We start from the raw sequence: 288,358 nt of genomic DNA on the forward strand, positions 1-288,358 counted from the left end.
TTTTCCTGCCCTCAAACTGAACTGAGAGTTTCATTCATTCTTGCATTTGTTATTTTACTTATTCATTCAACAAACAGCACCTTGACCCTTTCTCTTTTTCTGCAAGGCACAAAAGCACTGATGATTCAAAACGGGTTTTTACCTTCAAGTAAACTCACATCTATGCCATTTAAAAGCAACACCTTGAGTTGCAATATTATTTAATGTTATTTTCAACAGCTTTAACGACAGCATCAGTTCTGACAGTTTGAGTACTGTACACAGGAATCGGAATGCGGGCAGCGCGGTGTAAGTAAAAGGACAGAAGCCTTAGACTCTAAACCCAAAAGTCAAGACAACATCACTAATAAGGGAACAAATGGACATGATGTGCCTTCAGATACGAGGCACCGAAAAAGATGTTATTGCATCTGTGAAAGCATTTTCTCTCCAAAAATGCATAGCCAGAATTTAATAACAGGGAGAAAGATAAGACAAACCCGAACTGAGGGATCATGCTACAAAATATAACTAACCTATTAGATTCTCTTCAAACTGTCAAGGTCAAGAAAAATCTCAGGAAGGTGTGGAAACAGTTCCAACTTAAAGGAGAATGAGGACTAAATGTCATGTGTGATCCTGGTTTAGATTCTGGACTGGAAAAAAAGGACATTCGTAGGACAGCTGGTAAAATCTGAATAATTAGATCATAATATTGTTATTAATATTAACTTCCTGATTTTTATAATTGTGCCACATTTATACACATTGGTAACACTGGAGCTGGGTGAAGGGTATGTGGGATTTTAGGGGGTATAAAACAAGTGTGAAATTATTTCAGAATGAAAAGACAAACAGACAAGTTGGAATTCCTGCTCACTGCTTAGCACTGTGTGTCCTTGGGCAAGTTACCTCACCTCTCTGGGCCACAGTTTTCTCTCTTATTGAAAAGGGGCATTAAAAGAGATTGGGCATAAAAATACTTTATGAATTAGGAACTAATCTGAGGTAAGTGCACATTACTCAATAGTACGTCTGCATGTATTATTTCTTAATCCTAAAAAAAGCACAAAATCTAGAAGAGGTATCCAAAGCCAAGCGGAGCTGTGTGTGTCATCACACTGAGTCATATGATGACCGAGGTCAAATGTGAACCCAGCTCTGTTTGATTCTAGGCGTCATGCTCTCCCTGCTGCCCCCAGGCTGTTGCTCTGATTATAATCTGAGAACAAGGCAAGACTCTGGGAGGAGGAGCCTGGACAGAGAGAGACTCAGCAATCAGACAGGAAGTGTGGCCAAGAGGAGATACAATCTTAAAGACAACCACCACAAGACTTCTAAAAAAAACTGTCAACCACAGATGTAGTCCACCAGGAATTGGCCCCCAATGCCTGAGTTTTCTCATGTCAGTAACTGCTTGTTACCATCCCTATGGCTGAGAGCAACCTGTGGGCCTCTCTTTCGAAGTGAACGTAAACAAGTAGACTGCACAGGTGGCTTGCTGGGACACCTAGTGTGCCAGGATGCTAGAACCTGTCTGGTCCCCTGCCACCTCGAGACAGCTCGTGTGCCATCTGTCCTGGCAAAGCCTAGGGCCCTCTGTTCAACAATAGCTGAAAAATCGCAAGGTCCAGCCTTCCCCACCCTTGCCCCGTGGGCGTGTCCCTGAGCTCCCCATATGTGGATGTGAGAGGGCGGCCCTTTGCACAGTGGCTGAAACTGCGGACCCCAACTATCCTGTAGCTGCAAATCATTTTTAAGGCTTCTAATCCAGGAGGTTATTAAGTTACACCCCACAAGTCGCCATCTGGCTGGGGATTTCCCATGTGGGTGGGGTCTCCTGGCACTTCTCGAATTACACCAGCTTGAATGTCAGTCTCTGAGGACAGAGTGGAGGTGCTTACCACCCTCCCTCATTCGTCAGCCAGGTTTCCATTGCTTTCATGGAAAAGAGGAGGCAGATGTCAGGAAGTCAACATATATGGGACACCTACCAGATGCCAGCCCTCTTCCAGGCACTGTCTGCATTTTTTAGCTCACATAAGCCTCATAGTAACGTGTAGTAGTAGTTTTTGTGCCCATTGTACAGATTAGGAAATCAAGATTGTGTTATTCATCAAAACCAAAACAGATTTAAATGCAAGGCTGTCTGACTTCAGATCATGCTCTTTCCACTGAGACTTAAGGATCCTTAACATTGCTGCCTTTGATCTCGCCATGTTTCTTGTCTCAGCAAAATCTCCCTGTGTTTGTTACAAATTGACAGTCCTGGAGGGAACGTTATCATCAATTCATGCTCACACTGGTGCTTCAGCCTGCCTGGTGTCCCGGAAGGTCCCCTCTGCATCCATGGGTAAGGGGGCAGCAGCTGCCCCATGCAAGTGCACAGGGCCCTCCTCCCCCACCTCCATCCTGAAGCTCCCATGGTGGCTCTTGTCCCTGCTGTCCATTCTGTCACTGGACGCTGGCTCTCAGCCAGCCAGCACAAATCGGTGCCCGGCGCAGGCCTGTCTGCTCCTGGATGCTCACTTCCTTGACTCAGTGCCCAAAGGGCTATCAGTCTTGCCCCAACTTGGGAAGACTCTCGGCCCATCCCTGGTCCAGGGCCACTGCCTCCACATTCGCAGGAAGGGGTTTGGAGAACAGGGATGTACAGACCTCACTGGACACCTCAGACTCCAAGAGCATCTGATGGGGCTGCTTTAGGGAATCCCCGAGGGGAATCGCGTGGCTCTCATTTAATCCTTGAAGCAGCCTTGAGAAAGGTACAGGGAGCCCCAGGTGCAGGGGAGGCCAGGAGACCGGCGGCAGGGGGACGCGCCGGGTGCTTCTGCAAGGGCAGCGCTCCATTTGGCTACCAGCGGAGTCAGGGGCTCATCCGAGGTGACCAGAGGGACTCTGTTAGATCCTGCCCAACTTTCTTCTGGACCCAGGCATGCATGTGCTCATGCCAAAATGCACCTGCACTGAGTACCTTGACTGACGTGTGCCAGCCTCTGCTGTGGCATTTACCAGCATAGGGCAAGTAAGCTACTATGGATTCAGCAGCAGCACCATGCCAGCAATGGTCCTAAAGTTGTGTGTGTGTCTGTGTGTGTGTGTGTGTGTGTCTAATCTCACATTGCAAATAGATTTAGTACACATATAATCTCATGCATACATATGTAAAGCTCATTTCATCACTAGGGACTATGTGGCAGCAACTGCTCTAAATATTTTATATAGAGATAAAATCTCATTTACATAAATCTTATATATATAAAATCTTGCATATGGATATGAAAATCTCATTTAATCATTAAAATACTGACTATATGTTAGCAACTCTTCTAAATACTATATGAAATTTCATTTATATATACCTCATGCAAATCTCAACTCACCATCAAAAAAGGCTCTATGCCAACAACCATTTTAAATACTATATATAATTTAATATATTAATGTCATTTATGTATCTAAATACTTCTCAAATATATAAAGTCTCATATATACATACACAGTCACATATACATGAGTATACATGTATGTCCCTGTAAATCTTGGTTTATCACTTAAAAAGTCCCTACAAGGCAGACCCCCAGTTGTAATCCCCAAAGGCTGAGGCCAAACACCCCATCCAAGTGATACCAGGTCTTGGCTAAGCAGGCACCCCCACTCAGACCTGCTCCCCTTAAGCCCAGAGCTACCCCAGCCTCGATAAAGGCAAATCCAGCATTCAGCTGTTCAGGCTCCAAACCCCAGGCTCACCCTCGACTCTTCTCTCTCCAACTCCACGGCCACGCCACCAGCAAGCCTTGGTCTGCCTTCAATCTACACTCAGATTTCACACCCTCTTGCCACCCAACTGCTCCACCCCTGAGCTCCGTTCATTGAAGGCAGATGGACACTTATGAGTGTCTCCTATTGATCTCATTGACCTCACCTCACCTACTGTCATAGAGCAAATCTATTAAAGCACAGGTCTGTCCGGGCCACTCTTACCCACACCTTCCAGGGGCCCCCATCTCCCTCAGAGGGAATGGCCGAGTCCTTATCCAGACCTGCAGTGCCCCACAGCATGTGCCTCCCATATGGGTCTCGCTGACTCGTTACAATCACCACTGCAAGAGCTTGAATAGCTTCTAGATGTAACAGATGTATCTAACATTCATTAAGAAGGATTTGTAAGAACTGCTTTGCTATGTACCATGACACACACACCTTGGAAACCTCCCCTTTCATCCAAAGTCAAAGGAGAATGGGGCTTCAGTGAGGCTTGTATGTATCCCCCAAAACTAACGGACACGGTGGATTGACATCTGACTCATGCCTGAGAAATTTTTTTTTTAATTTTATTTTGGTATCATTAATCTACAGTTACATGAAGGACATTATGTTTACTAGGCTCCCCCCTTCATCAAGTCCCCCCCACATCCCCGTTCACAGTCACTGTCCATCAACATAGTAAGATGCTGTAAAATCACTACTTGTCTTCTCTGTGTTGCACAGCCCTCCCCGTGTCCCCCACGCACTATACATGCTAATCGTAATGCCCCCTTTCTTTTTTTCCCGCCCTTATCCCTCCCTTCCCACCCGTCCTCCCCAGTCCCTTTCCCTTTGGTAACTGTTAGTCCATTCTTGGGTTCTGTGATTCTGCTGCTGTTTTGTTCCTTCAGTTTTTCTTTGTTCTTATACTCCACAGATGAGTGAAATCATTTGGTACTTGTCTTTCTCTGCCTGGCATATTTCACTGAGCATAAGACCCTCTAGCTCCGTCCATGTTGTTGCAAATGGTAGGATCTGTTTTTTTCTTATAGCTGAGTAATATTCCATTGCGTATATGTACCACATCTTCTTTATCCATTCATCTACTGTTGGACATTTAGGTTGCTTCCATATCTTGGCTATTGTAAATAGTTCATACCTGAGAAATTTAATGGACAAGAGACTGAGGCTCAGTGGCTCCTCCACCAGGGAGGCAGTCGCTGCTGTTCAGAAGTTAGCAAGTACCCTTAACATCCACACGGGCAGAGGGTGCCTGAGTGCTTCCATGAGCTACACGTGGTCCAGGCATGGCAAACAGCTGGCTAAGGGGTTGTCTTGCCCTCAATGGGCTAACCGACCTCAACTGGAGAAGTTAGCAGTGGACCACCACACTCCCAGGGACTGAGGAGGGGCCAGTGGGCTGAGATATAAAGCCCACCCAGCAGTTCTGAGAGACTGACCACCATCCACAAGAAACCCATACGAATGCCCTGAGAGAGTGAGGGATAAAGAGCAAAGAGGCCCAGAGAATGAAAATCCCCATCTGACAGAGTACCATTTATCTGTGTAAAATCTGTCCTGCTCTCCCCAGTCCAACTGGAAGAGGTAGTGAGGTCGGCCAGAAGGAGCGGCCCCTGACCTTGAATGAATTTGGAAACATTGCCGCTTAAGTGGAACATGCCCATTTTTTTATTTCTGTGACTGTGTTTGTGACTTCAAGGAACTATGATTTACTGGGAAGTTCCTGCAGCGTATTTGTGTTCTCATCTAGGATTAGGAGAGGACCAGTCCAGTAAGCAGACCTAAAGGGGCAGTGGGAGAAAAAATTAAGTTGCTTTGGGATCACCCTCCACTGGCACTTATTCACTATCCTGGTGAGTCACTTCACTGCTGGTAAGTCTGAGCAGATGGGTGCCTCAGCCCACTTCAGTCTCTCTGTTACTTTCCTCTCCCTGTGGTTCTTCAGCATAGTATCACCTCAAAGTTAGCCTGAGAGAGACAGTTAAAAGATGAGGATTTGTCTTAGAGATATTACACTAGAAAACGCTCACAAGGCCTCCCCCGGGCTCCAGAAGGCCAGAAGCAGTTAGGAGCAAAGGACTTCACTCCTTAGGATGGAGTCAGGACCTTGGAGAAGCAGCAAAGAGGTACCCGGAACAAACCACACACATGCTGACACCAAGAACAACAGAAAGAAAAAGGAAGGATGGCCAGCAAGGGAGGACCCTAGGCTCCAGCCAAGGCAGGGGGATGGAAGACCACCCCACGGAAAGTGAACAACCAGAGGTGCACCATCTTCTAGACTCTGAGGGCGCTTGTGACTGTGTAAGGGGGTGGTCTCTCCAGTACCGCGGTGCAGAAAGTTCAAGTGTCACGGCAGGACCACCCACACTTCTCACACTCCATGCCCCAGGGGCTGTCCTAGTAATCCCTGCCTTTCGGCTCCTGTGCAGTCGCTGACACAGAGCCAGGGCTCAGTGTGGCTGCTGGATGGATGGACGGTCAGACGATGACCTTGTGCCAATCCTTTTCCCAGGATTCTCTGGTGCCACGAGCCCCTGCCAGACTCCTCTTCCTCTTTCCTATGGCCCCCACAATGTCTCTGGCCAGAGCTAGGGCCCCATCAGAGTGCCTCTCAAAGAGCCATGTTGTGGTGGCTGAAGCAATGAGCTCATGCATGTGAAAGGACTTAGCATAATTCCATAGTGACAAATAATGCCAATAAACACATGGGGCATCTGGGATCATACAAGACTGAGCTCTGTGGAGGTTCATCTCCAGTGAGGAGGGAGCCCTGTGCAAAGAAACCTTCAAGTATACTCCTACCAGCCACCATATCCACCCCCCAAAAATAACCCCTAGGCCCCCATCCTAGGGTTCCCTGGAATCAAGCTGTTGCTGCCCAGTGCCTACCAGCCCAAAGAGCTGAAGTCTCAAGCCAGATGGGCTGGGGTGCCTATGCTCCCCAGGAACCCAGAAGCAGCAGATGTCTCAACCCCCTGGAGGCCCAGAGACTTCTCTGTTCAGAAGCCACAGAACCTGTTTGTGAACTTTACGTACAAGATGCAAAAGGGGGAAGACAAGCAAATGCAGGCGAAGTTTCAACCTTTTTATTCAAAGCAGCTTCTCACAATGTATAAATACTGCATATTAGCACACATGAAAAATACAACTTCTAAGGCACCCAGAAATGTGTTCATACACGTTACAGGACCATTCACAAAGAGAGTGTACAGTTTGCTCTAGACAGTCAGCATCTGATAAATCAAAAGATTATTATCCCTCAGTACTGCACCCAGTCTCGTGAAATATTTACAACGTGGTGAGAAAGGGTCAGCTGTACCTGCTCTATAATTCTAGGAAGTACTCATACTTACAAATATTCAGAACTAGTTAAAGACTCTCCCATGACAACCTGGCAAAGTAAAGAGTAGCCTAATTTGCAAAGGTCCCCTTGGATTTTGGTGTGTGCGCTACATCCGTGATCAAATCCAAACACTCCTCGGGTGGGCTGGGTAAGTTTTTGGTTGCCTGCTTCATTATCAGAAGTTTGGTAATAAGCCTTACCACTAGAATACCACTTCCTCAGCATCAATCATTTCTCACCCGGTTAATGGATCAATGATCTCATCGTGAGTGGACATGGAGCACTGCCTGGTGTGAGGACTGAGGGAAATTCTTAGGCCAAACAGGAATTGGAATGGGTCAATGCAGAACAAAAGGAGGTGGAAATTTAGCAGCTGTAGGATCACTCCTCAGTGTAGATGCATCTGAAACACTCAGGCTGGAGGTTCTCAGACAGATGGAGACATCTACACTGGCCAGGAAACCTGGAAGAATGCCAAACCTCCCCTTTTTAGGATATGGATAAAGGCTGGCGCTGCACAGCAGAAACACCCTCCTGAGAGAGCGAGTTTCGATCTGGAAACTCACCTTTCGGAGCCTTCTCCAGGTGACAGCAAACCCCTCGGTACAGCAGGCCAGAGGGTGGCGAGGAGCAGTTCCTCTGTGCCATAAAGCATGTGTATCTCTGGACACGCCCACAACCTACACAACTCATACTCTGTTGGAATAATGGAATTCTTTGGTCCTTGGTTTTATGAAAGGCAGTATTTTCACAATCTTGTGAAACATGGACATCAGCAAACGACTTCAAGCTGGGACTAATGGCATGGGGGCAAATTAAATACTAGATGGAAAATGCTACACCCTCCAAACTTCCCAGGGTCACCTTAATGAGCTCCAGCATCAGGCCAGGTGTTGTTTCCATGACACATGGTCAACCCGTAGAGACATCAGAGCTGAGGCTTAAAACTCGATGTCAGTTTTTCTGACTGCATGCACGTGGCAAATGCTGGAAGCAAATCTCCATCCTGAGGGTAGTTGACTTCATGAATACTAAGATGAACTAAATAACTTGACCGTAGCCCTACAATAGCCCTGGTCTCAAATCATCTATAAAGCCTGGGAAAGGATAACCAGTTAGTAACTATGGAAGTGTGGCCAACTGAGAGGAATCAAAGTTTTTTTTAATTTGAAGTCCAAATTGAGTTGGTTGTATTAGATCCCAGACACAGTGGACGCACTGCCATACTTGACTTACGCTCCCTCAAAACAGATCCAGGCAGATTGACTCAGCTGATGTGTATATTCTGCATTTAGCTGGCCTTTGCCCTGCTAAACTCAGGTGTAGTATGGCTTAACATGCATCATTCACTGGTAAGATACTCCAGACACACAGGAATGCTGATTATGTAACTGAAATCGACTTCAGATTGTCTACACAGTAAGACTCATATGTAAACTTTGTTAACATCTCTCAAGGAATGCTGACCTCAGCCAGACTGGACATTTCCAGATCGTCCACAAGGAACCTGGGGTCCACCACCTAGGTCAGAAGTAGGATGTGCCATTTGTTCAGAACAAATGATGAACCAGCAGCCCTCCCTGTGACCACAACGTCTAAGCCATGTGAATGGTACGAAGGTGGCTCCAAAAAACCAGTCCTTGGTCCATTCCTATGGCCAAAGACAGTTACCATGGTGCCTAATCTGGCCCCTGCCACCATCAGCTCAGACAAACTCTTCAGATGAGCCTCGATTTACAGACTGCATTGAGTCCATCAACATGGCTTACGTTGCTTGGAAAGAAACAACCCGTATTACCCTTGTATTTTTTTTTGCAACAAGCTTAAGGCTCTGTTCACAAACTCCATTGACTGCCACACAGTAAGAATTTATGGGGAGATCTTAAACTACATTTGTAGTTGCAAAGGTTGGAAAATTTACTGATCCTAATGGTAAGGCTTATTCACAAATTCAATACATCCTCAAATTATACCTCAAACTTGATTACTTTGAGAAAAAGAAAATGAACCTGCTCTCAAACAATATGAGAGCATTAGATTCTAAGGGAAAACAAAAAAACAAAAACAAAAACCATTGGCACCAAACCAGTATGCTATTTTTTGAAAGAACAAGTGATATTAATGGAAAAGATTGCCTAAAACGCATATCCTAACTTGCCACAGAAATATAAAAGTTTATATTCTGAAAATATATACTGTATTAAAGTCTGTAAGCATTTCAACCAAAATTTGCAGAAATAACTAAGCAACACTTATCTACAACAAAAATAAACATGCAAGACAACCCCCAAGTGGTTTCCCTTAAATATCTACAAAGGCAAAGTGTAGATTTTTAAAGATTATACAAAACCATTTACAGAGAATAAAATAAAGTACTTAAGAAATCTCCTTTAGAGTCTTAAATACTGTGTATATTAGTGACAGTGTCTAAACTAATATATACAACAGATCTAAGTGTCTGAATACCAAAACACAGAAAAGAAGCAATTCTGTATTTGAAATATTCACTTAGGAAGATTTGAAGACATTTCTATTTGTTTTTTCTTTGTTAAAAAAATTTCCAAGGAGACTAGATCAGAAAACTGCATGACTATAACTAAAATTCAAATTAACAAAAGTTTACAAAATTTTTTAAACCAACAATCAATGGGAAATGCCATTCAGCATTCAGTCAAGGCTATTTTTAAAATGTGGACATTTGGAGATACAGTTGCAGTGATCGAAGTCTATGGTGATTACTATTATTCCAGCCTCATACTAAACTTCACATGGGAAAAACATACTTTCATGCTTCAGAGAGAACATGTCTTAGTTTAATCTATGCCAAACAAGAATTACATATTAAATCAATTCTCTACTATCTTCTCACAGTTAATCAATTTCATTTCTAAGAGGGTAATTTGTGATGGTTTTTACCCACAGGTATTATTTCGAAGTAGAAAGGGGCACATGGCTACATTAACATTAGTCTGTGGCTTCCAAATGGTGAAGAGTTCTGACCACCTTAGGAAAGTTCTGCAAAAAGTCCTCCTGGAATAGGGCTGTTAACCCAAAGAGTCCCACTACAAGATGCTGCATGCGAATCACCAGGGGTTGGAGCAGAGAGAAGGGGAGCTCTGACGCGTGGCTAACAGGGTGGCAAGAAGCAGACTGCCTACAGATTTGCTTGACTAAAGAGATGATTCTGGGACAGGGCTGCCAAGAACCAGGCATGATTCCTCAAAGACCTGCCCAGGCTCTGGGAGGTGACAGACGGGGGCTCCAGGGGGGACAAAGCAAGGTAGAGAGAGGGGTGAAGGGACCCTTTCTGGGGGGGAAAGGAGGGTGTAGGATAGAAGATAAAAAGCCAAAGCCTGAGCCCTCTGTCTTGAGAAAGCTGGCAGGATAAACCGTGACACACCCCCAGGTCTGGCATTTTCCATCCCAGGGCCATTTGCTAAAAGCTACCCGGGTTTCATCTACCCATCATCAAAACAACTATCCAGAAAGTGAAAAATACAGTGGTTCTATCTACCCTGTAGTGAACATATTTACTCAACTTTCGCCCCATTCGTGGAACAGCCTTCTTGAGATGGCTGTATGGAAACAACCTAAATGCAGACCATCTTTTAAAACACCCCCCACGGCACCCAGAACTTATAACTTAACCACAGGAATTCCACATTAGTGATGGCTTCACATTCCTACCTTATCAACTGAGATCCCTAAGATGTTAAGAAGCCTGGATTTGTGATATGTCCAAATCTAAAATCATTTCTGGCCCTTTCAGCAGGGAAAAGAATGGACATTGAACAAAGGGAGTCCCCGAACACCGTCTGCCCGCTCTACCAAGAACCCCGGCTCTGCTTCTGTGCACGGTAACTGCATCTGCCCCCAGGGGGTAAACAGAAAGCAAGCGGCTCTTTCCGGAGGTGAGTCAGCAATGGTGAAGAGATTATCTGCGGTGACGCACAAGAGCGAGGTTTGTGTAGGGGCTTTGGGAAAGCATATATTTGGGGAGAGGCAAAACCTAAAGTCAGATGTGACAAGAAGCCTTTGGGCAAAAGCTGGTGTTTCCTTATAGGAATTCCCTGTGTCTAGATCTGCAGTGCCTACAGGATCCCCCATGAGGTACACAGAACATCAAGGCCCACTTCCTCTGACTGGATTCTGGCTGTCCCCAGCCAGCTCCCCGGGGCCAAGATGGCAGAGAGGAGGAGAAGGCAGGAAGTTCCCTCTTCCTTAACCCTCACGATGTCACGGGGATACTCAGAAGGAGAGAGGCCTTCCGCAGTGGGGGTGAAGGTTCCAGGTAAACTTCAGAGTCACTGCCTGAAGGACACATCTCTAGCCACAGCACAGACATAGACACTCAGCCTGTTCTCTGAGACAGAAAGTTCAGGGCCATGCATCCTCTCCACCCGCCCAGCCCATTACATGTGGTCACCTGGAAGAGAGGGAAAAGGCCCAGAGAGAGATGGGTGGTGGGCAGCAGGGACCCCACTTTTCTAGCCCACGTCCCCTCACCCAGCTGCTCCAGTCGGCTCTCTCCAAGGAAGGGTCAAGAAGGCTGCGATGGACAGAGGGAAAGAGAAGATGGGGTGAACCAACAGGAAGTTCCCACCCTCAGAGAATCTAACTTTCCCTGGGTGTCTGGCCCATAAAAAGTTTAAGCCTCATATAGAACATGCTCCTGTCGTTTCTCTTCCCTAATCCCGAGGTTAACCGTTCCCCTCACCAACCAAAGCCAAAGCCGAAACTGAAATCAAAACCCCTCCTTGCCTGCAGCCGATCCAGCCTCTTTGGACTAACGGTCTAAACACAAATGCTGGGGTCCCCAGGCAGCCCAGGGGCCCCGGAGCAGGAGACCTCACCCCTGGTTATTGCTCCCTGATGTGAGTAAACAACTAGAAAAAACGTGGGTCGTCTGGATTTCTGGACTCAAAGCAATCCAGGCATCATCTGGCAGCTCAGCAGGGGACCCCTCCCCATTGCCTGGGGGGCCTGAAGCAGACCGCACAGCGCACACGGAGGACATGGCTCTGAGATCTGGGTTCAGTCACTTGTCCCAAAGAGGAAAGTCTCACCCCAGTCAATATGCAATCCCCACGCAGGGTCTGTTCCCTACTCTTCCTGACGTCCCACGATTAGGGCCGGGATGTGTCTCAGTACCAGGAAGGCTGGAGGCCCCTGTGACTCCTTAAAGGCAGAAGGGTGAAGAGGCCACTCTTCCATGATTTCTCCCCAGAACAAGCATTCAGTCATTACCTCTGAGAACCATTTCACACGCGGAGGGTTTGATACAGGGCTATTCTTTTCATCCACAGAAATTCTTCTGTTCTCATCTCTCTTAAGTTTAGTTCCACATGGTTCATTGCTAGAATGCACCAGATGGCATGAACCTTATTTGGAATTTGGTCCAGGGCAGTATGAAAATAATATCTGTGCAAACGACAGATACCACAATATATAAACAAAAATAAATAAATTAAATAAGTCTGATTAAAGAAAGAAATTTCCCTAGTAGTTTGTGTTTTTGCAAAACTAGCTTTACATATAATACACATAAATTATCAGAATTTCCACTTACACTGTTTTAAAAATATATATTTAACAAAACATTCCTAAATGTACAATATCTGGGTTTGTAAATCGCTCAGTGGGGTTTTAAGACCAAGCCCTGGAAGCCACACAGATCTGCATCAGAGAGGGGACTGAGGCTGGCTCCATGCAATCTTCTTGCTCATCGGTCTGGACTGACGACTGAACGCCCCCATCCCTGGATCTGCTTGAGCAGAGAGAGCAGTGACAGCCAAGTCTCCCAATCAGAGGCACTGTGTAGACACAGCCTGAGTCAGAAGCACGGGGGCAGGGGTCTTCCCCTTCCTGGACCACGATGGTGCATTTCAGCAAGTGGGGACAGGACAACAGTACCTGGCAGAGGCTCGGGAAGATAAAGCCCTCAGGAGCTCTCCAGCCAGTGCGTGGGGGGCGGGGGGTGGGGGAGGCCAAGGATACCGTGTTTCCCGTCTGTTACACAAAACCAAGCCCATGAGGAGGAACCAAAACACACGAGGCAATGGACACAACCGTAGGTACAAGGAGACACCCCAACAAACCCCTTGGCCACATTTTGCTCCGATCGCTGAAACACAGGGCGAAGCTGGAGGTCGGCACCCTTGAACACGGGGGCCTGCTCGCTGGGGCCCTTCAGACCTGGTAAATTCTGTCTTGCAGGTAACTGAACAGGGAATCCAGGCCCTTGGAGGAGCTCCAGAGCTGTTTGAGCATGAGGCATTCTTTCTCATTCACATCTTCAAGCGCCGACTTCAGGAAGCTGCGGACAAGGCCTTTCGACTCCTCCAACACCTGAAGGGAAATGCACAAGCCTCGTTAGCTGGGCACGAGCGACGCAGCTCTGGAAGAACACGCTGGGCCTGGGAGGCGCCAGCTAGCCTCCCGACGTCCAGAGCCGGGGGAGGCTGCCTCCTGTAGTCTGGGGCTTCCCAGGCCCGTGGGCCCAGCAGCGCCAGGAACGGATTCCAGGAATGGATGCCAAGATGTTGAGCCCTGGGCTGGCTAAGTGGGGACCCCCAACTGCAAGCGCTTTATCTTTCACCCAAAGGTGGCATAAACTCCATGCCCTTTTCTACGGCACCGTGAGGAAGTTTGGGGAGCAACGCTTTGACCTCTCTGCACTGCGTCATTTTCATTGCTTGTGAAACAGGAATAGCAATACCCAACTCGAGGATGGCTGGGCCCACAGAGTAGGACAGTGAAATGAGCTCATGGTTGTCAAGGTACCCCTAGGACCGCCCCACAGCAGTGCCCCTGTTCAGGCTTAGTAAAGGCAGTAGTATGAATAGCAAGGAGTAATAATTGCAGTAATTGCAATAACGGGTAACCATGGTGACAACAGCCACAGTAATGACACTACATCGTAACATAGCAACAGCAGTGATGCTGGTACCAGAGCGGCGGTGACGGTGTAGGCAGTAACGGCCCCAGTAGTACTCTCAGTGCTCATGGTGATAGGAACAACCCCACTACAATCACCATTACCCCACAGGCTCTCCAAGTATTCTTTCCTGTACTCTTTAATCCTCAGGATAACTGCACAGATAGGTGTATTCTGGTCTCCACATTAGAGCTGAAGGTGGCCCGAGCTGCCTGATGGATGTGGCCCATGCACCCCTGGCGGGTTCTGGCAGGCAGGCCACACGGCTGCCGCACTGGCAGAGGCACTGCTGGGAAGCGAGGCGCCCAGCGTCCTTCCACTGGCCTCCGCCATCCTCTGCTGATGTCAGGCCTTGGTTCACACTCTCCCAAAGTGCTTTCCAACAGAAAAAAGCAAGCCAAGAGCTCCCTTCCCCTGCCCAAGCTAGAAGGGGGCTGCAGGCTAACAGGCGGTGCACGTGGGCCAGCAGGATGAGGCTGCCTCCTCCCTCCTGCCAGTTCCTCTGAAGAGCGCCGTCTCCCTGAGGCCATGGGGTCCAGTCCCTCCTCCAGCACATCACCCCAATGCTCCCGAATTTGTAAGTGTTGACAGGAGAGGTTCCTTTGCAATATTTCTTCAGTGGCTGCTTTCCCCTGAGTCCCTCCATTGCCCAGAGACCAAACTGCTCCCTGGGCCTTCAGCCTCTCTGCTACCTTCCTTTCCAGCCCATCATCCCTCAAACACACTGAGCCTGCTCACACCTCCACGGGCCACTGCCCTAACTCCTCCCCGTGGGTTCTCAGACTCTGTGCCCTCACCCACACCACTGCCCCTGCTCAGAGTCCCCACCTGCCTCTCTGCGCAGCTGACCCTAAGGTCATCAACCATCCCCCATTTGCCCAGGGTGGTGGGATTCCCGGTGCCATACCCGGGAGAATCCCAGGCAGGGTGGGACGCATCAGTTACCACAGTCATCAGGCAGATTAAAAGAGAATCCAGAGAAAGAGCAGCGAAGTGTGTAGCCCGTAATAAGCGCTCCTCAACAAGGCAGGACCCTCACCAGCCCATCACCGTCACCGGGACTCGCAGCAAGGCCCCCAGCGGGAGGCGCTTCCACCAGGAGGAGCCCAGGAAAGGCTGACGGGGCACCTCGGCTGGGGTGTGCTCAGGGGAGCTGGGCAGCAGGGAGGGGGGCTCCCAGGGCTGGCCCCAGAAACCTCAGACAGAGAAGCACGGAAAGAGTCCCCAGGCCTTCCTGTCCCCAAGTGCCTTTCTCATTTCCTGAACTGCCCTGAGGCTCCCGGAGCCTCTTCCCCACCTTTTGACAGGATATTTCCACACTGCGCTCACAATGACTTTTATGAGATAAAATCAACACTTCATTAAAACCCAGCGCCTCTGTGGAGGTGTTATTTATTTATGTATTTTCAATGTGCCTTCTGAGTCAAACGGCGGCGGTGAAATGTGCCAAGCCCTCGGCGGGCAGCGCCAAGCCCTCCTCTCTCACAGGCTTAGTACCCTTTGTCCGTATGGGCCTTTGCTTCTCGTTTCTTTGAAAACTATAGATGTTTTTTGTGCTTTCGTGTATGTTTAGGACTTTTAAGGCAACGCACGCCCCCCAGAGTTTGAATCTCTTCTGAGAGGTGTTCAAGCTGGAGATGATGGGGAACATCTGACCATGATGACTGTCTCCCTCTGGATTTAAGCCCCCCACACCGGGACGAGGCATTGTTAGGTTACACGGGGCCTTCACGTACTCCTGCATGACCCTTGGCCAGTCAATGAGCTCCTTTCAGCCTCGCTGCCCTCACTGTAAAATGGGTCTATTGCAAGAATGAGCACCAAACCACAGGAACTCACCACTGCGCTGCAGGACGCCATCTCCTTGACACGCAGCATGACCTCCTGGCTGAACGTGGTGGGCCAGAAGACCTGGGACACAAGTCCTCTGCTGCACGCCTCCTGAGCAGTGAGCTTCCGCCCGCAGAAAAGCATCTCATTGGCCTGAAAAAGCAAAGGCAGGGGAAGGCTGAGAGCCCATCACGCCCACCACGTCTGTTAGTGAGGCCTGGACTTGCTGCAGACTAGTGTTCCAGCTCACGAAGGCAGGATTCTTAACCAGGCAGTGCGTCAGCTTTGGGAACTACATGCAAACGCTTGTGTCTCTGTGTGTCTTTCTGAGCAGAGGGTCCACAGCTTTCATTAAATTCCCAGAAGAAGCCACGTACCTACTTTGGTTCATATGCCCAATCCCTCTCCCCACATCTGGCAGCAGACCCACAGGAGTGGCCCGCACCTTGGGCTGGGTGCATCCCATTGCTGACCCCTGCCATGATGACTGGTCCAGGGATGAACAGGTGATCTACCCCAGATAAGGAAGCCCTCCGTGAGGGTTCCAAGCTGGAGACAGTGGGAAGAATCTTCCTGCCTCACGGTTGCATGCTTAGGTCAGTGAGCCCGCGGCCACCCACTGCTGCATCCCCGCTCTGTGGAGAGACGGGTCTGCAAAGAAAGGAAGAATGAGGTGCTGATGGGGCCTGGATAGCCGAGCCCCGAGGGAAGCCCCACTTCTGGACTTGCAAGTTATGTCACCGATAAGCTCCTTTCTTTCCTCCTTTAAGCAGTGAAAGTGTTTCCATCACTGGCAGCCACAGGGGCCCTGAACGATACAGGAATACCAGTGCAGACAGGAATGCCTCTGCCAGGGGCCCAGGGCTGCACACGGCCCGGCCAGGCATGACGAGTGAAAAGCACCCCTCTGCCTTCCGCTGTCTCCTCTGCACCCCACTTCCAGAGAATTTCCTTTCACTTTGAAGTTCTGGAAAGAGCTACCTGCCTGCGGTCCTGGGCACAGAGCACAATGCAGTCACCCACTGAAACTCACCAAGTGACTCTCCCACGGATCATCAGGGCACAACGGTCAAGGCCACCTGCCAGGGCCCCCACCTCGTCTCACCCAGCAGACGATCCCTTCCCGGCATCCCTATATGCTTAGCTGCCCTCAACTCAACACTGAAATGCCACCCACTCTGGCCTCTGGACCTACACACGTGCTCCCTCCTTCGTTCTCAGTGTCACTGATGGGTCGCGATGACCCAGAGGACAGTCCTTCATGACTGTTGGCAATATATAGCAGGTCAGCAAGAAGCCTACAGCATGCATTGGGTTAGAAGTCTGAAGACAAATACGTGTTATTATACTTATTTAGAAACACGTCTGTTTCAAGAAGGAGAGATGAAAGGAACGGACTCAGCAGAGGCCAAACAGGCCACAGTCGGCAAGAACATGCCTCAATCAGCCACATTCCTGGAGTTTCAGAAATGATTGAAATGAAAGAGAGAAAGAAAGAGATAAGACTGTACAGGGTTAACATTTCTGCCATCACAGAGGTCGGGGAAACCAAAGGGGCCCTGAGCTCGGTGGAGCACAGGGGCTGAGCTCAGCAGGGCAGGTGTCTGCTTCCCAGGCTCCCTGCCTGCCTCTCTGTTTGGCCACTGGTGATACTGAGTAACCTAACACAGCCCGAGTTCCTGAATCCGGGGGCCTCTGGACCCCACCTGTGTGACCCCAGCTATGCAGACAAGGTGGTGTGAGTGGGCATAGGGGCTACTGAGGGTCTCCAGGTCTCTCTGCAGCTCTTTCACGCTGTCTCCTTTAACTGTTTTATGCTGCCATCAAAGAGCAACAAGATCACACAGAAGGGACAGAATGCGGGTTCCCATCATTCCAGACTCACTCGGAGGTGTCCCCGCTGGGAGCCTGTCCAACCACCTCCCCAAACCCCATCAAAGTCAGCAGTGTGGCCACCTGTGCAGTTTCTACCTCCCCAGACAGGAAGACAAAGGTTTCCAGGACCAGTGTGGAGAAAGCACAGGCTGTGGGATCAGACATCCCTGCTTTGCCCACATCTCTTTCCCTCTTCTAGTCTCAGTTTACTTATCTCTAAAGTAGGCACCACCGGATGACTGTGAGGATTCAGTGAGATGACAGAAGAGCAGGCAGACAGCGTGCCAGCCATGCATTCACACCCTAAGACCAGGGATTACCGAGGATGGAGCCCACGTTTCCCTCATCTTGTACTTCTAAGTAGGTAAGACGAGGCCTGGTGGCTACTGAGAGCTCACCGAGGTTGCTGGCTGAAAGAAAGAGCAGTTTTCTCAGCTCCTGGAGTGCCACCTCAGCTCCCTAGGCCTTTTTCTCCATCTGTGAAATGGAGGATAAGACCTACCTTTGCAGAGGAGGAGAAGAGAGAATGAGATCACTGCATGGAATGTGCCTGGCACAGTGTCTCTGGCACACGGTAAGTGGGCAAGGCAAGCTGGGACAATCCCTCAGCCCTTTGTGATCAGAGTGTAACATAGTATTGTGCAGTGCAACAGAGTGGACACATTTTCCCAAATAGAAATATTGAAGAGGCAGCAGGGAGCATCGACACAATCAGGGGGCTCTGTGCACGATCTCGGGACCAGCAATCCTTTAGTGAGGGACTGCTAAGCCCCATGTGTACCCAGCGCCTAGCCAACCTCACCCTGATGCCCTCCACCTGGGTGGGAAGGAAGAGAATCTCCAGAATGCTAAGGACAGAGGAGGCACTGAACTCAGAGAGCAGGTGGTGCCTGAGCAGAGCTCACAGGCCTTAGCAGCTCCATTTTGGAGTTGCTGGGCTGGGAACATCGAGACGGGAGATCGAACAGGGAAAGGAGCAAAGAGGGGCTGGGTCCCTTGAGCCTTTTAAGCAATGCTAAGGGGCTCAAGCTCAGTCCAGAAGATCCAGCACAGGCTTTGTAAGAAACTAAAGGGGGTAAGTCAGCTGAAGGCCAAGGAGACCCGGGACCATGTGGTGTAGAGAAATCGGGAAGGAGAGAGTGGAGGACTTCCCAGGAGCATCTGCGCCAGCAGAGAAGGCCAACCAGGTAAGGGCTGAACACCAGAGCACTGGGCTCAACACACGGGCGGTCACGGTGTCCCTCACAGTGGAACGGTGACCAGGGATTCCTTTAACCTTCGACGAGGGCACTGACGCCCACACGTGGGTTCTGGGGCTTTTTGGAATGGGCCTGGAAGCCGAAGGCACCAGGTCAGCTCCCCGCCTTCTTAGCGGGGGAGCTATTATAAGGGAGATGCACCATCTTAAACAAACAGGCAGAGACCCCTCATTTCAGACTCACTCCTCGGATGGGGTTCTACTTCATAACATCCTGGTTAAGAGCACAGACTCAAGACACCAGAACCTTTGTATTCAAATCGCACTACTGCCACCACCACTGGGTGACCCCGGGCAACTCGCTGACGTGTCTGAGCCTCAGTCCCCAAATCTGCCAAGAGAGGCTAACAACGGTGCTGCCCTCCAGGCCTGGGGTGAGGATGAGTAGATGGCTGGCAACCCCCCCGGCCCGTGAGCGCTTTCCAGGAGTTAGCTGTTGTTATCAGCCTCCCCTGCTCATGCTTGCTTCTGGCGGTTGGTACAGAATCTGACTGCAGCCCACAGCGGACTCTGCCACCTCACTCAAACGCCTCAGCCCTTTCCCTGACCCATGAGGCGGCAAGTTCCGTAACTCCTCCAAGCCTGGCTTCCCATGTCCACCTGGGGTGGAGACTGCCCTGTGATCACCAAAATCCCTTCCCACTTCCTCCTGGACACGTGGCAAGCCTACATCTCCCAGCCTCCCCTGCAGGTAGGCGTGGCCACGTGACATGGGACCGAATCCTGGCCAGTGAAATGTGAGTGCAAGTGAAGGTGCTCTGCAGGCCTGGCCCACAAGGAAGTACAGGCTGCCTCCAGGCTCTCTTCTCACTCCCAGGCTGGAAGTGAAGGTGGATCCACAAGGTGGGAGATGCCTGGGTCCCTAGTCGGTGCAGACAGCATTACATCTACACTGGACTGCACAAGGGCGAGAGAGGGGCTGTCCCTCGGACCCTGAGATTGTGGGACTGGCACAGCACAGCCCACCCTAATACACAACCTCATGGGGTCATTGTGAGGAATAAATGAGAAAATCTAAGCAAAGTACTTGATTTAGTGAACTAAGTTAGGAACTAACTTACCTTCTTTCAGCCCGCTTTAACTAACTAAGCACTTAGTTAAGTGAACTCAGTTGAGTGAAGGAAGTACACGTTCAGTAAGCGAAAGTCACCCCTGTCAGCCTGTGGCCACACCCACCCTGTCACCAGCACCGCAGCCCAAAGGCTCCCAGGCCAGCCTGGCCTCATCCCGGCTCCCTGGGGAGGCGGAGGAAGCTGCGACCAGCAGCAGACTCCATGGGTCGGGAGCACCCTGGGCTTCTGTCCACATGAAGGGCCACAGCCTAAGCCTGGGGCACGTGTCCTGCTCTGGGACACGGGGTCTTGTCGGGACCCGGGGTCTTGTCGGGACCCGGATCCCCGTGTCCCAGAGCAGGAGCCCACGGGGGAAGCGAGGAGGCTTACCAGCGCAACACCCAGGATCTGCGGGAAGGTGTAGGAGGAGCAGCCGGCAGGGGTGAGGCGGATGGTGGCATAGGGGGTCTGAAACCAGGCCTTCTCGCTGGCCCACACGATGTCACAGAGGGGCAGGATGGACGCGCCCAGGCCCAGGGCAGGCCCATTGATCGCCACCACGATGGGCTTCTTAAACTGGATAAAGGCCTTCACAAAATCCCTGAGAGAGAAGAGAAGACGCCCTTGAACCGGTGCCCAGGCCTGCCGAGACCCGCCTGACACCCTGGCCTCTGCCAAGCTGAGTCCCAGGTGCTGCGACGCTCCCGCAGGTTGTCAGAGGGGAACAGGTACCAGGCCAGGACCTCACCCTTCCATCCAAAGGATGGCACCCACAGGGGTTTGTTCAGAGGGAAACTCATGGGGTGACCCCGTTCCCAGTTTGCCCAGATGGTCCGAGATCATGCCCGTCGTCCCTCACTCACCCAGTTATTCTGCCCTCCACCCCCTGGATACTGACAAGTTGCAAACACCTTAAGAAAGACAAAATTAAGGTTCAGAACCAGAACTAGGAATTGAAGCAAAATGATGGTGTTACAAGGAGAGGAGGGACTGACCCCAAAGAGAGGTAATGCTCTAACAGCGCCGGCTGCAGGTGGAGGGGGTGACTTTGGGAGGCACGAGCTCAGTGCCAGAGGTGCTCCTGTTTGGGCTCAGGGATCACCTGGGATGATGCTGCAGAGGGGATTCAGGCTTCAGGTGGTGGACACAGCCGGGGGCAGATGACATTGAAGATTTCCTTCAGTCCTAGGACTGTCTGATTCTCAATTACCTAAAGGGATGCCAGACTCCCGAAGGGAGGTTTTAGAATGCTGATAAGTGTCTGTGTGTTTGGGCAGCTCTGATCAAAACTGCGGAAGGCTGTTTGGCTCCCCTGGAGACATGAGGCATCTGGAATCATGGCTGTAGGATGAGGTACTATTTTATCTCCCTGCCCTTCTGCAGTGAGCAGGGTTACGGTGTGCACCTTCACCCATTAAGCAGAGTCACCTGCAATAACCTCTACTGCCGTTGCCCTAGGATGCTTTTCACCTTTCCTCTACTTGTTATATAAGATCTATAAAATGTTAATATTCATCTGGACATGAAGAAAGATCCAAGATGTCTAGTAAAGCCAGAATCCTTCATTATTCTCAGGTGGAAGACTGGAAACTACCAAAAACTTAAAAGAATAAAATTCGAACTCCTGACCATGACCTCGGTCTGCCTCTGCTTCCCTCTTCAGGCTTATCTCCTCTCTCTCTCACCCCTGCTCACTGTACATGAGCCACACAGGCCTTCTGAGAGTTCTTGGAAAACACCATGATTGCAATTTGCAATTATCCTAATTATTTGCCTGCTTACTTGTTTTTTGAACTCCCCCACCTCTGCTCCTTAAGGAAACCCGTGGGTCAGCTTTGGCACGGCTTGGTCTACATACATATTGGAATTAACATTCAGAAACAGCTGTTGAGTAAATAGAGGAGTCAGCCTCCCAGAACAAGAGCCAAGACTGCAGGTGTGTGGTAGAGACACATTGGCTATTCACAGGACCAGTTCCCTTCCTGCTTCTTCCTGAGTCTATGACTAGAACATGCTTCTGAGCCTCCCTCGCAGGTGGGCGTGGACAAGTAGCAAAGGGCTGGCTGATGCAATGTGAGCGGCGGCCATAGACACACTTCCAAGCCTGGTGCACAGAAACGTCCCATCGTGCCGTCCTCCAAACCCTTTCATCTTGACAAGCACAGCCATCTTGGAAGACATTTATGGAGTCACAGGTTGGAAGGAGTCAGGGTTCTGTGTCACCGCTTGGAAGACAGTCGTGGGTTGATCAATAATAACGTCTGTTTTAGGGTCACATATGCGAGAAGTAAATTTCTATCACAACTGAGCTGGTTTATATAAATATATATATATATATTTGGGGTTTATTTGTTACAGAAGCTAATACTTCACTAATGTAAATGTCAAGTTGATTTATCCCTTCTCAATTGATACCGTTTCCGTCCCGCTATAATTCTTATCAAAAGCTGTGGGTATCACAGTGATATGTTGGGATCAGAATCAAGTGTGAGAAGACTGCTCCATATTCCACTGGGGTAGGGGTATCTTGTGACCTGTCTGTCATCGTGGAAGTCTGCATCCTGAGCCAAGCTTGAGGCATCTCGTTTCCTGACTCCTGTGTGACTCCTCGTGAGTAGGTGACAGGTGTCCCAGCTACTGCTGGCCCCTCTGCAGCTGGCCCCTGCTACAAAGAGGGAGTCCCGGCACCATGGCCCTCTGATGCCTGGTTTCTAGTGGCCCATTTCCTGGCTTGGCTTCCTAGCTTCATGGCCCCGTCACTGGTTTTAAAGAGTGACTTTAACCAAGTGCCATTTGCAGGGCACATGGGGCCTCTTTGCAGGGGTCTTGGAACCACCGAGTCCGGGTGATTTGGGGCAGAAATTCCGTTTCTAAACACCCTCATACCATTTCAGGATCCTGTATCTCAGAATCGGGAAGGACTCTAAGAGTCATCAAGCCCAGTCTTCCCAAGGGTGCATCCTCTGGCGTCTGTTCAATGTTTTTAATTAAGAGGGTCCATCCCTGTCAGACACCTCCCTGCTGCGGACCCTGGGTGGGCCTCTCTGAGGCTCCCAGTCACTCTGCTCCATCCTCCACATGGCAGTCCTTCAGGAATTCACCCCAGCCCTCAGAACCTTCCAGAAGCTGCTCTTTCGGATACCAGAGCCTTTCCCTCTGTGATTTCTAACCTGAGCTCTATGCAGGAGCATCATGGACCGCCAGGGAGGGCCCATGGGACAGAGGGTGCCTAGCTCCCACCCTCTACCCCGGCCCTCCTGGTTCAGTTCCAGCAGCCTCAGCAGCTCACATCTTTGATATAAGAATGTGATCTGCAGACCAGTCTCCCCATCCTCTTCCTCTCACCTAATGCAGTAGATCTCTACCACAAGGGCCCAATGGACGCAGAGGCCAGACAACAAACAGGATATTGCATTACAGATGCTGCCGCTCTGATATCTGATCCTGCCTCGGGCAGCGGGGCTGTGCTGGGAGACGGCTCACTGTCTGACTGACCCTCCTGGCTTCCTCCGCAGCCTGAGCATTGTGGCTGCAGCCTGCAGAGCTGCTGGGCTGGGCTGATGCGGCAGAAGCAGCAGGACCTTTGCAGTCTGAAAGACCCAGGATCAAGTCTCAACTCTGCCCCTAACGAGTAGTGAGGCTTCAGACAAGTTACCCCATCTCTGGAGCCTCATTTTCACCCTGGTAAAGTGGGAAAGCCAGCGGCATGTCCTCGGAGGACTGTTATGAAAATTAGGTGAGACAGCCCACATGGGGCACCAGCACAGTGCCTGGACTCAGGCGCCTTCCACTGACTCTGCCACTGGACAATCAGTGCCCCTGCTGGGGAGGGGCACACAGCTCTTACTCTGTTCTCAGGTGCCTGTGGCCCACTGTTCTGACCTACAGGAGACTCAGAAGCAAAATTCTGCACATATGGATATTTGGATTTCACCTGGGGCAACTGGCATTTCTTTCGTATCCTGGCTACTCATTCCTTTAACCAGAGCCATGGGGTGTGGCCCTCCCATGCCACGGTTCAGAGCCAAGTCAGCTGATACGGTGCCTGTGAGCCCCAGACACACATGATACCCTCCACAGTCAGACTCAGGCTTAGCTAGAATCCGTGGCTGGAAGTAACAGTACTAACAGTGAAAATAATTCCTACACCTATTCTGAGAACTTCTCATGTGCCAGGAACACAAGTTTCACATGGGTTGTCTGATCACTCTTGGTCCCAGCAAGTCCCCTGCAGGCCATCACATCAGCTGTGGAGGGTTCAGGTGAGGGCAGCCTCTCAGGATGGGTCAGTCAGCTTCGGGGCCCGGACAGAGGCTTCTACTGAATGAATCATCCAAGCTCTCCCCACATCTGCTAGTTCACTCAGTGAACGTCTGGAGCGAACACAGCGTCCCGGGTCGTGTGTGTGCATGTTTTCTTTAGGAAATGGTGAGGATGGGGTGGGAGCAGTGCTGGGGGTGCTGTGGCCATGGCAGGCCTGGATTCTGGGGCCAACATGGCCCAGCCGATGGGGCGCATGTGCCAAGAGAACTGCAGGGGATGTCAGCAGCTTGTAATGTTCTGTGGCCACAGTATGTTCCAGCTGTGCCAGCTTTTGAACAAAGTTCTTTTGCAAGACACCTCTCAGACTACGCCTGGAAAATCTGCAGGAGCAGAGACAGAATTGATGCCCTAGCTCACTTACGGACAGCGCCCCCACTCATGATGCTCATGTGGAAATCTGCAGAATACTCTGGGCAGCGCTTCTCCACCAAGTCGCGTCCCAGACCCTGGGCTGCGTCTGCTGGAGGCTCCCCATGGAAGACTGGTGGTAATGAGCCAGCCGTGGCCATTCACGACCCCAGGAGCACCCTTCTCCATGGAACGGTATTGTCTGTCCCCCGCCCTTCCTCGAAACCCCTCATCCCCTGCCTTATCCTTTCTATCTCCTTCCTCTTAGCCCTCTCCCCTTGTAACTACCTTTTCTCTCCTGCATAAAAAACAAGGGTCTTTCTGCTCCTGAGCACTCAGTGCTCCCAGTGAAAGTTGCAGAGCCTCCTGGTGAGGACGTGGCAGCAGCTCCCAGTGCTGGCTGCACATGAGAACCACCGAGGGGACTTCAAAACCAACAGTGTGCAGGCCCCGCCCCACACATTAATTCAGAATCTTCTGGGACTCTTCCAAGCACCTGGGTTTGGGAAAAGCTCCCTGAGGATCCTCCCTGTCATCAGGGCCAAAACCTGTGGCCTGGGGAACACCCCGTTCCTCTAAGGGAAACTCACCTTCCTGATGAGATGGCCGATGTCTGAATTTCACTGACCGCATTTCTCCAGAAGTGAGCTAATGCATTCATCTCCTCAAGTTTGGGACTTCCTGAAATCCAGCTAATGTCGCCATTGAAATTTGTAAACCAGAGGAAAGCTACAGTCAAGGCTTTCCTCAGGCTGCAAAGCCAGGCGCCCTGTCTCTGACGGTCCCGTGAATGGGGAAGGAAGCTCACTGTGGACCGTGCTGTCCCCTCACCCCAAGACAAGGCAGCTGCAGAAAGACAGCCGAGTCCAAGCAGAGAACACAGCACCGTGGGTGTGGCCAGGGCTGTCTGCACGCAGCAAGCCTGAGAGCAGCAGGAGCCCACAAATTCTGCACTGGGACTCTGGCCTGAGCACGGAGCAAGGTGTGCAGCAAGCACGTGGGCACTTCCCCAGGGGGCAGGTGAGTGACAGCCTTGCTGGAAATCACGTTCACTTACTCCCAGTAAACCTAGACAAAATGGGGAAATAACTTACCCTTCAGTGTCCCCAAAGAGATACTGATTGTTAGGATCAGACATCCCCCCAGGATCCCAGCTTTTGCCCTGATGGCAACAAGAGAAGGGGAAACACTCCCCATCCCATTGGGTCTGCAAATGCACAGATGCCCAGGAAACCTCTTCCACCTCCTCCCCAGTGCTGGGCCATGTCAGCTCCCGAACTAGAAACACCCAGAAAATCAAGTCTTTCACCCTTAGGCAGAGGGCAGGAATAGTGTGGATGACAAATACAGGAACATGTCCAAAGGCTAGGCTTCACATAGGAAATAAAATCATTTCGATCAAAAGAAAAAAGTGGGATCTAACCTAGAGAGCAAAGGCACGCCTATTTTTGGCAGGAAAATACAAGATGCCCAATTAAAATCTGGATGTTGGACAAATGACAAATAATGTTTTAGTATCAATATATCCCAAAGGTTACATGGGATATACTTACGCTAAGACAAATTATTTTGCCGTTTGAAATTCAAATTAAACTGAGCAGTCAGTGTTCTTATGCACTATGTTTGGCAACCCTAGGCAGGTCCCAAAGTGTGCGAACGGGAGCAGAGCTCACCTGATGGCTTCTGCAATCCGGGTGCTTTCCTTCCGCCGGTCACTGGACAACCGGCCAATTAGGTAGGAGTAATCCAGGCCACTGCAGAACACGCTGCCCACTGCGCTGAGGAGCAGCAGTTTGCTGTCATCCGTGGCCGCGTTGCAGAGTGCTCGCCGGACCTCCTTCATGATCTGTGGGCAGAGACGGATTTGTGGAGATGTTCACAGTCTGTCTATAAGCCAAAGGCTTTCAGCCCTCAAGCCTGAGAGCACAGGTCAGTAAATCTGCTCTGACTGTGCAGGGAGCCTGCCCTGAATACAAGCCACGTCCACTCTGAGCAAAGAAACATCAAAACCAGAACTTGCCTGCAGTGTCCCTGAAGCAGGCACAGAGCACTAAAGAAGGTGGCAGTGGGGTCACAGGTTGCAGAGTTGGGAGCCTGGCTTGAAGTTGCTTAATGCCTGGAAAATCTCTGCAAATCTTCTTCCAGCATTTGCTTGTTATCCCTTTTCAAGATGTGGGAAAAAAATCCCTGTGCACAGCCCAGGTAAGGTATGTTAGCCTTCTCTGGAAAGCCTGCTTTAATTATATTCCTGCTCATCCTTAATTCAGCTATGACCCTCACACAGCTTATAGGTAACAGGTGGGAAATGGGCTTCAGATTCAGACCCATAAAATTTTCAAGGCATTAAGCAAAATGACTGTCAAACACAAATTCTATATCCAGCTCAACTATCATTCAAAAGTAAGGGTAGACATTAGGCATTTTCAGTAAAAGAATGCTTACCACTCTTAGACCCTCACTGAAAGGACAGAAAAAGGATGCACCTCAAGAAGAAGAAAGTATATTCAGAAAGAAAAACTGACATGCAAGGAACAGCCAGCAGAGAAACAGGTGAATGTATGGATAAGTCAATATAAGAAGTGACTATAAAAATCACCACACCAATATTGAGTAACAGAGGGTGGAGGTTTGCACTAGGTAGAGCTGTAGTATAGGCAATAATAATGTGTAAGATGAGAGAAGAAATGACTAGAGAATGCCAAGCTTAGAGGTCTGGGGGTGTTGGAGAAGGGATGCTTACATTTAGGGTTTGCTATGTATACATAAAGTAAGGATAACTTCTGAAAAGTACATGGATTACAATGAATGGGAGGGGAGACGGGATAAAATAAAAAAGCTCAATCACTCAATCTAACAGAAGTTAGGGAAGGAGAAACAAGTAAGTGCAGAAAGTGCATGGTAAGAGGAAACAACGCATGCACTTGCCTGGGTGGAGCTGAGAGTCCAACTGGAGAGACAATAAGTGAATAGGCTTTTAAAGGACCATTATCAGCTATTCAGTAGGCATGATCATAGGGTACAGTGGGGAAATATGATGAGGGCATGTTTTAATTTTACTTTTAAAAGAACCCTTCCTCAATTTATTAAACACTTAGAGGTGCCAGAGACTGCAACAGGCAATTTTCACATATTTTATTGCAAACAAAAGTCCTGTAAGGTAAGGGCATGGTATCCCGATCCCACAGGTGAAGAAAGGAAGACACAGAGAAGTGAAATAAGTTGCCCAAGGTCACCACTAAGAGGCAGAACCATGATATAAATCTCACTCCCAAACCCCTTCTCTTTCTACCATTCCATACTGTAGGACGACTTAAATAAATGGGTGGATTTTAGTGGAAAAAAAAAAGGGCTAAACATCAAGCTGAGAAGAGAATCTCCTGGCCTGTGCCCTGTGAGAAGGATGGGAGAAACACTTTCCACTCTAACGGAAGATAAGCCACAGATACTCATTTTGAACATCAAAAAAGCTAACAGGCCACTACCTTGTGGGTCTTTTAATCCATCTGCCTCCAGAAATAGATACACTCTCACCTATATATGAACTCTATTTCTCTGAGAGGCAAATAAAAGAAAATCCTGCTGTAAAGACATGAGCTGCAATCCTACACAGGACTCAGAGGGGCCTCTCGACGTGAGGGCACACTTGTCAATCAGTAAAAACACAATTGAAAAAACAGCCACCTCCTTTGTGAATTAAATGGAAAGTAAGTTTGTGTTTTATTCATGCAACAAAAGTACAAAGTACATTTTTAAATTAAAAAACATGTTATCTAGTTTGTATGCCTTCCCTTTGCCTTTCTTGTGTTGATGATCCAACTTGGACTGATGGCTGAGGCCCCTCCTTCTTGAATGACTCCAAATTTTATCATGTAACTGGTTTGTTTAAGACATTCTAAAATGATTACATACTCCTTGGCCTTCTTAAACAGAATACATTGCACACATATAACTACCTCTCAATGGTCACTTGCTAGCCTACAGCGGATCAGGCCTCCTGGAGGCTTCTGGGGAATCTCTCTGTAACAAATGGTCCCAGGCTGCTATGCATTTTCAAGTCCTAAGTATGTTCCTGAGATTTACTGCCCTTGTCATGCACTGGCTGGCTGCCACGTGCTCCTGACGTTAGTATCCAGAGAAAGCACACCATCCTCCCCTGCTACTTGCACCTTCTGATCCGCCATGGGATGGAACCAGATAACCAACGCATTACAAGTGGGGATGAGGGGGGAGTAGAGCAGGGTCCCTCTCTCTGCTTCATCTGTACTTGCCAAAATCAGTCACCCGGGGCCCCCTGAAGTGCAAACACCTTCACAAAAGCTTTCTGAAATACCTAACGGCTCCTTCTCCCAACACCCCAGGTATTTTCAATCCCTGCCATGAGACTCCTGGCAAACTCCCTCGCGGAGTGTGCGCATCCTTACTTTATCCTGCCTCTGACTTGATTTAAATCCCTGCGGCAGGCCGCCTCCAAGATGGCCCTCAGAAATCCCCTCCACTGCTGTTCACGCCCTTGTGCAACCCCGACTGGACCTAGTGACTCACTTCAAACCACGAGGATATGGCAAAAGTAACGGATGGCCCTTTCAGGAGGAGATGGGGATTCGAAGATACAGTTTGCCCTGGGTGGCTTCTCTCGCTCTCTTCTTTCTTGGAGCTCTCAGTCTGGGGAAAGCAAGCAGCCATGTGGTGAGTAGCCCTCTGGATAGGCTACTACATCCCCCATGGGGAGTAGCCACATGGCAAAGAACTGATGTCTGGCCAGTGAGCACCTGGGACCTACCAACAGCCACTTGCATGAACTTGGAAGTGGCTTGTCCTCCACCGAGGCTTCGGTTGAGACCGCAGCCCCAGATAACACCTGACTGCACGTTGTGAGAGAGCCTGAGCCAGAGCATATAGCTAATAAGCCCTATACCAGGATTCCTGACCCACAGACACCATGAGATAATAAATGTTTGTTTTAAGACACTTAGTTTAGGGCAATTTGTTATGCAGTAATCAGACAACTAATATGATCCCCTAAGGGCTAAAAATAGTATTCTACTCATCTGCATAATCCTTCTAACACCTTGTCCAGAATCTTGCACATAATAGAATTTTAATAAACATTTATCAAATTGAATGAATGGCACACAGTTTACCTCTTCAAAAATTTTTATAGTCTAAGGGGGAATCAGACATGTAAAAAATGACTATACACATACATGCACACTAATAACCACTATAACTTCTGGAGGGAAGGAAAAAGTGTGAGATGGAGATTGACATGAGCAGGGAGCTGAGGGGAGACTTTTTCAGGCAGCAAGAGAGGCAGGTGTAAAGGTCCTGAGGTAGGTGTGAGCATGAATGAAAGCCAGAGTGACTGAGAACAGGAGAGAAGAATAACGTGTAAAGGCAATGGAGCTGGAGAGGTGGGCAGGGTCAGAGCACACCGGCCTCACAGCCATGTTAAGAGCTTTGGTTCTTAACCACAACTGGGCGTCACTGGAGTATCTGAGGGTGTGTGTGTGTGTAAGTGGTGATTTGCCCAATTTGCATTCCCAGCACTCTCTCTGCCTGCCTTGTGGAGCATGGATTACAGGGCAGGAAAGTGAAAGAGGGCAGACTTGTTAGTGGGTGATCACAACAGCCCGGACACAATGGCCCAGCAGTGCGGCCTGCAATGACCGTGGTGAAAATGAAAGGAAACATCAAAGGGCTCGTCAAGCATTAAGCTAATAGGCCTTGAGGACGCGGGTGTGGTGGGGAGGCGGGGCGGTGTGGCTGTGTATCTGGTGTGTTCGGCAGCCACGGGTGGCAGTGGTACCGTCCGCTGAGGATGGGGGCCCTGAAGAAAATCAGGAGTTGAGTTAGGGTTTGGGGTCCTCTCCTAATGGGAAAGCAGATGAGATTTTAATCACCAAGACTTCGGGAAATCTATTTTGCTGGCTCTCTCCTAAAGGGGCATTTTCATTATTTTCCTGGTTCTTTCCTATATTCCAGACGGCAGAAATATTACAACGCACCTGCTTGCCTCAGAACCTAGTTAAGGCACCCAGCGATGTACGAATTTTAGGCCATGAGGCCAGTCCGACCAATGTCACATAGACAACTAGAAAGAGAAATTAAGACGTGCAGGCGGCCCCCGCCCCGCCAGTTCCTCCATGAATGAGCCAGGTTGGTTCTGCTGGTGGCCATTGAATCTCCTCTGCTTCCTCTTAACAATGATAGGGACCTTTACGGAGCACCTCCTACATGCCAGCTACTGTGAGCCTCTTTGCAGACCTCATCTCTAATTCCATAGGCAAAGTATTGTGTAAATCCTGCAAATGAGGGAGCTCAGAGAAGCAAAGGAACTCCCCAAGGTGACAGAAACGGCAAGTAGGTGGAGGCAAGATTAGAACCCAGGTCTGCTAGGCTCCAAAATCTGTATTCCTCCACTACCACCACCTCTTCATTTCCCCAGGATCCTCTGGGGCTACGTTACCCAGGTGGCTGGCTTATCCATATAGTCAATCCACTTGGGGGGGGTTGAAACAGCCAAAAACATTGTATCAATTTTTTTTGTATTTTCTTCCTGTTCTGTTATACCCCAATTAGGAAAGGAACCCCTAATTAACCAAGCTCACATCTCGGGAGGTGAGACTTAAATCAGTCAGATGCAACATGATGGGTAGGCAATAGTTAACTAACATACACAGTGGCTCCAAAGAGACAGAATGAGCCGGAGGATTTCACATTATTCAATTTATTGGAGGAAAATGCTGTGCCTTTTTAAAGTGCACTTTTAAAAAGTAGTGAAGTAGAAAAAATCCAAAAAGAATTGGTCTCATGCAGATGTTTCATGATGAGCTTAAAATAACAAGGTTTCCAGGTATAGAAACGTGTGAAAAGCAGCATTCAGAGTAAACCCCAGGCACTGGCCTTCTCAGAGTCTGACCCAGAGGTCTACACAGCAGAGAACCCCAAGGTGGTTCCTGAAGGTGAAAGAGGGGAGAACCCAGAACACCACGCTGAGACGGGGGGCAACAGGCAGACCTCACACACTGCCAAGGCTTTACCGCATCTCTTCCCTTACTGGCTGGCAACCACTCCTGACTGTCACACCCAGGGTCCCATAAAAGAACCATAGTCTATATAAACCATACAGATAAGACATGTGATTGCAAGTTCAAGGACACAGCACTTCCCACCACACCCAACTTCCTGGGCTTCCCCGGGTGCCCTGTATACACTGGGCAACCCAGTCTGGGTGGGTGGCTACTCCTTGACTGTATCCACTGAAGACACAGCCCTGTGGTTAACCCTCCATGTCTCCACTGCTACACGTGGAAGTCACAGTGCAGGATATTGCAGGGACAGGATCAAGGGGTCTTCAAGTTAACTGTTTCCAATGGGCCAGGCACTGGACATGGTGCAGGAGACGACATGGCGGGCAGAGGGGCAAGGCCCCTGCCCTCCTGAAGCTCACATCTGCTGTGGGAGCCTAGGCCTGCTAAGTTCTCTAAATCTACGTTTTTCCTTCTGTAAGACGTGGATCCTAATAATCCTACATCAGAAGGGCACTGGTGGGTGAAACGGGGTAAGAGCAAATACAAGCATGAACAGCACTCCTAGCAGGCACTGCTGTTGCCGTCGTCATTTCCCCCTCTGCTGCCCTGTCCCATTCGTTCCAGCTGGAGAGGGCTGCTTGGCTGAGCGTTTCCCACATGTGCACATCAACAATCTCTTAAAAAGAAAAATAATCTCATTGCTCCCACTAAGAGCCCCATATTTTGAATGGTGCTGTCTACCTGACTGCATTGAGTACTCATTGCTTCCCTTTCTGCTCACTTAAGCTGTATGATTATCACTTAAAAAGTAATGTAGAAAAAAAACAGATAAATCAGATGTCCTCAAAAATTTTTTAATTGTATGTCAAAGGACACCATCACGAAAGTAACAAGACAACTTACAGAATGAGAGAAGTATTTTCAAACCAAGTATCTGATGATGGTCTAGGATCCAGAATATAAAAGGAACTCTTAAAACTCAACAATTAAAAAAAAACAATTCTAATAATAGGTAAAGGACTAAATGGATGTTTCTCCAAAGAAAATAGACAAATGACCAATAAACACATGAAAAGATGCCCAACATTAGTCATCACAAAAATGCAAATCAAAACCACAATGATATTACCTTGTACCCACTCAAGTGGTTACAATAAAAGACAGACGATAATAAGTGTTGACAAGGATGCAGAGAAATTAGAACATTCATATACTACTGGTGGGAATGTAAAATTGCACAGCCACTGTGGAACACAGTCTGCCAGGTCCTCAAAAAGCTAAATATAGAGTCACCATATGACTCAGCAATTACACAATTAGGAATATACCCAAGAAACCTGAAAACATAAGTTCACACAAAAATTTGTGCCCAAATGTTCACAGCAATATTTCTCATAATACAGTGGTCAAAAGTGGAACCAACGCAATTGTGCATCAACTGAAGAACTGATAGACTAAATGCGGCACATCCAGGCAATGAGAAGGAGCGGAGCCCTGACACATACTACAGCGTGGATAAACCCTGAGACCATCATGCTCAGTGAGAAAAGCTAGTCCCAGAAGACTACTTGTATGATTCCATTTATATAAAAAGTCCAGAATAGGAAAATCTATAGGGACAGAAAGTAAATTAGTGGGGACTTGGGGAGGCAGAATGGGAGTGAGCGCTAATGGCACAGGGTTTCCTTTGGGGTGATGGGAATGTTCTGGAATTAGACAGTGATGGTAGTTGCACAACCTTGGGAATATACTAAAAATGACTGAATCGTACATTTAAAAAGTATGTGAATGATATTTCAATTTTTGAAAGAATGTGAGCTGAGTGAATATAATTCCATCTAAAGCAAAGAGACTTGACATATGGATTACAATGCAGTTTCCTGACCAATTCTGTGAACGTGATCAATTTACTGAATCCCTCCATTTACCTGGATCTTCATCTGTAAAATGGGATAACATTGGTACCTGGTCATAAGATCAGGTGGAGGATGTATGTAAAGTGACCGGCAAACTGCGTCCCGCAGCCAAGTCTGTGTGCATGGTGGCTCTTCTCATGAGCTCCCCGATGGAACAAGGAGCCAGCACTCCATTCTGCATGACAGGCCTTTCCCGGCCCGGCCCTCCCCTCTGGTCCTATCCCTCTCACCTCAGGGGTCAGTGCGTTGTTGTCTGAGGTCTGACTGGACAGCAGGATATGCGTGAACCCCTCTTCCTTCCGGACGACAATGTCCCGAAACCTACAGTTGCTTTCGTTCTGGCGGACGCTGTACCTGAGCCTCTTGTCAAAGACATAGTCCTTCTCTGCTTCCAGCTTCCTCTTCACAGGGTTGTGCAGGTTTAATCCCCCGTTGGTCAAAGCAGAGCCTTCCAAAATCAGATACACCAAGTCAGAAAGTGACACGGGAATAATCGTGTAAGAGAGTGATCAGAAAATGTTCCGATTCTTATTCAAAGGGTTAGACGCGACTGGGACCCCCACGTACCCTCTGTTCTGAGGTGGTGAAGGGCCCGGGCCTTCACTGCTACAACTCCAAATCTGGAAGAGGACAGGGAGGGCTCTCTGTGTAGGGTCCCCTATGATCCTTCATTCCCCTCTCCCACACATCCACCTGTGGGCACTCAGCTTCTGCCCAGATAGCTTCAGCAACAGGAAACCCACTGCTTTGAAAACTGATGGCCACAACACAAACCAAAAACCTGCAGCTTTATTCATAATCACCAAAAATTAAAGCAACCAATGTGTCCTTTATGAGATGAATGGATAAACAAACTGTGATACACCCATACCATGGAATATTATGCAGCAATAAAAAGAAATTAGTTATCAAGTCACAAAAAATACATAAATAGATCTTAAGTGCATATTGCTAAGTGCAAGTAGCCAGTCTGAAAAGGCTACACATTGCATGATTCCAACTCCATGGCATTCTAGAAAAGGTAACAGAAACAGTAAAAAGACCATTGGCTGCCAGGAATTCAGGCAAAAAAAAGAAGAGAATGGAATAGGTGAAGCATAGGAGGTTTTTAGGACCATGAACTGTTTTGTATATTACTAAATGGTGAATATGAGACATTGAGCATTTGCTGAAACCCAAAGAACTTCTCAGTACAGTGAACCTTGAAGTATGTAGATTCAAAAAATAACTTAAGAGACTGGGGGAAATCCAAGGATGGAATGCAGAGTTTGATAAAAGAATGTAACGGTATTACAATGTATGAAACAATCTCACTGAAGGGGTGGGGGAAGGTGCTGACCTAAGTAACTTTAGGAACAAGCAGGGTCTATACGACTAGAGCAAGGTAACCTGCGCGGAAGCACAGTATTCCAGCTGATTAAGTTGACTCCCACGGAGATAGGTGGAGTTAAGAATTCTGGTGCCACAATATACATATACTGGAATCGAACAATATACATATACTGGAATCGAACAATCGAAGTAAGTGGACAGCAGGTGGTAGGAGCAAGATTTCTCACTGTTTACGGACAAGGAAGGGAAGGGGACTAGGATGATCCACACAGTAACGGACTAGAGTTGGAGACGTCAGTATGAACTCAGGTTTGGCGTCATACAGATACAGGCGGTTACATACAGAAATACTTACAAGTAAGTGTGTATACACAGGCTAGTATATACATGTGTATTTCCTTGCTCTGTCAGCTGAGAGGGCCCAGAATCCATGACATCCCCACAGCAGCGAGCACACCCAGGGCCCAGATCTTGGTTTCTCATACCACTCTCAATAAAAGGCACCAGGACAACCTGGGAAATTGGACGATTCTATGAGTGTAGCAAGAAACATATAAAATAAGCCTTTAGTGGCTGAAAGGAAGTACTAAGAAAAATAAGTAAATAACCTTCACAGTGATCAGGGTATGTCAAAAGGACACAGGAGCCAGCTGGAAGAGCTCCCAATGGCCAAAGATGGGACAATTTGAACAACAAAATGAAGTAGTATTGCATTGTAACTGAAAGTATTAAAAAAAATCCATGCGTCCACACTGACACAAATAAATGACTGGATGAATGCATAAACAGAAGAGAAGAGACACATCTCCCATGCAGAAGAATCCCAAATAGTGTATGTAGATTCTCTGCCCTCAAAAGCTGGAGCATAACCCTTCACCCCAAGGTAAGGGGTACACATACTGACTTCCTTCCAAACTGTACATTGGGATGGGGGTTGGGGGAGTAACCTGACAGTGGAGAAAGCTGACTGGGGCAGACAGAGAAGGCAAAGCCCCCTCAGCCAGGTAATCCAAGTACACACCAACAGTGAGAAGTCACAGTGATGGCCTGCGCCCCTGATAGGTTGTGACGATAGGGGTGATGTACCCTGGGATCTTCCCCAGCAAAACCTACAACCCCAATCTAATGAATCAAACAGATTCCAATCGAGGCACATTGTACAAAATGCCTAATCAGTACACTTCAACACTGTGAAGGTCCCCAAATGTCAGGAAAGTCTGAGAAACTGTCACAGCCCAGAGGAGCATAAGGAGACATGATCATTAAATGCAACATGGGATCCTGGGAGGGTTCTGGAACAGGCATCAAGTAAAAACTAAGGAAACCTGAATAAAGTATGGACTTCAGTTAATCATAATGTTTCAATATTGGTTCACAACTCTAATGAATGTACTGCACTAACGTGACGTCAGTAACAGGAGAATCAGAATATAGGATAGATAGGAACTCTCTGTAATATCTTCCCAATTTTTCTATAAATCTAAAACTGTTGAAAAAGTAAAGTTTAGTTTAAGCAATACATTTTAAAATTAAGTTAATTTTAAAAAACCCACTGATACATAAAATGCTTCCCAGGCAGTTCTGACATCTTTGAGAACCCTGACCAGTATTCTTACACTTGAACATATATCACGATCACCTGGAGAACTGCTAGAAATCAGCCTGCGGGGCCCTCCCCGTGCGTCTGCCCTGACTCCAGCAACCAGGCTTTGAGAACCAGGGTCCAGACAATCCAGGGATTCGCCCATCACCAGGCGGCCCCTGGGGCCAAGGCCTGGGCAGTCCTCCTAAGCCCTATGCTCGAACATTGATGAAGGCCTGAGGATTTTGTTGAGCGCCACTGCTTCTGCTGGGGGTTGGAGGGTGGCTGGCTGTGCAGGATGGAGCCGCATCTCAAAGACGAGGTCACTAAGCCACAGTGATGAGGGAGGACTTACTCCGTGCTGAGTTGGAACACTGCCCTGCCTTTTGGGCAGGGATGGGAAAGAAGTCACTATGGAGACTGAAATGCTGGGACCCAACCAGAAGCCAGGTCCCTGAGGCCAAACTTGCCCCCCACCATTAGGAAAACGACTGTGTGGGCAGAGTGGACATGCCCATTTGCTGATCCTCAGAGAGCAGTTTCTGAGGATCAAATGAGATAATAGAGTTAAAGGACACAGATAGAATAAGCAGTGAACAAAAGGGGGCTCTCACTTGCTTTATAATCATTTTGGTCTGGCTCACCATGAAAGCATTCCCATAATATCTTCTGTGTGAATCCTGTCTACTCCGCGAAATATCATAAGCCTGGAGAGCAGGGCCACCGGCACACAAAATGCAGCCCCGTGGGGTACCTGGGAGCGGAGAAATCCACAGGAATTGTTCCTTGGCCTCTGGAGCCCTGGGTCTTCTACTGGACGGACTCAAGTCCTTAATTAGCACTGGGGGTCTTGGAATCTCAAGAGCAGAGCCAAAGGCAGGGACCAGAAAAGGCTGTGCTGGACGCCCCCGTCCTGCATGGCGGGTCCCCACCCAGGTAAGCACCCAGCTTGGATGCGGCACAGAAGCAGCAGGGCCTCTGTCATCCTACAACTTCCCTGAAGCCGCCTTATTCTGTACTTTTCCATTACTCAAAGCAAGCAGGCTTTGTCAAACACCACGATGCAGGGAAAATGAGTCAATGAACTCCGGAAAGTAAATGCGAGCATTTAATTAAAAGGCTTGTTTAAAATAAAGGGAGCTGTTTCTTCAGGGTTAACCTCAAAACCTTCAGCTCCTCAGAAGGGCTTCCTAATTGGGCCTGGCCAAGGTTTCCACAGCCACCTGGGCAGATCCGTGCCGTGGTCCTGCGGGCAGAAGGCAGGGCACTCGGGGAGCGCCTCTCCGCAGACACCGGTTCTCACCTGGTGGGAGCCATTAGCTCAGGACTCGTGTACAAGTCAATGCCCTCTGGGGCTGCAGAAAGCTGGACTAAAATCCTCCTGCCCCCAACCAAGTCAAGGTGCTCATTTACAGTGACCTTAAGGGGGAGAACATGAGGGGTACCTTTGTGAGCATCTCCAAATATTGTCTCCACATTTTTCAAAAGTCCTATGAGACTGCCGTTCTTACTCTGTTTTGCAGATAAGGACAATTAACTTGCTAGAAGCCACAGAAGTTTTAAATAGTAGAGCAACCAGGATTAGAACCAGCTGTGTCTCATTTTTTCCATTCATTCAAAATCTTATTATTGACCACCTATCACACTAGATAACGGAGATCTAACAAATATCAGAGAAATAAGGTCCCTGCCCTCACAGAGCTTGCTCTGGAAAAGGGAGATGGAAAGTAAATGAGTAAACTGATACCTGAAATAATTACAGATGGGAAAGTATGGTGACGTGATCAAGAATAACAATGGAGGGGTCTCCGTGAATTCAAAGGCTATGAGGGCACAGGGTGAGGCAGGCCCCAAAGGCACCATCTGACCAGATGAACCGTAAACTGTCTTGGGCACTTGCTTATTCTCTAGCAGGACACTGGGCTGGGGTCCCGGATGGTGACTTGCGAGATGTACCATCTCTGGGCCAAGGAAGAAAGAAGGGCCTCCTTGAAGGCCTGAATTCACATCACCTGTGGCTGCATCGCATTGTTTCTGAACGTAAGTGGCTAAAACGGCCCCCCCCAGGGGATAAAATTCACCCCACACAGCCCCTAAGACTGTGCCCTCACACCGAGCGGTCCTCGGGCCTCTCCCCTTTTGCGGCATCAGGCTCCTGAGAGACAGTGCCAGGCTGGCAGGGAAGACACCATGGGAAACAGAACCCACCGCAAGCATGGAAGTTGAGGGTTTTGCAGCCAGACAGCACGGAAATTCCATTCCTTTGTTTATTAACTGGGAAAAGCTAGGAAGCCACATGAGCTCTTGAGCATTAGTCTCCTTGATTATAAGATGGGGTTAATAGTACCTGCTTTTCAGGGTTGTTTTGAGCTAGTTTAATTAAAGAACCGATATGGGATTAGCAAGTGCCTGGCTCATGCTAGGGACTTCACAAATGTCAGCCGAAGGACACCAGGTCTTTCCAAACAAGAGGAAGGAACTGCTGAGTCCTCACAGCCATGCCGGTCCTACTCGCAGCCGACACCCTCCCCGAGCCCAAGGCAAGGACCCAGGTGGCGAAATGGGCATTCCAGACACAGAGGGGACAGACTGCCCTGCTGAGCCCGGCAGTCAGCGAGAACCCCGTGCCAAGCCCGCAAAGCGCAGGACCCCCACTCCCTCTCCTGGGCTGCAAGCCCACGTGGCTCACTCACCTGTTCTGTGCCCCCACTTCCTGCGTGTGAAATGACAGAAACCATTCCCACCTCACAGGATTGTTATGAAATAAAGGAAATGATGCATGTTGCATTTCTGGGACACAGGAAACCCTCATCATGCTAGTTTCCTTCCTTCTGTTCCCTTCAAGCCTTCTCACATTCCTTCCTTCGGAGTACACAGGAGTATTTGCCATTAAAAAGGCTCCATAAAATCACACTGGGACACATCCCCTCTGCTCCAAACATGCAGAAGTGGCAGACAAATACTAGGCTCACCAACAAGACACCCACCTCTGTGGTTGGAGGCAGAACATCCACACAAAGCAGTAAGTTGGAGCTGGGAGTGGCCAGCAGGAAGCAGACTCCTGGGCAGCAGAAACCAAGTATCCCCTTCAAGGTGGGAGAGGGGACCCAGGCCCACAGCCCGACACCAGAGGATGGCATGAGGCCCCTCCACAAAAGCAGAGTGACAATAGCAAGGCCATGTGCTGCCCACAGATAAGGCTTTCTTGGAAGCTCTGGGCCAGGCGGAGCCAAACACGAATTATTAGGATTGGAAATGGTAGGAGAGAAAGCAAAGAAAGAACAAAAACTTCCCTTGTGAAATGAGCCTGTGTACCAAAATTCCAAAACAGGAGGGTATCTAATGCTTAGGGATAGAGTCAGCAAAATCAACACTTGTGACATAAATTACTCCAAATGAAATACAGTGAATATCATGAAACAATCTGACCAGTACTTTAAATTAGGGATGTTTAGAATGCTCAAAGTGATAGATGCAAGGAAAACATTCATTTAAAAATAAAAGAGAAATTCTTAAAAGCAGGCAGAAAGGAAACAAGGATGGGAGTAAGGTAAAGAACTAATTAAAGAGCAAATGAAGAATAGGGAAAAATATTTGTATATCACAGGTAAAAGACTAAGGTCCCCAAATTGCACAAAAAATATTTAAACACTGAGGACAAGAAGACCAAAATCCTTCAGGAAAAAATTGGAAAGTATAGACGATATCCACAAATTTACATAAAAATGGCCCTTAAACATAAGAAAAGATTTCAACTTCTTTCAATGATTCAAATTAATAGTCATAATAAAAGAAAAATTTTACTGAGATACCATTTCTCATCCATCAGTTGGCAAAAGTTCAATATCTTGACACTACAGATGTGGGAGAGGACGTGGGAAGTCAGGCATTCTCTTAATTGTGGATGGAATGCAAAGTGGTACGACTGCTATGGAAGGGAATTTGGCAATATGTAACAAAACTGTTTATGCACTTACTCTCAACCTAGCCACCCCACTTGGAGAAATGTAATGTGAAAACATACCTCTAACTACAAAAATATATATGCATACAGATTATTCCTTACAGCATTATTTACAATTGCAAAATATCAGAAACTACCTAAATATTCAAGCATAGATCGGGGAGATAAATTGTGGTGCATCCACATGATGGAATACTATGCAGCTATAAACAGAATAATAACTATCTCTATTACCTAATATGGAGTGATTTCTAAAATACATCTTCAAATGAAGAGAGGCAAGTGCAAAAGGATTTTACTTTTAGTGTAAGAGAGAAAGGAAATAGATAGATCTGCTTATTTTTGAAAAAAGAAACACAGGAAGAATAAACCAGAACACAATAAAGTTGGTTACTCACAAATGGCTGGCAAGGAAAATAGAAAGGATGGGGAAGGGGTAACAGCTCTCTGAGTGAGTCTTTTTGTTTTAAAAAGCATATAAAGAAAATAAAATCAACAAAGATGAGGAAAAATAAACTGAATGCAAATAAAAAGAAAGAAATCTAATATTATTTTAAGTTAATACTACAAACATACCAAAGGGAGAAGATAACATATATGAATAACTTTTGGATGCAATATTATGACTTACATACCCTCAAACAAATCTTCTTAGGGTTTACTTTTCATAGTGGTAAAAATGGAGCAATTCTAAAATTATCTTAGGAGCAACGTTGGGTTGAGCAAACAAGTAAATGTCATGGAGAGACAGGGTTTTCTCTGTAGAAGAAGGCACAAGCAAATACGGAATGAGAGAAAGTAAGGAAAAATTCAGTGGGACTAGAATGGGAGTGGATATAAAAAGTATATATATTTCCTAGCTCTGTAGCTGAAAGGGCTTAAAAGAAATGAAAATCTATAGCAGTGAGCACACTTAGGTCCCAGATGTTGGCTTCTAAATACCAACCCCCACTAAAATAAACCAGGGCTCCTCAGAGAAATGGCTGCTTTCAGGGCTCATATAGGCAAGTTTAAAGTTGGGCTAGAAAATCCTATTATACCTGAAAGTAAGAAAGTAATAAAAGAATAAGTGAGCAGATCAGAAGAACAGATGAGGCAGCTTGAAAGGGCTCCCACTGGGACAATTTGAATATAAAAATAAATAAGGGGTTATAATCAATTATAAAACCATCGCACAAAATAATAATCTTCAAGTCTATACTAGTAGAGATGATGATAGGCAGATAAATAAGGAGAAGAAACAACATATCAAGTATTTCACTGGAGATGAATAATTTGAATCTAATCTTGAGGAAACATAAGATAAACCCAAGCTGAGGAACACTTTGTAAAATAACTGGCTTGTATTTTTCTAAAACGTCAGTGCCATTAAATACAATGGAAGATCAAGAAATGCTTCCAGATCACAGGAAAATAGAGACATGACAACTAAAACATCATGGGATTCTGGACAGGATTCTATATTGGAGCAAAAAATTATCTAAAGGACATTTTTGGGATAATAGGGAAAATTGGAATGTGGACCAAAGATTAAAGTATTGTGTTGATGATAAATTTCTTGAATTTCATCACTGTTGCCGTGTTGAGTTAGAAAACTCACCATACTGAATATTAACGGTAAAGAGGAATGATTTATGCAATCTATATTCAAATCATTCAGGAAAAAGAATAACTTGTATATAATTTATATAATAAGTCATATATAATGTCTGAATGTGTATGTATGTGTGAGTCTACATATTTACATATATACATATACATGTACTTATGTGTGTGTGTATATATACATATATATATACACACACACATAAGCACAGAGAGAGAGAGAGAAAGCCAACATGGTAAAATGTTAAAAAACTGATGAATCTGAATAAAGGTTCTTTATGTTTTTCTAAGTTTGAATTTATTTTAAAATAGGAAGTTAAATATATTTTTTTAAAAATACACCCTGCAAATAAGAATCAAATTAAAATTCCACACAAGGGATAACTCTAAGAAAGGAATATTTGGAGAGATAACAGCTGACTATTTTCTAAAATTAAAAAAAAAGACAAGTTCTTAGTTTGAAACAGCACCCTGAGTATGAAGCAGGATAAAGAGACAAATGATAATGAACCTGCAGAATGGGTAGAGATCTTAAAATATAGTATGAAAAAAAGGTCACCTTTTTAAAAAGGAATGACAGACTGATAGCAACAGTAATAACAGGGGGCTGAAAACAATGAACTACTATATCAGCCAAGAACTTTTATACCCATCTAAAATGCTAAAATATTAATGGTAAAGAGGAATAATTTATGAAATCTATATTCAAATCATTCAGAACAAGAATAACTTGTATATAATTTAAATAATAATTCATATATAATGTCTGAATGTGTATGTACATGTGAGTACGTATTTACATATATACATATACATTTACTTATGTGTGTGTGTATATATGGCGCAGTGATGGAATTCAAGCATTTAAAGGACCAAGTAAATGGGCATTTTCAGATATTCCAATACTAAGAGCACTTATCCACCAGTCTGAAAGGATTATAAAGAGAAACCTCAGCAAATCAGACAGTTAATTCAGAAGACACAGGATAAAAGAAAAATAGCTGACTTAAAATTTTTTAAGTAAATATAATTACTGGCTGTAAAAATAATAAATATAATCTTTAGGGTTTAACAACACTGGGTTTACAAAACTAAAACAAGATGTCAAATAAGTAAAGCCATGAATGATCCTCCTGACTATATTCAACAGGAAGACATTATATTTGTTAGAAAAAATTTATAGTTTAGTATATATGCTAAAATTTAAGAATGTAATCTATAGCTAGCTTCCAAGTCAGCCCAAGGGGAGGGAACATATAAAATGTATCAATTAATGAAAAAGTGTGAAAAGGTCAGGAGATGGGGACAGGAGAGGGAGCAGAGGAACAAAAGAACTGAATGCTAAAAAGAAAACAGCAGAAAAAAATCCAAATATATTAACAATCACATTAATACATGATCAGATTAAACTCATATATTAAGAGACAGAGATGATCAGATTGGACAGAAGACTACAGGAATCCAGGTGTAAGATTCCCTAAGGAGAGACTCTTAAAAGGAGAAAAAGGCATCTCAGCTAGAGGGCGAAGAAAACCTGTTCCATCAGTAGGAAAAGGCAGAAATGGCTCCAAAAGTATCAAGAAATGGTGCACAGCTGTCAATGCACAGCAAGAAAAGGTGTGTCAGGAAATGCACTACAGTTTGCAAGATATACAGAGAGAAATAGAAACCATTATCTGAAAGACAGGGGGAGCTGCCCTGGGACTGGGTAAGGGCAGAAGGTTAAGGGCTGGAGGAGGCCACAAAGGCCTGGACAGATGAGGGCAGACCACAGGATGATGCCAACACGCAGCCTCGGTTTTCAGGAAATATGGCCACTCCAGGCAGGTCACTCCAGACATGGAGAGCAACAAGCTTCCTCTGGACAAAGAGGAAAGAAAGAAAAGAGTAGACAGTCCCCAGAGGATGCTATTCCCAGCTGAGAGATGAGTTGTCCATGCTGGTTCCACACCTACACAGTCTTTCTTAGGAACTAGGGCAGCTCTTTGATTACTGTGGGCATCTCCATCTGCCCCAGAAGAATCCAGAGCCTGAAGTTCTAGGATCAGTACAAGACCATCCTCAAGTCCTTTCTCTTGATTGACCACCGTAATACAATAATCATATTTTTTTGTGTGCTTCCTATGTGATTTACATAGCTCACCTCATGCAATCCTAATAACCCTGTAAGACACTATTTTACCCTCATTTTACAGGGGAAAACAAAACAAAAGCCAAGGTCATGCCACTAGGAAGTGCCAGCATAGGGTTCAAACTCTAGCATCTTGACTTCAAACTTGATACTTGACCCAAGCATCAAGACTGAAACTTAACACTGGTCTTGGGCCTCCTGTTGCTGTTGGCTCAGTGGTGCTGGGTCTGTTTTTCTTCCTAAGAGCCCCATCTTTGCTGAGCAATGCAGCAAAGAAAACTCAGGCACTACCCCTGATACCAGACTGACATGATGCTATTACCAAGCTGAGCTCACTTTGCTGTGAGATCATCATATATACACCTGCCTGGTGCCCCCACCAGACTATGAGCTCTTTGGGGACAAGCCTGAGAGTTATTCCCTTTTGTCTGAGGGACTGGGCACAGTGCCTGGAAGACAGCAACTCCTTAACAAAGTGTTCGTCAAGTGAATGAATGAATGAGCAACAAACAAATGGAGGAAACTGAAGGGAACAGCCTCTCCACACCAGTGCCGACCTTGTGATTAACACTCCTGATGTTGGCATGCATTCCATATTCTTTTCCCAATGAGTTGGTCACACTTCCAAATCCTTGTATTAGTTACATGCATGAAATCATGTGTTTTCCGAAATCAGGTTGATCTCACACCTAGATGACTCACATTTACATCACACCTGGCCCTCAGGTCCCACAAAAGCCAAGCAAGATCTCACCTCTCAACAACACCCAGGAGAGAACAGGGCCTGAGTGCTATTAACCTTCTTTCCCTTGTGAAGAAAATAGTAACACCTTGTGTGATTTGAGCCACCAAATCACGGAAGGAAGACACCTGGAGACCAGTCGTTCTCTTTGCTGGAGCATCCTTCCTCTCCTGCCCGCCTGGGAAAGATCTCCCCGGCCTCCTCGATGCAGCTCTACACTACCTGCTTACGGAGTCTTCCTGAGCAGCTCAGCCTTCTGCCTGTGGCTCTCTGCACAGCCTTTTTTTTTTACAGCCTTAAACACACCTTCCTCCACCCATTCAGCATGTAATTAGTGAGTGTCTCTGACACACCTGGGTCCTGGGACATACCTATGGACAGAGATATGGATCCTGCACTTGAGAGCTCTCATCTTGACCCAGTGCTGCCCAACAGAACGCCCTGTAGTGCTGGAAATGCTCAATATCTGCACCACCCAATACAGCAACCAATAGCTGCACAGGACTATGGAAATCCTAAATTTTTGCTCAGTTTTAATTAGTTGATATCTGACTTTAGCCACACATGACTGGTAGCTACCGTATCAGACTGTGAGGGTAATCACACTGCAGGACATTGTCTTGTGTGCCTGACATACCTTCTCTCGTACCCTCAAATATATTTGTAAAGGCAGGGGTCACCCTGTTAGTCATTCCTGTATCTTCAGAACCAGTGCGGCCCAGCACGCAGAAGTGGCCCCATCACTGCTGAATAAATGAATGGGCGGATAAATGAGTATGTGCTAGACACATAGTGAGGACCTAGAGACACTTCTATCTCCTGACCAAAGACAGAGTGAGAGGGGAAAGGGGGATAAGGATCGGCTGCCAGCCCCACAAACGATGCAAGTGCCAGGCACTGCCCTTCTGTCCATCTCCCCAGCACCCCAGGCACGTACTGTCCTGGCGAGCCAACAGGTTTCACAGGGCAAAGGGAGGGCTGGCACCACCTGAAGGGCAGTCCACACTGGAGCACCTTCAGCTGCAAACTGTGGCGGAGGGGGTGGGTGCAGGGAAGGCTTAAAATAACCAGAAGAGAAGACTCACACAACCCACGGCTGAGCAAACCCATCACTTCGTTGACTACAGGGTAAGGGTTTTCCAGCTGCAGTTCTCAGAAGAGAAAGTGATAGTTCTTGTGTATAAGAACTGTTTCTTGGTCTGTGGCTGACTCACCAAAGATCCCTAAAGCGTTGGGGGCCATTCTCAGGGTGCACTGGGGCGAAGCCAGGGGTGCAGAGTTTACAGTCAGACCCTTGTCTGTCTCTGCACTAGAACGAACGCTGAGCTCTTGTCAGACTCTGCGGCTGGAGATAGCAGCTTCCTTCAGAAGTTGCTGGTGGTCAGATCTCTAGAGGTGGGGACACAGGGGCTGAAACTGACCCATGACACCTACTGGTGTCAGGAGAGTTCAAAGTGTCCGACCTGAACCCAATACTTGTGCTGTTACTTCACAGCTGGTCACTGTCCAGCCCTCAACCGTCACCAGATACAGAATCCCCGATCTCAGGGCTGCTGAATTCAACAGCAGTGTTCAGATTTACAGGTCGATTTTTTTTTTTTAATCTTACTTAGCCATGTTAGCCATCACCTGGCATGTTACAATTACGCCCTCCTCGTAAAAATCCACACATTATAGACCTCAAGGAAGTTTAGGTTCCAAGATCGTTTAGAGTTGCTGGGAGGGATGATGACACATCTCACGATGTTTACCGTCAGATGTCTAAATGTTTCAAACAGCATGAATCCAAAACGCAAAATAACCTGAGCAAAAGGAACTTTTCCCACCAGTCAGATCATGTCTCCTGTCCTAAAACCCTCCAGGACCATGCTGTCCCTCAAAGCACAATTAGCCCAGGATCCTGGAGGTGGAGATATTCCCGAGGGTCTTCAAAGTACAAAGTGACACCATTTAAAATTCATTTTCTCACCGTTGCTTGCACAGCTCTGCTCACAGACTCTACCTTCTGGCCTCATCCTATTTCAGACCCGAGTGCCCACTCCTGCCCCTTAAACGCCCTGATTTCCAGGACTATTTGAGGGTCTCTGAAACTCTGCACTTTGCTGCTTCTGGGCCATTGCTTCAGCTGTCCCCGTGGCCCGAATGCTGCTTCTGTCCACCTTCACGCACCAAATCCTCAGCGCCACCTGAAATGCTTCTCTTCCAGGCAGCTTCTTCCTCCCCAGGTGCCCAGGAACAGCCCACCCCTGGGGTCCCCATGGACCTTCCTTCCAGAGATCTCAGCATGCTCGCCTCTGCAGCTGGTCATTCGGGACCATCTGATCCCTTAATTAACTTAATTAGCTTCGAGTTCTTAGGAAGACGAGGCTAGTCATCTCTGTATCACCAGTTCCCAGCATACAGCGGGTGCAAAGTAAACACCTCCTTAACTGAATTGTAGAGAAAAAAAAAAGGGCACCAAAAGGCTAAGATAAAAAGCATTTTCAAATATGATGTCGCTCTCCTTGGAGCTCCCAGATAACCCCATCCCTCCAAAGCCATTAAGAATACAGGTCTGGAGCCAGACCAACTGGATCTGAACCCTGAAGCAGTCACTTACCAACTGGTAAACCACAGGCAGCTACTCTACCTCCTCGTATCTCAGGTTTCCTACCTGTAAAATGGGGAGAGAAACAGACCCTTCCTCCTGGATCGGCTGAGCTAATCGGGTGCTTTGGCCAGGGCATGACTCAGCAGGGGCTCAATAAATTCAGGTGGGCTATTTTGGCATGGTATGGAAATTGTTGATTTATTTGTCTTTTCCCTACTTATTTCTCCCCTAAACCGTAGCAGTCTTGTCCTATTCATCATTATATTCCCAGAAGGAGGCAGAGTGACACAGTCGAAGTACACGTGCCAGGTGTATAGCAGTCACTACCTGTTTGATGAAGAAAGGATACATGGGGTTTACTGGTAATGTTTGAGGCCAATGTTAAATGTGTGCCACAAATCCTTTTAATAAAACACAGCCCATACTGTCCAGAACATTCTTCCTCCTCCTCTTTGCCTGGCCAAGCTCTAAGCATCCTTCAGACTCCGATCAGATGCCGCTTCCACGTGAAGCTCTTCCTATCACGTCCTAACGCAGGGGGCTCCTTGCGTGCGCAGGGCACCCCCCCATCAAGGTGCGCTGTGATGCTCGGCTGCGGCTCGGGCTGGTCCTCAGGAGCCTGGGCTGGGCGAGGACAGCCACTGCCCCTGAGGCCAGAGCCTCAGGGAGCAATCCCGTGCCTGGCTCACTCCGGGGCACAGCCCACCTGTGGCCAGGTGTCTCTCTTTCACCACCAAGCAAACGTGAGGAGGTGCTGGCAGGGAAGCCAGGCCGGCAATGGGGCATTTTAGTCACACTCCAGTAAGTCAGCGTGCATTCGGCCCCCATCAGGGCCGAGAAGTAGGAGAGGGTCAGGAGGCTGAAGTGGAAAGACCACCAGACCTCTACATTACAGAAGAAGAAAGAACCATCTCAGAGACGTTCAACCCAGTGTCCCTGTCACCAAGGCGGGGCGGCAGAAGACTCCAGGCTCTTCACTGAGGACCAAGTGACAGGCTCAGTCAGCCTGCCACCTGGAAGCAGGGCCTCTTGAATCTGCCTTAGTGGTTTACATAAACAGATTGAAAATTATTTTCCTGGTGTTGATAATGCAAGAGGGCAGAGGGCAATAGGTTAAGAAAGAGAGGCTCTGAGTAAAGCGGGAGGCTCCACAAGCAGGGGGCTCTAAGGGCAGGAGAGAAGTGAGCATTCACTGGGCACTGTGAGCCACGACCCGCCAAGTGACCCCACGTGGGCAGTACTGTGATTCCCACAGTCCAGAACTGCAAAGCAGGGCTCTGAACCTGGGGAAGGCATGCCTACCGTCACCGAGTCAGCGAGAGTTCCTACCTGGACTCCAGGCACCCTGTCCCCAAAGCCCATGCCTGCTCTTCCCAGTTCTCCCACACCATGCTGCCTCCGAAGCTTACACCTCGTTCAAAGGAGAAATCTCAAAAGTCCTTTCTGCAACTGGGACTTCTATTGAGAAGCCCGCTGAATTTTCCCTCCCATAGCAAAGGACTACACAAAATACAGAAGCTGCAATCCAGATGAACTGCGCTGTGCTGAAAAGGATACGCAAGCCCGTTGATGGGGGGCAGGGCAGGGAGCCCAGGCATTTAATTAAGAGCCAGCGAGACTGTGTGAACAGTGAGCAGAGCAAGTAGGGCTGTCACGGCAGATGGTGAAAACAATTGTCAGACAAGACAACGGAAAGGGAATCCTTCGGTTGCTGTTAAGATGCTGACAAAACATTAGCTCTTGCTGACATGTGCCGGGGGCAGGGAGCGTGATGTGAGAAGCCAGCAGAACACGAGGCGGGAGGATTCGACAGATGCAAGAAGTCACAGCAGGCACAGGACAGGCCGGCCCAGGACCCACACCGTGAGGCAGGAAGGCTTCTTGCTTTCTCTCTTTAGTCCACTCATTCACTCACTCCCTCATTCGGAAGGGATTTCTTAAGCACCTACTAGGTGCCTGGCACGGATAGGTGTCGGAGGTACAACTGCAAGTAAAAGCAGAGCCCATCCCTGCCCTCGTGGGACTTACAGCCTAGTGAGGGAGGCAGACAGCACTCACACAGTCAGGCTGAGACCCCGACACACGGAGGTCAGCACTGTCAGTGCAGAAACATGGTTTGATGTGTGCAAACAGCACTGGAAGCTGACCTACACTTAGGGGTCGGGGAAGGTTTCACAGGGAAGCGCTGTTTGAGTGAGCCGTGGAGGAGGAGCAGGGATGAACCGCTCCCAGGAGGGCTGGTGGAGTGCGGAACACACCTGCAGAGGACAGGGACACAAGTGTGTGAAGGTGTACGCAGGCCAGGTCAGCAGACTATACAGGCCTAGAGTACCAGCTGCATAAAGGACTTCCTCAGCCCCTTCCAGAAAGCGCCCCATACTGCAGATGCCCCACCCCCACCGCCCACCTGCCTGGTTCTTAAGCCAACCCTAACTGCACAGGGAATTTGCCGGCCCTCAGCCTCCCCTACAGGGTGGTCTAGGATTGGTTGGGCTGCCCTATTCTCTGAGATGTGGTATCACCACCCACATGCTGATCCTTGGCTCTATGCCCCGGTGTGTGCTATCACCGCCTCGCCCCTGCAACCCCATCCCTGGCTTTTTCCTTGCTCACTCTGGCTCATTCTATCAGACTCCGTGCACACATCACCTCTTCCAAGAAGCCCTCTCCTAACTCCCTTTGCAACCTGGCTTAGGCACTCCTGCTCTGGGCTCTCTCAGTATCTTCTGTGTATCTCCATCATGGTAAAAGGTATTGCAATTATTGGCCTCATCAGTTCCTGGTATACAATAGTCACTCTGTGAGTACTGGCTGAGTTAACATATATAACAAGGGATTAGTATGACAATATGTAAAGTGCTTTTGAAAAGAAATAGGAAAATACAAAGGCCAGACAGAAAAATGGGCAAAGGATTGAAATAACAGAAGCTAGTATTTATCAAATGGCCACCATATGCTGGGTAATATTCTAAGGACTTTCTATGGAGGAATTCACTTACTCCTTACCTCAACCCCATGAGGTATGATTATCTCTGCATTTTATGAACAAAAATTCAGCCCAGAGAGGCTCAGCTATTAGCCAGAGGTGACGTGGCTGAATGCCCTCATCTACCCACCACACCATGTTGTCAGTGGCGTGGCTGTACTCAGGCCATGGCCACACAGAGAAACACCAGCAGCAGGGACCTGAGAGGAGGCTCACCCTCGGCTGTAAACTGAAATCAACACAACAGGGCTTAGAAAAGCATGGCGAAGACTGGCAAAAGCCAGGGCTGGCAAAACCATCTTTGGAGGCAGCCTAACTGCCATCAGAAGTACACAGTTTACCTGCACCTGATAAAATCCTGGGCAGCTAAAAGGGGAGGCAGACCCACATGCCTGACACAGATGGAGTTTTAAGTTTAAAATGAGATGTTCTCACCACTTCCCATCTTTCCTCAGATGTCACCTTTTCAGTGAGGCCTTGAATTCGTGTGTGTGTGTGTGTGTGTGTGTGTGTTAACCTAAGGCCCAAAGGACAATCACTCAGAACCAGAGGTCCCTCCCTGGAATGCCAAGTCAGCATCTCTGGAACCACTGAAGATGTTTCCAGGGAAGGCCCACATTGCCCTAGGACCCAGGGAAAGGTTCGCTGCTTTGAACTTAAATCCCTGAAGTACCTTTTTTCCTTTATAAAATGGTCACAGACCTTTGAGAGTTTTGGCATCACCCCACCTGTCACCACCTCTAACTCCCACCCTGGGCGCTGTGTCTCAGCCCCTCTGAGCCTCAGTTTCCCCATCTAGAAGCATGGCCAACCATCACTAACCTAGTTAGGCTGCTATGTCTTTAAGTTGCTAGGTCAGAGAATTACTGTGGGACTGAACAATAGCCAGTATATCAAACATTAGGAGAAGCTGCAGGCTTGGCCTACAGAAGGATCTCAAGCACCACCATCATCACAGTCGTTCATGAAGATTGGCCATTCAGATGAGCAGCGGGGCAGGGGGCAAAGCCACAGGCCTGGGGGTCCACCGCACCGGGAGGAGTAGCAGCTTTTCACCAAACGTGGCAAACTCATTTTCATTATTGTTTTTTGAGACCCTCCGCACACCACGTACCCCCTTACTGCTTACACCTGGCAGCCTTATGGGGTGGGCACCCAAACCTCCTACCCCACTTGCTGTGGTTCACCACTGATGGAAAGTGACCTGGGAACAGTTCCTAAAATTTTTCTTGAGGCAGTTGAGAAAGGAAAATAAAACCTGAGCTGACAAGAAAAGTACTGAGTTGATTTCTGAATCTTGACAGTGGTCAGGATTCCATCAGCCCCTTCAGGGTGCCAGACTCAAATCCAGGGCTGGGGAACTGGCCAAGAGGGTGCTCTTCCCCGAGGATTTGCCACAGGTCACCTTGACAGTCAGATTTTCCATCACTGTCTGGCTCTTTCAACCCAGAGGCAACGGCCAAGGTGGATGGGTCTTCATACTACCATGTAAAAGGGTTTTAAATTCATCCATCAAAAGCCGCTGACTTGCTGTGCTTTGAAAGACAAAACTTAAGAATCCCTTACGCATTTGTTTTTGTTAGTCTGGAAAATGACCTGCTTTTGAAAAAAACCAAAATGTTAGTCAAAGTCTGGTCTGGGAGGGGTTGTTTGAAGTGTGTTAAAAATACAGCTGTGCCCAAGGATACCTGTGTTAACAACAGGCCAGGAAGTGGACACTCTTTATGGGGCTTCCGTGATTCCCCAGGGCGCTTGGAGGCCCTGCCCATGACACCTGGAGCTCTTCCAGCCAGCTTCCCCTAGGCCTCTTCCAGGGACAGGCTGGGCACCTCGGAAAGCAATGGCGATTCTGAAGGTCATGAACTGGGGTTAAGTTCAGGGCACAGAGTCAGAAGTTTCCGGGACATCACAATTTTGAGGAAGTATGGAGGGAACTGTAACAAGCCCAGAAGGGTTATTCAGGGTTATCACATCCTTAAGTGAAACTCACCTATAATTTTCCTTATTCCTCCCCTCCTAGTCTGACTTAGAAATCCAGGTTATACTGGCCTTATCAAAGGAGTTGGAATGTCTTCTCCTTTCCCATCTCCACAACCATTTGCGTAAGAGGAATTATCTAGAATATTTGGTAGGCTTGCCTATAAAACCATCTGGGCCTGTGAGCCTTCTTCCTGATTTTTACGAGAGCTTTGTAATGGCTGATTGAATAGTTTCTTTAACAGTTACTGCATTGTTCAGGTTTTCTAGGTGTCCTTGACTCTTGTTATGGTAAGCTGTATTTTTAGGAAATTGACCATTTTTACCCAGGGTTTCAAACTGAATGGCATCGAGTTAGTCGTAGTATCTCATACCCTTCCAGTAAGGAGCGACAAGGGCAGGTCCGGGCAGCTCCTGCCCCACCAGCTCTGGCGTCAATTGAGGCATTTGCTGGTCGGTGTTCAGGGCTTGGGAACTGCCTTGCACTGCCTGGACACCAGCTGGACAGTGGTGGGGAGTCCAGCTCTGGAGCTGCATTGCCTGGATTTCTCTCCTAGTCCCAGCCTGGCCTCTTGGAAGCTTACTCTCCTCCTCTGTAAAATGGGCAGAACAACAGCTCCCACTCAGGACTGCTATGAGGATCCCACGAAGTACTTTGTCAACGCCAAGGCACCATCACAGGCAAGTTCCCAAACTCTAAAACTCACAACTTAGAACTTTTCACTTCATCAACTTCCAACCTTTAAATTCTCATGAATGGGAACTCAACGTCCAGAGTAACACCAGTAACGCCAAGGGGCACTCATCACCACCATCGGTCATTTTTAACCATCTTGTTGTTTATTATTCTAGAGCAGTGACTCCGAAAGTGAGGTCCTTGGACCAGTGGCAACATCTGGGAAATTTCTAGAAATGCAGGTGCTCGGGCTCCACTCCACAACGACTGAATCAAAAAGGCGGGGGGCTGGCGTACTACTCTGTGTTTTAACACGCCTGAGAGGGGAATTCTGATGTGTGAGAGCCCCCAGTTCTCCAAAGGCACAGGGTGTTCCCCGTGCTGTGCTTAGTTCTGAAACGCTTTTAAAACACACTTACTGCATATGAGCAATAAAAGGCAACAAGATAATTATGTTGAAAGAGTAGAAAAAGATAAACAAACACTACAGACGTGCAAGCTGAGATAACTGCAAAAGATCAATGGAGAGAAAACAGCAAATGTTGCGTGTTTGTGTGGAATGACTCATTCAATGATAGGGACAATTTTGAAAACACTGAATCAAGTGATGTCTGAGACGTAGTGCCTCTGTGGCAGACAACAGCCATCAGGACGCAAGGAAGCCGACTCAAAATTCAAAGAAATGTGAATACAGGGCCACAGGATCGGTATCAATGACAGAAGCTCACTGGCTTCAGGGAAACTTGGAGAAGGCTGGGCATCTCTGTGTTGTGCCGGGGCTCAGCGTGAAACACTGGCTCTGAGTTAGTTAGGGAAGTTTCCACAAGTTAAAGGCTCATCTGAGTCTGTAAATTATCAATGCCTTGGCCTCCTTAGACAAGACATCACTAGCAAGTTCTGGATCAGACCACAGGGGAGTTAGCCGACCCAACAGTTTTCCATACATGCGAAACTGGTCTGTTTTAGAGAAAGAGAAAGAGAGAGAGGGATGCCCAGTGCATCAGCAAGAAGGAGAAATTATGTCAGGTTTTAAACTTCTGAAGGTCAAATCACATTCTCACTTTCAAGCTTAAAATCCAAGGAGCAACTTTGGACCTGTCAACAAATGGATCTGCAGACCACTGCTTACAACCAAATGCTTCTGTAGGAAATTCTGTATAAACACATAGTTGTTAAAATTCAGCATTTAAAATGCACAACCCTCACCCTGTCCCCTGAGATCTGGATTAGTTCAACTGTGGTGGAGCCCATTTTTAACAAGCTCCCCTAAGGATACTGAGGCAGATGGTCCTCAGACCACAGAGCTGCTTGTTGTTATCAGAGAAGAGTCAGCCTCAAGAGCAGTACTAAGTCGCTACATTTACTTCACAAACATTGCTGGGGAAAATGCAGTCTGAGACCAAACCCTCCAGAGCCCAGATTTAGCATTTGTTCCCACAGCACAGATCAGGGAAGTCAGCAGTAAATGAGGAACGTGTTACATAAGTTGCTTTTCTGTATGCAGAACCTTAATTCACCAAAGAGGAGTTAAAATCATATAAAAAGCAACAGCCCACCTCCAAAACAAATGCTTGGAAAGCACAGCCAGGACCTCCCCATCTCTTCCTGCCAGGCAAAGAGAAGCCCCCCTCTGTGATGAAAATCCTACTGGTTCACCCTCCCACCCCTGGGAAGCCAAGGTGGTCAGGGAACATGGGGACTCGGGGAGCAGCGAGGACAAGGACACCCAGAGCTGCACACAGGCATGGACCCTGGCTTCATCGAGGATTCCCTCTTACTGAAAACATAAGTGGAACCATGTGTTACTGGACTACACCTCTGACCCTTTGCCGGAAACTTCTGGAACCAGAAAACCCCTCTGTCTTGGATCTTATCCAAGAATCCCAGACCACCTCCTCTCTCCAGCAAGCAGTCCCACTCTCTTCTTCTTCCCAGTTACACCAAGAGCTGGATAAGAAGCTAGTTCTAACTAGAATGATAAAGACTAGAGCATTTATCACCCACTGACCATGGAAGATGTCAGTGCCGGTATGACAAAGGCATGCTATACTGATAACGTGCATGTTACTCCTTCCAGTGAGCCAGCCTCAGGAGTCTTCTCAACACTGCCCAATAGGTATCCACTCTCAACTTACCGGACAGTAAACTGTAAGTTTCAGAGGGAGAAGTCCTTGTCTATCTTTGTATTACTCTACTCCAAGCACCCAGCATGGCGACTAAGTGCTCAAAAAAATAAGTACCAAATTGATTTAAACTGACACTTGATGTGAAACTTAACTGCCACCCCCATTTTGCCAAAGAGCACATCTCAATATGCACTGGAGTCTCCCAGAGTGCTTGTTAAAAACCCATCTTCTGGGCCCCACCCTAGACGTATAAACCACACTCAGTGGGACCTGAGTTTGTAACAAGGTGCCAGGTAATCTCATACATGGAAAATCTGAGAACCACTGCCTTAACCTTATGGGGGAATCTTTAGGACACCAACACTATGGGATGTGATTAAGCAGAACAGCCCTTTGGGAACACCCAAAAGAGAACAAAACAGAAGCAGGAAACTTTCCCACTCTGCCCAGGCATGGGCCCATGTGGAGTAGAGAATGTGCAATATCATGAAACAGTGAGGTGGACGAGATCAGAGGCAAGAGAGGTCTGGGGAAGTTTTGTAGAATTAAGACTGGGATTTAACAAGACCACAGCTGATCCCATCACTCACCCTCACCTATTTCCCGTGGTCATGGGTACCATGCCTCACCACCAGCCCAGAAACCAGGCAGCATCAACGAGGCCCAAGCTTGGAGTGCAGTCAGCTGGCAGCTCAGCCTCTCTTTGGGAAGTTGCATGGAGTGAGGGGTGCCCCTTCTCCCAGACTTGTCTGCAAATCTGGTTCCTCTCCCTCACCTCATACTCTGGCAGCTACACTGCTTCTGCCCTCACTCTCGGGGCAGCCACGTTCTGAGCAGGGCAGGGGGCTGCCCCTTGGCAGGCGTGGGGGATCATGCCCAGGATCCCTGTACCTGCACCCACAGAGCCTCAAAAGTTCCCCTCACCAGCTGCCCTTCCCAAGACGGAATTCCTCTACTTCAGGCAGCTGGCACAGAACGTCACATACGGGAGTTTGGGCCAGGCTTCATTTACGCAAGCCCACCCCCCAAGATGAATTTTCAAAGCAAACAGCTTTCACATTTGTTAGCAGGCAGAGTCATGTCAGCATCAGGGATCCCCAGACAAAAACGTGAGTCAATCTGGAGCAAAGACTGTTAAATAAATCCTGTTTGGGTGAAACTCCTCTCTCTAGAGAAAGAGGAACCTCAAAGCAGATTGCTCAGATTCCCTGGCAAGAGTCCCTGGAGACGCACACTCTCCCGGCGGGGCGCGCGCTGAGCGCTCTCAGCTCTGAAGTCACCGTCACTCCCACACGCCTTCGCCTCCATCACCACCCCCAGGAGCTCTTCCAGCCGGTGCCACCTGCATCCCAGCCCTCAGCCCCACACACCAGATGGTCGTATCTGTTGCACACAGGTTGTCCATGTGTGTGCAGAATTTCCTGACATCCCAAGGCTTAGGGGCCCGGCAGCTAAAGAGAAAGGTTACCAAACAGACACACAGGTGCCTGAGAAATCACAAGTACACACAACAGCAGGGACGGCTACCCTGGGAGACCTGGGCCACTAAGGCTCAGTCTAGGAGCAATCTGACTGTTGAGGAAATACCAGGTTTGGGAGCTTGAATTCCCTGGTCACTGATATCTCGTGCCTTCATTTCACCTGTGGGACTTGGTAAGAGGGGGGATCCCAGAATCTTTGCTGTGCTGCTGCCAGAGGAGCAAAAAGGTGCAAACCAAAAGAATTAGCATAGGATGGGGTCAGGGCAGAAATTAGGACCTAACAGAGAAAAGGGGTCAGATTGTCAACGTTAGTGATAGATACAGGGGAAGAGGCTCTCGCTTCTGGAGGGGTTTAGAGAATTTCAAGTCCAAACTGTGTCTGAAAAGGAGCAGCAGACCCTACCTGTCAGGGCTACCTCCCAGGGGCTGATGAGATTGACAGCAATGGTTCTGTGAGGTGTGTGCTGCCCCGAGAGGTTCTGGGAGTCCAGGGACTGAGTCCCGGGTCCAGGTGAGTGAGGGCTTTGAGCTGCCCTCAGAGCAGCGACTCTACGTGGTTACCACAGCCTTGGGCATCGTGAAGTGCAATCAGGAATTTTCAACCCATCACAGGCATTAGCTGGAGAATCAGTGGCTTGGCCTCCCCACATGCATAGGTGTCTGTACCCAGCATGGGCATATGACCAAGTCCTCGTGGCCCCAGGTGAGAGAGATTTGGGGTGGGGGGGTCTGCTGCCTAATGAAGAGTTAGGGATAGGGGTGGGGGTCTTAAGTAGTTTCCCATGCTGCACCAAAAGCCCTCATTGGCCATGGTCAGAGCCGAACGCAGGAGAAAGAGAAGCTACATACCGAGTCCGTTCTCTGCCAGCGCCGCATGGGTAACATCGCACTCGGCCAGGTCTTGCTCAGCAACGTCATTCAAATCCAAGCCGGACTGATGGGACCCGTTTCCAAAATGCCCCTCGTCCTTCTCAGAGCTGGTGTCCCCATTTTCCAGCCCATTCTGAGCCTTTTTCAGGGGCATTATTTGCAAACCACTGGGGGTAGTCCTGTAAGACACAGTTTTGGTGGCCCTGTCACCTCCTGCAGGGGGCTTGGCTGAATACCCCTTTTTCGGCTTGGACAGGGAAGGGTCGATGCGCTTCCGTTTTTGCGAAGTCCCTTTGCTCTTCCCGGGCTCTGACGGTCTGTGGGAGAGTTTCTCAACGGATGGGCCTCGGCTGTCGCGCAGGAGCTTGGAGGCGCTGGCCTGCTTCCCTGGCTTGGTCCTCTTGTCTTTGGACACGTGCAGCCCATTGAATTCGTCGATGAACTCCTCACAGTGCAACAGATGGTGCTCTGGCTCCCACGTGTCCTCCGCGCTCCCATAGCCTTTCCACCGGATGAGATACTCCCACTTCCCTTTCTTGTTCTTCCTCTTGTCTACGATCCTCTCAACCTGGGATACAAGATGAGAGTCAAATAAAGAGAGAGAGGGAGAGAGAGAGGGGAAAAAAATCAGCCCCAGGCTACAAGAAGAGCACAAAGCCGTCAGGACAGAGTATCCACCCTGGCCATGGGTGGAATGGGCAACCCTGGAAACCGACATTTCCAGGAGATTTGAGAAAGGCTGGTTAATTTTAGGACATCACTGAATGGAACCAAGGGCACTGGGTCGTTTCCCATGACAGCTGCCTGAGAGCATGTCCTGCTGGTGGCCTCCACCTGTCCATCCAAGGCATACTCACTCGAAATCACACAGCAAGGCTTCACTAAATATCTTTATCCTTTTCATTGCACCAAACAGAATCCGATTTCTAAAGAGAAATTTGGTGTGGGTTTTTCACCCTTACTGATGATGAATAACACTTACTGAGCATCCATACGTATGGCAGGCACTATGCTAACGCATCCTCACTTACAATGACGCTACGGATGAGTACCTCTCGTTGGGCATTATGGGCCATTGGACGTTACTTTACATGCTGGATGTGAATGCTCCCTTCCCATGTCCCTTAACAACCCAATGTGGTAAGTATTCCTTCTATCCCATTTCACAGTGAGGAAACTTGGACTCAGATAAAGTCACTCAACCAAGTTCCAAGCTGGTAAGAACAGAGCTGGGATTTGAACCTCTCTTCCCAGATTTATCATTTTCTTAATCATTAGGCCATACCAACTCTCTCAACTAAAAAAATCTTCCATATTAACCAAAAATGACTTGAATTGACAAAACCCAATTTCCCTTGTTTAATTCCCCTCAGCTGCAACATAAGGGGTGCAGCCGGGGGGCAAGATGATAGGTGACATTGATTGACAGCCTATGATGTGCCTTACACCATGGGCTGTCCACTATTATTACCCCACTTGATAGATGAAGGGATAGAATAAGAGGCAACCTGCCTATGAGGCAGGGCTAAGAGGTGGTGCAGATGAGATCTCAACACCGCATCCATCTGGTTCCAAGTGCTACTGTCTACATACCTTCAAAGGTAAGAACACGTCCCTGTCTTCAAGAAATCCCATAGGAAAACACACTTAGGAAAATGGCAGTCCTAATGCTAATAACTGGGGCACTAAGGTGAAGGGTGTCTGAGGGTTCATTTATCATTTTTTCAACTTTGCTACAGACTTGAAATTTTTTAAAGAAATGACAGAAAACTCCCAATGATCTACCACTTAAAAAAAACGAGATTTCAATGAAAAAGTAAATGGTTACAGACAAAAGTTTTATTATATTTCAATGTCAATATGATATACTTTTCTAGAATGGAATTTTGTCACAATGAAATTAAGTAATAAGCTAGAAATATGTCCTTCAAATTCAAGAAAAGAAAAACAATATGAGAGGGGAGAAGCAGATATGGTGATAGTTTCTAATTGTTCAAGAGTAATGGGTACATAGGGTTCATTGTTTGACTATTTATCTTTTCATGTTTGAATTTTTATGCTTAAAATATCCCAAAATACAAAATAAAAAATTCTGAAAAGTGAGTCTGTCTCCCAGTGGTTCATGTACAACAGAGGCTATGCAAAATAATTAAACAACTTTCATTGCTTTGTACTTAACAAATATGTAAATAGTTAAGCCATACTGTCTCTTAGCAATACTGCTTCTTCAAAGACAATTTAAATTTTGTCCTTAATTGATTTATCCCCAATCAAATTGGCCTATTTCTATTAAAATGCCTTTCCTTATAAAATGCTCTGTGAGCATCTGTTTTAGATTTATTACATAATTTTTAGATATATCACACAAACCCTGCAGCAGTTTAACAAAGTAAAATCATGCCAAACTAATCTGACTATCCAATTTTCGGATCAAGGAATGGATCCAGTTGAGTATTCATTTGTGATAATGCTTTGGAAAGTCAAGGGTTTCTGGAAGAGCCTGAGGCTTGGCATGTGTGGAGACTTTGAAGGGGAAACCCTGTGCAGGTTCACAGAGGGAGAAAAGAAACCAAGCAAGCTGGCACTGCCTGAAATAGTGGCATTAATGACCAACCCAGGTGTGTCAGGAGCAAGCCCAGATATTTCCTGAGTGCTGAGGGACCTGTGCTGACCTGGAGGTCTCCAGCTTCAGAAAGCACATGCTTGACTCCTGGGATGGAAAATTTCTTCCCCAGGACGCATCAGAGAGCCAATTTAGACAAACAACCAACACAATGGATAGGTGGGTGAGTGGGTGGTTGGATGGAAAGGTGGGAAAATGAATGGCTAGGTGGGTAGAGGGATGCATGCATGGATGGGAGGATGGACAAATGGACAGATGACTAGATGGACAGGTGAAAGGGTGAGTAGAGAGGTGAGTTCAGGAATGGACAGGGGAATGGATGTGTGGCTGGAACTCACTCATCAAAATCTACTCACTATAGTATCTAAGAATACAGGCTATGAAGCAAGACTATCTGGTTTAAATCTCTGCTAAGGCTCTTATCTTGTGCTCTTGAGCAATTTACTAAACCTCGGTAGGTCACAGATGACTCATCTAGGGGAAATAACAGCACGTACCTCACTGGGTGGCTGTGGAGCATACATACAAATAAGTAGTTTCACATTCCATAGTAAAGGTCACCTCATCTTGCATATCCTCCTGTGAATACAAACCTTGGTGGTATCTAAAGATAGACTCTTTCCCCACCCTGCAGAATGTGACCCCCAGGATAATCAACTCCTCCCTGGGAAGAAGAGAGTCCACCTACCCAGGTAAGTCCTACTAAGTGCAGAGATGGCTCTGCGGGGTAGGGCTGCTGGAGAAGCAGGGGATGCAGCAGGAGTGCAGTGTCTGCATGGCTGTCCCGGGCCACACCAAGGAGGCAGGGCGGCTTTCTTCCCTCCTATTCTGGAGGATTGAGGCCCAGAGTCGCAAGTGGCTTTATGGTGAACAGAAAGGCCATTTATTCCACCACTGATCCCATCCGCAAAGGCACGGGGTGACTTCACAGCCATTTCTACCTAAATTAACCCAAACCATCAATGAACAGTACTAACAGGGTCTCCCCCAATAGTCTGATGTACAGGGGGAAATGACTGGCTCTGTCACCTCTGCCACCTCTAGCCACATGACCCTGGGCAAGGTGCCCAACTCCTCTGGGCTCCAGTGTCCCCATCCTTAAAATAGAAATAGTAATAATAATAAGTAATAATAATAGCTACCTGTAAAGGTTGTTGGGAGAACTAAAAAGACTAAGATCTAGTGAAAGTAAAGGGACCGCAAGCCGACCAAGAGGTGAATGGAGCTTCTCTGATAGGAAACTTCAGTTGACAAAAGTGCTTTTTTTACATTCTTTCCTCCACAGTTTAAATATTTTCTTTAAAGATTTCTTTCAGGTTCACAAAAACAACTGCTGCTTCTGAAAGACCAAAATGCCCACAGGGAGCTCTGAAGAAAGCTGGCTCCCAGATACCACACTCTGAATGCGCCATATCCTGGGACTTAATCTCCTTTTTTACATCCCTGTATAGGTTTCTGACCCTATTTTCCTTTTCTTCTCCAGAGAATCTCAAAGAGAACCAAAATTCTAATTTGTTCGGTTATTCACAAAGCCCCCATTATTTCGGACTTGGTCTTGCACAGGACTGCAACATTAGCTGTCTAGGAAATTCTTTCTTCCCCTCAAGCCCCCCTAGTGCCCTCCACCGTCCCCCACCTCCTCACACCTGCTGGCCCCCAGGTGCTGGCGGCTCTGCTCCCGATGCACCGCTACCTGGAGCTCAGTCCCTCCAAATGGCAACAGTCCTCCGTCCCCGTCCTTTGTAATTACTAACGAATGCATAAGTTATATTTAAAGACTGTGTGCTCACCGGCTTCTTTTTTCAAAGATAAGCAATCTGAGACCCTGAACTCCCCCTTAGAGTTCAACCAAATCATTAATGAACATTTACTCTCTGTGATCCCAGCTAGTGTGAGACATTCTTCTGCTGCAGGTGGGGAGCGCCCAGTTCTGGTGCAATTATTTCCCAGGGCATGAGGACCAGTGGGTGGCTGTCTCATCAGGAATCCTAATGATGAGAGTCCCCTTTCATGGTATGTGCTGCTCCAGGAGCTGTGCTGACACGCACCTGTAAGGCACTGGATGGCACCTTCACACGCAGGCTGGCGGCTGGGCATCACACTCACCACTTGACAGGTGAGGAAGTGAAGGTTCAGAGAAGGCAGCCACCTCTCCCTCAGTCACACAGGCAGCAGGTGGCTAGCCAAGACTGGGACCCCAGGCCACCTGACTCGTCAGCCCAAGTTCTTACCCCGTGGCCATTCTCACCAGCGCAAAGCCACGGGGCTAGTGGGGGACACAGCCCTCAAGGGAGTGAACACAAAGTCACATGCAGGGACCGACAAGGAAAAGAGTTCCGACGGTGAAGAGAAAGGCGCCCTGGAAAGTAAATAATGGCAGAGGGATGGGGCTCCCTCAGAAGGAGGCGCGCGGGCGGCGAGCTTCCGCTGAGAAAGAGCAGTTTAAGCTGAGACCAAACTGGGCCTTCAGAGATGGAGAAAAACTGGGGCAGTGTGAGACCTTGCCAGGCAGACCGGGCCACTCCCCACCTCCATCCTCAGCCTTCCACGAGCAGGCGAACCAGTACCGCCACCAGCACCCAACATTTATTCAGTGCATGCCAAGCGCCCACCATTGCTGTATGTGCTCCCCATATACTAACTATACATTATATGGACTCATTTAACTGTCCAAATAGCCCAACAAGACAGGTCATTTTACTCTCTTTTTTTAAGCAGTGTAAAACTGAGGCAACCAGAGGTGAAGAGCATTGGCAGCAGAGAGATCTGACTCGGTCCAGTGCATCTCAGCTCCTGACCCCCTGCTTTCAAGGGCTGCACTATGTCCACCTCCCTCTCTGGTCCAGTGGGCCTGACCTGTCTGCGGATGACAGCATATCTGCAGCTTCAGACGCTTGCCCTCAACTCCTGCCAAGGTCACAAAAAACCTACAGCACCTTCACATGGGTTAGAAGTAGCCTCCCAGGCCTGGCCCTCCCGGGGCCATCCATGAGGGCCACCCTCCCCTTCTGCCACCAGGATGGCCGTCCCTACACACTCCCTGGCTCTGGGCCTCCAGCCCCGCATCAACAGGGACCTCTCTTTCTCCATTCTTTCAAATTCCAGGGACAAGTCCCTTGGGGGCAGAAAGGCACAGGGACCCCATCATTACGACTTGGGGTCTGAAGTCCTCGGGGGAAGGACAAAGACAGGACAAGTTCTGGGAGAAGGTACAAGCTGTTTCAAGTCTAGAAGACCATGATGGCTTCAGATTACGTAGCCAGAAGAGGAAGCACACGCACAGGCATCATTTCCCACTCAGTCCTGCAAAACTACACGAGGGAAAGAGCCGCCAGACCAAGACATTCGGCTCAGAGCCATGAAAGTGAAGCTAGTGTCCCGCTCAGTCTGAGGGGGGAACTTAGTAGGATTCACGTGATGAGGCCACCGAGAGGAATTCCCACACCCACTCTCCTGGAGAACAAGAAACCAGAGCACTCTCTGTGATCAGGAACACAGGCAAAAACTGGTAACAGCCACATCGTTGCAGGACCTGGGCATAAAGACTTCTAAAACACATCCGGGCATGATCATAACTAAGAATTCCCAGCAAAATCAAACTAAGGAACGTACTACTGCACATTTTTAGGGAGGCTTCATGTTGCGTTTTTTAAAGACTACAAAAACTATGACCTCTGTTTTTAAAAGAGATGAAGAAAAAACAAATGAAATGAAACCAATAGGTTGAGAAGGAAAGTGAAGTGAAAGAAGACTCTTCTACGTAAGAAAGGATTAAGGAAACCGAAAGGAAAACCTACAAGCACAGAAATAAAATTCCCATTGGAACCAGGAAATGACAGAATCAACATGCAGAAAATCGAATGACTGATGGAGACAACATACTTGAAAAGCTCTTCAAGAACGCAGAAGAGAAGGACACCAGGCTTTTTAAAGAAAACATTAAGGTAAATGAGAACAGACACCCAGGAGAGTTAACAAGAGATCCAACCAACAGAAGGCTCGCAAAGGGAAAAAAATTAAACGGGTCAAGAACACTAATAAAGTATAATAGAAGAAATCTCTATCTTGAGTCTGTAGATGAAAAAGATCTCAGTCCCAGAGAAAGCAGTGGTTGAGAATAAGTCAACTTTACTTCTTCATTTCTTTTCTTGCAAAACTTCTTAATTAAAAAACAAAAATTGAACTCTCCACCCTCATACCTCAACCCTCTCCCATTCAAAATGGTAGGAAAAATATCAGGTAGACTTCAGAGAACATGAAATGCCAAAATACAGGTTGAAAAAAATAAATACTGTAAACTTGCAAATCTTAAAACCAGTCAAGTGGACCTTCAGATGAGGAGGAAGACATCTCATGTGAAAAGGGACAAAATATAAAGTGCCCATTTAAAAAATGACCCCAGATGATCTTGAAGTGCCAGGAAAAATAAGAAAGTGTTCAAGATTAAGTAAATAAACCCCAAATTGGGAGAAGGCCAAAGGAGCCAACTGAAAGAGCTCCCATTGGCCGAAGCTGGAACAATCTGAATAACAAAATAAATAATGACAGTACTACACTTACAACCCAAAGAAATAAAATAAATATCCATGAGTTCATCTGCTACAAATAAATGAATTAATTACCAGAAGTTGGCCTGCAGGCCCAATCTGGCCTAATGCCTGTTTTAAAAATAAGGCTTTATTGGAACTTACCCATGTCCATTCATTTACATTTGTCTATGGCTATTTCACACTACAAGAGTAGACTTAGTTGTGTGACAGATTGTCTGGCCCACAAAGTTTAAAATATTTGCTATCTGGCCCATTATAGAAGAAGTTTGCTGACTCTAGATTAAAAAAACAAATGGGGGAGGGAAGCCAAATATTCCTTACAGAAGAAATTCCAAATAATAAATGTGAAAAGAATAAGGGAAATAGAAAAATCGCCATTAGAACATCACAAAAATAATGCCTACAGGCAAGATGATGCTACAAGTATCATCTACAAGTACTGAATTTCTCCATAAACTACTAAATGCTAAGTAGTTTGCTAAATATAAGTAGATGCTAAAATAAGTGGGTAAAACTATAAAGAGAAATAGGATATTTGCATGGCCACAAAGTATCCCCTTGGCATTCTTACTAACTACAATAGTAGTTTTAACAGATGCCTGACAATTGATACCCTCGCTTTAGGAGGTGATGCTTCATTCCTCTCTCCTGGAGTGACTAGACTTAATGACTCCCTTCGAGCGAATAGAGTATGCAAAGGAAAAGCTGTACAGTAGAGAAACCCAGCAAACACCAGTGATCGTGGCTACAGCACTCATGATAAATCGTGTTGTGTCATGTGTACTCTGATATGATTCACTGAGATGGGCACTTCCCCTCTGTGGTATAATTCCCCAAACCTATAACCTTTTCAGAAAACATATGACAAACTCAAATTGAGGGACAATCTACAAAATACCTGACCAGGGCTCTTGAAAAGTGTCAAGGTCATGAAATGCCAGGAAAGAACAAGATACTGTCTTGGCTTGGAGGAGACTGAGGGAAGTAATGAGAGAATGCAGTGTGCTATCTCAGATCAGATTCTTACACAGAAAAGGATATTCATGGAAGTACTGGTGAAATCCTAATAAATTCTGTAGTTTAGTTCATAATGCAGCACCAATGTTAATTTCATAGTTTTGATTAATGTACACAATGTAAAAGGTAAATAACTATGAAAACTGGTTAAGGGGTATATAGGAACTCTTTATACTATCTTTAACTCTTCTGAAAACCTATAATTATTGCAAAGTTTTTTTCAATTACAATTGTAGATTATGCTAAAGCTGGAAAAAAAATATCTGAATAATAGGAACAGCAATCATAAAACAGAACAATTTGAAGTACTCATTCTGTACTTACTCAATTAGTGATAAAAATTAAAAGATAAACAAAGATATATCAGGCAGGACCAAATTTTGTAAAGAACATCAAAGTAAAATTGAGGAACAAAATACATTACATAGGAAAGGAAGATATTTTTAATTTAAAAAAATTCACTAAATATACAATAGTCATGGGTTTTCTGCATCAAATAACAGATCAAAAATAACTATGAAATTCAATAGGAACAATATGAAGACAAACTCAATACTTTCAGACTTGGGCAGATTAAGTATAGGGAAAATGTAATGAGCTTTCACAGTAGTAAAATGTTCAATCTAGTAAAATATTGCATATAAACACATACTTTTAACTGCACAATTTGCAAAGAAAATAAACTCTACAAATTTTAAAGAAAACCACTCATGAAACACTTAAAAAAATTGATTAAACACTTAAATATCAGAGAAAAAAAAAACAATGATTGCCAAAAAGAAGATATTGTATAGATTGTGTTCTCTAAATATATGCAATGCTATTAATACAAGATGATAACACTATTTACAAATAAATCTTAATCACTTACAAATGAGAAAAAAGGATCCCTAAGTAACCATAAGATACAGAGCTAAAAGAAATTAACAATAATAATTTTTTAAAAATCAGAAAATGAGTGCATATCTATGTCAAAGTAGTTGGGAAGCTGAAGGACAGAAGGAAAGTAGGAAGAAAGGAAAGGAGGAAGAGGCTAAACATCCACCCTGAATAATTAAGAGAAATAAAAAAAATTCTTGGAAAGTAAGAGAAAAAGAATAAATAATAATAACTAAAATAAATAAAATAAAAATAAATCATTAAAAATAAGTTAATAATTACTAAGCAGAAATATTAAAAAGCTGAACTCACTGACATTTGAAAATTTATTCTTGAAATAAAGAGCAAAAATGGTAGAACAGACAGCTCTACAGGCCCATCCCTCCAAAGAAATACTGAAAAATCAAGCAAAAAATGTCAGCGTTGACTTTTTAATGTCCTAGAAAACAAAGTTTACACCGACCGAATGAACACTGAATCAAGGAAAACACGGCTTAACCTCAATACGGGAGCTTTGTGTCAGGTTGACCTGCCCTTGCCCTGCCCAGTCCCCGGCTCAGCAGCAGCCGTTAGTACCGCGGCCCTCGCTCCCACTGTGGGACCTCAGGCCTTGATTCTGCAGGCAGAGAGCAGACCTCAGACTCAAAGAATTGCGTCTGCTCTAGCTTGTCTAGGGGCTACCTGAAGGGCTGTCACGAGCATTTGCTTTTGTTTTGTTCAACTCAAAACTCACTCCGGCTGGGAAAAGAATTATGCAGAATGATTCTCTCAAAACAATGTCAGGCAAATTAACTCTCTGTTGCCAATGGGGCAAAAGAGTAAACTGGGGAAAACAATGGATGCACGGAAAGCCTGGGAAGAAAAGCTGGGTTTCTTTGGAAAATTAGGGTATTTAAAAAAATGTCTGTGTCTTCTGAGAATGTAGAAAGCTATGCATGGCATGCCCAGGGCAGGATGCATGCTCAGAAAAGACCTGAGACAGAAATACCGGAGGCAGCCCTAAGCTTTCATCTCTGGCTGATCTTTATGTTTAGTACAAGCAGGAAGAGAAGACTAAGACAGAGTTCTGAATGGCCCAGTTAAGTGTTAAAGGAATGTCCCAACACAGAGACAATCTGGAAAGCCTGAGAGAGGTTTGCATGTCTGCTGTCTCTCCTTCTCTCCATCTCTCTTTCTCTCACTCTTATTTTCTTATTTATTTCTCATTGTATATGAGGAAATCTGTCACAACTAGCTTAACACCAGCTAAAGAAACATATGTTTCAGGGACCATACATGACAAAGAATACAGACTTTACAAAAACAGCTTAAACAAGTCTCTAAACAAACTGCAACAGCCTACAACAAACTTAAAAGTACAACTTAAAATGAAAAATTCACTAGAGAATTATTGAAGTTACCCTGTCTGAAGAGCAGAAAGAAAAAAAAGGAAGAAAAATATACATAGCCCAAGAGGTCTGTAAGATACCATCAAAGGTTGTAACATACACATAATGAGAGTTCCAGGAGAAGAAAAAGAGAAAAAGGCAGAAAGAAAATATGAAAAAATAATTTCCAAACTGACAAAAGATGTAAGTCTACATATTTAAGCTCAACAAAGTCCAAGTAGAGTAAGCTGAGAGTCACACAAACACATTATAGTCAAAAAGTAGAAAGACAAACACAAAGAGAGAATCTTGAAAGAAGCAAAAGAAAAATGATTTGTCATGTACAAGAGACCCTCAATAAGATGAACAGTCAATTTCTCATCAGAAATAATGGAGGCCAAAAGGCAGTGGAGTCACATATTTAAAATGCTGAAAGAAAAAACTGTCAATCAAGCATTTTATATCTGGCAAAACTATCTTTTTAAAATTAAGGAGAAATTTCAACATTCTCAGGTAAAAAAAAACTGAGATAATATATCATTAGTAGAGTTTCTATATAATAAATGCTAAAGGGCATCTTTTAGGCTAAAATGAAAGGATACTAGACAGTGACTTGAAGTTTTATGAAGAAATAAAGAGCTACAGAAAAGATAACTGTGTAGGTAAATATAAAAGCCAGCAGTGTTGTATTTTTGGTTTGTAACTACTTTTTGTTCCCTGGATGATTTAAAAGATAAATGTATAAAGCAGTAATATAAATTATATATTAGTGGGTACAGAATATATATATATATATGTAATTTGTAATAATAAGAACATAAACAGGGGAGGATGGACTGTCTATGAGCAGAGTTTTTGTATGCTATTGAAGTTAAATTGATATCAATTCACTAGTTGCTGTAAACTTAGGATGTTTAGTTAGCAACTCTCTAGTGAGTTGCTGTAAACTAGATGCTGTAAACTTAGTGCCACTAAGAAAATACCTTAAAAATATACATGAACAGAATAAGAAGGAAATCAAAATGGTATATTACAAAAACTGATTTGTGAGGCAAGGAAAAAAAATAGATAAATGTCTAGTAGATCCACTGAAGGGGAAACAGAATAAAATAAAATGAATCATAAATGAAATGAGAATATAACAGACATAAATTAAATGCATATAATACCATATAGTTTAATAGCTCAATATGAAAAATATATACATTAGCAAAAGACTCAGAAGAATCTGAAAGTGTAAACAGATCAATAAGTAGGAAAGAAATACAGTTATTAAAATTAAACATCTGAACAGAAGGATAACTATAGGAGAAGATGGAGAGCTTTTAAAAATTTTATGGAAGGGTTCTAATATAAAATAGGTTTACCCAAGAATCTTTCGAAAGTTCAAGAAATATGTAATTCCCATACTACAGAAATTATTTTAATTCATAGAGAAAAAATGGAAAGCTACAAAATCTGTTGAACAAATCTAGCAATGCCTTAATGAAAAGTCTTGAAAAAGACAACAATAAAATCTATATGACAATTTCACTGATCAATATGATATGAACATTTTATACAGAACTAGGAAACAGAAAGCAATGACATTAAAATGCTAAAATATCTTCAAGTGACAGAATGGCTAAATTTTAAAAGACTACTAAGAAAAGTTTCACATTAATTGGTAAAAAAAAAAAAGGAAAAGATGAGATAATCTTAATAGATGCTAAAAAAAAAATCACACAAATTTTAAATTCACTCCAGACCACCCCCACAGTGGCTCTAAAATATATATGAGAAAAGCTATATCAAACTAACAGTTTGCATCAATTATAACGGAAAAATCTACTTGGCATTCCCATTAAAGTCAAGATCAAAACACAGATATGTACAATTATTTCATTATTGAGCTATTATGGGTGATAATAGCAACAGCAAAAATACAAAACATGAAAATGAGACATAAAATACAGGAAATGAGTCAAAACTCTCATTATTTGTAAACAACATGATTACACACCTTGTATGTCTAGAAAATGTGAGATAATTAATAGAAAAAATTGACTAGACCAGACTTAAAAGTTAAGCAAATGGTTAAGTATAATGTAAATGCAGATAATTCACTATCAACTTTGCTCCAAAATGAAACTACATGTTCTTTTCAAATATGTACAAACCACTCACAAAAAGCAAATACACATTAAACTGCAAGGGAAATTTCAATATATTATAAAAAAGAACATAAATCAAACAATCCACAATTTCTAAACTCACTCTAATAAAATGACAGATAAGAAAATCTGTGGATTAGCCTTCTAGTTTCTGCTCACTATGTGGAGAGCTGGAAAAACTATTATGCCCCCTTTTAAACAACAGTAATAAGAGCAAAATTAAAAGCCATAAAATACCATGTTCATGACTTTTATTGAATTTATCAAACAATAGATATTAAGGGTAGACCAACTAGCCTGAAATCTAAGGTGACTGCAGGAAGAAACAATGTTTTTGGTGCAGATGCTCCCAGAAAACAATTCTAATGGAGAAAGTGGACAATTTAAGATGGGACAATTCAGTGGATAGAAGGAAACTCTAAGAAATAATCAACTAAAAATGCTATAAATCAAGAACATAATGAAAGAAAGAACTATCTATGCTGATAGATTCAACATAGCTGAGGAGGAAAAGCCAGAAGACGTGAAGGTAGGTTAATAGAAATTAGCCAAATTTCTACTTACAAAGGAAAAAATGTGGAAAAAACAGGGCCTAAAAGATCTGAGGAACAACATGAAATAGTCTGATGTACATGTCATTGGAATCCCAGAACAAGAAGAAAGGGAGAACAGGCAGAAGATATATTTGAAAAATGAAGAGCCAAAATTTTTTTTAATTAATAATGGTATCAAACTGCTAACACAAGAGTTCAGAAAACACTGAGCAGGGTAAATGCTCCCCCAAAAAAGAAAAAATATACAATATACTAAGTCATATCATATTGAAACCACAGGGAACAAAACACAAAGAGAAAATCTTGCAATCAGTCAGAGAATAAGGACATATTTCATTCCAAAGAACAAAAATAAGAATGACATTAGACTTCTTATCACAAATCATGCAAGACAGTATACAGTGAAATAACATCTTGAAAGTAATAAAGGGAAAAAAAAAACTGTCAATCTCGAACATGATATCCAGCAAAAATACCTTTCACAAATGAAAAAGAAAGCATTTTTCACACAAAAACTAAGGGAACCCATCACCAGCAGACCTACTCTACATAAAACATTAAAAGAAGTTCTTTGAACAGAAGGAATATGATACCAGAGTAGAAAGCTGGAGCTATACAGAGAAATAAAGAGCACTGGAAGTGCGATAATGAAGGTAAAAAAAAAAAGCTATTTTCCTTACTTTGAATTGCTCTAAAGTTAAATGATTATCTTAAATAAAAGAGCAGCCATGTAGTGTTTGTTCACAGTATATACAAAAGTAACTAACACATATAACAACAATGTACAAAGACAGAGGGAAACAAGGATATACCATTTAACTACATGTGAAGTAGTGTAAGTCCCATGTTGGTAAAGTGAGCAAAGATATAAACTTTAGGGCAATACTTTAAAAAATAAATAAGCAGTATAAATAATCATGAAGATGAAAAGGACTCATGAGAAATGCCAAACTTTTTCTTAAAATTTAACTCAAAAAATGATAGAAAAATTAAAAACAGACGAAACAAACAGAAAACAGCTAGCAAAATGATTTTAATACAATTATATAATTACATCAATGTAAACTGTATAAATATCAAATTAAAATAATTATATTGCCAAATTGGATGAAAAAAAGCAAACTCCACTATATGTTGTTTCAATCTACTTCCAATATAAAGACACAGATAAAGGTTACAAGTAAAATGATGGGAAAATATACTGTGAAACAATAATTAAGAGCTTGAGTAGTTATATGAATATCAGACAAAAGAACATCCAAAACAAAGAATATTACTAAAGAAAAACAGGAACTTAATATAACAATAAAAGAGTCAACTCTCTAAGAATATATAACAATACAAACTGCTTATGCACTTAACAACATAGTTACAAATACATGTACTATATGTAAGCAAACACTGAGCACACTGGAAGGATAATTAGACAAATACACAATTATAATTGGAGACCTCAACATTACCCTCAGAAATTAGTGGAACAAGAAAATATAAAACCAACAAGGATACAAAATACCTTAAAAAGACTAAGAATCAGCTTGGTCCCAGTGACATTTATAAAAGACCTCACACAGTAACAGCAGATTACACACTCCTTTCAAGGCACATAAACAGTTACCATATTATGGGGCATAAGACAAACTTTAAAAAGCTCAAAAGAACAGAAACCATACAAACTATGTTCCCTGAACATAACAAAATTAAACTACAAGTTAACAAAAATATACCCAGAAATCTCACCCCTAATATCTGGAAATTAAACCACATACTTGTAAATTAATCTATAGGACAAAGAATAAGTCTCAAGGGAAATCTCAAAATATTTTAAGCTCAATGAAAATGAAGTAAGTACAATATATCAAAATATGTGGAAGGAGGGGCAGAAGATGGCAGCGTGAGTAGAGCAGCAGAAATCTCCTCCCAAAACAACATATATCTATGAAAATATAACAAGACAACCCTTCCTAGAATAAAGACCAGAGGACACAGGACAATATCCAGACCACATCCGCACCTGAGAGAACCCAGCGCCTCGCGAAGGGGGTAAGATACAAGCCCCGGCCCCGCGGGAGCCGAGCGCCCCTCCCCCCCAGCTCCCGGCGGGAGAAGAGCAGGCAGAGCGGGAGGGAGACGGAGCCCAGGACTGCCGAACACCCAGCCACAGCCATCCGGGCCAGAGTGCAGGGCCCTCGATACTGGGAAAACAGGGCAGCAAGAACAGTGAGCAGGCACTGGAGGCTGGGCGACAGAGGGCATAAGAAAAGCGAGTGACCATTTTTTTTTGCTTTTTTGCTGTTTTGTTTTGGCGAGCGCTTTTTGGAAGTCTTAAAGGGATAGGGACCCCAATACTAGGGAAACAGGGCAGAAAGACCGGTGAGCAGAGGCCTGAGGCTGGCACCGCAGAATAAAGAAAAACGAACGACAACCTTTTTTTTTTTTTTTAATTAAAAACTTTTTTTTTTTTTTAATTAAAAAAATTTTTTTTTCTTTTTTTTTTGGTGGGCGTTGTTTTCTTTTGGCGGGTGCTTTTTGGAAGTCTTAAAGGGGCAGGGCGGGTCACTTAATCCAGAGGTAGGGAATCCGGGATCTCTGGGCACCCTAAACCCTGGGCTGCAGGGAGCAGGGAGGCCCCTTACGGAGATAAATAGCCTCCCAGCCGCTCCTGCTCCAACGCGACTCCACCATTTTGGAGTAGCTGCCCGAGCCAGGCCACGCCCACAGCAACAGCGGAGATTAACTCCATAGCAGCCGGGCAGGAAGCAGAAACCCTGTCTGCGCGCAGCTGCGCAGCACAAGCCACTAGAGGCCGCTGTTCTCCCAGGAGAGGAGGGCCACAAACCAACAAGAAAGGAAGTCCTTCCAGCCGTCACTCGTCCCAGCTCTGCAGACTATTCCTATCACCATGAAAAGGCAAAGCTACAGGCAGACAAAGATCACAGAGACAACACCAGAGAAGGAGACAGACCTAACCAGTCTTCCTGAAAAAGAATTCAAAATAAGAATCATAAACATGCTGACCGAGATGCAGAGAAATACGCAAGAGAAATGGGATGAAGTCCGGAAGGAGATCACAGATGCCAGAAAGGAGATCGCAGAAATGAAACAAACTCTGGAAGGGTTTATAAGCAGAATGGATAGAATGCAACAGGCCATTGATGGAATTGAAATCAGAGAACAGGAACGCATAGAAGCTGACAGAGAGAGAGAGAAAAGGATCTCCAGGAATGAAACAATATTAAGAGAACTGTGTGACCAATCCAAAAGGAACAATATCCGTACTATAGGGGTCCCAGAAGAAGAAGAGAGAGGAAAAGAGATGGAAAGTATCTTAGAAGAAATAATTGCTGAAAACTTCCCCACACTGGGGGAGGAAGTAATCAAACAGACCACGGAAATACACAGAACCCCCAACAGAAAGGATCCAAGAAGAGCAACACCAAGACACATAATAATTAAAATGGCAAAGATCAAGGACAAGGAAAGAGTGTTAAAGGCAGCTAGAGAGAAAAAGGTCACCTATAAAGGGAAACCCATCAGGCTAACGTCAGATTTCTCAACAGAAACCCTACAGGCCAGAAGAGAATGGTATGATATATTTAATACAATGAAACAGAAGGGCTTTGAACCAAGGATACTGTATCCAGCACGACTATCATTCAAATATGACGGTGGGATTAAACAATTCCCAGACAAACAAAAGCTGAGGGAATTTGCTTTCCACAAACCACCTCTACAGAACATCTTACAGGGACTGCTCTAGATGGGAGCACTCCTAGAAAGAGGACAGCACAAAACACCCAACATATGAAGAATCGAGGAGGAGGAACAAGAAGGGAGAGAAGAAAAGAATCTCCAGATAGTGTATATAACAGCTCAATAAGCGAGCTAAGTTAGGCAGTAAGATACTAAAGAGGCTAACCTTGAACCTTTGGTAACCACGAATTTAAAGCCTGCAATGGCAATAAGTACATATCTTTCAATAGTCACCCTAAATGTTAATGGGTTGAATGCACCAATCAAAAGACACAGAGTAACAGAATGGATAAAAAAGCAAGACCCATCTATAGGCTGCTTACAAGAAACTCACCTCAAACCCAAAGACATGTACAGACTAAAAGTCAAGGGATGGAAAAACATATTTCAAGCAAACAACAGTGAGAAGAAAGCAGGGGTTGCAGTACTAATATCAGACAAAATAGACTTCAAAACAAAGAAAGTAACAAGAGATAAAGAAGGACACTACATAATGATAAAGGGCTCAGTCAAACAAGAGGATATAACCATTCTAAATATATATGCACCCAACACAGGAGCACCAGCATATGTGAAACAAATACTAACAGAACTAAAGGGGGATATAGACTGCAATGCATTCATTCTAGGAGACTTCAACACACCACTCACCCCAAAGGATAGATCCACTGGGCAGAAAATAAGTAAGGACACGGAAGCACTGAACAACACAGTAGAGCAGATGGACCTAATAGACATCTACAGAACTCTACATCCAAAAGCAGCGGGATATACATTCTTCTCAAGTGCACATGGAACATTCTCCAGAATAGACCACATACTAGGCCACAAAAAGAGCCTCAGAAAATTCCAAAAGATTGAAATCCTACCAACCAACTTTTCAGACCACAAAGGCATAAAACTAGAAATAAACTGTACAAAGAAAGCAAAGAGGCTCACAAACACATGGAGGCTTAACAACACGCTCCTAAATAATCAATGGATCAATGACCAAATCAAAATGGAGATCCAGCAATATATGGAAACAAATGACAACAACAACACTAAGCCCCAACTTCTGTGGGACACAGCAAAAGCAGTCTTAAGAGGAAAGTATATAGCAATCCAAGCATATTTAAAAAAGGAAGAGCAATCCCAAATGAATGGTCTAATGTCACAATTATCGAAATTGGAAAAAGAAGAACAGATGAGGCCTAAGGTCAGCAGAAGGAGGGACATAATAAAGATCAGAGAAAAAATAAATAAAATTGAGAAGAATAAAACAATAGCAAAAATCAATGAAACCAAGAGCTGGTTCTTCGAGAAAATAAACAAAATAGATAAGCCTCTAGCCAGACTTATTAAGAAGAAAAGAGAGTCAACACAAATCAACAGTATCAGAAACAAGAAAGGAAAAATCATGACGGACCCCACGGAAATGCAAAGAATTATTGGAGAATACTATGAAAACCTATATGCTAACAAGCTGGGAAACCTAGGAGAAATGGACAACTTCCTAGAAAAATATAACCTTCCAAGATTGACCCAGGAAGAAACAGAAAATCTAAACAGACCAATTACCAGCAAAGAAATTGAAGTGGTAATCAAAAAACTACCAAAGAACAAAACCCCCGGGCCAGATGGATTTACCTCGGAATTTTATCAGACATACAGGGAAGACATAATACCCATTCTCCTTAAAGTTTTCCAAAAAATAGAGGAGGAGGGGATACTCCCAAACTCATTCTATGAAGCTAACATCACCCTAATACCAAAACCAGGCAAAGACCCCACCAAAAAAGAAAACTACAGACCAATATCCCTGATGAACGTAGATGCAAAAATACTCAACAAAATATTAGCAAACCGAATTCAAAAATACATCAAAAGGATCATACACCATGACCAAGTGGGATTCATCCCAGGGATGCAAGGATGGTACAACATTCAAAAGTTCATCAACATCATCCACCACATCAACAAAAAGAAAGACAAAAACCACATGATCATCTCCATAGATGCTGAAAAAGCATTTGACAAAGTTCAACATCCATTCATGTTAAAAACTCTCAGCAAAATGGGAATAGATGGCAAGTACCTCAACATAATAAAGGCCATCTATGATAAACCCACAGCCAACATTATATTGAACAGCGAGAAGCTGAAAGCATTTCCGCTGAGATCGGGAACTAGACAGGGATGCCCACTCTCTCCACTGTTATTTAACATAGTACTGGAGGTCCTAGCCATGGCAATCAGACAAAATAAAGAAATACAAGGAATCCAGATTGGTAAAGAAGAAGTTAAACTGTCACTATTTGCAGATGACATGATACTGTACATAAAAAACCCTAAAGACTCCACCCCAAAACTACTAGAACTGATATCGGAATACAGCAAAGTTGCAGGATACAAAATCAACACACAGAAATCTGTGGCTTTCCTATATACTAACAATGAACCAACAGAGAGAGAAATCAGGAAAACAACTCCATTCACAATTGCATCAAAAAAAATAAAATACCTAGGAATAAACCTAACCAAAGAAGTGAAAGACTTATACTCTGAAAACTACAAGTCACTCTTAAGAGAAATTAAAGGGGACACTAACAGATGGAAACTCATCCCATGCTCGTGGCTAGGAAGAATTAATATCGTTAAAATGGCCATCCTGCCCAAAGCAATATACAGATTTGATGCAATCCCTATGAAACTACCAGCAACATTCTTCAATGAACTGGAACAAATAATTCAAAAATTCATATGGAAACACCAAAGACCCCGAATAGCCAAAGCAATCCTGAGAAAGAAGAATAAAGTAGGGGGGATCTCACTCCCCAACTTCAAGCTCTACTATAAAGCCATAGTAATCAAGACAATTTGGTACTGGCACAAGAGCAGAGCCACAGACCAATGGAACAGACTAGAGAATCCAGACATTAACCCAGACATATATGGTCAATTAATATTTGATAAAGGAGCCATGGACATACAATGGCGAAATGACAGTCTCTTCAACAGGTGGTGCTGGCAAAACTGGACAGCTACATGTAGGAGAATGAAACTGGACCATTGTCTAACCCCATATACAAAAGTAAACTCAAAATGGATCAAAGACCTGAATGTAAGCCATGAAACCATTAAACTCTTGGAAGAAAACATAGGCGAAAACCTCTTAGACATAAACATGAGTGACCTCTTCTTGAACATATCTCCCCGGGCAAGGAAAACAACAGCAAAAATGAGTAAGTGGGACTATATTAAGCTGAAAAGCTTCTGTACAGCAAAAGACACCATCAATAGAACAAGAAGGATCCCTACAGTATGGGAGAATATATTTGAAAATGACACATCCGATAAAGGCTTGACGTCCAGAATATATAAGGAGCTCACACGCCTCAACAAACAAAAAACAAATTACCCAATTAAAAAATGGGCAGAGGAACTGAACAGACAGTTCTCCAAAAAAGAAATACAGATGGCCAACAGACACATGAAAAGATGCTCCACATCGCTAATTATCAGAGAAATGCAAATTAAAACTACAATGAGGTATCACCTCACACCAGTAAGGATGGCTGCCATCCAAAAGACAAACAACAACAAATGTTGGCGAGGCTGTGGAGAAAGGGGAACCCTCCTACACTGCTGGTGGGAATGTAAGTTAGTTCAACCATTGTGGAAAGCAGTATGGAGGTACATCAAAATGCTCAAAACAGACTTACCATTTGACCCAGGAATTGCACTCCTAGGAATATACCCTAAGAACGCAGCAATCAAGTTTGAGAAAGACAGGTGCACCCCTATGTTTATTGCAGCACTATTTACAATAGCCAAGAATTGGAAGCAACCTAAATGTCCATCAATAGATGAATGGATAAAGAAGATGTGGTACATATACACAATGGAATACTACTCAGCCATAAGAAAAGGGCAAATCCAATCATTTGCAGCAACATGGATGGAGCTGGAGGGTATTATGCTCAGTGAAACAAGCCAAGCGGAGAAAGAGAAATACCAAATGATTTCACTTATCTGTGGAATATAAGAACAAAGGAAAAACTGAAGGAACAAAACAGCAGCAGAATCACAGAACTCAAGAATGGACTAACAGGTACCAAAGGGAAAGGGACTGGGGAGGATGGGTGGGTAGGGAGGGATAAGGGGGGGAGAAGTGGGGGGGTATTAAGAGTAGCATGCATGGGGGGGTAGGAGAAAAGGGAGGGCTGTACAACACAGAGAAGGCAAGTAGTGATTCTACAACATTTTGCTATGCTGATGGACAATGACTGTAAAGGGGTTTATAGGAGAGACCTGGTATAGGGGAGAGACTAGTAAACATAATATTCGTCATGTAAGTGTAGATTAGTGATACCAAAAAAAAAAAAAGGCAGTTCCTGTGTGGTAACCTCCAATGAGTTCTACACAAGGGTATAAAGGGCATATAAAAGTGTAGGCAAAGGGTCTGTTTGTGTTTATACAGAGGATCAAAGCCTAATTGGGCTACCCCGAAAATGAGCTAAGATACAATATGAAAGAGAACTTCCAACATCAGCACTCTCTGGAAGACTCATGCCAGAAGATGATCATCAAAAAACCCCAACAAAGATCCACGCACTGCTACAGCTGTAGATGCACTCATCCCACCAGTTCCTGGACTTGCCATGGGAATGAGGAAGAAGATATCTAAGCTGGCCTGTGCATACAGTAAAACAACAAATTTGACTGGATCTATACTGTTGGAACTCAACCAAGAATTTGGAGAAGTGCAAATTGTAGCGCTCCAAACTCTTACAACTACAGACTATTTACTGTTAAAAGAACATATGGCATGTGAACAGTCCCCAGGAATGGGTTGTTTTAATTTGTCTGATTTCTCTCAGACTGTTCAAGTTCAGTTGGACAATATCCACCACATCATAGATAAGTTTTCACAAATGCCTAAGGTGCCTAACTGGTTTTCTTGGTTTCACTGGAGATGGCTGGTAATTACAGATATGCTTTGGTTATGTAACTATACTCCTATTATGTTAATGTGTGTGCACAATTTAAGTAGTAGCTTAAAACCTATATATGCTGAAGTTACTCTACAAGAAGATATGTCAAAGAAATAATCAATCTTCCCATGTTTTCTTCCATCTGCTACTTCTATAGCTTTTCTTCTTCCTTCCTAATTACAACCCTTAAATAGAACTCGTGCCTCATATCAAATTTACCGAGTATCATAACTCCTCCAAGTGGTAAAGATACCTCAAGACAAACGCTGGGCATAGAAGCCACAGGGCATAAATATGCAAAGAAGTAAGAAGCTAACCTTTTCAAACAATAAGGCTTCCCTCTCACTTACCAACTTCACATTTCCCTGTATGGCCCCGGAAGATGACTGGTTAGCCAGAGACGGGTAAGATTCCTCAAGGGAGGAACAACCTAAGACAGGCACAGTCACAGGGGGCCATCTGGTGAGAAAATGGGGAGCAGCAGAGGTGAGGCTTAGAACCTCACCCCCCTGTTCTGAGAGAAATCTTCTGCATACGTGGATGTTTTATTGCCCTGGTCTAGCTTGGATTAACACATAGTCTACAGGCACACACCTGATCATCTACATTTGCTCTCTTACAACACTAAACTATGTTTTCTACCTTTATCTTGTATCTACCTACCACTTCAGCATTTTATTAAAAATAATAATAATAAAGAGAGAAATGTGGTATCCACATATAAATCAAGTATAAAAACCAAATGAGTATTCATATTTGAACTGACTGTTTAGAGTTCATAATGCATGAGCAAAACCGAAAGTTTCTGTGATGACTGCCCTTGTACTGTTCACTATGTAACTTATTCATTATGTAAGAATTTGTTCTACATGTAAGAACTTGTTTGTTATGCCTCAGAAGATTGGAGACTGACGAAAATTAGGCTTGGGGTGGATTAATGATTGTGCATTGAGCATTGACTCCCCTATACAGAATTTTATTGTCGTTAACAACCATTTGATCAATAAATATGAGAGATGCCCTCACAAAAAAAAAAAAAAAAAGGACAGACTTCCAATGGTAAAATAAATTAGTAACCGGGATGTAATGTATAGCATAAGGAATAGAGTCAAGATATTGTAACAGCCTGGTAGGGTGATAGCTGGAACCTAGAATTATGTATATAAATGTTCTACCACCGTGTTGTACACTTGAAACTAATGTAATGTAATACTGTGCGTCAACTACCCTTCAATAAAAAATAATTATTTAAAAAAAAATGTGTGGGAAGCAGGCAAAACAGTGTTTAGAGGGAAATCTGTAGCATTATGTGCTTATATAAGAAAAGAGGAAGGGTCTAAAATGAATAATCACCACCTTAGAAAGAAGAGGAAATTAAACGTAAAGCTAGCAGAAGGAAGAAAATAATAATAAAGATAGAAACAGAAATAAATGAAATTATGAAGAATATCCATGGACTCAGAAGCTGATTCTTTGAAAGAGCTGTCAAAACCACTAGCCAGACTTAACAACAAAAAAAGTGAGCACACAAATCGCCTTAGCAGGAATGAGAGGGGACATCCCCAGACACATATTTCCATCTGTGATCTGTGGTTGCCAGCGGCTGAAGGAAAGAGGGATGAACAGATGGAGTACAGAGGCTTTTAGAGCAGTGGAACCACTCTGTAACAGTGGTGGCAACGTGTCATTATACACGTCTCAAAAACCCAGAGGATGCACTGCCCCAAAAGGGAGACCTAATGTAATCCGTGGACTTTGAGCAAGAGTGGTGTTTCAATGCAGGTACATCAATAATAAAGAAAAAGACAAATGACAAACCAAGGAAACACTGACTTTCTAACAAAAGGTTAATGTTCCAGATTATTTAAAAGGAAAACTTAGAACTTGATTAAAAAAATTAAAAACCAACAAAAAAGGCCAATATCCAGAATAGAAAATTCAAAGAAATAAAAGGGACCTGACATATTAAAAAAAAAAAACCAGAGTCAATTCCATTACTAATCAGAAAAGTAAAAAACAAAACAATGAGAAATATAGGCAAAAAAGAAGGTTGATAATCTATGTTGGCAAGAGTGTGGGGCAATGAACAGCCACCTGTGCCGTTGGTCAGAGTGTAAACTGGTATACCCTTTAGGGAGGACAGTTTATCAGATACCTATAAAAATTTTAAATGCACAGACAACATCTTAAAAATGTTTAAATTCTTCCTTCCACATACACACCATATATAGTGTCACATCATACCAGCTCAGGCCAAGCGACCGTGAACAGAAGAAATGTGTCTCCCTTCTGAACAAGAACATTTCTTTCTTGTTCTCTTTCTTCCATGCTAGTAACCAGGGAAGCCACCAGCTGCTATCGGTGCAGCTGACAGGATAGTTAAGCCGCCATTATCAGCCTGGAACCCTGCGGGACTGGGTGGAGCGAAAGCCCCTACCAACCCTCCCTGCACAGGTAGCATGAATGAAAAAATAAACCTTTATTCATGAAGTCACTTGGAATAAAATCTGCACAAACCCTTGTGCCAACAATTTGCCTTCAGGGTGTCCATTTGGACTGTTCACGGATACCATGTACTGTTTCTAATGGGAAAAAGAAATAAAGGTAGCCTGTAGATAATCATCTATCAAAGGAGAATCATTAAAGAAATTAAAATAAAGCTATACTCATTGATATAATGGTATAATCCCACTTACATTAAAATATGCATATTCAAATGAATAAAGGTCCAGAATAATTCACTGTTAATTGTCTGTAACTACTGTATAACAATGGTTGGCTCTTGGGGTAGAGGGGAAAAGACAGTAAGGGGGTCATTCATTTTTATTAGGTATTCTGTATTGTTTAACTTTTGTCAATGCAAAAGTTATTTATATAGTACCCATGCTATTTTTAAGTCAATAAAAGTGTTTTTTAAGTTAATTCATTTCCTGTGCAACTTAAATGACCAGTTAGGATATATAATGGGAAAACTGAGCACATTCCAAAAAACAACGAGAAAAATTAAACAGCAAAGTTTAATTTTAACAAGAAATATTGAGAAACTATAAGAAGAGAAACCACAAAATTCTGCTAGCTATTTTAAAGCACTCAAATGAAAGGCACGCCATATGTACAATGTTTCTAGATGGGAAGTCTTAATACATTAAAGATGTCAGATTGCAACAAACTGATCAATAAATAAAATACAGTTAGAATCAAAATCCCAATGGGCCCATTTCCAGAACTGTACAAAATGATTCTCAAGTACCTCTGGGAGAATGAAACAAAAACAGTTGAGAGATTTTGCAAAAGAAGAAGAATGAGAAGGCTCTTCCACAATTACATAATAAAACACAATATAAAACCGCAATCATTGAGAGTGTCATGTTGGGGCAGGAAAAAAATCAACCGAACAAGAAAGCCCAGAAATATCTCTGAGTGTATTAGGGAATTGAGTCTGTTTTTTTTAAAAAATAGCATCAAAAATCAGTGCCAAATGGAAGAATCCTTGGGTAAGTAGCCCTGGGACAATTGAAAAGGAATGGGGTGGGAAACAGATTTCAACTCAAAGTAGAAGAATCAGAGTTTGAAGTTTGTTTAAAAATTAATTCCAGGTGGTTCCCAGTGTCAAAAAGCTGAAATACACACAGAAAGAAGAAACTTCACACACAAACTATGAAAACCAAGAGGAAAACAAGAAAACAGGTGGATAGCCCTCTGATTGGTAATTGGAAGATAATCCTATATTTAAAAAGAATACTTCTTCACTCAGCAAAAAAAAGTATATAAAACTAGAAGCAAAATCAAATGGCAAACAAAATCTAAATCAAATGGAAAAAAAAATCAAGACACAAGTCAGACAAAAGCTTAAATAATTCACAAATGAAACTCTCAGGAATGTCATTGGTAAAAGTACATAAATGAGCAAAGGACATGAAGAAACTATTCACAGACGGAAAATGCAAATGGTTACTAAATATGTAAAAACACTACCTCATGAATGAGCAAAAAAATATGTACACAAAAATGAGAATGATGTTCTGGTTTTTATGCATCCAATTAAACAAAGATTTTTTGAAAATCAATAATAATAATGCTGGCAATGGGACAGTAGGATGGACACTCTTGATGAACCATTATGAAGTGGCACAGGTTTCAGAAGGGAACTTTGCACTATGTATTAAAGCCTTAAACTGTCCACACTTCGTGACCTAGTAATGTCTCTTTAAGGACTTCAAGATCTTGGCGGAGCAAAGCATCATGCATGTTTATTGCAGCATTACATGGAAATAGACTAAAACCTAAATCTCTAACAAACAAGCTAACAGGAAACAGGCAAGCTCTAAAAATTGTATCTACAAAAGGGGTTTTAATGATGTGGGAAAGTGATGAGATAGTAAATGAAATACTATGATTTTCATAGTTTCAGGGAATCCTACATGATTCCAGTAATAGCTCTCAATGAATCACATCCTTCTGTGCCCATGATCCTTTGCAATGCGACTTCACCTCTCTGCCCATCATGAAATGGGGTGAGTGTATTTTCCAAACCTTGAACTGGACTTGCCTGTGACTTGCTCTAACCAGTGGAATGCAGTAGAAGTGACTTCATTCAACTCCAAATGCTAAATAAGCCTTGTAGCTAAATAAGATATTGTAGCTTCTCCTTTGGCCCTATGATTCACTGCCCTGAGACCACCAGGTAAAACAATCTCATCTTGCCTACTGGAGGACAAGAGCATGTGAGGTGCCCAGCCACCTGCCCACCCTGTGTGCCAGGAAGGTGGGTGAGGCCCTCCTGGACCTTCCATCCCAGCTGCACGAGGGAGCCCAGATAGATAGCATTATGCTTTAAAAATTAAGTTATCACCCCAACTACACTGAGAACTCTTTTATAGTAGTAACTATGTCTTTCAACCATGAACACAAACAAGGCTTGTCACACAGTAGGTGCACAATAAATGTTTGATAAATGAAAGGACATGGCAAGCCTTAGGCTTGCTACCTTCTCAGGTTCAGGATTGGGCTGCAGCTGCCAAAGTCCTCATTCCTCCCTGGGTGGCCACTAGTGTCCACTGGACCAGACCCAGTCCAACCACCCAAGTAAATTAAAATTTTTTCAATAAAACTCTTCAGGCAAGCCCAGCTACTCTCTCAGAGCTGAAACAAAAAATGGCAATTTCATTCATCCAGCAAATACTGGGTGCTCATCACAGGCCAGGCACTGTGGCAGACATTGCAGGTGCAACGGTGGGAAATACAAATGTTCCCCACTCTACAGGCCTCACAGTCTAGCGGGAGAGGCAGACACCAGTCAGTAACGCCACCAGTCAACATAAAATGACAAACTGAGGTAAGCGTGCTAGGAACAGAAGGAATGCGCTCACAGGGGGCATGTGCACAGGGGCTAGCCTGGTTTGGAGGTCAGGGGAGGATCCTTTGAGGGAGAGACACCCTAGCGGATAATGGAAAGACCTGTCCTCAGAGGATGGGGGAAGGGCACAGAGAAAAGAGAGTGCCAGTCAGAGGGAAGAGAATGTGCAAAGGCTCTGAGCCAAGAATGCAGTCAATCAGGAATGGAGAGTGGCTGTGTGACTGAAGTGAGGGAGGGAGAAGCGTGGGCTGGACTGAGACGGAGTCCCATGTTAAGAACTAACCTCGTGCCTAGCCTAAGAGCAACAGAGGCCCCTTGGTGCAGCAGACAGGGAGCCGGGGAAGGTCCGGCTGACCTGGGTCTAACAAGTCCCTGCTCTAGCTAGGAATGTTCTTGCCAGCTTCCCGCACTGGCTGAGCTCCTTCTGGGCAGCATGTCATTCATCCCATTCCTCAGCAGCTCCCAGTGCCTGGCCTGCGCTGAGACTTGGGGAAATGCTGGGACTGGCTCAGCCACTCCTCTGAGAGGGGAGGTCCCGATCAGAAAGCCTACTAGGGCAGGAGGGAGCACAGAACCTCTGGCATGAGGGTGACGATCCTCTAACTCCAGCAGGGCAGCTGCCAACACCCTCCTTTCTGCCCATGTATGCCTTTGCAGCCTTCCCTGGGTAAGAGCGTGGCGGAGAGTCGGGTGGTTGTGGGGAAGGTTCTGCTGGGGCAGGCACTGAGTCTTCCTATCTTAGCTCCAGCCACAGGCCACTTCCAAAGAACTATGTGCAGACAGAGTCCTGATGTCATCAAGACACAAGCTCACTGACCCCAAGAACTTCCCTCATTGCCAAGTCCTCTGCAAGAGCCCACTGCATCCTCCTGAGGAGCCCCCCTGCTCCCTGACCCAATATCTAGGTTTGCCTCATGTAAAGGCGGCACAGTGAGGGAGGCCACCCCTCCCAACAGAGCTGTTCACAGGGCTTTGTGAATACTGCGATTATTTTCCATATTTCTTCCAGTAGAGGAGGTACTCTTATAATCCAGAGATCAACAAACTTTTTCTATAAAGGTCCAGATGGTAAACATTATAGGTTTTGCAGGTCATACAGTCTCTGTCGCAGCTATTCAACTTTGCCCTTCTAGTGGATATGCAGCCACAGACAAGACATAAACAAATGGGGTGGCTTCATTCTAATAAAACTTTATTTACAAAAACAGGAGGTGGGCCAGATTATGCCTCTGACCATAGCTTGCCAATCCTCATTCTAAAACTCTCCACTCCATGATTTATCTTCTCTCCTCTTTTCTCCCATAAACAATACAAAATCTTCCTTCAAATTATCCCTTCATTCATTTACAGGAGAAAAAAATAGAGAATGAGGGTATCTACTGTCTGCCAGACACTGCGCTAGGCAGTGGAGGGTACCATCTGAAACATCATGGACAGGGCCCACTTTCTCATGCAACTTAGCATCCAGTGGGGAAGGCTCATGCAAAAGTGTTCATTCATCTCTACTCTGTATCTTTCCCTCTGAGTAACACTCAGCCCTCAGCTACCACATGATCAAAAGCCTACATCAAAAGCTATTAAAAATTCTGCAAATAGTTTAAGAAGTATAAAGCAATTAAATCCACTAGTTGCCCCTAAGCTACAGGCCTATTAAACTGCTAAGAACTTCTAAAAAGTTGCGAAAAATGAGTCCCCCCCCCCACCCTCTCACAACAGCAGGAGCTCATGAATAAGACCCTAAACCTGAACCCATTCTCTCAAAGCTGGTGGAGAAGGGCTTGGAACAAGATCCCCTGAGCCTGGATCTGGGCTCTGATTCACAGGTGTGGTGAGAGCTGGCTCTGCAACCTCCTGGCCAAGTACCCAGCTGAATCACACCTCCAGATCTGTCTCCCCACAGGTGGAGTGAAGGTCTGCATTGCAGCAGTCAGAGGTTTTCTGTCTGTGCTCTGGGAAGCCCTGTGAATGGATGGAGGTGTCAGAGGAAGTCACCTTGGTCACCAGCAGGAACCAGTGAACTCCCCACTTCCAACTCCATTCACCCAGAGCCAAGCTGCTCTTTTGGGTATAAATATCAGGAGTCTGCCTGCCGTTGCATTTGGTGCTAAAAAGAACACTTTTAGACAATAAAAATAAATGTGAAAAGCCTTGAACAGGATGGCCCATGTTCAAGGAGGGTTCCAGAAGTTTCCCTCCAGTTCTATGATTTTAAATGCACTAGTAGGAAAGCAGCCTCCAAGAGGCCAGAACACAAAGATTCCTCAGGTTGGCCTCCCAAACTCCAGACACTTAAGACAGGCATCATTCTGATGTCTAGACCCAACACTGAAGACATAATCCTTTCCTATTTTTGAATAGAATTTGTGTTTGTGCAAAAAGAAAATCCCTATTTGTAACAGAATGGCCAAGTCCAGCACTCCAGAGAGGCCGCCCCGTAAAGTTAAGGGGAATGCAGTTTTTATCTGAATCTTGGCACAGGTCAAGGGTTGGTACCTCAAGGGGACAAGTAATACAAGTCACAAATGTTTTATCACCATTCACGGGGAAAATTCCAGTAAGAGACCACTGACATCTCTTAGTCCACAAGTGTTCTCTCTCTGTGAGGTGTCAGGATACTGACAGTGGCTAGATCACCTTTATGATTACCCAGAATGCAAGGCAGAATGTTCCTCCTCCAGCAGAGGGGCTCAGAGGACTGAGCATTGCAGGGGCAAAGATGGTGCCTTTCCCTCCCCCATGTCCCACTGGAAGGTTGTGGCAGGTGCTGAGCCAGCAGCAAAACCAGAATGGAATGGAAGGATAAGAGGAAATGCTCACTCACTCAGGAGGAATTGGCGAGGTCACCCTTATCTTGGTACAGCCCCACCACCCCCTTACGAAGAAGCCAATACCATCCCATTTTAAGAATGAGGCTCAGAGAGGATTTCCATCAGGGAGAAAACCTAACCTGTCCCTTGAGACAGCGAAGGGCATCATTGTGCCCAAGAGGCAATCAATAAATATTAGTCAGACTTTCTTTCAAAAATGAATAAATAAATAAAAAGCATGGGTTTGACTTCAAAGAGGCAAGCACTAGAAGTTCACTGTGTAGTGTGAATTGTTCTCAGTACCCCCAAGCATGAAGACAGAGCAGAGAGGAATCTGGCAATGATGAAATCTTTATTATAAAGTAAAATTATGCAACCTTTATTTATTATAAAGCAAAATGAGGCAATTACCTATCGACATTCTTATTTTTAAATACAAAGACAAAAATGCTCTTCTGGCAGCACAGCTCCTATTTGCAAATTGGACGGAAGTGTAAGACACCAAACAAAAGGAAATAGAAATAAAATAGAAAAGGTACAGTGAGTTCTGCTATAATTTGTTTTGAAAACACAAATTTGTTCCAATGCGATTGATACAAGGGAGCAATGTGAGCATAATGTGGATTTTGCATTTGCTTGTGCATGATTTTCATCCATAAGAAACACAAGGTGAATGCACAAGGCTGCACCAAGCCAAAGAGAGCCCCATGGACAGACAAAAGCACACACCTCACACACACCTTCCAGCTGCCTCAGCTCACTTGTGTGCCATGAGCCACACCTACCCACACTGTCCTCGATTCTGATGACTCCCATCCCACTGCACCGTCACTCACAAGCTGCAGCCCCTCTCACACCCATGTCCACAGACCAATTGCTGGTCACACTGATTGTAGGTATGTGTTTCTTAATCATGAAACATATGCAAAACTGTGCTACCTTCTTTTTTTTTACTGTGTCGCTGACAAAACTTTGGCGTTTTGTGCCTTAACCCCACTTTTTGCATAAATGCTGTAGGTTTTTTATTGCATGATTCTGGGTAGCCCAGTGATTTTTTAGGAATGCCTACGTCATATTATGGCAGGACTTACTGTATGTGGAAAAATGTCCTTCCATGGTTGATATAATTTTTATAGGAAATATACAGCATTAGAAATTGGTACAGCCTTTGTAGAAGTCATCTGGCAACATTTACCAAGTTATGTCCATATCTTTGGACCAAGTAACCCCACTGTAGGATGCATAAAACATAATTCAACAGGGATTATGGACATAATTCAACAGAAAAAGAGAACAGGATTGGGTGCATTAAGATACTCCTTGTGACATGGATGTATGTTTGTGTATGTGCGTGCATGTGTAAAGCCACTAAACATAATTACAAAGACTATGTAACCAAGTAGTAAGTGACTACAATGTATTGTTTGTTAAGTGACAAGGAAAAAAATGTATTTAAACTGATTAACAGTATGAAAACAAAGACCAAGAAGATAATGATATTTATACGCACACACAGACACACACACAAGCACACGGAGTTGCATTTAAAATTTTTTAAAAGCTAAGTCGCCAAGGAAGGTTTTGAATATGCTAATTTTCAGCTTTGCTAAAAATCAGAAATAGTTCTTCCCTGCATATCACATACCCAGCACACTATTTATTTCAAGATGTAAAGGAAGTAATTTGAAATTTTAGTTTCGTGAATACATATTTTTGTCACAGTACAAATCTGAATCCTGAACTACAGCTGGCTATCTTCAGTCTGTCACTAAAACTAATTTGCAGCCCTGCTGCTTGCTATAAATATGGAAACAATAGTCCCTCTGCAACATGCAAACACACAGGGCAAAACATACCAACAGAAAGCAGAGGTTTTGTTGAATGCCCAGCAAATTGCACAATGCTTGCAAACTGACTGTGCTAATGAGAGAAAAAGAGGTGGGAGGGTTTGATGCAAGCAGGAGGATTACCAGGAAGACAACTTTCTGGACAAACCAGATGGCCAACAGGAAGCAGGGCATTTTCATGTTTACCACAGAAGGAACCACCCAATGGATTCTGTGAAACCTAAAGTCCGCATCTTAAACCACTGGTGTCAAAATCTCTTAATCAGCCCTAACTCCCTTGCAGGGAACCAGACGCTGACAGTGCACATGGGGCTGGGGGTGGGGGGACAGGCCTGCACATACACCTGAGAGGGACAGAGACAGGATCACTGAATGTTTAACAGAAAATCCTGTTTTTGTGAACAGTCACAAGTTGGCTTTCCCCTACCAAAAAGCTCTGTCGCCCTCTGAACACCTGGGATGCAGAGTAGAAAAGCATGCTCAAGCTTTGGATCATAATAGCTCTGGGACTTCATCTAAGCTACTTGCTGTGTGACCCTCAGCAAATTACTTGACCTCTCTGAGCTTCCCTTTCCTCTTCAGAAATGCCGGGATAACCGTCTCTCTCACAGTTGACCTGAGGATTAAATGTTTTAAAAACACACATACTTGGCCCCAAGAGGGGCTTAATAATACTCATTAAAAATACTCATTAAATCTGAAGCTTTCTATTTCAAGAGATATTCCTACTGCCTCTACTCTCAAGCTTGACCCCATGCCTGATGGCCCCGGAGAGACACAACACCCTGGCTGACTACACTCGACATGGCACCAAGGGACAGTCTCCCGCAGGATCGTGAGCCACCCATTATCCAAACAACACCTGACGAGGCCAATCAGCTCAGCCACCCCCACCTCCCAAGCTGCATGTGTGAGGGGTGGGGAGGTGGGGAGGGAAGGGGGAGACAGAACACTAAGAACTGTTCTTCACACTTGAAGAAAAAAATCCAAACCACTTCTTGTTGTGATTCAACTGAACACAGTTTGTTGCTGGTTTAACATAAAGAGGCACAAAATCTCATTCATAGCATAAAATTAGCCACAGGGATGAAAGGACAGACTAGAGAAGGTAGTCAAATGTTCTGTACCAGCTTCCTATGTTGACAGACAGTAACTACACTAGTTCAGGTGAGGATTTGATAATATGGGTAACTGTTGAATCACTATGGTGTATACTTAAACTAATATAATATTGTATATCAACTATACTTCAATAAAAAGACATGAAAAAATAAAATAAAGCCCCCAAAATCCCTTAAAAAACCAGTTGATCAGCTGGGGTCTGTTCATGAAACTGCTGGTGTACATTATCACGGCCTGGCATCCTCTGTCCACCTTTGTAATTGTCTGATTCATTCACCAGCATCATGACCGTGCTGGTTGGCTCCTCCACATGTCAGCTAGCCCCCCATGCCCCCCTGTTGCTTGCCACAGCAGCAAAAACCTGAGCCCTCACAGAAAGGATCCATCAGAGCAGAAGCAAGGGCAGCCTTATTGCCCTCCACCTGGTGGGTGAAGGCGAGCGGCCTGAAGGAGGCAGGGAGGGAGACTCTGGGCCTGAGCAGGGTGCTTGGGAAGGAAAATCACACACAAAAGGTGCGTATGGCAATGCAGCCCAAGCTGCGCTGCACAGTTCTGGGATGAAGGGGAAATGGGTGGCTAAAATGCAGCAGCCACAAGACGCATCTGCTTCCCCTCATCTGATTTATGTAGGATGTACAGCAGGCTGTGCCAGTTTGATAGCCATTGGGTGTCTGTCAGAAGATCAGTAATGCCCAGCCCAAAGCGACACTGGCCTCCCTGGCAGCAAATGGGGACTTTTCTGCCATTACCTAATAGAGGGACAAGGGGAAGAGGATACACGGATATCAGAAGCCCAGGGTACCCAGCCCTGTGGGAGCAACTTCATTAATAAAATGTTGAGCTGCAGACAGGAGGCTCCCGGTGGTCCCAGGAGCCTACTTACTCATACAAGAATCTCTCTTCAAGACAAATGTGTTTCCTGAGGATATGGCCTGGGACCTACTGAGCTCTGTCTCCTCCTGCTCATAATGCCCTGTGCAATGCTTGGCACCCAGCAGACACTTAATAACTGCTAGATGAGTGGGCGGGTGGAAGTGTGGATGACTGCGTGGGTGGGTGGCTGGCTGGGTGGAGTATGAGGCAAGCTAGGAGGCCTGTGAGCACAGTGCATTGGCAGGGGGGAATTCTGAAATCTTTCAGGTGACTCGGTCAGACTGTCGTCTGCTATTTGTAGACGAACATTCAGAAGATTGGCAGCAAGTTTTAAATTAAATCAAATGGCCATTCAGATGCTCTTTAGCAGCAGCCATGAGTTATTGTTCAAGATGTTCCATTTGGACATTGATGCTTAAGCTAGAGCTCGAAAGATCCCTCTGACCCTTTGATCAGCTTCCATCAGAGAATCAGTGATCATCCAGGGATGACCAAGACCTTGACAGCTACCCTGCCATCCTGCCTCTATTAACAAAGTCTGTGGAACTGACCCTGTGTGACTTCTCGGCCTAAATCATAAAGTGCCATTCATTCCACCATGCTCTCTCAGGACACTCATTCTTGGAACTCAGCAGCCATACGGTGATGAAGCCCAAGCAAGCCCACACTGAGACACCACAGGCAGCTGTTCCAGATAACAGCACAACCCAGGTCCCAGCCAGCATCAACCACCAGACATGCAGGTAAAGATGCTTCCGGATGGTTCCAGCCCCCGGCTGTCAAGTGACTCCAGGCTTCAGGTCTTCCCACTGGAGGCCCCAGACATGATGGAGCAGAGACAAAACCAATGCCATATTCCCTGTCTGAATTCCTGACCCATAGAATCCCAGAAGCATTAAAATAAAAATGGTCTGCCATTAATTTACAGGGTGGCTTGTTTTGCAGCAATGTCACCTGGAATACTGGAATGGAAACTCTGTCCCCAAACCCAGCCCACTTAGCTTAAGCCTTGACACTGAGCCTCCATCCTGCTTGGGATGGCCCTTTCCTCCTATAGTTCAGACATTTTTTAGGGTCTTACTACTTAATACCAATAAAGTAAAGGTGCTCTGCCCACCTGGTTTGTCAGCTACCACTTATACATCTGTTCTACTCTTGTGCATTAGATCAGCTTCCTCATTTTTGCCACAAGTTCTGACCACTTCGATAAAGTCAGTTACTCTATCCTTGACTCCAGCTTTCCCTGCTTCACCAGCTGTTCTGGTCCAGAAAACCCCGACACACCTTACCCAGACGCCACTGTGGGAACCCTGAGAAGAAATACCGTCTCCATACCCCATACTCAAGCCAACGGACTCCTAAGCTCACCTGAGGCTGATCAATGAAACGTAAGTCAGTCCAGAAACAGGCTACCATCAAATGTGACCGAAAACTCCACTTTTAGAAATCAAAGAAAAGGTGAGCATTTATAAAGCTCCTGTAGGAGACAGATTCCAAAGAGTAGCATCAATATGCTGTTTCAATCTATCCCGCCATGCGGGAGGCAGCCAGAGCCTCAGAGCATGTGGAGTACCTGAAGGCTCTCAGGTTCAGTACCTGGGCTTTGCCCTGAGGACAGAGGAATCCCTGGGGGACTCCAAGGCATCATCCACAGCGACTCATGCCTCTACTTCATGATCAACAGCGACCCACGGGTTTGGAAGACCGTAACACCCAACCAAGCCAGCCATCCAAGGAAAGAGGTTATTTCAACAACCAGAAGGTCTTCATCCTTACTTCCCATATCCCAAACCTGCTATTTTACCTCCTAAACTCCCTCCCGAGACGGTTACAGTTTCCAGTGGCACCACCCCAGGGAGGGCAGGCACAGCCTCTCACAGGAGCCTCCAAACCCCTGTTCCACCTCAGCCTCTCTCCCCACAGTCTCTGCACTACCTCCAGAGAGACAGAAATCTGATTATGTCACTCACCCCCTCTCCTTGCTTACAACTCTTCAGTGGCTCCCTACTGCCCAAAGGAGAAAGTGCAGAATCTTTACTATGGTCTATACGGCACTGCACAGTTTGGCATCTATCCACGCCTCCTGCCCTTCCTTCCATCCACCTCCTCCTCACTCTCTACCCTCCAGCCACTGTCTGGAATCATCTCTGCCCCTGACCCTCACCTTGGGGCCTGGGCCTGGTGCCTGGAGGGTGCTTTCATTTCCCATCCTTCTTCCCCTGATTAATGCCCAATCCCCTTACATCCATGAAGAAGTGGGCTCTGAGCCAGACTTCCTAGGTTCAAACTCCAGGTCTGCCGCTCACTTGTAGCTGTGCCCTTGGGCAGAAGTCCAAAACACCTGTGTGTCTCAGGTCCTCCTGGGGATGATCATTCCTGCTTCATGGGGTCATTATGAGGGTAAAAGAGTTAACATACGTAAATTAGGTAAAAATCATCATAACAGTGCATAGCACACAAAAAGTACTCCTCCCTGTTAGCTTCTTATTCTTATCTCAGCTCAAATATCACTTCACAGACAGAAGCCTCCTCTGTGGTTCCCCACACTACCATTCCTCCATTAAATGCTCTTTTCTTCAAGCACTATGGCTTCTTAATCACATATCCTTTGGTGGGACTCTCTGGTAAGTGTATGTGCCACCTATTAGTCACAAGAGTGGAGGAGGATGTGTCTGGTTTCGCTCACATGACATTCCAATACTTGGCACAGCTCCTGACATGCAGTAGACACTCAAACTGAAATCCTATGAGTGGACTGATGGACAGGTGGATGGAGAGATTGGTGGATGGATAGACAGATGGCTAAAGACAGCCCAGTAAATATGGAAGGGGGAATTTTAATCATATACTAGAAATTCCCTGGCATGCAAAATATGATATGGCTCTTAGAACAGCTTTCCTGCGTGATCTGTAGAGGCGAAAGAGGGGCACTTGAGCAGGTCTGTTTCTATCAAGTTTCTCACTGGAAAGGCCAAGCAAGCAGTCCCTAGAGGCACCCACAGATAGTTACAAGAGATGCCCAGCTCACCTGCACGTGCAACATGCTCTGTTGTCTGGCTGGTGTTGGGTGCTTTCTTTCCCAAGCACTGTCACCAAAACACCCTGACAGCCTTAGGAAAGGCGATTATCCCCACTTTACAGATGTAGCAACTTAGGCTCAGAGGGAGTAAATGAGTTGGTCACACGGCCAAGCCCACACTGTCTCCCTTGCCATGCTCTTATTGCTGTACCAGCCGAATAGGGAGTGAGAAGTGGGTTTTGTTTTGTCTTTGCACGAACTGAGAGACCTCATTTAAAATAAAATGTTAATGCACAATACTCATTGTCAAGATCATCTGCAAGGAACATGCAACTATTTTAAAGACGGACGGCAAACTGTCACATAATAGATAAAACAGTGAAAATCTCATGGCCGCCATGCCAGTAAGCACCTTACATGCACAATTCCATTTAATCCCCAAATCAATTCACTGAGGACGAGTTTAGGACCATGACACCTGAGTCACATACATGGAAACGGAGCCTTTGAGATTTAAAGTGCTGGCCCCCTGCTCCAAGGCAAGGCAGGCTGGGTTGGGGGCTGGGCTCAGGAGTAGAATTGGCCACTATAGGGAAAGGACGCAGCTGAAGGAGCTGGAAGTCCAGTCTGGGAAATGTAACATGACACCCAAGGGTCCAGCAGCAGACGGCAGGCGGGGGGTGGCAGGGTGGAGGACCTGAAATAGTGGGCTGGCAGGTGGCATCAGCAACACCTGCCCAGGAACAGGGTCCCCGCGGCCAGGCCTTTGTTGGAGACAGAACCCCAGTCCTCAAGAAAGGTCCTGACTACAGCAAGCGAGCGCCTGGGACCTAGAGAAACAGGGAGGGTACAAAGGAGGCAAGGACTTGGGGCTGGGGAACACTGTGGGACCCAGGAGCCGAACCAGGAAGCCAGGCGAAACTGTTCTTGGCAGCAAGACCAACATTGGCGGAACTAGGCCACAGTTCTGGGCTTGACAACCTGAAGCTCCCAGGGAACTGGGCAGGAGCCCCTGGGATTCCCAAGGGACTCTTTTGAAGAGAACAACACTTTTATTCCTTCCCAAGTATTGATAAAGCACCTGTTATGTCCCTGGCCCAGGCTAGGCCCTGGAGATTGAGCCTTGAACAAGACAGACACAGGCCCTGGCCCCTCCGAGAGCTTGACATCCAGGGCAATGTCTCTCAAGCCGGAGTTTGAGGACTCTCTGGGGTGTTTGTAAAAATGCAGATTCCTGGGCCCTGCCCCAGACCTGCTGATGGAAGGTAGGAGCAGGAGGCTGTGTGGCCTTGAGCAAGCCATCTAACTTCTCAGAGCCTCAATTTGCCATTTGGGACTAGTAATAGTACTGGCTCCTGAGTTGCTATATTAAATGATTATACACAGCACATAGTAGGGCTCAGACCCACGCCAAAAACGTCATGATCATCATTTTCATTTTCTGCATCATCACCTAAGAAAAGCATCTCTGAGGCTGTGACAGGACCGCTCACAAGTCACCGGCATGCACAAAATCTTCAAAATCACTGCATTGCTTTTAGCTCTGTGGGCAGTTCCTGCTTTTCTAACATGGGGAACAGCCAGCAACTCAAAATTGAGACAAATAAGTGCCTGTACCCCAGGCTGCCTGGAGGGAAACAAAGCCACCTGGGACCCCAATCCTGAGCCCCTGCTGTCTCTCCAAGGAGGCTAGACGTGGTGACAGGGAACAAGGAGGCTGTCCCCGGAGAGCACCATGCTGCGCAGTCATGGGGGACAGGACGCACCTTGCTCACAGCTTGTGTCCATCTGGGCAGAGATCAGAGCAACAGACGCGGCCCAAGGGGAAACCAGCAAGTCACCAAGGTCCGCCTTGGCCACCTTCCTTCCCATCCCGGACCTCCTCTGACAGCTCGGCATCTGAGCCCCCATAAGCTTCCCAAGCCCCATGGCTCTTCTCAGTGCTCATGTCCCAACAATGTCCCCGTCACCCAGGCCTAGACACTGGGACGCCACCAGCCTACAATTACAGAGCAAGATGGCACCGAGGCAGAAATGGGTGGGTCAGGCATGAGGGTGGAAGAGAGGGAACCGGGGCTTCTCTGGGCCCTGCAACTACAATACAGACTTAGCCCTCTTCCTGGACGATGATGCAGAAAATTAAACCGATGCACACAAACCGAAGAGATGAGCCCACTCAGCTCATTCAGGGGACCGACACCCTCCACTCCCCCCAACTGCTCCCCCCCTGGACACACCAGATTCCGTGCTGGGTCTTGGAAACCACTGACAGCCTCCTGAACTCTAAATGCCAGGAAACCAAGGAAGCAAGGAGACAAAAACCAAGGACTAGGTTCTCCCGTGCAGATCTGATGCTGATGCCTGCCCTGTTTGTGAACAGTCACTACTTATTTGGTGCCCAATGACCAGGCTGTGCAAAACCATCCCATGCACGTAAATGCCTCCAGTACCTTGTTGCTTTCACTTGATCCCTACAGGAAATAGTCTGGTGACGAGGGTGGGCTCTTCCACAACAGCAGGGAACACTGTGCTCTGCTGACAGCCTTTAAACATCGGGGGCACTTTGCCAGGGGATGTCTTTCTAACCAGGCCTTCACTGTGGCTTCTGAAAGGCCTGCTGCTGTAGGGAACACATGTCCCTGGCACTTCTACCTAGGACTCAGGGTGCACTTTCCTCTCGGACCAGTATACGGGTGACGGTAGGCTGCAGCTGATCCGCAGCTCTGAGTAGTAAGTACTGTGATTCCGCAGCGTTCGCCAGCAAGGACTTCAGCGGGCTAACGGGGAATTCAGCTTGTAATATTGCTTCTGGTTCAAAATTAAACCCTAAGAGCCAACCACTTCAGAAATTGAGTTTGTGTTGGTTTCTGAAAGGCTTTCTTCAGAGTCACCGTGGGGTTACTTATCTTAAATAAGAGAATAGCCTAAAATAACCAAAGAGAACCCACATTGTATCATTATAAGGAAGTGTGCTCATTTTGAAGAGACTCTAAACAAGTTGAACACGTTTCTGCTAAGACCCCTCCTCCCAGGCAGTCGGGGGCTTCCTCGTCTGTGTCCCCAGCACCTGACCAAAGCCAGGAGTACTGTAAACCGCAATGAGAACAACCCCCATGGGATGGGAGCGCTAAGGATGGCATCACTGCTATGCACCAGACGCTCCCACGGGCGGGGCTGCTGCGAAACACTTCACTTACTCTAACTTACTGACTCCCCATAACTCTGGGGGCAACCACTGGGATCATTCGCATTTGACACGTGAGCCGACTGAGGCTCAGAAAAATTGCTAGAACCTGGATTCAAACCCACAGCGGACTCAGAGGCTGAGCACTTTCCCAGGGAAGATCAAGTCTCAGCAGACTAACACTGCCCTGCAGGGGAGCCCTTCCATCTGGCCTACTGGGGGAAGTGGAGAGATGACAGGACACCCATGGCCGAGCTGAGGCGCTCCTGACCACCTCCTCCTAAGCAGATTTATCATCGAGCATAAAACCCACCACATTTCACTGATTCTAAAATGCACGGTTTTCCTCTTTGTCATTTCTGCAATCAGGATTAAACCCAAGGGTGTCTTACTTGGCCACCTTCTGCTTCCCTGGGATTGAGCTGGGCAATGCCCACAGGGAAGACTCAACAGTCATGCTCCCTCCCCCACCCATCCCTCCTGTCCTGGTGCCATCCAGTCCCCACAGGCCCTTGGTCCTGTCACCTGCCCCCACCCACCAAGAGTCCAGGAGCCCCTGGACTGCACACTTGGAAACTGTGCTCCAGGCAGAGAAGGGAGAATCCTGGCCATTGCCCAGTTCTGGTATCTGCCAGCTGGGCCGGCACTCCCTGCAGAGACCCTCCCTGCGACGAGGTGGTTAGGGAAGTCCTCAGAAGCTGGTGGAACTTCTCACAGAGACTATAAACAAATTAAACAAAAGTCCCCAGTGATAAGGAAGCACTGAGTCATCATGGACTTGACAGTGTTTTTTTCCTTTTTGAAGTGAAGGTTCTCAATCTTGGCTACACATTGACATTACCTGGGGAGTTTTTTAAGTATCAATAAAAAATAAGTAAATAAGGAAATGAATGAATGAATGAATGAAAATCAATGTTCAAATCCCAAATTACTGATGTAACTGGTCTGGGATGTTGCCTGCAGCACCAGGTAATTCTAATGTTAGAGGTCTGTAAAATAACAGAGCACCTTATAATTCATGATGTCTCAGAGTCAGTGAAAGCAGATGTAGCACAGATGACCCAGAATTTACCTGACTGCCTTCAAACTCTCCAGCTCTTTTTGATGGGATACTGTATCAAGTCAACAGTAGCAGAGCTGTCAACAATAGAAAGGGTATGCAAGCTTCATGCATATTTTATCTGTAATCCTCAGAATATATATCTAAGACTGGTTTTATTCAGCCCATTTTACAGATGAGGAAACTGAGGCTCAAAGACATCCAACTACTTGCCCAAGGTTATAGAGGAAGACATTGGCAGACCTCCAAAACCTAAACCCTTTCCAAAACACCATGCTGGCTCTCAAATATATTGTGTGTCCTCTAGGCGCAGGGCTAGGAGCTAGAATCCAGGGACAGATAAGCCACAGACCATGCACTCTAAGAGTTAGTAATTCACTCCAGGAGGCAGACCGGTACCCTAGTCATTATCATCCAAGTACCCCTAAGCTCTCCAACATACAAAGGACTGAGGAAGTCCATAAGAGAGGAAATTACTCTTGACAGGAGGACTCAGCTTCCATAGAGGGGAATACTCTGCACTTGGCCTCTGGAGGGTCAGGAGGATTTCCATTAGCAGAGAAGAGGTAGAGAGCAAAGGCAGAGAGGGGCCCAGATGCCACGACCTATCCTACTGCTGGGCAAAGGCCTCTTCACTGCCAAGGTCAGCAGGAGCACTGTACATCCATCCTCTATGGCCCCAAAGCATCAGGGTACCTATGGCAGGCACCTGGCTTCTGAGTGCATTTGGGTGTGTGGCACAGACCCAGGAGTTCCTGGAGAGAGGCAAAGCAGCCACATAGCCACCTCCAAACACTTCATCACTGGAGCTGTTTCTCCCTGCACAAAGGCTGCATTCCTGGTGTGTGGCCACCCAGCAGGGAGCTTTGCCCAGAAGGGTTGTATTAATTAATCCCTGGCTTGGTATCAAGTCTAGCTTTGGCCTCACAGCCCTGAGGAACTGAGCCAAACACCAAATTTATGGTTTGCATCCTATATGTGGCTGAATCTGAGGCTGGGAGATGGGATGACTCTAAGTAAGGACCTGAACTGCAACTGCTTCTGAGCCCCAGACTCACTAAATGCAAACCCTCTAAGTGTCAGAATGCACCTTGGCCCCACAAGACCTTCCTTGGGAAGGACCACCACACTCCAGAGGCTGTGATCCCACTAGACGACCACGTAGGACAAATACCATCCACCCAGCACACACTGACTATCTCAACAATCCTGCTCCTGTCTTACTGATCCTCCAAGTTATTGATCCACCGCCTGCAAATCTGGCCCACCATCTGTTTTTGTAAATAAAGTTTTATTGATAACACAGCCATGCCCATTTTTTTACACACTGTCTATATGTGGTGACTTTCCCATCACAACAGCAGAACTGAGTAGCCAACAGAAATCAAATGGCCCAAAAAGCTGTTAATATTTACTATGGCTCTTTACATTGAAAGTTTGCTAAACCCTTCCAAAAACAAGGAAGAAGAAAAGGAGGAGGAGGAGACCTACAGAAATTTTTATGTCTTAGTGTTCCTGTCACAGAGCTCTTTTTCCTATGCTATCAGGGTTATTTCTCTCAAAGGACAAAGTCCCAGATTCATTAGTATGGTTCATAAGATCCCGTAACACCCTCTGCCCACGTGAAACACACGGAGCACACACATCGTGAAACCTATCAGTGTGCCTTGCCTGTAGTAAAGGCATTGTATACAAAGCTTTTGCTTCACACAAAAATATATACACACACATTTGTGTACTGAGCCCATGATACAAAATGTATTTCTTTAGTAGGTCATGGTCAGAAAAGTCTGAAAGCTACTACACTAAAACCCCATAAATTACATCTCAAATATATCCACTTCTCAGCATCACCATGACATGAAACCTCCTACCTGGACCTTTTATGCAGCCTCCTACCTGGTCTTCCTGCTTCCGGTCTTGGCCCCGCCCACTGCATTCTGCACACCCAGCACTCAGTGGCCAGCTCTGGAAGGGCCTGTCCTGAAACCCTTTGGTTCCCCAGTGCTGTAGGAATAAAACCGAGGCTTCTTATCACAGCTCCAAGTTAGCCATGGTCTAGAGCCTGCCTACCTGCCCACTTGGGTACCACACTCCAGTGGTGCAGACTTCTATCAGCTCCTCAGCACGTTCAGCATCTTCCCATTGAAGAGCTTTTTGTGGATATTTGTTCCCTTGGATATTGGGGTTGAATTGGGCTTAATTAACTTAAGGGAGTATATTAACTTACTATATTAGAGGTATATTGTACTCAAATATTTCCAATTTCCATACACCCACCCCTAACATACACATACACACACCTTGCCAGCATCTATTCATCCTTTAGGTCCTACTTTAATGTCAAAACTCAGAACGCCATCCTTGACACCCCCTAGACAAAATCAGAGACCTTATCATTTTAGCACACTCTTTTATCCCTTAGAACACTTACCAAAATTGTAATTAGCAATGGCTTACAGTGACTGTCCCTCCCTACCCAGGACAGCAAGTCCCATGTATCAGGATCTGTGTGTGTCCTGTCCACCAGTGTGTCCCCATTATAACTCCTGGTCCACAGTTGGTGCCCAAGAAACATTCATTGAATCACTGAACCAACAAATCTCATCCTACAATGTGCAAATCTCACCCACAAATTTCAAATTCTCATTTGCACATCTAGGAACGATACTCAGTCACTACGGCCTAAACTAGATCTTAAGTGCCAGCAGTCCACAAGAAATTCTGGAAACAGATGTGTGTGATCAACCTGACAAACCTGAACCCAGGCTGAACTGGAAAACACTTGGCACATTTTACTCCTGAACGTCTGCCAGCCCTGGTGTGAACAGCACCCTTTTGTGACAAGCACACGTCTGCTATTCCAAGAACAGTGGATCTGAGTTCTAGGGCCCAGATGAGGGAACTCCCATTTTTTCAAATTCTCATTTGTCCCAAACATTCCTGATGTCATTCTACCCACAAGTTTCTAATACGCTGGGGCATTAATCTTCATCTTCTGAAGTAGGATAACAAGCAGCCCCTCATTGGCTCCTAAAAAGGTCAACTGTGATGTTCCTCAGCATATGTTTAAGCTTCTTCTACTACGTGTGTCTGAGTCACAAAAAAAGCAGTAACATCTGTTTCAAGTTCAAAAATGATTTGCTTTTCCCGAAGAAAAAGATGTCAAGTTCAGAGGAATTAAGATTGGCCATGAGTTCAAACTGTTGAAGCTGACTAATGAGTCCTTAAAACCTAAGTATAATATTCTATTTTATAGTGTGTTTGAAAACATCCACATGAACATTGAAAAATTAATTGATGAGCATTTAGTGACTGAAATCAATATTCATCAACATGTTCATTCCCAATAAGCATTTGTTTTCAAAATTGGCAATGAAATGAAGGTGTATGTAGACTAAATGAAATAGACTTTTAGCACAACAAACAGTAACTGGACGACCCCCATCTCCAGTTTGATTATAACCCTTTACTAAAATAACATTAAGTTATTAATTTCTAGTTACAATATGTAAAAAGGTGAGATTCTATCTAGAGCAAGTTTTAAATAACTAAGAACACAACCCCAAGTACAGAGCTCGGCATTCGGTATGTATTTATTGAATGAAAGACCAGCTGAGACATCTTTCCCAATTAAAGTGCAACTATTTTCAGCTTAAGCAAAAAGGGAAAAAAAGGAATAATGCCTAGGGTTCAGATGTTGGTTCTAATATCATTTATCAATAAAAAGAAGAACTCCTTGGAGAAATGGCTGACTCCTGGGTTGGGACAGGGAATATTCAAAATGAGCCTGGAGCATCTTGTAATGCTAGAAAGTAGGGAAGTGACAAAAAATAATAATAAATAAGGACAGGGGCATGTCAAAGGGACATAGGAACCAATCTGAAAGAGTATCCAATGGCCATAACTAAAACAATTTGAATGTGGGCTGGGCTTAGTGACTTGCTTCCAAAGAACAGTGTGTGAAAAACAGAGTACCTTTAAGAGAGAGAAACTGGGCAGACATGACCTCAGCCAAGTGATCAAGGTCAACATCAACAGTGATAAGTCATGTTGACAGCATGCACTCTTGATATGATGGATGAGACAGCACTTCACCTCTTGGGGTCTTCCTCATAAAAATCATTAACCTAATCCCGTCATGAGAACACCACCAGACAAACCCAAATTGATGGACGTTCTACAAAATACCAGCTCAGGACTTCTCATAACTGCGATGAGCATCAGAAACGAGGGAAGTCTGAGAAACCATCATAGATCAAAGGAAGCCAAGGAGACAGGACAACTGAATGTAATGTGTTATCCTGGGTGAGATCCAGTGTTATATAAATGAGTTCAAGATGACTTCTGCAGATTGACCCCCAGGGTTATTTACCTCTTCATGGCAGGTGTGAAGCTTGCTGGTGAAAACTCAAAATGTTACACATCCTATTGCTTTAAATTTAGCCCAGATGAGCAAATTTTTCACCATTTAGAGCCTGCCTGCTGTGTATACCCTGCAAACAGCACCCAATATCTTGTCACAGATAAGATAAACTGTAACTATAATGACTCCAGGCCCCTGTTGCCCTTCAAACTTTGTGACCACTGGGCTGGGAGCACCACCACCTAAACACACAAGCCCCCTCCCCAGCCCCCTCCCCCTGGGCATTCCTCTGCCCTCTGCCCCTCTGATAGTGACCCCTACACCATAGCCTCCGGACAGTCTCATGCTGTGAGGGGCTTCCCCCACATGTGAACCTGTCAAAGAATCACCCAAATAAAGCCTGTGTGCTACTGCCAACTCCCTGTCCTATCTTTTTCCTTGACCAGCCCCCACATGCCTCAATTCAGGAAAAAGAAAAAAAAGGATGTTAGGGAAAATCCAGTGACATCCACATGAAGTGTAGTTTAATTAATAGTAAATTCACCAATACTGGATTCTTAGTTGTGAGAAATGTACCATAGTAACCTATGATATCAGCAATAGAGAAAGCTGGGTGAGTATACAGAAAGTCCGTAGTATCTTGGCAGATTTTCTGTTAACCTAAAACTATTCTAAAATGAAAAATCTATTTAAATTTTTTTAATGCTTGATAAAAAGGAGAGGCAAGACTTCTATAATAGCTGTATCAGGACGTCAGCAGACCCTCTCCCCCCACCAAAAAAAATAACCATTTAACTGGTGAAAATTATTAAAAAATAGACATGTAACATCTCTAGAAATTGTCTTCAGTGTATGCAGCAAATGGAGGAACATTTATAAAACATACATATTTATTAAATCTTGATAATAATGGTGAGTTTGTAGCCTTTGATCCATAACCTTTCCCCATCCCCCTGCCCAGTTCTAAGTCACAGAAGTTCTACTCCAGATGGCATAGCTAAACAAAAGGAGGTTCCTTCTTCCCCCAGCTCCCAACCTAGGGCTACAACTCTACTCTAGGGGGGACAAGCCCCAAAGTCTCTCATACCTCCTTCCAATCCTCTCTCTTCACCAGCTCCATGCTGCAGAAGCTCAGGTACAAGTGAGGGACTAGGGATTCCTTCCCAACACAGATCTCATTGGTGGGATGAGGGCTCTACACTAGGCTTGGCAGGGGCCAAGAATACTGAGACTACAACACCTCCCCTCAATCCAGATTGCTTGAACAGTGGAAGCTTCATGCATGAAAAGGCAAAGCTGGAAGACCAGGGGCTACCATCCTTGCCCCAGTGTCCATGCATATGGCCTAAGCATCACTCCAGGAGATGTGAGCTGTTGTCCCCACCCCCAGCCTTGGCGAGAAGGTATAGAGGTTCTGCCCCAGCCATCAGGACTGGCAAGCCAAAAGCTATGCCTGAGGAAACTGACATTATTTGGAACAGAGCATGGAGAAGATTATGCCTAAGGACATTGAAAACAATGGAGACCTTGGAGGCAAGCAATTAAGAGGGGACAAGTAGTTCCATAAAACTAGTAGCAACACACTAAACAGAACACCAGTCAGAGTTTAACAGAGAGAAGCAGAGAAAGGGACAGTCAAGAAGGGCCCCTGGGATTACACTAATTACTGGGATCCCAGAAGCCTGGACACACTGCTCCATCCAGGAGCAATCAGAGCTGGATGTGGAGCACACCTGACAGCATTCTTCCACACGGACCCCTCAGTAAACAGCAGGGGCCTTACTGGTTCAAGGAATTTAAGCATAACCTCTGACAAAACATTGACTGAGCAATAAAATATGATGACCCTAGGAAAACAGGCTTAAAATCACACATCTCCCTGGTGGTCTGCAGCACTGTACACATGCCCAAGGCTGCACTCTATTAGGACTGACCAGAGAGGAAACATCCCAAATATCAGTCCTTAGCACAGAGCACTCATAATCCCTCTGAACTGTGCAAATATTTTCTAAGCCATATACAAATCCATCAGTAAAGAGTGGAAATCTAACTGGTTGAAGAGGTATAAGCATGACTTTTGACCAATAAGTGGTTTATATTGACCCAGGGGAATCCCTAGGAAACTAGACTAAAAGAAAAAAAAAACAAAACAAGAAGGAATAGCTGAGCAGGGACATCAGAAGCTACAGGGAAAATAAATTCTATGGAATTAGTTAAACCTAGTCATTAAACATAAATAAATGCCAAAAATAAACAACATGCCCTGGTTGGGGATGGAAGGTGAGAATTAGTACCCAGATTTGCTATAATAGATTATCTAAAATACTCAATTTTCAACAAAAAATTCTGAAATTTCTTCAGGTGAAAAAACATGAAGGTGTCATGAATACAGAGTGAAAAAAACCACACAACAGAAACTGTCTTTGAGGAGGCCTAGATGTTGGACACAGCAGACAAAGACTTCAAAATAGGGGCTATAAGTATGTTCAAAGAACTAAAGGAACCCATGTTTAAAGAATTAAAGAAAAGTATGATGACCATGACACATAAAATACAAAATATCAATAAAGAGAAATTATTTAGAAGAAGAAGAAGGAAAGGAAGAAGGAAGAAGAAGAACCAAATGGAAATCCTGGAGTTGGAAAGTACAATAACTAAATTGAAAATATTGTTAGGAATGTTCAACAACAGAATTGAGTTGGAAGAAGAAAGAATTAGTGAACCTGAAGATAAAGCAGTAGAGATTATTCAATCTGAAGAACAGAAAGAAAAAAGAATGAAAATGAACAGAGGCTTAGAGAAATGTGGACATCATTAAGCACACCAATATATGCATAATGAAAGTACCAGAAGGAGAAAGGGGAAGAGAAAATATTACAAGAAACAATGGCTGAATACATCTCAAATGTAATGAGAAACACTAATCTATCATCCAAGAAGTTCAACAAATCCAAGTAGAATAAACACAATATCACTCCCAGACACATCATAGTCAAATGTTGAAAGACAAAGATAAGACAAATATTTAAAGCAGGAAGAGAAAAATGACTCATAACCTATAAGGAACTATAAGATTAACAGCTGACTTCTAATCAGAAACAATGGAGACCAGAACGCAGTGAGGCAACATTTCAAAGTGCTGAAAAAAGAAATTGGCAACTAAGAATCAAATATCTGGCAAAGAAAAATGAAATGAAAAGCACACAAAAGACATCCCAAGATAAACAAAAACAAGGTATTTATTGTAAAGCAATCACCACTAAAATAACAAGTATGTATAGCTAATACTTCAACAGTTTAGTTCAATGAAGGAGATTTAAACTTTTTCTTAATTATTCAATTACTACATAAGAAGGTAGAAAGGGGGATAAAGAACAATGTACAGACAGAACAAATAGAAAACAAACATTAAGATGACAGAATTAAGCCTAGCCATACCAATACCATTAAATTTAAATGTCTAAGCCTCCAATTATAAGGGATTGTCTAATTGGATAAAAAAGTAGGAACCAACTATATACTGGCTATATGGAACACACTTTAAATTAAAGATAAAATTGGTTTAAACGTAAAAGGGTGGGGAAGGGTATGCCACACAAACTTTCAAAAAAAAATTTTTTTAACTTGAGTGGCCATTTTAATGTCAAAGTAGATTTCAGAGCAAGGTATATCACCAAAGAAAAGGAAAGTTATTTCCTGATGATCAAAGGGTCAATTCATCAAGAGGACATAAGCTTAACATTTATGTACCTAGTAACAGAGCTTCCAAATAGAAAACTAATAGAAGAGGGAGACATATCCACGATTATTATTAAAGGCTTAAATATACCTCTCTCAAAAAGTAATGGAACAAATACACAAAAAATGAGTTCAGATAGAAAAGCAGAGCATAGAAAAATCTGAACCCTATTATCAAGCAATTTGAACTAGATGGCACTCCACCATTACCAATGACTCCTCATTGACTAGCACCCTCTACCCCTTAGTAGCAAAATAAACATTCTTTCTGAGTGCATATAGAATATTTGACAATACAGCCCACAAACTGGCCTATAAAACAAGTCTCAATAGAGTTAAGGGGATTGAGGTTATACAAAGTATGTTCTCTGACCAAAGTGGAATTAAATTAGAAATTAACAATAGGTGGATCTCTGGAAAATCCCTATTTTGAAATTAAGCAATACACTTCCAAATAATCTGGGTCAAAGAAGAAATCAAAAGGAAATTAGTAAGTATTTTAAACTGAATGAAAATTAAAAGAACATATCAAGCTTGTAGTATACTTCTAAAGCCTGTATTAGTAAACAAGTAAGGTCTCAAATCAAATACCTCAGATTCTACCTTTAGAAACTAAAAAAAAAAGAAAAACAAAGTAAGCCCAAAGAAGCAAAATAAAGGAAACAATGACTATCAGAAGAGAAATTAATGAAATGGAAAGCAAAAAAATGAGGATAAATATCATTGAAACCCAAAGCTGGACAATGAGAAAAACCCCTACCCAGACTGGTCAGGGAAAAAAAGGGAGAAGATACAGATTAATAATATCAGGGATGCAGAAGGTGATATCCCTACAGATTCTACAAATATTGAGAAGCTAATCAGGAAATATTATCCTTTTAACTTTTTTCCAATAAATTTGACAACTTTTTATAAAACGAACAAATTCCTGGAGAAACACCAAGACAGGTTCATGGAAGCTTCCCAGGAAGGTATTTGTGGCCTCTCTTCATATCCACAGCACATGGCGGCTTCTAGACTCTGCCCCTCTGGGGACATCACCACTGAGCCGAGAGGCAGAAACTGGAGTACCCCGGGTGTGCCGCCTCCCCAGTGCTTTGTCAATGAACTCAAGCAAAGCAGTTATGACTACAAAGGAAGCTGCCCTTGGGTGCCTCGGGGATAAGCAGCGCGGTAGTGAGAGTGTCACGGGCTGTTCAGCCACTCCTGCAACGGATCGCGCGCGCACACACGATGATTCCTTCGAAGGGAACTGCCAGATGGCTCCCAAGTGATCTGCCTCCTCCTTCCGGCCTCATCTCCAATCAGAAGCAAGGCTGAGCTTTCGGAAATATAAATCTTAGTGTCTTACTCACCTCTTAAAACTCTGCAGTCACTCCCCAGTAGGATTAAGTTCCTTCCTGATGGCAAAATATACAAAGTCGCCTAGAATTATTCCGAATGGGAGACTGGCTTTGCTAACTATTACGAGGAATAAAGGGAACCGACACACTAGTACATACAAAAAGAAAAATTCTGTCCAATGAACTTAATGACACCAAACCACCATACTTCACTTAGATACCTGAGTGGACATTTCACAGAGGTCATTTATCATGGACTATATAGGAAATCCCATCACCCAAAGCTCAGTATTTCAAGAGTGTTACTTTATCTGGCCAATGTGTAAGCCTTGTTGAATCTACTGAGTGGAAAAAAAGCTTTCAAATTAGAAGCATGTTGTCAGGCCACACAGAGTAGCACTCTGGGTTCTGACCACCTGTGTGTCTGCGCCACAGACTCCTGGAGGGGCATTTCACTTAAGATGGTTACGATGTGGGCCACAAAGACAAGGAAGTGCTAACGGTATAACAGGATGAAGGCGGAGTTGGAAACCAGACACCCGTGGACCTAGAGGAGCTGATCAGATAGGAAGCAACTGGGCAGAAACTCTGAAAAGGGAAGTAGGTTTGGGAAGGTGGATAAAGGAAGCCCTTCTCATAAGAAGCTGGGCTGTTTGGCAATTAGAGATGCGGGGTTTGGACTCATTCATTCAATGAGGTTTATTGCATTAGCACCTATTATGTAAGAGACATTGTGTTGACCTGGGGGATATAGCTGTGCCCCCTCGAGGTTAAGAACATACTCCAGGAAATGACTCATTGCTACATGCACATTCTCTTGAGAGCTGGTCCCCAGTTTTGTCCCCAACAGTACTGTTTCTTCAATCTGAGGTGCAGGAGGTCATGATGGACCACCCATCACAGTATGTTCCAACCAACGACAATCACTGGACCCCCATCAGGCTACAGTGATACTGTTGAGGCCCTGCACACAAAGGTTTCCCAGCGGCCTCTGAGTGCTGAGCTTCATCCCGTCTCCTTCACCTATCTGCAAAGGTGCACCTGCCCCAGGTCACCACAAAACCTGCATTATCACCCGAGCTCAGTCCTCTTTTTTGGTACTTGATTGGCTCTCGCAGCCATGTCACTTGCTCGCCTTCTCTTCACCACCTAGGGCAAGAACTCCAAGAGCACCACATGATGGCAGAGAGAACCCGATGAAGTAAACAGACTGAGACACACCACAAGAGCGAGGGGTATGTTGGAACCCAGCAACTGAGAAAATAAATGGTGCCTGAGCTACTGAACTTGCCAATAAGCCATGAAGAAAATTTATACTAACTGTACTCTTCTGTATTATAATGGGCTTGTACACAGACCATAAAAATACTTGAGGTGAACAGTGCTGTGCAGAGCAGTGCTAAACACAGTCAATCTGATCACATCCCTACAGACCTTAGAAAGTCTCCCCTCCACTCTGTGCATCATCTGTACATCATCTTTCCTCGTCTGTAAAATGGGCTAATAATGATACCTCATTCCCAGATAAATGACCTAATTCATGTACACAGTGAGCTCTGTGCCTGGGACAGCACAGGCACCCAACGAATGGCACGATTGCCATTATCAGCAGGCCTGATATCTTTCCACCAGGGGCCCACTTGGAAGTGAGAAGGGATTTCTCAGAAGCAGCACAGATTCCCGAGGACTGCCCCAGATTCCAGCTAGAGCTCTGGGGGCTTGGCCCAGAAGAGCAGCCTGGAATTTTTGCTCAAAGACTTTTTCCTCAGGGACCCCACACAAATAACCACCGGACCCCCGACAGAGTGCTCTGTGAGCCACACCACTGCTTTCAGACCACACCTTCCCTTTGCATAGTGTCCCCAAAGAAACTTAAGTCAGTTAGGGAGCTTCGATCAGCTCCTACTTCTGGAGACAAGATATTTGCCCCTCACCAGCCTCCAATACCACCTCTCCACAACACAGGCTAGAGAGCATAGTGGAAAAGCAGGGACTCTGGGATTTCCAAAGCTGCAGGCCTGCCCTTACTAGCCCAGGGACCTTGAGCAGATCAGTGACCACTCCCAACTTCTGTGAGCTCCAGCCTCTGGACTAAGGGTCACCTGCCCAGCTTGCCATCAGCCACCAGTCCTCTATGACATAAGTCAGTGACCTTGAGACTGTGGGACATGCAGCTGTCACAGCTGGCCGCAGGCCCAGGGACAACGTGTGCAAACCTCTGTCTTGTGGGTCATTCGTCAGCTCCTAAATCTAATTGCACATGCTGACACATCCCCACCATCCATCCATTTATAATTCACATTGTTTCAGAGCCCTTTCATGAGCATTTTCTCATTTGTCTGCACTCATCTCTGATGGCAAAACATGACACATAGCAGTCACGCAGAATGCTAATAAATAAAAATTCTTGCATGAGTTGTCTGCAAGATTATCCAAAACACAGCACTCTATAAATTAAGCACTTGTTTTCACTTTACTAATTTTTAATTTACTAAGCACTTACTAGGTGCCACAACAACAGTAGGCAATGGAAGTACAGAGCAGAGTCCCCATCTCACAATGGGAGGAGGAGCAGGAAGATACAGCCAGGCAATACAAAATGGTCCAGGAGTGAAAGGGAGCCAGGCCAGGGGTGTGGCCTCAACGCTGGGACTCTGGGTTAGACCTCAAGAGGTCAAAAAGAACTTTAGACCGTAAAAAGGAATAACACACCAAAATGCACTACAATTGGGTGAATCTTGAAAACATTATGCCGAGTAAAAGAAGCCAGTCACAGAAGGCCACATATTGTATGATTGCATCTGCAGGGAATGCCCACCATTGGCAAATCCATAAAGACAGAAAGATTTGCAGTTGCCAAGGGATGGCGGGGAGAAGGAAAGGGAGAGTGACTGCTAATGGGTATGGGTTGCTTTTGGAGCTGATAAAAATGTCCTAAAATTGACAGGGTGATGGACACACATATCTGTGAATGCACTAAAAACCACTTATTCCTATACTTTAAATGGGTGAAGTATATGGCAGATGAGTTATATCTCAACAAAGCTGTTTTTAAAATAAAGTAACTTTGGGCAAATTATTAATTTCTCCAAGCCTCAGTTCCTTCCTTTGCAAAACTGAGACAATCACAGCAGCAAATTTAAAATTACTAGGAAAATTTGGAGAGATAACTTTTTAAAAAGCACTGGCTGCTTTTACCACTATTATCAGCTATGAAAGATCAAGGGTTCATTCAGAATAGGCAAAAGGTGGAAGCAACCCATGTCCCTCAAGGGATGAGGATAAACACAATGAGGTGTAGACACATGATAGAATATTATTCAGTCTTAAAAAGGAGGGAAATCCTGTCATGTGCAACAATATGAATGACCCTTGAGGACATTATACTAAGTGTAAGATAAATTCTAACCAAAATAAGCAGGCGACAAGAAGCAACAAAGGGCCAGGCAGTTTATTTGAGCGCAATCCCGGGTGAGGTTCACCAGTCTGAAACACAGGCTGGAGAAGTCACCCCTAACCAGATAGGCGGGGAGTTTTTATAAGCACAGGGAGGGGAGGGGGAAGTGGACCATGCCAGAGGTATGTGGGGAATTTTTATTGGCTCAGGGTCAGGTGATGGACAGCCAGAGGTCTCCTCCTTCCGGATGGAGGGGGTCTGCATCTGGGGTTTGTCGGCACATCACGGGACTGGAATCCAGGAAGAACTGTCCATTCCTTCCTTATATGGCACAGAGCTATTTGGTGCTGTCTTTGTTCTGTTTGCACTGTCCTTGCTTTCCTCCCTCTGGTGCTTCCAGCCTTACATTCCAGCCTTTTGGTCATAATGGGCGATGACTCAATCTGGCTACTTCCGGCTGACAAGGGGTATCATGGGCAGGGGGGTGGTTTAAGGCTGATTGATGGCCGGAGGAGGCTCAGTCGGGAGGGGCGGGTACTTGTGCAGCAACAGTTGATTGACCTTTATGTGTGACATTTTTGCTATGCGCTGTTGAAGGAACCTGAAGGGAGAAAGTGAGGCTACCTCACTATGTAGGAGGAGGGGTAGGACGAGGAGCCTGTCGGAGTTGGATCCGTAGAGGTCCAACTTGTTCCGCTTGCCAAATATCATCGGGGGGGGGCTCTCTTAGTCGGGAAATATGGTACCACACAGGGTGTCCTGATAGTTTGGCAGCAGTGGGGGTGGTGAGGATTACAGTCTATGGTCCTGTCCAGTGAGGCTGGAGCGATCAAGGCTGGAGATCTTTTAGAAGTACCTCGTCTGCTGGCTGAAGGATTGCTGCGTCCTCTGGGTTGTTGGACGACGTAGGTTGGGGTAGGAGCTGGTCTACATGTTCCCTGAGAAGATGTCTCAACAGTGAAAAGTAAGGAAGGTAGGAGGCCAAAAGAGGAGAGGCAGCGGGCAGGCCTGTGCTCAGTAAGAAGGGGCTGCCATACATCAGCTCAAATGCGCTTAGTTCAGCCAGTCCCCGGGGGGCAGCACACAGCCGAGCAAGAGCAATAGGGAGAAGATCGGGCCATGAGAGCTTTATCTCCAGAGACAGCTTAGTTAGTTGGTCCTTTAGGAGACCGTCAGCCCTTTCGACCCTACCCGGCGATTGGGGGTGATGGGGTATATGGAGGTTCCAAGTGATATTGAGAGCCTCGGCTGTTAGCTGAGTGACCCGGGAGATGAAGGCAGGTCCGTTATCAGATTGGAGTGAAGTGGGGAGCCCAAAACGAGGAACGATGTGTTCCACCAGCACCTGCGCCACTACTGATGCAGTCTCTCGGTATGTGGGGAAGGCCTCGATCCACCCTGAAAAGGTATCAGCTAAAACTAGTAAATACCGGAGTTTTTTTATGCCTAGGCATATGGGTGAAATCGACCTGCCAGTCCTGACCGGGGATCATTCCTCTCATCTGGTGGAGGCCCATCCGGGTCTCCAGAGCACCTTGAGACGAGACGCGATGACAAGTAGTGCAGGTTTGGTGCACCTGATTTATGGTCTTGCAGAGACCATAAGGGGCAAGTATGGGGGAGAGAAACCGGTGCATGGCCTCCGGCCCAATGTGTAGAAACTGATGAATTTTGGATATGATATCCCTGCCTTGGGCTCAGGGGAGGGCAATTCGTCCTTCGAGGTATATCCATCCCTGAACTCCCAATGTACCTCCTTGATGTAGAAGCAGTTGCCATTCGTCATTGGGGTATTGGGGCAATAGAGAGGGGGAAAGAAACAGCACAGAGGGTTGGCTAGACTCGGATGTTACCTGTCGGGCCGTGGCATCTGCCAACGCATTACCCTTGGTTACTGGATCATTTCCAGTCTGATGTCCTTTACAATGCACGATGGCCACCTCCTTGGGGTCCTGTAGGGCCTGTAGCAGGCGGCTGATAGCCCTGCCATTGATGATTGGGGTTCCCTTAGTGGTAAGGAAGCCCCTTTCCTTCCAAATCACACCATGAGTGTGTGTAATTAGGAAAGCATATTTAGAGTCAGTATAAATTGTGGCCCTCTTCCCAGCTGCCAGCTGTAACGCCACTAATTCGGCTTTCTGGGAGGTGGTCCCAGATGGGAGTAGGTTTGCTTCTATCACCTGTGACAGAGTCACCACTGCATAGGCTGCCCTTCGCACCCTGTCACTCCCCTTCACCGAGCTTCCGTCCACGAAAAAGTCAAGTCAGGGTCTTCAAGGGGCACATCTTGTAGGCCCTCTCTAGGTTTTCTAAGAGCCTCTACAATCTCCACACAGGAATGAGTGGGCTGACCTGCCTGATCGCTGCTGGGAAGCAAGGAGGCTAGCTTAAGGGGTGGAGAGACTTGTAGGGTTACCTGTGGATGTTCAATGAACAGAAGATGGAATTCTTGTATTCTTGAAGGACTCAAGGAGGCCAGGGATTTATGAGTCAAAAGATCTTGTAACCGGTGTGGGGAATACACAGTAATGGGCTGTTGGAGAGTTAGTTTCAGGGCTTCTTGGGCCAGACTTCCCACAGCTGCCAGGGCTTGGAGGCAAGGTTGCAACCCCCTGGTGGTGGCATCCAACTGTTTGGAGAGAAAGGTAATGGGATGGCACCCTGGCCCCACTGGCTGTACCAGCACTCCGGTGGCTACCCCTGCCCTCTCTGCTGTATATAGGGTAAAGGACTTAGTTAAGTTGGGGAGCATCAACGGGGGGGATGAGAGCAACGCATCCCACAACTGACTGAAAGCAGAAGCCACCTCAGTGGGTGAAGTTAGTGGCCCAGTAGGAGTCTCTATGGCAGCCGCATAGAGCAGTCTGGCTAGAAGGGCAAAGCTAGGCACCCAGTGCCTGAAAAAACCCACCAATCCTGGAAAGGATAGTATCTCGGCTCCTGAAGTAGGTGGCAGGAGAGCTTTAATCACATCCACTTGGTTTGCCATTAGGGCTCTAGTGGTGGGAGTTAGAGCCAGCCCGAGGTATGTAACCTGAGACAGAGACAGCTGTGCTTTGGCAGGGGATACCCTGTATGCCATGTCTGCCAGGAAATTAAGAAGGGATGTGGTGTCCAGGACCGAGGCCTCCTTTGAGGGGCTGCAAAGTAAAAGATCATCCACGTATTGGAGGAGAGTACTCTCGCCTGTTGAATGTCGCAAGAGGTCTTCTGCCAGGGCCTGTCCAAAAAGATGGGGACTATCTCTAAAACCTTGAGGTAGAACTGTCCAGGTTAATTGTCTAGACTGACGGGCATCAGGGTCTTCCCACGTGAGGCAAATAGCGGCTCTGAGTCTGAGTGGAGAGGTATAGTGAAAAAGGCATCTTTAAGGTCTAGTACAGTAAAATGAGAAGTACCGGAAGGGACTTGAGACAGAACAGTATATGGGTTAGGCATCACTGGGTGTAAGGGAATAACAGCCTCATTAATTATTCGGAGGTCCTGAACGAGGTGATAAGCTCCAGAAGGCTTTTTCACCGCCAAGATGGGAGTATTGCATGGAGAGTTAGTCAGTACTAAAAGCCTCTGCGAGAGTAGATGATTAACAATAGGCTTCAGTGAGCCTGCAAAATAGGAAATTGAGGCCGAGAAGGGAAGCAGGATGGGTCCTTAAGGCATATTAAAACCAGGGTGCAGTGGGTTGCCCCCACAGGGGTGGAGATGTCCCACACGACTGGATTGACAGCAGTCCAGGAAGTCGGGAGACTCAGGTCCCCGTCATCTAACTCCCCTTCGCTGACCAAAGCAATGAGGGAGTATCTGGCTTCCTCTAAGCGTTTAAAAGGTGGGAGGGAAATAGAGGCTCCTAACTTATAGAGCAGATCCCATCCTAACAGAGGGGTAGGACAGGAAGGCATGACCAGAAAGGAATGGGTAAACGGGATGCCTTGGAAGGTGCAGGCCACCGGGCCCATCTCTAAAGGCTTGGAGAGGGTTCCCATGACTCCAACTACGGAGACCTTGGCAGGGTTCAAAGGCCCTTTAAAGGAGGGGAGAAGAGAGTAGGTAGCCCCCATGTCCACCAAGAAGGAGATGGGCTTACCCGCTACCCACAGCTTGGCCCTGGGCTCGGCGAGGGTATTTGGGGTGTCTGAGTCCAGGCATCTTCAATCTTCGAGGATGCCCAGCAGGTCTGAAGGGTAGTCTTTCGAGGGCGTCCACCCCCCGTGGAGCTCTGCTGCCAGAGAACTACCCCCTAGTGGACAGCCTACTTTCCAATGACCTTGCTTACCGCAGCTGGGGCATGGTTTGGTCAGTCTGCGTGGGTTGGGGCACTTCTGTGCCCAGTGCCCTTCTACGCCGCACCAAAAGCAAGGGCCTGGAGGTTTGAGTCAATCTTCAGGGATGCCCTGACGATCTCCATGAGCTGGCCGTAGCAGCTGTTATGGTGTGATCTGTCCTGCCATTTGGGTGGCTGACCTCCTCTCGCTCTCATCCTCTCGGGCATGAAAAACTTTGAATGCCATATCTACTAGGTCTCCTAGAGGGGTCTGGAGACCATCCTCAGCCTTTTTAAGCTTGCGCCTGATGTCGGGAGCTGACTGAGTTATAAAATGCATGGCTAGGAGAGAGGAACCTAACACTGAGGCCGGGTCAATCTTAGTAAAAGCTCCTAGGGTTTCTTTTAGGCGCTTGAGGAATTCTGACAGGTTTTTATCAGGCCTCTGGGTGATTTCTCTAAGCTTACCATAATTGATGGCCTTTTGGGCAGTTGAGTTCATACCCGCCAACAAGTAGCGAACCCTGCGATCCCGGCACGCCTCACCCTTGGGAGAATTATAATCCCACAGGGGTTCTTGTAGAGAAATAGCTTCTCTGCCCATAGGTTCTCGTTCATCTGTGGCATGGGCCTCATTGGCACAGTGCTGTGCCGCCACCATGACATGGTCATATTCTTCCGGGGTTAGAGTGGATTGAAGGACTACATGTACATCATGCCAGGTGAGCTTATAAGCTCAAGTGAGATATTTAAACTGTTTAGCGAACATTACAGGGTTGGAGGAAAAGGACCCCAATTGCTGTTCCACTTGGGACAAGTCTGCCAGGGAAAAGGGAACATGAACCTGCACCAGCCCTTCAGCCCCCACCACCTCCCTCAAAGGAGCCATCACATGAGCCTGAGACCGCTGTGACTTAGAGCGGGTTACGGGAGGGCTAGACCACTTGGGTGCCAGCCGTGGTGAGTAGGACGGTGGCAGGTTTGAAGGAGGGGACAGAGGAGGCGACACTGGGAGTGGGGGATAAAACTTGGGAATCGATGCGGAATTTGAAGGCTGGGGACTAGGATATGGGGGAGTTTTATCCGTTTTTTCTGAGGTAGAGTTGGCATCTGTGGAGCAAGATGGTGGCATGACCAGAAGAGAAGGGGAACAAGATGGTGGAGAGACCGGAAGAGAAGGGGAACAAGATGGTGGAGACACCGGAAGAAGAGGGGAACAAGATGGTGGAGATACTGGAAGAGAAGGGGAACAAGATGGTGGAGACACCGGAAGAGAAGGGGAACAAGATGGTGGAGAGACCGGAAGAGAAGGGGAACAAGATGGTGGAGACACCGGAAGAGAAGGGGAACAAGACGGTGGAGAGACCGGAAGAGAAGGGGAACAAGACGGTGGAGAGACCGGAAGAGAAGGGGAACAAGACGGTGGAGAGACCGGAAGAGAAGGGGAACAAGACGGTGGAGAGACCGGAAGAGAAGGGGAACAAGACGGTGGAGAGACCGGAAGAGAAGGGGAACAAGACGGTGGAGAGACCGGAAGAGAAGGGGAACAAGACGGTGGAGAGACCGGAAGAGAAGGGGAACAAGACGGTGGAGAGACCGGAAGAGAAGGGGAACAAGACGGTGGAGAGACCGGAAGAGAAGGGGAACAAGATGGTGGAGAGACCGGAAGAGAAGGGGAACAAGATGGTGGAGAGACCGGAAGAGAAGGGGAACAAGATGGTGGAGAGACCGGAAGAGGAGGGGAACAACATGGCAGAGAGAGAGAGAGAGGAGGGGTGAGGACATGAACACTGAGGAAGGGAGCTGGCCCCCGCGGTGGACCTGGAGGAGCGGGAAGGGGGGTAGCTGAGATCTTCCGCCGAGTCTGTCAGAGAAGAGCCTCCCAGTAATAGGAGTGGTAGAGATCGGCGGTCCTTGGCAGAGGCCTGGGCCAACAAAATTTGGGAAGGAGTACACTTAACACACAGATATGGGCAAGCACGAAAGTCCAAAAAGCTTGCACATATGGGATTTCACCCCACTTTCCGCTCTGGTGACAATAATTAGTCAAGTCAGTGAGGAGGCCAAAATCGAAACTTCCCTCAGGGGGCCAGCGAGATTGATAGTCCAAGGGATACTGAGGCCAGGCCTGAGAGCAAAGGAAGACCAGCTTCCGTTTGCAAACTTCCCGGGACAAACAGAGTAGCCAAATTAGAAATGAGACACCGCAGCAGGGTCTGAGCCTCTGCTTTCGAGGGCTGGTTCCCCATGTCTGTGCCACTTTCCAACTAATCCCACTGAGAGGAGTGCCCAGCGTCCCAAGCGCACCAAGTCATGGGAGACGGCCTGGGAGCCTGGGTGAGGGACGTCTCCCACACCGCAGGGCCAGGGGCGGGTATCCTGGATGCCCGCAGCAGATGGGCCCGATGCCCCAACCTGGACGTAGCTACGATTTTGGACGGACCAGGTGAAAACAGGTTAGGAAGGGAAACAGACCAGGGGAAACTGAGGGACTCACCGGAAAATAGTCCACACAGTGGAGAGCAGGCTGAGGTCCTGGGTTGGGGAAGGAGGGGGGCAGGGCCACCGATGGCCAGTTGAGGCCCCGCACTCACGCCCCTTCCCGGGTTTCTGCACCAAATGTAAGATAAATTCTAACCAAAATAAGCAGGCGACGAGAGGCAACAAAGGGCCAGGCAGTTTATTTGAGCGCAATCCCGGGTGAGGTTCACCAGTCTGAAACACAGGCTGGAGAAGTCGCCCCTAACCAGATAGGCGGGGAGTTTTTATAAGCACAGGGAGGGGAGGGGGACGTGGGCCGCACCAGGAATATGTGGGGAATTTTTATTGGCTCAGGGTCAGGTGATGGACAGCCAGAGGTCTCCTCCTTCTGGGTGGAGGGGGTCTGCATCCGGAGTTTGTCGGCACATCATGGGACTGGAATCCCAGAAGAGCTGTCCGTTCCTTCCTTATATGGCACAGAGCTATTTGGTGCTGTCTTTGTTCCGTTTGCACTGTCCTCACTTTCCTCCCTCCGGTGCCTCCAGCCTTACACTAAATAAAATAAGCCAGTCACAAAAGGACAAATACTGTATGAGCCCACTTACAGGAGAACATAGAGCATCAGATTCCTAGAGACAGAAAACAGCAGGTGGGAGCCGGGGGCTGGGAGACAGGAAGGGGAAATGGGAAGTTGGTGTTTTATGAGAACAAAATTCAGTTTTGCAAGATGAAAAGTTCTGGAGATGGAGTGGTGACAGGCTGCACAACCATGTGAATGTACTTAATGCCATAGAACTTAGGTTTAAAAATGGTGATGATGGTAAATTATGTATGTCTTATCACAATAAAATACTAAAAGATTGGGGGTTTATAAGAGCTAGAAAAAGAAACACTGTGGGAAGGAGGGAGAAATTTGGAGAAGGCTTCCAAGGACAGGAGACTTGGGGGCCCAAGCCCAGCAGGGCAGGCTGATGGAGCATCGTGGTACCAGCAGGCCCAGGACAGCACCCAGTGCTGCCTTCCAGGAGTGCTCTGGCTTCCTCCCGTTCTGCCATCCGCTCCACCACCCGGCAGCAGCCCACAGAGCATGAAGTGCCAGCTCAGAGCTCGGGGGCGTGGGAAGGTGAGTGAGTCACAGGAACTCTGCTTTCAGACAGACAGGCTCCCTCCCTGCCAGTCAAGAAAACCGCCCAGAAGCAGAAGCCCCACACCTGGGACCTCCCTTCCACACAGAGGCCCTCCAGTCCAATTATCCAGAAATGCTGATCTGGATTATCCCAAGAGAACAACCAAGTCTGTGGAGAGGGAGGCTGAGTCACGCTGACATGCAGGAACATAAGACTTTGGAGCGACCTCAAGGATTTCCTGTTTGTTAGGTTCCCCCCATGTGGCTGTGCAGGTGGTGGATGCAGGAGGAGGAGAGGGCGTGAGATCACCAAAGACAGGAGAGCTGCTTATAGGTCTCCAACTCCGATGAAAAAAGACTGCCTAAATTAGGAAGGGTTGACATCCACAGGCCAGGTTTGTTCCTCTGGTGTCCCCCAACCACCCTGGTGCAGCCCTTGGAATAACATGACTGAGAAGATGCAGCAAAAGCCGGGATGCCTTAATTTGCCGGTTCTGTTCCCTTCTGCAGCCACCACCATTTAAAGGCCCAAGATCCTACAGATATGTTCTCATTGTTTACCTTTCATTTCTAGAAGGGTAGAGGCTGGGGGAGGGAACAAGGGCGTACAGAAACTGCCAGACATGGACATACATACCTGGAAAGGACTTGGAAGGCCTAATTCAAGAGGCACAACTGTGACACCCACCCTTTCAAGTTCAAATCACATAAAATTCCACCATTAAAAATGCAGCCCTGATGTCCAAAACTATTATTTTAAATACTGTTTCAGAACTTTTTGCCAATGCAATAAGGCGGGAAACAAAAATATAAAGGTAATCCATAGGAAAGAATCTAAAAAATATTTGAATATATCATCATACACCTATAGCTCAACAGAATAAACTGAAAGAATATAGAATGAATAAGAAAATTCAGAAAGATATTGGTTACAAGATAAAGATCTAACCAAGATCTAACCAACATTCAGCAATAACTGGTTAGAAAATATAGTAGGAAAACATCCTATTTATGGAAGCAACTAAAATATAAAATGCATAGAAATAAATTTAACAAAAACTGTGGGGTTAAATAAAGAATCCAAAAAACAACTGTGATACATACAAAAAATGATTTTACCAAATGGAAACACTTCTATCTTTGTGTATGGGAAGTTTTATTACAACAAACATATTCATTTTCTCAAGATTACCTTTAAGTTTAATTTCAATTTACATGAAACTTAAATTCAATCAAAATCTCATCTGGGTATTTTTAAACCTGACAAATTTATCTTAAGTAAAAGAAGCAGGAGTACCCCCAGAAGTTTTTGAAACAAATAACAAAAACTAATTCAGGACTTGCACTGCCATGTATAAAAACATAAAGCTACAATAAAATATTAACTGGTATAAGCAAAGACAAAAAGTGAAAATGCATAAAAAGCCAGACCTATGTATATATACATTATATATATGTATGTGTGTATTCAAATTTTGTTTATAGTAAAAATGGCACATTAGACTCTAGATTCAGGAAAGAAAGTAGGTTTGGATAACTGATTAAAGGAAAATTGAGATACCTACCTCATATCAACAGCCAACATGAAAAGTTTAATTCCAGAAGTACAGGTAAAAATAAATGAATTCACTCATACACACATGCACATGAGCACAATTTAGGGATAAAGAAGGTCTTTCTAAGTTTATAGAAAAATTTAAAAGCTTTTATTACATAAATATTTTAAATTTTAAAAACACGAGGGAAAGATTTGTAATATAAGTGGGGGATATACACTTATTTCTAGTATGGAAATGAATCTTATGCAGGATTCAGTAAGAAAGAGATGAACATGTCAACTGAAAAGATTAGGAAAATGCAATGTGGAAGAGAAAAAAAAAACATGAAATGACCAGGAAACAAATAAAAGAAATTTAAACTCACCAGTAATAAAAGTTCAAAAAATAAAAAACAATGAATTGGCATCTTTTGCAAAGTTGACAAAAGTTAAAATTACCAATCAGCAGATCGGTTCAGGTAAATGAGTGTTCTTTTACTGCCGGGGAGATGTAAATGCTGGACTAATTTGCAACATTCCTGAAGTGCAATTTGGCAATGCCCATGAAAAACCTTTGAATTAGTCCCATCTTTTGTTCAGAAAGTCCACTTTTAGAAAACAGCCAAAGGAAATAAGCAGAGCTATGTGCAAAGTTTCAACATCTTCATCACATGGTAGGCGTACCATGTGCACTTGTTAATTAGGCATGGCTCTATGCTTTCAATGGATTGTGTAATTCAATCCTTAAAAAAATATCTAGATCTTGATATGATTTCTGTTTTTACAGGTGAGGAAACTGACGCACAGAGAAATCAAGAAAATCATCCAAGGACACACAACTAACAGGTGGTGGAACCAGGATTAAACCCAGTAGTGTGACTGTCTAGGCCCAGATTCTTAAACAGTACGACGCCATCAGGGAAGCATCAATATCATCAGTGAAACTTTAACACTACCTAATGTCCAATATGGTATTCTGTCAGATGTACACAATAGAATTAATGGGTGAGTGGATAGGTGGGTGATGGATGGATGGGTGCGTTGATGGGTAGATGGGTGGGTGGGTGGGTGTTGATGAGTACTGAGTACGGTGGATGGATGGGTGTGTAGATGAATGGATGAGTGGATGGGTGAGTAGGTGGATGGATGGATGGATAGGTGGATGGTTTGATGCATGGATGAGTAAGTGGATGGGTAGATGGGTGGGTATCCATTGGATAAGCAGGTAAGTGGACGGATTGATGAATGGGTGGGTTGATGCATGTGAATGAGTGAGTGAGGGATGGGTGGGGAATGGATGGCTGAATGTCACAAATCATAAAATATTCATTTGGGAATCTGTCCTCATGTTTCTTTCCACTCACATATATTGAACATTAACTTCATCGCAGGCAAAGTTTCAGGTACCATTTTAACCCTCAGCAAAACCCAACTCTACTGCTCCCAGGGGTAAATGGTGAGCGCAGACATTGTGAGGTATCCCTCAAACTAGACAGCGTTCTCCAACCAAAGTTCTTCAAACCACTTTCTTTCCTAAAATAGAGTTCAAAAGAAGTTACAAACTATGAAATTACCAGAAGTCTTGGTGTCAAAGAACCACAGACAACAAGCCTGACAATTGTCTGCCTTGGTACAGGAGCTCCAATAGGAGGAGGCAGGAGCTCAATGTGGACTGGAGTGTGTGGGACCCAGAAGGTCACCACTCTCGGGGTGAAAGTGAGGACAAGACAAGCAGATTCAGAACAAGCAGGGGAGAGCTGGGGAGCTGTTCCCAGCATCCCTGGTATAGGGATCAGGTCTCACCCACATCCTAGGCGAGGAGGGATTGGCATGAGCCCCCAAACTCATATGACATTGTGAATTCTATGGGCATGATTTTTTGTTATCTTAATCCACACAAGATTATTTTCTATAATAAACATTATATTGGCTTGAAATTTCTAAGTATTTGTTTTTCAAACATCTAATCCCTTAAAATATGGTTAGGGATGAAGACAGCAACTGAAGGCTGATCCTGGTGAGCAGAAGAAACCAAAAAGAAAGATGGGGTGCCTGAACACCAGAAGGGCACCTACTAAGTACTCCAGACACCATAGCCACTGGTGGGGTGGTGGTGGGATTCTATCATTCCTACTGGCTCTGCTGATACCCTACGTAAAAAGGGAACACTCTACTTGAGTGTGTCACACAGAAACTTCATACCCACTGCCTCATTTATTCACTCATTTAACATTTGCAAACCCCTGGGAGTTAAGTATCATTATTCCCATTTGAAAAATGAAGAAACTGAGGCACAGATAATAGAAAGTGATTCATCAAAGCCATACACTAAGGGCAGCAAGAGATTCAAACCACATCATTGTGGTCTAAGTCTAGAGATGCAGAAAAGGCGGGTGTCCTAGGAAACTCATTCCAGGAAGGGACCCCCACATGCCGGCAGGGGGTACTGTGTTCTCTATGCCCCCCCTTTCCCACCTCGCTTTCCCCTCATCCCCATTCCCAGAGCAACTTTGTCAGCCACAGCAAAGCTCTAGGGAGTGGTCTGGGAATCTTCTTCCCTTTCACATGTCGACTTCTTTAACACCTGCTTCACACTAGACACCATGAAGATATCCTTCCTTCAAGAAGCCCTGATCGGTGGCCCTGACTTCAGAAGGCAGCAAAGTGATGACTGAAACAGAAAAGGAGATGAACATGCAGAAGCACCCTGTAGTAGGTAGTCCACACTGTCCTTTTATTTAATCCTTCCAAGAAAATGTAATTGTCCCCAACTTACAGGTGAAAAAACTAAAGCTCTGGGAGGTTCAGCAACCTGCCCAAGAGGTAGGAGTCACACCAGCTCGCCAAGACCAGCAGTGAAAGGCCACGTGGGGGCCTTGACAGAAGGAAAGGTTTGACAGCATGCGTCACCACAGCAGAGGGACTTCCTACCCAGATGGCAGGCTCTCTTCCCAGCCGAAAGGCAGAGGCAAAACCTTTATCCCTGTGACAAGCAGCAGCACACTTGCTCATGAGCAGAAAGGTGACAACCTGGAACCACCAATCTGCTGTGCCCAGCATTAGGAACCAGCAGCACTGAGGCACCTCCCTGCTCAGGAGAGCTCTGCAGACAGGTACCCCCATGGCACTGTGGCACCCAAACGTGTAAAATCCCTGACATACAGGGCGAGGGACAGCGCCACTGCTAAAGGCCCTCAAGCTCAGGAGGTGCTCCAGAACACCTGCTCCCCTTCATGGGCACGGACTGCCCTGAGACCTGCGTGTGTCTAGCATCCTGCCTGTTAACCAAGACAATCAAGTAAGAAGTTCAAGCAACCTGTGGAAGGTCCCATGGCTAGAATGTGGGGGTCTGGGTATTTTAAACCAGACCCTTTGATTATAAATCCCCTGGTGTATGCATGACATCAGGCAACCTCTTTTCTGTGAACTGAGCATCTCAAAAGTCAGATGTCTACTCCCTATGACACTTAGTGACCCCGAAACTTGAGTCAAAAGAAACCCTGTCACAAACACTCAAAAGCCTAGGGCAAAAGGCAGTCAGCACAGTAGAATCAAGAGCACCTGGGATGCAGAATCTCAGCCTGACCACTAGCTAGCTGTGTGACCTTGGGAAGGCTACCTAACCTCTCTGTGCTTTGAGTTTCTCATCCGTAAAAGGACAGTAACAGCACCCACCTATTAAGAGTCTGTAGGAAGATCAGATGAGTTAATACCTACACAATGCTTCTGATGATATCTGTTACTGTAAGCACTCGATAAACCCACATGTGTTAGTGAGTGTTACTACTGTTACATGGAAATGACAGTGCACAAGTTATTAGCCTGTAATAGGAGTTAACTGTGCTCCTAACTTGGCTTTTGGGAGCAAAGCAACACAATTGTAACATCACTCGGTGGTGCCTACAGGGAGTTTGAAACCAATCCCACACATGACCAGGGTTTCCACGGCTAACACTGAAGTGTCCTTATTTGCTTGGAAAGCCTTCCACACTGACCTTCCATTCATATCACCCCTCTTGTCTCAGAGGACGGGGAGGGCAGGGAGGCCAACAACACTGCTGGTTTACCCAGAACAAGCAGCATGTTGCCACCACGTGATTAAACAGTCAGCAGGGTAGATTCTCAGTGCCCTTAGGACACCCATTCCTACTTCGATCAGTGTGCCTGCCACTGGGCCAAGCTGGCATTGTCTGCACCCAGTTCCTTGGAATTTGAAGAGTGGAGAAAAGAGGGAATAAAACTCACAAGACTAGACCTGTTCCTAAGACCTTGCTTCCGCCCATGGCTCTGAGGATGATGCACCTCCCCACCAGGTACTGCGCCAGAATGCCAGGCTGCACCTGGGGGCAAATAACAGCAATTACCCCCCACCCTCATAAAGACCTGCCAGTGACAGGGGCCTGAACTGCATTCTGTCTGAGCGGAAGCATGAGCTGAGCATGTAATAAACTGACAGAAAATTACCCTCCTCCACTAACCAGCGGTGAGTCCTAAGCCCCATCGCTGTGAACCCGGGAGTGAACGATGCTATGGTGGGGAGCGGAGGGCTTCTTTAAACGTGCTCGAAGGCTTCCATTGAGCACTGCCTCCAGTAGTGGCCTCTCCTTTTCTTTTTTTTTTAAGTGAGGATTCTAAGCAATTTTTCTTACATTCTCTCAAGTGTTCTGGAATCTTCTGACTGTTCTGAATCACTGTTGAAGACAAGAAAAGTAACCCCAAGAATGCAGAGCACGGGAAGTCAAATGCCCAAGACAGACTGCGAACAATTCCTGGCTCAGACAGCACGGGCAGGATCTTCTCTGGGCCACCAGACACGCCAGGAAAGAACCACACGGTAGAGGTCGGCAGGCCCGCGCCCAGAGTGTGAGGGAGGCCAGTGAGGGCGCAGGAGGGTCTCCGGCAGGATGGCGCCGCAGAGAGGGCACTGGTTAGGAGGCCACGCTTGCTTCACAGCCCTGTTATTGTTGGCTCGGGGTCATTTAAACACCGAGCTTTTAAAAACTGATAGACTTCACTTAAAATCAGATTCCCAGCTTCTCTTTTAAAAATATATGATAATAATGAGAAAAGAAGACTTGGCAGCTCTGGAACTACATTCCAACAATTGGCTGGATTTTAACAATCACCACCCCTCTTGGGTTTGCCACAACCCCCACTACTACCTATTGTGTTCCCAAAACTGAAGGTCAGTCACCATTTATCATTATACGTGGGTTGTTGATTTTATTATGGCATAGAAATATTTCTGTGCCCAAAGCACTGAGATAAAATAAAAGACAGGCAAAAAGGTAACATGTTTCAAGAGAATTAGGAAAAGGTCCACCACCCATCATTTTCCTAATTTGCATTACCAGCCCGGACCCCATGGTGAAGAGCTTGGCGTCTTAGTGTCAGAAGCATCTGGTTTCAAATCCTGGCTTGGCAACTTCTTAGCAGTGGGACAGTATGTGCTTAACCTCTCCGGGTGCTCATTATTAAAGCATCTAGGTGTCAGGGGTTTTGGAAAGGGATTTAAAAGATACTGCATACAAAATGGTAGGCACAGGGCCTGAGACCAGTAAGCGTTCAATAAATGCTGCCAGTCACTGTTATCATGTTGTCAGAATGATGGTGGCAGTGGTAGCTGATAGGAACCAGGCGGCCGTTTGCCCTCTGGAGCCCCTCCTTGCTTCAGGGACAGGCTTTGTTCCCCTCCCAGCTTCTGAGACCAGAGATGCACACACCACACAAGAGAGGCATGGCCACACCCAAAAGCTGTCCCTCCAGACGCCTCTCGAACCACTGAGCCTGCACCCTTGTTTCTTTGCCTTACAGGGTCAGACACCCCTGCCAAGTCTCTCAGGTCTGCTTCCTGTATGTACAACCATTTATCTGGCTTCTGCTGTTCCCTCTGAATGGAACACCCTTCCCACCTCTGCCCACCTGGTGGGCAGTTACTCACACTTAACGACTCTGCTCAGACATCAGCACCAAGAAGCCTTTCCTGAATTCTCAGACAAGATTTCCAAATCCCAAACCCCAAATCCCATTCTCTATTGTTCATCCTCCCCACTGGACCACAAGCCCTTTGAAAGCAGGGCACAGTCCGCGCTGCAACCCCAGCCCAGGGCGCAGCTCATGGTATCAGAGCACACAAATTCAGCCATGGAGCCGGTTCACACTGATGGGTGGTTCTAGAAAGACAGCAGAGTGTAAAGGAAAGAAGACAGGTGGAATGCTGGCTCTGCATTTGAAGCTCAGGTGGGTAATCCAAGCCAGTGCACCTACTTCTCAGAGCACCAGTTTGCACAAAGGGAAGATGGGGTTAACAAGACATACTGTGAAGAATCCTTGTGAGGAACAGACAACATGAGCAAAAGAACACAATGCATTATTATCAGCACCCTCCGACCACCACCAGATCTAAAACCACAACTGCCACCAGCACCAACCTCCACCCCTTCCCCATCCCCAGCATGTGATCCCTGAACGTGATCTGTCCCATCGCTCACTCTCCTAATTTCAACCCCTGTGCTGAAAGCAATAAGGGACCCGATGTGGCCGTGGGCTCCGTGTTAACCCACGTAAAGAAATCCATCAGAGAGGGGAACACCGTAGAAGGGAGCTCACTGTATGGTCTCCCTGCACTTTGAATATTGCCATAGGAGCAGCTGAAATATAACAGCAAGTCCAGATACAAGGCTTAAGCTATTCAGTGCATATAAAGCTGTATGTATAATACAGTTCCAGTTGTGTCTAAATAAAATGTATTTAGCTAAATAGATCCAAAGAAACAATTGTTAAGAATGGGGAATGATTATGGGTCACTCATGTTTATTATTTATACTTTTACTTCTGAAATTTTCTGATATTCCCATTTTATCTTATGATTCAAAAAATTAAAACTCTACTGAGTGCCCAGCAGTATCTTAGTTGGTGTAGCTAATCAATTAAACTATTGTTGAAGAAGTAAATAAATTTTTGATAATACATAAAGCAACTAGTGATTTGCTGGTAGTAGTCTTAGGTTTTTCCACAATAACAAATGCAAAACACAAACTTTTTCATGTCCCTAGAACACTTACAAAAAAACTGAAGTACTAGCCCACCAGAAATGCTCAGTAAATACCAAAACCCAGAAATTAAGTAGCTTCTTTCTCTGTCCACAAAACAATAAATAGCAAAATCAATAGCTAAAAAATAAACAAAACCTCAAACACCCTAATGATTAAGTCTTGGCTAAGGTAGGCAATCCAAAGAAATTATGGGCTACATATAAAGTAATAACAGCTCCAATACAAACCATAATTTATAGGGCCCAACCAAAGCTGAGCTCAGAGGGAAAAAAATTAGCCTTACATGAAATATTTAAAATAAAGTAAGAAAGGATGAAAACATGTGAAGTACTTAGTATAAAAAGCTGGAGATAAAACAACAAAATGATCCTAATCAAAGCAGGATAAAAGGATTAATTTTTAAACACAAAATAATTATGAGAAATAAAAAGCAAAAGGGGTAGATTGAGCCAAAAACCGTAACAATAAGTTCTTTTAAAAAGGACTGATTTTGCAAAGATAAACTTCTAGCAAACCAAACCAGAGGGAGAGAGAGAGAATACATACTAAACATCATATATGAGAAAGAGGCTATAAACACAGATCACAAGCTATTATATTTCCTCTGCAACTAATAAGCTGGAAAATACAGAAGAAATTAAAACTTGTATTAAAACTATAAAAAAATACACAATAATCAAATGACCTGACAAAACTAATAGCCAGGAAGCAAATTAGGAAAAACTGCCAATCAACTAGAGAAGGGGGAGGATGTGCCATGCCCAAATGATCTTTTTAATAAATTCTTTCAAACATTTAAAGGATAATGTAAAAGCTAGTCAACAGAGTTCAGATTATAGAAAAATATGGGAATCCCCCAGTCTGTTCTGTGACTGCCATAATTCTGGTTCCAAAACCAACACAGATTTAATGCAGGAAAAACAAGAACAAAAAACTTCAGACTTCTATTGCAGCCAAGACAGAGCAACTTTTAGGAAACCAATGTCCCTGCCAAGAACAACGAGAAAAGCTGCTAAGATACATCATCACCTGTTCTGAGACAGTCAAATCCCAGAGGGAAAAAATTCCTGGAGGTGTGCCTGACAGTCTGCATTCTGATCTTCTCCATAGTTATTTATCAGCGCTTAAATGGTATGGGGTTAGATGCTGAAAATGTCAGCAGAAACACAGACAGACAGCAGAAAATCACATGGATGAGAAGGAGAGCTTGCTACAATCTCACAGGGCTGAGAAGACAAAAAATGTGGCTAGCAACAGGAAAGGGCTTGAGGGTGCCATCAAAACGTGAGGGTCCAAGAGGCAGGATAGAAAGGAGGCTGACGGAAGTATGCTACACTCTGCATCTGCTTTCCCCTCAAAGTGCTTGATGATTCTTAATCAAAGAAGGTGAAGAGACTGAAGAGCTGAGCAGGAAGAAAGAGGCTGCATAGCCAAGCTTAACTTTGGGGAGGCTCGTGGTGCTGGAGAAATGATTTTTGGAGTTCAGGATCTACCAATGCAAAAGCAAACATGGAAGGCTCTCGGTTAGGGAGAGAAGTAGCCAAGCCTTTCAGACTGCAAACCAGCCTCAGTTTCTGATCAAGAGGAGATAGGCTGGTGGAATCTTCTCAGGAAGGAAACGTCATCTGTGACAAAAATAAATGTCCAGCATTCAATCAAAAATTCCCAAGGGCACCAAGAAGGAGGACCAAGAGTCAAAATAAACTTTAGACCCACAGGTGATGTAAATACTGGAATTATCAAACACAGCTGATGAACTGAGAAATAAATAACCACGTGGAGAATTTGACCAAGCAGAATTAATCTAAAACTGAAAAACAGAATAACTGAAATTAGGAATTCCACAAATGAGTTTTAACAGCTTATCAAATGACAGATAGAATCAGTAAAGTGAAAGATAGGCTAGAAGAAACAATACAGGTTGAAATGAGGAACAAAAACAGGTAGAAATACCAAAAAGAGCACTGTAGTCATGGAGAGGGTGGCAAAGTCTAAATATGTGTGATAAGAATCCCAGAAAAGGAAAACAGAGAGAAGAGTAGAAGCATTATGTAAAAAAGATAACCACCCAGAATCTTCTAAAAATAAAGAGAATATCAAATCACAAAGATTCCAAGAGAATTAATAAAAAGAAAATGACACATAGAATCACCACAAACTTCAGAAAACCAAAGATAAATTCTCAAGAGTACCTAGATGACAACAAAAATCACATTATCTTTTTTTAAAAAAGGCAACAATAAAACTAACAGCTGAGTTCTCAATAAAAAACAACAGAAAAGCTGAAAAACAATAAAGAAAAGAATAATAAAGAAAGAAATAAAAATAAATGCCACTTAGTGTGCTTTATCCTATGGAGATATCATGCTAGAGTGAAGGAAAATAAAGATTGAAGAAAATAAAGTGAATAAAATTAAATAAAGACACAAGTGAGGGAATGTGCCACCAACCAGAATGTGCTAGTAAATGTTTAACAACTGGCTTAAAAGGAAAAAGTATTGATTTGTAGTTTCCAATTTCTGTGATATAAATACTCTCACCATGGCTGATTTTAAGCTACCAGTGTGACATCACTGAATACAGAGTTGGAAAAAGATATGCACAATCATCTCCCAGGAACACACCACTGCCACCAACAGAACTTAAAATTCTTCAGGAAGGAGAAAGTTTCTCCCACACTGAAATTTTGAGATGCAAGAAAGAACAGAAATCAACAGAAAGAATGGATATGTGAATAAGTGTAACTGAACATTCCTTGTACAAAAGAATTAGTAATAATGGCAGGTGGTCTTTAAAATAGATGTAGAATTAAAATACATGACAACATGAACAAACAAGAAGTGGGGTAAATGGACTCAGTGGTAAAATTCTCATTTGCCATTCACTTTAAAAAGTCAAAGAATTAACGTATATTGTTAATCCATTTATTATAAAGGGAACAGTGCAAAAAATCGATTCCAGATCTACCATCCATCTAAATGCTATAGGTAAAACAATGAATCTTCTAGAAGATAACATTGGGGAATATCTTCATGATCTGCATGTAAAAAAGTTTTTCTTAAACTAGCACCCAATAAGCATAAATTAACAACATAAAGGAAAGACTGATAATCTTGACTTCATTAAAATTGAGAATTTCTGCTTACCAAAAGCCACAATTAAGGAAATAAAATGGTAATCCATGGACGTGAGAAGATATATAGAATACAAATTTCTGACAAAGGATTTGTTTCCAAAATACACAATCCACTTTGTCAAAAGCCAGGGTAAGTAACCATGTCTGTGGGAAGAACAAATGTAGGAGACCCCAAGGAAATGGATTATGGTGGGATAGTGATGGTGGCAGCATGCCTCACGCATGAAAATCTTATTTAATCTTCAAAATAATCCTTTGAGGCAAGTGCCATTTTTATCCCTATTTCATAGGCTTGGCACAATCCTAGTCTCCAACATGCACCCAGGACCCACCACCATGCCTGGGAAAGGGGACTGAGGTGACCTGTCAGACACAAACTGTAATCAATCCTTGCCAATCTGTGATGCACTGGGAAGGAGGAAAACATCACAGACCCACCTGGGAAGAGAGGCTGTAACCCATAGGTGGGCAGGGCCCGAGGTGCACTATTTACACTGTACGGCTTTCTGAGAGCTGTGCGAACAAGAGGTTGGGATTCACGACAGATGGAGATTTAGCCAGAAGCAGAGGCCACCCAAGCATCAGAAGTTAGGAGATGCTGCTGTTCAAGAAGAGGACCTTTTTACAGACTATCTTTATGTAGTTTGGAAACGAGGCCAGAATCTGAGAGCAGTCACATCGATTATGATCCATAAACTGTGAACTCATGTGGCCGGGAGTAATACTGTAGGACAGGGTAATGCGGTGCCAGCCCACACGGCTCCACAGCTTGTCCGAGGTGGGACTCTGGATGAGTCACTGAGCCATTCTAGTACCTACTTCGCTTGCGTGTGCAATGGAGATGAGAGCAGCCTTGCACGAGGGGGAGCTCAGGGGGGAACCCACATGGGGAGCTAACACAGAGTATGGGCTCAGTTATTATGCTGAGGTTTTAAAGTTCATTTGGGAGCATGTAGGGTTTGGCTCTCTTTCCTCCCAAATATTAAAGAACTAGAGAATCAACAGGCTCAACAGCCGAGCAGGGTCTCAGATGGCACGTGGATGCTGATGTTTTGGTGAGAAGCCTGCGACTTCCCAGAAGGATCCTTGGAAAGTCACTCCTAAATGTGGGCAATGGCTCACCAACACGACTTGTACTTCTGGTGAGCAGAGGAGCAGGGGTTGGTTGGAAAGGGGTTTGACCCCTTGCTGGCTACCGACCTCAGGCTTGAGCCCTCATTTCCCCTCTCAAGTTTTGGTTTCCTCACCTGAATTCTATTTAACACGTAGAGGCATTTTGATATGGCAAAATAGATATGATGCCTGATATTTCCTACTTGTTCAGCATGTGTCAGTTCATGCCTACCTGTCAGCTGGCATGCTGGGAGATAACTGTGAATTCTTACTTTTCGATTTCATGGAGTCTGGGCATCTCATATCTGTGTGAGGATGAACCGGAAGGGCTTTCTGACCCTCTCACCCCAGAGTCCTCATTCAGGAAGAGGAGAAATCAGTGGGGAATCAGAGCCCATACTCAGCACTTCACTGTTTTTGTCTGCAGAGACCTGGTGTCTGTGGAGAACGGCCTACAGGCAAGAAAAGGCCTGGCTGTCCTCAATGTCCAAAAGGGTCAATAAAGAATCTGTGTCATATCTCTCAAAAGCCTAGAAAATATTCTTACCTCTGACCTGCTAATCCTGCTTCTGGAAATTTACCCTAAAAGAATAATTTTAGATACAAAAAAATGCAAAATAGTCATCCCAGAATTATAAAGAAATTACAAACATAAACAAAACCATCAGTCATTTAAGAAGATTCTTTTAAATAATTTTGGGGTTAGTGGGTAAAGAAATGAAGTTACATGTCTTTTCGACAGTGGCCATTCTGATTGGTGTGAGGCGGTATCTCACTGTGGTTTTGATTTGCATTTCCCTCATGATTGATTAGTGATGTGGAGCATCTTCTCATGTGTCTGTTGGCCATCTGTATCTCTTCTTTGGAAAAATGTCTGCTCAGGTCCTCTGCCCATTTTTTAATTGGGTTATTTGTTTTATTTGGTGTTGAGGTATATGAGTTCTTAATATATTTGGGGGCGACTATGCAAATGACAGGAACTAACAAGTGTTGGTGAGGATTTGGAGAAAAGGGAACCATCCTACACTGTTGGTAGGATTGTAAATTGGTACAGCCATTGTGGAAAGTGGTATGGTGATTCCTCAAAAAACAAAAAATAGAAATACCATACAACCCAGTAACTCCACTTCTATGAATTTACCTGAAGAAAACAAAAACCTTGACTTGAAAGGTATATGCACCCCTATGTTTACTGCCACATTATTTAGAATAGGCAACATACGGAAGTAGCCAAAGTTTACATCAATAGATGAATAGATAAAGAAGATGTGGTACATATACACAATGGAATAGTATTCAGCCATAAAAAGGAAAGAAATCCTCCCCTTTGCAACAACATGGATGGAGCTAGAGGGTATTATGCTCTGTGAAATAAGTCAGGCAGAGAAAGACAAATACCATATGATTTCACTTACTTGTGGGATCTAAAAACAAATCAAAACAAAATGAACAAAACAGCAGTAGACTCACAGATACTGAGATGTGACTGGTGGTTGCCAGAGGGGAGGGGTTGGGGTGGATGGGTGGGGTGGCCAAAGGGGATAAAGGGGCACAGAATCTGTCATAATATAAGTTGGTCATGGGGATGGAAGTGCAGCATTGAGAATATAGTCAGTGGTTCTGTAACATCTTTCGATGTTGACAGACAGTAACTGCACTAGTCAAGGTGAGGATTTAATAATGTGTATAACTATTGAACCACTATGTTGTATACTTGAAACCAATATAATATTGTATATCAACTATATTTCAATTTAAAAATATGCTTAAAAATAAAAAAATTTTTAAATGAAATTACAAATTAATTCAAAAATAGCAATAATTATGGTATGACATAGAATACTCTAGAATAGAGATATGACCAAAACTATATTCAGAAAAGAAATATTAAGTGGTTTTGTTGTTAAATAAGAAAGTATAAAATTAAATGCACCAACAATCCAAGAAGCTAGAAAAAGACCAAAATAAAACCTAAGGAAAATAGAATCAAGGCATTAATAAGGTCAAACACAGAAGTGAATTCATTAAAAACTAAACAGCATAGAATTCAAGAGCTGGTTCTCTGGAAAACACTACTATAAACAAAAACTACCACAAACAGACAAATACCTGTCTAGTCTAATTAAAGAAAATAATGAGAAAACACAAATAGACACAATAAAGGGTATTTAACAAAAAATATGGCAGCAATTCAAAAATGAGGGGAAATTATTTAAAACTTAATAAATTTGAAAAATTCCCAAAGAATCAGAAGATTTTCTGGATAAATACAAATGCACAATTGACTTAATAAGAATTAACAACATCAAATTAAGCAAAAGCTATAGATGAATTTGAAAAGGGTGTTAAAGAATGCTCTCTGAAGCTTTTATATAAAATGTTCCAGACATGGTAAAAAAAAAAAAGGAACATATCTCCACTCATTTTATGATCTTTAGTGACCTTGACAGAAAAATTTTACACACACACACACACACACACACACACACACACTCTAAAACTACAGCCTGGTATCACTTTGAATGTGTATGGAAAAATTCTAAATAAGATATTTCTGAAATCCACTAGTACAATAAAAGAAAATACCCCTCCACTGGCAAGGATTTGTCCCAGAAAAAAAAACAATGTTAATACAATTGTCAAGTTAATCAGTGAAAAAAATTGTGATTTCAATTTTTAATAGATATCTGATAAGTCATTCCCTGTTTTTAAAAAAACAGCAAAATAGATTCCCAGTCTTAACTACCAGCCTACAGCAAACTTAAATGATGTAATACAGGCATTTCCATAAGGCTCCTATCACAATAGTATTTAACCCTGGTAAAGAAATGTAAAAGTATTTAATGCTGATAAACAGGGTAAGTGAAGGAAATTACTTCCGTCATCGGAAGGACAAAGAAAGTGATCATTATTTGCTTAAGATAAAAATGACCTTAAGAAAAGTAAGAGAATTAAGCAGAAGACTATAATAGCTAATAAGAGAGTAAAAAACACGGAGGGTTATAAATATTCAATAACCAATAATTTACCCTATAAATTAACAAAAGATATATTCTCAATAACAACAAACACAAAGCTGAGCAGAAAAAAATACCTAGGAAAAAAAATGTAACAAGAAATAGGTAAAATCCACATGCAGAAAATAAACAATAAAATTACTAAAAGCAACAAGTGAGACCTAGGCCAGTTAGAGAAATAAGCCAATTAGTCTACTATAAATAAGATATTCTTTCCAAATTTAATAATAAATTAAGTACCATTCCAATCCCAGCTACTAAGATTTTATTTTACTTGACAATTGATTCCATAAATTCATATAGAAGATAACGGGGCTATTGCAGTCAATAAAATATTGAAACATTAGAATAAAAATATTATTTAATATAATCACATATAATAGGATGTTATATAATTATAAAATATACTAAAAAGATGTTATATAATATTATATAATTATGTAATAAGTATTAAAAATTGTTAAATATGCAAAGAAACTTTAGTCCTAAGTAGTGTGATGTTTTTGGCAACCCCTTCGATATGAACTGGTCTCAAATGTGTGCTTCTCAGGTAACTGAATGATTTTAACTGTTAACGAGAATTGTGGTCCATATTTATATGAATGCTATCTCATTTTTAAACAACATGCTAACAGAATAGCCAGGAAAAAAATAAATTGTAATCATTATAAATATTGGAGTACTTCTGGGTTGATGGTTATGAGTGCAGCTATCAAATTAATTCTTTTTGGTTTGGGATAGTGTTTCTGATAATGTGGATAAGAGGGAGTCACAACCTACCCTTCCCTTGAAGGTAGCAAAACAGACCACATGCAGCAGAGAGGGGACCTGGAAGCAAATGCAAAGCTATAAAGACACACTTGCATCAGAGGAACCGCAATGAGAAAAAATAAGCACACAAATTTATAACAACAAATTCAGGGATTGCACAAACCATTTCAAGTGGTTTGAATCACACTTACAAAAGTTTCCCTAAGACCAGGAAACCAGCAGGGGAATTCTAAGATTCCCTGAAACATGTGGTAAAAAATCTTGAACTGTATTTTCTGTTTTTGAGGTCCTGTCCTAAATTTCATGAGAATTGACTCAGACTATTTTGAAATTGCCAGAGTTACTGGAATTACTAGAAATTACTGTCTTCGAGTAAATTAACTGTAGAGGCGCAAAGCTTCTGTTTAGAGATCAGTGCTCCAACCTGTAGCCATATCTCATTTTAAAGAAAAGATGAAACTCTAGATGCATAAATTGGGTGTCACTATTCACTTTGCAAAGATGATTGCTATAGGACTCCTTTAAAAATAGCAGGCTGCCTTCATGAAAGTGCAGTATTATCCATTTTGGGAATGCATTAATCTATGGTACAGGCAAGATGCACCCAAGCTAGGCAAGAATTTAACGTCACCCCTAACAAAGTCTCCTGCTATATACTTGAGAGAATGCATTGTCTCTGGAATGCTAAAAACAGTGCCAAATTTTTAGTTGCATTCCTTCAAAGCATCTTCTCACCTTGAGTTCTATTTTTGGTGGGAGGATAAAAATCTTATAAGCCAAATAAATCACTAACTACAAGAAGGCTAGTTCATCTAGAAGGCAGGAGGAAGGAAATGAGAGCCAGAAGATTCAGAGGTTACCCGTTATCCAGGGCCATATTCTTGAAATCATAGACACTTTGGGCTGGACTCACGCTGATGACAAGTTCACTCTCAAAAGTTTAAAAGAATCGCCGAGGACAGGTGATGCTGTGCATTTAATGCACAAGTGTGACAAAGCAAATTACCTGGGCAGGTGAAGTGATGGCGATCAGAGACCAGGCCATGTGCACCTTGGAATCAAGATGATTGATGAAGGGAAAACTGCAGGCTCACCCCAACAAAAGGAGAGAACGCATGTGGACAGGAGCTGGGGAGCCTGTTAGGAATGCAAATTCTCAGGCTCCACGGCAGACCTACTGAATCAGAAACGCAAGGGATGGGGTTAGTGACCTGCTTCAACAAGCCACCAGGGGCTTCCGGTAACAGCTGGAGGCTGAACCACTGGCAGTTAGGCAGCCGTCTGGGTTCCACTCCTTCACTTAGGAGCTTTGTGACTTTGGGGAAGTTACCTAATTATTGTGAGCTTTTGTATCCTCATCTGTAAATTTGGGGTCCTGGATCTACATCACAGAGTTTTAATACAAAAACCACAAAGGACTTAATAAGGAGCCTGACACCTAGTAAAAGTACCATGAGTGGTGGTGGTATTGACGATTATCATTTTTAATTATTGTCACCTTTATCATAGCTCTCAGTACAACTGGCCCTCCAACCCCTCCCCGCCACAGATCAGAATCACCCACAGCACTTTGTAAACATGTCTGTACATAGACTACATCCCAGGCCACTGTTGACTTGGGAGGTCTGGGGCAAGGCCAGAGCAACCATATTTTACAAAACCCTTAGGTACTTTAGAGGTGCTCCTCTGTTCGAGAAACTGAACGGCAGGAAAGCAGACTCAAACACTGAGATTCTAAAGCTACGTCTATCGTCCAGGGATGCTAAGAAGATGTTTCAAATGGACCTCAGAAGAGTGAAATTCTAACTATCCAAACACAGATGATCCCAAGAAAGAGAAAAGAGCAAGTACCTAGGGAAAATGTGACCGGGCAAAGAGGTGAGCTTGGGTTCGAGGAGGACGCAAACCAGCTGTGGCAGAAGTAGAACAGAACTGCAGGCAAAACCATGGGCAATGCAAGACCCCAAAGGATGTCTCTGCTGTGGAGCCATTAGACAGCATCAAGTCATTTCAGACCAAAACATCTCGCGTACAAGGCCACTCCATTGCCTGGAAAGATGCTGCAATCATACCAAATGAAACTACACTGGACTCTCATTATTCACAGATTCCGTATTTTCCAATTCACCTACTCACTAACATGTATTTCTAATCCCCAAAATCAATACCCAGGGGATTTCATGGTCATTGGAGGACGTGCACAGAGCTGGAAAAATTTTGAGTCATCGGACTAGCATGGTGCCAGCTGAGATTAAATAAAATGAGCTCTGCCTTCTTGTTCCAGTTCTCATGCTGTCAACAACGGTCCTTTTCATGAGATATTTACTGCCGTATTTTCAAATTTTTGTGCTTTTTCTTGGTGATTTCACTCTTTAAAATAGCCCTAAGAAGAATGCTGAAGTGTTGTTTAGGGTCCCTATATCCAGAAGACACTGATGTGCCTTATGGAGAAAACACGGTATGTTAGATGAGCTTCCTTCAGGCATAAGTTTAATGTTAATGAATCAATAATATGTATTAAATAAGGTGTCTCTATGCAGAAACACATAAAACAAGGTTATGTATCAATCAGTAGACAAAAATGTGACCAGAGGCTCACAAGAACTAAATCCTGTATTTCCCCTAGGAAAATGGTTCAGTATTGACTAATCCCATCTTCACCATGACTTTATAAAGAACATAACTGCCTTGACTAGCAAGCGCTGCAAATAATCAACTCTTGCTACTCAAAACCTAATTTGCTTCCATTATGTCCAACAAAAAAGAACAGGATCTTCTAATCAGAAAGGATAAAACAAAGAGTAAGAGAGAAGGGAACACTAAGCCCCTTGAAGATTTTCAGCCTCCTGAGCTCAGATGAATTATAATCTGGCATTCCAAAACAATGCAGATTCATTTATGCAGTATTTACTGAGGCGTAGTGCTGGATGCCGTATCTAGAGATACTGTGGTGAAGGTGAACAAAAATCCCTACCCCCAGGGAGCTTACATCCTCCCAGGAGACCGTAAGTAAGCAGAGCATTTGAAAAAAAAAAAAAGAAATACATAGTATGTCAAAGAATGTTAAGAACTAGGAGAAAAGATAAAATAGGGAAAGGGTGTAAAGTGAGAGAGGGGTGTTGACAATGATATACAGTGCCTGGGAAAAGCAGCAGGGGAATAAGAGACATAACAGAAATGAGAATTATAAATATTGGAAAGGACAAGGTAAAAAGCAGTCTTTAAATATGGTATTATTTAATGTTTTTTTAAAAAGAATCACGTGAAATGTAAGCATTTAATAAAAATAAGGAGTGAATAATGTGGCTACATATAAGATGAATATATAAAAATCACTTTCCTATATTACATCAATAGTTATTATAAAACATGATTTTAAACATTCTTTATGAGACAGCCTCAAAAGCTGTATAATATCTAAGAACAGTCTTAAGAAATAAACACGACCTATATAAAGACAATCGCAACACTGTTCTGAGAGACATAGAAAGAGCTTTGGATCAATGGAGTTAGGTATCTTGTTTCAGAGAGGAAATCTGTAGAGAATAAAAAGCATGAAAATCTCCCCAGATAAAAGAATGAGACTGATGCAATCCCAATCCCTGTCCCAACAGGAGAATAGGAAACAAAATCTTTTACTATGAGTAATTAAAAGAGAAAAACATTATCAGGACTAAAATGTTAATGAAAAAAGAGTATGTTGCGGGGGCAAGAACAGACAGATCTACAGATCTGTGGACAAGAATATAGAGATTAAACACTTGCCAGTGTACATTTATGTTCTGTTGTGAGATACCAGCATAAATGAAATGGCCTCTAATGTACACTGCAGGAATCTTCTTCATCAATGGAGAAAGAAGTTTGGCAAATAGATGGGAGTTGTGTCAAGTGGTTAGCAACATGGGATAGGATGAATTTAATTCCTCATATAATATGCCCAAATTAATTCCATACTATTATACACCAAGAAGAGCTAAATTAATATTTCATAAATGATTTCTTAAAAGTTCTCCTAGTGTTTATGTCAATATGGAGGATGAGTAAAAGGGGAGGGTCAGTCTGGAACAGAATTGCCCACCAACTATTGTTACTATCAGTTCTCTTCGGAAATGGAAGAATTCTTTTTTAAGGCATGCTGTCTACCTTTAGGGTCTGATACTCCCATCTGGCACCTGAGTAAACCGAGGCACCAGAGTGGTTTAGAAAACTTGCCAATGGTCACCCAGCTACTCAGTGGCAGAGCTAGGCTGTGGCCCCAAACCTGCACATTTCCACACACCATACTGCCTCTCATACTTACCCCAAAAGGCATAAAGATAAAAAACAATCAGGCTCTAAAACAGTATAACTTTTACTCAACTATGTAATAAATACATAGATGGATTTCTTTCTTTCATTCCCCAATTACCAAACTGTATCAAGGAATATCCCAAGTACATTTTTGCATAACACTTTTCAAAGAACTCTCTGAGGCTACTGTGCTTCGGAGAGACTAAACATAATAACTAAGCGGTGTGTCTCAGGAAAGGAGAGCTTCACATGTTATTTTTTACAGGTGTTTAAGGCACTAGGACTACCTGCAGCCATTTACTCTGGGATGGGGTTTCATTGCATAGATTCCATTATTCAGCTGCATTGACAGAAAATGGAACCATCTAAGCGAGGAACCATCAGGTGATCATATATAGAGACATGAACACCTATGGAAAATTATTTGGTCTTTAATCTTTTCTTCCCTGCTCAAAGCATCCGGAGACTTCAAACAATGAACAGGGTAGATGAGGCATGAGCGGTAGAAGTGGCTGTAACTGTTCACGTGCACTCATGCCTATAAAGTCATCGGATGCTTGAGGACAACATGCTGACTGGCACCAAAGAATCTGTTCCACCAATATTTACTGAGTGCCGACACATGCCAGGCACTGGAGGATATCAAGCTTCCACAAAATGTGACATAAAAGGAGCTGCACATGAAGCTTTCACCAAACGGCACCGTGTTCACTGTGTGTCACGGGTTGGCCCTCTCCTCCCTGATCTGCTTTCTCCTACCATGCATGTCAGTGAGAACAGATCCCTTCTCTAGAGCACCTTCTCCATATCCAAGGTTTTGTGACTGCTCAGCACCCGGCATGAATTAACTCACTCAGTCTTCCTAAGTGATCCTATGAGATCATGTCTACTCTTCCCATTTCACACAAGCTAAAAACAGGATTCGGAAGAGTAGAGCCAACTCCCCCACAGCCACACTATTAATGATTCATGAATGAGCTGAGGTTTGAACACTAGCCTGGATGGCTTCATAGTTTGTGTTCCTCTTACTAATTCAAATTGCCACATTGTGGCCCTTGAAGGGAGACAGGTACACCAGAGACCCCAGCAACATCCTACCCTTGGAATTTCCTCATTCCTTCCCCCAACCCCATTCAGTGCCCAGCAGACCCAGCTCCTAAACATCTCCTGAATTCAGCCCACTCTTCACTATCTCCGATGTCAACGCCTCAAACGTCTGCACTAACTGGTGTCCACACTTCCAGGCTTCCTGCTTCAGAGACAGCACACAGCATGAAATCAAGACTGCCTGGGTTCAAACCCTGTGTCCTCCACCTACTGGCTTGGTAACTTCGTTTTTTAGCCTCTTTGTGCCTCAGTTTTGAGGTCTATTAAAAAAGTGCTTGAGGATTAAAAGAAGTGATGCAAATAAAGCACTTACATGAGCAAATGGCATATAAATATTCATAAATACTAGCTGTTGTTATTAATAAGACTCTATTACATATGAAGTCTGTACCATCAAAAGCATAGCTCTGACTACCAGCCTCCTACTTTAAAAACTTCAAGGGATACCTATGGGATACCAAGGGATATCTATGAAAAAAGTCCAAACTTCTTTAGCATGAAATATGATGGCCTTCATCATGCAGGCATCCAACACCCATTATGTGATCATCTCCCACAACTCCAGTCCACAAGCTTCAGCCTCACCCAGAGCCAATGGATTCATATTTCAAGAATAAATGGAAGTGTTTCAGTGCTTAACTTCATATGTATTCAGAGGTATGGTCACATTCAAATCAGCTACAATTTATTAGGTCATTATGTGATTGAGATGATGGGTCAAAAGTTGTAAAACTACATAGGCATTAACCCAAGCGTATGCTGATGGAGGTGATGTGGAAGCCAATATTTACTGGGCACTTACTATGCGCAAGTAACTATACTAAAGCTAACAAGCATTGTCTCAACTAATTCTCACATTCTAAAAAGGTAGATACCATTATTATCCCTTAGTCTTCACATGCTAAGTAAAAGAAGAGTCACCCTATGGCTAGCTTCTAATGAGGATAGCCAAGCTGTTTAGAGAAGGGACACTGCACATTCTGATATTAGGCTGTCAATATGAACAGCAGAAGGAACCCTTCAGCAGAGATTGGAAGCTTCTACTTATGTCAACACTTCTGGCTACAGCTCCTGCTATATGGCAAAACAAAACTGCAAGAAGCACTGAAAGATCTCACCTTCACCTCAGAATGGAAGATCTAAACAGGGCCCAATACTTTTACCAGAGGAATCTTAGCTCAACCCCTAACAATGGACAAACAAACACAGATAAAGATACTGAAAAAAATCAGACATATTTGCACAAATTAAATTAGAGACTAAACTGGGGGACTGGATTATTCATTTCCCAGTACAGCAGTAATGAAAAAATTCGTAAGACCTTACATATTATATAATATGCATTCTCAGTGACATTGAGAATATCATACCCATGAAAAGGAATGAAGGATTTAAGAATAAAATAACTGTAAAGTTATTCAATACAATGGGTGTTTCTGTACTGTTTATATTATAAAGTACCAGGTTCTATAAAAACAGTGAAACTATTTTGTGAAACAAATGGAGTCAGCAATGTCACTGGAGAAAACTGAATGAGTAGGTAAGAAAGCTATCTAAAAAAATAATCTGAGAATTAAGAAGGAAAAAGTGATGAACAAAGTAATAGAAGTACTGAAGATATATCCAGAAAAACTATAATACATTAACCACTGCAACATGATTTAAGAAAGAAAGTAATAAGCAATGACATAATTTTGAAGGACTTCACTACAGATCAAAAAATTAGTTCCTAACCTGTATTAATGAAAAATGCATCTGAGATATATACTTCTGATACTTAATTCCAAAGATAAAGAACAAATCTCACAAGAACTAAAAAAAATATTTTTTAATCATGTTAGTATCAAACTTCTCCTCCACAGCATGGTTTTCCATTTTTGTTGTAAAATTATATCAAGTAACCAAAATAGGAAGATTTATTCAATATAAAGAAATATTTTTCCAAATTAGGGAGTTATAACATTCATGGAGTCAGAAAATTTTCCATGCATAGAGCCTATCTGAAAAAGCTACCTAAGAAAATACTCCAGCATCATGAAACATAGATCTAAGAAAAAAAATTAGGTAATACATAAAAGTATAAGTGAAGAACGTAAATAAATTTATATTTAAATCTAAATAATTGTTGATAACATAGCTATTATGCTTAAGGAAATATTAAATATGCTATGTCTAAAAAGTAAGTACAGTGTAAAAACACAATAGTAACAAAAATCTGTATATAAAATTCAAATAATTAAAAGACAGGAGAAGGGGCCAATAGAAAGGAAATAAATAATGGTAATGGCTAAGTTGCTTACCTTATTCAAGAAATAGAATATAACAACTGTTTAATTCTAGACATTAGTAGAAAAAACGGTTTAAATTATGTGTAAGAATTTAAGGACAACCACTACAAAAATAATGGTCTTCACTTATTATGTTTTTACATATTACACAGTTTTCTTTTCTTGGACTTATGTTTCATGATGCTAGAGTATTTCCTTAGTAATTACCAGAACCCTAAAAGAAAAAAAAAATCACAAAAAAGTAATCAATCCCAAGAAAAGCAAGAAAAGGAAAACAAGAAAGCATGATAAGCAGAATATAAAATATGGTAGCATAAATAATTTCAGTATCAGTACTCATGATAAATATTTTCTATTTACATTGACATATAGAAACATCCAATGGAAGCCTAACCAATACATCTACAAAGGGACATTGAGACTTCAAACTACTCCTCATCTAATGACAAAACCAATAATGATCTGAGGAATTTACTTGATATAATTATCTTTATTTAATAGGTATATTTCTTATTTGTCAATACATATTTATTCATATAAGATAGATATTAGATTTTGTGCTCTCCAGAGACTGCATTTTTCAAATATCAATAAAATATTGATCACATATTTTATTGTCACAAAAAATTCAGTAACATTGCAAAAGGAGTTAGACATCTTTATCTCTGACCATAACACATAAAAAGTTGACGTTAAAAACAACAAAAAGAAAATCAAACAATAACAATAATTTGATTATTTGGAAATTTAAAAACACTCTCCTAAATAACTCTTGGTAAAAAAACAGGAAATAAATTCCGGTTAGAAAAGAAAAATCAATCAGAAAACTATATAATAAAACTTCCGTAGTTAAAACCGTATGTAAAAAATTCATAGCTATGTTTTCTATTTTCAAATATCAAATGTGCAAATAAGCATTCAATTCAAATAGCTTGAAAATTAAGAACGAAGTAAGCCTAAAGAAAACAAATATTTTGGAAATAATTTGATGGATTTAGTAGTATCTAGTAAAGTTAAATATATAAGTACACTAGGTCCCAAGAATTCCACATCTAAGTATTTGACATAGACAATCTTTGGCATGGATGTGCGAGGATATGGCTACAAAAAAGTATTCACAGCAACACTGTTTGTAATAGCGATGCCTGAAACCAGAATAAGAAACCGAAACCATTCCAAATATACATCCACAACATAACAGATAAATGAATTCCATACATTTGAATACTTTACAATTCTATATTATATGCTTCATTTTGTATTTTTAATATTTCTATGTATTTATACATAGAAATGTATATATTCTCATTAAAAAAACACTTCACTCCAGCAAAAAAATGAGCCACATTAAAATGGATAAATCTCAAGAGCAAAACACTGGGCAAAAAGCAAGACATAGAAGAATTCATACAATTTGATTCCAGTTCCATAAAGTTCAAAACCAGGAAAAATCTAGCGATGTAAAATTTGGGGAATCCATAAATATGCTGTGAAGCTATAAAGTGAAGGAAATAGTTAACCATAAATTCAGAAGAGTAGTTACCTCTTGGAGAGAGGGATGGACACACATGAGACAGGAGTAGGCGAAGGACTAAAAAAGAGGCTCTATTTTTTAAATGATGTGGTTAGTACACTCAGCAAGAGCAGAAGCATTATTTAACTACACACAGGCATCGTGTTCATTTCCGTCTGCATATTACACTTCATAGTTAAAAGAAAAAGTAAAAAGATGAAGGAAAGAATGATGATAAATCAGAAACTGATACAAAGCAGAAAACAGAGAAGTGGGAAAGCAAAGCTAAAAGTTGATTTTGTGAAAAATATTCAATATAAGAGACACACTGCTGGCAACCTGACAAGTAGGGAAAAGAGGAAAAGCACAAAGCCACAACCAAATATATGAAAGGGATATTCTGAAAATATAAAAGAAAACTATTTGTGCCTCTTCAGAGAAACATTAAAATAGGCATAATATGAATGGTGTTCTTACTAAATATAAATCGCCAAATATTACTCAAGAAGAGGAGATAAAAAAATCAACAGCCATTGAAAATGCTGTCAAAAGTTATCTCAAAAAAATATTCCAGATGTAGAAAATACCATAATCAACTTATTTATTTAAAAAAAAAAAAGCACTCAAGAGAAAGCTTAGTTGATATGTTGTATAAACTATTCCTGAAGATGGGGAAACAATAAAAGGTTAATCAATTATTGTCATGAAATCAGCATTATCTTGATGTTAAAAACTTGACTTAGTGTTCATACAGAAAGAAAACCAATGACCAATCACATTTATGAGTATCAATACTAAAATTTTAAACACACATAACAGCTGGCTGAACTTAGCAAAATATTAAAATAAAAATGCATCATTATCAAGTGCGCTTATTTCAAAATATGGCAAGTTAGCCTTACGAAATCAGTCACAAAGTTACACCAAGTTTCTGATAAGGAGGAAGAGTATATGATCACCACAGTATCACACAAACCACTTAATAAAATGCAACAACTTATTCTTTGTTAAAAAGGAAAAGAAATAGTAAACAAGGTATAGAACTTTGAGTAACAGGAAAATAATATTCACCTTTTATCAGCAGCCACTGCCTTAATTAATGGTGAAACAAAGGGCAGGTATATTAAATAACACCAGGAAACAAGGCACGAATCCTGGCTTTCACACTACTACTTAGTACTTTTTTTAAAATTCTGGCTAATAAAATAACAGTAGAAAAATAAATGTGTATAACTGATAGAAACAACAGGTAAGATGATATAAGGATTCTGTGACCACATAAAATTCCAAAAAGAAACTGAATGAAATAGATTGGTAAGAATTAAGAAGGTGAATAGTTAAAAATAAATATTAAAAAAATGCTTTTGTAACACCTAAACAATAATAATTATGTGTAAAAGCCTCTTCAGAAAAGCAACAAAAATTTAAACTACCCAGTAACACACTTAGGATCTGTATCAAGAAACCTAGAAAACTTAACTATTGCACATAAAAGTAAAATATAATAAATGAAGAGAAACATGTTCTTGAATGAAAAGGCTCGAAACTGCAAAGATGCCAACTTCCCTCCAAAGTGATCTGTAGTTCTAGTGCAATTAAAACAAGAATCTCATCTGGATTTTATTTTGGAATTTTATCAACAGAAATAATCAAAAACATTTTGAGGAAAGAATTATGAAAGTGGGCTCAAGTTACCAAACAATAAAATGTATTCTAAAAACAGAATAATTAAAAATGTGGAAGAGAGTTCAATGCCCATAAACAAATTCATATTACTACATATTCATATTACTACATAATTTCATTGATGATAAATCTGACATTTAAAATCAAAAGAAAAATATTGATCAATAGAGTGTTGAAACAACAGATTAACAATGGCACTGACCATATCCCCACTCATACCATACAGCCAAACATATTAAATGTACTTAAATGTGTAAAACTTATGCCATACAAGAGACTGTAGATCAATGGTTGTATACTTCAGCACAAGGAAGGCTTTCTCCCCACTGCAAGGAAAAAAAGTCGGAAGAAAAGGAAGGAGGAAAGCAGAAAGGAAGGGTATAGAAAAAAAGGAATCATAAATACACATACAGTTAACCTAGTATAAAAGCTGAACTGCCCTCCTTGTAAAGAACATCACAACAGGCAAAAATACCAACTAATTAGAAAGAAAAATAAACATTTTTGTTAATGTATGGTACAGAGAAGAATTAAACACACTAATAGTTTGTAAAATCTATATATATCAATGAAAAATGAAAAACACCCCTCAAATTGCATTTTTTTTAACAATAATGCCAGTAGTGCTAAGAACCAAGTGCCAACCAAACATGCCAGTCACCTGCTTGCAATATCCCTCTGGTTGGCAAGCATATCCTTTCTGGAGAGCCATTTGGTACTATCTGCAAAAGTCTTTAGGAAGGACATACTCATTGAACTTCCAGACCAAGAAATTTATCATAATGAAGTATCAGCAACATATACAAAGATATCTAAAAAAAGCTTAGTTATACCACTATGTAAAATACTGAAATTTTCAAAACAGGCTAATATAGAATCTACTATACTACAACAGGTAATAAATCCTATGCTACACCATATTAAAATTATGTTACGGGACACTACTAAATAAAGTAAGGAAATACTTATACTATACTGTTAAAGAGTTGCAAAACACTTTATATAGTATGGCCATAATTTTGTATTACTTAGTCATTACATATGCATTTGGATATTCCTTACGTAAATAGAAAAAGAGATTAAAAGGATACATGGCTATGTTAACAGTGGACACTGCTAAATAAAAGAATTGTGAGTTATCTTGTTTTCTGGTTTTTTCTTTTAAAAATTTTTGAGGATAAGTATTGCTTTAAAATCTGATTTTTTAAATGAGTTTATTAAGAAAACATACAGTGAGAAGGAGGAACTGAATTAAGATAGTTGAAAAGAAGACCTATAAGCAGCTATTACTGTAGCTGATTTCAAACCTCCAGACCCAAATTTATTATAATCTAAGGACCTGAAAATGATCTTAACAAAGGAAAATTGTAAAAGTATGGCTGGCAGTTTTGTTTTTAGCCCTGAAAAATATACATTGCATGCAGAATAAAGAAACATACCCAGATCTTCCTGATGTACATGCTGCTAACTAAAGAGCTTTCTGTGAATTCTTGGTAAACATCCTGAAATGGATTTTTTTAAAGGTCAGTTTATAGGCCTATATGAAAGTGTGGAACGATTTACCAATGACAACATGGAAACACTACAACAAGCAAGTCCTTCACACCAATCTCATTTCCTCAAGTGATAAATAAGGAAAATGATACGGACATACAGTATCTTAAAAGCAACACAGCATTGGACAAAATCTTCTGTATCATTTAGAATACAACTAAAATGTCAGTATCACAAAGAAAGCATCAGTTAAAAAAAAAAAAAAGTGAACTAAGAACCTCCAGAAATTGTCTCTTCCATAAAAGCAGTAAGAAAACTGGCAAATATTGTCAGAACTTTTTTAGAACTCTGGGAATTAACCAAAGGCTTGCAGCAGTTTGGGGAGCATTTATTCAAGAAAAATACCTGAATCCCAATGCAGCAAGCTTTGTGATGTTTTAATTTGTCCTATTGCATGCTTGATACTCAATTGCCCAATACACTTACCTATGCTACCTATGTTAAAGTCCAGAAATAAAAAGCCCACACAAACTGGAGAGAACATCCAATCAGATTTTCAAAATAACTTCAATAGGCTAAAAAGTGGCAAGATGCAAATTTAACAAAAATCTTTATAATACACACATTCAGGTTAGAAAGCCAAAAGAAAAGAATGTGCTACAACAGGCTCTAGATACATTACAGGAAATGATTGTGTGAAAATAAATATAGGAGGTTTTAACAGACTTCAAAACTCATATGACCCAACCAAATAACAAAATGACTTTTTAAAAATGCCAACACGGTTCAATCCACCAAGAAGTTATAATAATTATAAACATATGTGCATGCACTTAACAACATAGCCCCAAAAATATATGGAGCAAATACTGACAGATTGGAAGGGGAAAATACCTAGTTCTACAATAGTTGGAGACTTCATTACCCCATATTCAATAATTAACAGAACACTATGACAGATCAATAAGGGAACAGATGATTTGAAGAACACTGTCAACCAATTATACCTAACATATGTATACAGAATGCTAAACAGCAGCAGAATACACATTCTTCTCATGTGCACATGGTATGTTCTCCAGGATAGACCACATGAAGGCCACAAAACAAGTTTTCATAAATTTTAAAAGACTGAAATCACATAAAGTAATTTTTCTGACCACAGTGCAATTAAATTAGAAATCGATAATAGAAGGAAACTGGAAAACTCATAAATACGTGAAAATTAAACAGCACTCTCTTAAACAACCAGTGGGTCAAAGAAAAACAACACAGGGGAAATTAGAAAATATTTTAAGACAAATGAAAACAAAAACAAAACATATCAAAACTTACAGGATGGAGTGAAAACAGTGTTCAGAAGGAAATGTATAGCTATAAATACATTAAAAAAAGAATAAAGATCACAAAACAATAACCTAACTGTATACCTTAGGGAACTATAAAAAGAACAAACTAAATCCAAAGCTAGCAGAAAGAAGGAAAAATAAAAATTAGAGTTGAGATTGAAAAACAATTAAGAAAATCAACAAATCAAAAGTTGGTTCTGATAAGGTCGACAATATTGACAAATCTTTAGCTAGACTAGCTTAAAAAAGAGAAGACTCAAAGTGCTAAAATCAGAAATTAAAGAGGACATTACTACAGACTACAGAAATAAAAAGAATTTTAGGAGAATGTTATGAACAAATCGCACTGTTTATACAGATTATTCAATTTGCTGGAAACCTACACGACAAATTGGATAGCCTACATAAAACTGAAAAATTTCTAGAGATACACAAACTACCCAAAACCAACTACCCAAAACTGACTCTAGAATAAATAGAAAACCTGCACAGACCTCTAACAAGTAAGGAGATTGAATCAGTGATAAAAAAAATTTCCCATCAAAGAAAAGACCAGAACCAGATGGTCTCACTGATAAAATCTACCAAATATTTAAAGAATAATGGACACCAATCCACAAACTCCAAAAAAAAAAAATTGAAGAGAAGGAAATACTTCCTAATAATTCATACTGTGATGCCAACATCACCCTGATATCAAAGCCAGACAAAGCATTACAAAAAAACTACAAGTCAGTATCTCTCATGAACATAAATGTAATGTTCATGATTTTATGAACATTAAATCATGTTCATAATAAAATACTAGCAAACCAAATTCAGCAGCATATTAAAAGGATCATACACCATGACTAAGTAGAATATATCACAGGCCTGAAAGGGTGGTTCGACATACAAAAATAAGTAAGTATAATACACTACATTAATACAATGAAGAAAAAAACATGTGATCATCTCAACTGACACAGAGAAGGCATTTGATAAGATCCAGCACACTTTCGTAATAAAAATGTTCAGAAAACCAGGAACAGGAAACTTTCTCAACATGATAAAGAGCATTTATGAAAATCCAAAGCCAACACTACATTCAATGGTGAAAGATTGAAAACTTTTCTCCTAAGGCAGGAACAAGATAACGATGCCTGCTTTCTCCACTTCTATTCAACATAGTAGCAGAAGTTTTACACTAAATATGATACCAAAACCACAGGCAATGAAAGAAAAAATGGATACTTCATTAAAAGTACAACTTTTGTGCATATCAAAGGACACTATCAAGAGAGTGAAAAGATAATGCACAGAATGTGAAAATATTTTCAATAATTTCAATGTACCTGACAAGAGCTTAATATCCAGGATACATAAAGAACTCCTACAACTCAACAACAAAAAGACAACCCAATTCGAAAATAGGAAAGCACTTAATAGACATTTCTCCAAAAACAATATGCCAATAAGGACATGAAAAGATGTTCAACAATGTTAGTCATTTAAGGAAATGCAAATCAACACTACAATGACATACCATTTCTTAACTACTAAGATGGCAACAATATGTTTTAAAAATATGAAGTAGCAAGTGTTACTGAAGATGCAGAGAAATTGGGACTCTCAATACATTGTGGCGAGAATGTAAGATAGCACGGAGGTGGAAAACAGTTCAGCAGATTCTCAAAAAATTAAACACAGTATTATAATATAAACCAGCAATTGCATTCTTGGGTATATACCCCAAAGAAATGAAAACAAGAACTCAAACAGAGACTTGCTAGCCAAGTTCACAGCAACATTATTCACAACAGCCCTTGTCCATCAACTGGTAAATGGATAAACAAAATGTGGTAGCTATACAGTGCTACAGAGTATTATCAGCCATAAAAAGGAACGAAATTCCGACAACATGCCATGACGTGAATGAACCTTGAAAACACTATGGTTAGTTAAAAAAAAAATCCATATAAAAAAGGTCATATATTGTTTGACTCCATTTATATGAAATACCCAAAATATGCAAATCCATAAAAAGAGAAAACAGATTAGTGGTTGCCATGGGCTGGGGATGTGAGGAATGACTACTTAAAGGGTATGGGGTTTCCTCTTGGGAAAATGTTCTGGAATAAGATAGTGGTGATGGTTGCATAACATTGTGAAAATACCAAACACCCCTCAACTGTATACTTAAAAATGGTTAAAATGGCAAACTTTATATTATATATATTTTACCACAATAAGTAAATATATATATAAAATTTCAACTTCAAAAAAAGCTAATACAATCTTTAACACACTTGGCCTATTTTTCTCTTTTCTACTTTGTTAATGTTTTTGCTTTATTTTGCATTTATTCCTTCTTTAGGGTTTCCTTTAATTCATTTTGTTGTTCTTTTTCTACACTTTGAGATGAATGCTGAGTTATCCTTTTTTATTTTTAATATATGTATTTACAGTTATAAATATTCCTCTAAGCGCCACTTCACCCATTGCCCAGAAGTTCTAAGACTATTGTTTTCATTCATGTTATTTTTTTAAATATTTATTCTGCAATTCAGGCTCTTGTTTTTCCTGAGACTAAATTAATAAAAAGTTCAGTGTCCAAATTATGAGATGTGACTTTTGCTTATGAAACCAAGAATTATTCCAGGTGATACATTTAAAGTAGCAAGTTGAATACGCTAGAGATATCCATTAGAGAACAGAAACAAGGGTGAAGGATTGGGAAACATACCCGATAAGAGCAGGAAAAAAGGACAGGGATGCTTACTATGGAAGAGAAAGCAGTCTTAATTTCTAGTGGCCCAGAGTTTCCTGGAATATTGGAAAAACTTCCACAAGCACCTCTTAATGCTCTAGGTGCTGGAGATACATCACTGAACCAGAGGTGACCCTGCCTTCAAAAAGACAGTCCTTAAATAAGTACAAAGATAACTGACTGAAACAGGACCAGTGCTGTAGAAGAGAAGCACAGGATGCTCACAGAATACATAACAGGGAGGTCACCCTGGTCTGGGGGTCAGGGAAGGTACCCTTGCTGAATCATTTGGAGCTGATATAGAGGAAGGAGGAGACCAGACAGTCCCACGGGTCTTCCAGGTACACAAAACAGCATGAGCAAAGGTCCTGCAGCAAAGTACATTAGGACAGATTGCAAAGAGGCAGCAAGTGTCATACACAGAGAAGATAAGGGAGAGTGGGCTTAGCTAAGCCTGGAAAGATAGGTAGGTATTAGATCACATTAAGTATTTGGGACTTTGCCCATGAGTGACAGACAGCTATTGAAGACTTTGGAAAAAAGTGGACATGCTCAGAATTACCTTTTCAAACAATCACTTTGGATACAGTATGAGAATAGAGAGTAGGAGAGAAGAAGTGTTGGGAGTCCAGTTTAGAGGCTATTGTTTCTTCTCGATGGGAGAGAGGAGTGGCTTGAACTAGGCAGCAGGGGCAATGGAGGACTAGGAAATTAAACTGATCATTCTTGGTGACTAAACCCACTGCTCTTACCAACAGGTGGAAACTGCACAAGAAAGCAGACTTTGGCTCATGATAACAAAGCCTATTCCAACAGCTGGCACACCAGGCCAAGAAGGAAGACACTGCGCTTCAAGAGAGAGTGCTCTGTTTTCTTGTAAAGTTTCCTAGGAAGAACTGGGCGATCAAAGAGGAAGGACGTAGGTGTTGGGTAAGGAATTGGATTAATGACACCTAAGATATTCCAACCTCTAAGACTCTGAGCTACACTCAACAGAAATGTCAGATCACCTGATGATTCAATGTAAAACCCTAGGAAAGAAAGAAATTATGTGTGTTTGGGTACATAGATGTATTAAATCTCATTTTTCCTCTTTATTCAAGCCGATTTTCTTACAGAAAGTATACTAATACTTTACTGTCAGGACTTTGCCGTTTGTCATGCAGATGGGAAAAAGTAGTATTATATATTACCCCTTTCTGGTTCTTTGTATTTAAGTATTGGTATAAATGCTTCTACTTATTTGTACATCTTATCTTACTTCTAATAAAGATTAGTAACATGCATGCTGTTGTTATTTTTTTAAAAGCCAAGTGCGGAGACCCATTTGCTAGAATCTGAGGTTCTTTGCCTCATCCGCAGGACGCCTCGCTGTTTTAAACACAAATCCATATAACCAAGGCACTACCAACCACCAGGCATCAAACTGTAAGTACAGTGAATGGTAGTAAAGAGTTTCGAAAACACTATGCTGCCAATTCCAACTGTGAAGGGATGCAAACACTATGCCAACCAAAAAAAAAAAAAAAGGACCACATGTTAAAATGCACTGAGGCGCATAAATATGCAGAAAGGATGAAATGAGACTGACCAAGAAACATTACCAACTGCCGTCAACACCAGTCTTCTCCTCAACGCTAAAGCCCGAGTAGAGACGGACCGACACCATGACCGCGGAAGCTGGTTCCCCCATCACAACCACTGGGTGGGCACAGCCATCACCATTTCCAAGACAGCACGGCTTAAAGCTGTACTGACAAACATCTACTCAGATGGACTGAATGGAGGATTTTCCATCCCAATCAACTCATTGCACAGGAACTGCTGTCCATGCCAACATGCAAGCTTGCGCAACTTCGCTTTCTTGAAGAAGACAACATACACCATTATGTTTTTATGCTATAAGCAAGGAGAGGTGGGAAGGTTTCCTTGTTCTTAGTACAACACTCACCAAACTATACTGGGATTCTGTGTAACACGCAGGTACAAGAGAGCTACGGTAAGCCTATCACTAGAAACAAAAGGGTAGGTAGAAGGGAAATTATGGGCTTTTTATAATTTACCAAGAGATGAGTGGTACCTCAGATGACCAACTTTAAATCACGGTTCTGCCTTCTGGTGGCTGTGAGCCTCAGTTTCTGATTCAAACAATGCGGAAGATACTAGGGCCCACAGGAAGGACATGAGGTATTGCAGGTGGAGGATTTTGACAGCATCTGGCACACAGGTCTGTCATTTGAAGAAGGACCTTATGTTTTTGCATACCAAAAGCATACACTGAGTGGCTCCCTCCCTCTTTCTGTTAACTGTAAGACCTTCACCAAAGTCTGTTGCACAGGTCTCCATGTGTGTCAAAGTGAAGGTGGTTTTAGGTGGCAACACAGACAAGCATATACTGCACTGTAGATATCAAGACACTAAAATTTTACCCTTTCACTTTTTATTGCAACTGGAGCTTTGGATTTCATTACTTGATCTGACTTCCAACAGTTCACACATGAGTTTGGATTCCCAGGAAAAAGTTAGTTATCAAGTGTTGCCCATAATGTCAAGGCCTGTGATGTCAGATGGTAAGGCAGGTCCTGACCCCATTCTTCATCAACAAGAGGATTAAGCAAGACTCAAGGCTGTGCTGAGCCTCACTGGCCTTTCACTAAGTCTTGCATAAGAAAGCAATAATGGTATCAAGATTTTCAAGGCAACCCTCTAGAATAGAAGAGTCCAGGAAGATTTCATCTCTGTCTCATGTATGACACTCAGATTTCAGGGAAGGCCAAATCCCAGTTTTAGCATCTCAGCATTTGTCTCCTTTAACCGACTAAAAGAGGCCCTCGCTTTTGATTGCTTGTTGGAGATGTCAGTTTAAGACCAAGCAGGTGACTTCAAAACTCCCATCCAGCTCCAACACTCAGCAATCCTTTGAATATAAAAGTACATGAGCTTTATTGATAATACAAAGCCTGACGCTGTCAGTGAGTTTTGCTTCTAAGAAACCAATGTCCACTGATCAATTGATCCGTACACACATACAAAGGAGATCAAAGTGTTATATGCCCTTAGGAAAACTGAAAGCTTGGAAGTGCCTTCGAGCTTCGTACAAAACAGACTGAAGAGATACCTGAGACAATTTCTACCCTGGGATAAATGAAATCCCTGAATACATTCTTTTATTAAGCAGATTATTTCACATCCTGCACTGTGCTAAAGGTGGAACAAGACGGTGGAACAAGACGGGGAGAATCCTTGCCCTCACAAAACATACAACCCAGGGGGGAGATTTAGAAAATAATAAATGACAACATATTAAAGTGAGCACGACAGTGAGAGAAGAACAGTGTTCTATGGGAGCCCAAAGGAAATTTGGATGAGTTGGGGAAGTTTCGCACAAGCAACATCTAAACAGAGGGGTGAAGGACAAGAGGAATTAAGCAAGCAAGCAAAAATGTGGCAGGATAGGCAACAGGAAGTGTCCCAGTCACCTGGAAGGGTGTGATTAAAGAAGAGCAGGAGGAGAAATCCAGCAGCCAGAGGGCAGATCTCTCGGAAGACCACGCTGTCGGCAGAGAACTAGTAGGAGGTGAGAAGGGGTCAAATCACGAAGAGCTGTACACCACTTAGAGGTTTTTCGTCATGATAAATGACATGATACATGATAAACTGGTGTTATTTTAAAGATCCTTGTGAGTACGGTAAGGGGAAAAAAACGGGACTAGATACAAAGATATCGGTTAAGAGGTCTTGAAGTGACTCAAGAAATGGGAGTTTTCTCCTGAATGAAAGTGGGGAGAGTGAATAGAAAAGGCAAATCTGCAGGATGCTGGTTCAGCAGAACATGGGTGGCATCTGCACAAAACCACGGAGGCCACATTCCCAGCTGAGGAAGAGGTGGATGGAGGCAGTCCTAAGGCTAGGGGCACGGGAGGAAAAGCACATTTCACACAGGAAGGTCATAAGCTCAACTCTGGATATTTTGAGCTTAGGGAGCCCAAGTCGAGTCAGATGGATAGCCCTGGAGCTCAGGAAAATAATCCAGGCAAGTGTCAGAGACGTGGAACTCATCCATTCAGTCACCGTGGCATGACAGGTGGGTCCAAACCAAAGAAGCTCCCCAGTTGAAGGGACAGGCAGCGGAGGATGAGGACTGGAAGCAGCTGAGGGGTGGGAGAGCCAGTGGAGGAAAATGTTTCAAGAATAAGGGGTGAAGCCCCGACAGAAACGATGGCCTCTGAAGTATTTCCCTGCACAGATCCTGTGCTACACACTGGGGCGGGGGGACAAGGGGACCACAGAACCATCCTGACCTGTGGCCAGTCTGTCAGCACCTAAGACCCCCGCTGCCCCAAGGAGCTGGTGAAGGACAAAGGACGTCTTCAAGGAAAGCACCGGAAACTTAACACACAAGCAAGATGACACAGGTGTATTCTGGAGGATCAGAGCAGAGGGACTCACCCACCGGTGAACGACAGAACTGACGGCACCCAGGTCCCCTTTTCAGGGTCAGTGTGCACAGCCCTTCAGCTTCCACAAATACCTCTGCTGCTAAAGGCTCCCAGATGCGTCCTTAAAGGGAACTGCCCTGCCCAAGAATAAACTCCCCACTGCCACGGGGCAGCCTATCAGCAATGACTGGCAGATGCAGGGATATGAGGGTGCAGTCTGCTGGTCTTGAGTTGGAACATTCCAGAAGGGTCATCCCAGTGCCAAGACCTTCCACAGGATCAGCTGAGACCCGGGGAGGGGGGGCCGTTAACCTCACTGCAGGTCAGCCCCACCATTTGCCTTCCAGGTGGGTCTCCCAAGAGCCTACTTCAGCAAACCATCTGGATGCAATTCTCCACTTCAGAGCCCGGTTCCAGGCAGCCCACCCTAAAGTGGACAGCGCATATCAAATGGGCCACGTCACTGAGCCCAGAGTGACAAGGCAGAGCTGCAAAAGGCAGAGGCAGCCACACAACATAGGGGGGTCTTTGTGTGTGTCGGTGTGAAAGGGACTCTCTCACATGCAGGACCTAACAGAGAATGGCTACTCTCAACCCAGCCGTCACTCATAATGAGGGACAATGGCCTGAATGTTTCAATTAGCTTTAAGGGACTTTTGTTACCTAATACATCGATACAAGTGCTGGTGGAGGGCCAAATGGAAAATCAGATTTCAAAGATTCAAAGGAATCTTCTTAGAAAAGGGAGAGGGTAACACCCTATGGGAATCAGTAAAAGCTCACTCAAGTCACTCAAGAGGAGGCCAAGGTGGCCTAGAAGCCCAGGTTTCAAACATTTTCATTCACTCAACAAGTATTTATTGAAAAGCCACTGTGCAGCCAGCTAAGTGCCTTGAGTTAGGAATACCACCATGATTAACACAGACATGGTCCTGCCCTCATACCACTTAGAGCCTAGCAGAAAACGCTGGAGCTCAGCAATGCAACCCTTTTTTGCCCCAAGCAAATGGTTCCAGGAAACCTCACACTCAAAATCAGGTATGCGCAATAATTCCTTAGTGTAGATGTCTTCTGCAAGTTTAACTCGTGATGCTCTCTCAACCCTCAGGTAAGTCAGGAGAGCAATACAGCCTACTTGGATTAACAGCAAAAATTTTTAATGAGGCTGAGACGGCAGCTGTCTTCCTGTAACAGACCCAGTGATTTTTTTTCTGCCGTTGGTTTGCATGTAAATAAGAAAACCACCTTCGATTTGCTATGAAGAGTAGTTGCAAGTGGTATCAGTTCGGGTCTGGTTTTATTGTCCTGTTTTGCAGTGTCGGGTATTCTCCATGCTAACTCATCCTCAGGTTAGAAAGGGGAGACAAAGGAAATGTTTGCTTTGTGGTTGAACCTCTAACCTATGACAACTGCTCGCATACCTTCTCTCAAATTTAGGTCAGGGCAGAAGGACCTGGAACTTACGGTCACCCCACCACCACCTTTTATACAAGATAAGGAGATAAAATGTTAGACATTCAGTTAGTCTGACACATTGATTATTACACCACATCCAGAATACTCACCAACCACCATCGTCTGAACCATGAGTGGCATTTGATTGAGCGGGGCACACTGTGTTGTTATAGGCATATTTATCTGCACAGTTTTTGTGAGGAGATATGAACAGCCTTGAATTTGATAAAAGAATACTGTAGACCTACCACGTTGCTAAAACACTGCATTTACCAAAAGTTCAAATATATGTCCAGAGATGGCAGGAAATGCTGTACTATGAGGTCTGCTCACAAAAAAATGAGAAGTTGACTTGGCTGCCCCCTTTCAACATCCTGGACGCTCCCAGTGTGTTCAGACTGTGGTAGAGAACTAGATGTGGGCATTCGGTTTTTTTAGTTACCACATTCTGAACAAGTTTAAAAGATTCATGGCTGCTGCCCCAGCACCTAGCATCATTCTAGGCCCATGGTTGGCATACAATAAAAACTTGATTGAGGAATTATTTTTTTAAATGACCATTTTTAAATAAAATTCAAATCCAGAATCTGTGTCAGCTCTATAACTTGTCAGTAAAGCCCCTAGAGACATGATTTTTAAAACACTGGACTAAAAGACAAAGAAATGAAAACAAAGAGGAAAATTCCCTGATCAAGACCCTGAGAACAGGTTGGTGGCCCTTGGTAGGGGAACTGCTGGCATGACAGGGTGTGGCACAGCCCCCGTCCTGCAGGTGCGTCCCTAGTCTCCATAATCACCCTTCTCTAAGGCATTTACAAAGCAACATGGTGATGATCAATGCTGGAGAATTTGGGAGAGATGGGGTGACTAGAGTCAAGAGGGAAAAATTTGGGCACGGTGCCCTTTATAATAAGGGAAAGCAGAACATTCAATGCCCAACCAATGGCCTTGCAAGGCTTCTCAGGAACCTATCATTTATAAGACCTGGCCAAACGATGGTCCTTTCACTGGAATGATGTGACCTTTGGAGGCAGCAGCTTCTCCCTACTGATTAAGGTCAACTGGGCAATGTCAGAGGAAGACAATGAGCTGGAAGAAGAGACGAGAAAAGAGGGCTGGACCAGAAGGAGCTACTCCACAACCCCCAGCATTTACTCAGTGACCAGGACAGAAGGCAGACTCAAGCCAGAGGTGAATTTCAGACCCAGAAGAGGCCTTCCCTAGAGGTCCAGCACCCACCATCTAAGCATGGCTCCACAGAACAGCTCCAGAGTGACATAACACCAAGGCATGGCAGGGTTTCTGGAGCTGGCCCTCCTTCACACATGCATGCAACCAAGATGACAGCCACTAACAAGTTTATTTGAAGAAACAACAGACTCAACCAGAGAAGAGATCTTATTTCATAGCAGAGGCCACCAAGGTTCCAGAAGAGTCAGACGCATCTGGCTGCACAGTGTTATCAAACGGTGGAGTGTGGATGAGAATCCCGGCTGTATCAATCAGGGTTCAGCCAGAGAAGAAGAACCACTAGGATAAATACATGAAGTGACTTATTGCAAGGAACTGGGTCGTGGGACTAGCGAGGCAAGTCCAAAGTCCACAGGGCAGATCATTCCAGGACAAGCTGGAACTCTTCCAGGCTGAAGCTGCTATGCACAGATGGAATTTCTTCTTCTTCAGGTAAGCCTCAGTTCTAGTCATAAGGCCTTTCAACTGACTGAATCAGGATCACCAAGATAATCTAGAATAATCTCCCTTACCTAAAGTCAACTGATTATGGACTTCAATCACATCTACCAAATACCCTCCCAGCCATACCTAGATTAGTGTTAGATTGAATAACTGGACCAGCCACAGTGTCTTATGTGTACAGTGACACATAAAACACCATCATGTTCATTTCTCAGTAGAACTCAACACTGTGGTGTTCTGTCCACCCCACCTCTCCTCTCAAGAGAAATGCTTGTATGACAAACCCCTAATGAAGAACTTTATCTCCTTGTCCTCAACTTAGCAAGATCATTTCCTTGGCCAAATTTTATTTAGAAATGTTCTATATGACTATATTATACATGTTCTTCTTTCTTCTTCCAGCTCCAGTTACTGAAGATGTCCAATCCAGCTGTCATGAGTCAGCAGAAAAAGGATTTGTAGGGTTTATGGAAGTTGCTTCATCAAAGGATGTTAAGTCCAACAACCGAAAGTCTACAGCTCAGAGTATGTGTAGAACTAGGGAATGGAGATGGCTGATTCACTGTCCTATCCACCTCTGGGTATCCCATTTACTCTCTCCTGTCACACCCAAGATTCTTCAATTTTTGCCCATGAAGATGCCCCCACATCCACTCCCCACATCCCACACTCATCATCACAATGTAATCAAGCTCTCCACCATCCACCAGCATACTCTATGGCATAGACGCCCCCTAAGGTTACCAATGACTTAACTGGTCATTAAATCCAAAGGACCCTGATGACCCCTTCTGCTTTGAAATGCAATTTTCCATGGCCATCCATAACAGCAAAGCCTTTTGTTCATCCTACTACCTCTCTTGCTAGTCTTTGTAAATCTGACCTTCTTTCCCTTCTTCCATCCTTTAAACGTCTGTTTTCTCCAGTACCCCATCATTGGATCCTCATGTTTACACACTGTCCTTTGACTCTAATTATAATCTCTACACTGATCCCCAATTTCTATCTCCATGCCAGGTACTGCTTGAGACCTTCAAGCTCACATGACCTACTGCTACGGACATCTATCCCTGGATACCCGTGACTGTATAACTCACTGTCCTTCCCGCTGCCCCTACTGCCTTTAATCATTGCTTCTTCCTGGGCTATTTCCTGTCGGCTTCCACCATCTAAAAGACCAAAACAAAAACCAAAAAGCTATTTCTCCACTCCTGCCTTTGCCTTAATCCCTACATACCATCGATCAAGTTTTATTTGATCAGGCAAGGGGAGGGAACAAGATGAAGAAAATGCATTTTGCAGTCTCCTTTGCAGATGGGTGTTCCACATAACTACGTTCAGGCCTGTGAGATGAAAGGAGAATGTTACAGAACTTCCAGATAGCTGTTCGTAGAGGAGGACTCGACTTTTTCCCTTCCCTCCTTCTGGTTTCCTCGATCTTCTTACGAAAAAGATGACTAGAGCTCCATGGCCACCTTACACCTAGCTGTGACCTTGAGGACAGAAGCCACAGCTGAAGATGAAAGAGACAGAAGGAGCCTGATACCCTGAGAACTTCATGGAGCATGACACCAACCTTGAACTGCCTCACTCCAGGCTTATTTCATGGAGGTAAATCAACCTTGTTTAAGCCTCCATTATTGTATATTTTCTATTATGTGCAGCCAAACATAATACTGCCTGACACACCAAATTGTCGATTCTTTAAATCTTTCAAATCCATCCATTTCTCTCCATCTCTGTTACCCCTCCCTTACTTCAGGTCACCAATGTTGTTTGTTTCAATTGCTGCAACAGCATATTAACTGGTCACCCTGCTTCCTAGTCTTTCTCCAATCTAATCCAGTGTCCTTTTCTCAAGGCAATCTCAGATTATGTACCAATAGCGTTAAAAAGTGTTTACATTCTTCAAGCCAGTAATTTCACTTCTCAGAATTTGTCCTGAAGAAAACAATAAGCTACACATACAAATAATTATGTTCATGGAAATTACTAATAGCAATATTTATAGTCATTTCTAATGGAAACAATCTAGATGTCTAACAACAGAGGATTAAAGAAAAAATGGTGCATCTATTCAAATGAAAATCACCTTGTCATTAAAAATCATGATATAGAAAATTTCAAGCTGAGAAAATTATGTTATATTTATATTTTATATATATACACATGTGTATGTATATATATATATACATATACATACATGCACACATGAAAATTAAATGGGTTATAAATCAGTATGCACCCAATGTTCCAATTTGGTTTCTATAGCTACACAAATATGTATAGAAAACAATTTCATTCTTACATTTCTATCTACAACAAAAAGTTAACATTTTAAATTAAATCAGGTATCAGTATTTATTGAACATTGGGTATGTGCTAAATGTATAACAGTTATCTTAAGTATTATAATTTTTATTTTTCTTTATGCTTATATTTTTTAAAGATGCAACAAAAAACATAAATTGCTCTTAAGAACAGAAAATATATTCTCAAGAAGTCCTAAAAATCTGATCATGCTCATTTATTTCTTAATGTAAACTTCTCAGTAGCCATCACCTCCTCTGCGAAGCCTTCTGTCATTCCCGCATGGCTGGATCCTCAAATGCTCCTAGAGAACCCAAGCCCCCTGTACTAACACTTTTCCAACTACACTGTAAACTGCCAAGTTTCTCAACTATATCTCCCACTAGACCAGATGCTTGTAGTGGGCACAATCTCATTGTTTCCCTAGTGCCTGACATATATCTGGTGTTCCACTAAAGAGAAATGAACAAGAGAATGATGCTCCTATGAATTCAGCCACATCTATACCTCTCTTCACCATCCAAGAGATGCAGAAGAACCTCTCTGTTTGGAATCTAAACGTACATCTCCAGTACTTAAGATCTCTGATAATTACCATGGCTGAACCATTCCTTAACAACTGGTCAGGCTGCAAGGAGCTACACAAACTCTTTTCAAGGACAACTTGAGCCCCTTAAGAAATGATCTTGTGAAATGAGGACTGATTTGACATCAAACTGTACTTGAAAATAAGCTAGTATCTACCCACGGCAGACAATTTAATGTTCAAAACGTAGGAAAATCATATACCCATTCAATACTCATCAAGTGCCTACTATGTGCCAAGGAATCAACTCAACTATTTTCTTTAAAGATATTAGCCTCTTCAAATACTGGTATGGAGATTCAGGAAGTTATACCACTGACCGTCTATTCTGCTACTATATGTGTTTGACAGGAATTACCTCAGGCATGACTGGGAAACAGGGCAATGATGTCAGTATAGGAAGCTATGTTGATTCTTCCGTGATTTTTCCTCATTTGTTAACATTTTGAAGCAAATATCGGACAGTGCTCTCACAAGGAAAGAGAAAGACTTCACAACGTAAGAAGACCTTAGAACAAAGCTGGAAATGAAATCAGGTGCCTTCCTTTAATATGAAGAGTGGCTGATCATGGTTTCAAGAACCACTACGCTTCCCAACATGTGAACCTGCCCAGCGAAACAGCAAGTTACAGATGAAGCAGCTACGAAACATTTCTCGCTATACAGAAGGATGAAGAGGGCTACTCTCTGGGCTAGATGTAACTCAGATGAGGATCTCTGTGAGAAGCAAATGCCCTCTGCAACACAGAGAGGAAGAAACACAAGTCCAATCTGAAGGCTGTCAAAGACAAATTTGACCTGTTTAGGGCAAACATGAGCTAGGTGGAGATATTACCAAGCTGTGTTTTTATTAGATTTGTTTCTGTTTCCTGTTTTGGGCTGTAGAGTTCCATAGGTTTTCAGAAGCCTGCCTCAATACTGTTTTTCCCTTAAGTCCTGTTTCACTTTCAGTGCATGATTTTGCAGAACATGTATATATAGTGCTGTAGTGGAAATGCCTGTGTTGATCACTGTGGCAGAGTCAATTTTTAACTAAAGTAAATTTCTCTCAATAAAATTAAAATTATCCTATTATTGATATGTTTTATTTGGAATTAAGTGAAAGAAGTCTTTTCTAATATATATACACAACATACACACAATCACAAACACATGTACATATTAGATAGATACAAATGGATACATGTGTGCAGATCAATCCCAGTGAGACATATGGCGGTCTCCGTGGGGGCGCACCCGTCGAGCGGCTCCAGGGACCCGTGAGTCCCCGTGCGGCCCGGCTCTGCACGGATGGCTTCCTCCCACAGCCTGCACTCGCCCTCCCCCTCCTCCTCCTCCTCCTGACCGCGTCCCTCACGTGCCAGGATCAGGCGCAGACCACCGACTGGAGGGCCACCCTGAAGACCATCCGGAACGGCATGAACAAGATGGACACGTTACCTGAACGCCGTCTTGGATCTCCTGGGGGGCGAGGACGGGCTGTGCCAGTTTAAGTGCAGTGACAGATCTAAGCCTTTCCCACGTTATGGTTATAAACTCTCCCCACCGAATGGATGTGGCTCTCCACTGTTTGGTGTTCATCTTAACATCGGCATCCCTTCCCTGACAAAGTGCTGCAACCAGCACGACAGGTGCTACGAGACAGGTGGCAAAAAGCAAGAACGACTGTGATGAGGAGTTCCAGTACTGCCTCTTCAAGATTTGCCGAGATGTGCAGAAAACACTAGGACTAGCCCAGCCCATTGAGGCATGTGAAACAACAGTGGAGCTCTTATTTGACAGTGTTATACATTTAGGCTGTAAACCATACCTGGACAGCCAACGAGCTGCATGTCGGTGTCGCTATGCTGCTGGGTGGTAACAGCAGATAACAGAAGAACATAACTTGGACAGAGAACTGATGTTTTTACAGCAGAGCTGCCTTATTTTTGTGAGAGGATTATTTTAAGATCTCATTTTGACACTAAAACTTCAAACTAAGGAAGAAAGTGGGAGAGGTTAACTTCCTGGACTGTTGCCTTAGTGCACCAAATTGTCTTGACCAGTGTCACAAGGAGGTGCATATTAAAGGGGGAGTTTTTAAGGGTCTGTAACTAAATTTTCACAACCATGTTTGCAAAAGAGATATGTAAAATTCATTTATAAGGTATGTTCAGCATTATCTTCTTTAGAAATATGGGAATTCTTCACTTAGTGTATCTGTTTACTATAAAATTTAAAATATATGTTTATGCTCAGAAGGATCTGACTTTATTTTTCTCTATTTTAATTAACTCATAATATGCTATTTTTCTGTAGCCCATCAAGCATTTGAGTAAGTCATGCTTCTGTTAATGACAGGACTAGTTATAAGGACAAGGTTTCTGTATCTATTTCTTACAAAATTGAAACCATTAGCTGGTGACCTCGTTGGGAATAAAACCAGGATACCTAAGTATTACGGAGTGTGTGTAGAAGGTGACATGAAGAATATTCAGAAGCACAGCCATTCCCATCTTATGAACCACTCATAAGACAAATGTTATATTTTGCTCTAACTGTTGCCTAAATTAGAGAAAAGATGGATTTAATGAGACAAATGAAAATTTGTTCCACAGACTTACCAGAGCATTATATACTGTTCCACTTTGGTGTTTATTCCCATGCACTTGCTCCTCATAGTAGATTCTGGGATATTTAAAAAGACTATAAACTTTTACTAATAGTGGTCTTAATAAAAATTGTTCTTGATAAAAAAAAAAAAAGACATATGGCACATTTCATCCTTTTAAGATAGAACTTCGGGGTGCATAAATAAACTGGATATTGACACACACACACAAGGAACTATCACCGTCAAGTCCATCTCCATAAATTTCAACTTGGCCACTGGCTAACTTTCTCTATAGGCATACAGCATTCTTTTTGAACATTTTTAATAATAAAATGGAGACCTCTCCTAAAATGTCAACTAATCACAGGGAGGGGATATAAAACACTACCTAAGAGCCACATGGAAAGCCACATTGTGGAAGCTTAGATGCATTCAGTCCTTCTAATGAATAACAATCTGGCTCTCTGCAAAGGGACTCACTCATACTTCCGGGAGAACTGAGAGCCCCCCTACACATGGTATTGCCACCACTGAGAGACCACAAGCCGGAGAATAAAGGAGAACAAAGGGTAATACTCAACACAACGATAACAGGTCATCCAAGATACTTTACATACATGTAATTCGGTCTTCTGTTCACTGATTCAGCCAACAAGTAATTTTTTTTTTTTTTCAGGAGAGCAAGGCAGAGGCTTTTATTCAGAGATAAAGCGAGAGAGAGGACAGAGCTCCTGGCTCAGGCCAGGAGGGGAAAAGAGAGCCCCAGGCTGGTGCGCTGTCTAGGGGTTTCATGGGTGGTTGAGAGACAAAGGGCTAGGGATGTACACCTGCTAAGTGGTCCCAAAATGTTTGTCTTTGAAGAGACATTAAGTTTCTTATTAGTCTTCCTGGTTATTTACAAGAAATTTACTGCTCTGATTTCCTCCAGGATGGCAGCTTCCTGGTCTGGGAGCCTATCACTCAAGGCTGCCTGCTTTGCTCCCAAGGTGGGCTTCGGCCAACAAGTATTTGAATGTGCAAGGAGCTAGAAACAGAGATGGACAGAGAATTGGACTCCTTATTCCACAGATTCTTCTTCCTGATACCCAAAAGTCTTAGGGAGTGACTGACTAGAATTCTGGGGTTTCACACTCTAATGCCTGATGGAGCCAGATAAATAAAGTTAAGAGTGCAGCAGAATGGACACAGGGTACTAGAGAGCACTGGATCAATGATAAACCAGTGATCACATGAAACATCTAAAGGTATTTGTATCTATTGTCTTTACTACTGTGGAGGTAAGGCAAGATGCACAGAGAGGCCAGACCTGGCTCAGACTGCCACTCTATGACCTTTATGGTTAGCGGAATGCAGATCAGAGCGTCTGCATGAGGAACTTCATTATGTATCCAGATACTTGACTCCAAGATCAACCAGTATCTGAGATCACCTTCCTATAGGTGATGGCTGTAGTACATCAGAAGATGATGAGGACTCTACTATTGAAGGCGCAAAGCAGAACAATCTACTAAGATCCAAAATTCTGGAAACTGAGCTTGATTCCGAATTTCTTCATTATGATTGAAGAGTGCGATTACTCACTATTGCCATTTTCTGGTGTGTTTAAAATCATCACCTATTCCTTTAAAAATGCTACTCGGGGAAGGTTTATTCTTTACAATTTAATTGTCTGAAGCACCAAAAAGAAAACGAAGAATCTCTACAATCAAAATCCCATCCTCACCATGAACCGTCAAGGATAACGTCAGTAGCCACACAGGTGAAATTTACCAGTTAGAAATGTGATAGTTCTTAGCCCACTCAAAATGTGGTTCCTTGGTTAGAGGTTATAAAAAGCCATTTTATATACACTTGAGTATAATCTTTAATTAATGTAATACCATAATTGAGAAAGAGATCAGTTTTCTTTTTTTTTCTTTCAAGGTCAATGTACTGGACATTCTGGGATTTGTCCTTAAATCACCATTCTGTTTGTTTACACACACAACAATTTTACAGTTAGAAGTATAGATGCTAATGTACAGTTAGCACTTTTAAATTGTTTTTAAAGTCAAATTTGGACAACCAATTAAATCCCTCAGTATATGTTATGCAATGTAGACACAGGCTATAAAAATGGTGGCATTGGTTATATTCTCACAATACAATTTAGCCCTTTTAGTAATGACTATGCAAATAATCAGCTACGGGAACACTATTTTACATCTAGTACATTACCTATTACAGAATTATTATTATTGTCTTAATCTATTGAACTTCAATAAGAACTCTGAGGTGGTTAAGATGGTTCCAAGGCTGGTGTGAACACTCCCCTCTTAGCAGACTCATCTGGCAACTATAATTACCCATGTTTAGAAAGAGAGTTCCAGGTGAACATCAAACAAGAAATTATCCCCAGAAGGTTCATAAGTTCCAAACTTCAAATGGCAAAATTCTGACAGCTCCTAATACGTCCTCTTAATGCCTTCAGGATGCAACGTTTCACCCAGGCAACGTCGGCAGCTCTAAGTTGACTCACTTTCAATGGATAGAAAATTCCATGCTCCCAAAGAGATGAGCTTTTGCCCTGGAACAAGGCCTACTTTTGGCCAAGTGGTATTACACTTGAGAAGCACAATCAAACCTCCCATTTTACTCTGCTTCAACTTAGGGTTTCAGAAATGGCTCCACCATCTTGAAACAGACCAAAGCACTCGGGTGACCCACTGGCCACAATCTGACAAAGTTCTTCACCAGGTTTCTCTCCACTGTCATCTTCCTTTTTTTAGTACAGTGATGAGGACGGCAGCAGGGTTGAGAAGACGTCAACTTGCTTCATTCTTTCAAGAGGTGCTAAGATCACTCTTCTGCCCTACCCGAGTGACGACTGGCCCATGACTGAGCCCCACCAACTCCGGAAGCATCCACAAGACCCTGGTCATACAGGAAGCCGGGATGCTAGCTTGCCCGTTCTCCATTCTTCTTTTCTCACACCAGCCAGCAAATCCACTAACTGTAAAAGCTTCAGCTGCCCTGAGGGCCCACAGAAAAAAGTTCATGGTGGGTGAATCACCCCTACATTCTCTCACCTAGAACGTTAACTCCATGCTTTCAGGTGCTCACTTCAATCTAGCCTAGAGCCTTGAGCACCAAGGCTGGTGTTAACGACTTATGTTCCGGGAGTCCTGGTCCAGGCTGACCGCTGACGCTGGTTTCGTGGAACAGCAGGCCTTCTGGTTGAGGATGGCTGGTCTCCTAGCGTCCTTATCCTGAGCCTTCTCCTGGGGGCCAACACTGTCTGGGGGCATTCTCCCCAACGAGTGGGGCTTGTTTCGTAATTTGTCCACTTGTCCTGAATCCAAAAGCAGCTAGAGTTGTGTCCACAGCCAGCTAAAACCTAGCCCCCAGAGGCCATAACTACTTCTCCATAGTTTGAGAGATGGCAGACTAACATCTTCCTTGACTACTTTCGAGAAGCTTTCAAAGTATCCGATGCTAGCCACTACCTGTGTGGACCTGGAGGAGGGTTTCCACTGAGGGTGCCGAGGAGTGCAGGGTGGGAGCCAGGCCCACATTCCACGTCCTCCAGCTACGTGTGACCACCCACCTTCGCCTTCCACGTTCTCTTCCCTCCCACCGAGGACCCAATGCAGCGCCCCCTCTCGCCCTCAGTGAGCACGGCACCCGCAAGGCCCGCCCCCACGCGCTGGCCGGGAGGGCTTCCCAGCCCGGACTGGGGCAGCAGGTGGCGGGAGGGGGCAGCAGGTGGGGGGAGGGGAGGGGCAGTAGGTGGGGGAGGGGGGCAGCAAGTGGGGGGTGGGGAGGGGGGCAGCAGGTGGGGGGTGGGAGGGGGGCCGCGGCCCTGAGGAGCAGTTTGGCAAATGTCCCCGAGCCGCCGCCCGGCCACCCCCTCAGCAGGCCCACCCCCGGGCCCGGACCCCGCCTCGCCAGGGCTGGGCTCCGCTTCCCTCGCCCGCCCCCGCCCCTCCCGCGCCCCCGGTCCAGCCCGGGCCGCGCACCCCCTCCCAGCACCCCCGCGGGCCGCTGCGCGGCCCCCCGCAATCCCGGCACGGCCAGCGCCGACTTTTACCTGTACTTTCTGCACTCGCGGCGGCTCGTCGGGCTAGAAACACCTCCCCGGGACCGCTACCTCCCCCGCCCGGCTCCGCCCGGCTTCCTCCTTCCCCCTCAAGGCCGCAAAGTAGATGGAGTGAGAGAGTGTGTGTGTGCGAGAGAAAGAGAAAGAGGGAGCGGGCGCGGGCGCCGGGGAGGGCGGGCGGCGGGCGGGAGGCGCGCCCGGCCCCCGCCGCCCTCCGGCCGCCGCCGCCGCGGGCTCGGCAACTCCGGCTCGCGTCCGGCCCCGGCCCGGCCCGGCTCCCGGCGCCCGGCTCCCGCCGCCCGCCGCCCGCCGCCGCCCGCGGGCTGGGGCCGGCCGCGCCCCCGCGTCCCCGTACCTCGTAAAGGTCCCCAGAAGCCATGCCAGGCTGCGGAACTTGGCTCGCCGGGTGTGCGCGTCCGCTCGCTCGCGCCCTCCGTGCGTGTGCGCGAGGGGGCCAGGGTGCGCGTGTGAGTGCGCGCGTGTGTGTGGTGTGTTGAGTAAACTGTGTTTTTGCAGAATGACAGGCTTGGGGGCTGCCTATGCGCAGAATCGGAGCGGGCGGCGGCGGGGCTGGCGTAACCGGCGGCGGCGGCGGCGGCACGAGCGCGGGCAGCAGCGACGGCCGCGCAGCGCGCTCGGGAGGCACCGACGCGGCCCGAGCGCCGCGGTCCCCGCGCCCCGGCGGTGGCGGCGGCGGCAGCGGGCAACGGCTCGCCCCGGCGCCGCCTGCAGGAAGCCGCCCCGCGCCCGCCGCCGGCCCGGACGCCGCTGCCACTGGGCGAGTCCCCGCCCCCCGGGAGCCCGGCCCGGCCCCCGGGGAGGGGGGGGCGGGGGCGGCGGCCCGGCCGCGCCCGGGGGACCGGCCCCGGAGCCGGAGGGGCGCTCGGGCCCGCCCCGCCGCCACGAGCTGGCCCCGGAGGCGGCGGCGGGGCCCCCGGGAGCGGCGGGCCACGTGCCCGCGGGGCGCGCTGGGCCCCGGACTGCGAAGGGGCGGCCGGGGAGGCAGGTAGAGGGCTGCGGGGGCAGGTCGCAGGGGAGGGGCTCCAGCCGGCCCGGGGGCCGCACGTCCTGCCCCCAGCCTCGGAGGGAATGGGCGCCGCCCGCGGTACGCGGGCCCTCGGGGCTGCGGGGCCCCTTCCCGGCCACATGGCCCCTCCCTCCAGCCTGCTCTGGGAGATGTGGAGGCCACGGGGAGAAGGGCCGAGAGAGCCCACGCAGAGGCGCCAGGACGAACCGGGACAGCGCCCCGTAAACCCTAGAAAGTCTTTGCAGCCAGGTGTGGCCTCCCCGCAACAACACCTCCTCCCCACCCACCCCCATTCACTCACTCATCCAGTTTTCAACAAACATTTTCCTAAGTCTACCCAACTACGTCGTGTCCTTGGACAGGAACAACTAGGACCCTCCCCACAGGGACTTTGAATCCAAGAAGAAAGATTAGCCACACATATGGGAGAAGGATTCAACCATTCCACAAAATAGAGTTCCTACTGTGTGCCGGACTCCAGAGCTGGAGCGACTGGCGAAGCTCTAAAACCCAAACTCCTTTTTAAGTCATCTCTTCCTAGGAATACCCTGGATAAATGGTCACCCTTTTGTTCAAAAGCTCCTCTCTATAAAAGACATGATTAACTAAGAACCTGGGAAGGCAGGCTTCCAGGTCATCCCAGCCCCCTAAAACGCCCACGCTCTCCAGAAGTAAAGTGGAAGCAATGTGCATCTTCTCCCCTCCATTTCCTATTTGTGAAACTTTGGACAAGTCACTTTACTCACTTGAGTCTTGCTTTCCTTATATGTACATTTCCTTAAATGTAATAAACATTTAAGATGTCAGAAATAAAGGATCTATGTCCCTATGAAGTGGCCTTACCAGCAGAACTCAATAAAGGTGACTTGTGTCTGAATCTGAATCCTGAACTGCCCTTGTAGAAGACAGTACAGTAAAAGAAGACATATGACAAAGGGAAAGGGTTTATAATCCAGCGTTGCCACTCCTTTAGAAGTCACCAAATTTTTCCAATTCAAAGAATCCCACAGAATCTTGATGACAAAGGTTTCACATCTGACTCATTCTAGGACACATTAGTTTGCACAAGCTGCTTCCTCTACCTAGAACGTCCTTCCACATTGAATCCATCTGGAAAACCCTTCCTCCTCCTACAGGAGTTTATCTTTGTACCACAAGCATCTATCACTATTCCTGGCACAGAGGGATTAGACAATAAATGTGTGTCAGACTACGTCAATACAACAGATTTTATATACCAATTTCTAGTTAAAATTCCATGTTAAACGAAAAAAAGGATGAGGATGCGGAAATAATATATAAGAAAGCGTATTTGTTTTAGAAACCATGGAAAGCATTATAGCAGTTCTCTCCCCCTTTTCATACTATTTTCCCAATGGTCATGGTTTTAAATAATAATTTAACATCAATAATCAGTTCTCTATCTGTAGGTAGCAAAACAAATTTTAATTATCCTTAATTTGTACTTGGGTGTAAATGCACCACCATAGCATGAGGATATGATTTGGAAGTAGAAGACAAGAAACTGGGTTTGGAAATAATATGCTCAGGTAAATTTGAATATATAATCAGTAGTTTTACAAAGACATCCAAAACTTGACTTGTGCTGGCCAAATACTCCCTGAGAACGTAAGCATAGTTTGAAATCCCCTCATTTAGACAATTGTTTACAGAGTTCACAGAAGGGGATATTAACTAGGGAGCAGCATGCTCAGGGAACATTTTATGGAGGAGCGGCGACTGAAATGGACCTTGAAGACTCAGAAAAGGAGGGATAGTGTTTTAATTTGGGGAAAGAGGTAAGGGAACATGATAGGCAGTGCTGCGATGGGAAGGGTATGAAAAGACTGAAAGATTGATTCCTGGAGGTCAAGGACATGGGATAGTGAATGCGGGTTGGTTCACGGAGCCTCCTGAGCACCAGGCTAAGAAGTTTGCAATTTAGCAAGTCAGCAGTGGAAAACTGGTGAAGGCTTTTGAATCCATCAAAAGAATGTGGCAGTCAAAAGTGTGCTTTGGAAAATACATTCTAGAAGAAATATGAGAAATGGACTGCAGGGGTTGAGGTTAGAGGCAAGGAGACCAATTGCAGTGGGCCACAGTGGTGGCAGTAGAAATGAAGAAGAAAAACTGGATTTGTGAGATGTTCAGAGGAAAAACTCACCAGCCACCAACTTTCATTATGGTTACTCCACCTACTTCCATAAAGCATTTGATCTAAATCAACAGGACTTGATGACTAACAGGATGTGTGTGTATGTTGGGAATTGGGGGAGGGGTAAGCAGCTAAGGAAAGAAGGGATACAGAGATGACTAGGTTTTAAACTGAGTGGATGAGCTACCCATCCATCATAACACTGTTTTATGTTGAGCTTGCCCCAGACCATTATGGGCTTCCAGAAAAACCAGAAACTTCCTAAAGGATGAAGAGAAGGTTCTACACCCCTCTGTGGGAAGGTCAGCCCATCCAGTGGATGGTTCAGCTCCAGGTTCTTCAAATAATATAGAAATGTTGCTTGTGGAAAATGGAAGATCTCCATTGAGGATATTCTCTTCCACAGACTGGGATAGACTTTCTATACTAGTCATAATTCAAGGGCAAGTCATAAAACTCAAACTAATTTAAAACTAAGAATGTACTGACTCACACAGATTAGAAAAGGATAGAATTTATTTCAGGGTTGGCTGGATTCAGGGTCTCAAAAGATATATAATACAATATAAATTATATTACATAATTTTAGTATTCCCAGGGAAAGGCTCCACTTGGCAAGTGTAGATCATATGCTCTTGTTTCTGCCCGGATCAGTAGGTAGCACTCTATGATTGGCCAGCTTAAGTCACACACTCACCCATCAGGCTTGAAAAGTACAATTGGCAATCTTACCAGAATTCCCTGATTGGAAGTGGAGATGAGCAGAAGTCCAAAGGATGGGAAACAGGATACTACTAAGATAGATACCCACTCTATGCTGGGACAAAACTGGGGCAGAAAGGGAACTTAGAAGCAAGGGCAGTTGCTACCTAGAATATGGCCTTGTGATAGAGTGAGACCAGCTGGTTTAATATTCAAGAAAAGATTGTATCCACTTCCCTGACAAGGGCATTAGAATGTCGCAACATTCTCCTTCTGGTATTATTTGAGATATGACCTTGACCTCCTGTATAGTGTGGTGGTTTGAGCATGCGGGCTCTACAGTCAAACTGTCTTGTCAATTCTTGCATCACTACTAGCTACATGCTATGAGGCTCTTGACTTAACCTCTCTGTCCTTCCATTTCCAGAAGTATTTATTATTCTTTGCTGCACAATAATTATACCCAAAATTTAATGGCTTAAAACAGAAGGTACTTTTTATCCCATTTCTGTGGGTTACAGATTTGGGAGCAGCTTAGCTGGGGGTTTCTGGTTTATAGTCTTTTATGGGTTTGCGGTTATAGGAATGCCGTTATTTCAAGGCTTGACTGAGTCTGGGGGATCTACCTCCAAGATGGTGCCCACGCATGGCTGGGGCGCAGGAGGCCTCAGCTCCTAGCCATGTCAACCTCTTCACAAGGTTCCTTGAGTGTCCTCATACCATTCTCATCTAGTCCCCCAAATCCAACAAAATAAGCAAAATTGTCAAAGCATCAGCTTTTTCTAGCATAGAGCTACAAATTATTCTGATGTCTTAGACCATGTAACAGGGCTATTTGACCAAGAGGTGACTGGCAGCACATCACATTAAAAGGCTGGGGATGTCAACTGATCCACACCCTTCACGTTAAAGACAAAAACACTAAGACCCAGACTGGCTGGCCAAAGGGAAAGAACGAGATGGAAGTCACAATGCCTCTGGCCGTCTGATCCTGAAAGCCAAATGCTGCCACTTCCACCACATTCTGTTCTTCAGAACTGAGCTACCAAGCCTAGCCCATACTCAAGGGGAGGCAAATTAGCCCCCACCTTTGAAAAGGAGGGCTATCCAAGGATTCATAGGCATATTTTAAAACCACCACATCACATCTGTAAATTGAGGTAATAAATACCCCACTGAGTTGTTCTGAGAATTAGATTGAATGAGCCACACGAACCACCTGCCACTAAAAAGAGCTGAATCATGGTATCTGTTTTAATTACTATTACAACTACTATTATCAGATTCAGACTTATCACTGATATACTTGAATGTTCAGGATTGCAATAGAAAGGCATATCAAATAAAACACTCAAAATGAATATCGTTCTTAAGCCATGTCAAAACCCTTGTTAGTAATTAAACTCTTTTTAGCATTAATTTAAAAATACTTTACTTCAACAATAATAATTGAAGTACAGTCATACTTAGCTAGTGTCTGCAATGTGTCAGGTATTATTCTCACTGGATGAAACAAATAATGTCCTTCCTTCATGAAGCTTATAGTACAGTGGTGGAGACAGAGAATAAAACAAGAAAATAACATACATACATAATGCTATTTCAGGTATTGATAAGACATACAAAGAAAAAGGAAGCTAGCTAAGGAGACAGAGAGGAGCATAGATTGGCGTGTGCAGGGGCCAGGAGAGGATATTGGTACAGACATGGTGGTTAGGCAAGACGTCACTAAGGTGATGTTTGAGCTGAAACCTGAACAAGGTGAGAGAGAGCGCACATCACATCAGAGGGCAGAGAATGTCCGAGAGAGAATAGCAAGGGCAAAGCCCTGAGGCTGAAGAAGCTTGGTGTGTTCAAGGTCCAGCAATTAAGCCAGTGTCGGTGAAGCTGAGGGAGCCTGAGGGAGCACAGAAGAGGAAAACCAGAGAGCTGACCAAGGGCTGGGTACGCATAGGGACCCTTAGTCCAGGCAAAGACTTGGGATCCCACTGTAAGTGATCTGAGAGGTCACCGGGGGAGCTGTGACCAAGGGAATGACATAACTGGATCGCTGGGCACCTGGGTAGAGAATGGAATAAAAGGGGACAAGAGAGATGCTGGACACCATTACAGAAGGGGTGAGATCCCAGTGATGTGGACTAAGGAGGAAGGCATCCAGATGCAGAGGAGTGGTTGGTTTGGGATGATGTGCGGTATGCGCAAAGTAGAATCCTAAAGTTGTGGTCTGAGTGCATGGTTGAATGGAGATGCCATTTGCTGAGGTGGGGAAAATGGAGTGGGGGGGGTGCCTTCTGTAGGTGGCATTAGGCTTGGGTGAGGGGAAATCAATGTTTGAGGGCCTGCTAATTTTTAGATGCATATTAGTTAGACATGCCAGTGGAGGGGAAGGGGTATTCGACATAGGAGTTGGGAACTCAAGCTGGACCAAGAGTGGGAACGATCAGCATATCGATGGTAAGAAAAGGGACTAGTTACAGTCACCTTTGAAAGAGAAGAGGGCCTAGATGAGTAGGCATTTAGAGGCCAGCAGGAGGATAGGGCGCCAGCAGAGGAGTCTGAGAGGGGTGACTGCAGTAGGAGGGATCCAAGAATATGTTGTGTCCCAAACCTAAGAGGGACGGAGTAAGAAAAGGCCTGCCCATGGGGTGGGCAACACAATGATTTTGGTGACCCTGACAGGACCAGTTCTGGAGGAGCATGAAGTTGAAGGCCAGAGCAAAGCAGGTTAAAGAGAGTTTGGGCAGAGAGGAAGTGCAGATGGTAGGCACAGGCAGGTGACACAGTCAAGGGTTTTGTTATAAAGATCAGAGACTTGCTTCAGTAGGTGGAGGGGAGCACCAGAAGCAGGAAGGATTTTTAATGTAAATGATACAGCAACACGTCTGTACAATGACAGGAATGACCCAATAAAAAGGAGGAAATGGTCATTCAATAGAAAAAAGAATTGCAGGAACAGAGAAAAAGCGAATGGGGAGAGATGCAGAGGTCAGAGTGGAGGGGTTGGACTTAGAGGCATAGAGTCCATTTGTACTGGGGTGAACAGTGTCCTCCTAAAATTCATGTCTACCCAGAACCCCAGATGTGACCTTATTTGCAGTTATAATTAGTTACGATGAGATCATACAGGATTAAGGTCCTAATCCAGTAAGAAGAGAAAATAGACAGAGACACATAGAAAGAATGTCCCCTGACAATGGAAACAGAGATTGGAGCAATATGTCTACCCACCAGGGAATGCCAACGACTGCCAGCTAGAATGGAAGAATTTGTCCCCAAAACCACTGTAGGGAATGTGGCCCCATCAACACCTTGACTTCGAACTTCTAGCCTCCGAAACTGTAAGAGAATACATTTTTGTTGTTTTTAATCCACCATGTTTATAGTAAGTTGTATGGCAGCCGCAGGAAGCTAACATGCTGTCCATGGGAAGAACAAGGAAGGCCAAGTTCATAGCTTCAGATGAAGCCATTGGCAGGGTTGGAACTCTCCTGTATTTCTATATTCTCCATGAAATCATCAAATCAAAATGAGAGGAAAGGAGAATATCAGATAGGGAAATGTGATTTTTCCTGAAACAAAACTGGTCTAGTCTATTGTCCCCCAAATCTATCAATATCACCCCCTTTTACTCCAAAAGGCATCCAGATTTAGACAATAAATATATGGCTTTTCTAGTGCTAGATGTCTGAGGGCAGATTTAAAAAATATTAAAAGTCAACTCAAGAGAGAAGAATCGATGGACGAGGAAAATATAGTGACATTGCTGGGAGGTGCTGAAGGCCCCCTGGATATTTGTGGTCATAAGTTAATCAGACCAGTAAGCAGAGTTGTGATTTATCCAACACAGTCCGTTGTTCACAGACAGTTGGGTTTAACCAAGGGTAGGATTCACCATGTAAGTTCAATGGAAGGATGGGGGGTGGGGGGGAAGGAGTTAAAAGTAAATATAAGGAAGTGATTATAGTTATATAGGATGATGGTTGCTGAACCTAAATTAGATAAGGAGGGACGTGATAACATGGAGGCTGAAACAGAGGTGAGATAATCAAAATTGCTTGTCAATGGATTGGAAAAACGATTGTTAGAGCGAGAAGTACTCCTGAAATGATGCAGTCAGTAATGGTGGGCATTTACCTCAAGCTACATGCTTTCAACATATGAACATCTTCTGTTTCATTCACCTCTCTTCCTGACTCCCCTATTGACATGGTAAAGACCTGCTGTTGTCCCAACAGGATGGGGACAGGATCAATGATCAGAACCTTGAAGACCTTAAGAATAGAGGGTGAATCTGTGATGAGGACTGAAAGGTAGAAAAGACCATAGATATCGGGGCTGAGATTGGTGCTGAGAAGTGAGGGAAGGAGACAAGAGGAAAGATCTCCGGGGAAGCCAACCAAGATATTCTTTGAACAACCTTAATTGAAGGGAGAATTAAAGAAATGTGTTGAGCTTTTCATGAACTCCAGTGATTTCTGGCAAGGTGTGAATCTGCATTCCTTCTAGAAATTGTAGGTAGAACTCAAATATTATACACATGTTGTATCATTTTATCGTTTCAACACAGTAAGAACCATTGGCCCCATTTTATAGACATAAAAAGAAAGGGTCATGAGCTATGGGATATGCTCTGGAAGGGCTTTTGCTGCCTAAAGATACAGACTCCTTCTGGCCTTTGTACTTGGGGAAAAGTTATTTCTTGCAGAGACCACCAGGGAAGAAAGAAAACCCAAGTGTTTAGCCTTGAGCCCTGACTAAGAATTAGTTCTGTAACTTTGAAATCTTGGGGTAGGAGGTAGGTGGATTCTGGGAAGCAAACAATATCAGTTTTTTAGTTGTGTGTGTTGTAAGAAGAAGGAACTTGGACTTAAGTTTGTTTACCTAATAATCCTTTGTCCAGGCAGCTCAAAATATAATTTTTTTGTCATAGTAAATCAATAACATTATTGTGAAACAGATGTGCCTACCAGTGAGACTTCAAGTGACTAAACTGCAGTATCAGAGGTTCTCAACTCTTTGGTCCCAGGCCACATTGATACTCTTGAACATGCTTGGGAACTCCTGAGAGCTTCTGTTTATGTGGGGCATATTTATTGATATTCAGCATATTAGAAATTAAGTTGAAAAAAATCTTGAAATACAGGAATTCATACACATAAAAATAACACCCGAGCCCACACTCCATTAGCCACCAGAACAGCAAAGTTATCTAAAGTCATGTAACTTCTAGAAAAGCTCTCTGTACACTAGTGAGAAAGTGAAAGTTAAAAAGGCAAAAATATCTTAGTATTAATAAAAATAGGTTTGGCCATATGGATTTCTAAAATGGTCTCAGGGCCTCCAAGTTTGCCTGGACCACTCTCCAGAATTGTAGCTCTGCAGAATCATATAAAAGGCCATCTTTGTAGTGGGTAAAATTGCATCTTTGAACATTACAGGGGAGTGTTTCTTTTCTAAATAGATTTGGGCTGCATTGTTCCTACATCTTGGGAGTGTGTATGTTCTCATTCAAAAAGTGTCCCCGACGAGTCCAGGATAGAAGCTCAGAGATTCCTAGACAGGACCTGAGAACCCCTTTTCACCACAAGCTTCTGGAGGGTTGTTAAGGAAACAAAGTAAACGTATTGGTGAAGCCCTACAGGGAGATTTCCCCACCCTCTTCCTCCTTCTCCTCTTCCTTTTCTTCCTCTTCTTCTTGCTCTCCTTCTGCTTCTAATGTTTTTCAAAAATGAAAAATTCCAAGCCCATGCAAAAAGAGAGAGAATAATGCAGTGAACCTGCATGTACACATTACCTACTTACAAACACCACCAGTCCAAGGCTCTTCTTACTTCATCTATACTGCGTCTTTCCCTCACCCCACACACTGGATTATTTGGAAACAAGTCTCAAACATCATTACATTTCATTTGAAAACATGTCAATATATATGACTACAAGATAAGGATGGATCCCTTAACTGGAAGTACACCACCACCATCATACCTAAATTAACAGTAATTCCTTGATATCATCAAATATTCAGGTGATGTCCAAATGTCCTCAGTTGTCTCATAAATACTTTCTAACAATTGCTTTGTATAAATCAGGATCCAAGCATCATGCATTGCTTTTGTTTGCCATGTCCCTTAAATTTTTGCTAACCTTTAGGTATGTATGTATCTACACCTCCTGCCCTCCCCACCATCTATTTTTTCTTGCAATTTTTTTGTTAGAAAAACTAGATCATTTGTCAGCTGTGTCATTTAGCATGTGCTTCTGTCCCCAGTATTTCCTATTGCTGGTAGCCAGATCCATAGGTTTGTTTGGGAGCAAAAAATACTTCATAGCTGGGGCTGTGCACATAATAGTATATTCTGCACAACATATATCTGCTTGTCTTTATTTTTGTTATTTTAGCAGCCATTGGTGATCCTTGCTTAGATCTATTTCATTAGGACTTGCAAAATGGTGTTTACCTATTATTCCTTCCTTATTTATCAGCTGGATACTTGTATGAAATCTTCCCTGATCAATTATTTGGTTCCTTAAGATGCATTTGTATAGGAAAGGCTGGCTAAATGCATCATTCTCTCCTTTTGTCAGTTTTCCAAATCATGGATTGATTCTCTAACATCTCCTAAGCTGCATGAGGTATGTGTTTTAGCATATTTATGAACTCATGATTTTTAACATATTTAATGTATTTCATACCATTGCCATTATTCCTCTTCTTATTGCTCAAATTGCTCTTGTTTTGGCCTGCAGGAATCTCTCCCACTAGGTTCTTGAATCTTTGAACACATCCCTGCCTTTTAGTATGACAAGATTCTCAGACATCTGACCACTTCCTGCATCAAGCCTGGAAACCACCATTTCATCAATGATCCCTGCTTCTTTTTACTGAAAAATGGCATTAAGATACCACAAAGTGAACACCAGCTTGCAGCTTTAGTTGATCATTGTTTATAGGCTTCTTCAATGGACAAAGCTAGAAATTTTTTGTAGGTCTTTAGTCCTTGGGGCTTATCCCACAGGGATAGTCCAGTTACATTCTTAAAACCACCTGAAATAACATCTCCACACTTGGTTAAGTCACCCACTCACTACACACTTACATTCACTTGTTTTCATTTTGATGTTGATTTTTAGGGATTACATTTTTTTTTAATTTTTTGTGTAAATATTTACATGGTTCCAGCTAAATCTACAAGTAACATATATTTAGGCAAGTCTAAATTCTACCATATTCCCTCCACTCTGCGCCCAACTTCATCTTGTAGGTAGCCATTTTATTTCATGGTTTATTAATGAATTTCTCATTTAGACAAATATGCATATATATTCATATACCCCATTTCCTAGATAAATGTTAGTATACTATGCACCTTTTCTCTATCTTGCTTTTCTCATTAAACATCATATCCTGGAAATCTTTAACATTGCTTAGGATTATTATTCTTACAGCTGCATAATACTCCACAGTATAGCAGTATCACAGTTTATGCATTCTGTTGATGGACAGCCTTTTGCAGTTATAAATAGTACTGCAATAGATTTTAATTTTATGCTGAGTAACTTCATAAAATGTACTGATCATTACACTCTGTTGGGAGAGGGTGTCCAAAAGCAAGCCCCACCCCTGTGGGCAGGGCGGTAGGTATATTTTTATTTCTGAGAGGAGTGGCCACTGCAGCTGTTAATCATATGGTAGGGACCAATCTGGAGCTGACAAATGAGTACTTGCAGTAGGGAGGGAACCTGAAGCTCCAGGGAAGAAAAAAGCATTAGAGGAAGCCACTGGACAATAAAGGTGAATGAGGTAGACCACAGCCAGAACTACCCAGTCTGGGAAATGACCCTGAGAGTGCCAGGTGGAGGAACTTGGATCTGTGGTCTCAGAGAATAATCTAGGAATTTAATTATCTGTGTGTTCAATTTGTCTTTTATCTTAAGGTCTTCAGACACGTTTTGTGAAATGTCACAGTGATGTCTTAGTTGTGTTATGGAAAATCAGAGACAAGCCTGTGTATATGATTGGAATGTAGTGATAAAGCAAAGAGTAACTATCCCTCCTTATTCCCTGTCCCCAAAGCTAGGGCAGCTCAAGGGAACTCAGTGGCTTGCAATTCCAGGAAGTGCGTGAATGCTAATCCTGTGAAAATCCTTGAGGCATAGAGAACGGTGCCATGGAACTAGGAGATGGTCCAGGTTTGGGTCCTAGATCAACTGGTTAAGTAGAGTCAGACTTCCTGATGAAGGAAGGCCACAGAAAAAAACGTACATATGCATGGACACTCATTTCCAAGAGGTCTTTCCTTCTAAGTAGAAAAGGTCCCATATGTGTTGGCTGAGGAAATACTAATGATATAACAATAAGTAATGAATAAGCAGGCTACAAAACAAGGAGTCCAGTGTATCATTTTTCTAACTAACCATAAAATGTAAAATATTGATTTCTGGTGTTGTAAACAGAGACATCAAAACGGAAATGATAGTAATGAACCAAGAATGAATGATGAATGAATGAAAAATGGGTAATTATCTTTCTTTGTATTTTTCTTTGGTTTTGTTTCCTATATTGCATATGCATTTACTTTTGTTATTTTGTTATTTTGAAATAATACAAAAAATCTAACTTAAAAAAGGGCAAGGACATTAATAGGCAATACAGAAATGAAGAATTATTTTCTTAGGAAAAGACTATTCAAACACACTTGTAATAAAGGAAAGTCAATGTAAAATAACAACAAGATGTCATTTTAATCAATCAATTGGTGATTTTTAAAAATTATTCCCATACCTAATATTGCTAAGGATGTAGAGAAAATTGCTCATATACAATGTTGGTAGTAAGCTCTATCTTTTCTGGAAGGAAATTTGACATTGTTTATCATTCTCCTTAAAATGGTCATACCCTAGGGTCCAGTAATCTAACTTCCACAAAATATTCTAAATAAAGATCAGGCATATGCATAATGACTTATGTTTAGGAATATTTATTATAGTTATTCATAATACCAAAAATTATTAAAATGTAAATGTCCAAAAGGTTAATATTCTGCAGATAATTAAAGTTATGACCTTTAAGAATAGTTAATGACATGGCGGGAAAGCTCATTATACATGGTTGACCGGAAAAGGCAAATTACAAAATAGTATATCTATTATGATTACAGTTTTGTTCATAAAATTGTGTGTGTGTGTGGCAAAATGTTAACAGTGATTGAATATAGAAAGAGATTTGGGATTTTTTCCATAGACAGTGTTGAATTTTCAAAATGCTCTGCAATGAGCATATGATACACATACATATAAACAGACACATTTATAGAATCAGGACATTTTTTAGAGAAATGTTATTTTAAAAGTAAAGCAAGATTCTGGAATAAGAGTTTATAGAGAAACAATTGGGGTAAGGCTAGAATGTCCCATGTGGTGATAAGTTGGAGTTGGAGACTTCAGGATGGACTTATGTTTAGTTTAATGTAAATACACGTAGTCACGTATAGAAACATTTACAAATATGTGCATATACATAGGTTAGTATACACATATATATCTCTGCTCTGTCAGCTGAGAGGGCATACAGGTAACAACACCTCAGCATTGCTGAGCACACCCAGGGCCCAGATCTTAGTTTATAATACCCTACTCCAATAAGAAGAACCAGGGCTCTTCAGAGAAATGGTTGATTCTAAACACTAAGGCAGAATATGAGCCTGGAATATCTTCCAGTACCAGAAAATAAGGAAGTGCTCAAGGTGAATAAATAAAAGCACCAAGATAGAGGTATGTCAAAGAAGCCAACTGAAAAAGTTCCCAGTGGATGGCCAAAGCTGGAACAATTTGAACAATGACATAAATGAAGCAGTATTGGATTATATCCAAAGCATAAAAGGAATATTCATGAGTCAACACTGATATAAATGAATGAATGAATGGATAAATAAATAAATGAGTGAGTGAGAAGAAACAAGTATCCTGTGCAGAAGAATTCCAAATAACTTATGTAGATACTCCTTACCCAAGGAGGCAGAGCACAACTCCGCACTTGATAGGTGTGAAGTGCACATGAGAGTTTCTTGCAAAGAGCATAGGATGGAAAGATGGGAAGAGAGTGATTTTAGAGTAGAGAAAACTGACAAACATGACCTCAGCCAGGTGATCAAGACCCAGATCAGTAGCGATAGGCCATGCTGATGATATGCACCCTCGATATGATCTGATGAAAATTGCACTGTATTGCTCTGGTTTTCCTCTCAAAAACCCATGATCCCAGTCTAATCAAGAGAAAATCATCAAACAAATCCCAGCTGAAGGATATCCTACAAAACATCCAACAGTGTTCCTCAAAAACTCATCAAAAACAAGGAAAGACTTGAGAAACCATCACGGCCAAAAGGACTCTAAGGAGACATGATGCCTAAATGTCATGTGGTGTTCTGGAGAGGATCTTAGAACAGAAAAAATATTAGGTAAAAATTAAGGTAATGTGAACAAAGTCTGGCCTTTACTGAATAATGTATCAGTATTGACCACCACTAATTATGATAAGTGGAACGTACTAATGTAAGGTGTTAACTAGGCGAGGTAAACTAGATGAGAAGTATATGGGAACTCTCTGTACTATCTCTGTAATGTTTCTGGAAATGTAAAGCTATTCTAAGAAATAAAGTTTTTTTTTTTTAAAGCAAGGTTCTGTAACAGAAAACAATAAAAGCATTTTCAGAGATTGTGTCTGTGGGATAGGTAGGAGACCATTAAAGGCAAGGGCTTTTTTTTCTGGAGAAAAATATTATTGTGTTAATTGAAATTAACAGCATAGCTAAAAATACATACTATGAGGAGGAATATTTTTCTCTTCATTAAGAGAAGAATGGAATATTACAATTTTCTGAATGCATAGATGTTAATAAGGCTGGAATTTTACTCTTCTTTATCATAAAAAGGAGAAACATTGAATTTATCTGAGGTAAGGGCATACCTAAACAACAAGAAACATGGAAAGAGGAAGAATCTAAGGAATAAACTGCCTCTGAAGATGAGCTACTCCAAAATTCAGAAGAAAAATTTCAAAACCTGTTGGGGAAGTCTCAAAAAAGGACAAAAAATAATAGGTTATAAATAATGATCAGAGTACCATAAGAAAGATGGAGATGAATAGGTAAAAGAGAGATAAAAAAGGAGATGACAGAAAAAATTTCAAGGAAACTTAAAATGTAGCAGAATTAAAATCAACATTATAGACAATAAATGACAGTATGTGATATGGACAGCAAACTTAAGACTACCTCCCAGAATTTAGAATAAAAGGACAAAGAGATTAAGATGAAGAGATTAAATACAATAACCATGGAAGATGGAGGATGGAGAACAAAGATATGATTTTTTTTTTAAGTTCAACTGGAAGAAGAAGAAAAATAGAACAGAAGCAAACTCTGAAGATATAATAGAGGAAAACAGTGATGACCTAAAGACTTACCACTTAGAAATTTAAGATGTTAATTATTTTATACAAAAAGTAGTCACTTACATACAAGGCAACATAATAACATTCTCATATGAATAAGAACCCAGAAAATATACTTTTGTTTTAAAAAATTACCTAATTTTTTACTCCAATCAAAATAAAATCCTCAGAAATGGAACGATTATAGATATACCAGAGGTCAACACTGAAAATGATCAAAATAGTCTAGATAACTCTCTTAAATCTAGCTTTAAAACTGAAAGCCAATATAGAAGTAACAATGTAATGATATCTGGTACTTAAACTTGTGAAGAAGGGGGAAGTAAATGGTACTAAGTACTTCATCTCACATGGGAGACGCAGAGTTAAGGAGCCCAAAGATAGTCCTTTGCTCCCGACCCTTCAGTTACCAAAAAAAAAAAAAAATCAAACAACAAATTTGAAACACTAAAGATAACCACTACTAGAATTTACATAACGTATTAGCCTTTAAAACACAGGCAAATACAAAGGCAAAGTCAATATAGTCCACCATAGCACAATATAGAAAATAAATGAGATAGCAAAGAAATGTGAAAAACAGGAAACATGAGTTAAGATGACAGGGGTAATATTTATTATAATGACAAAAGTAAATGAGAAAAATGCCTGTAAGAGAAGCAAAGACCCCTTACATTAGGCCACAAAAACATACTAGGCCAAAAACTACATGTCTTTCACAAAATATAAACATAAAAATGATATAACACATCTAAAAAACTCAAAATGAGAAGACATGGTAGAAATGCAAAAAAGAATATTAAATGAAAAAGAAATCAGTGGCAAAAACACTAACTGGGACAAAGGAGGACATTTCACAGTAATAAAGGATGTTCAAAGTGAAGATATGGTACAACATTCAGCAAATACATATTAATCTCCACAGCTTTGCAGGAATTTTTTTTAAAATGAGTGTGAAACATTCAACAATAGCTGCCACTAAAATTTTAAATAAGATACATAACTTTTTTTGAGTTGCTCTGTTCTTCACAATATTCCATTTAAATATATTAAGAAAAAAACTGTTAGAAATACAAAGAAAAACTGACTAATTTTGTGAAACATCAACATACCATTATTGTTTTGGGAAGATAAAATAGAAAAAAAATTAATATATAAAAAATCTAAATAAAATTAGTTTAATTTTTTAATGGGATGAGAAGAGAGTACATATTCCTGGAAATTGTGGAAAATTTATAAATACAGGACATATAAAATAAAATGCAAAAAATTCAATACAATTATATATTAATAACAGACATTACTTGAGGTTAATTGTGCCAGAGACTCATCCTTTTAAAGTAGATCCCCTTAAAAGGAAATTCAACATTTCACAATGAACACTGAAGAAAAGTTGGAGTGGAATTTTATCTGGTTTTCCTCTCAAAAATACTGTGAAAAATGGAACAAAATTAATCAAGGTAAGTTTCTTTTATTGCATACTTAATTAAATTAAAGAATATAGAAATATTGATTTTGATATATTCTGACAAAATTTGGGATCTCATGATCAACATCTTTCATGTTTGAGTAATAGAGTAATTTTTATCAGTTTCCCAAGTGTCCTTTCAATGCCCTTCTAGTTCTATATTTCTCTCTGAAGCTATCATGTCATCATCTTGTAGATTTCCCCCTTCTTCACTTGCATTCTGCCAGATCCTTATTTGTCAAAGTAATTTGGGTGATTCCAGCAGTTCTCCAATATCACTTTCAACCTTATAAAATTCTGCAGTTACTTGTTTTAATCAAATATTGTGTAGTTGCTTTGTTTTGTCAGGAAAACATCCAGCTATCAGCCAGAAGTGACTGGACAAAGAGATCTGATCAGATGGACAGGTACAGACCCTGGTCTTACCAGTGAAAGGATCTCTAAGATGATACCAGTTTTAGAAGTAAGTTAATTCATCAGTGAACATTTAATGTTATAACAATTTTGCTCCCCTATATACCTTCGATATATGAATATTGAAGTCTCCTCTTCATGGAAAATAAAACAATCTCTGTCCTACATAATTATTTATAAGAAGATGTCAAAATTGCAGTGACAGTTATTTAGAAGCTAATCACAATGAGAATAGATAATATCAAAACTAATGGAATACACTCAGGGTGTTAGTCAATGGGAGAATGTATGGAGTTAAGTGCCCTCAGTATTAAATAATATTGAAAAGAAATTAAGTGCTTAACTTAAAAGAAACTGGGGAGGATATGAAATTTAAAAATAAAGAATTAACAGATATAAATGGCAGTTAAGAAACAAATCTAAGCTCTGATTCTTTGAAAAGACCAACACATTGCAAGGCTAAGTAAGAGAAAGGAAGGAGGAAGGAAGGAAGAAAAGAGAGGAGAGAGGCAGAGAGGAAGATAGCAATGCAATGAGAAAGAAAGAAATGAAGGAAGCAGAGAGGAAAGGGAATAAAAGGGACAGTATATAATTTAGGAATATTAAAAAGGTCTTGCTCTGAAGAGATCAGGTTCTGGAACACTCAAAATCCATTGGTCCTTAAAATGAATTAACAATATAAAATGACTGCTATCGCCATCTGTTGGTGGCAAAAAGAGTTGACACTTTTGCTCTGTTCACATCAAAGAAAGCTTTTAAATTGAAATTTCAAAACTGTTTTAAATGTACAGCTTCTGAAATACTTTAAATAGTACAAGATACCTTAGATGCTTAGATGCTATGTTCAATTAATTTCAAAATCTTGATTAAATGCTAAAATGTTGGAAATTGTAAAGCTAAAATTGACTTAAGAAGAGGTAGGAAAGACAACAACACAAATGACTGTGTAAGAAGCCAAAAAAAGTTTCCCTAAAATATTTTAGGACGAGACAGTATCACATTAAGTACCTTTAAGAAAAGAATTAATTGCTATACTCTTAAAACTCTTCTAGTAGAAAAAGGGAGACTCTAATTTTATAAAATCAGAATAACTCTGATAACATACAAAAAGAAAATATCCCTCCAGAAAGGCACTTTGAAAATAAATTAAAATATTAAATATGGATGCAAAAATAATTTTAAAATTATAGCAAGTTAAATAAAACCATGTATTCAGAGAATATCACACTATGTCCAGTATGTATTATTTCCAGATGTGCAAGGATAGTTCAATATTATTAAATCATTGATCTGATTCACCATAGTAATAGATCTAATCTATTACTCTCAAAGGAAATCTCAAAGGATAAGAAGAAAATATTTTGATAAAATTCAACTGCGTGCCTGCTTAAATAATCTTACTACACTAGGGTTAGAAGAATAGTAAATAAACATTGATAAAATGTCCTCTCCTAAAATCAGGAGTAAGAAAATGATGCCTGCAATTACCACTATTTGTCAGTATTACCTTGGAATTTTTGGTCAGTGCAGTAAGTTAGAAAAAGAAATAAAATGTAAATTACAATAGTATATATAATTATTTGGTTTCAGAAACCAAGGAGAATCAACTAAAAACTAGTAAACAAATAAGTGAATTCAGAGTTCTAATTTTTATTCAAAATATATATGAAACAAGACAATAGCTTTCCTACATATTAGTTACAATCATTTATAAAATATCATGGGGGAAACATGTTTCACAAAATATCATGGGGGAAATTATTTCACAAAAATATCAAAAACTATGAAATTTCTTGAACTAAATTTTAAACTTAAGACATGCTTTTTAAAATCAACAGAACTGGAAGAAAAATAAAAATAGTGTGGTCAAATAAAGTAACATACTATGTTCATGGATGAGAAGACTTAATATTGCAAACAAATTAGTTCTCCAAATTAATCTAAACATATAATGCAATCCAACCAATATCTAGTAGGACTTCTTTTTGGAAATGAATAGAGGTTTTCAAAATTTCAACTAGAATAATACACACAGAGAATACTCCAGACATTTTTTAAATGAAGGGAAATAAAGTGAACTTTATTACTTAGCTGACTTTAAAAGTACTACTAGTCCTGGTACAGGAATGGAAAAATAGATCAATGAAACCCAACAGAATGTTCAGGAACTAAAAGAAAGATCTATAAGAAAGTGACATGTGATAAAAGTAACATCACAGAGCAATGTGGGAAAAAAGGACTATTAGTAAATGGTATTGAAACAATTGGTTAAGTACTTGGAAAAATATAAAGTTAAAGCCCTACTTCAAATATATGGTAGACTGTACTTAGTTCTGAATTGTCCACTGGCCTTCCTATGATATTATACTTCCATGCCCTGTTGACATAGACTTAGCCATGTGACTTGATTTGGCCAATGAAATGTGAACAGAAGTGGCATAGGCCACATCCTAATAGAAGCCCAGTGTGCTGCATGGTTCTCCCAGCACTCTGTCCCTCTGGCAGGAGACAGGGATACAGGCTTCTCCTTTGGGTTGGGTCCCAGAGTGAGGAATGCCTAGAAGAGCACCAAAGCTAGCCTGCAGCCAATATGTAAAGTGAGAAATAAATAAATGTTATTACAAGCCACTGAAGTTTTGGGATCATTTGTTACCATGAACAACCTAAACAAAAGTTGAGTGATAATAGAAACAGAAAAGTGAAATGTGAAAAAGAAACTGAGAAGTCTCCAGAGGAAAAATACCCATGAATGTTTATATGATCTTCTAAATATAACATGGAAGAACAACATTCAAATGAAGCCGTTTAAAGCAGTGACTCCATGAAAGGTTGAAATTTATTTTCTACGTAACAATCAATTAACAACAGACTGGGAAAATTTATGTGCAACATATATGTCAAAGGATTCATATGCAAAAAGTTCTTAAGAGTGAAAAAAAATTAATGTTCTAAGTGGCCAAGGACATCAATAAAGTTAATTCTCAAAAGAAAGGACATAACCACAAAAATGCAAAGATACATTTAACCTTCCTAATCACCAAGTAAATGCTAATAAATTGAGATTCCTTTTGAACTACCTTATTAACAGAGATAGAAAGTATGATCATGCCCAGTGTTGGCAAAAGAAGCACTCCTATACTGCTGTTTAGAGTACAAATTTTTAGGAAAGCAGTTGAGCAAAATATTGGAAGACTTAAAAAGTGATTCAGAAAGTCTACTTCCTGGAATCTATCCTTAAAATTGATTGGGCAAATGAGCAAAAATGTATACATATATACCTAAAAGTCTTTCATAATATCTTTATACAGTGGAATACTATACTGCTATTAAGGATGATTATATAAATATATGTTTATAAGAAAAGAGATACATGACTTAAAAAGAGAAAAACAATTTAAAAATATATGGTTATAGCCAATTATTTTATTCTAAGAACATACACTATAAACAATATTTAGGTATACATGCATATTTTAGTTGCTGTGAGTGCATATTTATATGCAGAGATAATTCTTTAATATCTAAAACTGAAAGGATAACTAAATAGTCTCCAGTGTGAGTAATTCTTTTTCTTTTTGTTCCTATGCATTTTTAAAAACTCCAACAAGGCATTATTTATGTATTAGAAAAATAATAAATATTTCAGAGAGTACCCTAAAAGGCTTAAGCCCCATTTATAGTCACAGATCTCTGAGAACATACTGAAAGCTATTTATTGGTTAGCCTTGAAAATGCACATGTACAGCTAGACACAGAACTTTGTCTGGATTTTCAATGATTTCTTATTCCTCTTGAATATAAATCCATGGACATCTAGATGAAGCACCTTGACATAGAAGGATTGTGCACCTGATTTCTGTATAACCTGCATGTCATAACCTTGGGTCCACTCAGTCCAGGTATCTATAATGAAAAGACTTGGGGTTGTCTGACCTAGAGTTTCAGTAAGTTGACAAATCATGCTTTGAGAAGGAATGATTCCAAGGTACATCGTGAGAACAACATTATGTATCCTCCATCATTAGAAACCTCATACTGGGAAATAAACACAGGTTCCTGATCTAATTGTCTGTCCTTCCAAAGGAATGCATGAATTCCCTTAACTAGGAAGACCAAGAGAAATGGAGAAACATGTTCTGCTCTGGTCTAATCTTCTTCTCAAGTTTGAGGATCCACGGGTGCCGTGCTGGGGTCTCTACTCCTTTACCCCGGCTGAGTGATGCTTCAGCAGTCTCACTAAAATTTCGTCCTGCATCTGCTTTGCCTTTTCTGTTCTCTCACCACCTTCTTCTCTCCAGTGGTGGGGGGAAAGAGGGTCTCTGTTCTTTCCGCCTACCTGAAGGGCACTGCTGGTGAGGCCCACACTGGAAACCCATCACCTCCTGCCATGCCAGGGCTGGAGCAACATTAGCCCAGCAGGATCGTTATCCAGCCAGCTCACAGTTTGTAGTGTGGTGCATAGGAAGGTGCATTACTTTCCTGGTAGATGAAGCATTCCCAAAGGGCCTAAGATCACCCACCCAACCCGAAAAACTGCTGGCACTTGAATTCTTCTAAACATGACACAAACTCTTGAAAGTAAAAGCTGAAGAATTAAATGAATGAAGTTATAATGCCCAACAGCCTCTACAAGTAAAAGTAAGGCAAATGAATAGGCATTTATTGCATGTGTATAATGGTTTAGTAGGAAAAGATATAAATTACTTAGAATTTAGGATGATCATCTCTAAACTTGTGAAATGTGTGCGCAACAAGATAACATGTTTGCCCAGATATTTAAAGTGAAATGTTCCAGATATGGGAAGTTTACTGTTATCACACAAAAGCTTGAAAAAAAAAAAAGGAAATCTTTCAAAAGAAACTAAAACATCTCCCTGCCCTAGGCAGAATATAGGGAACATAGATTAACTTTTTCCTATACATCTCTGGGTAATTAGGAATGTCAACTTTCATACTCTGCTGTGATATAGATATCGCCCTGGGATTTTCAAGTGTACAGGGTGCCTGCAGCTGCAATGCTTACTTCATATTTTGGCTTTTTATATGTTTTTGCTTTTGTTTTTGTTTCGGTCTCCTCCTACGATGATCACTCTCTTGCTTTGAGCAGGTTAGCTAAGTTTTGACAAAAATTATTTCCAAAGGAAGGAAGTAGTAAATTGTAAGGACCAACTGGGGTTCTCTGCTTAGACTCTTTAGATTCATACTACTTTCAGAGTATGAAGTTTCTCACATCTAATTATCTGCACAATTGCAACTAACTATTGGGGTTTTTTTCCCTCTAGATTTGTGGCTATGTTGAGAAAGGTGGATTTGGTTGGTAGATGACATTGGGTCAAACAAGATGGTGTTGAATAAAATTAAATGTGTAATGAAGGTGTGCACAAAAGAAAGAAATGAGGTCCTTAGGAAAGGATGCAGGAAAAGCATAACTTAAACCAAAGCAGAAGAGAGGAAAGGTCATGGCATTTATGTACTCTCACTATTGTTAGTCCTTGTTTCACATTTAGGATTGTTTCACATATGGTTCTACATTTAAGATTCACAGTTAGGATTATATTTGTCTGCACTCAAAAAACAGGAATTTTTTCAACTTGAATAAGAAAAACCCTAGAAGTTAGTGGTTGCTGCCATTGGTTCAGCTTCTCCGTGATATTTTCAGAGACTTGGCATATTTCTCTTTCTGCTCTGCTGCCATACACAAACTACGGATATCCTTATGGTGACAAGGTGGCTGCTGCAGCCCCAAAACTCACATCCAACATTTAAAGCAGAATGAAGCACAAGGGGCAAAGGCTTTATCCCTGTAACAGTTTATCTTTTTATTTGAAAGATCAACCTTCTTTGTCAAACTTCCCCTTTCAATTCCTTATCCAGATCTAGGTCACAGGCCCCCAGGCTGAGATAGAGTCTATTATATTGGAATAAATTGAGGTCTGTTAGCATGGATGGCTACTGAGCAGGCCACAGACAATGTCCACTGTGCAGATATTGTCTCATTTAATCTTAACACCAGTAACTTCTTTATTCTAATAGGGAAACAGGCTCAGATATATGATTTATCTAAATATACACAGGGCTTTATTTGGGCTTGAACCTATTACTCATCCTCTCTCCATGATCACTTGATAATAGTAAAAATACCCCATTCATCTTTAGGAACTATATTCCATCATGAGGAGTAAAACTATTTCCTCAATATATAAAGTGGCTTCCAAGAAACAGCATCTTTACCTTCGCTCCAATTTATAAAGGCAGAGGGGCCATCGCTATGGAGCTGGGAGGAAGGGGGTTATCTCAAGAGGTGAGAGCCCCCCTCAGGGCACTGCACCTTCTCCACGGCCTGGGGCTAGAGCATCGCTCTTCCTGCCTCTCGCTGGAGCCGCTCAGAGCCATCAGCTTCATCAGCCACCTGCCCCGCCCGAGGTAGTGGAGTTTTAGCAGCAGCCTCCCTCGGGCCCCAGACATCACGAAATTCAGCCGCCCAGCCCCGCCCCGCCCCCTCACCGCTCCACCTGATTCCAGTGAACTGGCACAAGACAGTGTTTACTCTGGGAGTTTTTCCTCTTCACAGCAGTACCCCCCTTTTCTGAGCACACTGTAGTAATTAAAACCATTGCTCCCTTTTGTTTCATTAAAAATCCTGCCTTGGGACACATCATAAGCAACCTTATTAATTTTCTTTTGTATTTAAATGTTTCCAGAGGAAAAAAAATAATGTAGTATTTTGCAAAAGTGTGAAAAGGGAAGTGATTGCTTTTCTTTCTCAGTATTTAAAATCTTGACTTTCTTTTCAACTCTGTGTGGCTTCCAGAATTACTGTTCTTAAATTCAGACCCAATCGGGTTAACGACCCCCCATTATCTTGAGGAAGAGCTCTTGGTCTTGGACCCCGCAGATGAGCTTCCGAACGCCTATCAAAGGGAAAGGGAAATTGTACGTGTGTGTGCACACACAAATGTCTTTTTCTGGAGGGAAGATCCATAGATTTCATCTCATTTTCTAAAAGACTGGATTAGTTTCCTAAAGCAGCCATGACAAATTACTAAAAACTTGGTAACTTAGAACAACAGGATTTAGTCTGTCTTAGTTCTAAAGGCCAGAGTCCAAAGTCAAAATGTTCACAGAACCATGTTCTCTCCAAAGGCTCTAGGGGAGAATCCTTCCTTGATTTTCCCAGTTTCTAGTGGCTCCTGGCATTGCTTTGACTGTGCCTCTGTCTACACATCACCTTCTTCCCCGGGTCTCTATGTGGATTTTTCTGTCTTTTATAGACACGCATTGGGTTCAGAGCTCACCCTAATCCACCATGATCTGATCTTGATCCTCATTTTAATTACATCAGCAAAGACTCTAGTTCCATACAAAATCACATTTGGAGATTTTGTGGGGACATGAATTTGGGGGGTTGGGGAGACACAATTAAACCCGCTAGGAATCCATGACCCTAAATAGTTAAGAACAAACGACATCACAAGCTCCTGGGATAACATTCCAGGATGTCCTGGACGCCATTCCAGGGCCTCCTGACTCTCTGCCCTCCGCTCCCTTTAGCCTCATCTCCTGCAGCCTCGGCCCCCCACGGTGCTCCCAGCCCCCCACACGGCCGCGCTGGCCTGCTTCCTGCCCTCTTGGGGCGCCTTCCCTCCGAGGCTTTTCCGTCTTGCTGTGGATGCAACACACAACTTGATCTCTGATCCTTCGTATCTTGCTCCATGCTTATCCCCTGGGAGAAGGCAACCATATCCATGACTGACTATTTATTTCCCTGAACCTGTGCGAATCTGCCACCCCGCCCCAATCCCTGCTGCGTTAGCACTGAGACTTCCTTAGTTCCCTGGGGATGTGGCCCCATGTAGTTACCACCTATGAGAGGGACGCTGTCACTGCTTGCATTTTACAGATGAGGGAAATGAAGCTGAGGCAGAGTAAAGAATTTTCCCAGCATCCCACAGCTAGTAACAAGCAGAGCTTGTTGTTCAAACCCAGAATCAGCCAAGTCCGGAGCCTGTGCTCTTGACCTACAAGAATAAGCTTAGCATATTCAAATAACAGAGAAAACTGTGATTGAGGTGGGGCAAAGAGTGGTAAAAAATAGAAAGAAAAGTAGACCAGCCCCTGACTAGGCAGTGCCTCATTTGCATGGAAAGATAAACAGTAATCTTGAGTGTGGTGGGAGACCAACAGGACCATTGAGAAGAATGAGACCTGCAAAGACCACAAATGTGTTCATTATAGAGGGTAGTTTCCCTTATTCATTCATTTATTCACTTACTAAATTATTATTTGTTGAGAGCCTGTTACAGGCAGGGTCCAGTGGCAGAAAGGGGATACAATGGTGAGCATGTTAGCAGTGAGACCCCGGGCTTCACTGAGCTTATAGTAGAAGGAAAAAGACATTAACCATGTAGGAACTACACAAGCCAACACAGGGAGTGTTAAGGACTATTTTCAAAACAACTACAGAATAGCAGGGAGGTAGTGGAGCAGTACTCTAGGCCAGAGGTGAGTGAAGGTCTCTCCAAGGAGGTAACATTTGGAGTAAGATATGAGCAATGAGGAAGAACCAGATGAGTGACAAGATCAGGGTGAGATCCCGTGGAAGGCCGAGAGAGAGACTGAGAGAGAGAGGTGGGAGATGAACATGTTAGAATGGTTGAGTGAGCCGACATCCGGGAGACAGAGAATTTTATGGGACCTAAAGCACAGCAGTAACACACAAACACTATGATTTCTACAGCTGCCTTGAAACAGCCTCTGTAGTATTGGGGAAATGGTAGATTATTGTCACTTGGGCCCTCTGTGGCTGTTCATTAGGACTCCGGGCGACTGGAAGATGATGAAGACTGGACAAGAAAAATGACTGCAGTGAATGCCTTGGCATCTCCAGCCCTTCCTCTTTGGCAAACAGCCTCTTCAACAGCCTCTTGTGCTGTTTGGCAGCTGGGCACTCCCAGAACTGCAGGGGACACAGCAGACAAATCTTTACAATGCAGCAAAACCAAGAGATCGTTAGGGGACAGATTCCAGAAGACGACACAGAATTCCTCCGTCTTCTGAAGCGAGCGATGCCGGCAGAGAGCCCGGCCTCCCCATCTCAGAGCCCGCTCCTACCACATCTCCCTTCCTCTCTTTCCTGCAGCCAGGTTGGGCGAGAAAGGATTAGACTCCAACTCCTTGGGAAAGCTTCAGGTGGCGTGTGCACCAAAGGACCCTGAGAAAGCCGTGAGAAAATGTCTAGATCTCTGTGTAAGAAATATTTGCCCAAGGAGATTCATGAAAAGGCAGGGCCCACTTCGCAGAACTGGAAGGCGTCAGCATTGCTGGGCAATTCTTCTCACTGACTGGGTTCTGCAAACCAGATGTCCCTAGCACTGTCCAGCGTGCTCGGGGTGTATTTTCTCTTATTATCCCAACAGTGTGGCTCAAACCCCCATCTAGTGCTAAGAAAAGTCCTATGACTTTTCTGGTGTCTGAGAGAGTGGGAACGGGGAGGGAGAGCGAGTGGGGTGAGGCTTGTATTTCTACTAGTCCCCTCTTTTCCCTGCTTCTTCTCAACACCACTTTCCTTTCCTTCCCCTTCCATCCAAATAACACTATCCAAGGCTACTGTGTGTGGTTAACTTTTACGGAGGCTTTTAGGGATAACAGAATACTTTCTTCAGAACCACTTCTTCACAACCAGAAAAAAACACAGCACCTAAATTCACACTGCATCGTTTTTGCACAGTTCCCCACCATTCCTCCATCACAGGGAATTCCCCACTGCCACCGTTTTCCTTAAGGTGCTGCCCACTGCCCTGTTACTGGGGCAGTACTGTGGCATGCTGGGTCTCCCTCTCCTCTGGTCCTTTCTTGGGCTGCCCACCCACACTCAGAATCCTCACTTTCTTCGGGGGAGCTGTTGAGCTCTCTCATTCACCCCCACAAGTCTAGGCTTTACCTGGAAGTTGGCAAAAGAGCAAGGCAGAGGCTCCTCTTTCTCAACCACACCAACCCATCAGAGTATTTCACCCCTCAGGGAGCCATGCACCTCTGATATTCATGCTGTTCTTCCCCCACAAGGCAGAAGCTTGAAACTTTTTTTTTTTTACTAAATAGCAAACATTTTTCTTTCTGCCAAAATGCCTCATGATCCTATCAAGGCATATCAAGGCAAACAGCATTAGTAAATTCACTCTCCTCCACAGTAGACTGGCATGATACTTTGAAGGGAAAAAATCCAGAAATTACATCAGTTTATTCACATGCATTGAATTGGCGAAACTATGTGGTGTCCATGTCAACATATGGTGATGTCCTAGACTCAGTTCCATGGATAATTAATGGCTGTAATGGCTCATGGCCTTGTGCAAATCCTTCAAGACCTCTAAGCTAGTTAGCCCCCACCCGTGGTCGACTGCATTCCTGGAGCACTGCTCAACTGCCATCATTGATGCATGAGCTCCAACCCCATGCCTAGAAATCAGTCAAGCTCACTACCACACCATGCAAGTTCTAGGAATCTCAGGCATTGTAACCTCTCTCGTTGCGATGGCCCCAAAGAGGGCCACCTGTGAGATGGCACCAGCGTTACCATAAAATTACTACCTCCTCAAGAATGTTACCCTCTAACCAAGGTCTTGAAGTAATTCTACTTGAGGACCCAAACGGTTGGCCATTGGAAAAGCCCCCAAAACACCTGTACAGACTCTTCCCCCAGAAAGAGAAGGAAGTCACACATCAGCTGGGTCACAGGAAACAAGGCGATGCCAAGATGGGGAAGAAGGTCAAAAAAAGGCATGGAAACAAAAGGGTGCAGGCCTCCAGGAAGCCAGAGGCTTAGCTGCTGTATCACACTTCCTGTTTCTACTCCAAATCTGTCTCGCGGTGTAAAGTTGACATACGCTCACAACCCAACAGTGAGAAGACAAGAAGCATCTGTTTCCAACAAATAATAGGTTACGTTTGCACAGCCTCGAGTCTTTCAGACGCCCATGTTTTGGAAAGGAGACAGTTTATAGAGGAATTACAAGGGTTGTGTAGAGGAAACCTACAGTTGGTATTACAAGGATTTCTTCGTCTCCACAAAATGGAAAAGTACCAAGTTGTCAGGCCCATTCCTTCTCATAACCGAGATGCATATTTCATTCTCAAGGCGGAGAATTTGTAAAGAACATAAGCGTTTTATTTAGGCACTGAAACTGAGGGCAACACATCTACTCAAAGCCTACAGCCAGGACGGGAAAATGGCACCCAAGCCACCATGAAAGCCTTTGGAATAAGGGGAAAGGTCAACAGGGAGATTGCTCAGCTATTTCTAGAGCATGAATGTTGCCTTGGGAAGAAATATTTTGTTCTTTTTTCTTTTTAATGCATCTGCTTTGAAGACTTTCCTGTTTGGCAATCCTATCAGTTCTAAAAATCAAGATATTTCCTTCAGCTTATTTATATAAGAAGGTTCCTCAGTGATATTTCTTTCACAAAGGCATTGACAGTCCTGGGTTGAGAAGTTACTCACAAGCTGTCTGTTTGGGCATATGCTCTGCTATTTGCCTTTAAATTTCAAGTGCTTGAAAATGAACTTTAACACCTCTTTCTGATTGCTAGGGTACACATTTAAGCTGTCAACAGAAATGTAAAAGTCTGCTTATATTCTCGAAGATTCTTATTACCTCTTGTGTAATTATTATTACTTGAGATAAAGTAAAATCTAAGGTTTTTTGCAATGTTCTTCTTTCCCTGTGCTTCCCACTTAAATTAGCATACTCTAGTCGCAGTACACTATAAATTTCATGAGGAAGTTTGTTAACAGAGGTTTAAGAGGTTGCCCTCGTTTTGAACAGGGATGCTTATGTTGAAGATTTATAGATATTGAGCCTCCTACTGCTTTGATAAGAAAAAGAAAATGCATTGAAAAAAGGAGTTTTTAAAACAAGCAACTGGTACTTCAACTGTTTTTTCTCTTCTTTAGCCATAAATTGCCTGGTTATTTATGAGTCTACAGTCTCTCCTAGACACCATTGTACATGAGTTGTAAAATCTGATATTTTTGGGGTCAAATGCATAAATGTAAATGAAATATGCCACTGCCTCTAGAGGCCAATCTCTCATTCCCTGAAGGAATAAAACCCATTTGATTCACACATGCAATCAAGCTCTTAACTTTTTGTTGATTTAACCTCTATTCAATTAACACTTTTTGATGTCCTGTTATGTGCTAGGTACCAAGGATACACTGGTGGACAAAACCAGTCATGGTCTTTGCCCTTATGGAGCTTAGAGTGGAGGGAGCAAATTACAAGTGAAAAAGAAACATGAGTAAGTATGACATAGAAAGTACAGCCCCATGGGGTGGTTCTGAAAGGGCTTTCCCAAGGGATCAGCCAGACCGTGAGATGGGCATGGCCGGCCAGGACAGCCTCAATCTGACATCCAGCTGGCTGGTAGCGCTCAAGCGCCTTTACCTTCAGAATCATGCGTGAAAGTATAGAATCATTTATCATCAGTGAAGTCCACCCTAAAATGAAGCGCTCTTTATCCAAATAAAAAGTCATTCCTAATTGTTCTGTAAAGAGAAAGAGGCTCCACCTGGTTTCACCCTCCTACTTTCTCTCCTGTCGTCTTCTGAATCATTATTCAATCATTTCATGATGCACATAGTGGTATAGCCCCAGTAGAATCTTATTCTCCAGTGAGATCTGGAGACTAACTTAAAAATTTTTAAGTCAGTTAAAGTGCTGTGCCGTTAAAACAATATGTATGTTAAACATGTAAAATATACACATGCACATTGGTTAACCATTGTTTGTAATAAAGGGGAGGCCAACAAGGACTTTTCCGTGAATGAAGGCAACTGATTGCAGTACTCTATGGTATTCTCTTTGAAGATGGAAATGTTCTAGACCTCTTCTAATGCAGCTGTCACTAGCCCCAGGTAGCTAAAGCTATAGATGTGTGCTATACTGGACAGCCTAGAATAAGGGTGTTGCCTTTCCTCGGTGAACCATGCCCACATTCCTCCTCTCTGATTTTCTGTCTCAATTTCTTTGAAATGGAGTGAAAACCTAAAATTGTGACACATTCTGAGAGCAGAATCCTTTTAAATTTTACTATTTTTTCTAGTTTTGCCTGGGTCTCTTAGCCACACCTAATCTGATAGTTATTATCTATAGTAACTTGCATCATGTAGGCCTTTTGATGCATTCAACACCCATCTCCCCTTTCCACTCCTTTGGCTCCTCTCTTGAGATGGTCAGCTTCTTGCATGGACAGACTGGGGTGGGAGACAGTGGGTTCCAGTGGGCAGAGATTCTGTAGAGTTTCCTCACTCTGAGCTGGACAAGAGCATGAGGCCAGCACGTGAGAACCTTGAGGCAGGGATTGTAAGTGGCATATCCATGTGGTCCCTGGAGATACTAGGACTTCTAGGGTGAGACAGCATCAGTCCTGTATGAACACATCTAGTACCAATGGCTCCGAAGAGGCCATGGAAGTACTGAACAAGTGGGCTTAATATTCTGCATCTGTGAAGCACAAAGACACCGTGGCACTGAGATGCTCTTTCGCAAGCCCTCAGCAATGCAGGCTTTCTCACATGCACCTCCTGCCATAGTAGAAATCCCTTTATCTTCCACCAGATGGACATCAGCCTCTACTTGGAGTTCCTATAACAAGCAGACCTATGACTGTTTTTTAAATAATGTATTAAAATAAAAACTCAGCAGCCAGAGAGAGAGACCAACTAGAACAAACATTTAGCCAGTACTGGAGCTTCTAGAAACAACAGAGGACAACCTGAACAAGCAAGTGAAAGAGCAGTTAAGGAGATTCAGTGCAGCATACAAAAGAACGTCTGGACCTCAGGAAAAAATATGATTCCTCCATTGGATAAAGTTTCCAGATTTAGCATACATAAGGGAAACTATAGGATGCCCCATTACACCTGAATTTTATATAAACAATGAATAAATTTTAGTATATTGTGTCTCATGCTTTATTTCAACATTCTTATACTAAAAAAGTATTCATTGTTTTTCTGAGTCTCAAATTTAACTGATTTTTCTGTATTTTATCTGGAAGACCAGCATTGAACAATTCAGTGGATCAGCTGAAGAGAGGATGATCACTGAAAAGATATGAACTAGTGACTGGAAAACATGGAAAAAATTCTCACTGCTCAGAGCAAGCAAAGAGGTGGACAGATTAGAGAAAAGATGAGACGGAGCTGGATCCAGGAGACATACTATGAGCAATAAAATGACTACCAAGAGCAAAATGAGACACATGATTTTAATGCATGTAAAAAAATTAAATTCTTCCTAAGCTGAAGAAACACCAGAGTCTAGAGATTGAAAGGACTCCCGCACTTCTAGATTTGCTTGATGAGGAAAAACACTCATGTGTGTATGTCCTGGTAAAACTCCTACATGAAGTTAAAAACAAAAATTTGACAAGCTTCCAGACAGAAAGAAGAAATTACTGGCAAATGGCAAAGTATACTATTGACACCTGACTTATCATTGACAACTCTGGAAGCTAGAAGACGATGGAATAACATTTATCAATGACCAAGCTGAAATCAGTCAAGAGTCCTCTGCTCAGTCAAGATGGCACTCACTGGCCAAGGTGAAAGGAGACCTGTGGCAGTGCAAGAATTTGAAGAGTACAGCACCCACAGTTCCCATCTGAGACAAAAATCAAAGGTTTTAAAAAGAAATAATTAGCAATTTCAAGATACAGAAGATGGAGAAGAGAGAAATCAGTGATCAACAATGAACCTATATTGAAAGGTACATAAAGTTAAGTGGCTATTAATGGATTGATTGGCTCTGTATGATGTAAAAGCTTCGTAGGTCATTTGAAAACAGAAGGGACATATGGCAAGCAGAATTCAAATAATTACCCAGAACTAAGGTCCTAGAGAAGCCTAGGCAAAGCTAGAAGTTAGAGGGAGAGAGGGAGAAGGGAAGCAAAATGTCCCAAGATCTCACCCTAGGGAATGGGAAGGGGATGATGGGGAGGATTGATGGAAAAGGAATCTTCTAGAAGTTTCATCTCTCTCAGGGTCAGAATGTGCAGGGAGAACACCATGGTAAGGAATAGTGTGACTTTCTTGAGAAAATAGTTGGAATCTTCTTTGCAAATAGTAATATATAGATATGTTAGGAACACAATGAAGGGGAACAGAATGAAACAGAAAAGTTCAATAGACCAAACTAACCACAGGAAAAACAGGATGAAAACTAGAATGAACAGCAATTTGATGAAATAACAAAAATAAGGGGAGAAAGGAATTAACATTTAATATAATTTTTAAGTAATTACCACTCCTAGAACATGCCATTGACTTTACTCCTCCACATCCCTGCTGGTCCTCTGGGTTTACCCTCCCTGCCTTCCTCTGCTCCACCAGGCTGACCTGCATGGATTACATCACTGGGTTTTCTTGCCCTCTGGCTTCTTGTTGGGTGCAGCCAATGAAAGGGACCACCAAGCCAAGGGAGGGAAGAAGGGAATGAGTCAGGGCAGTTATTCCCTCCATGCCAGGTTGCTCCTATTATTGTGCTCCTCTAGAGAAGGCAGCCCCATGTACATGACTACCCAGCTGTGTTCCATCATGGTTTTCTCCCCTTGTCCCTTCAGGCCGGGGGTGGTGATGCTTAGATTATCATTGTACCCAGTTTGGTTCCCTTAAACTCTGCCCATACCTTTGTAAGTAGTCACTATACTGATCCTTGCCCAAGTATGCTTCCTGCCCGAATGCCCCTCTCCTGCCGACTCTGCCTTGTGAGCTCCTCCTGATATTTCAAGGAAACTTGCCATCATCACCTCCTCACAGAGGTGTTGACTGAAGTCCCACAGACTGGAGACTGTGTCTTGGCTCTGCTCTGTGACCAGGCACAAGTTACATCTACTCTCTGAAAATGGGGATGATAGTACTCACCTCACAGGTTATCATGAGGATTGTGCACTTTGTAAATGCTAGTTCCCAACCCCGTGACAATGGCAGCAATCCATGTGATTTCATTGCTCCCATAGCATTTTTTATCTGCTTTATTGAATATCCACATTCCATAAAATTCACCCATTTAAAGTAACTCAATTGTTTTTAGTATATTGAGAGGCGTGCACCTATTACCACAATCAGTATAAGAATATTTTCATTATTCCGACAAGAACCCCGTCCCTCTTAGCCATCATCACTCCACCCTCCCAGACAATCCCTAATCTACCTCTACAGATTTGCCTAGTGAACACATTTCACATAAACGGAGTCAGACAGTATTGTTCCTTTGCATCTGACTTCTTTCACTCAGCATAATGTTTCCAAGGTGCATCCATGCAGTACCAAGTATTAGTACATAATTACAAACAAAAACAATCGCCATTTGTCCCATTCCTCAGTGGATGGATATTTGGGTTGTTTCCACTTTTTGGTGTCATGAGTAATGTGGCTATGAACAATTGTGTATGCCATAGCATTTTATACAGACATAGAGAGCGTTTACAACACTGTGACGTAAGCATTTGTTGGCATGTCTGCTCCTTGCCCCACTCCCCATTTACCCATCAGACAGTAGGTGGTGTACACACCGGGGTCATGCTGGCTATCCACAGGAGCTAGCATGTACCTACCACACAAAAGACATCCTATAATGTCTGTGAAATAATGAATCCAGTCATTCCATCACCGTTGACAGCAGCAGAAATGGCCATGGCAATATTTGGCAGCTGAACAAGCCAGGGGGAACAATTCTCTAGTCTGATACTTCCTTCCACCTTATGTGAGCCATGGCCTCAATAATCTCACCGTCAGTTTTTTAAAGTCATTGGTCTAAGAGTTCTTCATTTCCTAAACCACAGCTCTGCTTACAAAGGCATTTAATCTTGCCTAGATTGTTTGGATGTTCAGGAAATTTCATTAAACTTTTACAGTGCACCAGTATCAGCTAGACACACTACACACAAAGCCACCATCAACCTCGGATATGGGAGACAGCCTCAACCAGCTTCTGTATGCCTTAGAGAGGATTGGGAACAATACTAATTGCTCTCCAGTACTGGATATTGATATGTTACTGTACACTCAAGGAGTAGATGGAAAATAAAAATCAATCAGTGTAGAGTCTGATGGTCATAAGGATCAAGACTGAAAAAATAGTACATTAAATAGAAAGACATTTGTGTCTGGTTAAATATTATACCTGGAAGGTGGATTTTGTATGAAGCTCTGTCTGTGGTGATCAATGTGGAGTTATTTAGAATGTAATTTTCCAATAATTGAAAGAGAATTAGTGAATTAGTTCAAATTAAAATCTCAGTTAAAAAAAATCTGTTAGAAAAACACTTGAGCCTGTGAACCCAATAGAGAATGCAAATAAATGTAAATGAACAGGAGAGGTGGGGAAGAATGTGTGGTGCAGTTTGAGAGGAGTTTCTGCAGCTGACAGATAATAAACTCCTTTCTGGATGGGTAGAAGGGATATATTGAGCCTATATGCTTGAGAGCACCTTCGTAGGGCATCATCTTGCCTTCTTTATCCACTTTTATGCTTGCAACTCTGCAGGCTCGAAATCATCTACTTGGACTCACCTCTCTTGCTTAAAAGACTGTGCTGTTGGATAAAAAAAACAGGATAATAAAATGATGAAATTGCTTGTCTGACAATTTCTGAATGTTGGCTGATGATGCCAACTATTGTGGCAGCAAGCAATTGCTCTTCCTGTCCTTCACACCAACACTGGTGGAGTCCACCTGGAGATACTATAAAAAATCAAGAGAGATCATGCTCTGAAGTTCAAGAGAAAAGACTGAAGTTTTAAGTAAGACTCAAAGAAGATGATCCTGTAAAATAGTTTTTATGATGTAAGATCATTTAGCCAAAATGTCCATGAGTTGACTTAAGAATAATGTGATATTTCCAAATGTAGATACCTTAACATCAAATAAGCATAATGATTTTTTTCAAAAGCATTTTAGAATATTATGTGGGACTTACAGAATAATAAAAAATAAAAATTTTAAAGGCATATATCCTAGGAGAGTTTTATCTAATACAAATGTATCATGCAAACTAACAGAGATATGTGTTAAACATGTCATCATTTTGCACCCATGTAAAACATCTAGATTAACTTTTACACCCATAAAAATGGAAAAAATATCCAAATCTTTAATAATGGAAACACAAGCAAATACATTTTACTTCTCAATTCTCATACATAGAAATTGTTCTGCACTCATTTCCTTAAAAATGACACATGCATAAAAATGATAAATTAGTTTTTTAAAATGAAGTTTCTGTTTCCCAGGAAATCCTAGTTGATCAAAGAGAGGGATGTGGCAAGGGTCCCTTATCAACAGGATTTGATGTAACAGCAGCATAGGGACTGAACAGTGGAATGGTGCTGCAGCATTGATGGAAAATCTGTCATCCGCTTTTCCTTCCTGTGCTTCTTTCTCAGGTTTCGCTTTCAGCCTTGACATCTGAGCCATCTCCCACTCAGTAATAAATGAGATTTGTCCCATGAAATTTATGAGCTTTTCACATTATAAAATAGCATCGGATAAAGGCATTCTTCCTCCTCCATTACAACTCTCACCATTACAGACCCAGCTCAGTGGAGCTCACCATCGCCATGGACCATTCACTTCAAGATATCATGCTTCAATTATTATAATAAATGACTTTTTAAGTAGGCAATTGTTTTTCTTTATAAAAAATATACAAGGACATAACAAGTATACAATAATTCCATCACCTACTCGTGTTTAGACTCCTGGATAAATGATCTTCAACTAAAGTTCAGGAAATAAGAGAACAGTTCACAAAAGATCCACCTCTCAAGCTCAGTAAGATACAAGTGATATATATTTTCTATGAAATAGGAACAATCTGACCTAAGCCAAAAACCAATATAAAAATTATAATTAAAAAAACATTTGCATGGGAAACGATAAAGACTTACTTCTGCCAAAACTTGATTAAATGATGCAGAGAATAAATTTGAGAAACACTAACAGGATTTTTACAGAGCAATTATTAAAGCAATATTGAATGAAAATGAAAATGGTAGAGGAGTTGGCAGATAAATTGGACAGATTACAAAGATTCAACTAATGAGTGGATGTTTTAGCAGAAAAAGACAAGCAAATAGATCCAAGCCGTAATCAAAAGTGTAGTAAGAGAAAATTTATACAAACTACTTGGTTTTAACTTTTTACAATGAGATAAACTATATTTCAGACACAAATGACAAATAAACATCCTTACCAAGACACATATAACCAGATTATCAAAGAAAAATAGAGGACTGGAGAGTGGACCTTGGATTAGGCAACCCAAAAGACATGGTAAGAATCAAACTTCTTGAAAGAGCGGTCTGTTCTCATACCTGCATTTCTTCACCACCAACTTAGTCCTCAGCCAACTCGTTATGATTTCCACTTGTTCACTGAAACTTCTCTCAGTGGAAAAGTTGATGCCTTCTTGTGACAAAATCCAATGGACACTTTGCAGCCCTCCCCTTGCTTGACCTGCCTGTAACATTTGATCCCACTTACTACTCTTGTTGAGAAATGTCCTTTTCCTTGGTTGCAAGGGTGCCAAGCTTTTCCTGGTTTCCCTCCCAGCTTTTCTAAGCATTTTTACTCATTGTCCTTTCCTAGATCCACCTTTTATCCATCCTCCGCACTGGGCCATCTGCTGGGCTCTGCCCTTCTTCTAGACTCCACCTGCACAGCTTCTCTATGCAACCCCCTCTTCTTCCCAAGCTTCCATTACCATGGATATGCCAACAATTTCCAGATCCACATCTTCAACCCAGTCCTTTCGCATAAGCTCTACATGCAAATATTTTATTTCCTGAATATGGCTAGACCTGACCTCATAATTTTTCTCCCTTCCTCTCCAATCTTGTACCTAATGCCACTGTTCCCTACTTCAATAAATGACACCATCATCAATTTTGTTGCTCAAGCCAGGAATCTCAAATTATTTTTGACTCTTCTCACTCTCTTGCATACACTCGAATACCTACTCCTGATGATTCAATATAGTAAGCAATTTTCACATCTGTGTATTTCTCTCCATCTGCACTACTGCCACCCTGTCCAATACACCATCATCTTTTAACTAGACTCCTATAGTAGCCGCACATCTGGCTTCTTAGCAACCAATTTTATGTCCCACGTGTAAATCCACCATTCTGTAACCAGAGAGATCTTACTAAAATAGAAAGTAGACCATGTGACCTACCTACTTACCATCTATAATTACTTAAAACTTTTAAATTTTGGTTCTTGTTTTAGAAAAATATCTCAAATATCAAATAATCTTAGAGAACTCTTGTTCCTGGATACTTTATGCATCATTCTCCACCTTTACTTGATTATCCTCCAATCTTCCTCAAATGTGGCACCTGTTTCTTAACCTCTTACATTAGCATATAATTTTCCCTTTTTCTATATACATTTTTCTTTCTTTTCTTTCTATACACTTCCCATCTCTCAACCTATCCACCTGGGACTCATCATCAAGTTTCTTCTTTTGAGTTATCACTTTCTCCAGCTTGTCTCTCCTCCTTAGCTGGGGTAAATTCTTCCAGCCAGAAAACAGTCTAATTTAAAAATAGGTCAAAGACCTTAACAGACACATCACCAGAGAATAGATAACTAAACAAGCACATGAAAAGATGCTCCACATCGTATGTACAGGAAAATGCAAATTAACACAGAGAGATGCCACTACATGCCTATCAGAATGGTCACAATCTGGGACACTGACAGCACCAATGCTGGCAAAGACGGGGAGCAATAGGAGCTGCCATTCATTGCTGGTGGAAATGCAAAATGGTACAGCCACTTTGGAGGACAGGATGGCAGTTTCTTGCACAAATAAAACATATTCTTACCATATAATTCAGCAATCACACTTCTCGGTATTTATCCAAAGTATTTGAAAACATGCCCACACAAAAACCTGCGCATGGATGTTCATGGCAGCTTTATTCGTAATTGCTAAAACTGGAAATCAACCAAGATATCCTTCAGTAGGTGAATAGATAAATTGTGAGGCACCCAGTCAATGGAAAATTATTCAGCTCTAAAAAGAAATGAGCTGTCAAGCCATGAAATGACATGGAGGAATAGTAAATGCATATTACTAAGAGAAAGAAGCCACTCTGAAAAGGCTACATACTGTATAATTCCAACTGTATGGCATTCCGGAAAAAGCAAAACCCAAAAGAGAGTAAAAAAGATCAGTGATAGGAAGGGGGAGGGATGAAGAGGTGGAGCATAGAGTATTTTTGGAGCACAGAAAATACTTTGTATGACACTATAATAATGAATACATGTATTTAATGAATAATGAATATATGAATAAATATATTTTTCCAAATCCATATAATTAGAAGAATCAGTGAACATAAAGATAAATCAATAGAAATTATCCAATCTGGAAAATAGAGAAAAAAGATTGAAGAAAAATAAACAGAGTCTCAGAAACATAGATGTCCACCCAGCTGCAGATGTGCCGTCACCAGCCTGGTGACCAAGATGCACCCCAGTCCTGCTAGTCTCAATCATGCTGGTTACAGGCCCCACTTAGCTACTTTCATATCATTTTCTCCAGGCTCCATCCACCACCCGCCTGTGATCATATTCTGAGACAGGGCTTGAGGCTGAGTTGTAGGAGGCTAGCAGTGATAGCAGAGTCATCCTGGCCACAGCCCCAGGTTACTACAAAAGTAGTTGCCCTCACAACAACCAAAGTAAGATTAAAAACAGATTCTCATCAATACAATGGAGGCCAGAAGGCAGTGGGGTGACATTTAAAGTGCTGAAATAAAAAGTTATCAGCCAATAATTTTTATATAGCAAAACTACCCAACAAAAATGAATATGAAATAATGACATTCCCAGATAAACCAAGATTGAATTTGTTGAGAGCATATATATTTATATATATATGTGTATATATATATATATATATATATATATATATATCACAAGTAATTATAAAGGAAGTCTTACAGGCTGAAAGGAAATGACAACAGTTATTTGAATACACAGAAGAAATGAAAATCACTGAAAATGGTAAATATGTAAGTAAATAAAAGTGATTTTGTAAACATTATGTCTTCTAATTGTTGTAAAAGACATCATATTGAGTAAGGAAATGATTATAACATTGTATTGTTGCATTTTAACATTTGTCAATATTATGTATATGGCAACACTAATACAGAGGGGATAGGAATATAATCAAATTGCATGGAGTTTCCATATTTTACTAAAACTGGGAGTGTGCTAACTGAAGTATATTGTGATAAATTGAGATGCATATAATAATCCTTTTAGCAGCCATTAAGAAAATAACTTTAAAAAGTACCTAAAAATTCAACAGAGGAATTAAAAGATAAACTTAAAATATTTATGTAACACACTAAGGGCAGTAAATCAGGGACTGAGGAACAAAAAAAGCAGGAGACACAGTAAACAAATAGGTTAATGACAACATAAATTCAACCATATAAATAATCACATTAATATGAATGGTATAAATACCTAAGTCAAAAGGCAGTGATTATGATATTGGAATTAAAAAAAGCAAGAGCAAACTACATGTTGTCTATAGAAAATATACCTTAATTCAGACATAAATAGATAGAAAGTAAATGGATAGAAAAAAATTTATAATGCCAACAGTAACAATAAGCAAACTAGACTGGCTATATTAGTCCATAAACTTTAAAAAAGAAATATTACCAGAGATAAAGAGGAATATCTCATAATAATAAAAAGGCCCATATATATCATAAAGATAGAACAATTACAAGTGTATATGCACTTGTAAATGCACTAATAAAAAAGCCTTAAAATACATGAATCAACAATGACCTCACTGAAGGAGAAATAGATAATTCAACAGTGAGCTGGAGATATCGATAATTGACAGAACAACTAGACAGAAATTCAATAAGGATATAAAAGACTTGAAAAACATTATCAACAAAACTAACATTTTTAGACTACACCTTCCAATTACTGAAGAATGCACATTCTTTTCAAGTACACATGGAACATTCTCCAAGATAGGCTATATGTTAGTCCATAAAACAAGTCTCCATAAACTTAAATGGACTGAAGTCATACAAAGTATATTTGTCTAATCACAATAGAACTAAATTAGAAATCAGCAGCAAAAGAAATCTGGGAAAACCCAATTATTTGGAATTTAAATAATATACTTCTCTGTAATTAATGGATCAAAGAAATACTAACAAGGGAAATTAGAAAATAGTTTTAATTGAATTAAAACAAAAGTACATTATAGTAAAGTTTATGAAATGCCACTAGAGTCAACATTAAATGCCTATATCAGAAAAGAAAAAAAGTCTCAAATCAGTAACTGACATTTTTATTAAGAAACTAGAAAAATAAGGGTAATAATAAATGACATAGGAAATAGAAAACCAATGAAACCAAAAGTTGTTTCTTTGAAAAAAATCAACAAAATTGACAAACATTTAGATTGACCAACCAAGGAAATAACAAAGAAAGAGAAACAAGGAAAATCAAGTCTGAAAGACAGGACATAATTACCCTGCAGAAAATAAAAGAATTGCAACATAATATTATGAGCAACTTAAGGCCAAAAAATTAGATAACCTAGATGAAATAAACAAATCTCTAGAAAGATTAGAAAAACTCATTCAAAAAGAAAAACAAACTCTGACTAGACCTATAACATATAAAGAAATTCAAACAATAATTTAAATATTCCCATAAAGAAAAGCCAAGGCTATGTTGGCTTCACTGGTAAATATTATCAAATATACAACAAAGAAATATTACCAATTCTTCATGAGTATTTTCAAGATATAGAGTAGAAGGCAACACTCCCCAATTCATTTTATGAGGCCAGAATTGCCCTGACAACAAAGGCAGAAATTATAACAGAAGAAAACTACAGATCAATATGGATCCTAAATACAGAGACAAAGAAACCTAAAACAAAACATTAGCAAACTGAATTCATCAACATATCAATCAATTATATACCACACCAAGTGTATATATCTCTCCCGTGATTTACACAAGAATGCGAGGTTAGAACATGATACTCTTAACGGATGAAGAAAATCTATTGGACAAAAGCCAATGCCCATTCATGAGAAGAATCTCAACAAACTAGGATTCTAAGGGAACTTCCTCAACCTGAATAAAGTACATACATGAAAAATACAGAGCTTGCATCATACTCAAATCAGTTGATTTTCCTCCAACATCAAATAGATATGATTTCCCCTTAAGATCAGGACCTAGGTATGAATATCTACTTTCAATAAATCTATTCAACATCATACTGGATAGTCTAGACAGTAAACTAAAGCCAAAAAAATAGATGAAAATAAATTAAAGACATCCAAATTGGAAAGAAATACAACTTTTTACTGACAGATGACATGATCATATATGTAGAAAATCCCAAGGGATGAAAAAAGAAAATCCAACCAATGTCATATCTTATCATATCATATCATATCTAATAAACAAGTTTAGCAGGGTCACAAGGTCTAAGGTCAGCATTCAAATGTCAATTGCACTTCTATATATTAGTAATGAAGAATCCAAAAAATGAAATTAAGAAAAAATTCCATTCACAATGGTATGAGTTCCAGTGAAATAAAGGAACAGAATATAGAGTCCAGAAATAGACCAAAACGAGTATGGTCAACTGATTTTCAGCTAAGATGCAAAAGTATTCAATGGCAAAAGGACAGCCTTTTAACAACAATTGTATTGGAAAAACTGCAAGTCATAGAAAAAAAAAAAGCCTTACGCACACTTTATATAAAAATAATTAAATATGGATCATAGATCTAAATGTAAAAATGAAAAACATTCCAGGGATTTGTGGGCTGATTAGTGGAAAAGACATGACCATAAGAAGCAGTAACACACATGTTTAAATGAGCAGGGATTGGGTGGGATTCCAAAACAGGGCAACTCCCTTACAGAATGAAACCATCCAGAGGTTTGTAGTGCCAGGGTCACCATCCAGAATGGGAGGAGGGCAAGGGAACTCTTGGAGAAGAGATGGATCAGACAGGGGGCTTACATGTCTAGGTGCTGCCACTCAGTTGCACAGCAGGTAGCCTCTTAGCCAGAGAGGTCCTTGGGATCTTATAACCACAAAGCTCCATTTTACTAATGGTCAGCAGATGCTGGGTAAGGTTTCACAGGTTATGCTTTTTATGCTTGTTTTTTAAATAATTGGATGTGTAAAATTTTGAGTTTGGCACGGATGGGCTTGTGAGCTAATGAACTTCATCCTGCAGTGAAGAAGAAATAAACAACCTGGGGCCAATAAACAGAAGCCACCTTTGGGTCATTAATGTAACAAATGTGAAACTATAAAACTTTTAGAAGAGAAAATTGGAGAAAATATTTATGACTCAAGAGTTATGCAAAAAGTTCTTAGACTTGATGCCAAAAGCACAATCCACTAAAATAATTCAAACATCATCAAAATTAAAAACTTTTGTTCTGTGAGGTACCCTGTGAAAAGAATGAAAACACAAGCTACAGACTGAGAGAAACTATTGGCAAATCACATGCCCTAGAAAGTAGCTGGATCTATAATTTATAAACTCATAAACTCAACAATAAGAAAAACATCCAATTAGAAAATGGGCAAAGATTTGAATAGAAACTTCATAAAAAAGATAAACAGATAGCAAAGTAAGCACATGAAGATATTCAACTGCACTAGCCATTTGGGAAATACAGATTAAAGCCAGAAGGACACACCACTGCACACCAATTAGAATGCCTAAATTTAATTATGATACCACCAAGTGACAGCAAGGATGTGGAGCAACTGGACTTCTCATATACTGCTGGCTGGAGTGTAAAATGGGAGAACCACTCTGAAAAACATATTGCAGTTTCTTGAAAAGTTAACCAGACACTACCATACAATCAAGCAATTGCACTCATGTGTATTTATCCTAGAGAAATAAAAACTTTTGTTCACACAAAAAATTTAGACATGAAAGTTCATAGAAACTTTGTTTATAATAGCCTAAAACTGAAATGACTTCAATAGTCTTCAGTGGGCAAGTGGAAAAATAAACTATGTACATCCATACAATGAAATATTACTCAGCAACAAAAATAAACAATCTAATGATCCATGCAACAGTATAGATGGATCTCAAGAGCATTCTGCTAAGTGAAAGAAGTTAGGCACAAAAAAATACATGTTTTGAAATTCTAGAAAATGTAATTTATAGAGACAGAAAGCAGATTAGTTTTGCCTAGAGGTGAAGATGGGAATGGGGATTAACTGCAACTGGGTGTGAGGGAACTTTGTGGAGTGGTAGAAATGGATTATGGTAACGACTGCATAACTCTACAAAATGACTGAGAATCATTCAATTGTACACTTACAATGTGTAAATTACACCTAAATAAAGCTGTTCTTTAAAAAGCACAATTGTACAAAATATGACAATATAGAGCAGGGTTTACAACATATGTAAAAATAAAGTGTATGACACAATAGCACAAGGGAAAGGAGGAGAGAAATGGAAATATACTATTGTAAATTCTCATATGTAATTGGTATAATATCACTTGAAAGCAGACTGTGATAAGTTGAAGACATAAATACTAGAAACCCTAAAGCAACCACTGAGATAAAAAACAAAGAGTTATGTATATATGCCAATGAAGGAGACAACACAGAATCAAAAAAAAATTAATCCCAAAGAAGGCAGAAGAAAAAGAAAAAGGGAACAAAAAGTAAATGGGACACAAAGAATAGAAATAGCAAGATTATAGGTTTAAATATTTTTCTTTCTTTTTTATTGGAATAAAGTTGATACGCAATGTTTTGGTTTCAGATGTATGAACTTAACTAGATTAATAATCATATTAAATATAAATTGCCTAAATGCACCAATTAAAAGGCACAGACTATCAGATGGAATAAAAAAAAACAATTATCCACTGTTTTCTGCCTACAGGAAAAGCACTTCAAATATTAAGACACAAATAGGTAAAAGTAAAAGGATGCTAACACCAAAAGAAATCTGGGGTAGATATATTAAAATCAGACAAAGTATATTTCAGAGCAAAGAATATTACCAAGGATAAATAATTTCATAAAGATGGAGGGTTCAATTCATGAAGAATACATGAGAATCCCAAACATTATGCACCTAGTAAAAGATCTTCAAAAGTCATGAAGCAAAAGCTAATTGAATTATAAGGAGAAACAGACAAAACCACAATTAGTACTTATTTCAAAACCCATCTAAATAATTTATAGAACAAAGAGAAAAATTAGTAAATATATAGAAAATTTGATCCACAATAGAAATCAATTTGATGTGGTTGACATTTACAGAGCACTCTGGTAAAAACAACAAGATTATGCATTCTTTTCAAGTGCACATGGACCACTTACCAAAATAGATCATATTCTGAGCCATGAAATAGATTTAAAATATCCATGTCACACAAAATACACTCTCTGACCACAAAAAGAATTAACTTAGAAATCAACAACAGAAAAGATCTCTGGAATATCCTCCAAATATGTGAAAACTAAATGAAACATTTCTAAAATAATCCATGGCTCAAGGAAGAAATCAGGGAAATTATAAAATGTTTTGAAATGTATGGAAATGAAAACCCAACATATCAAAATTTGTTGGAAGTGGGGAAGGGAATTTCAATGCTTACTTTACAACATATGCAAAAATTAGGTCATAGACCTAAATATAAAGCCTAAACTGTAAAACTTGTAGAAGAAATCATAAGAGAAAAATCTCTGTGATCATGGAAAGGATAAGATTTCTTTCACAGGATACAAAAAATACAGACCATGAGAGAGAAAGAGAGACTTCTTCAAAATGAAAAAGTCTACTTTTCAAGACACTGCCAAAAAAGAGAACAGACGAGCCACAGTTGGAAGAAAATATTTGTAGAATGTAGTAAGAAAGGACTTATATTCAGAATATTTAAAGAATTCTCAAAATGCAATCATTTTAAAAACCAAATTTAAAAACTGAGCAAAAGATTTGAACAAACACTACACCAAAGATATATAGGTGGCAATATCAACAAATGAAAAGATGCTTGATGTAATTGGTCATTAGGGAAATGCAAATTAAAACCACAATGAGATACCCCTACAGTATTAGAATGACAAATTTCTTTTTAATTATCAGTACTAAGTGTTGGTGAGGATATGAAGCAAATATATCTCTAGACATAGGTGTGGTGGGAATGCAACAGGCTACAGCCAGTTTGGAAAGCAGTTTGGCAGGTTTTTATAAAGTCACCCGTATAATGACCACATGACCCAGCAATTCAGTCTCTAGATATTCACCGGAGAAGTGAAACACATGGCCCTCAAAGGTCTGTGCACAAATGATATGGCAGCCTTAGTTATAATTGCCCAAACCAGGAAAAAACCCAACTGTCCACTAACTCCTGAACATATAAACAAAACGTGTTAGTCTTACAATGAAATACTACATGGGAATAAGAAGGAAGGAATTTCTGAGTATATGCAACAATACCAACAAACCTCAAGGCAGACACAAAGCTTCTACACTGTACAATTCCATTTATAGGATGACATGGAAAAGGCAAAGCAATAGACATAAATCAGATGAATGGTTGTCGGGAGCTGGGGTGGGAAGAGGGGATTGACTATGAAGGAGACAGGAGTTTTGGGAGGTGGTGGAAATATTCTATATTATATTGTGGTGGTAGTTACATCATGGCGTATGTCAAAATTCACTGAACAGTCTATCTAAATAAGGTGAATTTTACTGTCTGTAAATTGTTTCTGACTTTAGAAAAAGAATATAGGAAAGAGGAAAATATTGAAGATATGTTGGCTAAGAATTTTCTGTATCTTAAAAAAAGTCATGAATCTTCATTTTGGAAATTTGTTCTGAGATGAGATAAGATATATAAAAGTAAACCCACAATTAAAAGCACTGTAATGAAACTGTGGAAGTCACAAAGCAACGAGAAAATCTTAAAAGCTATGGAGGGAGCAGGGGGATGGGGATTCAGCAAAGGGGGGGTCAACAGATCACCTATAAATGAATAATAATTTGATAGGACATCAGAAGTCAGAAGATAAGGATATGATATCTTCAAGTTTTGTGAAGAAATAACATTAAATCTACAAATATCTCTCCCTCTGAACTACTATTCAGAGTAAGGTGGGGGGATAAAGGATAATTCTGGGTAAACAAAGGCAAAGAATTTAGCACTAATAAACCTTCACTTTAGAGTTACTAAAGGCTATAGTACCTTTACCAAGTAGGAAACCGAACAAAGAAGAAAGTAGAGGGATGCAAGAAATAAAAGTAGAGAAACTGGTTAACATATTAATAAGTCCAAGAGTACAACAATAATAATAACAAATGTTGAGGGGAAAAAAACAAAATTGTGGTATACTGCTTAGCAATAAAAAGGAATGAGCTATAGATATGCTCAACAGCGTGGATAGATCTCAAGGACATTATGCTGCATGAAAAGAGCCAATCTCAAAAGGTCACATACTGTACAATCCCATTTATATGACACTCTTGAAATGACACAGTTACTGAGATGGAGAACAGATCAGTGTTTGCCAGAGGCTGGTGGAAGGGCGGGGGCAAGGGTGAGACCATAAAGGAATACACACACGCGAGATCCGCACGGGGCTGGGCCAGTTCTGTACTATCCCTGCGGTGGTGGCCGCACAGATCTGCGCATGTGATGAGATGACAGAGAACTGTAAACAGGCATTTTACCAACGTCAACTTCCTGATTTTGATATTGCACTTTAGTTACATAACTTTTAGAGGGTGGAAAGTACAGGGTCCTCTCTGTACTATCTTTGCAACTTACTATGAATCTGTAATTATTTCAGAAGAAAACATTTTGAAAGAACTAAGATGGGACCACTGAAGGCAAATCTCGGCACCTAAGGCGCCTGCCATCTTGGGATCAAGAGCCACCATTTTGTTCGTCCGCCATCTTGGGATCAAGAGCCACCATTTTGTTCACCCACCCACCATTTTGTTTCGCACAGCCTCCAATCACCAACGTCCAGAGGATCACACCACCCTAACACCCAATCACCAACGACCAGATGATCACATCTCTCCCTTAAGACCCACTTACCAATGACCCTGTAGCAGGACACACCCAACCCCAACTCCTCAAAAAAGCGCGCTCCCTCACCCTCGAGCTGCTGCTCTCCGTTTAGAGACAGCCATTAAAATCTCTCGTGGATTCTTGACTTCCTGAGTTATCTGGGGAAGGGAGGGTCGCCACAAGACACCCTTTCAACCACTAAATAATAAATATATGGAAGATGTCAGGGGAGATCAGGCCTAAGCCATTCTAAGGTCTTCATATACTGGGGAAGAGGACCCAGATGTTCATTTACATTAAACCTAAGTCAAATATCATTAAAAATATAAGGAAGACACTAAAAGAATAGAAAAAGAACATCGTTTCTAAATCAGAAGAGAGGGGGAATAATAAGGAAAACGATTAATTCAGTGCAAGTTATAAAAGGAAAAAGAAAAAAGTGGCCTATTTAAAAACATGTATTCAAAAAGATCGTAACTTTTCTTTAGCATTAGTATAATGAATTACATAACATTTTAAAAAGTAACCCAATTCATAGTAATAACAAAAGAATGACAATATCTATAAAACATCTAAATGAAAGCTATGTGTGGGACATGAAGAAAACTACAGATATTTATTGAGTAAGTGCTGCTTATAGTTATCTAGCCTTGAGGGATTAAGGAAAGGGGCAAGTTCCAAACTTGTTCATGAATAGCAAGTGCTTGATAAGAAAACAAAAGTAACCACCTTGCACTGATCTGCAAGTGTTAACTATAAGAAGGCTGCAGTTTCTATGTGTCCTACATTAGCTGAGTAAAATAAAGGACATGAGTAAGTGCTCCAAGTAAGTGGATGCCAGGAGTAAACAGTCTGTGCAAATTAACCCCTGTCTCTGATGAAACAAGTTGAGGAGGACCGGTGAGCTGAAAGCTCTGCTGCCCACTGGAGCAGGCGGGCAGCCCTAAGATGATCTGGGGCCTGGGCTGGGTGGGAAGGTGGAAGGGCTCAACGCTAGACTCTCTTGGCAACTCAACCCTTGACTGGTTTGTCAGTGGTGCCTGTAGGTCAAGCCAGGTGCCACCGCCACGTCTTCCCCAGAAAGAACATCCTAATTAAAGAGGTGTTCCCTTAGGGTCAGCACTCTCTTACCAGGGAGAGGAGGGGTTAATGCTACTTCTACCTTCTGTATCCACCACACACAATAAACAGGTCTCATCCTTTCCGGAGAATGCTTAGGAGTATTCAGTTCAGTGGTCCCATCTGGGCTGGTTTGGAATGATCCAAATCCTTCCTCTCCACCCAGATCTTAAATGCTCTAGTTAATTGAACACTGCATGTGAGCACAACCACTAACGCTCACTGATAGAATGTTTAATAAAACTTGTTATATTCCTGAAGAGGGGGTTATCAATCTTTTCAAACCAATGGGTAGGTTGGGTCGAAAATGATTCCAATCGACATCCCAGTGGGATGAGTTTTGAACTTGAAAAAATTGTGATAAGTGCTACTATTACTTAGAACTTACTCTGTGTCAGGTATTAACCTATATGCTGTACATCTTTTAACTCTGTTCATCTCCACCAAAGCCCTATGCAGAAGATACCACCGTACTGTTGTTCTCATAGAAGATACTACCATTACCTTCAATGAGAATGCAGAGTCATACAGAGAGGTTAAGCAACCTGCCCAAGGTTTTCAGGCTGGTAAGCGTCAACTCAGGATTTGAATTTGAAAGGTCCAGCTCCACAGCTAATACCCTAAATGCCTCTGCAACTTGTCTTTTATAATGAAACTGGAAAAATAAATAGATAAGGCTATCAAAAACAATACCAATGGAGGCAGGCTCATCCTAACAGCTAACTCAAGGTGCAATGAACAGTGCGATAGTATACGAGATCAGATAAGGGATCAGAGGAGCAAAAACAGTCATCAGGAAACAGCATCTACTGTGTACATTAATTTAGTTAAAAGTATATCCAAAATCAGAGACATAGATCTTAATAAATTATGTTACCACAACAAGCGCACAACTACAAGGGGAGTATAAAGATTCACTTTAAAGAATTTCTCTTTTCATCATACCCAAACAGCTGGAATAGAGTTCAATAAAAGTGTATCATTAGAAAATGAGAACAAATATGATTAAATATTTATATTGAAATATCTCCCCTTGAAGGAGTAGAAGTGTCTATGTAATAAATAACAAAAGGAAATGGCAACTGGCTTGATAACATAAAAATGTAAATGTTCTGTTAATCAAAAACTCAGAAAAAGATATCAGAGGCAAAGGCAAAAAATCACAACAAATATAATTCAAAATCATACAGAATATAATTGCACTATTTGGTCCAGGTGCTGTAAGTATGAAGAATTAGTTGGTATCTTTAAAATAGAATTTTTAGAAATCAAAAAGCAAAATACTAAAAGCCTGCAGAAAAATTGACACTAGCAGAAAATGTATAGAAGAGATATTAAAGGTCAATAAATTCATTTCTAACTCAACAAAGCATACAAATTAAAATAGGAGGTCATTTTACATTTCCCTTTGTTGACAATTTCTTTTAAATAATGGTATTTAAGACTGTAATATAGATATAAACTCATGCAAAGTTTCTGTAATGCAATTTAGTGAAACAGTATAGTTGTGTTTTATGTGATGTTGAGGTAATTAAATGAAATAGAGGGATATGAACACCTTAAGAAAATTGTACTTTATGTGCAAAATTTGAAATAATGCAAAGCCCAGTATTTCTAGAACTTTAAAAACAGTATAATTACAGAGCTTGCCAACCAGGTGACTTGTAAACTGAGAAGAGCCAGCATAGCATGGCAGTTAGGAGTTTGACTACAAAGCCAGACCATCTGGGTTTTAATTCTGCCATTTATGAGCTGTGCCATTTACAAACTGCATAACCTGGACAAGTTGCTTTACATCTCTGTACCTCAGTTTCTTCATCTATGAAATAGAAACAATAATAACCACCTTAAATGATGTTACTTACATAAAGCTAATACACGTGCATTAAATGAGTTAATATATTTAAAGTACTAACACAGCCTGGCATATTTAAGTTACATAGTGTTTGTTAATATAATGGTGATGTCGTGATGGTGATAGTTTGGTGATGAGAATGATAGCGGTAATGACTGATGTCACATGATGGCACCATGTTCTAAAACAAATACAACCCACTTCCCTGTGTCATTATCCTGGGTCCCATATTGCTATTAAATGCTAGAACTTCTACAGATGATTTTAATGGATATTTGTTATTTTCTTCTACTATACAGTAAAAATAATAATTTATAATAAAAATTAATTATTAAACTTAAATTTTAAATTATTTGTATATTTATAAGACTGTGTGTTAAATAACAACATAATTACTGTTGCTGAAATAGTAACCCCAAATAAGGGGTTAGTTATGATGCAACATTATAAGAAGGATTTTTAAAAAGCTATCATAATGGCTGGTGTCCTTTGAAAACTATAGAAGAATGCTAAAAAACAAAGAATCATTAAGTCATAAAAATACCCTCCTGTAGTGGTTGAAGATTGATACATACCATGAATACCCTTTCACACATCTTATATTTGCTCAAATGGGAAAATCAATCTCAAATTTGCAAAGTCTTCATTCGGGAACACTTCCCTCACATAACATGCAACCACCTGGTAAAGGCAGAACCAATCATCACACACTAGTCAAGACCCTCTACGTACTGGCATCAAAACACATGAAGTAATTGCCATAAAATTTCCAAGGAAGAAATGACAAAAAAAAAAGTAGATTAACACAGTTGATTTTTTAAAATAAAACAGGTAGACAAATATATATGCCAAAATATATATCCATTATGTTTTTCTATAAGAAAAACAAAAAATTTCAAAAATAGAATTTGTACAGGCCATACACTCTCACCTTTCTATCACAGCAATTTTTAACTCTTTACAAAGTAGCTCTTGGGTCAGGTTGGAAATAAAATCTATATATCGAGGCAGTTTAGAAAATGGCTCCTATAAAAGTAAATAACACATTTCACAGAATGCACTCATAGGTGTATTCAGAGGAATATTCATAGTCTTATTTGTTTTTATTATTAAACAAGAAATAAAAACAAACATTTAACACAGGAAACTATAAACCCATATAGAAGGAAGTACATAATTACAACAAAGGAGAAATTAATACACTAGAAAATATAAAACTGATACATGTGAGAACTAGTTCTTTGGAATGGTTAAATCAGCAGAGGATAAAATTTAGCAAATTTAGTAAGAAGAAATGAATGAGAGAGAAAAAATACAAACAAAAAACTTTAAGAATGAAAAATAGAACTTCTGTCTCTGAAATCTCATATAAGTACAAATAACATTTAAAGAAGCCTACCAAAACAGCATATTACAAGATCCACAGCTACAACAAAATAAAGTTTAAGGATACAAAAGATGGTTCCATATTAATAGTACTAACTAGCAAAAACTTTGTCCATTTCAATAAAGGTGTAGAAGCATTTTATAGACTAAAACACCCATACTTGATTATTTTTAAAAACTCCCAACAAGATAGGAATTGAAATATACTTCTATAATTTAATGAACAATATCAAGATCACATGGTAAGCCAGCAAGTAATAGAGCACCCCATTAAGGAAAAAAAAAAACACCACCAAAAGCATTCTCATTAAAATAGAAAATTATTGTACCATTTCAATAACTCAATAAAAATAAGTGAGGCATCTACTGAAAACTAGACAGACATCTTTATTTGCATACCATACCAGTATATATCTTAGAAATAAGACAAAACAAAAATCAATTGTAAAACTATTAAAACTAACAGGAGAGTTTTCTAAAGTGTCTGGCTATACTGGTTACTCAAAAGCCAGTGGCTCAATAACAGTTTTGGTTTGGGATGATGAAAAAGCTCTGAAGATGGTTAGCAGTAGCGGCTGGACAATAGTGTGAATGTACTTAATGCCACTAGGCTTTACATTTAAAAATGCATTAAATGGTAAATTTTATGTTATGTGTATTTTACCACGATAAGAAAAGTCAACGTCTTGGATTACTTGAAATAAACTGGCACTATACAAGTGCTTGATAATTGTTTTTTAATGAATAGCTAGTTTTTAAAAATTCGTGGGAAAAAAAATCCATTCACAGTAGAGGTAAGAGAGAGAGAAGGAAAGAAGGAGAGAAGGAAGCAAGGAGGGAAGGGATGTAGGACTCACACGATGCAAAAAATGTTTATTAAGAGACATCAAAGACAAGTGGGTTCTTTTTTTTAAAAAAGAAGCATATTGTATTCCTGGATGAAAACATTCAATATTGCAAAGATCTAAAAATTCCCCAAATTAATCTTTAAATGTAATTCAATTCTAGTCAAAATATCAGCAGGATTTCCCTTACACAATTTGACACAATAATTGTAAGGTTTATCCGGAATAATGAATGAGTGAGAATAGCCAAGAAGATTTTGAAAATTAGTAATGAGAAAGGAAGAGCCATTCCAGAAATGCATGATGCGCTCGACAACTTCATTTACTTCCTTCCAGAAGACTGGAATTCAGCTTCCTCTGCTCATTCACAACTGTCCAGAGAAAGAAAAGGCCACCGCTTCAAGCTGCTAAATGCTGCTTTATCCCAGTAAACAGGCGCCTGCAGTAGGATACACTGTTCATATATTCTCTATTTTTATTTTAAAAATAGTACACCACAATTGAAAATAAAATGACTCACTGTACTGTATAAATTAACCAAAGTGTGTTGACAGACTGCAACATTTTGATATTCTGTGATTTGGGCCCTGAGGTTTAAGTATCATCTTCTTGTACAATCTATGAAAGTAAGACCTTTCAATAAAAATAAGTGAATTCACTATTGGTCACTGAAAAAAACATAATCAAAAACAGTTTTTAAAAGGGTGTTAGTAATGGTATCAAAAGGATCAACAGATCAGAAAACAAAAAAGCATAGAAACAGCCCCAAGTATGCATATGATTTTAATAAATAGTGGGTGTAATGTTTTAAGTCAATAGGAAATGGACACATTTTTCACCATTCGCCATCGAAGTTACACACTGATCATTTGTGAAGAAAAACGAAGCTAGTTCTCTAAATCACAGCATACACTGAAAAGAATTCTAAATGGATTAGCGTTCAATTCCTCCACGCATTTAACAAACGTTTGCCGAGTACAAATTTACAAGCTGGACTGTTGAGAAGTAGCAAGGACACGCAGTGAACAAGACCCCTGGGGATCCCCACATTCACTGGGTTTACAGCCTAGCTGTGGTCTAAGGTATGTGCAACTGGGAAAATATTCTGCAATTAGGTATGGGGACTAGTCACAGCAACTCCAGGATCAGGTTTGTTTCACTTTCCACCTTGCATTTCTTTTACCTGGTGAACAGAGCCAGCGGGTGATAACCCTGTGGCTTTTTACCTTTCCCTTGGTGGAAATAAACTGCAGGTGGTTTCCTGCTTAATTCTGGAAATAGTGGGTGGGGAAGGAATCAAACCCGGGATGTTTGAAACCTAGCTTCTTTAACATTCCAGGGCAGGTGCTAAAGACAGAGGGCCGGCAGCTCACAAGAAGGTAAAGATCTCCCAGAACAAAGGGCAAATAACAGTAACAAGATAATGTAGCCCGCCACCCTTGATAACATTTTGTCCATCAAGGTCAGAATCCATGAAAGGAGAGAAGGGAAATTCTGCTTAAAAATAAATAGAAACCTAAGTCCCTCTCCATCTCTCCCCTGCTCTCTATTTCTCTCCCTGCTCAGGACTTGGACTGGGATGTTACCTGACAGGTATGGTGTGAGGTGTGGCATGTGGCCATTCAAACAGTTCTGATTCTGCCTTCCACTTGTTTCTACCTTAGTTGGCATGGCAACCATTAGGCAGACATCAAAGGTTGAATTGCACAACCAGTTACTTAATTACCTTTGTGATGATGCCAGAGAAATGCAGGGTCCAGGGACTCTGACCCAAGCTCAGTGGTCGGGGGAGGCTGCCCTGGAGACATTGGAGAACTGGGAGGGAGGCGCGGGCATTAATCAGGCGGAGTGACCCCGGCCGTGGTGCAGAGACACACGTGGGGAGACTGCAGCAGGGCAGAGGACCCCCCCCCCAGTGTGGGTGGCGGCATCCCACCATGAGCAACGAGGTGGGGCAAGGCTGATCGCTTTCCCTTCTCGGCCTGACACTGAGCCCAGACGCCAATCTCCCCCAGGTGCTGCTGCTCCGCGGGAGCTCAGATCCGCACTGGAGCCCAGACCATCGGCCCACTGGCTCCCAGCTTCCCACGTCAGCTGCTTGGGTTTTCACTTTGCACATGGCAGATTGTGGGACTCCCCGGCCTCCATAATCATGTGAGCTATGGAATAAATCACTTTCTTAGCTTGTTTTATTATAAGCTAATACCTTATAATAAGTATATTGGTTCTATGCCACTGGAGAACTCTGACTAATGCAGACTTCTATCTTACTCAGTTTGAGCTGCTTTAACAGAATACCATAGACCGGATGGCTTAAACAACAGAAATTTATTTTATACAGTCTGGTAGACTAGAAAGTCCAAGATCAAGGTGCAGACAGACCCATTGTCCGGTGAAAGCATTCTCCCTTCTTTGCAGACAGCCATCTTCAACTTGAATCTTCATGTGGTGGAAAGCACAGAGATGGTCTCTCTCGTGTCTCTTCTCAAAAGGGCATTAATCCGAGAGGGCGGAAGATGGCGGCGTGAGTAGAGCAGCGGAAATCTCCTCCCAAAACAACATATATCTATGAAAATATAACAAAGACAACCCTTCCTAGAATAAAGACCAGAGGACACAGGACAATATCCAGACCACATCCACACCTGAGAGAACCCAGCGCCTCGCGAAGGGGGTAAGATACAAGCCCCGGCCCCGCGGGAGCCGAGCGCCCCTCCCCCCAGCTCCCGGCGGGAGAAGAGCAGGCAGAGCGGGAGGGAGACGGAGCCCAGGGCTGCCGAACACCCAGCCCCAGCCATCCGGGCCAGAGTGTAGGGCCCTCGATACTGGGAAAACAGGGCAGCAAGAACAGTGAGCAGGCACTGGAGGCTGGGCGACAGAGGACATAAGAAAAGCGCGCGACCATTTTTTTTTTTTGCTTTTTTGCTGCTTTGTTTTGGCGAGCGCTGTTTGGAAGTCTTAAAGGGACAGGGACCCCAATATTAGGGAAACAGGGCAGAAAGACCGGTGAGCAGAGGCCTGAGGCTGGCACCGGAGAATAAAGAAAAACGAACGACCACCTTTTTTTTTTTAAATAAAAATTTTTTTTTTTTTTTAATTAAAAAAATTTTTTTTTTCTTGTTTTTTTTGTGGTCGTTGTTTTGTTTTGGCGGGTGCTTTTTGGAAGTCTTAAAGGGGCAGGGCGGGCCACTTAATCCAGAGGTAGGGAATCCGGGACCTCTGGGCACCCTAACCCCTGGGCTGCAGGGAGCAGGGAGGCCCCTTACGGAGATAAATAGCCTCCCAGCAGCTCCTGCTCCAACGCGACTCCACCATTTTGGAGTAGCTGCCCGAGCCAGGCCACGCCCACAGCAACAGCGGAGATTAACTCCATAGCAGCCGGGCAGGAAGCAGAAACCCTGTCTGCGCGCAGCTGCGCAGGACAAGCCACTAGAGGCCGCTGTTCTCCCAGGAGAGGAGGGCCACAAACCAACAAGAAAGGAAGTCCTTCCAGCCGTCACTCGTCCCAGTTCTGCAGACTATTCCTATCACCATGAAAAGGCAAAGCTACAGGCAGACAAAGATCACAGAGACAACACCAGAGAAGGAGACAGACCTAACCAGTCTTCCTGACAAAGAATTCAAAATAAGAATCATAAACATGCTGACAGAGATGCAGAGAAATACGCAAGAAAAATGGGATGAAGTCCGGAAAGAGATCACAGATGCCAGAAAGGAGATCGCAGAAATGAAACAAACTCTGGAAGGGTTTATAAGCAGAATGGATAGAATGCAAGAGGCCATTGATGGAATTGAAATCAGAGAACAGGAACGCATGGAAGCTGACATAGAGAGAGACAAAAGGATCTCCAGGAATGAAACAATATTAAGAGAACTGTGTGACCAATCTAAAAGGAGCAATATCCGTATTATAGGGGTCCCAGAAGAAGAAGAGAGAGGCAAAGAGATGGAAAGTATCTTAGAAGAAATAATTGCTGAAAACTTCCCCACACTGGGGGAGGAAGTAATCAAACAGACCACGGAAATACACAGAACCCCCAACAGAAAGGATCCAAGAAGGGCAACACCAAGACACATAATAATTAAAATGGCAAAGATCAAGGACAAGGAAAGAGTGTTAAAGGCAGCTAGAGAGAAAAAGGTCACCTATAAAGGGAAACCCATCAGGCTAACGTCAGATTTCTCAACAGAAACCCTACAGGCCAGAAGAGAATGGCATGATATATTTAATACAATGAAACAGAAGGGCCTTGAACCAAGGATACTGTATCCAGCACGACTATCATTCAAATATGACGGTGGGATTAAACAATTCCCAGACAAACAAAAGCTGAGGGAATTTGCTTTCCACAAACCACCTCTACAGAACATCTTACAGGGGCTGCTCTAGATGGGAGCACTCCTAGAAGGAGCACAGCACAAAACACCCAACATATGAAGAATCGAGGAGGAGGAACAAGAAGGGAGAGAAGAAAAGAATCTCCAGACAGTGTATATAACAGCTCAATAAGCGAGCTAAGTTAGGCAGTAAGATACTAAAGAGGCTAACCTTGAACCTTTGGTAACCACGAATTTAAAGCCTGCAATGGCAATAAGTACATATCTTTCAATAGCCACCCTAAATGTTAATGGGTTGAATGCACCAATCAAAAGACACAGAGTAACAGAATGGATAAAAAAGCAAGACCCATCTATATGCTGCTTACAAGAAACTCACCTCAAACCCAAAGACATGTACAGACTAAAAGTCAAGGGATGGAAAAACATATTTCAAGCAAACAACAGTGAGAAGAAAGCAGGGGTTGCAGTACTAATATCAGACAAAATAGACTTCAAAACAAAGAAAGTAACAAGAGATAAAGAAGGACACTACATAATGATAAAGGGCTCAGTCAAACAAGAGGATATAACCATTCTAAATATATATGCACCCAACACAGGAGCACCAGCATATGTGAAACAAATACTAACAGAACTAAAGGGGGATATAGACTGCAATGCATTCATTCTAGGAGACTTCAACACACCACTCACCCCAAAGGATAGATCCACTGGGCAGAAAATAAGTAAGGACACGGAAGCACTGAACAACACAGTAGAGCAGATGGACCTAATAGACATCTATAGAACTCTACATCCAAAAGCAGCGGGATATACATTCTTCTCAAGTGCACATGGAACAGTCTCCAGAATAGACCACACTCTAGGCCACAAAAAGAGCCTCAGAAAATTCCAAAAGATTGAAATCCTACCAACCAACTTTTCAGACCACAAAGGCAAAAAACTAGAAATAAACTGTACAAAGAAAGCAAAGAGGCTCACGAACACATGGAGGCTTAACAACATGCTCCTAAATAATCAATGGATCAATGACCAAATCAAAATGGAGATCCAGCAATATATGGAAACAAATGACAACAACAACACTAAGCCCCAACTTCTGTGGGACACAGCAAAAGCAGTCTTAAGAGGAAAGTATATAGCAATCCAAGCATATTTAAAAAAGGAAGAGCAATCCCAAATGAATGGTCTAATGTCACAATTATCGAAATTGGAAAAAGAAGAACAGATGAGGCCTAAGGTCAGCAGAAGGAGGGACATAATAAAGATCAGAGAAGAAATAAATAAAATTGAGAAGAATAAAACAATAGCAAAAATCAATGAAACCAAGAGCTGGTTCTTCGAGAAAATAAACAAAATAGATAAGCCTCTAGCCAGACTTATTAAGAAGAAAAGAGAGTCAACACAAATCAACAGTATCAGAAACGAGAAAGGAAAAATCACGACGGACCCCACGGAAATGCAAAGAATTATTGGAGACTACTATGAAAACCTATATGCTAACAAGCTGGGAAACCTAGGAGAAATGGACAACTTCCTAGAAAAATATAACCTTCCAAGATTGACCCAGGAAGAAACAGAAAATCTAAACAGACCAATTACCAGCAATGAAATTGAAGAGGTAATCAAAAAACTACCAAAGAACAAAACCCCCGGGCCAGATGGATTTACCTCGGAATTTTATCAGACATACAGGGAAGACATAATACCCATTCTCCTTAAAGTCTTCCAAAAAATAGAGGAGGAGGGGATACTCCCAAACTCATTCTATGAAGCTAACATCACCCTAATACCAAAACCAGGCAAAGATCCCACCAAAAAAGAAAACTACAGACCAATATCCCTGATGAACGTAGATGCAAAAATACTCAACAAAATATTAGCAAACCGAATTCAAAAATACATCAAAAGGATCATACACCATGACCAAGTGGGATTCATCCCAGGGATGCAAGGATGGTACAACATTCGAAAGTCCATCAACATCATTCACCACATCAACAAAAAGAAAGACAAAAACCACATGATCATCTCAATAGATGCTGAAAAAGCATTTGACAAAGTTCAACATCCATTCATGTTAAAAACTCTCAGCAAAATGGGAATAGAGGGCAAGTACCTCAACATAATAAAGGCCATCTATGATAAACCCACAGCCAACATTATATTGAACAGCGAGAAGCTGAAAGCATTTCCTCTGAGATCGGGAACTAGACAGGGATGCCCACTCTCTCCACTGTTATTTAACATAGTACTGGAGGTCCTAGCCACGGCAATCAGACAAAATAAAGAAATACAAGGAATCCAGATTGGTAAAGAAGAAGTTAAACTGTCACTATTTGCAGATGACATGATACTGTACATAAAAAACCCTAAAGACTCCACCCCAAAACTACTAGAACTGATATCGGAATACAGCAAAGTTGCAGGATACAAAATCAACACACAGAAATCTGTGGCTTTCCTATATACTAACAATGAACCAACAGAGAGAGAAATCAGGAAAACAACTCCATTCACAATTGCATCAAAAAAAATAAAATACCTAGGAATAAACCTAACCAAAGAAGTGAAAGACTTATACTCTGAAAACTACAAGTCACTCTTAAGAGAAATTAAAGGGGACACTAACAGATGGAAACTCATCCCATGCTCGTGGCTAGGAAGAATTAATATCGTCAAAATGGCCATCCTGCCCAAAGCAATATACAGATTTGATGCAATCCCTATGAAACTACCAGCAACATTCTTCAATGAACTGGAACAAATAATTCAAAAATTCATATGGAAACACCAAAGACCCCGAATAGCCAAAGCAATCCTGAGAAAGAAGAATAAAGTAGGGGGGATCTCACTCCCCAACTTCAAGCTCTACTATAAAGCCATAGTAATCAAGACAATTTGGTACTGGCACAAGAGCAGAGCCACAGACCAATGGAACAGACTAGAGAATCCAGACATTAACCCAGACATATATGGTCAATTAATATTTGATAAAGGAGCCATGGACATACAATGGCGAAATGACAGTCTCTTCAACAGATGGTGCTGGCAAAACTGGACAGCTACATGTAGGAGAATGAAACTGGACCATTGTCTGACCCCATATACAAAAGTAAACTCAAAATGGATCAAAGACCTGAATGTAAGCCATGAAACCATTAAACTCCTGGAAGAAAACATAGGCGAAAACCTCTTAGACATAAACATGAGTGACCTCTTCTTGAACATATCTCCCCGGGCAAGGAAAACAACAGCAAAAATGAGTAAGTGGGACTATATTAAGCTGAAAAGCTTCTGTACAGCAAAAGACACCATCAATAGAACAAGAAGGATCCCTACAGTATGGGAGAATATATTTGAAAATGACACATCCGATAAAGGCTTGACGTCCAGAATATATAAGGAGCTCTCACGCCTCAACAAACAAAAAACAAATAACCCAATTAAAAAATGGGCAGAGGAACTGAACAGACAGTTCTCCAAAAGAGAAATACAGATGGCCAACAGACACATGAAAAGATGCTCCACATCGCTAATTATCAGAGAAATGCAAATTAAAACTACAATGAGGTATCACCTCACACCAGTAAGGATGGCTGCCATCCAAAAGACAAACAACAACAAATGTTGGCGAGGCTGTGGAGAAAGGGGAACCCTCCTACACTGCTGGTGGGAATGTAAGTTAGTTCAACCATTGTGGAAAGCAGTATGGAGGTACATCAAAATGCTCAAAACAGACTTACCATTTGACCCAGGAATTGCACTCCTAGGAATTTACCCTAAGAATGCAGCAATCAAGTTTGAGAAAGACAGATGCACCCCTATGTTTATTGCAGCACTATTTACAATAGCCAAGAATTGGAAGCAACCTAAATGTCCATCAATAGATGAATGGATAAAGAAGATGTGGTACATATACACAATGGAATACTACTCAGCTATAAGAAAAGGGCAAATCCAATCATTTGCAGCAACATGGATGGAGCTGGAGGGTATTATGCTCAGTGAAACAAGCCAAGCGGAGAAAGAGAAATACCAAATGATTTCACTTATCTGTGGAATATAAGAACAAAGGAAAAACTGAAGGAACAAAACAGCAGCAGAATCACAGAACTCAAGAATGGACTAACAGGTACCAAAGGGAAAGGGACTGGGGAGGATGGGTGGGTAGGGAGGGATAAGGGGGGGAGAAGTAGGGGGGTATTAAGATTAACATGCATGGGGGGGTAGGAGAAAAGGGAGGGCTGTACAACACAGAGAAGGCAAGTAGTGATTCTACAACATTTTGCTATGCTGATGGACAGTGACTGTAAAGGGGTTTATAGGGGAGACCTGGTATAGGGGAGAGCCTAGTAAACATAATATTCGTCATGTAAGTGTAGATTAGTGATAGCAAAAAAAAAAAAAAAAAAGGGCAGTTCCTGTGTGGTAACCTCCAACGAGTTCTACACAAGGGTATAAAGGGCATATAAAAGTGTAGGCAAAGGGTCTGTTTGTGTTTATACAGAGGATCAAAGCCTAATTGGGCTACCCCGAAAATGAACTAAGATACGATATGAAAAAGAACTTCCAACATCTGCACCCTCTGGAAGACTCATGCCAGAAGATGATCATCAAAAAACCCCAACAAAGATCCACGCACTGCTACAGCTGTAGATGCACTCATCCCACCAGTTCCTGGACCTGCCATGGGAATGAGGAAGGAGATATCTAAGCTGGCCTGTGCATACAGTAAAACAACAAAATTGGACTGGATCTATACTGTTGGAACTCAACCAAGAATTTGGAGAAGTGCAAATTGTAGCGCTCCAAAGTCTTACAACTACAAACTATTTATTGTTAAAAGAACATATGGCATGTGAACAGTCCCCAGGAATGGGTTGTTTTAATTTGTCTGATTTCTCTCAGACTGTTCAAGTTCAGTTGGACAATATCCACCATATCATAGATAAGTTTTCACAAATGCCTAAGGTGCCTAACTGGTTTTCTTGGTTTCACTGCAGATGGCTGGTAATTACAGATATGCTTTGGTTATGTAACTATACTCCTATTTTGTTAATGTGTGTGTGCAATTTAAGTAGTAGCTTAAAACCTATACATGCTGAAGTTACTCTACAAGAAGATATATCAAAGAAATAATCAATCTTCCCATGTTTTCTTCCGCCTGCTACTTCTATAGCTTTTCTTCTTCCTTCCTAATTACAACCCTTAAATAGAATTCGTGCCTCATATCAAATTTACCGAGTATCATAATTCTTCCAAGTGGTAAAGATACCTCAAGACAAATGCTGGGCATAGAAGCCACAGGGCATAAATATGCAAAGAACTAAAAAGCTAACTTTTTCAAACAATAAGGCTTCTCTCTCACTTACCAACTTCACATTTCCCTGTATGGCCCCGGAAGATGACTGGTTAGCCAGAGACGGGTAAGATTCCTCAAGGGAGGAACAACCTAAGACAGGCACAGTCGCAGGGGGGCCATCAGGTGAGAAATTGGGGATCAACAGAGGTGAGGCTTAGAACCTCACCCCCCCGTTCTGAGAGAAATCTTCTGCATACGTGGATGTTTTATTGCCCTGGTCTAGCTTGGATTAACACATAGTCTACAGGCACACACCTGATCATCTACATGTGCTCTCTTACAACACTAAACTATGTTTTCTACCTTTATCTTGTATCTACCTACCACTTCAGCATTTTATTAAAAATAATAATAATAAAGAGAGAAATGTGGTATCCACATATAAATCAAGTATAAAAACCAAATGAGTATTCATATTTGAACTGACTGTTTATAGTTCATAATGCATGAGCAAAACCGAAAGTTTCTGTGATGACTGCCCTTGTACTGTTCACTATGTAACTTATTCATTATGTAAGAATTTGTTCTACATGTAAAAACTTGTTTGTTATGCCTCAGAAGATTGGAGACTGACAAAAATTAGGCTTGGGGTGGAATAATGATTGTGCATTGAGCATTGACTCCCCTATACAGAATTTTATTGTCGTTAACAACCATTTGATCAATAAATATGAGAGATGCCCTCACAAAAAAAAAAAAAAAAAAAAAAAAAAAAGGACAGACTTCCAATGGTAAAATAAATTAGTAACCGGGATGTAATGTATAGCATAAGGAATATAGTCAAGATATTGTAACAGCTTGGTAGGGTGATAGCTGGAACCTAGAATTATGTATATAAATGTTCTACCACTGTGTTGTACACTTGAAACTCATGTAATGTAATACTGTGTGTCAACTACCCTTCAATAAAAAATAATTATTAAAAAAAAAAAAAAAAAAAGCATTAATCCTATTCACGAATGCCCACCCTCATGGCCTCATTGCCTCCCAAAGGTCCCACCTTCAAATACCATCGCATTAGGGATTTAGGCTTCAGCGTATAAACTGAAGGCAGGGCAGGGAATACAGACATTCAACCACAGCGCATACCTCGTTACTTTCATTCTGTCTAGTTTCATTTTCCCATCTGCTAACACCGCACTGTTTCTCTCTCTCTCTCACTTAAGTCTTTACCTGTGAAATTTCAAATAGTGTTTTTGAAACCTTGAAAAAAAATAACATATTATTTTATCAAACTAAGAATAGTCATGTGGGTGGCGGAGCCAAGATGGCAGCGTGAGTAGAGCAGCGGAAATCTCCCAAAATCACATATATCTATGAAAATATAACAAAGACAACCCTTCCTAGAATAAAGACCAGAGGACACAGGACAATATCCAGACCACAACCACACCGGAGAGAACCCAGCACCTCGCGAAGGGGGTAAGATACCAGCCCCGGCCCCGCGGGAGCCGAGCGCCCCTCCCCCCAGCTCCCGGCGGGAGAAGAATAGGCAGAGCGGGAGGGAGATGGAGCCCAGGACTGCTGAACACCCAGCCCCAGCCATCCGGGCCAGAGCACAGACACAGTGCGTGCTAGGGGGGCCCTGAATAATAGGGAAACAGGGCAGCAAGAACAGTGAGCGGGCACCGGAGGCCGGGCGCCAGAGGACACCAGAAAAGCGAGCGAGCGTTTCTTTTTTTTTTTTTTTCTGTTTTCTTTTGGCGAGCGCTTTTTGGAAGTCTTAAGGGTATAGGGACCCCAATACTAGGGAAACAGGGCAGCAAGAACAGTGAGCAGATGCCTGAGGCTGGCGTCGGAGAATAAAGAAAAACGAGCAGCCACTTTTTTTTTTTTATTCAAAAAAAATTTTTTTTTTTTTTGTGGTCGTTGTTTTGTTTTGGCGGGTGCTTTTTGGAAGTCTTAAAGGGGCAGGGCGGGACACTTAATCCAGAGGTAGGGAATCCGGGATCTCTGGGCACCCTAACCCCGGGGCTGCAGGGAGCAGGGAGGCCCCTTACAGAGATAAATAGCCTCCCAGCTGCTCCTGCTCCAACGCGACTCCACCATTTTGGAGTAGCTGCCCGAGCCAGGCCACGCCCACAGCAACAGCGGAGATAAACTCCATAGCAGCCGGGCAGGAAGCACAAACCCTGTCTGCGCGCAGCTGCGCAGCACAAGCCACTAGAGGCCGCTGTTCTCCCAGGAGAGGAGGGCCACAAACCAATAAGAAAGGAAGTCCTTCCAGCCGTCACTCGTCCCAGTTCTGCAGACTATTCCTATCACCATGAAAAGGCAAAGCTACAGGCAGACAAAGATCACAGAGACAACACCAGAGAAGGAGACAGACCTAACCAGTCTTCCTGAAAAAGAATTCAAAATAAAAATCATAAACATGCTGACAGAGATGCAGAGAAATACGCAAGAGAAATGGGATGAAGTCCGGAGGGAGATCACAGATGCCAGAAAGGAGATCACAGAAATGAAACAAACTCTGGAAGGGTTTATAAGCAGAATGGATAGGATGCAAGAGGCCATTGATGGAATTGAAATCAGAGAACAGGAACGCATAGAAGCTGACATAGAGAGAGATAAAAGGATCTCCAGGAATGAAACAATATTAAGAGAACTGTGTGACCAATCTAAAAGGAACAATATCCGTATTATAGGGGTACCAGAAGAAGAAGAGAGAGGAAAAGAGATGGAAAGTATCTTAGAAGAAATAATTGCTGAAAACTTCCCCAAACTGGGGGAGGAAATAATTGAACAGACCACGGAAATACACAGAACTCCCAACAGAAAGGATCCAAGGAGGACAACACCAAGACACATAATAATTAAAATGGCAAAGATCAAGGACAAGGAAAGAGTTTTAAAGGCAGCTAGAGAGAAAAAGGTCACCTATAAAGGAAAACCTATCAGGCTAACATCAGACTTCTCGACAGAAACCCTACAGGCCAGAAGAGAATGGCATGATATATTTAATACAATGAAACAGAAGGGCCTTGAACCAAGGATACTGTATGCAGCACGACTATCATTCAAATATGATGGTGGGATTAAACAATTCCCAGACAAACAAAAGCTGAGGGAATTTGCTTCCCACAAACCAACTCTACAGAACATCTTACAGGGACTGCTCTAGATGGGAGCACTCCTAGAAAGAGCACAGCACAAAACACCCAACATATGAAGAATCGAGGAGGAGGAATAAGAAGGGAGAGAATAAAAGAATCTCCAGACACTGTATATAACAGCTCAATAAGCGAGCTAAGTTAGGCAGTAAGATACTAAAGAGGCTAACCTTGAACCTTTGGTAACCATAAATTTAAAGCCTGCAATGGCAATAAGTACATATCTTTCAATAGTCACCCTAAATGTTAATGGGCTGAATGCACCAATCAAAAGACACAGAGTAATAGAATGGACAAAAAAGCAAGACGCATCTCTATGCTGCTTACAAGAAACTCACCTCAAACCCAAAGACATGTACAGACTAAAAGTCAAGGGATGGAAAAACATATTTTAAGCAAACAACAGCGAGAAGAAAGCAGGGATTGCAGTACTAATATCAGACAAAATAGACTTCAAAACAAAGAAAGTAACAAGAGATAAAGAAGGACACTACATGATGATAAACGGCTCAGTCCAACAAGAGGATATAACCATTCTAAATATATACGCACCCAACACAGGAGCACCAGCATATGTGAAACAAATACTAACAGAACTAAAGGGGGAAATAGACTGCAATGCATTCATTCTAGGAGACTTCAACACACCACTCACCCCAAAGGATAGATCCACTGGGCAGAAAATAAGTAAGGAGACGGAAGCACTGAACAACACAGTAGAGCAGATGGACCTAATAGACATCTATAGAACTCTACATCCAAAAGCAACAGGATATACATTCTTCTCAAGTGCACATGGAACAGTCTCCAGAATAGACCACACTCTAGGCCACAAAAAGAGCCTCAGAAAATTCCAAAAGATTGAAATCCTACCAACCAACTTTTCAGACCACAAAGTCATAAAACTAGAAATAAACTGTACAAAGAAAGCAAAAAGGCTCACAAACACATGGAGACTTAATAACATGCTCCTAAATAATCAATGGATCAATGACCAAATCAAAATGGAGATCCAGCAATATATGGAAACAAATGACAACAACAACACTAAGCCCCAACTTCTGTGGGACACAGCAAAAGCAGTCTTAAGAGGAAAGTATATAGCAATCCAAGCATATTTTAAAAAGGAAGAACAACCCCAAATGAATGGTCTAATGTCACAATTATCGAAATTGGAAAAAGAAGAACAGATGAGGCCTAAGGTCAGCAGAAGGAGGGACATAATAAAGATCAGAGAAGAAATAAATAAAATTGAGAAGAATAAAACAATAGCAAAAATCAATGAAACCAAGAGCTGGTTCTTCGAGAAAATAAACAAAATAGATAAGCCTCTAGCCAGACTTATTAAGAAGAAAAGAGAATCAACACAAATCAACAGTATCAGAAACGAGAAAGGAAAAATCACGATGGACCCCACAGAAATACAAAGAATTATTAGAGAATACTATGAAAACCTATATGCTAACAAACTGGGAAACCTAGGAGAAATGGACAATTTCCTAGAAAAATACAACCTTCCAAGATTGACCCAGGAAGAAACAGAAAATCTAAACAGACCAATTACCAGCAACGAAATTGAAGCGGTAATCAAAAAACTACCAAAGAACAAAACCCCCGGGCCAGATGGATTTACCTCGGAATTTTATCAGACATACAGGGAAGACATAATACCCATTCTCCTTAAAGTTTTCCAAAAAATAGAGGAGGAGGGGATACTCCCAAACTCATTCTATGAAGCTAACATCACCCTAATACCAAAACCAGGCAAAGACCCCACCAAAAAAGAAAACTACAGACCAATATCCCTGATGAACGTAGATGCAAAAAAACTCAACAAAATATTAGCAAACCGAATTCAAAAATACATCAAAAGGATCATACACCATGACCAAGTGGGATTCATCCCAGGGATGCAAGGATGGTACAACATTCGAAAGTCCATCAACATCATCCACCACATCAACAAAAAGAAAGACAAAAACCACATGATCATCTCCATAGATGCTGAAAAAGCATTTGACAAAGTTCAACATCCATTCATGATAAAAACTCTCAGCAAAATGGGAATAGAGGGCAAGTACCTCAACATAATAAAGGCCATCTATGATAAACCCACAGCCAACATTATATTGAACAGCGAAAAGCTGACAGCATTTCCTCTGAGATCGGGAACTAGACAGGGATGCCCACTCTCCCCACTGTTATTTAACATAGTACTGGAGGTCCTAGCCACAGCAATCAGACAAAACAAAAAAATACAAGGAATCCAGATTGGTAAAGAAGAAGTTAAACTGTCACTATTTTCAGATGACATGATACTGTACGTAAAAAACCCTAAAGACTCCACCCCAAAACTACTAGAACTGATAGCGGAATACAGCAAAGTTGCAGGATACAAAATCAATACACAGAAATCTGTGCCTTTCCTATACACTAACAATGAACCAACAGAAAGAGAAATCAGGAAAACAACTCCATTCACAATTGCATCAAAAAAAATAAAATACCTAGGAATAAACCTAACCAAAGAAGTGAAAGACTTATACTCTGAAAACTACAAGTCCCTCTTAAGAGAAATTAAAGGGGACACTAACATATGGAAACTCATCCCATGCTCGTGGCTAGGAAGAATTAATATCGTCAAAATGGCCATCCTGCCCAAAGCAATATACAGATTTGATGCAACCCCTATGAAACTACCAGCAACATTCTTAAATGAATTGGAACAAATAATTCAAAAATTCATATGGAAACACCAAAGACCCCGAATAGCCAAAGCAATCCTGAGAAAGAAGAATAAAGTAGGGGGGATCTCACTCCCCAACTTCAAGCTCTACTATAAAGCCATAGTAATCAAGACAATTTGGTACTGGCACAAGAACAGAGCCACAGACCAATGGAACAGACTAGAGAATCCAGACATTAACCCAAACATATATGGTCAATTAATATTTGATAAAGGAGCCATGGACATACAATGGCGAAATGACAGTCTCTTCAACAGATGGTGCTGGCAAAACTGGACAGCTACATGTAGGAGAATGAAACTGGACCATTGTCTAACCCCATATACAAAAGTAAACTCAAAATGGATCAAAGACCTGAATGTAAGCCATGAAACCATTAAACTCTTGGAAGAAAACATAGGCAAAAACCTCTTAGACATAAACATGAGTGACCTCTTCTTGAACATATCTCCCCAGGCAAGGAAAACAACAGCAAAATGAATAAGTGGGACTATATTAAGCTGAAAAGCTTCTGTACAGCAAAAGACACCATCAATAGAACAAAAAGGAACCCTACAGTATGGGAGAATATATTTGAAAATGACACATCCGATAAAGGCTTGACGTCCAGAATATATAAAGAGCTCACACGCCTCAACAAACAAAAAACAAATAACCCAATTAAAAAATGGGCAGAGGAACTGAACAGACAGTTCTCCAAAAAAGAAATACAGATGGCCAACAGACACATGAAAAGATGCTCCACATCGCTAATTATCAGAGAAATGCAAATTAAAACTACAATGAGGTATCACCTCACACCAGTAAGGATGGCTGCCATCCAAAAGACAAACAACAAATGTTGGCGAGGCTGTGGAGAAAGGGGAACCCTCCTACACTGCTGGTGGGAATGTAAGTTAGTTCAACCACTGTGGAAAGCAGTATGGAGGTACATCAAAATGCTCAAAACAGACTTACCATTTGACCCAGGAATTGCACTCCTAGGAATTTACCCTAAGAATGCAGCAATCAAGTATGAGAAAGATCAGTGCACCCCTATGTTTATCGCAGCACTATTTACAATAGCCAGGAATTGGAAGCAACCTAAATGTCCATCGATAGATGAATGGATAAAGAAAATGTGTTACATATACACAATGGAATACTACTCAGCCATAAGAAAAGGGCAAATCCTACCATTTGCAGCAACATGGATGGAGCTGAAGGGTGTTATGCTCAGTGAAACAAGCCAAGCAGAGAAAGAGAAATACCAAATGATTTCACTCAACTGTGGAATATAAGAACAAACGAAAAACTGAAGGAACAAAACAGCAGCAGAATCACAGAACTCAAGAATGGACTAACAGGTACCAAAGGGAAAGGGACTGGGGAGGATGGGTGGGTAGGGAGGGATAAGCGGGGGGAGAAGTAGGGGGCATTAAGATTAGCATGCATGGGGGGTGGGAGAAAGGGGAGGGCTGTACAACACAGAGAAGGCAAGTAGTGATCCTACAACATTTTGCTATGCTGATGGACAGTGACTGTAAAGGGGTTTATAGGGGGGACCTGGTATAGGGGAGAGCCTAGTAAACATAATATTCGTCATGTAAGTGTAGATTAGTGATACCAAAAAAAAAAAAAGGCAGTTCCTGTGTGGTAACCTCCAATGAGTTCTACACAAGGGTATAAAGGGCATATAAAAGTGTAGGCAAAGGGTCTGTTTGTGTTTATACAGAGGATCAAAGCCTAATTGGGCTAGCCCGAAAATGAGCTAAGATACAATATGAAAGAGAACTTCCAACATCAGCACTCTCTGGAAGACTCATGCCAGAAGATGATCATCAAAAAACCCCAACAAAGATCCACGCACTGCTACAGCTGTAGATGCACTCATCCCACCAGTTCCTGGACTTGCCATGGGAATGAGGAAGGAGATATCTAAGCTGGCCTGTGCATACAGTAAAACAACAAATTTGACTGGATCTACACTGTTGGAACTCAATCAAGAATTTGGAGAAGTGCAAATTGTAGCACTCCAAAATCTTACAACTACAGACTATTTACTGTTAAAAGAACATAAGGGATGTGAACATTCCCCAGGAATGGGTTGTTTTAATTTGTCTGATTTCTCTCAGACTGTTCAAGTTCAGTTGGACAATATCCACCATATCATAGATAAGTTTTCACAAATGCCTAAGGTGCCTAACTGGTTTTCTTGGTTTCACTGGAGATGGCTGGTAATTACAGGTATGCTTTGGTTATGTAACTATACTCCTATTATGTTAATGTGTGTGCGCAATTTAAGTAGTAGCTTAAAACCTATACATGCTGAAGTTACTCTACAAGAAGATATGTCAAAGAAATAATCAATCTTCCCACGTTTTCTTCCGCCTGCTACTTCTATAGCTTTTCTTCTTCCTTCCTAATTACAACCCTTAAATAGAATTCGTGCCTCATATCAAATTTACCGAGTATCATAATTCTTCCAAGTGGTAAAGATACCTCAAGACAAATGCTGGGCATAGAAGCCACAGGGCATAAATATGCAAAGAAGTAAAAAGCTAACCATTTTAAACAATAAGGCTTCTCTCTCACTTACCAATTTTACATTTCCCTGCACGGCCCCGGAAGATGACTGGTTAGCCAGAGACGGGTAAGATTCCTCAAAGGAGGGACAGCCTAAGACAGGCACAGTTGCAGGGGGTCATCAGGTGAGAAATTGGGGATCAACAGAGGTGAGGCTTAGAACCTCACCCCCCCTGTTTTGAGAGAAATCTTCTGCATCCATGGATGTTTTATTGCCCTTGTCTAGCTTGGATTAACACATAGTCTACAGGCACACACCTGATCATCTACATTTGCTCTCTTACAACACTAAACTATGTTTTCTACCTTTATCTTGCATCTACCTACCACTTCAGCATTTTATTAAAAATAATAATAATAAAGAGAGAAATGTGGTATCCACATATAAATCAAGTATAAAAATCAAATGAGTATTCATATTTGAACTGACTGTTTATAGTTCATAATGCAGGAGCAAAACCAAAAGTTTCTGTGATGACTGCCCTTGTACTGTTCACCATGTAACTTATTCATTATGTAAGAATTTGTTCTCCATGTAAGAACTTGTTTGTTATGCCTCAGAAGATTGGAGACTGACAAAAATTAGGCTTGGGGTGGATTAATGATTGTGCATTGAGCATTGACTCCCCTATACAGAATTTTATTGTTGTTAACAACCATTTGATCAATAAATATGAGAGATGCCCTCACAAACAAACAAACAAAAAAAGTACACACTTCCAATTGTGAAATAAATAAGTAACCGGGATGTAATGTATAGCATAAGGAATATAGTCAAAATATTGTAACAACTTGGTATGGTGATAGCTGGTACCTAGAATTATCATGTATATAAATGTTGAATCACTATGTTGTACACCTGAAACTAATGTAATGTAATACTGTGTGTCAACTACCCTTCAATAAAAAATAATTATCTACAAAAAAAAAAAAAAAAAAAAGAATAGTCATGTGTTCAGAATAAAATACAGGCTTGGCTCTACCCAGGAGAGCTCTACAGAAACTGACCATGACCTCATTCCAATTCAAAGTCTGGTATCTGGGGAAAAGAATTTATTTTTTAATCTCTTTTTTAAACCTCTATTTCACTTACGCCCAAAATGTCCTATTCTCATCAGTTTAGAGGGGAAAAATGCAAATGACTAATAAATATGAAAAAACGTTCAGCACTCAACTAATCAAAGAAATGCAAATTAAAACAACAAGGTAATATTTTTCACCTAGCAAATTTGCACATCTTTTTTAAATGCCAAAACTGGATGTTGGCAAAAGTCAGATATGATTCGTATGATAGTGTTCATAGTGGTATGAACTGAAAAAACATTTTGGCAGAATAAAGCAAGAGCCTTCAAAACAGTCAAACCCTCTGACCTCATAAATTTTCTGTGAGACATTACTATGGAAAATTATGTGATCAAAGGCTTATATACACAAAATTCAAAGCAGCGGCATAATAACAAAAAAACCATCAAAAATCCTACAATGGATAGATAGTTAAGTCATGGTTTTCAAGCTGTGATCAACAGAACCTTCAAGTTAAACACAGGGGGAACCACTGGGGTCAGAAAGTGGTCAGGGTGTTAGGACTCTGAGTTCTCTAAGTCAAACAATTCTGCTTTTATCTATTTTTCATGTTGAGTTGCAGTTGATTCACTTTTCAGCGGGGAGAAGGACAGTAAATCTTGGTCTACTCTGATGGAAGGTCCATGAAGAATTTATTTGTGATGTGCAACTAGATTCCCAAATATAAGCACAGTGCTTGGTGTATAGTAGGTATTCAACAAATACACAATGTTTTTGTGTAGATTTAATTAGCATTTATTTTTTCTGTTTTAAAAACAAGTTTGGCAAGTATTATAATTAGGAAATTGGAAAAAATACCAGAAGTTGACAAACTATGGCCTGTGTTTAGGCAAGTGCAGCCCACCACCTGTTTTTATAAAGTTGTACTGAGACAAAGCCACCCACACTCATTCACTTACATGTTGTCTATGGCTGCCTTTGTGCTGCAGCGACAGAGTGAAGTAGTTGCAACAGAGACTGGGGCATGCAAAGCTGAAGATATTCACTCTCTGGCTCTTTATAGAAAAAGTTTGCTGACCCCTGCTCCATACAAGAAACTGCCATTAAGAATGATGAAGCAAATAACATTAATAACACATGAAAATGTTTGCAAGGTGACTCGAAGTGTTAAAAAAAGTTTAAAAAACGAAAATACAATGCCACATGATGGTGAGAATGGCAGGTAACAAGAAGCGTCCTATACCACAGTGTAAATGGCTACAAACACATAGGAAGGAAGTTTGGCATCATCTCCTGAATCTGTAGGTATATGACCTGACGTCTGCAAGTTGATGTCTGAACAGAAACTTCACTCCCAGTGAGTACCCAGTGAAAATGAGGGTGGGCACATGGGCGCTAAAAGATATATTAAAAGAAAACTGCATTAACATCTTTATTCAAAATAGGCCCAAACTGGAAACACCCCAAACACCCACCAAACATAAAGTGGACAGATAGGCTATGAGAGATTCACACAGTGGGAAGAAATCCACAGTGCAAATGCATGAATTCTACACACAACAGCAGGGACAAATCTCCCAAACATAATGCTAAGAAAGAGAAACCACACATGAAAGAGTATATTCCACATGCTTCTAATTATAAGTAGAAGCCTAAGAATAGGCAAAATTAATTTATGATAGATGATAGGATAGCCTTTAACACGGGGAAAAGAGAGAGGATACACATTTGTAGGGTGCTTGAGGGGGGGCTTTAGAGGGACTAGTAACATTTCATTACTTGGGTGGCGGTTACATGGCTATTTTAACTTAGCATTAATGTACACTTTTCAGTGTATATATCATACTTGGAATTTCAAAAAATGCCTTAAAGTGAATGTATATGATAGTCATAATTTGACTGATAAAAGTGTGAGATTTTATATGTGAGTGCACCAGAAAAGCAACCAACAGAACTACATCAAAATCTTGAGAAATTGGATTATGACTGCTTTTCATTTTCTTCCTCTAGACAAGGTACAAAATTCACTACGATATTTAAAACATGAGAAACCCCTAAGGATGAGAGCTGCAAGGAAGCTCTCCAAAACTCCCATCCCTAAGGTTGAAAGAAATAAGCCAAAAGAAGTGGAATTAGCAAAGAGTACCCAGGGAACATTGAAAATTTAGCTGATACTCCCAACTTGGAAAGCGGGGAGACCAAAAGAGAGGGCAGGCGGGGGTGGGCAAGGATCCCGCATGTGGAGGCCCTTCCCTGCACTGACGAATGAGGACCAATGTCCCAGGTCGGTGGAACAGCCTAGGCACACAGCAAAGGAGGATATATACCACAGAAATTGACAAACGCTACCAATCGGGCCTTGATTTGTTGTTGTCTTGGTCATCTAGGCTTAAGAATACGATGGAGAGAAATGCTAATACAGATTAAAATTAAATGTGTGTTGTGTCTGTAGTCATAATCACACAAAAAATTAAGGAAATAGTCTTCCTGTATTCAAAAGCTATTACCCAATTCAGTAAAGGAGTCGCTTCTGTTATGGGCAAACTTCCCCATGGATGTCTTTGGTCACTTCACGTTCATCTTAGTAGTTAACATAAAGGAAAATATCGACCAGCCAGTTCCGATTTACGTCAGAACTATGCTCGCTGGCCAATGGCAGCCACAGGTTGGACTGCAGATACAAGAACTCAACACAGATCAGCAAAAGCATCCTATGAAAATCAATCGGTCATATGGAATTTACAATGAAGAGTATTGCAGATTTTATTAGGATCTGTAAATTGTGTGCTCCGTGTCCTTTGTATCAGTAATCTTGATAATAAACTGACATACATATATAGGCATACATTGTCCCAGAGAGCTGGTTCTTAAACATTTACCAGCACCCCTCTGCTTAAAAACATTGCAGACGGAGCCACGGTTGAAGAAGTTAAAAGATTCATGGCAGGGGGACATGTGAAACATAAAGAAAAAGTGAAAAAGTACCTCCTTCTAACTAAAGCCAAGGGGGGAATAAACAACAGATGTTTTGTGCCCCATCAGAGGGACACTGTATGAGGTTAATTCTTCATCTTTCAGGTTCTGCCACATGTAGAGAAAGAAGGTAAGAAATTTGAGAGCAAGTAGGTTAAAAGTCCTTCCCTATAATTAGCTTAACAGGTAAATTAAGGTGCACAGATTCCCAGGGGCTACGGCAGAAAGAAGTGGGGTCCTCCAGCACACACCTAATTCTCTGTACCCTCTGCTATTCATCCAATAAATTGTACTCTCTCTCCTAATTAGATTGTGACTTAATGTGGTAACCTGATTTCCCTTACATTGAAACAGTACTTTATAATTTTCAAATACAATTATATTAATTATCTCACTTGACTTTCCTAACAATTTTATGAAGCAGGAATGGCTAAGTTTAAAAGAAAAAAGAAAAATTCGCAGGGAAAATTGTGCTTTTGGAGCTTGATTTAACCACAGCTTTCAAACCAGTCTCAAGAAAAATGCTTCTTTCAAATCACCTGTATTTCCTTGACTGCACTCATAACTGGCTCCTTAAAGATTCCAGCCTGGTTTTGTTCCTAAAGCACTAGCCCTTCCTCATTCTCCCTGAGAAGACAGAACCTCCTGATTACAATTAACTAAAGGGCAACCATTAATATTTTAAGCCCTGGCCTCTACCTTATATCATGAAAATTTCTGAGTGGTAGACAGACGATGTCTTTTCTAGACTTTGATCTTAATTTTATTCCTTAGTAGAAACTTGTACACAGTATGTGCCCAAGTAAATTCGGTAAGAATGGTTTTTCCAGACTGCCTTGCTTGGGACCCGTGCTAAACACCCCATTGCAGGGAGACTCCTGGAGGGGTGCACTGCTGTAAAATACCCAAGTAGCCTCATGAGGAAAGGCGATTCAGAGTCAGTGAGAAAATAAACATCCAGAGGTCCCTCTCAGACCAAATGGGTAGGAAAAAAAAAATGGAAGGAAGGATGGAGAGAAAGGAGAAAAGAAAGAAATGGCCGTTTATTGGATCTCACTTTCCAGGAACTTCCACACACTTCATCTACTAAAACTGCAAACAATCTGACCAGCTTGTCAGGAGCCTCACTGTGCCGGTGAAGAAACTGGGATTCAGGGAGGTTAATTGCTTGATAAATAACAAATTACAGATGTTTCTGTGATCTCCAAGACCATCCTTTATCTTTAGTGGCTCTAAAGTGTGGGTCCCGACCAGCAGCAGCCGCCTCTGAGAACTTGTTACAGATGCAAATTCTCAGGACCCACGTCAGACCTTCTGAATTAGAAAGGCTAGGAGCTGGGCCCAAGAACGTGTTTTTAACAAGCCCTCCCAGTTATTCTGATGCACACGAACATTTGCGAACACCTGTTCCAGAGCAGGAGTGAACAAAATAAAAGGGCCAGAGAGAAAATATTTCAGGCTTTGTGGGTCAAACGGTCTGTGCTAGTGCCAAAGCAGCCACAAATGATACACCAATGAGCATGGCTGTGTTCCAATAAAACTTAATGAAAATGGCATCTGAATTTTATATCATTTTCATATCAAAATATTATTCTTCTTTTGACTTTTCCTCAACCATTTAAAAATATAAAAATACCTTGGGGTACAAGTATAGCTCTTGTCCTAAGGGCTATAAGCAAATGGGCCGTGGGCTGGATTCGGCCCATGGGACATAGTTTGGCAACCTCTGCTGTCCAGTGGGACTAGGCCACCTACTAAAGGAGAATTCTCTAACCAGAACAATGACACAAAAACAGGCAACTCTCTCACAAGGTAAAATGTTGCAAAGGCGAATTACAAAACTCTCTATACAGTCCAGTGGGGGCAGAAAGTCCATGTGGTCGAGGCAATTGAAGAGGCTTCCGTGAAGGGGACGGTCTGTGTGGGTGCTGCCCGATGAACAGGAGATCAGCAAGTAGTGCCAGTGAGACAGGCGATGCAGAGGGAATGGCCTAGGCACGGGGTGGGGCCAGGAATACCCCGGGACCCACCCCAGCATGCTCACTGCCACCCCAAGTATTCCAATCTCTCAAACTAAAAGGGTTTTTGGAGAACTGTAGATATGTCAAAAGTGCTCCATGATCCTGCGAGTACTAACTGAACGAAAGCACGGGAAAGGAATGAACTGCAGCCACCGAAATGACAGTTTTCCAGGAAACCCATCATCACCGGTGCATGTGTCTCTCTCTTTGGGCCATGCATCGGGTGAGGGTGTCTTATTTACTACAACAAATCATTTCTGGGTGCATATTTGACGGGATGAAATATGTACCCCACTATCATACAAGGCAAGAAATAATTTTCTTGAGATAGTTTCTAGTTACACAAAATGAGTTCCCTTGAGATTTGTTTTGTGTTCCTAATTCTTTACATACCTCCCCACTGAGTTTTCGGTTATTTTCAGAACAAGAAATCCCTTTATGATCATAAATTAATACAGTTTCAGAGAGTGGTTTTTTTTTTCAAGGTTACACATTTTCATTAGATTTGCTTCGATGCCAGCTATTAAAAGGAAATGCTACCCTGTCTGGTAATATATCCTAGAGTGAAAAGGAAGGCAAATTGTCAAGTTGGTGGGGAATAATACCCTCCTCTCCTTGCTGCATATCCAACTTCAGAAAACAGAGTGGTGAAGAGGCCAGGTTCTGAAGTCAGCTCTCCGGGCCCAAATTCCTGGTCTCCCCTTTAACACACTCTCTGAACTTGACAGATTACTCATCTCTCAGAGCCTCAGTTTCCCTAACAATAAAAGGGGGAAAGGTAATCACAGCCACCTTTGTTTGTATACGTGCTTGTGTAGTAAACACAGAAAACACGCTCAGTTCGATTTAGTGATCATTACTATTTCCCAGTGAGTCCTTTCCTCCCAAACTAAATAAATCTGCCAATATTTTTTTGAGCTAAAAGGATATTCTTTTCATGCAACTTAATATGGCAGCAAGTTCAAGGCAGCACCTGACAAGACCTTTTGCATCCCTTTCTCCCTCCTCCCTTCACCACCATGGCAAGAAACTGCTTGCTCAGCTGGAGGAGGTAAAATGCAGAGAAACAGGGGGCAAAGCTGGCCACAGGGCCTCACCCAGTGCCGGCTTCCGCCAGCAGCAGGCCCCGCTGGGGGAGACAGGACAGATCACCGCTAGGGAGATCTGAGTTTGGACACTTGCATACAGTGGAACATACCCAGAGCAGTTACTGAAATGAGAGCGGTTCTGGACGTAAGGGGGACAGGGTATTTGGATTACCTGAGAGCGGCTGGAAAAGCTATGGGGCCCATCTGAGCTTCTGCCAGCGGCAAAAGGATGTGTCCATCACACGGGTGGGAGTAGGCAGAGGGGAGAACGGGATAAAGCGGATTTGGAGCGCACTCTAAGAGGCTCACCGTGCATCAGCTGTGTCTGTCCGCCATGGGCGTGGGGACAGTGGAGACGACTCAGGCCTTGGAGACAGACCAGAAGCCTCGCTACCTATTGACCTTGTTGAGGTGAAGTTTTTTCAAACACATACCGGGTCAAGGATGGCGGCGACTAAATGAGACAGGGAGGCAGAGTCCTTCCCACACCGCTGCCACCCAGCAGACCAAAGGAACCACAGCCGCTCTGGCCGTGACCGTCAGCACCCACGTTATCACTCCCATGGGGGTCGCTGGCAAAGTCACGTTCATGTGTGCAAACAGCCTTACCAATTTGCAGCCACATGTTATCTGTCAGATCACAGTCCAGTCTGGCCGGCTGCTCTGCAGTTTTTCCCCAAGTAACATTGACATTGACATTCCTTTGCTCGATACCGTTCTCCCGTCAGCTGACTCATTGGTCAGGACTGGCAGGCTCCCAGCTGGTATGAATAAAGGCCGGGCCTGGGGAGGGCAGGGGGGGCACCCCTCAGGCCCGCTGGGTCCACCCTGGGCTCTGCCACCCTTGGTGCTTCGCATTCCTCAGCTCTGATCACGTTCTGTGGCAATCGTCTCTTGAATTAAGCACCCTCTCCACTTCCAAGAACTCCTCCAGAAGGTGGATGGGATCTTTCATCCCTGGATTCTCACTGGCTAGCTCCTGCACTTCTTAAATGATTTAACTGTATGATTCCTTAAGGTCTGAGGATAAACTTCTTTTAAGAACTACACCAGCACCTCCTCTCTATAAATCCACATGTGTACCCGTAAACTTTCCCGCAGGGCCAACACTCAACTAGTGTTTCCTCCTTGCCCAGCAGGATCACAGAAACCCTCTGTACCCCAAAATATAATGTGTCTGCTCACATTCCATTATGTAAAACAAATACAGGACGCTCCTTAGGATGCCCTAAATGGTGTCCCCCGGTGGCCGCAAAGGGACACGGCCACCCCGAGCTGCCTCCCTGGAAAAGACCTCGCTGAAAGGAGGAACCGGTGCCCTTTCGGATCCAAGAGCCCATCTGTGCAGCCCATTGGCCTGTTTTCCAGATGTGCCTCCAAATGAGGGTTCATATCTTCCTTGAAAGACCCACTCACACACTTTGTTAATGGCCCGTGTGTATTCACAGGCCAAAGAGAAAAAACCGACCACACCAGAGCCTCCACATCCCCAAGAGAATCACAAGCCACAGTCCTGGCCTGCCACACCCCTTTGTCCCCAGCCGTGTCAGGGCAAGAATGCGGTTTCCAAAGCAACTGTGACAGTGTGCGTTACGAATGCTGCAGGCAGGCAGCCCGGCATGCACACATGCAAACACACACAGCCACACACCCGTACAGCACATGGAGGCAGGCGCACCTAGACACAGAGGCACCCACCCAGACACGGGCGCCCTGCACGGTGGAGACGCACGAACCTTTTAAAAATAAACAAATGTCATGTTATTTCTTATTCAGACCAGAGAAGTTAGCTTTCCAAGGATATATTTAGTTGGTTTCCTATCTGCCATTTAATATTTCTTACAGGTAACTTGGGGGAAATTGAAAACTCAATGCTCTGTATCTATTTCAAAATGTATGCTGATTCCGTTAGTCTGGCTTATCTCCCATGTTAGTCCAACTCATCTTGCAGCTGGGAGAGGCTGCAAGGGAGGGATTATACCAAGCCTGAGATGTGTGGCCCCCTCTGCTAAACTTCAGCTGGGTAACCCATCGCCCATCCCCTCCCGGGAAAGTCAGAAACCTGACTCCACCTCCTGGTGTCAGATCTGGCAACTGACTGTGACTCTGGGATAGAGGAAGGAGGACCACGTTAGCCCTACACAGTCTCAACTCCGGATGGGGCAGGCCCGGAAGCCAAAACAGGCTCTGGAGAGCTGGGTCTGTACCTGAGGTCGGACAAGGCCCAGCAGTGTGTCTGGGAGCGCGGTGGTTGCGTAGTGGCAGGGTGCAGGGGGGCAGGCCAGGGCCAGCCCTTATGGTGCCTTTGCAGGACTGGACAAGGGTGTCCCCTTTGGGCTTGACAGAGGAGCTGTGCTGGATTTCTGCTCCCACCCAGCACTCAGGGGAGGCCCTGAGAGAGTGTAGAAGCTGGAGGAATGGGTCTGCATCATTGCCCACAGACAAAGGCAGCTGTGAAGAGCCCGTGTACACACACTCTATCTTCTCCTGGTGCTATCTTCTCCTGGTCAGGTTCCCCAGATCAAACCGGGGACCTAAAAGGGTCTGTTCTGTGCATGAGAAGCCAAAGAGCAGGTAGAACTTTTCAGACTCAGATGGTCAGGAGCACAGACTCCAAAGCAAGGAGCCCTGAGTCCTCCCTGCCTGGCCCCTGACCACGAGACACGGGGCGAATTATCGACCTGGCTGTACCTCATTTTCCTCATTGCTCCACTGCAGAGCTAATAGTTCCTACTCCCCGGATGGTATGAGGATAAAATCAGGTCATACATATCAAGCACTTGGCACCCAGCACATAGTAAGCCCTCAATAATGTTATCTACCATTAGTCACCTGAAATAACTCCAAAGTTAACTATATTTTCCAAAGTTCCGGGCTGATTTGGTTTCATGCCTGTAAAATAATAAGTGCTCTCTTCCCATCTGCCCACCTTCAGCACATATTTTTAAGGCACTCATCCTATGGGAAGTTTATGGTCAGTGTCCAGAAAGTGGGGCTTAGGGATAAGGCTGACCTTGGTGGGTTCCAAAAACAAGGAAAAGAAGGCTCTGGAATTTCTTAAAGTGGGGGTCACATACATTAATGGGACAGACAAAACAGTGTGCAGAAGAAAATTTAATTTACAGCTAGAGCTGTACTGTAGGTAATAAGCTTATCCATTAGGGCGCTGAATAAATCTTGACTCCAGTCAAAAGTCTTGACTCGAACAGGCAATTCACTACTCTTCATTTTTACAGACTGCCAGTGAAGAGATCTGAACCAAGAAATGCAAAAACCACAGAGTCAATGTCTTTCCATGTTTCCTTTATGTCTGGTGCTTTTCAGGCATTTGCCTGTATGACGGAGGCATGGCTGCGCTTAAGGCTACGGCTAATGCCAAAACCAGCCAGCCTTCCCTGCCCAACATCAACATTTTGTAGGCCCTGTGCATATGGCGTTTCTCCCTCCAACTTTCCCTGAATTTCCTGGTCTGGATTAGGTGTCCCCATCTTTTCTTACTATATCAGTAGATTAAACTGTGTGCTTACTTATCTCCCCCACTAGACTTCAAGCTCCAGGATGAGTTGTTCAGCACTGTGCCCTTAGCATGTAGCACAGTCCCCGGCACACTGTAGGCTTCCATATTCTTGTAAATGAATGGACGAGGGGATGAAGAGGATGAGTCAGTGTTTTTGAGAGGATTTTGGAAGGGTGTGGGCACTGAGTGGTATGTCTAAGAGGGGATTCTTGGCCCTGCTCCCAGCCAGTTCTGGGCAACCAGACAAATAATCACTTCCGTTCAAAGACAAGGAAAAGAAGGCTCTGAAATTTCTTAAAGCAGGGGGCACATATGTTAATGGAACAGACAAAATAGTGTGCAGAAGGAAATTTAATTTACAAACAACATTTCCAGAGTCCATATCCACAAGGCTCAGAATGTGTGTAGTAGCATAAATCCCAGCTGTTTGTGTATGATTTGGAGCAAGAAACGCTGCACGCACGCCTTGGCCTGAGCAGAGAGAAGTTAGAACAGGAAGACCAGACTGGACCCGCTGCAGACAGGAGGGAGGCCAGTGTGGATTTAAGCCCGGTGCCAACAGTCATGGCGGAGACTGGCTGCCATCCAACCGCAGGTCTGCATCTGATAGGCCCAGGGTCAGAGCCGCTGCACTGGGGGAGGGGACAGGAGGGCAGGAAGGGCCGGGAGCAAAGGCTGCTGGGACACACAAGGGCCCCGCGGGGGATGGCAGGGGAGGGGCGGCCAGCGAGGAGGAGGAAGTTCAGACAGCATCATTCCCTGGGGCCCTGGCCGCTTCTAGGTCACAAGCAAGAACTGCCAGCAGAACAGAAACTTGGCTGAAAGACACCACTGTTTCTGAATCCGCCGAGTGAGCCCCGCCTTTGGGCCAGCCAGGTCCCTTCCTGTGAGTCCACGTGGCAAGGAGCGACCTCTGCGCTGTCTTTGGAGGGGCATTCCCAGGGCCAGGCTGCTGGGCAGAACTGCAAGGTGGGTCATGCGGGGACTTCTCACGGGAGATCCTTTTTGAGGCAGCCAGTCAGCGACTGTTGCCGGACACCTCCGGGTGCGGTGGAAGGCTGCCGTCTGGAAGGAGGCTTCCGACCAGTTGGTGAGTTCAGACCTGAGCAGATGACACAGGACCAGTGAAACCCGTCGGTCCGCCGAGGCCCCTTGGTGCCTGTGTCCCATCACGTCCTGGCTCAGGCTTTGCTGAAAAGACCCACACTCAGACCCTTTCTCAATTTCCTTTTAAAAGCAAAACCAAATGAGCCGCACCAAGACGTTTGTTCACTTGCCAGATGATCGTGGAGCAAAGCAGGAACTTTCAATTAAACGCTGGCTTTCTCTCGCTGAAGATTCTTTGCCTCGCCATCAGCAGGAACCCAAACCAGCCTTCCTAAAACCTCCCTTTCATCAGCTCACTTCTTAGCTGGCGTGTTGCCAGTCTCACAACCATCTGTCCAGGTGCCTAGACCAGCACACCAGTGTCACCTCCATCTCTCTCTCTCCATAGCCAGCTGGCCACCCAAACTGTTAGATTATCCCTCTGAAATGTTTCTTCGTCAAGAATAACGGTGACAGAGCGAGCCAGATTGGGTGGTTCAGTGGAGGAAAGGCGAAGGCCATGGCTGACAGCCCCACTAAAGACACACGGAATGTGGGAAGGGGGGGTTCCCAAAAGAAGTTGGATGGGCGAGGAAAACCCCAACAGCGTCTCGGCAAGGAGCCGCATTCTTCAACCTTGAGGGTTGGCTTCAAAAAAGTGTGCAGAGAACCAAGCCACAATCCCAGGTGGTGGTCAGACACCAGCTCCCGTGAGGGGGACTGGAAAGATTAGACTTTGGGGTGGGCGGAAGGGGGATGAATCCTAGGCAAAGAGGTTGAGGCAGAGTCCATTTCACGACTAGGAGAGTATTGGTTTGCTTGGCTGCCATAACAGACTGGGGAGCTTAAAAAACAGAAATCTATTTTCTCGCGGTTCGGAAGTTTGGAAGCCCAGGATCAAGGGGTCTGCAGGGCTGGTTCCCCCAGGGCCTCTCTCCTTGGCTTGTCAGAGGTCCTCATGGCTGAGTCCTGATCTCTTCTCATAGGGACACCATGTCTTATTGGGTCAGGGCCCCACTCTATCGGCCTCATTTTAACTTAATCACCTCTTGAAAGACCCTACCTCCAAATACAGTCATATTCTGAGGTGCTGGGAGTTGGGACTTCAACATATGAATCTGGGGGGGACACTATTCACCCCATGACAAGGGCCGAAGTTGGGACCAAACTGTCAGTGGTAGGACAACCTGATGATGAATCGCAGAGCGGAGGAGTCATAGCCACTCAGGAGCCTCCTTGTGGCCTTCCGCCAACTACACTCCCGATGTCCTCCTCGTTTTATTTTTTACTGACCGGCTTCTGAGATGCAGTTGGTTGGGGGCTTGAAGCCTCATCCGTCATTAAAGCAGGATGAACTCAGTCAGTCCAGATTGGATTCCATTCACACCTAAAGACTGAAAAACCTGCCCCAGGTCATCTAGAAGGCAACAGGTCAGGCTTTTGCCATTGTAGTGAGTTTCCTGGAATCATGAGCTGGCTTCTTATATCCCCAGACTCCAGACCTGGGCAGTGTAGTCCTCCACGAGACACAGCAAAGTATAACCGGCATATCCAGGTGACTTCTGCAGGCCCTTCAGGATTTGGTTATGCTCAATCAAGTCTGGAGCAAGACTAAAAAGTGAAGACACATCATTTTCCAGGCATCTCCACTTCACCAGCAGCACAAACAGGACCACGATCTCATGGAAGACTCTCGGAAGGAGTGTGTTCCATACCTCTACTCACCTGCAACTTGGCATTTATACATGAATTGCATTTCATGCTGGATGTGGGTACATTTTATTATGATTGATGTGATTTAAGAGTAAGAGGACCTGGGGTCTACAGAGGTCTTAAAATGACCAGCCATGCTCGGAGCTTCCGTGACGAGAGAAAATTCTAACTACAAGCCCCCCCTAGTAGGGCCTTTGCATTCGGTGGAGTTCACAGTCTCTATTAAACCTTCATGCCCCTGTGGGCTGCCTGAAGACTTGAGCATTCACAGAGCCTTGTGGGCAGGGAGCCCTAATTCACCTTGCCCCTGGAGGCCTTTCACATTGGTTTCTCATGAAAATGTGTCCCATTGGAGCACCCCAAGATGGACCTGACTTACTGGCTGGCAGCCAAGAGCCTGTGGGGGCAGAGGAAAAATGGGCAGTAACTGGGGTAAATGCCTCCGTCAGAAGCAGCCTGTGGCACTTGAAGTCACAGCTCTTCCAGGGCCTCCCGGAGGAAAAGAAGAGGAAGACTGCAATATTGCACTACCCTGTCACAGTCAGGGGGAAGCAGTTCTTTAGGTCATCAGTCAAAAGCCTCCTTGGAAATGAGAAACGAGCCCCAACACCAGGCCATTTAAAAAAATATTTATTGTGAAATGTGCATGCAGCAGTGCCTTCCCCAAGTCGAGACAGACGCTCAGCATGAATCACGCCACCTCAGTCTAGAGAAGCAGGCAGCAGGTCCCTGGGTATAAATGAGATACGACCTGGAAACCATTGCTACAAACAATGGCCTGGGAGGGAAAGCACACAGCACAAGCGCGGGGACATAGGTCCTCAGGGCTGCAGAAGGTTCGATTGAGACACGGGGACCTGGGCAGATGACGGTCCTCCAGGCACTCCCCAGAGGGTCTCCATCCCTCAGCAGAGAAGAATGGGGCTAAATCCATTACAGTGCAAACTGAAGGCGACGGCTGACATGACTGGTTGCCTGGAATCTGCTTCAAAATGCTCCAGGAAAAGAATGTTGGGAACGGATAGACACAACAAGATTGGTCAGATGTTAGTAACTGCTGAAGCTGGGTGGTGGATATTTGGGGGTTCATTATGTTATTTTTTTTCTACTTTTGTGTAGATTTGAAAATTCCAATATTGAAAAAATTTTTGAAGAGAACAAGTCTTTGTCCTATGTTCATGGATCCTATCTCTCTGCAGCTAGATACTTGGGAACATGAGCCGGCCTAAGAGAACCTAGAAAGGATGGAGAATATTTGCTTCACATGCAGCAGAGCTTTTAACTCACCTTCACCTACCACTCCCCAGATTTGCCAATGTCCTCCATCCCTCGGGTAAATCATCCTGGCGGCCATACCCTTGAGGCTAACGTGGTACCCCCTGGTATGCCTGCACACTTCTGCCTCCACCCTGTGGCCCGCCGTGGCTTCCAGGAATGAGCTGCATCGGTTCTCCTCTTCAACCAACCTTCCAAATTAACCAACTGCTGGTTCAGTCCTGTCAGATGCTAGGGCTTCTACTAGTACATGTACACACACACATACACACACACACTTGTGTTTGTGCCAAAGACAAATTCAACAAGGCAACACCACTAGACTGTAAGTTCTGCCACCACGAAGAGTCCTCAGCCTCCTCGGCTTGGAGTAATCCTATTGATGACTCAGCACGGTGGTTCAAACTTCTGGACAAAAATACAGATTCCCGTCTCCTCGCCTGCAAGTTCTGATTTCACAGGACTGGAGTGCTCCTAGACACCTGGTCATTACCAAGCACTCCAGGTGCTCTTACAACTGAGCAAGGCTGAGAAACAATGGCCCACTAGACCCACAGATCGAGAAAAGAGAAGAGAGGGTGTCTAGTATCTCCTGGTAGTCAATATGCTCATTCGGTTTCCACCGTGTTCCAGATCAACCCGCCTGCCAGTTATGCACTCTCCTCTCCCCATTGCCGTACCCCTCACCAACTAGGGCAACGCTTCCCACCCTCTGCACCACCGACATTTTAGACCACGTGATTCCTTGTGAAGGGGACTGCCCCGCACACTGTAGGGTGTTTAACAGCATTCTAGGTTCCAGGAGAAGCTCCCCTACCCCAGTTGTGTCGATTGAACACGTCTCCAGACATTGCCAAATGTCATGGGGGGTACAGGGGGGCAAAATTATCCCCTATTGAGAACCATGAACAATGGTGACCAACTGTCCCAAGTTTGCCCAGGACTCTGGTTAGCACTAAAAGTCCCACGTCTTGGGAAACCCCTCAGTCTCTGGCAACTGACACAGTCACTCATACCAAATACATTCCCTTTGAAGGCTGAGGAGAGCTCACGGGTCACTGAAAAGCCCTTGGTTCTTCCAGGTGCCCAAGTTCAGGCCTAGACTGTGTAGGGACCCTGGAATGGGTCTATGGATAAGAGGGTCTTTGAGACATCCCACCCAAGGGGCCCAGGGAGGTGTGAGCACCCTCCCCACTAGACTGTGAGCTCCATGAGGCAGAGTATCTCCTTCCCTGATGATACCCCAGTGGCCAGCAGAGAGCCTATGAAACATGATTAGGAAGTACTACTGATCAAGTGACAGATGAATGGATGGTGGACGGATGGACAAGATGGCTAGATAAATAGGTGGATGGATGGGTGGATGGACGGATGGATGTGTAACTCTAAGGGACATCAATTAGGTTATCCAGTCTTTCTAAGCTTCAGCATATTCCCACCCACAGAATGTGGATAATACCTTCCATGTAGGGCTTCTGGGTAAACTGCTGTGTGTAGCCTCCAGGATCAAAATCATGCAACGCATAGCACATGGTAAATACTGGCTCCCTTTTTTCTTTTTCTGAGGTTCAGAAGAACTAATTAAATTTAATTAAATGATTGAAACAAGAAGAAAGGTAGGAAAAGCCCCCACAATGCTCCCAACACAGACAAGCAGGGGCAAGGGTGATGGCAAACTCTTTATCTTTTATTTCTTATCTCATAGTCATAATTTCATATTGTTCCTAACTCAGATAATGGATCCAAAAAATGTGATTCCACAGTGTCCTGCCAAGTGCACTCTGTCTTTTGTGTCTGGGAACCTTTCATAACCAGCCCTCCATGCAATAGGCCAGCTCTGCCCTTGAGCATTTGAACCATCCTGCCACTCGCGTCACAAGGAGTTAATCCTCCCACCCGCCCTGTAGTCCAGAGGAAGGTTAAGAGCAAAAGGCATCAGCCCTTACTCAGCATTTTGACCCTGGGGGGCTTTTCCCCTGGCTCAGCCAGGGGGTCCAGACCCCATGTCCTTCTCCAGATCAGCCAGTGACCTTGGGCTGGAGACATCTTTGAAACCTATTTTCTTTAGAGAGCTTTCTCATTCTGCCAGCACAATGTGGTGAGAACTACCTGGGATTTTGATATCACAGAGACCTGGGTCTCAATTCCATCTCAGACCTTCATTAGCTAGAGATCATCAGCTAGAGGACTTGGCTGACTTGTTTAAACTCAGAGGAGCTTCAATTTTCAGGCCCATAAAATAGGGATTAGAACACCCACCTCCTAGAGTGTTTTTAACCTGTGCTGATTCAATCCATCAGACGATGTACGTGAAAATGCTTTGCAAAGGGTAAAGGACTATAAAATGCTAGTTAATTTGGTACAATTATAAGAAAAATCATTCTCTTTTGAGAGTACATTTATCTAGCACATTGGTTTCAGGCAGTGGCTAGTTCTATATTTACTCATCCCAAAAAAGGGAAGTTGCTTCCTGGGTCTCTGTTGTGATATTACATACCTACAATGTAGAGGATAAAACCTCCCTTTGTGACTTGACAGTGAAGCCATTTCAAATGGAAGAGCACAAAGTATCCTATTTTGGGGACAGTTTTCTCCACTCAGAACACTTGCAGTCATGACCTGTCTCCTTGTCTACAATCCTCTTTGATAAATTACACAGGTGCTGAAGCCATAGGGGAACAAATGTTCGGTGCACAGTGGGGTCAAAAGAGGCCAAGAGAGGGGCAGGGCTGGTCCCGGGCATAGGCCTGGTGTCAGGAGGGCAGCACTTCAATTAGAGACAACTCAAAACGCTTAAGCAAAAAGGGAAAGTCGTTGGCACGAAACAGAGAGGCAGGGGCTATGGCGGACAGCGGCATGGCTGGTTCCAGGACTTGAACAGTATCACCAGCTTCTCTCCATCTTTTATTTCTGCCACGTTGGCTACAACTCAACACAGACTGCCCTCAAGTCCTCCCAGGCTCCAGTCCAGCAAAAAAGATTCTCTTCCAGGTAATTCCCTGGAAAGTCCTGGGCTTCACTCTGATTGAACCAACATGGTTCACATGGTTAGCCTTCAACCAGTCTGGCCAGAAGGACAGAGCTATGCTGCTTGGTGTGGGCCTACATCCCACACCCATCACCAGAGGAAGAAATGGGGCCACCCAAACCCCTGGACTGGGAATGGGGGAAGAGAAGAAGCCCAGAGAAAAGTCAGGGACTCCTGCGGAAGAACGACACTGAGACTCCCACCAGGCAGGCGCTGGGGTCTCCTTGCCAGGCTCTGCTTCACTACTACTTCGCCCCCACCTCATCTGGCTGTGCTCAAAATCAAGTATGTCCCCCTTAAAACTTTGCACTGGTGTCCCCCTTTACACTCACAATCTCTCCCTCCCCCTCTAGTCCCTCTGCTCTTCACACTAGCCATCAGCAGAGGGAATGCAGCTTTCCAGAGAATTCTGACTTCGGATGCTGTCATCTGTTCTCACTCTGCTCCGTTCTGCACCCTCCCTGTCCCACCATGTGCCCCAGGAGCTGACTTCTATGGGCTGCATCGCCAGGGCTGCCTTACTGAACTGCTTTCCTGTTGCCCTGTAACAAAGGACCACCAGCTTACTGAAACAACACTAATTTATTCTCTTACAGATCTGGAGACATCCAAAATGGGTCTCACGGGGCTAGAATCACAGCATCAGCCAGGCTGGCTCCTTCTGGAATCTCCCGGGGAGAATCCATTGCTTGCCTCTTCCTAACTCCAGAAGCCGCCAGCATTCCTTGGCTCGGCTGCCTCCATCATCACTGCACCATGTCGTTCTCTGCCTATTCCTCTCCTGCTTCCCTCTCCCTCTGATCAGGACCCTTGTGAATTCAGGGCCCACCCGGAAAATCCCATTTAATCTCCCCATGTCAGGATGTAACTTAATCACGTCTGCAAAGTCCCTTTTATCATGTAAGGTAACATAGTCCCAGGTCATGGGAATTAGGCCATTATTCCCTCCAGTTGTTGGATTCAACCAACAGGAACTCCTACATGGCACGGGAGGGGAGGGGGAGAGGGTGTGCTCCCTGCCAGGCCAGGTTGGGGGTGGCTGCGATCCTCTGTGGCCACAGCTCCTGGGTCTGTCCCTCAGCCTCTAAGCTTTGGACTCAAACTAACTCCAGTCTTCAAAGTGGGGGAGCTGAGGTTGCCCCAGGCTGGTTAGCACATAAGTCAGTTCTCCTGCCACCAGGTTCTGAAAGCTATCAAGGGCATTATCGTAATCGTAGTCTACTTGGGCTGCTATAATAAATTCACAAAGGACTGGTGGCTTAAACAGCAAATAGTTTATTTCTCAGAGTCCTGGAGGTTGGAAAGTCCAAGATCAAGTTGCTGGCAGATCCAGTGTCTGGGGAGGGCCTGCTTCTTGGTTCACAGATGGCATCTTCTCCTATCTTCACATGACAAAAAGAGAACTACCTAGCTCTCTGGCCTCTTCTTTAAAAGGCACTAATCCTATTCATTCGGGCTCCCCCTTTATGACCTAATCACCTCCTGAAGACGTCACCTACAAGTATCACACTGGGATTAGGGTTTCCACAGTATGACAGAAACATCCAGTCCACTGAAGGCAGTGTCTGTCTACCTGAGCACTGAGGGCCCCACTTCTATCTCCACATCTAAACAGTATCATGAACCCAAGGCTCTCAGGCACCCACCTGGGCAAAAGAGGCTGAGGGCCCAGATGGGCTTTTTGCTGGGAGCCTGCCTCCCCTCCTCTGGTAGAGTCCAGACCAGAGAAGAATTCTGGGCTAGCTGGAGCGTCTGCCTCCTTTGTGAAGCCCCAGGCAGCACTGGGCAACCAGCCAACATCCATGTCTGCCTGTTTGCCTCCTGGTCTGCGATAGATAAAAGGCGCTGCTGTGATGGATTCTGACCCACTGTTCTCTTTTATTACAGGTGAGGATTGCCTCCAATTCTGGGCAATTACTGTCCTCAAGAACCACTGTCCAAAGTGTCTCATGCTGACCCCTCCCTCTGGGACAGTTTCTCTCCAACACCAGCCACGTGGGGCCAGAGGATTCTAGAAGGCCCATGCTGGACAAAGCCTTCAAAACTGTTTCTAGCAAGGGACAGAGGCAGGGCCTGAGCTCCTGACCATCAGCCCAGTGCTTTCTCCGCGGGTGTACAGGGCTCTCCAGAGAAACCATCACAGTGGGGCATTTCCACTAGGAGTCAGAAGCCTATGAACTTACTAGACATCTAAGTGGAGACACAGTGAAGGCAGGTGGATATTCCAGAGTGGAAGTCGGGGCAGAGGTCCAGGCTGGAGGTATAAATGTGGAAGTCATCAGAAGCACATGAATGGGATTAGAACTATGAAGCTGGATAAGATCACCTAGGAAATGAGTATCTAACAGAAGGGGGTGCAAGGCTTGAGCTCCAGAGGATTTCAACCTTTAGAAAGCTAAAGAATGATCAGCACTCAGCAAGATTGGCCACCCAGATGTGAGAGGAGGATCAGGAGAGGAGGTTGTCCCAAAAGCAGAGAGAAGAAAGCACGGCAAGGAGAATGTGATCGATTCTGTCAAACACTACTGATGGGGTGCATCAGAGAAGGGCTGAAAAAGACCACTGGACTTAGCCTCAAGGAGGTCACTGGAGACCCCGAGATGTGCAGTTTCAGTGGAGTGGAGGGACAAAGCCTGATGAAGGTAAGTGCAAGAAAGGGAGAGGTGAGCAAAATGGGAGGCGGCAAGGATGGAGACGTCTTCAAGGAATTCCTTTACCATCAAGGTTTTACTTTTCCCTAAGCTACTGTGAAATTGCTTTCTATTGCTCATAACCAAAAGAAGTCTAGACTCATGGAGGAGAAAGGCAGGAGGCAAAGGAAGGTACTGAATACCTACTGTGTGTCAGGAACTTCATATATATAGTCTCACTGAATTTTAACTTTATATAATAGCCCCCAAAACAGGTATTCTTTATCCGCCCCCCATTTATCCCCTTGCATTCCAACTTGCTTTCAAATCCAGATCTGACTCCAGATCCTGCAGCATAGCCATGGGGGGACAAATACAAGATGAACCAGAGGGTTACCGAGGCCCTACTTTTGCATTAATATATATACAAGGTGTTCAAACTTCAGAACCACTGGAGGGCTTACTAAAACACAGGTTGCCTGGCCCAAGATCAGCACGGGGTAGGGGAGACAGGAAAAACTGCATGTCTAACAAGTTCCAAGTGATGCTTCTTCTCCTGGTCCAGGAGCCACGCTTTGAAAAACCCAGTTCTGTACCACCACAGTCCCTTGCTCAGGCTCAGGGTGCATCCAGAGCTCAGACCTCTCAGCCCAGCTCACTCCTAAGCTACTAAAGGAAACCCAGCACCATTAGACCATTAGAACTTTGGCCTCTTTTTCTGAATCACTCCTGAAACTTAGCACTGGACAATCTACACCATGCACTTAGTTTAAAATACCTTCTATGAAAATAAGAAAGTTTTGTATTTTAAAATATTTCCCGTATTTATCATCAGATAGTCTATAATCATATATAATCATGATTGTCGATCTGAGATGTGGCATTCCCTGAATTCCGCTATTTTAGAAACATGGTTTCTTTGGAAATCTGATCAGCGTGTAATGCAGGGACGTGGTTCTTCCCAGTTCCTCCAGACCAGGCTGCGACAGACAGGACCACCCTGAAAATCACGCCCATTTCTCCTGGTGTGCGGCCCCTGTGGACGGATGTGGAAAACAAGACATCGGTGTCTCACCCAAACTTGCACAGGCCTCCTTGGGCTGAACAGCTCACATCGCTGACACTTTCTGCCCAAGCTGTAATTCCCAACCCTGGAATTGTACATCTGCTCTTCTTTGACCCTGCCTAACCCCTCCCAGCCACGTACTGGGGCCGGCTCTCTTTTGGGTGTCTGCATCAATAAGAGAGCTTGCAGGACTGACCAGAGCATTCATCTTGAAGTCAGACACACTTGAATTCCACTCCAAACCCAGAAGGGTGGTAGCTGTGCTCCCCCAGGCAAACTACTTAACCTCCCTGTGCCCCAGTTTCCTCTTCCATAAAACAGAGACAAAGCCCTACTAGGTTGCTGGTGTTGATTATCAAAAGTTGAGTACCCAGAACAAAGGATGGGTATTAATAGAGTTGTTTAATCACTCATTTAAGAAGGATTTACTGAGCATGTACTCCTGTACTATGTCTGGTACTGTACTAGGCTGAGGATTCAGCAGTGCAGAAAGGAAACACAAAATCCTGCCCTCCTAGAGCTTAAAGTCTGGTGGTGGCAGCCACTCCACAATTGGTGGAAAATAAGAATAATAATTGCGTGTGATTATATGACATTAAAAGGAGCTAAGTATTTTGGAAGGGGACGGGGCCCACCTTGCAGTCTTCAATAGGATGGCCAGAGGCGGCCTCACAGAGACGGCCTGTGAGCAAAGACATGAAGCTGACGAGGAGGTGAGCTGTGAAAAGCCCTGGGGCAAAGGCCCTGCCTGGGTTGGAGGACTAGCCGGGAGGCCCCTGGGCCAGGGCAGACTGTGTGAAGGCAAGAGGGTCAGCAACGAGGCCAGAGTGTAATTACGTGGCTTTTATTAATGGAAGTTATAAGCCAAAGGCAAGTCACAGCTGCTTCAAGTCAGTTTGCCGAGTGACAGCAACCTGAGTCATGTTTTTAATAACTGCAACATTTCATACATGACACAATGGCCCTTTTGTAAGCACATCTGTGTGACGGGGTGTCTCCCCAAATTGCCAATTGTAATCAAAAGTGACCTTCACTAATACCAATAAAATCCAGATTCCCCACGGGTGGAACTGGAAAACGAATCTCAGTGACTCCGCTTGGGGAGGGGCACCTGGACCCTTGCTCCCAGAGACCTGCCTTCCTTGGGGATCTGTCCCGGCCACCGGCGTGCGGGCCACTAGGGGGCGCTGCTTCCCACGTAACGCCCTCCCAAACCTCCTTGAGGAACCGCAGTGCCTCTCTATAATGCTTCTTAGCTCAAAGGGGTCAAGGCTGGAGCATACAGCCTGGGTTTCAAATACTAGGGGCGAGCAAAGGGGAACTACACACAGGAATCTACTGCGCATGTGATCGCCTGGAGCTCCCAGCCAGCCTCTCTGAGGCAGGCACCTTGTAACATTTATTTGTTCATTTAACACATCTCCACTGAGTGATTACCACGTGCCACGCACTATGCTGGTAAATAGAGATATATTTTGAATAAAATAGGCATAGATCTTATACTTCACCAAGAGATCAATATACAAACCCAAATAGAATGGGCCAGAAAAGGAAATGAGGAGGGTGTGGTGATAGCGAGCATCTGAGCCGATTCAGGGTAGCCAGGGAAGGCTTCTTTGAAGGGGTGACCTGTAATCTGAGACTTGGAAGGGAACAACCAGCCTTGCCCAGATGGAGTGAAGGTGGTACCAAGTGGGGAGAGCCTGTGAGAAGGTCCCGGATGGACCAGGACCATGACATGTCAGAGAACCAGAAAGTAGGCTGTGGGTAAAATTGTACCGTTTCCAGAACATCTCACCTGGCTTTGGTGCATCTGCATATCCTCAGGGGCGGAGAGTTCATCTCCATGTCAGTGGGTGATTGCCTGGGCAACCGAGGGCGTGTCTGAACCTGAGAGGTTAAGGGGAGGGGCTGGCTTGCTGGCTTGCTTTCTCCAGAGCAGGGGAGAGAGATGGCAATGGACTGCAGTTTGTAAGCAATAAACGGGTTTTAAACTTTATTTCCCCCTTTGACTGATTTCAGTTTTTAGAGGTATTCTTCCCCGGGGATTTCCTCTCCCCGGACTTACATAGGCCCAAGGGGTTGCTCAGGGGGCCAGTGAGAGGGCCAGGCTATCTGACATGGAGTTTGGGCTCATCCCAGGCTTGTAATGGAATGCCACTGGGGATCGTGGGGATCGTCAAGCAGGGGGTTCCTAACAGCAAGATCCATCCCACATGCATCTCCAGTGGGACTCAGACACGCCCCCACCGAGAGGTGGGGCTCCGTGTTCCCACCCCCTGAGTCGGGGCAGAGCTCGGACTGCTCCCCACAGTGGAAGTGGTGCCATGTGACTCAGGAAGGCAGGTCATCCAAAGAACACAGCTTCTTCCCAGCTTGTCCCTTTCGGATGCTCGCTCTGGGGAAGCCAGCATCATGCTTCGAGGAAGACCAGACAAGCCCACATGCACAGGACCAGGGGGAGAGGAACTGAGGCCCCTCAGCCAACAGCCAACACCAACCACCAGACAGATGAGTCAGAGGCCTTCGGACCACCCCAGCCAGCAGCCTTGTAGAGCTGCCCCAGCCGAGGTCCCAAACAAGGGAGGGACAGATACAAGCTGTCCCCACTGTATCCTGTTTGAATTCTTCCCCCACAAAATCCATAAATGCAAAAATTGCTTGCTTGCTTGACATCTCTAAGTTGTGGAGAATGCACCGTCCAGCATTAGGTGCCAGAACATGCAGCTGTGAGGAGAACAAACAGCCTGGGAGGCGGGAGCACAGTGGAAGCTCTTTCCCCGACATTTCAGCTCCTTGAAGTCTAGACCCAAAGACAAGCCCCCCTTTCTCCCCTACATGAGACAAAACTCCCAGCCCCCTTTCCCTGTCTGAGGATCCCCCTCACATCCAGATGACTGACCTGGGGAAGAACATTTTCCTTCAGCCGGGAGCTGCCTATCTACAACGTGGGTGGGCAGGAACACGTTTAAGGACCATATAGAACAACCAGAACACGGCAGAGCCCGCGAATGGCCACGCACAGTGCACACACCAGCATCATTTCCCTACATCTACGCTTCAGCATTTTCGGCTTACTCACCCAAGGACACATCCACCTTAATTTCATATTTGTTAAGAAGCATTTGCCCAAGTTAATTCCTTTTTCCATGATATGTAGCATTTCATTCCTTCAGAGTGTTTCTGCTTGCTTTTAAACGTTGTTTGCTATTTTGCCTATTTTTAGCATTTTAAAGCCTTTTTTTTTTTTTAGCCATTTCATCCAAACACATCTATCATAATTGGCTGAAAATCCTTGAAATACTGAAATGTGGCTAAACAAGAAAAATGAATCCAGAGTAGAGGACTGCTGCTGGCCTTCAACGAGAAGCACACAGGGTTCAGTGTCTCACTTTTGACGCAAAATTCAAAATCCAGAGTACTAAATTCATTCTTTACAGCAATAAAACGAATGCATTGATTTTTTTTTATATTATGACAGAAGAAATACGTGTTGATTGGAGAAATTTTAGAAAATGCATAGCAGAAAGGAGGAGGAGAAGGCACAAAAGGGAAGTGGGTGAGGAAGGAAATTAGAAATAACCACGACCAATACCCAGGAAGTCATCATTTCTCATTAACGCATCCTGGTAACCCGTCAGGTCTTACTATGCTCATTTTCTGCCATGCCAATCTCTCTCCTGTTTTTGTTCATTCATTCATTGAGCAAACATTTATTAAGCACCTACTGTGGGCCAGACTCTGTGCTGTGCAATGAAGCTACAATTAACAGGTAATTGTGATGTAGCCTGACCCCTGCCCCGATGGGGAAAACAGAGGGCCCTATAGGGATGCATGGGAAGGCTCTCAACCCTGCCAGGTTGGGAGGTCAAGGAGAGATGTCTAACTAGACTTAATGGATAGGTAGCAATTAGCCAGGCAACAGGAATAAGGTATTGGCGGCCGGTTTGGAGGGGAAGTACAGAGAGTGGCTCACCCATGGGAGGAAGCAGAAGAGGTTCATGCGGCTGGAGCCTAGGAATCACAAAGGGCACAAAGCCAGGATAACTCACAAAGTGAAATCACAAAGGACCTTCCTCCTAAGAGAATGCACAGCCGTCTGTGGCCCGTGGTGTGACTGGATTGCGGAGACGTGATATGAAGGCCGGGAGACGAGTTGGGAGGACACTTCCCTCCCTAGCCCTGGCTGGAGATGCTAGAAGATAGTGGACAGAAGGGGCAGACTGGGGGACAAGTAGGAGACAGGACCATCAGGACTTGGAGAAGGGGCCGTATATGGGGGTGGAGGGAAGCAGGAGGTCAAAGGCAACTCGTGGGTCTCCACAGTAACAAGTAGGTGTATTCGTGGTCTTTTCACTAGGAGAGGACGCCAGGGGATGGGATGAGTCGCATTTCTGACACACGGAGCCCCTGGTTCCTGCGGGACAGCCAGCTGGCCGGACAGTGGGGAGGTGAATGTGGTGTGTGTTTCTGTCATTTGTGGTTGGTTTTCAGGTCCCTCCATAGCATCTGTCTCTGTCAAACTTCTCTGAATGGTTACAAAGAAAAAAAAACAGTAACACACGGAACAAATCACAAACGCATTACTCCACAGGAAAACCAGACTCAAAAGGCTACACAGAGCATGCGTCCATTTATACTGGGGCAGAAAACCAGATGGGTGGCAACCACATTCTGGGGTACAGGGAAGAGGTTCCCTACAAAGGGGCACAAAGGTATTTGGAGTAGGGGATAATGGAATTGTTCTTGACTGGGAATATAGTGCAAGAACATATGCATTTGTCAAAAGCCCTAAAAAAGGTGGATTTTTGCCATATGTAAACTGTACTTCAACTTTAAAATTAAAGTCTTAAAAAAAAACGGGCAGGGGAAAATATTTAGATTAAATATGTCAAACCCTGAGGTAATTCAGATTTATATGGATACTTCAAGGCCCATTAGATAGATAGGTAAAGGATATAAATACATAACTTATATGGGCCAATACAAATGGCAAAAAGCATACGGGAAAAAAAATCCATGCTGTTAAATTTTAATGCAGGCTAAAGCACCTTACACATATCATTTTAAACCTGCCTGATTTGGCAAAATTTCACGAAGTAAAAAATACGTAATGCAGGCCAAGTTGGAGTAAAACTAAAATCTCGTTCATTACAGGTGCCAATATAAATTAAGATGACCTCTTTGGAAAACAGTATTATAAAACATTCCTAATACTTTCATTCCTGGAAACTTATCCTAAGGAAAGAATTCAACAAAAGCAAAAAGCTATGTGCCACAAATACGTTTGTTACTTTCTCGGCTATTACAGGAAAATAAATAGAAACTAAATGTCCCACACTAGAGAACTGCATTGTAAATTGTGACATATCTACTAAAAATGACATCTGGGACACTGGGGAGAATTTAAAAATGTTAATGATGTAGTCTTGGGTTAAAAAAAATGATGCAAAATTGTATGTACAAGGGTTTTTCACCATAAGCACGTTCTAAATTTTATTCCCCGTAAACAAGAACACCCTGTACATTTCAGTATAGCAGGAGGCAGTAATATTTGGAAAACAAGCATAGGGATGTGGCTGGATTCCATTTCTCCTCTGCAGCTTCACCCTTACCAGCTGTGTGGGAAAGTCACACCTTCTAAGCCCTGGTTCCTTCATTTGCAAATTGGGGTAAACAATAATGACAAGTAAAAAAAAGGCAAAAACATTTTCCCGACTATAAGGTACCACATAAAAAGGTTGCAATTATCAAAAAGTAGCCCAAAGTTAAGGCAATCAAACAGTTGGAAGCTAATAAACAGCAGGGCTGGTGACACAGGATTTTAAACAATTTCAAGGTTTGTGTTTTTTTGGGGGGGGTGTATGTTTATGAGCTGGTTCTAAAGTGAACTTTGCTGGAAGACTAAAATTCAAAGAAAATGTTTATAGTTCAAGCTAGCTTTTAACAACCTGAAAAGAGTTTCTTAAATTTTCCCTTTCTTTTTGAAAGTTCTTACCTGAAGTGAAAGTACTCTCAATCAGTTGAACTGTTTGGGAGGCTGTATTATGTCCAACTTGGAAGCAACAGTGAGGAAACAGTATAATTATCACAGTGTTGTGAATATAATATTGGTGAGTAAACAATCGAATGAATGAATGTGGGTGGACAAGGGCCAGGGAGGGTTTTGGTTTTTGTTTTTTATCAAAGTGGTGGGCCTGTGGGCAATTGGTTGACGTGGACAGAGCGCAACCTCAGAAATTCCATTAAGAGGTTAAGATGGTGATTAAATTTGCATCTCAAAATTTCCCAGCCCCGATACCTGACATAATGAGCAAAATAGTCAACTCAGCAGAAAAACAAAAAGCCATCAATAGCAATGAAAGAAGGAACAAAAGAGTAAACTAATGAAGGACCAAGTAAGGAAAGAAACAGAAATTCTATAGCAAAGAGAAAAGTCCATGGCATGACTCTCAACCCGCCTCATCCCCCAGAAGTTATACCTATAAATCAACGAAATCCATAAAAGTGTTACTTAATCCCCTAATTCTTATCTTCTGATATAGAAATAGGGGGAAAGACTGTTAGGAAGAAATAGGGAAAGGGCAGGAAACAATAGAGAAAAGTGAACAGATAGAGAAGAAGTCTACAAACCTATATGCCAAACTGGAAAACAAAACTAGTTGACCTCAACCCCAAGGGGAATGAGGGTACAAATGCAGTGAACCTTGAACCAGGACGTTTAGCATAATTTAAAAGTGAGAATAGAGCGCAGCCAATTTTAATAGAAAGCATCTCTGCTGTGCTCATTTCTCTCCCCCAACTCCAGCATTCCCCCAGGCCACAGATGAGTGCATGGAACACAAAATACCTCCTCTTCAAAATATAGTTTGGAGAGGAAAGAATCTGGTTTCAGATAGTGTTAGGAAGAGATTCAAGAAGTCATCCACACTGTATAATTGCAAATAATATGTCTGGTCAGAGCTGCCTAAGCATAAACAGGATGAAAAGAAATGTCAGAGACTCAAAGCAGACTTACAGTAAAAAAAAAGAAGGGAAGTCTGCATCCGTGGATGTTTTATTGCCCTTGTCTAGCTTGGATTAACACATAGTCTACAGGCACACACCTGATCATCTACATTTGCTCTCTTACAACACTAAACTATGTTTTCTACCTTTATCTTGCATCTACCTACCACTTCAGCATTTTATTAAAAATAATAATAATAAAGAGAGAAATGTGGTATCCACATATAAATCAAGTATAAAAATCAAATGAGTATTCATATTTGAACTGACTGTTTATAGTTCATAATGCATGAGCAAAACCGAAGGTTTCTGTGATGGCTGCCCTTGTACTGTTCACTATGTAACTTATTCATTATGTAAGAATTTGTTCTCCATGTAAGAACTTGTTTGTTATGCTTCAGAAGATTGGAGACTGACAAAAATTAGGCTTGGGGTGGATTAATGATTGTGCATTGAGCACTGACTCCCCTATACAGAATTTTATTGTTGTTAACAACCATTTGATCAATAAATATGAGAGATGCCCTCACAAAAAAAAAAAAAAAAAAAAAAAAAAGAAGGGAGGAAGGAAAGAGGTGACATGTAGGTATGAAACAAAGGACTCAGCCAAGAAGAAAGCATGACTCAGAAAAGCGAAGGAAATCCCTTACAACTACTTTACACTATACAGCAACAAATATGCACATGAATAACAATAAAACAAGGGCTCCAAATGAGATGATAAAACAACAGACAGATAGGCAGAGCCAAGATGGCGGTGTGAGTAGAGCAGCGGAAATCTCCCAAAACCATAAATATTTTTGAAAATACAACAAATACAACTATTCCTAAAAGAGAGACCAGAAGACACAGGACAATATCCAGACCACATCCGCACCTGAGAGAACCCAGCGCCTCGCGAAGGGGGTAAGATACAAGCCCCGGCCCCGCGGGAGCCGAGCGCCCCTCCCCCCAGCTCCCGGCGGGAGGAGAGGAATCAGAGCGGGAGGGAGACGGAGCCCAGGACTGCTGAACACCCAACCCCAGCCATCCGGGCCAGAGCACAGACACACAGTGCGTGGTGTGCAAGATAATAGGGAAACAGGACAGTAAGACCTGTGAGCAGGTCCCTGCAGCCAGCACCCCTGGGACAAAGAAAAGCAAGTGCTTTTTGAAAGTCTTAAAAGGACAGGGACCCCACAGCTGGATGGAAGCGTCCTGGGACACTTAGGCCAACAGCTAGGAATCCTGGGAAACTCCAGGTGCCCTAACCCCCTGGGCGGCAGTGCAGCGCGGAGGCCCCTCACGGCAATAAATGGCCTCCCGCCTGTCTCCCCTCCAAGGCGGCACCGCCATATTGGAGAAGCAGACCGAGGCCGGCCACGCCCACAGCAACCGCGGAGCTTAACTCCACAGCGGCCAGGCAAGAATCAGAGGCCCCGTCTGCGCACAGCTGCCCAGCACAAGCCACTAGAGGTCGCTGTTCTCCCAGGAGAGGAGGGCCACAAAACAGCAAGAAGGGATATTCTCCCAGCCGACACACAGCGCCAGCACCACACAACTACCTCTATTGCCATGAAAAGGCAAAAGAATTTGATACAGACCAAAATCACAGAGTCAACCCCTGAGAAAGGAGATAGACCTAACCAATCTTCCTGAAAAAGAATTCAAAATAAAGGTCATAACCATGCTGACGGAGCTGCAGAGAAATATGCAAGAGCTAAGAGATGACATCCAGAGGGAGATTACAGAAATGAAACAATCTCTGGAAGGGTTTATAAGCAGAATGGATAAGATGCAAGAGGCCATTGATGGAACAGAAACCACAGAACAGGAACGCATAGAAGCTGACGCAGAGAGAGACAAAAGGATCTCAAGGAATGAAACAATATTAAGAGAACTGTGTGACCAACCCAAAAGGAACAATATAGCGCATTATAGGGGTACCAGAAGAAGAGAGAGAAAAAAGGGATAGAAAGTGTCTTTGAAGAAATAATGGCTGAAAACTTCTGCAAACTGGGGGAGGAAATAATCAATCAGACCATGGAAGTACACAGAACTACCAACAGAAGGGACCCAAGGAGGACAACACCAAGACACATAATAATTAAAATGACAAAGATCAAGGACAAAGACAGAGTTTTAAAGGCAGCTAGACAGAGGAAAAAGGTCATCTACAAAGGAAAACCCATGAGGCTATCATCAGACTTCTCAACAGAAACCTTACAGGCCAGAAGAGAATGGCATGATATATTTAATGCAATGAAACAGAAGGGCCTTGAACCAAGGATACTGTATCGAGCACGACTATCATTTAAATATGAAGGAGGGATTAAGGAATTCCCAGATAAGTAAAAGTTGAGGGAATTTGCCTCCCACAAACCACCTCTACAGGGTATTTTAGAGGGACTGCTCTAGATGGGAGCACTCCTAAGACTAAATAGATGTCACCAGAGAAAATAAAATCACAGCAAAGAAAGCAGACCAACCAAATACCAACTAAAGGCAAAAAATAAAATCAACTACCCACAAAAGCAGTTAAAGGAAACACAAAAAAGCACAGAATAAAACAACCAACATATAAAGAATGGAGGAGGAGGAATAAGAAGGGAGAGAAATAAAGAATCACCAGACAGTGTATATAACAGCTCAATAAGCGAGTTAAGTTAGACAGTAAGATCCTAAAGAGGCTAACCTTGAACCTTTGGTAACCACGAATCTAAAGCCTGCCATGGCAATAAGTACATATCTTTCAATAATCACCCTAAATGTAAATGGACTGAATGCACCAATCAAAAGACACAGAGTAATAGAATGGATAAAAAAGCAAGACCCATCTATATGCTGCTTACAAGAAACTCACCTCAAACCCAAAGACATGCACAGACTAAAACTCAAGGGATGGAAAAAGATATTTCATGCAAACAACAGGGAGAAAAAAGCAGGTGTTGCAGTACTAGTATCAGACAAAATAGACTTCAAAACAAAGAAAGTAACAAGAGATAAAAAAGGACATTACATAATGATAAAGGGCTCAGTCCAACAAGAGGATATAACCATTATAAATATATATGCACCCAACACAGGAGCACCAGCATATGTGAAACAAATACTAACAGAACTAAAGGACAAAATAGAATGCAATGCATTCACTTTAGGAGACTTCAACACACCACTCACCCCAAAGGATAGATCCACTGGACAGAAAATAAGTAAGGACACCGAGGCACTGAACAACACACAAGAACAGATGGACCTAATAGACATCTACAGAACTCTACATCCAAAAGCAACAGGATACACGTTCTTCTCAAGTGCACATGGAACATTCTCCAGAATAGACCACATACTAGGCCACAAAAAGAGCCTCAGTAAATTCCAAAAGATTGAAATTCTACCAACCAACTTTTCAGACCACAAAGGTATAAAACTAGAAATAAATTGTACAAAGAAAACAAAAAGGCTCACAAACACATGGACGCTTAACAACATGCTCCTAAATAATCAATGCATCAATGAACAAATTAAAATAGAGATCAAGGAATATATGAAAACAAATAACAACAACACAAAGCCCCAACTTCTGTGGGATGCAGCGAAAGCAGTCTTAACAGAAAAGTTTATAGCAATCCAGGCATACTTAAAGAAGGAAGAACAATCCCAAATGAATAGTCTAATGTCACAATTATCGAAATTGGAGAAAGAAGAACAAATGAGGCCTAAAGTCAGCAGAAGGAGGGACATAATAAAGATCAGAGAAGAAATAAATAAAATTGAGAAGAATAAAACAATAGAACAAATCAATGAAACCAAGAGCTGGTTCTTCGAGAAAATGAACAAAATAGATAAGCCTCTAGCCAAACTTATTAAGAGAAAAAGAGAATCAACACACATCAACAGAATCAAAAACGAGAAAGGAAAAATCACAACAGACTCCACAGAAATACAAAGAATTATTAGAGAATACTATGAAAACCTATATGCTAACAAGCTGGGAAACCTAAGAGAAATGGACAACTTCCTAGAAAAATACAACTTCCAAGACTGACCCAGAAAGAAACAGAAAATCTAAACAGACCAATTACCAGCAACGAAATTGAAGTGGTAATCAAAAAACTACCAAAGAACAAAACCCCCGGGCCAGATGGATTTACCTCAGAATTTTATCAGACATACAGAGCAGACATAATACCCATTCTCCTTGAAGTTTTCCAAAAAATAGAAGAGGAGGGAATATTCCCAAACTCATTCTATGAAGCCAACATCACCCTAATACCAAAACCAGGCAAAGACCCCACCAAAAAAGAAAATTACAGACCAATATCCCTGATGAATATAGATGCAAAAATACTCAACAAAATATTAGCAAACCGAATTCAAAAATATATCAAAAGGATCATACACCACGACCAAGTGGGATTCATCCCAGGGATGCAAGGATGGTACAACATTCAAAAATCCATCAACATCATCCACCACATAAATAAAAAGGACAAAAACCACATGATCATCTCCATAGATGCTGAAAAAGCATTCGACAAAATTTCAACATTCATTCATGATAAAAACTCTCAGCAAAATGGGTATAGAGGGCAAGTACCTCAACATAATAAAGGCCATATATGATAAACCCACAGCTAACATCATACTGAACAGCAAGAAGCTGAAAGCTTTTCCTCTGAGATCGGGAACAAGACAGGGATGCCCACTCTCCCCACTGTTATTTAACATAGTACTGGAGGTCCTAGCCACGGCAATCAGACAAAACAAAGAAATACAAGGAATCCAGATTGGTAAGAAGAAGTTAAACTGTCACTATTTGCAGATGACATGATATTGTACATAAAAAACCCCAAAGACTCCACTCCAAAACTACTAGAACTGATATTGGAATACAGCAAAGTTGCAGGATACAAAATTAACACACAGAAATCTGTGGCTTTCCTGTACACTAACAATGAACCAATGGAAAGAGAAATCAGGAAAACAATTCCATTCACAATTGCATCAAAAAGAATAAAATACCTAGGAATAAACCTAACCAAAGAAGTGAAAGACCTATACCCTGAAAACTACAAGACACTCTTAAGAGAAATTAAAGAGGACACTAACAAATGGAAATTCATCCCATGCTCTTGGCTAGGAAGAATTAATATCGTCAAAATGGCCATCCTGCCCAAAGCAATATACAGATTCGATGCAATCCATAACAAATTACCAACAACATTCTTCAACGAACAGGAACAAATAGTTCAAAAATTCATATGGAAACATCAAACACCCCAAATAGCCAAAGCAATCCTGAGAAGGAAGAAGAAAGTGTGGGGGATCTCACTCCCCAACTTCAAGCTCTACTACAAATCCATAGTAATCAAGACAATTTGGTACTGGCACAGGAACAGAGCCACAGACCAGTGGAACAGAATAGAGACTCCAGACATTAACCCAAATATATATGGTCAATTAATATACGATAAAGGAGCCATGGACATACAATGGCGAAATGACAGTCTCTTCAACAGATGGTGCTGGCAAAACTCGACAGCTACATGTAAGAGAATGAAACTGGATCACTGTCTAACCCCATGCACAAAAGTAAATTCGAAATGGATCAAAGACCTGACTGTAAGTCATGAAACCATAAAACTTAGAAAAAAACATAGGCAAAAATCTCTTGGACATAAACATGAGTGACTTCTTCATGAACATATCTCCCCACGCAAGGAAAACAAAAGCAAAAATGAACAAGTGGGACTACATCAAGCTGAAAAGCTTCTATACAGCAAAGGACACCATCAATAGAACAAAAGGTACCCTACAGTATGGGAGAATATATTTGTAAATGACAGATTCGATAAAGGCTTGACATCCAAAATATATAAAGAGCTCATGCACCTCAACAAACAAAAAACAAATAATCCAATTAAAAAATGGGCAGAGGAGATGAGCAGACAGTTCTCCAAAGAAGAAATTCAGATGGCCAACAGGCACATGAAAAGATGCTCCACATTGCTTGTCATCAGAGAAATGCAAATTAAAACCACAATGAGATATCATCTCACACCAGTAAGGATGGCTACCATCCAAAAGACAAACAACAACAAATGTTGGCGAGGCTGTGGAGAAAGGGGAACCCTCCTACACTGCTGGTGGGAATGTAAATTAGTTCAACCATTGTGGAAAGCAGTATGGAGGTTCCTCAAAATGCTCAAAATAGACTTACCATTTGACCCAGGAATTCCACTTCTAGGAATTTACCCTAAGAATGCAGTAGCCCAGTTTGAAAAAGACAGATGCACCCCTATGTTTATCACAGCACTATTTACAATAGCCAAGAAATGGAAGCAACCTAAGCGTCCATCAGTAGATGAATGGATAAAGAAGATGTGGTACATATACACAATGGAATATTATTCAGCCATAAGAAGAAAACAGATCCTACCATTTGCAACAACATGGATGGAGCTGAAGGGTATTATGCTCAGTGAAATGAGTCAAGCGGAGAAAGACAAATACCAAATGATTTCACTCATATGTGGAGTATAAGAACAAAGAAAAACTGAAGGAACAAAACAGCAGCACAATCACAGAACCCAAGAATGGACTAACAGTTACCAAAGGGAAAGAGACTGGGGAGAATGGGAGGGAAGGGAGGGATAAGAGCAGGGAAGAAGAAAGGGGGTATTAGATTAGCATGTATAATGTGGTGGGGGGGAATGGGGAGGGCTGTGCAACACAGAGAAGACAAGTAGTGATTCTACAGCATCTTACTACGCTGATGGACAGTGACTGTAATGGGTTTGTGGGGGGGACTTGGTGAAGGGGGGACCCTAGTAAACATAATGTTCTTCATGTAATCGTAGATTAATAACAAAAATAAAAATAAAAAAACAGAGAGATTTTCTAAAAGGAAACTGAAGAACTAAGGAAACAAACTGAGGACAGAAACAATAGTATTATGGAACTAATAAATAGTTCAGGACAGCAAAGAAAAAATAGACCTGTGCTAAAAATTGTGTCACTGAAATAAAAGGCTTGCAATTCAATTAAAATGGCAAACATCTTAAAACGATTAGAGAAAAGCTAATAGATATGGAAGACAAAGAGTTTCCAAAATATGGATATTTGATTCCTCAAATTGATAATCCAACAATTATTTGATAAGATTTACTTAAAGACATCCTATAAATAATTTTCCTGAAATACTGAAAGGATGACTTTTCAGGGCTAAAGGGCACAATACATTGCAGGAAAATTGTGTTCAAAATGCTTGATATCAAATATATTCTAGTTAAGCTGGGATTATAGAGAACCAGAAAGAATTCTTCCAACACCCAGGAACAAATAGTACAAGGAAGAAAAATAATTCTAGTTCTCCTCCATCAATTCCACAGTAGCACTGAAAGCTAGAAGACAATGGAGTGATGTCTACAAAGCTCTAAATGAAGGAAAGAGTATCCTGAGAATGTTACACCCGGCCCGCGACGCTGCTGGAGCACCACAGGACCCATAAGTCATTCTTGAAACAATGACATCAAAAGCCAGACAATTGAAAGATGACGTTAATAAATAATTCAGGAGTGCAAAAGACATGGAAGTGGGGCTGGTGATGAGTACTGAGTCTATTTAAATCTAGAACTCGTAGTAAAGAACTATGGGAAATATATTACTGAATGTGAATATTATAAACCTGGAAAATTAAAAATAATCATAGTGTAACTTATAAAAATCAAGAAACAAAAGAAGAATGATTGGTGGAAATGCATAAATGTTGATGCTCTCATCTTTCTTAGGAAGGATTAATTATACTAGCTACAAATTGAGACTCGTAGCTTTTTAACATCTCCAGCTACTTAATTCTCACCCCCTCTCTCTGCCCTCACTCCCCCTGACATTCCTTCCTCACCCTCCTTCCTCCCCTACCTTTGTAAAGAAGTATTTTATTATATCTTCCTTTGTGGTAAAGACACATTTATTTATAATCCAAAATTATATTTCACTATAGTTTCTTGTATTGCATTCAATAAGGTATTAAACTAAATGCTTTTAATAAAAATAACATCTCAATTTTATAAAAGGTACCTATCCTCTAACTGTACACATACACATTCAAATAAGTGCATATATACATACAAGTATATCTGGATCAGTTTCACCCAGTGTCACTGATGCTTATTTTTGAGTGGTGGGGTTTTTCCTTTTTTCATGTGTGAACTTTTCATCTTTGATTTCTTTTAAACGAGCCCGTTACCTGTTTAAAGGGACAGTAGGCTGGTTGCACTAAGAACTGATACAAGAAGCGAATGTGCCCAGATGCTAAGGGAAGAGAGAGGGAAGGGAGGGTGCCAGGTGGACGGGGCAGAGGGGGCAGACGGAGAGGGGCGCTGGCGGGGAGGCAGAGCGGGGCGGGCGCGGGGGCCGGGGGCCGGACGGGGAGCCTGGCCCGCGCTGACCTGCCTTTCCTGGGCGGCTGTGCACAGCGAAGCCACTGCTGAGGCAGCCGGCGCCCGGCGGGACGCACGGCCCGGGGGAAGCCAAGCCCGGCCCCGCCGCGGCCTTCCCCGCGCCCGCCGGCGCCGGACCCCCAGCCCAGCTGCCCGGAGACGGGGTCGGGGTCAGCTCTTCGCAGACGCCGGGCCGGGCTTCTCCTCCCACTAAACCCGAGTCGCTCCGTGGGATCTCCGGCCGGGAAGCGGCCTCCCTGTCCCTCGGGCCCCTGCCTCCCTGGCCGGTGTCCCCCACCAGCCCTCCGGGCCGCAGGGAGGCGCTTCACCGACAGGCCCAGGTTGGCAGCTCCGCTCTGTCACTTCCCACCCCGCGTCCTTGGGCAAGTCCCTTGACGCCTGGGAGTCCCATCTCGTTTTTAAAATGGAGAAAATGCCACCTGCATCTCAGGGTCAGGGTGAGGATTAAAGGTGTGTGAAAGTGGCCTGGGGTGGCAGCGGTTGGCACATGCTGGGTGCTCAGTGCAAACATTGGCTTACCCGCTGGAGAGGAGGTGGCTTTGACGGGGGCCTCGTGATGCCTCCAGGCCCTGGCCAACCAGCTGTGCCTGATGCCGCGGTTCTTGTTTGCAGAGACGAAGAATGAACTTCGCAAACACTCAAGGTAGGAGAGGGAGGCAGAGATAAACGGAGAGGACAGAGCTCCTGGCTCAGGCCAGGAGGGGACAAGAGAGGCCTGGGGTGGTGCTCTGTCTAGAGGTTTTATAGGTGATTGAGAGACAAAGGGCTAGTGATGTACACCTCCTAAGTGGTCCCAAATGTTTATCTCTGAAGAGACATTAAGTTTCTTATTAGTCTTCCTGGTTATTTACAAGAGTTTATTGCTCTGATTCCCTCCCAAAATAGCAGCTTCTGGTCTGGGAGCATATCACTCAAGAATGCCTGCTTTGTTCCCAAGGTGGGCTGAGTTATTGTATTTGTTAGAGTATGTTAAGAAAGTTACTTTTTAACAAAGTGGGTTTTAAAATGCAATCTTATTTTCAAGATGGAATCCTTCCTGTTTGTTTTGAGCTTGCTTGTTAAAGTGCCCAGGTGGCAAATCACTTGACTAGGGCTGGAGGAAGAAAAGCAGCACCTGGGTAAAGTCAGAAAAATAAACTGGGCCCCCCAGCAGGCCAAAGCAAATCCCACAATGGATTATCTTGCTTTGTTTTTTCCAGAGGCCCTCACCCGACTCTGTCTAAGCCCATGGTCCCTGTCTCATATCCACACCTGGTCTGGGTGATGGATGTCATTAGTTACTTATGCCCTGAGATACGAAGTAACCATGTGCTTGGGAAAATGCCTCCACTCTGAAATAATTCCTGTGAAATAGTTTGGCCCCATGCCCACTATCTAGAGAACTATGTTTGGGATTATTGGTATAAAAAAATAATAATAAACACTTAAAAAGCAATTGCTCACAGGCAGATGGAGGCTGCCAGAGCTTTAGGTGAAATAACTTTGTTAGCCTTTCATCAGCAACCACCAGGAGGAAAACTGAGACTGAAATAAACAGTGGAGTTAGAAGGGGGCATACGTCATTTTGAGGTCACAGGCATCTATTCCATGTTTTTATGGTTCATATCATCTTGATTTCTTCTGGGGAAATTACCTTGCCTGCCCTGGGCCATCTTGAATGGCTAAAAATCAAAGTCTCCTGCCCTCCCCATGCCAAGGAGGGATCAAGCTAGACCCTTCCTCCCCCAGGAGGTGGAATCGCGAATGTTCAAGGACAGGAGAAAATAACAATAACAACAATGATGACAGTGGGGCACTTTCTTTCTAGTGGTGATGCCCTGTCTAGGTTACCCTTGCTTCTACCACCACAACCCACAACCCCCAAAGCCCTATGTACACCCCTCCAGACCCATCTCTCTGCAGAGCTCCAGAGGCAGAAACCCAGCTGATTTCTGGACAGCTGCAACCTGATGTCCCAAGGGCACTAACTCATCTTCCAACCAGCCCTACACCTGCTCCTCTCCCATGCTCCCTCTGTCAGTGCAGTGGGGAAGCCTGGGGATTGTCCCAGGCCCTTCCCTTTCCATGCCCAGCCAGCCGGTCTCTGGTCTACCAGTTCTACATCCAAAAAGCTTGTAAATCCATTTACCCTTCATCTGCCTCGGTTCAGGCCTTCTTCCTTTCTCCAGGAAGATGCCTCCTGCCTCTAGGCTTTTCTCCTCCAACTCATCTTCCATGCTGTAGTCGGGGTGATCTTTCTAAAAGCTCCCATCTGATTATGCTGGGGGCTTAAAACACTTCCGTATTCTGCCCCTTGCCCCTCAGGAGAGCTCTGACTCCTAATCTTGATAAACAAGGTCTTGTACTCCTTAACACTCTGTCCTGTTTCTTCCCATCCCTCAGGACTCCTACCCAAGCACCCTCCTCTGGCTACATGAAATTCTTTACTGATTCCTAGATATTCTTTGCTTTTGTGAGCTGCCAAGTCTTTGCACATGCTATGTGCCTCTGCTTAAAATGCCCTTCACCTTCTCTACCTAGGAAACTCTTCCTCATGCTTTAAGAACAAGCTCAAACATCTCCTGTTCGAATAGGCCTTCTCTGACCCTCACAGGCAGAATTTACCTTTCCTCCTCCTGAGTCCCACTACACCTATACCTCATCGCTGCTCCAGCACATATGTCACTGCTACCCCAACACATATGTCACGATATTGCATTTATCCTACAAGTCATGTCTCAATTTGTCCCCTCTTACCACCACACCACCTCACACAAAGTAGGATGAGTGAATGGGTGCATTCTGGTTAGAGATGGAGAAAGGAGATAGTCTTTGCTTGCTTTTTTCCCAGGCAGATCATGAGAAGCTGATTGGACATGATGTCTTTACCTTTCTGAGAGTGAATAAGATGTAAGCCATACTGTCAGTACAAGGAAAACACTGCCTGGGAATGGAGCCCAAGCAAAGGGAGACAAAGTTTGTACACAGAGCGAGACCAGTTTCCCATGTTGATATTTGAGCCCCTTGATGCAGCTATGCCTGAAGTCAGGCATGACTCGTGAACTTTTCAGTTGTGTAAGCCATTTCCTTGTTTGCCTAAGCCATTTGAAATGTTAGTTTGTCTCTTGCATGCAAAGCAATCCTGATATTCCTAAAGAACACTGAAAAAAGAATACCTCTTGAGAGAAAAACTAAAATCCACATGTTGTGCATCAAAACTGAAGAGACAAAAGGCCCTTGTGGCTGGCGAGACTTGAGTACAGCCTAACTGAAAGAGGCTTATTGAGGGCATATGTCATGCCTGGCCTCTAAATTACCTGACACAGACAAGTGTCCACCAAGAGGGCTGGCCAGTCATGGGTGCCTGGACAAAGGAGGGTCGTGGAGGGAGAGTTAGCCGTGCCCACCAAGCACCAGGTTATCAGGTATCTAGGCTTCCTTGCCAAGATCCCCAACTAGTGTGGGGGCTCTGAACCTGGCTCCCTGGCTGGGCTTCTGCAGTTCTGTGAACCTCCTGAAATTGCAGGTGCATCTCTTGGAGAAGAGTGTCCATAGTTTCCATTCTTAGACCCGCGAAGTAGGTGAAGGATATTGTTAACGGACCAAGTGAAAGTGTTTCAGATATCCTAGTGGAGAAACTCTTCTTAAAGCCCCTCCTCCCCAATTCCTCTGTATATTCCAGTCTCATTCTGAAGACGCCACACTCTGATACACAGCTTTCCACGGGGCTTGCCTTCGGAGAGAGAATACGGGCAACTGATGGGGACACTTGGCTGCACTTGAAGCCTGTGTTTCTCACTGCAAAGTAAGAAATGGGGACCTCTGGAGGAGGAGAGAATGCACTGCCAGGACAGCAGCAGGTGTAAGTGTAACAGAACTCGGGGAATAATAACTAGTATTTGTTGAACAAATGTTCCAGGTACGTTCATATAGTCTTATTTAATCATAACGAACCTGTAAGAGAGAAATTATTATCCCCAAACATGAAATCAGCATGATGGCGATGAAGAAATTTCTCAGGGTCACACAGCTGCCTAACTCCCAAGACCATGTTTTCATGCTGCACAAACAACCAAGAGAGAGCAGTCACACATTGGTCTCTGTGGTGCCTTTGGTTATGCTGCTGAGCCGTTATCCCTTCTACCACAACTCCCTGGGATACCCCTGGACAGAGCGACTGAGTTAGGGATGGAGACGTGACCCCAGTCAGGGCCATCAATGTTTTTCCCTGAGTTGTATAAATGGAGACCGTAAGGAAGGCCCTTTGTCTTGTAGGCCTTGGAGAAAACTACTCTTCAGTAGGAAGGAATAAAGTCAATCAGAAACCAGAAGAGATGAGAGATGGGCAGCAGGATCTCCAGCAACACTGGGCTTCCAGTTCTGGTTCCAGAAGGTCTCTGCCTCCTGTGAATCTCTCTCATAACAGCCTGGACAGATAGAGTCAGTCAATGGGTGGAAGTACAATAACAATAAACTTCAGCATTACTTTTCATTGCATCTATTCTTCACATCAAACCTCTAAGGTAGGTTCTGTGGAAACTAAGAAAGAAAAACCTCACTAAAGTGCAGTCAGGAGCAGGGGCGCGCTCATGCCCACAACTCCTGATCAATTGAAGATGCCACTGGAAGGAAGAGACAGACACCTTGCAGGTCATACTGTTTTAGCTACTTTGCCACCCAGCAGGGGGAAGAAAGGTTTCCGCCTGCCCTGGCAGCTGCCCAGCCAATGAGAGACGGTCACAACTCGGCCAATGAGAAGCCACAATATGTGGAACTCCCAATTTCCTCAAATGGACTTTTTGCTTAGAACATGGCTCGAAGTCTGCCCTTTCCTCTATAAAAAAAAACATCCCTCTCCTTTGTTCTCCCGACTTGCCTACGGTTTTTCTGAAAGGTGCATGTCCCAGATTGCAGTTCTCTTCTATTTCCAAATAAACTGATTTTTGCTTGTAAAATAACTTTTATTTTTAAGGTTAGCAGTTCTACTCTTTTTACCAAAATGAGAGAAATAAAGAACAAAGTGGTTAAGTAAATTGCCCAGGGTCACACAGAGGTGAGTGGCAGAGCAGGGGCCAGGGCTCCAACTTAGCCCGTTATACTGCTTTCCATCAACGTGATTCAAGTACACACCTATTTTGAATCCCGTAAGTGAAAGCAGAGTGATGGGAGGGAGCCGAAATCGTTTAGATACCTCCAATGAGGAGTGTTTGCCCCAGGTGAACCCCCTCCTAGCTTACCTAGAATACCAGTGTGCTAGTATTTTGCTGTAACAACTCCCGAAATCTCAGGGGCTTACAACAGGCTTGCAGCTCAGCTTCATCTCTGTTCAACTCTGCTCCCCCTTTCTTCTCACTCCAGGACTCAGGCTGGAGGCGCAGCCACCATTTGGGACATGCCGATCTTAGGACAGAAGGCAGGAAGGCAAGAGGCCAGGTCAAAATGCAATATTATTGAAAGCTTCCGCTCGGACCTGGCATAAATTATGCCCACTCACATCCTATTGGCCAAAGCAAGTTACTCGGCCAAGCCTGACAATATATTCCACCTACTAGAATCAGCCCTTGAAGAAATCCATTCCACTCACTGGAATCACTCCTGGAAGTCACATGGTAAAGGATGTGGATGTATGTAATGCCCTTGTAAGGGGGAAGAAGATGGCTGCAAACAATAACACAATTATACCGAGAAACAGGCATGTGCCAGAACAATAGAACTAACGACAGCTCTACCTTTCATCACGTGGAGCCCTCCCGCGGGGCGGATGCGAGAATTCAAAGCTCCCAGACTTTTGAATGGAACAGAGTCCCAGCTCCAGACAGGCCAGGTTTCAGTAGCAAAAACAGAAAGTCCTGAGAGCTAAAACTTTCAACATCTAGAGCCCAAATACAGACGAGAATGTAATGGCCCAAGGGGATGCCCGAGGAGTGTGTCGTAAGAATAATCATTGTCTCAGGGCCTTGGGTTATGAGTAATTCCCCCCTTTTTTTTCTATTGCGTCACTGTGCTCCTTTCTTAATTGTAAAAATAAGCTTTTCTTTTTTTAAGACACATGCCCTTCCTGAAACCTAAAACAGTATGGGCAGCAGAGACAGCTGTTTTTCAATGCCAAACCTCACAATGTTGAGGAAGGTTTATTATGTCAGATGACCCAGCATACGTAATTTCAATCCTCTCAGGCAAACAATCCTGCCACCTACTGTAATGACTGACAAATGGAAAGGTGGTGATCAGAATAAACTGTGTGTGTGTGTGTGTGTGTGTGTGTGTGTGTACAAATTAGAATTCACTTCCAAAACCTCGACATTCCAGGAATTTTCCACTCACAGATTCCAGTTGAGGTTGAAGAAAGAGAAAGGACATGAGTTCAGTATGAGTTGGAGATTGTGGATTTTTTTCTGGCCCAAGAAGGGAGATTAGGCAACACGGACTTAAAAATGTCTTAGCTAGTGTTGAATCTGTGAGAAGTCAGCCATGGTGTTTCAAAAAAGTTAAAAACAAGTTTGAGCCATTTTGTACCCAAAATGATGCAATTTGAGTAAGGACTTCAGCCAGGACTTTGGAGTCATACAGACCTTTAAGCCTTGGCCCTGTCACTCGACAGCTCTGTGCCTCAGTTTTCAAAATGGGATAATAGCATCTACTTTGTTGGGTTATGTTTTTAGGATTAAATACACACACCCTAAAGCTCCTAGCACTGTACCTGACATATAGCGAGCAATAAAAATTTTGGTTATAAATACTAATGTAACAGGGACAAAAATAATTGGCATATGTTTTCGTAGCTCTTCCCCTTCTCCTGTTGGGGAAAAACTGGTATTATTCAGTCAACCTCTTCTGCCCCTTCTCCATGCTGTCCTCCACTTTGGGGTCTCATAGGGGAAAGCTGGCTAATCAGGGGAATAAGAACCAGAGAAAAGGGGATAAGGATTTTTTATGAAAACAGCTAAACAGAACAAAAAAACAAGCAAACAACAAAGAAGACAGTAAAAGAAGGAAAGGGGGAGAATGAGCCTGCACAATGGGGCTATTTGTGAAAGTTTTGAAAGTGGCAAATAAGAAACAGGATAAGAGATTTAAAGCTGTAGGATAGGGTGAGAGGTGGTTACTGAGATACAGGAAAGGGACTGAAGCCATCACCTATTGCTGCATAATAAATTATCCCAAAATTTCACCACTCAAAACATTAAAGATTTATTATCTCACTGTTCTGTGGGTCATGAATTTGGGAGAGGCTTTGCTGAGTTATTCTAGCTCGAGTTCTCTCAGGTGGGTGCAGTTAAGATGTCAGCCAGGGCTGAAGTAATCTGAAGGCTTGACAGGCTGGGAGACCCTGCCACAGGATGGATTGCTCAATTGGCTGTGGGTGGGAGGCCTCCGTTCCTCACCACATGGGCTCTCTGGAAGGCTGCCTGAGTGTCTTCATATGGCAGCTGACTGTTTCTTTTTCCTTATATAGCTAGTGTTTCTTGAGTGAAAATTGGGCATTGTGCTTAATACATTGTAGAGTATGTATTACTGAATACATATCTGGATTTTGTTACCTTCTCCTGAAAGGTACCAAATCCAAGATTCAGTTACTGATGAATAGTCTTGAATTAGTGAAGGTTTAGTTCATGATTTGTTAGTGTGGCTCTGTGGAAAGCCCGAAGTGTTTCCCAAGCTCCTCCAACTGGGTAGGACACAACTTCTAAACTGCCCTACTGCAAATCTTATCATGAGTTTATTCTGGGTTTTGTTAGGGAAGGTACAAATTAGAACTTACCCTAGGGCAGTGGTTCTCAACTGGGGCAATTCTGTCCCTAGGGAACACCAGACAGTGTGTGGAGACATGTTTGGCTGTCATAAGTTGGTGGTGGGGCACTAATGGAATCTAGCAGTTGGAGGCCAGGGATGCTGTTAAATATCGTACAGTGGACAGACAGACTGTCCTCCGCTCCAAGAACTCTTGTCCAAAATGTCAACAAGACCAAGGTTGAGAAACCCTGCCCTAGGACATTGTCCTGACTCTTGGGCATGGCCTTTCTAGCATCTCAACCAGATGCCAGGGGCATCAACAAGACTTAATCAGATTTCTCTCCTCTGGCAAGGCTGGAAATCCAACAGGCCCCAGCACGGCTCATCCTCTAGTGCCCATACTCTGCTATCAGATCCATAGCAGCCAGCCTCTGGTGAGCCTCAGGCAGTCTTGTTCACACATGTGCCTCTCTGCCGGTCTCAGAGGGGACCTCCACACCCAGACCTCTCTGTGCAGCTGCCCCGTGGAGTCCAGCATCTTCAGTCGCCTCATCTCTGCCTCCCGCAGTCTATGGGACCACTGTGCTCTGCTCAAATTCCAGCTCTTTATGCTACAGCTGGAATACTGTCCCTAGGCAGGGAGCTGGCTGATCATGGGACTCAACTTTTGGGTGTCTCATGTCTCAGGGACCACAGTCTTGCTATACCTGTTGTCCGCTGCCTGACGAAAGTTGCCCTATATATTTTGTCAGGTTTATAGTTGTTACTCCACCATGGCTAGAAACTGAAGCCAGTGTTTATCTTGGCCTTTACATTTCTAGCTGAAATCTTACAGAAATTGGTGAATCTGAAGAACTGTGATAACACACTCACTGTAGGTGTTCCGACTTTGTCACTTGCTGAAGACATTTCTAGCTGATTCTCATTCAACAGACACATCCTGAGCCCCCTTCACAGACAAGGTTCCCTCACAGAGGACAAATCTGTCTCTCCTCCTGACCACCCAGAAGTATGCATCATCAGCTCCATTTCCTATGAAATAAACTTGTGTCAGGAAGTGCAACTTCCCTGAAATTTAGGGGAGGTAAAACAGATCCAATGATCCTATGGAAACATGTCAGAAACATGCATTGGTCTCTCTCATTCCCAGTCCAACCTCCTTTCTTTCCGTCCCAAAGTCCGCAGCTGTCTTCCTAGGACCTAGCTACCACCTCTCAGAGGAGACTAAATGGCTTCAAAATATGACTAGTGCTTCCTTTCTCACACCCACCTGCTCTCTGCTCATTTTGTTCATACTTTTCTGGCAAACCCATATCCACTGTTGGGCCTCTCTGTCTACATCTGAGGCTCTCTCCCAGGGAGCCAGGAACTTACACTGTCAAGAACATGTGTTTGGACGTTTACATCACACAACTTTATTTCCTCTGTTAAATCCTTTAAAATTTTTTTCTTCTCTCAAGTGTTAACTAAGCAATTATCCAACTTGGATAAGCAAAGACTTAAATCTATCTATTCCTATTTTTATAAGTCAGAAACCACTTTTTAAATTGGAATTAGAACCATGTTACATGCTTGCACTATAAAATCATGACAAAGAGCAAATGAAGTTGTAGTGGGCTGAATGAAAACCAAAAGATGTTATGTCTATGTCCTAATACTCAGAACCTGTGCATGTGACTTATTTGGGAACCTGGTCTTTGCAGATGTAATTAAGAATCTTGAGAGCATCCTGGATACCCAGGTGGTCCCCTAAATCCAATGACAAGTGTCCTTCTATGATAGGAGGAGAGACAGAGAGACACGAGGAAGAAACCACATAAAGGAGACAAGGAAGGAGTGACACAAACAGCCCCCAGAAGCTGGAAGAGGCAAGAACAGAATCCCCTCTAGAGCTTTTGGAAGGAGCACAGCCCTGCCAACACCCTGATTTCAGGCTTCTGGCCTCCAGAACTCTGGGAGAATAACTTTTCACCGTTTTAAGACACCACGTTTGTAGTAATTTGTTACAGTAGACAAGGAAACTACTACACGTTTTCAGAAAAAGACAACCGGATACACTAAGCACCCTGGACTCTTCAGGCCCATTCATATTTGGTTTCTTTCTTCTTCTCATGTTTCCTCCATGGCTGACCCTTGCTAATACTGATAGCCAGCCATCAGAGTGGGCTACAGATGTCTAAGTAGAAATAGGAGAAATTTTGCAGATTGAGTAAATGAATCATTTATTTTTCCCAATTAGGAAATGATTCTCAGGTGCTTCCATAGCAACCTATACTGTACTATTAGAATACTTTCAGCGGCAAAACAATGGAAAACTCAAACCAAAGTAGCGTAAACGTCAAGCACATTTACTGGCTCACATTCTGGGAGAGCAGAGCCAGGGCCATGCAGTGGGCAGATTTAATGACCCCTCCTCTCTGACGTTTACAGCGTGTGCTACTTTTTGAGGCTGCTCCCTTTGCCTTAGGAGGAGGGCCGCCAAAGGCAAGCAGGGCTCCATGCTTCCTCTTTTAGGTCCAGAGAATGGAGACCGCGACAGACAGAGCGGCTTCCTGTGGCTCCCTCCTTAGGGAAGGTGCTCCCAAGACTTCGGCAAACTTCTCTAAGTGGCCAAAATTGGACCACATGCCCTTTTGGGCACCAATCGCTGGTAAGAATGATGGCTCATCCTCAAACTAATGGGGCTCTGCACCCTGAAACTGAGGGTAGGTCAGCTTTCCCCAAGGCTCCCTTACATGGCATAAAATGGGAGTAGAGACCTAACCAAATGGAAGTTCTGTAGGGAAGCACAGGGAAGGGAACGGATAACGGGCAGGTTCTGTATATACATGACAACACAACGGCTCCATGTGCCCACTCTCCCATCTACCCTGCAATATAATTCAGCTGTTGGTAATTACAGATATGCTTTGGTTATGTAACTATACTCCTATTATGTTAATGTGTGTGTGCAATTTAAGTAGTAGCTTAAAACCTATACATGCTGAAGTTACTCTACAAGAAGATATATCAAAGAAATAATCAATCTTCCCATGTTTTCTTCCACCTGCTACTTCTATAGCTTTTCTTCTTCCTTCCTAATTACAACCCTTAAATAGAATTCGTGCCTCATATCAAATTTACCGAGTATCATAACTCCTCCAAGTGGTAAAGACACCTCAAGACAAATGCTGGGCATAGAAGCCACAGGGCATAAATCTGCAAAGAAGTAAAACGCTAAC

At 43.1% G+C, this 288,358-nt stretch overlaps 1 protein-coding gene across 1 annotated transcript; it reads right to left on the reverse strand.

Annotated features, from left to right (window-relative positions):
• Window positions 1-6,822: 6,822 nt before the first annotated feature.
• On the reverse strand, window positions 6,823-170,571 carry CDYL2 (chromodomain Y like 2). Its single transcript, XM_036909337.2, has 7 exons — window positions 170,194-170,571; window positions 57,705-58,293; window positions 33,894-34,111; window positions 26,390-26,562; window positions 20,436-20,646; window positions 15,870-16,013; window positions 6,823-13,441 (listed from the first exon to the last, which is right to left on the reverse strand). The coding sequence occupies exons 1-7, from the start codon at window positions 170,215-170,217 to the stop codon at window positions 13,283-13,285; spliced, it is 1,518 nt and encodes a 505-aa protein (XP_036765232.2). The 5' UTR covers window positions 170,218-170,571; the 3' UTR covers window positions 6,823-13,282.
• Between the last annotated feature and the right edge of the window lie 117,787 nt (window positions 170,572-288,358).

This window comes from Manis pentadactyla, chromosome 15 (genome assembly GCF_030020395.1).
Source record: "Manis pentadactyla isolate mManPen7 chromosome 15, mManPen7.hap1, whole genome shotgun sequence".
In the NCBI taxonomy this organism is placed as follows: domain Eukaryota; kingdom Metazoa; phylum Chordata; class Mammalia; order Pholidota; family Manidae; genus Manis; species Manis pentadactyla.

Bases quoted from the DNA above. Each gene is read 5' to 3' on its own strand.
- CDYL2 (XM_036909337.2), bottom strand. From the start codon at position 170,217: ATGGCTTCTGGGGACCTTTACGAG. The intron at 26,563-33,893 runs GTGAGAGGGATA...CTCTGCCCACAG, and splicing joins ACAACGCACTGACCCCTGAG to ATCATGAAGGAGGTCCGGCG. The intron at 13,442-15,869 runs GTGAGTTCCTGT...ATTTCCCTTCAG, and splicing joins TGGCGTCCTGCAGCGCAGTG to GTGTTGGAGGAGTCGAAAGG.